This window comes from Ictidomys tridecemlineatus, chromosome X (genome assembly GCF_052094955.1).
Source record: "Ictidomys tridecemlineatus isolate mIctTri1 chromosome X, mIctTri1.hap1, whole genome shotgun sequence".
Classification (NCBI taxonomy): Eukaryota; Metazoa; Chordata; class Mammalia; order Rodentia; family Sciuridae; genus Ictidomys; species Ictidomys tridecemlineatus.
The window spans coordinates 38641536-38929893 of NC_135493.1; the positions used below are offsets into that span (position 1 = coordinate 38641536).

At 36.5% G+C, this 288358-nt stretch overlaps 4 protein-coding genes and 3 long non-coding RNA genes across 14 annotated transcripts; 3 read left to right on the forward strand and 4 right to left on the reverse strand.

Moving 5' to 3' along the window:
* Positions 1-27331: 27331 nt before the first annotated feature.
* On the reverse strand, positions 27332-33647 carry LOC120889540 (uncharacterized). Its single transcript, XM_040284194.2, has 4 exons — positions 31517-33647; positions 30516-30606; positions 30370-30433; positions 27332-29880 (listed from the first exon to the last, which is right to left on the reverse strand). Exon 4 carries the CDS (start codon positions 29832-29834, stop codon positions 28263-28265), a length of 1572 nt encoding a protein of 523 aa, XP_040140128.2. The 5' UTR covers positions 29835-29880; positions 30370-30433; positions 30516-30606; positions 31517-33647; the 3' UTR covers positions 27332-28262.
* Positions 33648-49503: 15856 nt separating this feature from the next.
* Positions 49504-164008, reverse strand: LOC120889537 (uncharacterized). The gene is made up of 2 exons (XR_005733460.2): positions 163609-164008; positions 49504-49725 (listed from the first exon to the last, which is right to left on the reverse strand). It is a non-coding gene; the product is annotated as an uncharacterized LOC120889537 (long non-coding RNA).
* LOC120889538 (uncharacterized) lies at positions 101648-103546 on the reverse strand. Its single transcript, XR_005733462.2, has 2 exons — positions 102760-103546; positions 101648-102070 (listed from the first exon to the last, which is right to left on the reverse strand). It is a non-coding gene; the product is annotated as an uncharacterized LOC120889538 (long non-coding RNA).
* Acsl4 (acyl-CoA synthetase long chain family member 4) lies at positions 102488-185234 on the forward strand. Of its 6 annotated transcripts, none has more exons than XM_078034403.1 (17): positions 102488-102669; positions 124203-124311; positions 133934-133983; positions 146660-147190; positions 147423-147600; positions 149293-149402; positions 153934-154072; positions 157061-157211; positions 157965-158088; positions 161940-162011; positions 165364-165503; positions 166403-166575; positions 167962-168036; positions 169888-170079; positions 172206-172320; positions 174261-174418; positions 182386-185234. In XM_078034403.1, exons 4-17 carry the CDS (start codon positions 146840-146842, stop codon positions 182541-182543), a joined length of 2136 nt encoding a protein of 711 aa, XP_077890529.1. In that variant the 5' UTR covers positions 102488-102669; positions 124203-124311; positions 133934-133983; positions 146660-146839; the 3' UTR covers positions 182544-185234. The 6 variants fall into 6 exon arrangements, with proteins under 6 accessions (XP_077890529.1, XP_013213208.1, XP_077890531.1 ...); XM_078034405.1 differs by having other exon boundaries at positions 102490-102669; positions 146951-147190; XM_078034406.1 differs by having other exon boundaries at positions 102490-102669; positions 146954-147190.
* A 9888-nt stretch (positions 185235-195122) lies between these two features.
* Positions 195123-203470, forward strand: LOC144371704 (uncharacterized). Its single transcript, XR_013431706.1, has 2 exons — positions 195123-198591; positions 202872-203470. It is a non-coding gene; the product is annotated as an uncharacterized LOC144371704 (long non-coding RNA).
* On the forward strand, positions 201152-203470 carry Kcne5 (potassium voltage-gated channel subfamily E regulatory subunit 5). Its single transcript, XM_005323363.4, has one exon. The coding sequence runs from the start codon at positions 202180-202182 to the stop codon at positions 202603-202605; it is 426 nt and encodes a 141-aa protein (XP_005323420.1). The 5' UTR covers positions 201152-202179; the 3' UTR covers positions 202606-203470.
* A 45826-nt stretch (positions 203471-249296) lies between these two features.
* Nxt2 (nuclear transport factor 2 like export factor 2) lies at positions 249297-257151 on the reverse strand. 3 transcript variants are annotated; one of them, XM_040284159.2, is made up of 5 exons: positions 257127-257151; positions 255743-255826; positions 254699-254785; positions 252350-252494; positions 249297-251362 (listed from the first exon to the last, which is right to left on the reverse strand). In XM_040284159.2, the coding sequence occupies exons 2-5, from the start codon at positions 255749-255751 to the stop codon at positions 251181-251183; spliced, it is 423 nt and encodes a 140-aa protein (XP_040140093.1). In that variant the 5' UTR covers positions 255752-255826; positions 257127-257151; the 3' UTR covers positions 249297-251180. The 3 variants fall into 3 exon arrangements, with proteins under 3 accessions (XP_040140093.1, XP_040140096.1, XP_040140101.1); XM_040284162.2 differs by lacking the exon at positions 257127-257151 and adding an exon at positions 256003-256164; XM_040284167.2 differs by lacking the exons at positions 255743-255826; positions 257127-257151 and adding an exon at positions 255537-255635.
* Between the last annotated feature and the right edge of the window lie 31207 nt (positions 257152-288358).

Below are 288358 nucleotides of genomic sequence, written 5' to 3' on the forward strand. Positions count from 1 at the left end.
GGCTCTGGGTTCAACATTATTTAGAACATGATAGATGGTAGAAATTTGATTAGGAAAATAGTTAGATAATCCCCAGAAAATAATTGTTTTCAAAAGTTTGATCCTTATGTAGGCAAAATATTTAAAGACCAATGATTCTGGGAATGCAAATGTCTGTTCCATTGCATAAGAATGGAAAAGGCTGTATCTATTTCCTTCTTCAGGGCCTCCAAGGGAAAGGCTAGGGTATAATTGAGATTGGCCTTTTGGTTGTCAGCCCCCTTTCCTTTAATAATTCATTGTGGATTTGTTAATGGTGAATATTTCTGTGCCTTTTGGGGACAGAAATATTATATTGCCAGCTTGTCAGGATAATGGATTCTCTAAGTTTCCTCCCCACTGTGTAAAATCAGACTCTGCTTGATTTGGTCTAAACTTACCTCATAAACTTAAAAGAGATTCTTCCCTTTTTTCTGTTTCAGAATTCACTGTTCACTGTATGATGCTCTTTGTGATTTGAAAGGCTCCTAATGCATCCTCCTCCCAGCCTTTCTGATTGAAGAGCAGCTAATCTTTTAAATCATGCCTCCTTTAAGCCATATGGCAGTCCCTCCCCCTCCTGTGCCCTTAATCTCTTTCTATACCCTTCCTTAGCTCTTCCTCCAGCCCCTCCCCCTCTGTTAGACAAGTCTTTCTGAAAGGGCAGTGACCCAAAGTATCCCTGGGGTATGAATAATGGGATGACTGCCCTGACCCTGCATACTGGGAGTTCCCACCCTGCAGCAGAGACCAGGTGGTTGGTGGGTTGGAGGGGGTGGAAGAGGGCCTAGACAGACAAAGAAACCAGAAGCTTGACCCATGGGAGTGAAAAAAAAAATCAATGTACCCACGAATTCATTAATATTAGTAACTAAATTGAGGCTGGCTACTAGATATGGTACCCTTGCCTTCCTTTCAGTTCCATGAAACTTCTTCATTAGAGCCACCTTATTTGGCTTTCAAGACTATCCTCTATGTTTATTTATCACATTTGATTTGGGTAAACATACTTTGTTTTGGGAAGAGTTACGTGGGGCCTACAGTTCGTTGAGACAGTATACCAGTGAAGAATTATCCTAGTACAGGTGCTAATTACTTTGGTTAAAAAGGAAGAGAGGAGACTGGATCCTGGGCCTTGTAAGTAAGAAATATAATAATCCCTTGACTACCTTTGTGCCCAGAGAGCTTCATGGGCCTGAATGTCTTTGCCTCATGTCATAAGTATTACTATGTGCTCAAGAGCACTCTGAAAAATGTGAGTCAGAAAACCTATCAAAGTGCTCTCAATCCATGAACTAACTGATCTGAGCCACAGACTGCACTAAGGATCCCCTAAGGGACTGCTTTTCAACATGACTCATGGTTTGATTCACTAAAGGATTATCTGGATTAAGCTTAGAGGTGACTATGAGAGTGAGTAGAATAGGAGAAATTAAGGGGGAAAGTAAGGTGCTTCATACACGCACAAGGATCACATCTTTCTTTTTTGGGCAGGGGGTAGCAGAGGTTGAACCTGGGGTGCTTAACCACAGAGCCACATCCTGGCCCTTTTTTATTTTATGACAGGGTCTTGCTAAATTATTGAGGCTGTGATTTGAACTTGTGATCCTCCTGCCTCAGCCTCCTGAGTTGCTGGGATTATAGGCATGTACTACTCTGCCTGCCTATGGAATGCATATTTGAAGGACATTGCTTTCTCTCTTCTTCCCTGTCCTCATACCAAGGAGAAAACTTTGCCCTTAAGCTCTTTCTATACCCATTAACAGTTTGTATTTTCTAGTGAAATGTCCCTTGGGTCTTTGGTAAGCATATATGAATGTTGGATTCATGTTGGATTGTTTTCATTCTCTCTCTCTCTTTCTCTCTCTCTCTCTCTCTCTCTCTCTCTCACACACACACACACACACACACACACACACACACACAAATAGTGCAAAGAAAAATGGTCGTACATGATTCTCTTCAGTAGCATCTAGTCTAAGTCAAACCTGGAATCTAGGCTTACATTTTAATGGATTTCCTTTGAGCAAAGGCATCTTTTCTTCCTGGAACTTGGGCTGAGTACACCAAGGAAAACTCCCACACATACTTAGTCAGGTCCTGGCCCACAGTATTTCTCCAATAGCTGCTTCTACTGAATTATGGGATTGCACAATAAGCTTGCGAAAGCAAAGATCATGGCCAAAGAATAAACTAATGGAACCTTACCCAGATGTTATTTGAACTTTTCCCTGGTTTATCAATGTGGTCCTTGTCTTGGCAAAAATAGTACAATGTAGCAAGGTGGGTACCTTCCTATCCCATTAAGTTCTACTTAAAAGACACTTGATCTGTAGTATATTCAGAATTCCTACATTCCTTGCTTTCAAGTTCTGCCTACCAATTGAGTAAATGTGAATTAAAACTTTAAGGCTCATATTTTCTAGTGAAATTTCCTCAGGGTTTTTTTTGGCAAGTGCATACTAATGTTAAATTAATATTTTAAAATTATTACATACACCTGGTGTTCAGACATGCAATTATCTGAGGGAAAAAATCACTATCCTTGCAATTGTCAATAAAAGACAAAGTCTTATCAAAGCTATAGATAATAATACTCAGATATGTCTTGGTTTGAAAAATCCTGCCTTTTCAGGCTAAAAATAGTTGTTTCACTTATAGTACAATCAGCTAAAAGGCTTCTGTGAACCAGACTCAGTACTACCTGTCCATAAAGCCTGGGTAAGTTCCATTGAATGTTCTCTGACTCATATGCTGACTAGAAAGCTGAGATGGATTTTCCCAGTGTATACTAAAAATCATCATTTAATCTATTCTAGCCTGTTTGTATGGAAGAGCAATAGAGGAAGAGTCAATACTGAAAAAGTAAGTATGAATGTTTGTAGACCTATATCCAGCAGATGATGAGCCTTCGTATCTAGAAAACACACAATGAGTGTGTGTTGATTTGAAGACTGAAGTCCAGGCAATGGTGTTTGGCTCTATTTAGCATTCATTAGAATCTTCACATGGATATTGGCATGAAATGTAGCATTCCAGTTACCACTAAATCCAGTTCCTCAGAGAGTCTGGAGAAATTTCCAGAATATCCAAGATATTATATCTAAATACCACTGCCACTCTACACTCAGCCATCTCTGTAGCAAACATAGCTTGGGAGTAGTAGAGGCTGAAAGACTGGTTGACTTTCTTCTCTCAAAAGTGAAAGCACTGGATTCCACCTTTCTGTAAATTTATTCAAACACCTAATTTTAAAAGCCAAGGTCTGATCAAATTTGTGTGTACTGGTTTGTCAACCAATTACTCTGACCATGATCACGACTATGAGGGTTTGGGCTGAGAAAGTTGCAGTTATTACATTACAAGACCAAGAGTGCTCACTATATCCAGAATGCAAACTTCTGATAGAATAGATTTCTAGAAACAGGTGACTTTGGATTTTTCAAGGTTATCAAAATAGTAGGGGATGCACTTGGATTGTTCAGGCATCCAAGGATTATTATAGTGGTGATTCTGAGAAATCTTTAAGTATATGGTAGAGTGACAGGGTATTCTTTTTTTTTTAATCAACAGATTTTAATGATCTTCTTGAGAAACCAATGTTTCTTTCATAATTACAAATTCAAAGTATGGAGTCCAAGTTATGGTATTTATTCTTAAAGACATTCTAAACAATGCAGGTAATTAAATAGCTAATCATGGCTCAGTGAAGGAACATTTTAAATATATCACTCATGATTAATAGATTAATAGAGTTTTGGAAGCTGGAAGAAAGTTCTGAAATTTTAGTGGTGTAAAGTCTCACAGAATACTCAACTGACCACCTGCAACAACGTCATTTGAAGTGTTTCTTTTAAAAATCAGATCTTCTCGGGCTGGGATTGTGGCTCAGCGGTAGAACGCTCACCTAGCACCGGAGGACCCAGGTTTCATTCTCAGCACCACATAAAAATAAACTGTCCATCTACACACACACACACACACACACACACTATATATATATATATATATATATATATATATATATATATATATATATACTCTCTCTTTCTCTCTCTCTCTTAAAAAAAATCAGATCTTCTCATTGACCCATTGAGTCAGAGTCTCAAGGGGGAAAGGGACCAGGAATGGGATGTTCAACAAACCCCACAGGTGACCTTCTGTCAATTTATGGTTTAAAAACCACCTCTTTTTTTACCAAAATTTACTAATGAGAGACTAAAGTAAACTTATTTTATTAAGATTTCAAATCTAGGAATAGAGCAAAAGTAGAAGCCAGCCTTCAACAGGGTATTCTTATTATGATGGCATTGAAATTGTAACTGGCCAACACTGCAAAGGGTCAAACTGTGCCAACTGTATGTGCAGTCCAGGAAACTTCTGCCTATTTAGTTGTTTGCCATGTGGTTTAGAACCCTCCTGTAGCCTTTCTTTTGGTGGTAAAGGGCACTGGCAGATTACATGTAGGTCCCACTCAAGGATACCCAAGATTTCCATGGGGGCTGGGGATGTGGCTCAAGTGGTAGCGCACTCGCCTGGCATGTGTGTGGCCCGGGTTCGATCCTCAGCACCACATACCAACAAAGATGTTGTGTCCGCCAAAAACTAAAAAAAAATAAATATTAAAAATTCTCTCTCTCTCTCTTAAAAAAAAAGCAAGAGTTCTTTCCTATTTTTTTCCTAAGTAGCTTTTGGGGAACAGAAGCAGGAGACTTCAGGGACCTGCACAGACAGAGGATTAACATTGGGCAAGTCAGGACTGCCATTGTATGTAAGGGATAGAAGAGCTTCAGGGTTTCCACAGTCATTGTGGGTATGGTAGAGGTCTAATGTGAATGTGGGCACATGACTGTGATCCTTAGAATATGTACTACCATGTGAAATCTTTCAAAATTGTCATCTAGAACTTGGAGGCTAACACCTCTCTCTGATCTCTAAAGAGCATAAAGTTTCTATATTCTCAGGAGCCTGAAGCATTTGCCCTTATTTCCTCTGCATGAGCAATCCTGAGTCATCATGATACTTATTAGTGCTTTGATCTCAAGGCCTATAACCTTTAACAGATCTGGTGTGAGGAGGAATGACTTGGATTAAGAACAGCCCTAATTTAAGAAACCAACATCAAACACTGTCTGAGGTTTCCACTGGGCAGTTAAGGGGAGAGAGTTATTAATGACAAACTGGGAATGGCTACCAAAAGCCAGCTTTCTCACTCATGATGGGGTGCTAGGCTAAAATATGAAGACAAACAGTAGTGTCACAAACAGCTGGTTATTTTTGTGTTTGTTCTGGTAGGGAAATCTGTCTTGAAGGATTCAGTAAAGCAGTTGGCAGGTTGGATAAGCCATTTGTCACTTCACCAAGAGAAGCCTGTAATCTAATCATTTTGGATCTGCTGGAAACGAGAGCATAGGGGCATGTCTGCTCTGGAGATGGCAATCTAAGCAGTGCCGGAGTGCTTGGAAGAACTCCAGATGCAGGCTGTAGGTGCTGGCTCCTCAGATGGCCTTAGCCAGAGAACAGAGGCCTGAGGCAGCCCTGGGTACTTCCCACACCTTGTTACTTGCAACCTGGAGTCAGCCATTTTGTCTCCCTAGACATCAAGCTTTTCATTTGTGAAATTGAATCAAAGATAGCAAATCATGCTTCTAGTCAGACAAGACCAGGATTTAAAACGCCATCCTAACATTTTCTGTTTGCCCTTGGGCAAAGTTATTAATCCCTTTGAATGTCTCCAAATGTTCATTTCTTCACAGATAAAATGTAGGAAATAATAATTCTTGTGTGGAGCTTAGGGAGTAAAACAATGTACACAAATATAGTAGGCACACAATAAATGTTTGTCTAGTAAATAAACAAATTATAGTGCCTGGCATATAGGAGATAATTTTTTGGGTGTAGGTTGGTTTTCTTTCTTTCTTTAAAAAATATTTTCTTTAGTTGTAGATGGACACAATACCTTTATTTTATTTATTTATATATTTTTATGTGTTACTGAGGATGGAACCTAGTGCCTCACATATGCTAAGCAAGTGCTGTACCATTAAGCTACAACCCCAGCCCTTGTTTTCTTTTCTTCCCAAATCAGACATGATAAGGAATCATATAGTGAGATAAATTATTTTTACTGAGCTGTAAGATCCAGACATCAGCATAATACACTAGCAACTATTAAATCTACATCTTCTATGCTTCCCCTCCGTGGATACTCTTCTGGCCAAAAGCACTGATAAGAAATATGTCATGGTTAAAGGCAAAAATGCAAATTAATGTCAAGATTACCCAGCTAAATTATCAAAAATACAAGCAACAATAAATGTTGACAAGGATGTGTGGAAAAGGCACACTCATACATCACTGATGGGATTGCAAATTGATACAACCACTATGTAAAGCAGTATGGAGATTCCTTAGAAAACTTGGAATGGAACCACCATTTGACCCAGTTATCCCACTCCTTGGTTTTTACCCCAAGGACTTAAAATCACTATACTACAGTGATGCAGCCACATCAATGTTTATGGCAGCTCAATTCACTATAGCTAAACTATGGAAGCAAACTAGGCCCTTCAACAGATGAATGGATAAAGAAAATGTGGTACATATATATACACAATGGAATATTACTCAGCCATAAAGAAGAATAATTTTCTGACATTTGCCAATAAATGCATGGATCAAGAGTCTGTTATGCTAAGTGAAATAAACCCATTCTAAGAACCAAAGGGTGAATGTTTTTTCTGATATGTAGATGCTAATTCACAGTGGTGGGGGACTAGGGAAGAATTGAGGTACTTTGGATTAGACAGAGGGGAGTGAAGGGAGGAGAAGGTGTATGGGGGTAGGAAGGATAATAGAATGAATCTTGAACATTATAACCCTATGTGCATATATGATTACACAACCAGTGTAACTCTACATCATGTACAACCAGAAGAATGAGAAGTTATACTCCATTTATATATGTTGTGTCAAAATGCATTCTGTTGTCACATAACACTAATTAGAACAAATAAGAAAATGGGAAAAAAGATTACCCAGCTAATATAAGAAAGGGAAACAATCTCACTCTATGGAAAAATATGCACATATCCATAAACATGGAGAGTTCTGTATATAATCTCAAGGACTTTTTAAGGCCATAGGTTGGTACACAGGACAGGTAGGACAGTGAGTCAGGTGAGTAGCTTAATAATCTTATGAATATTTTGCCAAAGATTGTAGGTAAATGCAAACCAAAATGTAATATTAACTTTCCCCCTCAAACCTTCATCTTAACAGACCGTTGTTTTCCATTCTCAGTTCCCATCATTTCTATATCATTCCCTTTCACTTTAAAGATGGTTGCAAGTTTTTCTTGAAAAAATGAACACTGTCACTAGTTTATACCATTTCTGTTTGTCTTCACTTTCCTATGTTGAAGTTAGAAACGCTGATAGTTAGTGATCAATAAGCATTTTAATTTAATTGTATTACTTCACATGCTAACCATTAATATTCTTTATGGCAATCACTGATTGATCCCAAGTTGCCATATATATCCATATATAATTAGACATGCATACCTAGATCCATGATGATTATTAATTGCCCACCTTCCTTTGATGTATAGTTTTAGCTTAAAGCTTAAAGTTCTTTGTCCCTTGGCTCTCCAAATGTTCTTTTGTAGAAAGGGGAACCATGGCACTAACTGCAGCACACCTCATATTTTGTCTGTTACAATTTTCCCCAGCAACTGCAGCCTATATTTTGAAGTCATGACTGGATGCATACAGAACATTTTTTTCTATTCACCTAGTTTTTTCTATTTCATAGTTTGCTGTTGTCCCAGTTTAATCTATTAAATTGCAGCTATTTGAATATAGGGCAGTTATACATTTTAAATTCTAAAGAGGCTGTATTTCAATGTGTACTGTTTCTTTTCAAGTACAAAAGCTATGTTCCAGGAACTGTTCTATCATTGAATATTTAATACAGCTCCTAGATTGTTCTGTTAAAGCAAGGGACTTTCATTATGGCCCAAATCTATAATATGATTCTGGGTTCACTGGCCTTAATTTTATCTAGGAGTCAACCCCAGAGAATTTTTGATGGTGAACTTTATTTTAGTGGAAAGCATAGTAGCTACCAGAGTCAGGTCCCATCCCCCACCCCCTCTCTTTCAAGATGGGTATGATAGCAGACTCCTTCCTTACTCTATCAGTGGTCAAATGCATCAGACAGAATGTTCTGATCAGTTAAACGTTCATTTGTGAGTCACTTCCTCCTTCACTGTCTTTTACCAAAAGCTTCCTTCCTAAGCTCAACATTTGTATTCTGTCCTCCAAGAATAAGCAGCCCTAAAAAAGCTCTGTTATATGAAGGCGCATGGTGGATGGCAAGGAGACTAGGAGCAATAAATCCAAGATACAGACACAAAGAAACACACACGCAGCTTAAACTTTTCACTCAAAGACCTTTTGAAAGCCATAGTACCAGACTCCAACTTACTTACCAGTACTCTGCTGATCTTTGCCAAAGCTCAGCATATACATAAATTAAGGGGTAATGGCAAGGAACAAGTAGCACAAGATCTCATATTTTTCTTTTTTCTCTCTTTCCCTCCTTTTCCTGAGAGCTACATATCAGAATACCTGCCACTGGCTGGGTGTGCTGGTGCATGCTTGCAATCCCAACAACTGTGCAGGCTGAGGCAGGAGGATCCCAAGTTCAAGGCTATCCCAAGTAACTTAGGTAGACCCTGTCTCAGAAAAAAAAAAATAGAAAGGACTAAGGATGCAGCTCAGTGGTAGAGCACCTCTGGGTTCAATCTTCTGTGCTAGAGAAAGAGAGAGAGAGAGAGAGAGAGAGAGAGAGAGAGAGAGAGAGAGAGAGAGAGAGAGAGAAAAGAAAGAGAGGGAGGGATGGAGAGAAATGATTGATCCAAATGACTCTTCAGATGTAGGGTCACAATGATAATTTATATTTCAGCACTAAATATAAATTATATTATACTAAATATAATTAAGTTTATATTTAAGCACTGGTGGTTAAGGGCATGCCAGTTCCAGAAGGCTCAAATTCTGATTCTGTGTCTTAGTATCCTAGAGACTTTAGGGCAACTTCTTAACATGAGAGCTCTTGGTTTTCTCATCTGAGATATGGCATTAATAATTGTGCCTACCTCGTTGTGTTGTTGTAAGGATTATACTAAAAAATAATATATGTCTATGTCTGTATGTGTGTCTTCAAATAGTGTTGTTATCATTATTATTATTGTTACTACTACTACCAAGATCGAGGAATTTTTTATCCTTCCCTGTCCTGGTAACTGTCATAAATTCTCTGCATTGCCCTTGGATGTCAATGCTCTGTTTATCATTCCAACAGTATCTTCAACTTCATAGGATTAGACCACACCTATTAAGGTCAGTGAGAATGTTCACAGGGCTTCCCTAAATTCCCTTTGTGGTGGATCTGGGGTTCACTTGGAACCCTAATCCCATAGCAGAACATAAAACTCCTGAATCTCCAATGGAATAAGTGAACTATAAAGGCTAAGGCAAATAAAATTGGCAATCTGAAGGCTGCCTAACATACAAAAGACCCTCCAGGACAGTAGGAAGTAGAAAAGCAGAAACACCTCTTTGGTTTGAGGTATGTTCACTTTGTTCCATCTGCCACTCCTGCCCCCCCTTGTTTCCCCACCCTTTGTGAAAAATAGCATGTTGGGTCTGCTGACGCAGAAATCTGGCTTGTGGTAACTCTTACTGGGTGGTGACTCACCCGAGGAGCAAAAAATCATTTGCTTCATGGGGGAGGGAAAGGGATTTGTGTGTATGTGTGGGCACACCAGGAGATTGTTGTCCAGGTACGCAGTGGCTGCAAAATCAGGACAGAAGATTAAGAGGACGCTCTCCCAAGAAAACTATCTCCTCAGCACTACCTGGGTGTAAGAGAGGAACTGAGAGGAACAGAACGACCAGCCTTCAAGTTTTGAGTAGGGGGAGTCACAGAAGGCTTCAGAACACCAAGATTCAAAAGGCCTTGGTTATTTCAAACCTAAATCTAGAGGATTTCTACAAAGGAGAGCGAATTGATGAATGAAGCCTGGTGCTTGGTGCTGTCTCTTCCCCTAGCCTCCAGAGTCTCTGGGATCTTGGGATGCTCAATACTCTTTCTGAACAACTCTCTACCTGGCCCTCACTCAGTGTCGCCAAGAATCCCCAAAGTTTATCACAGGAGAATCCATGAATGGGAAGCCTGAGCCATTGCATAGCAGGACCTTAGCCTCTGCTGGGCTGCTTACTCTGTGGACCCCATGCACTTTCAGTGTCAGGCTATGAGGAGCTGTGGGCAGGAAGCTAGGCTTTTCCCTCTTTCCCACGAGGCTTGGGTAGGCACTACTCTCCCCCATTCACCTAAAATGTTCATTCACCAAGCTCCTTATAAATACCACTGTGCCCTCTCCCCCATTGTCCCTACCCATAACTTCAATGTTTGGGCCAATTTCAATATGGTTTTTCTCCCTGTGAGAAGGCCAGGGATACTTGCTTTGGATCTTCCCCTTATAAAATTTCTCTTAATTTATGCTCTTTCTTAGGCCCCTTCAAAGTGACATAAACTGGTCAAATATACAAATCCAAGTTTGAGTGTTGCTGACAGATACAAGCTCAGTCTGCTACTTTTCTCAGGTGACTTATACATTTCATTAGGATCCTTCAATTCATAAGCATGAAGTAAAGGGCCAAATAGTAAATATTTTAGGCTTTGCAGGCTGAACACTCTTTGTTGTTGCAATGATTTAACTCAGCTATTATGGCACGACACCTGCAACAGACAATTCACAAAAAAGTGTAGTGGCTTTATTTTCATAAAGAAATCAGTATAGGGCTGGGAATGTGGCTCAAGTGATAATGCCCTCACCTGGAATGCGCGGGGCTCTGGGTTCGATCCTCAGTACCACATAAAAATAAAATAAAGATGTTGTGTCCACCGAAACTAAAAAATGAATATTAAAAAAATTTCTCTCTCTCTCTTAAAAAAAGAAATCAGTATATTATTATGTAACTTTCTGTATTTTGTGTGTGTCATGTGTGTGTGTGTGTGTGTGTGTGTGTGTCTGTGTGTGTGTGTGTGTGTGTGTGTGTGTGTGGTACTGGGGGTTGAACCCAGGGGTACTCTACCATTGAGCCAAATCCCCAGTGGTCTTCTTTTATTTTTTATTTTTTTATTTTCAGACAGGGTATTACCAAATTGCTCAGACTGTCCTACAATTTCTAATTCTCCCACCATACCTTCCCAAGTAACTGTCATTTCAGGCATGTGCCACCATGCTAAGCTTATCATGTAATTTTCACATTACAAAACATCATTATTTTAGCCATGTAAAATGTAGAATCTAATCTTACCTTGAATATGTAAAAACAAATGGCAGGTTGAATTGGCCAACTAATACCTTATAAAAGGATTGATTCAAATGGGGGTATCACATGATGTTATAAGTTGAATGAGATGGTGTGAAAGAACTTTTTAGAGTGGGATTGGGGGCAACCTCAGCACCCTCTTCAAATCACACTAGTTAGGTAAACTATTGCATGCTTGTTATTTCATTCAACATATATCATGTGATAACTACTACATGGCAGGCACTGAGTAATACATTCATTGAGAAAATAAAACAAGTATACTCTACACCCTTAGAGTTTAGAGTACAATAGGGGTGGAATAGACAATCAAGAAGTAAATAGCTAGTAAATATATTATTTCAGATTGTGACAGATGTATAACTTGCACTTGCAGAGACTGACAGGGGAACAAGTGTGATCAGAGAAGGAGGACTTATGTGTGGAGATGCTTTTGTTAAGGAGTTAATCTGGTGAAAGTGTGTCAGGAATGGGGGCAAGTCGGAGGAAGGCATTCATAAGAGTTCTATTATGGACAGGTTATGTTCAAGAAGCCTCTGAAATTTCCAAGTAGATATCTAACCATGTAGATGTCTAAATGCTAGATGTCATGTGAATCTAACATTTGGAAGGATGTTTGGGGTTAGAACTATGAATACAGAAAAAAAATCAACATATAGTTAATGTCATGAGAATAAAAGAGATCACTTAGGGAGAGAGTGAAGGTAGAGAAAAGAAGAAACCCCAGAAACTAGTGCAAGGGCATCCAGATTTTTATATATTGGATGGAAGATTAGCCTTGAAAATAAACCAAAGGGGGACAAAAATATTAGAGAATTAAGAAAAAATATGTCATGTTACAGAAGCAGAGAGGGGAGACTGTTGGAAGAGAGAGTGATCAACTTGATCACTGCTGGAAGATAAATTTAGATGAGGAAAAAGAAAGACACTGTTGGGTTTGGTAACATGGAGGTCTTTAGTGACTTTGGCAAGAGATTTTGGTAGGGTGGTAGGACTAGACTGGCAATGATTGAGGGATGTAAGACCAATTCCAGAGCTGTCATCAAGATATCTCACCTAGTGGTTTGGTAGTTTCCAAGGCAGCTACTACATTAGGCATCATTGAGTAGCATGGCCCCAATGGCATAGCATGGCTCCTTCCATTCTTTCAAGGTTAATTTGAAAAGAATAAGATACTTATTCATTTATTTATTAAGCAGTTTATAAGGGCAAGGTACCCTAAATGCTGGAGATATAGGAGAGGGCAAACACAACAAAACTCCCTGCTCTACTGGAGCTTACATTCTAGTGACTAGTAAAGTCAAGTAAATATGCAAATATAATCACTGATATAAGGTACCTTGACAAAAGGAAGACACATTAGTCAAAGTAATTAATTCTAGTATCTGTGACAACAACAACAAACACCTCACATCTCTGTGGTTCACCACAAGAAATTGTGTTTATTATTCATGTCATAGGCCAGTGCAGGTCAAGCAGCTCTCCTGAGCAGCTGTTGTCCAAGCAATGGCTCAGTATGCAGGCTCTTTCTACCATGTGGATTCACCACCCTATAGACCTCCAATGAATTATCTGCATTCTGTGGGCCAACAAGTAAAGTTGGTACATGGAGTATAACACAACCAGAATTATGGCCAGACTTGAAAGTGATCAGAAGCCAATTTAATGGCAGGAGATCCTGGGAAATGTTATCTTCCTCCTTGCCAGTCAGGAAATGGAGTTAGAGAGAAACTAACCAGTCTCTTCCACAGAAGTGTGTGGCCCTATGAAAGTTCAGAGAAGGGTCCTCACTCTTAATGTTTAATGTTTATTTAAGGTGTCAGAAAAAGGTTAGTGGATATCATGACATCTAAGTTAAGACAATAGGGATGAGGAAGAATTAACCTGGTGAAGTGGAACTAAGAATATTCCAAGAAGTAGGAACAGCAGGTGCTAATGACAGGAGGTGAGAGAGCATGATATATTGAGGAACTGAATGGACTTCAGCATGGCTGGTGCCAAAGCTGAGCAGCCCTGGAAGGTTATGCATTCAAATGGAAGCGTCAAGAGCTCCCCTAGGGAAGCCAGTCCCTGATGAAGGCCCTAGGTAGAGGACAGAGGTCTCAAACTCCAAGGTCTTCAGAGCTAAGCAGAGGAGTAGAGAATTGAAAACAGTAAGGAGCAGTGGTGCCTCTAGTGAGGTGGAGTGTGTGTGCTGTGCCTAAATACAACACATTCAAATCGAAAACCAAAACCAAACCTAAAGACCACTGTGCAGGACAAGCAAACCACATCTACTGTGCATTCTTGCTGCAGGTCTTAGGTTTGTTTTGTGCTCCCTGTTGGAAGGCTTCAAGTGAGTTCTTATGATCGCCAAGTCTAGGTCAAGAACAGAGAACAGGAAGATTTCAGAAACAAGATTTTGCCTCTAAGTTTCTTGTTGTCAAGTTACTGGTTTGCAAAAGATTTCACACTTGCTTTCTACTTTTTTCAGTGAACTGACTGGTAAGATGTAAATTTTCTTGAACACAGAAATGGGATTGGCTTGCTCCTTTCCTTCCTTTCCTCCTTCCCTCCCTTCTTTCTTTTTTCTTTGGACCCAAGGATTGAACTCAGGGGCACTTAACTACTAAGCCACATCTGCAGCTCTTTTTTTTTACTTTGAAACAGAGTCTCACTAAGTTGTTTAGGGCCTCCTCGCTGAGTTGTTGAGGTTGGCCTTGAACTCCTGATCCTCTGCCTCAGCCTCCTGTTCTGTTGGGATATCAGGCATACATGCACCACTTTGCCCAGTGGAATCAGCTTACTTCATTCTGATAACAACAGCAGCAACATTTAAAAAGCCAGCTCTAAGTGCTTTATTAACTTATTAAGCCCCATTTTAGATGAGGAAATTGAGAAAATAACCACATAGGGACTTGCCTAAGGTCACCCAGAAAGTGACGCAGCTGGGATTGAAACTAAAGCAAACTGCCACTAGAGTCCATGCTCTTTTTTTTTTTTTTTGATTCCATGCTCTTGCAGAAGTCTGCCTCTCAACAAACATTATTCTACACTTCCTTGAAGCAAATATTTACTTGGCTCCAACTAGGGATACTGGGCTTAATCCTAAAAAAAGTAAGAAAGTGATGAATAAGACAAACTTTTATCCTCAAGGCACTGTCCATTTATGGCAGGGACATTGGTTGTATCTGGCCCGCCACACATGATACAAGAAAATCAGATTTCAGCATCTATTAATAAAGATTTATTGCAGTACTAACCCACTTATTTGTTTACGTTTGTCTATTGCTGCTTTCACAATAAGCCAGAGTTGAATAATTTAAACAGGAATGTATGGTTCACAATGCCTGAAGTTTTTACAATTAAGCCCCTCACCAAAATAGTTTGCTGACCCCTTGGTCTACATGATTAGATGGATATGTAAACATAACTTCAATACAATGCGAAGGAAGGCAGTATTGTGTTGTTGGAAAAGTATGGACTTTGACTCAACGGAGGCTATTGGACTTGTTTTTAAATTCCAGCTCCATTTCTACCAGCTGTGTGAATGTTGGGCAAGTTATTTAACTTCTCTGAAGCTATTTCCCAGATGACAAGGCTAATAATGCCTTTTTTACATTACCTTCATAAAGACTAGAGATAATGGATACTTAGTGTTAGCACAAAATACTAAAAAAATGATGATACTACCAAAAATAATAATGTTAACAATATGTTTTATTTACTTATTTGCAGTGCTGGGGATTGAACCCTGGGCCTTACACATGCTAGGCAAGTGCTGTAACACTAAGCCCCAGCCCCAGCTAATGTTAATAATATGTTATGAGAGAAGAGAAAAAGTGTAATGTAAACATGGTACATGGATACCTTAAGATATTTAGAGGGTTTATGAAAGCTTCCTGTAGGAGATGACCCTTTGAGTTGGCCACAGGTGTCAGGTGGACTTATTTTGAATATATATATATATTTTTTTACCTTTAAGCTGTACAACCCTGGGCAAATTACTTTACCTTTTGGAATTTCATTTTCCTCATATGTAAATAGTGCCAATAATAACAATAATGCTGAGCTTTAGAATGTTCTGAAGATTAAATAAAGCAATCCATATACAATATTAAGGACTTTGTTTGGCACTTGGTAAGTATCCAATGAAAGTCAGTCATCATTATTGTGGTTTGTAGCAAGAGAGACCTGGGCTTCGATTTTGGCTCTGGGGAAGTTATTTAATGCCTTTAAGTCTCAGATTCTTTATCTGTAAAATAGGGATAGTAACACTGAGTAGGTTGGTTATCAGTTTTCAATGAAACAATCTACTTAGCCCAATATCTGACCAATAGGTAAGTTCTCAATAAATGGTAGCCATTGATATTTGGTACAATGATGTCAATATTTAGTGCCCAATAAACATTAAATGACCAACTAAATGGTGGGTCCATAGTATTCATATTCAGTAGTTGAGAGAGGAAAACCCATCAACTTCACCTTTGACATTATAAAATGGGCATGAAGCCATCTTTACCTGAAAAGTTTGATAACATATACATACTAAAACCTTTTCAGAATTTCCTGTTATTTAGTAACTGCTAGCCCTAAGATGATATGTAAATGACATGTAAGTGTGGGTAAAAGTTACTAAGCAGTATTGGGTAATGGTTCTCCTTGTTACTTTTTCCATCAATAAATAACCCATCATTTGATGAAGCAAGAAGTTATTTTCCCTAAGAAAATGCCAGAAAGGACATCACTCAGAACTTTAAAAAGCCCTATTTGGAAAGGCTTTGGTAAATATATATTTAGATAATGATAAACCAAGACCTTAGGCTACACTTACAATCTCCTCCTCTGCTTCTGTGGCTGTAGTTATGCAAGGATATGGAAAAAATGTTCAAAGAGACCAGGGGCCCTGGTCCAACATTTGGACTAATTGAATTTCCTAACCCCACTTCCTTCTGTGGTTCTTTCCCAGCCAGGATAATGGCCTGTATGCAAGACTGACTCTCAGAAAAGTTATGTAGCAGGCTAACTTTGTTTTTGCTTCCTTCTAGCCTTCTTTTCTACTCCTTTCTGTTCTGGGTTCCCAGTATTTTCATATGCTTTTCCATGACCCCCAAGTCCTTGCCTGCAGTATCCTGTACAAAGTAGCTTTTCAAGGAATAGAAAGCCCATGCTCTCCCTCTCATCAAAACTGACTTGTCCTGGGGCTTGTATTGTGGCTCAGTGGTAGAGCACTCACCTAGCACATGTGAAGCACTGGGTTTATCCTCAGCACCACATAAAAAATAAAGAAATTGGAGGCTGGGGTTGTGGCTCAGTGGTAAAGCCCTTGCCTAGCATGTGTGAGGCCCTGGGTTTAATTCTCAGCACCACATATAAATAAATAAATTAAATAAAGGTCCATTGACAAGAAAAAAATTAATAAAATAAATAAAATGAAGGTATTATTGTCCCATAGGTCACTCCTTCAGGGCTCTGCTTCTTGGTTCTTAAGGTGGCAATTGATAAAACTAACAGTGTAGCTACTGCCCACTGTCCAAATGCTGGCAGATTAACATGCTCAATTCATTGTCCAAAAGAATAGTCTAGGAGTTCCTCTTTGACTCCTTGCTCAGAGTGCTAGGTTTCCTAGGGTGGGAGTGAACTTGCTGCATGAGACCCATGTACCTACCAACTAGGCATTCTGCCCACAGCAGTGAGTTGGCTTGTGGTGTGTGTTGTCCAAAGAAAACCTCTGCATCATGAATTCAAGTGAAGTGAAGATGGAATAATAATAATAATAATAATACCAGCCTCCCAGGGATATTGTGATCATCAAATGAAGTAATATAGTTGACTCTCCATAGCTACAAGTTCTGCATTCACAGATTCAACCAGCCATGAATTGAAAATGTAGCTAGGTGTTTGATGGTTGTGACTGTACTGAACATGCAGAGACATTTTTCTTGTCATTATTCCCTAAACAATACAGTATAACAACTTTTTACATTGTATTAGGTATTAAAAGTCATCTAGAAATTATTTAAAATGCATAGAACTGGGCTGGGGTGTAGCTCAGTGTTAGAGTTTAGTGGTAGAGATTGCTTACCCAGTATGTGCAAGGCCCAAGCACTTGAACATCCACAAAATTTAGTATCCACAGCAAGTTCCAGAACCAATCCTGATACTGATAAGAAGGGACAACTATATGTGAAACAATCCTGACACCATGTAAGTGTCAACTAAGCATCAGTTGTTATCTGGGCACAGTGACACATACCTGTAATTCTAGCAACTTGAGAGGCTGAGGCTGGAGGATTGCAGGTTCAAAGTCAGCCTCAGCAACTTAATGAGGCCCTAAATAACATAGGGAGACCCTGTCTCTAAATAAAGAAATAAAATAGGGCTGGGGATGTGGCTCAGTGGTTGAGTAGGCCCTGGGTCAAATCCCTTGTACAAAATAAAATGAAACAACTAAAAACATTAGTTGTTGTAGTTATTTTCATCCGCTGGGTTCTGATCCAATACATATGGTGAGTACAAATGGTACCTGACATGTGATCCCCTTTTACAGTTCATTAGAGAGTCTCTAGAACATGGTGCTCACTAGAAAAGTGGTCACTCACTCAAGGACCATATTTGGAGCTCCTCCTGTTTCTTTGTCCCACCTCCCAGCCTGCCCTGCCTGCCTCTGCTAACCCCCTGTACTATCAACACCAAAAGCCCCAGTGCCTTCTTTTCCCTCAGAAAACCCAGAGGTCATATACTGGCAGCAAATATGCATTGTGGACATGTTTTCTTTGGCTCTTTTGATATTTTTGAAAAATTTCAGTTGGTTGACAACATTTAAAAATCAGGAGATTTCCAGTAAAAATCTGGCAGTTTGATTTCTTTCTTTTCATTATTTTTAAGTCTTAAGATCCAGCAACACAGGCCCTAATCCCAATTAGCAAAAATCTATTGCTTCTGAATGGTGGCTGCCCCTTTAAGCCTTAAATTCTCTGGTTTGCCAGTGTCCCCATTAACCTACCCCCCCTCTCTCCCTCTGTCTCAGTACTAGACCATTTCTCTCTTTTACTGACACCAGAAACAGTCCTATAGGTCCACCAGAAAAAATCTCAATGACTTATTAATATTGGAGCCCAATTCAGTGACAACAGAAAACAGGTTTGTCTTCCCTGGAGGTCAGACAAGGGGCTCAGTGGACAAACTCAACAGCCTATCTCTACTTTGTGGAGGAAAGAAGAAAATTTTCCTTTTACCCTGGGGAAGGTCACTCTTTACAGGAGATGGGCCAAATGACACCTCATAATGCAGAGAGGAAGACATACAAAACAAGCTGAGTATGTGTGTGTGTGTGTGTGTGTGTGTGTGTGTGATGCACATCCTGCTACAAATTCATCTCTCCTCAGATAAGGCAGTCAGTCTACATATCTCTCTTTATATTAAGCTATCTTTCTCCTCAACAACTAAGCCTTTGTCTATGGAGTTTATAGGGTCATGTATTATTCAAATACTTTGGGCTTTTTTTTACACATACACTGATGTCTATTCTCCTGAAAAACAATCTGAATCCTAAAAGCTTGCAGGGTGGGATAGAGAGAATATTGAATGTTAACTTAGCCTGACTTCTCCAGAGGAATATTTACCGTCTGGGGTGAACCAGGACTACTACAAACTCTTCCCAGTAGTCAGGCCTTGCTGGAATGCTTGTTGGAATGCATAAGCCCTGAAGTGTCTACAGCTTACTCCAAGTTTAAAGAAGAAAACAGTGGATCTGTTCTTCTGAACTTGAGGGTAATGATAATGAATGTGCAGTTTACTATGGGTCAAACTCTGTTAAATTACCTTTTGTTACTATCTCCATTTTTATCAAAGGGGGAAACCAAGACATAAAAGGTCAAGTCACTGGTTTTGAAGCCAAATACTACCCGAGAGGGGATTATAATCAGGCAGTCTGGATTCAGAGTCTGTGTTCCTGAGTACCACACAATGGTTCCCAGTTACAGTCACAAGACTAGCAGCATTGCTGGGCGTGGTGGTACATATCTGTAAACCTCAAGACTTTGCAGACTGATGCAGGAGGATTGCAAGTTTGAAGCCAACCTCAGCAACTTAGCAGAACCCTCAGCAACTTAGGGAGTCTTTGTCTCAAAATAAAAAAATAAATAAATAAACAGGGCTTGGGATGTAGTTCAGTGGCAAAGCACCCCTGGGTTCAATCCCTAAGGGAAAAAAAAAATGCCAGCAGCATCAGTAGCACCTAAGAACTCATTAGAAATGCAAATTCTTGGGTTCTAGTCCAGACCACCTGAATTGGAAGCACTGGGAGTGGAGTGTACCAGTTTGTGATCCTGAGGTTAGCGCAAGTTGAGAGCTGGTGGACTAGGGGATAAGGAACCCCAGTATTTGTAGTAGAGCCCTGCAGTTTGTCTGCTAGGAAGAGTTTGGTTGGTGGAATGACAATATAGAAGTGGGGATGGGAATGGGATGCTCCACTTATGCATAAAATTTGTCCTAGTACCCAGAAATTCCACTACTAGTCATTCATTCCTTCGGTTAGTGAAGGCTTCATGATTTAGAAGACATCTTTATTAAAATACAAATGTACTTGGCAAAAGGAATGTCATAAACCACTTTTCAACCACTTTTAAGATATGTGAAAACTAACCAGCCATTTCTGTGTTCCACTTATCTCTTGTCCCAAGGGGATGCACACACCACTGATTCTCCCTAAGGATGGCTGTGTAGACTAGTGAAGTCACAGGGAAAAGAACAAAGGTGAGAGGAGGGCACAATCACACAGTTCAACTGTTATGAGGTACTCAAGGAGTTCCCCTTCTTCATAAACCCTTTTGTCCCACCTGTATCCCCAGCATACAGTTTGAGAGTAAAAAGTGATTTTTTTTTGGTTTAATGCATAGTCTGGCCTTGGGGTATTTGTTCTGTTCTGCAAGAGCACTGTTGTATGTCAAGACCAAGGACCCTCATCCATCACTGGCTGGATGGGAACTGACTGCAAGGAAGGCATTCAAATTTTGAGTGCTCTTGGCAAATTCACTCTGTCCTCTCACAGAAGCAGTGGGGAAGATTGGAACCCAGCTAACTACCCAGGTGAATGCAAATGTCATTATAAGGAAGCCATGCAAATACTTCCACAATCAGCCTTGCAGGAGGTAATCTGAAGGAATATGCAAAAATGAATAGTATGCAGCTTGCTCTCAGGAAGTCCAAAACAGATCCCCTTGCTTTCCCTTCACTCTGCCATGCCCCTTACTTCTCAAATTGAACTTCCAACCCCAAAGGTCAGAAAGGCAAAATACAAGACATCCTTTCACAGAGGGGAACCTTAAAGGATACAACAGGAAGCAAACAGCCATCTTCTTGTTACATTTTTCACAGGATTAACAATCACTTGGCTGTTTTTCTCCTACTCCTTAATGACCCAAGCAAGTTCAGCTATTAAGTGATAAATCTTCTGTGTATTCATGACCGGCTGGTTTAATTCTGCAGCCCAAATGGCAACAATCAAGATAATTGAGCTATCTCGGAAGCATTAGGGATGCCAGCTGCTGTGTGAGGCAGAAAACAAACTCAATTGGCAGCAGGAGCCCTGTCCCTGAGAAAGAAATGCTGAAGAAAGAAACAGTGGGATGAAGGATATAAATGTTAGGAAGGGAAAGTGGAAGAAGAAAATAGGGAAAAAAATTTCTGGTTCCTTCTCGTCATTCTTCCACCTCATCTTTTGGCCTGTGTACTGGCAACCAGCTGGAGGCAGCTGGTGGGATTTACTTGAAGTAGCTCATCCAAGGAGATATAAATCAGAAGGATGTCCTTAAACTCCTGTTCATTCAATCACTGTTTACCTCAACCAACATTTGTTTCCTGAAAAGAAACACAAGAAAGGAAAGGAGGAGAAAATTTGCTTGTTGGTGTTTTTTTCCCCCACTTCTGTGAATTTTGGGTACTGAATGGTGTTGGTTGGGCAAGCAGATGATATTTGGATAATGGGCTTCTGAGTCGTCATGACTTAGGATGGACAAAATATATTGCCTGAGCCTCACTCACTTGCTGCAGAAGATTGCACCAAGCCTAATATCCTGTTTGTAGACTTTAGGCCTTTAGAGGTATTTCCACTGTATTTTCCTTGACAATAAGTTCCAGCATACAGGTCCAACAGCTGAGCAAATGGAATCACTCACAATCTCTTCATAAACAGGTCAAGACTTGACTTACCTCTACATGACTGCCTTTAAAGTCACTCTTAACTACAAACTCTTAAATTCAAACATCCTCTTCTAGCAATACAGCATTTGGCACATAAATTAAATAAACTCAAAATCTTCTCCTTGGCTGAACAGTGTGAATGAGAGTTTGTGTATCAGGGCCAATCTCTGTTTTGAATGAATCATGTTGAAGAGAGTAAGTGGGGAAATATCTACTTGGAACAATTTTGCTCATCCTGCCTCAATGTCTTCTCTTTCCAAACTATTGTGTTCACAGATAATCTTGACAGATTAATCCCTCTGCCATTTTCTACCTTTTAAATTTTGAAATAATTTAAGACCCTCAAGAAGTCACAAAAATAGTGCAAAAAATTCTTTGTTCCCATCACCTAGATTCCCCCAATGGCGATATCTTTAGTGAATAATTAAAGCCAGGCTTATTGGCTGATTGTAATACAGTGGAGCATAGATGTTGCTCAGATTTCAATAGCAAAAAAATGAAATTTTAAAAGATGAGAATGAATTCCTAGTGCCTAAAGCTTCCATTTCAAATGTCAGCCTGCTGTTCAGGTTCCTCTCTGGTCCTGCCCCATGCCATTCAAGCAGCCATAGTTCCTACTGCACTCTGAAGCAAATACACCTCTTTCACTCAGGCTATTTAGCTCATTGTTCAGACTATATTCACCATTAGCTTTGGGCCTCTGCCTCAGCTATTCTCTCTTTACTCCCCTTTCTCCAAACTGTACACTTTCATCTTAGCTGGTTCATCTTTTTCCTTTTCTGTATAACTTTCCTCAAAGGCTTGGAGGGTAACTCAGTGGCAGAGCACATACTTCAAATCTGTAAGGCCCTGGGTTCCATCCTCAGCACTGCAAACAAAACAAGTTTCCTCCAATTAGTTCAATCTTTCTTAAACTTTCCTCATTCTGAGGTCTTTATGGATGGAAGTTATTTAAGCTAGACAATATAATTTAGCATACGAGGCTTTTTAAAAACAGCTTACATTTTTTTAAATGTGTTAAAATGCAAGTAAAATAAAATGGGTCATTTTAATCATTTTCAGTGTAAAAAAATCAATAGCATTAAGTACATTCATATTGTTTCACAATCATATATCTGTAAATTTCTAGATCTTTTTCATCACTATAAGTAGAAACTATGTTCATGAAAGAATGGATTCCCCAGTTCCCTCTGTCCAACCCCTGCTATTCTACTTTTTATCTCTATGAATTTGGCTATTATAATCCAATATCAGTACCTCATAGAACTGAATCATATATGTATACACTTATTATTATATTTAAAAATTATTTTAAAATTATTTAAAGACTTCTGCTAGATTGAAAACTCTACAAAGATGCAGTAACCTGCTTAAGTAATAAATATATATTTATTGTAAAACATATAACATATTTACATATATTACATAAAATACACATATCATATAATTATATATTGTATTCTATATATAAATATTAAATAATGTATGTAATATATATCATATATTACATGTGATATAGTTTTATATTTATGCATATTTATAATGATGTACTTAATACTTTCAATAGTTGCATATAATGCAATAACATGATTATAATAATTACAGATATAACAATATAAACATATGATAATATATAAATATATACTAACATTACATATTACATATGCCATATATAATGTATAACACACATTAGATACAATTATGTATGTTATATAATTATATTATATTTTTATATAATATCTATATATTATAAATAAATATATATTTTTCCTTTCTCACACTACCCAGCACAATTCTGGGTGATTAATAGAGTGGATTCTTTTCACTTTATCAGGAAACCAGCACCCCCACACATAGCGTTTTATTTTAAAAACCAGGAATGTCTTATAAGACATTTCCCAGACCTTTTGTTGTAGATTTCTCAGCTTTGAGTTTAAAGCACATTCTGGGTGCTGGGCCTGCATCTGCTTGGATCCAGTGAGTTTGCCCTGTGTACACTGTGATATGTATGCTGCTGAAGTTGCCTTGCTTTGGTCCATCTCACCAGGTAGGCTACTTTTCTGATGTTTCCTCATAACCCAAGGCAGTGTCTGCTCCATTAAAAAAAAAAAGTACTTGAGCAACATTGTCAAGATGTGCTGGGGGTGGGTGCTACATTGTTGTCAAGGAATTTAGTCTGATAACCAGATGAAGATAGTTAAGAATTGAGCTCCTTCTTATCCTCGGTTCTATATAACCAGGCTAAGTGGGGATGTACATGAGTTGGGCTTGCCACGGGTTGGTTGTATAACAAGGACAACTCAATTAACAAAGCATTTAGCAGAGGAAGCTGCCTTATTGTATTAATCGTATTTTGTTCAGTTTGAGGGTGACATGTAGTTTGATTAATTGCTCCTACATCCCGACTCCCATAACCCACTTCAATCTATTGTATGAAAATATGATATGTCAAGAGCTTTGTAATGTTGTGAACAACCAATAAAAAAAATAAAAAATAAAAAAAAAAAAAATAAAAAAAAAAAGAATTGAGCTCCTGCTTTTAGATAAAACCATAGCCTGCACAGCAACATACCTCAGCTCTTTGATGTTCTCATTGAGAAAAGAAGGAATGATAGTAAGAACCAATATTCATTATATACTGAAATACATGCCATCTATCACTTCAGGCCCTTGACATATATGACCTATTTTAATCCTCACAACAATCACATGAGGTAGGTATAATTATTCCCAATTTACAGATGAAGAAATTGAAGCATAGAAGGGTTAAATAATTTACTCAATTTAGTAAAGAAGGGTTAGGATTTGAATTTGGATAGATTTCAGAGTTTTGCACTCTTGGAGTTGTGTGAGGAATAAGAATGCATTAAGTCCTTCAGACACAGGGCCAGGGGAATGGACCTCATGGATCAATGAACTTTGCTCCTTTCCAAGGCCTAACCCTGGCTGGAAAATTGTTGCCTTAGTCATAGGAGCTGGAGTTACAGACCAAAGGATTTGAGTGCATGTCTCAGCTGCTGGCAAAACAACTCCAAGGCTACTGCCTACTCCAACTCCTATTGCTAATGGGTCATTAAGATTGTGTTCATATGCTAAGGACAGCATGTTTTGGTATAAAAGAGCCCCTGTGAGCTCCTTAGAAGCTAGACTATATAAACTGAGCATACTGCAAGATTATTACTTAAGGCAGGTCCCTTGAAAGGGCCATTGTGTTTCACATGGCCCCTTACCAACACCCCAGAGGGCCTGTTTATTTTACTGTAGGAAATGCATGATTTTTAGCAATTTCTTTACCTAGCTGTGAGATTAAAGTATGGTCCCTTGGGCACATGGCCTACTTCATGTATACAGGAAAAGGCCCCCAAGAGGCTGACTCAGTTTTAGAACAATATCTATCCTGCAAGAGTACTTCCTGTCACAGAACTTCACTGAGCCCTTGAAGTAATAAACAGCTTTGATTCAGGTGAAAAAGAAAGATCCAGATGAAGTAATGAAAATGAATCACTGGGCTAACAGGAAAGCCTGGTGAGGTTTTATGTCCAGGAATGGAGGATCAGACCAAGAGTAAAGGGCAAAGGGGAGAATTTCAGAAAAGCAGTGGGAATGTTCTAGGTATCTTTGGGGGACACTAAGATGAGTGACTTTGTTGAAGTGGTTGATACCTGTTAGGGTGCAGGGCTCTATAGGGTTGGAAGTATAAAGTATTCTTAAGGAAATAGGCAGTCAGAAGGATGTACATTTGGAATAGTGAAGAAATAGGGTGTCATGACTAGAAATCCTGGCTTAAAGGCTGACTCCAAGACCAGTTTCTATGTGTTACCTTTGTAAATGAAGGACAATTCACTGGGTGCTGCTCAGGTCTCCCTTCCCTCTCCTAGCCTCTACTTCTTTTAAGTGCAAGTTATGAAAGTCATAGGATAAAGAAAAAGAAACTGATAAGAGCAGTTGCACTTCTCAGATATGAGTTCCCTCCACACTATAACAAGGGTCCTGTCAGTTACCCACAATTGGACTTGAAGGTTCCCAAGACTATGTGACACAGAAAATCTGTTAAATAAATTCAGTCTTTATTAACAAATACAAGCTTCTGCTTCAATTTCATTTCTATCTCTCTTACTTTGGTGAGCTGAATTAGACAATGAAGTGAAAAGAATCCACTCTATTAATCACCCAGAATTGTGGTGGGTAGTGTGAGAAAGGAAAAATATATATTTATTTATAATATATAGATAGATATTATATAAAAATATAATTATATAACATACATAATTGTATCTAATGTGTGTTATGCATTATTCTTTGTCTTCTCTCTTAGCCTTAAACTCGGATTAGACCAAGAACTGGTCAATCAATGTCTCTTTGTCTCCTCTCCCCTAATCCTGCCCTTGCTCTGCTTAGCTCCCCTGCACTAAATTTACCACTCATAATGGTGGAAAGAATTCACCAGAGAGAAAGAAAACATCAGCCCTGTTGATTGTTCTTGTCCTGCCAAAGCCCCACTGACCAGAAGATTTTTGTTCTTCATATTATAAACTTGATGCATGTCAGAATGTCCCTCACTACATATAGAGTGTAGTGAGGCTATATGGCCACTCTCTATTACCTATGTATACCCAATTCCTCTCTTGTTAAGGTTCTGGGTTGAACAGAAAGGAGTGTGGCCAAGTGGGAGAACTATTATTCTTTTTGAGGAAGAACAGATTATAAATTGGACTCCTTGTGGCAGGAGATGAGTGGGCATCAGAAAAGTCCTGCCTACACCTTTGTGTAAGTTTTTCTCCAAAATTCCCCAAAATCTCAGCTAGGACTATCTAATGGGACACACATGAGGGTGCTTGAGCCCTCTCAGAGCTTCCATGAATATCTACCCCTTCTATGTTGCCAATGAATACATGAGGACAATATTTTATTGATCTCAATGTCAGGCTATATAAAATACCAAAACAAAATTAATTTCTTTCTTTTTTTTTCTTTTTGCTTTCTTTCTTTTTTCTTTTTTTGTACTGGGGATTGAACCCAGGGGCACTTATCCACTGAGCTACATCCCCAGCCTTATTTTGTATTTTATTTAGAGACAGGGTCTCACTCAGTTGCTTAGCACCTCTCTAAATTGCTGAGGCTGGCTTTGAACTTGTGATCCTCCTGTCTTGGCCTCCTGAGTTGCTGGGATTACAGGTGTGCATCATCACATCTACCTCAAAATTAATTTTTTAATCTCAAGATATGCTCAACTACATTGTTCAGCCAAGCTCCTTGAATAAACTTTCAACAAATAGAGAAAATAGAAATACAGTCAGAGCAGCATTGTCTCTGCAAAAGCAGACAATATTGGTTTGGGCAGAAGCATAGTCATTTTCTCTCACTTATTTCCAATGTTGTTTGAGCAAACTGAAGTCTCTTTCCTCCTTCCCAAGGTGGTTGTCTGGGTTCTGTAGTGTCCCAGCCAAAGGTACCTGGGTCTGTTTTCCAGCAGCAGTCAGCTGGTGTGTCTTTGCTTAGAAAGGCCTGGTCCATTCAACCCTCTAGCCTTGGGTGATTCTCCTCTGACATGTCTCCTATTGAGAAGTCTTCTCTTTTCCCTCATTAATTCTAGATGATTTGCTGATCCTAAAGTGTTATGTACTCATGTAGACATGTGGAAGTTACACAAAAGGATTAAGAGGCAGAACCAACCATTACCCAGGCATGCTCTCCCTACCCAGCAGTGACCAATATAAACACAAGAGTGCATTTCTCTCCAAGTCTTTATTGCTGAAGAATTTCTTGACATGCTTAATATCCACTACCTCAGAAATAACCTGCTTTCCCCCCATAAGTAGCATTTTTCTATGCCCTTAAGCATTTTTGTTACTATAACTTAAATAGAAGCTTCATATTCCATATTATGTATGCAATGACATTTATGTAACTTTTAGGACACATAGTACCACAAAACCAGCCCTTTTACAGAACTTAAGTGCTTTAAGTTAAAGTAATGACATTTGACATTGTGTGAGGGCTTCTGGTATGCCAAATACTCTTCTAAGTGCTGCTAATTTGTTAATTCATTTAATCTCACAGAACTCTAAGAGGTGTTATTATTATTATTTCCCTCTCTGTGTGGGAGAGGGAAATTGGGACCCAGGGAAGATGAGTAATTTACTCAGAGGAACACAGCTTTGAATCTTGCCATTGTAGCTATAGAGCCCATGCTCTTAACAACTATTAAGTGGTCAGTACCAGAATTAAATATAATGAAGTCAGTTTGCAATGTTACATACAATATTCAATAACATTTTATAGTCAAGGGCAGTATCCTCAGGATCCAATATACATTGTATCATTCGTTTGTAATCTAGACTCATAATACTGTTTATCAGTCATAACAACACAACTTTTCCAATCCTTTCAGAGAATTTATGAGGAAGAGGATAGACAGAAGAAAGGAGGTTCTCTTTATCTGCTAATAAACTGAAAACTTAATTAGGAGAGAAATCTCCCATGATTAGAGTAATTATGATATTACCATAAAATCTGGAGAAATTTACCATTTGTATATTTAACCTCTCTTTCCTCAGAGTAGCATTTTAAACATTCCTCTCTCCCCCCAAAATGCAGACAATTGCACTTCCAGGACCCAGAATGCTCCTTAGCTCCCTTTCTTTTATCTTCTTTATCTTAAAAGCTTTCCCATTTCCCCATCCAGATTGTCTGCGATTCAGCCCCTTCCTTCTCTGGTCCATGCATTCCCATCACTGAAGTACTGATGTGGGTATGGGCTTTGGTCAAAGTCAAAGCCTCCATTCTCTCTTGTGAGCAGAGCTCCCCACAATAACAACAATCAACTTGCCTAGCAAAATTCATGACGGTACATTCCCAGAAGTTCTGATCCCTTGGGTATCTCTCTGCATTTCTCCAACCCTGACAGGATTCCAGGGTGAGCTCTATGCTATTCTGCAGTTGCCCTTCATCTCTCTTCACAGGCCTCCTCCTAAGTTCTTTCAGCTTTGTCTGGATATCTTCTAAAAGAGAAGCCCCCTCAAATGAAGTCTGCAAAGAAGCCATTATGGAGCAGGGCGGCCCAGTCTGTGTCCCCTCAGACCAAGGGATAACAGACTTTCTTTCTTCCTCACACTTCTCCAGTTGAGGCCAGCTTTCCCTCCCTAGGGGTTTCCCCTGTAAAAGGGTCTGGGCTGGATTTGCTTCTGTAAATGATGCCCAGGCTTGCACTGTCAGAGGCCAGAGATGAGCCAGGGCATTTTTGCGCTTTCTATGCCTCCTTTTACGTTTTCTTTTCTTTCCTACATTTGCCTCACTGTTAGGAGCAGAGGACAATTCCTCCAGGGAAGCCCGTCCTAGAGCTACAAATGAGCTTGAGTCACCGCCATCTGTGTCTTGAGACAAAGTAAGAATTGACATGCTATCCTCACATCTTTGACCTCTGCTTTTTGGCCCTATGCTGATTGCATCATTCACAATTGGTGAAGGCCTTGTAATACTGGTCTGTGCTGGATTTGGGCCTGTGAAAGATACCCAAGCCTGTACTGTCAGAGGCCAAGGACCACCTGCAATCTTTTCATTCTTTTTATTTTTCCCTTTACTTTTGCTTTTCTGCTGTACTTTGTTCTCCTCATTGGTTGTCACAGAGGCCTCCTCAAGAGAGGACTGACCTGGACTTGTTTCTGGTGGCACAGCACCATTCAGTGCCTCCCAAGGCTGAGCAAGAACTGATGTCTCATCCCACCTTTGCTCATTGCTTGCTTGCCCCACATTAGCAATTGGGAAAGACTCCATGGCACAAGATTGACTTAGAAATTGGGCTGCAGACGATGCCCGAGTCTGCAGTGTCAGAGGCAAAGGAAGATACACAATCTTACTTTCCTTTTTATTCCTCCTTTTACGGCTGGTTTTCTTCCCTACATTATCCCCACCATCAGCAGCACAGGAATCTTCTTCCAGTGCAGCATGAACCAAAGCCAAATCTGGGCATGGCCCATCAGCCTCTGCACTTAGATACAAACTAAAATCACACACTTTTTTCATCTCATCATTGTCTTTTTGACCTACACTTTTCTGACCCACATTTACTCCATGACTTGCAGTGAGTGGAGCATCTTCAAGTAGAGTCTTAACTGGGGGTACCACCCCTGTGAGTGCTCCTGCTGCTGTGGTGGCTGGATCTATGTCACTTGCCTGGGTGATCAGAGCCTCCATGCGAGCTGAAAAGTCTTTGTTCATGTTTCTCCTCATTCTCACTTTGCTTTGTTTTTGTTCCTGGATCAAGTGGAATGTTTACCTAGAGCAGGAAGAGCAGAAATTATTCCAAGTGGTGTCCAAAAAAAAAAAAAAAAAGTCCCTTTTGGAAGAAAGTGTCAAACCTCAGATCTGAGTACTAAAATCAATATTAGGCCCTAAATGCTATATAAAATGAGTTAGAACTGGGAACACAGAACAGGTTGAGGAGGCTATAATCAAGGTAAGGGTGTTAGACATTTATTATCATTGGCAGCTAGCTCTTTCGTGCAGAGCTCAATCCTCCAGAACTTTGTTCAAAATGGACTTCTCCCAGTGTGTCAACTAGGGATCTTGGATGCCCTCAACAATCTAATGGGTGGCACTATTTTAATTTTAATCAGCTTTTTATATCAACACTATCTTCTTTGCTTGCAGATAATACTGAAACAAAAACATATCACAAAACATTTGGATAAACATTTCTACTTTCACCTAAGGGAGAAGGAGACATTGCTTAATGGTCAAATAAAAGCTTTAATATTGTCAATACCTTTTGATGCTTCAGATTTCAGCCTCAGGAGACCAACTAATAGGTGAGAAAGCTGCAGTTGAATCTACAAAATCAGAGGGAAAAAAAACGTCATCCAAATGAACCTCTGCATGTATCCCTGGATGTCAGTCTGAGCAGACACTTACCGACTATCCCAGTTCTTCTTAAGCTCTCTGTCTTCGATCCCATGCAAAGGAATTGGTATCCAGGCTGATGACTCAGAGCCTCTACAGAATTCTATAAAACAATAGATTCATCAATTGATGAAGAGTCCGTTTGGTTCAATATGGTGTTAGCATTTTGGTCGCCTTCACTGATATCTGGCTCTTTGCGAATTGAGAATCCAGGTCTAGACTGGGGGTCCTCATTCTATTAGCCAGCACCATCCATCTACCCATGTTCTAGAAAAGCTGATCTAGCTCTCTATGTCCAGTTCATAAACTGATCCTGCTACGTAATCCAGCCCTTTTATAAGCTTTCTGCTGTGCCATATATGCACAACATAATCTTGGAATGGGCTAATTTTTTACATAATATCCTTTCTTTTTAAGCAAACATTTTTTGGTTGACCTTTTCAACAAAAAAAGAATAAAAAGAATAAAAATAAATCAAGATGATCCAACTCCCTTTTCTCCAGTTATGAGTGACAGAGAACTCAATGAGGCCCTGTGTTTTCCTTTGATAAGAAAGGGTAACCACAGTGTAGCTAGCGTAAGGCAAGGCGTGACATTGACCTGGTAAGTTTAGAAATAGAAAACTTGTGTTTGTTTTTTTATCTGGAATGCGTTTTTTATCTAGAGCAAGAGGTGCAGCCATTCCTCTGTGAATATGGTGCTTTCAATGGAAATGGGAAGCACCCTCTGCCCCTTCTTTGGGCTCCACAAAGACAACTCTTGCACAGTCAATATTCTTACCCAACCCTCTTTCATATACTTCCAACATAGATTATAGAAGGGGGAATCATACTGATTATCCAGTGTGGTTTGTATTTTTTATACATCTTCCCTGATGTTATAGTTGTGATTTTTATGTCTCTGTAAATAGTTGGCAGTGCCAAGGCTAGCTCAGCTCATGACAAAGGCAGAGGTTATCACTAGATGAAAGCCAGCTGGCTGGCTGCCAAGGGGCCACAGAAGATGAAATTTACCTTATTCTATGCAGTAGGGTCCAAGGTCTGACCCCCATACTGAGAGTGGGTCTGTAGTCCAGTGGTAGGTGTATATTAACCAAGCACACAGATTCAGGTGTCTATGTTTATCTCTATTATATTTATCCACCTCCACATCTAGGTTCCTATCTATATCTATATACATGAAATTTCCTGTCTCTTGGACTTCGTATGAAGGATAACTGCCTGCTTCTGGCTTCTTAGATTTCCTCTGCCATGTTGACACTTTTGTTCATGCTGATTCATTCATTCAACAAATATTTACTGATGGTGCTACGTGCCAAGCATAAGGCTAGGTGTGGGAGAGCATAGAATTAGTTTTCAGATTGCTTAATTGCAATTGCATTTCATTTTGGTTTCTCTGAGGTGACGACCTTGACTGGAGTTTTGTAGTTTTCAAACAGGCACGCTCTTGGTTGGCTGTCATGGATGTCAGACGACACTCCTTGTGTGGGGATTCTACTAGTTTAATTCTCAAAGACCAACCTTAGTTACACTTTCTCAAGGTTATTGAGGCTACATACTTTTGGCCTCCCTGTACTGCCAACAATTCTCTTTTGGGTAGGAAGACGAGCTCCTGATTACAATAATTCCCTTCCAACTTTTCAGTAAAGAGGTAAGGGCTATTTGCTGGTCATTTATTTATGCATTATATGTGAGTTAAATTAATGCCTTCTGAGACATGAGGGTGGTCTGATGTCCCCCCTTTTATAGGCAATAACAAGTGAGTGCATAGGCCTGATGAACAGGGTCTTAAGGGCAGAGATTGGAAATCATGCCCCAATGTCGTTTAGGATCCAGGGGGAAAAAAAGCCATATCATGTGGAATTCTTTCATTTCAAGTGACTAATAAAAGACTCAAACTGAATTGAGCAACACAGGCAATTTATAGTTCATTATAGATTAAATATTCAGGGGCAGAACCAACTTCATGTATGGCTTAATCCAGAATGCAAATAATTTCACCAGAAATCATCAGAGATACTTCTGGGTCGGTTTCCTTTTGTAGGCTCTAATTGGAGACCTCTGATATCTTCAATCTAACAATGCCTAATCCGCCAATGAAATCTGCTTCCCTAGTGGAGCAACTGAAGTCCCTAAATTGAATCATGTTGGTATTAATTGACCTGACACGGGTCATTCTATCACTGAAATGATCCATGTTAGGTCAATTAATTATAGTATTGTGGACAGATGGATTGAATATTCAAACACTGGTTCTCTTCAAATCCAAGAGGTAATCTGGAAAATAAGAATGAAAGTACATGATCAGACATGGTTAGGACAACAGGGAAGGTGGAGGAAAGAGGTATGTAGAAGTAAAAAAGGCTTAGAGCAATTTCTGAATAGCAATGTAGACATCAACATTGACTTAAAAAATTATAGCTTTACTGGGCACAGTTGCACACACATATTATGGGAAGCTGACGGGAGGATCACAAGATCAAGACCAGCTTCAGCAACTTATCAAGGCTCTAAGCAATTTAGGGAGACCCTGTCTCCAAATTTAAAAAAATAATAGAAAGTTCTGGGGATGTGGCTCTGTGGTTAAGCCCCACCTGTGTTCAATGCCTTGTACAAAAAAAAAAATCAATCAATCAATCATGGCTTTATGGAGACAATTTACATACAATAATATATATATATATTTGCAGCAGTGCTGAGTTGGTAGAGTGCTCACTTAGTAGAGTGTTACCTTCCATGCATAAAGCCCTGGGTTCAATCCCTAGCATCATAAATAAATAAATAAATAAATAAATAAATAAATAAATAAATAAATAAACTGATTTTTTAAACTATATTCAGAGTTGTGCATAAATCACCACTACCCAATTTCAGAACATTTTCATCACCCAACAAAGAAACCACATATCTAATAACATTCATTCCCGTCCCTCAAGTCCTCAAAAATCACTAATCTAATTTCTGTTTATACAGATTTACTTATTCTTGACATTTCATACTGGAACCATATAATATGTGACAGGAGGATCACGTTTCTGGCTTCTTCACTTAGCATACTGTTTTCAAGTCTCATCCATGCTGTTAGCATGCATTAATTCTCCATTCCTTTTTATGGCCAATAAATATTCCACTATATGGATATACCACATCAAGTTTACCCATTTGTCAGTTAAAGAACATTTGGATTGTTCCACCTTTTACTATTTTGAATGGTGCTGCTACAACCATTTGTGCACAGGTTTTTGTTTGGCATGTTTTTAATTCTCTTGAGTATATGCCTATGAATGGAATTACTGATATGATAACTTTATGTTTAACTGAGTAATTGCCAGACTGCAATTGCCACAACTTTTTACATTATTACCAACAATGCATAAAGATTTCAGTTTCTCCAGATCCTTGCCAATATTTGCTACTATCAGTCTTCTTGAGTATTGTCATTTTAGTGGGTTGGAAGTGGTATCTCATTGTAGTTTTAATTTGCATTTTTCCCTGATGGCATGATATTGAACATATTTTCATGTGTTTATTAGCCACTTCTATATCTTTTAAGGAAAAAAAAGTCTACTCAAATTCTTTGGTCATATTTAATTGGGTTATTTATATTTTTATTATTGAGTTTTAGAAGTTCATAATATATTTATAAATCTGTCATTCATGATATGTGACTTGCAAATATTTTCTCCCATTCAGTGGGTCAACTTTTCAGTGTTTTGATCGTGTCCTTTAAAGTACAAATATTTACTTTGATGAAATTCTATTCATCCATTTTTCTTTTGTTTGTGGCTTTGGTTGTCTTATCAAAAGAATGATAGACTAATTCAGGGTTGCAAAGATTCATGCCTATATTTTCTTCTGAGAATTTTATACTTTTAGCTTTTACATTTAGGTCTTTGATTCATTTTGAGGTGTGAGATAGGGAGCACACCCTTATTCTTTTACATTATCCCAGCACTATTTGTTGAAAAGACTAGCTACTTGAAGAGACTGAGGCAGGCAGATCAAAAGTTCCCCTAGTCTGGGCAATTTAGTGAGACCTTGTCTCAAAATTAAAAAATAAAATATAGGGGCTGTGGCTATAGCTCAGTGGCAGAGTGCTTGCCTAGCACATGTGAGGCACTGGGTTCTATCCTCAGCACCACAGAAAAATAAACATATAAAATAAAGGCATGCTGTCCACCTACAACTACAAAAATTATTAAAAAATAAAAATAAATATTTTATTTAAAATATTATACACACACACACACACACACACACACACACACACACACACATATATATAAAGCTGGGAGTGGAGCTCAGTGCTAAAGCACCTAGGGTTCAATCTCCAGTACTATAAATAAAACAAAACAAAAACAAACAAAAAACAAGAAGGAAAAAAAGGCAGGGGGTGGAATACTATTCTTTCTCCATTGAATATTCTTGACACTGCATAGTAACTATTTTTTGTTTTGTTTTTTGCCATGTTGAGGATCAACTCCAGGGCCAGTCACATGCTAGTCGGTTGTCTTTTATCTCTTTAATTTCCTCTTATTATGGTTTGCATCAGGCATGTCCCCCCAAAACTCATGTGTTCTCCACCACTGAGCTATATCCCCTGCTCGGACCTTTGGTTCCCAACCCTTTTTATTTTATTTTAAGACAGTTCTCCCTAAGTTTCTCAGGCTGGCCTGGAACTCATGATTTTCTTGTCTTAGCCCCTGGAGTCACTGGAATTATGGGGGTACACCATGGTATTGAGCTGCAAATTGTGGTGTATTTTTGTTTTGTTTTGTTTTGGTACTGGGGATTTAACCCAGAGATACTTTACCACTGAGCCACATCCCCAGATCATTTTATTTTTCATTTTGAGATAGGGTCTTGCTAAGTTGCTCAGGGCCTTAGTAAATTGCTGAGGCTGGTTTTGAACTTGTAATCCTGCAGCCTCAGTCTCCTGAGCTGCTGGAATTACAGGCATGCACCACTACGCCTGGCTCATATGACAGCTTTTAAAGCAGACTTAATGTACTTCTTCATGCATTCCCTTTTTTGGGGAGTAACACAGATATATGGGAAATTTTTTTGAAATCCAGGCATATTTGAATATGTGAATATTCTTAATAGTATGAAACTATTCTTAAACTATATTTCCAAAAGAAAAGTATAGGCAGCAAGAGCATCAATTAATGAAAACATGAAATTTTCTCAAGATTACTTTTGATGAAAGCACTGATTTAGAGGCAAATGTTTCATTCTAAACAAAGTCATGGAAATTTGAGGCAATAGATCCTGATAATTAAGAGTGTAGACTTTGGAATCAGATAGTCCTGGGTTTAATCCCAGACTCCACTACTTACTAATCATATAAAGACTTACCATTCTGATCCTCACTCTTCTCATCTGTAGTAAAGGATAATAGCGCCTATCTATCTCATTTTTTTTAAAGAGAGTGAGAGAGGAGAGAGAGAGAGAGAGAGAGAATTTTTAATATTTATTTTTTAGTTATCGGCGGACACAACATCTTTGTTTGTATGTGGTGCTGAGGATCGAACCCGGATTGCACGCATGCCAGGCGAGCGCGCTACCGCTTGAGCCACATCCCCAGCCCTCTATCTCATTTTTAAAAAATTTGTTTTGATGATTTCAAATTAAATATTTTATACTTTACCCCATCTACTTTATTTCCTCTTTTTCTCTCTGTATTTATGTGTATATATTAACACACACATACATTCAAATATTATTTTTCTCAAGCATTTTGGAGTAAATGGCTCTTTATTCCAAACTATTTTAGTGTGCATTTTCTAAGAACAAAGACATTCTGTTATACCATTGTACATTTATCTAAATCTGGAAAGTTAAAATTGATACAATAATTTGTAGAACATTTGAAGTTTTCATTTTTATGAATATTGTCCTTTTTAGTTACTTTTTCCAATTCAGGATCCAAAATGGGATCATGAATTCAGTTGTCATATCTCTTGACTTTTCTCTTGTTATGGTTTGCATCTTGCATATTCCCCAAAGGCTCACATGTTGAAAGCTTGGTCCTCAAAGTAGCAATGTTCAATAGTAGGTCACTGGGGCAATGCCTGTAAAGGGTATATCTTGTCCCTGACCCCTTCCTCACTCTCTACCTTGCTCTTCCTGCCATAATGTTCTGCCTCACAAGTCCACAGCAATGGGATCAAGTGCCTATGGACTAAAACCTCTGAAAACATGAGCCAAATAAATATTTTCTCGTTTAAGTTGCTTTTCTCAAGTATTTTGTCAGCAATGAAAAGCTAACTAATACACTACTAATCTCTAGTAACTCATCAGTTTTTGTGTTTTATAATATTGACATGTTTTAAAAGTACAGGTCAGTTATTTTGCAGAATGTCCTTTCATTTCGGTTTGTCTGATATTTTATTGAATTGAGATTTTATATTTTGGCAAAATACTACAGGAGTTATATTGTGTCCTCAGGGCATCACCAAAAGGCACAACATGTCAGATGGTATCAATATTGGCAATGTTAACTTTAATCACTTCATTAAGGCCTTCTTTTATAAAATCATCACTTTCCCTTTGTAACTAATAAGTCATTTGTAAGGAATTATCAATTGGTTTCCTAACATCAAAAATATGATACACATGAAATATTTATCATAGTGCTGGTACATTATAAACGTGCAAAAAAGTCAAGCATCATCTTTGTTACTATTCTTACTACTCATAATCATTATTGCTAATTTATAATACTTTAGAACCTTATGTGACATAAAAAATGAGTCCAGAACATAGAACAATGTAAGTTAAGGATATACTGAGTTCAAGTACCTAGTGCTTTGTTAGACAAGCATACTTCCATCCCCTTCCAGCCTTCAGATCCTAGCTTCTTTGTTTCATGAACTACTTGCTGATTACAAGACCCTTGAGAAGACTGTGGATGCACACCCTCACTTCAGGCCATCTTCTCACTGTGTTGTACTCTTAGAATTCACATCAAAGAAGGATCTTTATAAAGTAGGTTAATGGGTTTCTGGAAGAACAACATTAAAATTACATGGTATGTTTTGATTAAGCGTTAACTAAATCATAACTATGTTGATATGTTGAGTAAAGCAAATATTAAACAGCTATAAATTCAATCATGATTGTTTTATATAAAAAATTAAAAATCAAACTAATACACAAACAGTACAGAAGATTTTATGATGAGAAGCGATTCCTCTCCTCCCCATCTCAGGGACAGCAGGTGTCCTTGTTTTGTTTTATTTTAATGAGAAGTTCTCTAAAACTTTCACTATTAAGTATGATGTTTCCTTTAAGTTTTGGATTGATATTCTAGATTAAGTTAAATAAAGATTCACTTCCATTTATAATTTTTTTCTTTAGGAAATCAGATAAGTATTGAATTGTATTAATTGGGGGGGGGGTTCTGGGGATTGAACCCAGGAGTGCCCTACCACTTAGTCACATCCCCAGCCCTTTCTATTTTTTTTCTTTTTATTTTTGAGACAGGATCTCAACTAAGTTGTGTATGGCCTCACTAAAGTTGCTGAGGCTGACCTTAAACTTGTGACCCTTCTGCTTCAGCCACTGTATCTGACTAAATATTATTTTTTCATCTATTGAAATGGCTATATTCTTTCTCCTTTAATCTGTTAATGTGGTAATTCAGTTGATAGACTTTTTTATGCTGCAATATTACATTATTTGAATGAATTCTACTTGCTCATGATGTACTTTTACTTTACTGAGTATACTTGCCAAAATTTTATTTGGCTTTTTTACATTTACATTTGGGCATTTGGTCTTTAATTTTTCATGTAGTGTTTTTATCTAGTTGTGGTATTCATTTTATGGATCCATTGTAATCTCATAAAATGTGTTTTTGAAGCTATCTGTCTTAAGCAGTTATGACAAAATCTACCCTCCCAAAATTTGAGACCTGCAATATATGTGATGAAGAGGCTTTTAACTGTGCTTCAAATTATTTTTTGGTTATTTATTTATTCAAAATTTAATGATTTATCCTCACATCAATTTTGGTAACTTATATGTTTCCACAAAAAAACCCTATTCATTCATATTCATATTTATCCACACAAAATTGATTATCCTTTCATGCTTTTAAAATTGCTTCAGTTTGTGAATATGTCTATGTCCTTTTTTTGTTCACACAAAGAACAGAAATTACAAGAGCATTGAACTTTATAGCACCAATATTGGAAGCCTAGAGATAGTGTAGCAATAAACAAAGGTATGTCTCTGAGAGAAATTATTTTCATTCTATAATTCTACCCAGTAAGGTTAGACTAAAGTTATTTCCTCATGCAATTTAGGAGGGAGGACATAACATTTTGACTCCTGTCTGTCCTTATTTGAGACTATTGAAGTATTTTCTCCAGCAAAATGAATAGTAAATCAAGAGAAAAAACATGAGGTCCAATAATGATTTGAAGGCATTAACCTGCGAGGTAGTGAAAGGAAGTTCCAAGGTGACTATGCAGCAGGCCTACAGAACAATCAGTTCAATAAACAGACAAATAAAGACACAGGCATCTTTGAGAAAGGAGGTTCCAATATGTAAAACGAATTGTTATATTATCTGATACATTTAGAAGGTTAAAAAATTTAGTAGGCATTTTACTGATTTGGTAAAATACTTTGATAGACATATAGAACTTAAGGAAATGAAATTCCTCACAAAATTCTAGGAACTCTAAGAAATGCACAAGTGTACATGAGAAAGGAAACAACCATGGAATGGGTTCAATGATGAAAGATATTTTTACAAATGCTGAGCAGTTATTTAACACAATGAGTTGGAAAGTTGGAAGAAATACTCAAGTACCAAAATAGGAAGTCAACTGATATTGAAAAACAAATAAAAGTAGCAATATAAGCTTACAGGTTATGCATAGAAATAGGTAGATAATCAAAAGAAGAGCCCAGTTAAAAGTGTTAAATGTGGTTGTCCCTGAGAAATGTGACTGGCAGGTGAAGAGGGAGAAAAGACTACCATTTTTTCATTATGACTTTGAGTACTGTTTTATTTTTTAGGTTTATTTATTGATTTATGTCAGTATAGACTCGTGCACCTCTATTTTTTTCCCCTTTGGGTGCTGAGGATGGAACCCAGGGCCTCACTCATGTTAGGCAAGTGCTCCAACCCTGAGCTACTCCCCCCTACCCCTATATGTTCCTATTTTATTCATGGGTTCTAGTCTTTTACTATCATTATTTATTTTTAAATATGCCATTTAATTTTGGCATAATTGGAGGTTCACATGTAACAACTAACACAGAGAGATTATCTGCACTGGTACCCTACCCCAGATTTCCCTAATGGTAACATCTTGCAAAACTATAGAGCACTGTTTCAACTGGGAAGTTGATACTGATACAGTTAAGACACAGAATGTTTCCATTCTTTGTGTTGTCATTTTACAGCCGTACCCACTTCCCTTTCTCCTCCATCCCTCTTCCTCACCACTGGAGACCACAAAACGTCTCTATTTCCCATGTTTTGTCATTTTGAGAATGTTATATAAATGAAATCACACAGTTTGTAATTTTGGGGGACTACCTTTTTTCTTTCGGGGCAATTCTCTGAAGATCCACTCAGTTTGTTCTATGTATTCATATCTTGTTCCTGAGTTGTATTTCATGGTATAGATCTGCCACAGAATGTTTAAACATTCACCCATTGAGTGGTCTCCAGTATGAGGTTATTATGAATAAAGCTGCTATAAACATTCATCTGTGTGGTTTTCTGTGACCTAAGTCTTCATTTATCTGGGATAAATGACCAGGAGTAAAATTTGCTGGCTCATAAGGTCGTTGCAATTTAATTACATAAGAAGCTACAGACTATTTTCCAGAGTGACTGTACCCCTTTACATTCCCATCAGCAATGTACAAGTGATCTAGTTTCTCCACATCCTCACAAGCATTTGATATTGTCACTGGTTTTAAATTTTAACTTTTCTGATAGGTATGTAGTACCTGTCAAGATTCTCAACCAGTCAGATACAGTGGCACATGCCTGTCATCCCAGCTACTTGGGAGGCTGAGGCAGGAGAATTGTGAGTTCAAAGCCAGCCTCAGCAACTTACTGATAGGTATGTAGTAATATTTCACTGTGATTTTAATTTGCATTTCTCTAATAGTTAATGATTAAACATATTTTTATGTGCCTATTTGCTATTTGTGTATCTCCTTTGGTGAAGTGTTTACTCATTCCTGTCTGCTTGTCTTCCTTCCTTTTACCATGCTGAGGATTTAATCCAGTGCATTGTTTATGCTAGGCAAGTGCTCTACCACTGAGCTATGTCCCCTTCCCTCTTTGCTCATTTTTTTTAATGTTGAATTTTGAGTGTTTGTTATATATTCTAGATACTAGATCTTTGTCAGGTATGTGGTTTGAAAATATTTTCTCCTACTGTGTAGCTAATCTTTTCATCCTCTTCACACTGTCTTTTGCAGAATAAATGGTTTTAGTTTTGATAAAGCCTACTTACGTGTTTTCATTTTATGAATTATGAATTTGGTGTCAATTTGAGGCCATTTTATTTTTGTTTTTGCCTAGCCCTAAATTCAAAAGATTTTCCCCTGCATTTGTTTTCTAAAAGTTTTATAGTGTATATTTTTAAATTTAACTCTATTGTTTATTTTGTGTTAATGTTTATGTAAGGTGTCATATTTAAGTTGAAGTTTGCTTTTTGGGAAGTCCATTTACTCCATTTATTGAAAACACCATAATTCTTTCATAGATTTGCTTTTGCCAAAAGTAAATTGGGTATATTTTTGGAGTCTGTGTTCTATCTTATTGATTTATGTGTCTTTCCTTCCACCAATACCATATGTTCTTGATTGCTACATTCTAGTAGGCTGAATAATGACATCTTATAGATATCCACAACCTAACTTGTAAATATGTTTCTTAATATGGTAAAAGGGACCTTTCAGATGTGATTGAGGATCTTTTTTGGGGGGAGGGGTACCAGAGATTGAACCCAGGGGTACTTAACCACTGAACAACATCCCCAGCCCTTTTTATTTTTTATTTTAAGACAGGTCTTGCTCTTAGTGCTTCACTAAGTTACTGAGGCTGGCTTTGAACTCACAATCCTCCTGTCTCAACCTCCTGAGCTGCTGGGATTACAGGCCTGTGCCACTGTGGTCAGCTGGTTGAGAATCTTGAGATGAGAAAATTATGAAGGAGGCATGATGATCAGAGTTAGGGAAAAGAGACTTGATGATGGAAGTAGAGGTGAGAGTGATGCCATTGTGAGCCATGTACCACAAGTCAAGGAATGCAGGTGGCTTTTAGAAGATAAAATAGGCAAGAAAACAGATTTTTCCCAAGAGCCTCCACAAGGAATACAGCCTTGCCAACACTTTAACTTTATCCCAATGAGATTGATTTAGTACCTCTGATCATCAGTAATAAAACAATAAATTTGTGTTGTTAAAACTATTAATTGTGGGGCTGGGTTTGTGGCTCAGTGGTACACTTACCTACCATGTGTGAGGTACTGGGTTTAATTCCCAGCACCATATATAAATAAATGAATAAAATAAAGGCCCATTGACAACTATATATATATATATATATATATATATATATATATATATAATTTTAAAGATTAATTGCAATAATTTGTTCCAGTAGCAACAGGAAAATGATACATGTACATATTTAATAAGTCTTAGGATTGTATAGATGGCTTCCTCCCTCTTTATTTTTTATTTTCAAAAACTCCTTAACCTATTCTAGTCTCTTTGATTTTCCATGCAAAATTTAAATTAACTGTGTCTATATAAACAAAAACATCTTGCTGGGATTTTATTTATTTTTTCTTTTCTGGAGATTGAACCCAAGGCCTTATACATGTAAAACACTTGCTCTACCACTGAGCTACATCCCCAGCCCCTTGCTGGTTTTTTTTGCTTATTAAACCTGAGTGTCACCTTGGGGAGAACTGAATCTTTAGAATATTGAGTCTTGCAATTCATGGATACAATATTTAGATTTTTTAAATCTTTTTTTTTTTTGCAGTAATCAGCATTGTGTTCATTTTAGCATGGCTGTCCTATATAAGTGTTTTATTAGACTTATAATTATTTTATTTTTTCTTGGTATTATGTTTTCATGTCTTCAATTTGTTTCTACATGTTCATTTCTAATGTATACTATATATACACACTCATACATACATATAATATACACATATGCATAGATGATACATATACATACATACATACATACATATATTCAATTAACTTCTGTATATCTATCTTAATCGTTTAGCCTCATTAAATCCTTTTTTTTTAAAGAGAGAGAAAGAGAGAGAGAGAGAGAGAGAGAGAGAGAGAGAGAGAGAGAGAGAATTTTCAATATTTATTTATTTTTTAGTTTTTGGCGGACACAACATCTTTGTATGTGGTGCCGAGGATCGAACCAGGGCCGCACGCATGCCAGGCGAGCGTGCTACTGCTTGAGCCACATCCCCAGCCCTCGCTAAATTCATTTATTCTAGGAGTGTTTTCTACATATGGATAACCATCGTATCTTTAAAAAAGTTCAGTTCTTTCATTCAATGTTTCAATTAACTTCTGTATGTCTATCTTAATCCTTTAGCCTCACTAAATTCATTTATTAGTTCTAGGAGTGTTTTCTACATATGGATAACCATCATATCTTAAAAAAAGTTCAGTTCTTTCATTCAATGTTTCGTAGAATTCAGTGGAATCAGTGATTTTTTTTGGAAGGTTCAAATTGTAAATTCGATTTTCTTAATTATTCTAGGGCTACTCAAATGATCTATTTTATATCAGATGAGTGACAGTAGGTCATGTTTCTCAAGGAATTGTTCCATTTCATCTAATCTGTCGAGTGTATGTGTATAGAATTGTTTATAGTATTTCCTCATTTCCACCTCATGTCTGTAAGTTCTGTAATAATACCCTCTGTTTCATTTTTTATGTTAATAATTTGTGTCTCCCGCCCTTCTTTTCTGATGAGTCTTGCTCAACATTTGTCAATTGTATCAATATTTTTCAAAGTCTGTGTTTTATTGATTTTCTTTTTTTTTAATTTCATTGATTTTTCACTCATAATTTTATTATTTCCTTCCTTCAGATTACTTAGTATTTATTTTGGTCTTCTTTTTTCTATATACTTGAGGTAGAAACTCAGATTATTGTCTTGAGTCATTTTTTTTTCTTTAAATGTAAACACTTCGTGTTATAAATACTACTCTGGGGTCTTCTTAAATTATAGCCCATAGATTTTCTTTGATTTTTTTTTGCCGTGCTGGGGTTTGAATGCAGGGCTTTGTGTATTCAAGGCAAGCACTCTTCCAACTGAGCTATATCTCCAGCCCCATAATCCATAGATTTTCAAGTATTTCCATTTTTTAGTTCTCTCTATATATTATTTCCTTTAAGACTTTCATTTCAACACCTGAATTGTTGTTTAGTTTCCAAGTGTTTTGAGATTTTCATTATTGATCTCTATTTTGTTTTATTGTGATTGTAGAATACTTTCTGTATGATTTCAATTATTTTAAAGTTTGTTTGTGCTTGCATTATGGCTCAAGGCATTGTATATCTTGTTATGTGTTCTGTGAAAGAATATTTGTTCTACTTTCATTGTGTGGAGTATTCTATAAATGCCAACTAGATCCTGTTTGTTCATGGTATTGAATTCTTCTATATCCTTGCTGATTTTTCATCCATTATTTTTTGTCTTACTTATTAATTTTTTTAGTTGTTATTTTATTTATTTATAGGTGGTGCTGAGAATTGAACCCAGTGCCTCATGCATGCTAGACAAGTGCTCTACCACTGAGCTATAACCTCAGCCCCTCCATCTATTTTTTTTTATTAAGAGAGTGATGTTGAAGTCTCCAATTAAAACTATGTTTTAGTCTCTCTCTCTCTCTCTCTCTCTCTCTCTATATATATATATATATATATATATATATATATATAACTTAATCCTGTTTTTCCCAGTACTGGGGATTGAACTCAGGGTCTTGCGCATGCTAGGCAAGCACTCTACCACTGCGCTACACTTTTACCTTATTTGTGTACTAAATTTTATCAGTTTTTGCTTGGTTCTCTCTTTTGTTCATGCAAATTAGGATTATTATTATTCTTAGTGAGACTGACTCTATTATCCATTATAAAATGTGCCTCTGTATATCTGATCGTTTTCTTTCCTTAAAGTCTATTTTATTTAATATTAATATAACAAATCCTAATTTTCTTTTATTAATGTTTAATTGATATAACTTTTACCATCTTTTCACTTTCAATTTACCCACATAGCTATATTCAAAGTGAGTTTCTTTTAGACAGCCTATCATTGGATCATGTTTTTTCCAATTTGTCTTTTTTTTTTAAAGAGAGAGTGAGAGAGGAGAGAGAGAGAGAGAGAGAATTTTTAATATTTATTTTTTAGTTCTCGGCGGACACAACATCTTTGTTGGTATGTGGTGCTGAGGATCGAACCCGGGCCGCACGCATGCCAGGCGAGCGCGCTACCACTTGAGCCACATCCCCAGCCCCCAATTTGTCTTTTAATTGGCATAGACTCTTTAAATTGAATGTAATTATCAATATGTTAGAGCTTTAAGTATGCCATTTTATTTTTTTTATTTGTTCTGTTTATTTATTTTTCTAATTGTCAAAAAGATCTTATATACTAGTATTAGAAAAAATACAAAATAAGACATATTAACATCAAAAGGAAAAATACGATGAAGCCATAATAATAAGCATCTGTCTTTGCTTCTTCACTAAGTATAACTGGGAAAGTGCTGATTTTTCATCTATTATTTTTTGTCTTACTTGTTAATTTTTTAGTTGTTATTTTATTTATTTATATGTGGTGCTGAGAAAGGAACCCAGGACTTACAAAGTCCTGTAAAACTTTATAAGTCTGTGACCCCCCACCCATACCAATCATGGAACTGTATATATAACAAGATGGAGATCTTGGGCTGGGGTTGTGGCTCAGTGGTAGTGCACTTGCCCAGCATGTGTGAGGCACTGGGTTTGATCCTCAGCACCACATAAATAAATAAAATAAAGGCATTGTGTCCATCTACAACTAAATATATATATTAAAAAAGATGAAGATCTTTACGTTTGGTATTTATTTGGACTTTAGAATGTGACAAAGTTCATAAAATGAATTAGGGAGTTGTATATAGCTGGATTTTTGTGGGAATAAAAGCTGTTTACTTCATTCAAAAGTTCTTGAAACACAATACTTTTGTCTTCTTGTGCTTTCCTGAGTTGCTTCATTGTTTATTCATCCAATAAGTGTTTCCTCGTTTTGCCCTTTTCTTCATGTGGCCAGCACTCAGCACTTCTCTCACTTCTCTCAGCACTTTTTTTCTGTTAACCTGTTTTGCATCTGATTGATTTGCTTTGTTATGACCTTTCATGAATCAACTTTTTGACTGAAGCATGTACATTTATTCCCTGTCCTTTTAGTGGAAAATTCCAGTGGCCCTAAAATCATCCTCTCTGTGTTCACAATTATCATGAGTGTTTGATAATTTGGCTTTTCATCATAGGCTAAACAATGAGTATACTTGCCAAAGATTGGGCTTCTTCACTTTCTCACCTACTTGTTTTTATTCCATGGTAGGGAAATCTGGGAAGCTTCAGGTATAAATGATCTTTCACTTCCTTTCCATCTAACTCCATTCAAGTGAAGAATTGGAAAGGCAATGGGTTTCACTCTAGCATCTGCTTCCAAAATGAGACCATGTAAGCACTTACTTGGGGAGCTCATGCAACAGATTTTATTTTGTTATCCTGGATAGAAACAGAGTCCTTCAGCTTCTGTTTCCAGGGAAATTTCCTGCATGACAACCATAGCAGTCCCTTAGGATTTCAACTTTTTCTAGACAACATACTCCCTTATAAACATCCAATTTGGTATAATCTCTCTTATTCCATTATGTCTTCTCTAGAATTTTCTTTAAACTGTTTATGATTTCCATTGGGAAATTTTCTGTAGGTAAATCAGTAATCAGTAAGATAAACCCCCTGTACTATTCATCCATATTATTTTTACTGTGCAAAAATTGTTGCTGTGCTTTTTCTTCTTTCCTGATATTCCAGGCTTCTTTTTTGTATTATTTCCTTTCTGTTTACAGAATATCTACTTAGCCATTCGTTTAGGGTGTGTCTATTAGCAACAAATCCATCTTGATTTTTGTAACCTAGAAGTAAATTAGCTGCTTTTTTATTACCCAAATCATATGCATTTCCACATATATATATATTCCAGTACATACAGCATTCAGACACCTAGCTGTAGGACAGTTGGCTTTTTTAAAGTACTGTTGTGTCTGAGATCAGTTTATTCCTTGCCTTCCTATTACCATAAATCTGTAATCTAACCTTGAATTCAGTTAGACAATATCCATTAAACAGAATTCCTAAATAATCAAGTTGTCTGTTATATCTACCTTTTAAATATTTTTTAGTTGTCAGTAGACCTGTATTTATTTGTTTATTTATTTATTTATTTATTTATATGTGGTGCTGAGATTCAAACCCAGTGCTTCACATTTGCTAGGTAAGCGCTCTACCACTGAGCTACAACCCCAGCCCATATCTACTTTTATATAAAGTCTTTTTTTGTAGTTCTCAGATAAACTTTAAATTTCAAAAATAATGGGCCACTTACTTGGGCTATTGCACTCTTATTACATGCCTTGAATCTTTGTTAGTCTCATTTATTTATGGGGAAAGCTAAATATATCAATTCAAATCCTCCATTGCTAATCATCTTGCCCCATAACCATTGTTTTCCCTTCAAACTAGCCAGAACATTGCCATCTGGAAGTGTAACATGAAGTTTATATTTCTCATTTCTTCTTGGTGGTATCACTTTGGGCCTCAATATGTTCTGCTACTGGGACTCTGTTATCCTTGTTTATCATCTCTTCATTCTTTTTGGTTACTTGAATATTTATTAGAATTCCATTTTGATTATTTATGGTGTCTTGCAATGTAATTCTTTGTATGTATAGCTTAGTGGTCAGTTGATGTCTTACATTATATGCATGTAACCTATCACAGTGTATTGGTGTCAGTATTTTACCAATCTGAGTAAAGTGTGAAAACATTACCTCCTTTAATGTCCCTTTATACTTTCCTGTTTATAATTGTCTTAAATATTTTATTCATACACATTTAAAACAACACATCAGTCAGTGTAGTAATTTTATTTCAATTGTTAAATATAATTCAGAAAAATCAAGAGAAAAAAACCTGTACTATTCATCCATATTATCTTTTCTGTGTAAAAATTGTTGCTGTGCTTTTTTCTTCTTTTTTGATATTCCAGGCTTCTTTTTTTGTATTATTTCCTTTCTGTTTAGAGAACATCTACTTAGCCATTCTTTTAGGGTGTGTCTATTAGCAACAAATCCACTGAGTTTGCCCATGTCTGAAAATGTCTTGATTCCCTTCATTTGTGGAGGATATTTTCTGTGCATATGAAAAAGCTTTTTATTTTAAATCAAACTGGTTCACCAATCTAATCATAAAAATGCTCACCATTTCACATTTTTGGCAATTTCTATCTCTCTCAACTTTTGGTAAATCTGCCCTATGTTCTCAGCATCACAGCACCTATGGCCCTCAGCAACCATACAGAAAACAGAGATGATCTAATAATATTACCTGTTCCTAATTTCATTTAATTTAATAAGTTTAAAATTCTTTCTCTACTATGAATCATTAATAAAATTTTCATGCTTCTTATGAAATGCTTGACATCTCATACAATGGTCCTCTGTTTGAAAGCAACGACAGGTTTCCACTATAGTCTGTTCATCATATAACTGTTAAAGGAGAAAAAAGGAAGAGCTATACTTCTCAGGGAAATTTTTCAAACCCTGAATTTCTTCTCAGTCTATAATGAGCCAAACCCAAGAACCACACTTCTTATTTAAACTATTTTTCTTATTTGAAGTTGTTTTCCAGATCCTGAATGTCTTCTAAATCTAGAATGACACAACTACAGGATTGGGAACACAGCCTCTGAGAAAGACCCATTTGCTGATGAGAAAGTCTAATTCCAACTGGGGAAATTTACCCAACCTTTTTCAGTTTAACATTATACCTGTCACCTAGAAAAATAAATCCAAGTACCCATCTGGATTTAAGGAAAAGAGTTACTTATGATTTTATAAAAAATGGAACTATGTAATTTATAATTCCCTCAAAAAGTCAGATGATGCTACATATTTTTGTTTCTTTTTCTTGGGAGAAAGGGACTATATAGAAACTTCTCATTTTTTCTTTTACTACCTTAGTCCAAAGTTAAAGGCAGATCATACTATCGGTCCATCACACCTTCTTAACTAAAAAATCACTCATGCTACTTTTCTGCTAGCTTTGGCCACATGGAAAACTAAGTCTGATTGGTATATGACTCCACAAAACAGGATGCATAAAATTGTCATCTTAAGGAGGTGAATAGTGTTTCACCACTGGGCTCAAACTGAGTTGTTTGCTTTTATCATTCCTTCAACTAAACATAAGCATGCACTCCTAGGATTACCTGCTGCACAATCTGGTCCTTCTGGAAAAGAATGAAAAAAATTTTAAATAACAAATGTCCCAGGACTTTTGAAAAAGTCAACAACAGTTCTTTCTCCAGGAGAAAAATTTCTCCTTTCATCCAAAAATGTGGATTTACACATGTAAAATTATGTATTTGTATAAATCTCTTTAGGTTTATTCAGATATGAAATCAATCTTGATATCTTGTCTTTATGCTTCTTCATCACATCAAAGGGTTAATTACAAAACTGCACCTATTTTTGTCCACAAGATTAACCAGGATTTAGACATATATGAAACTTTTTAATGTCTCTTTCTTTTCAAATTGCAACAAATATTTTTAACTTACTGCTGCAGTCTCAAATGTGCTCATCATAATAATGGCCGAAACTAGAAGACATTAAAAAAAACAAAAAAACCTGAAGTCATCCGTACTTGCCATTTATTTACTCTTCTGGTTTGGAGAAAAAGGTAAAAAATTCACAAATAACACAACCTAAGCAACTGTTTCAAAGTAAACATCAGCCTTCAGCTTGCAAAATAATTTCTTGATAATTGAGCCAATTGCAGCAGAAGACCCATCTCAGTTGCTTTTTTCTTCTTGAAGAAGTCAGCAGGATAACCAAGGGATGTTTTCTGTGTTGAATCTGAAAGGTGGAACAAAAGAAAAGCAGTCTTTTCCATTTCAAACCCTGAAGGTAATGTGTAGAAAGGTATGCACATTTCAATAGGGAAAATGGCTGGATAAAAGAAGCAGGACTACCCGCTCTAGAGGACAACATAGAAATACCTGCCACATCCTGATTTCAGAATTTTGTTTTGAGATGAATACAAAAGCGTCTAAATGTCAGGCAAGTGTTCTTTGTGTGTGATAAAGATTCTCACATAGTCCAGCAAACACCTACAGCTATCCCAGGGCCAGTCTGCCCCAGGCCCAGAAGCCAGACATCAGGTAGCCAGACCGCCTAAGCATAACTCATTCTGCCATCTTCCCTTCCCTGAAGGATATTTTTTTTTCTGGGTCTAGGATTCTGGGTTGACAATTCTTTCAAAACTTGAAAAATATTGTGCCACTTCCTTCAGGACTTCATGTTTTCTGATTTGAAATTCGCTATCATAAAAATTGTTCTTACTCCATGTGTAATATGTTGTTTTTCTCTGGCAGATTTCAAATTTTTCCTTTGATTTTAGTTTTTGGAAGTTTAAATATGATGTAACTTTGAGTGGATTTCATTTCAGCTTATCTTGTTTGGGCTTTGTTCATTTTCTTGAATTTCATCTGCAGATTTATGTCTCTTGACAAATTGGGGAAGGTTTATCCTTTGTTTTTGTTTGTCTTTAGCCTTGCTCACTGTCTCCTCTTTTATAAAACTCTGATGACATGAATGTTTGGCCTTTTGTTATAGATTCATGGATCCTTGCATGTATGTTCCTTTTCTTTTCAGTCTATTCATTCTTTTTTGTTCATACTGGGTAATACTTTTTGTTCTATGTTATAGTTAATTTATCCACTCTATCCTGTTTTGAACTCATCTGAGAAGTCCTTCTTAAATCCTGTTATTGTGTTTTTAAACTCTAAAATATATATTTGATTTACTTTACCTCTCCTAGTTTTTTTTCTGAGATTTTCCAATTTTTCACTTGTTGCAAGTGTGTTTATGATTGAACATAGAAAGCATTATAACCATGACTACTTTAAAAGCTTTGCCAGATCATTCTAATGTCTTTTTCATCTCAGTATTGGTGGCTATTGAATTTTCTCATTCAGTTTGAAATTGTTTTGGTTCTTGATATGAATGATTTATTATTAAAATCTGAGAAGTTTAATATTATACCAAGAGACATAGAATCTCACTTTAGACTTCTATTTTAGATGGCTTTCTGAGATATTGCTTTAGAAGGGGAAGGGGTGGAGCCTCACTATATCTTTCAGGTGAAAGTACAAGTCCAGGTTTCTCATTTGGCTTTGGTTCACACTTGAAATTGAGGGCTTCTTCTTACTGAGGAAAGTTTGGCTCTTTCTAGTGGTCTCCACAAACACCAAGGGAAAGGAGGAGGAATCATTATTGGTTAGCTGGCATGAAAGTCTGGTTTCTCTACTTGGCTTGCTGTAGGTGGGGGTGTAGGTTGTAAGTCTAGAATTGTCAGTTGACCTTTGCTGGCATTGGGGCAGGAGAGATATTTATTCTGTGGTGTTTTGCTAGAGCAAAGAAGTTACTGTCTAAAAGTTTTCTGTCTTACTAAAACTTCCCTTTCCTGGGAAGTCCTAAGAGATGGCTTAAATGATTAGATTTGTTTTTCTGTATTGTTGGTGCTTCTGGGTTGCCTGCTTTGTCAGTTCCAACCCAGAAATGTGAACCAAAAAGAAAATCCAAGTAAATCATCCAACCTATGGCTCCCTGTAGGGAGGGGCAATTACTGGGACAGGTTATCCTGGCAACAGACTGGAGCAGGGGCAGGTTATTGATAAGGGTGAAGGAAGGGCTGTGAAGGAATTAATATTTCAATCCTTCAGGGGATAGTCTCCAACTTATTGGACTCACTCAAAATTGGCCTCCTTGATCTGACCTGACTTGATTTTCCTATCTATACCGACTGCTTGTCTAATTTTGGCTTCTAATTTCCCCCCCTCTAAGTTTAGGAACTCCTTACTACTGTAAGGACAAAGGGTCAGGGACTGCTCTGGCTGCTTCAAAGGTGAGAGGGGGCAGCATGAGTTTGGGCAAGCAGCTTTGGAGTTCCCTTTTAAATTGAAGTCTGGTTCAATTTACAACCGGAAGAACAGGTTGTAAAGTCATTTGGGGATGGGTGCTTCCATAAGAGAGAAAGAAAACGACATGAGTACTGAGTAAATGTTTCAGCATCTGGGAATGTATACCATGAAGATAATAGAAGTTTTCTCACCAGGAGATGTGAGGGCTGAGAACTTGTTCCCATAACATAGTGTCATTCCTTGAGTTCCAGAGTCTCCAGTTGGTTTTCTTTCATCTCTCTACCTTCCAGAGTCCTCTTATATTTGTTTTATCCAGGGTTTTTAGTTGTACTTAGTGGGAGGAATTGAGAAAAGTATACCTACTACATCAACTGAGAAGCAAAAGTATCCTATTTTTATAACCATGCCCATGCCTATTTTTGCATATAATCTCTCTTATATCAGATATCAGAAAGTTAAATTCAATAAGCATTTATTGTGCAAAGAGAGGCCATCTGGACCATTGTGTAGCACATTGGTAAGGTCTAACAGTAGGCAATAAATAAGCAGATAAGGGGCATCAGCTGGATCTCATTAAGGACTGTAGTTGGGTTCCCCAGACACTTAGAAGGACTTATTTAGAAGTATTTGGCTATTCCCAAAGCATTTGGATGTATATCAGGAAACAAACAGAGATTGAAGTTCAAAGAGAGACAATGTAGTGAGGAGGTGGCAGGGTACTAGGTCTAGAGGTATTAGGATTTTGAGATTATCAAATCAGGTATGCAGGTATAAGAAAGAAAGGTGAGCACCAAGCTAGAAGAAATAAGGCAAGAGTCCAATATGAGTACAGATAAGCCGAACTCTTTCTTCTAGTCAAGTCACTTTTGTATGATCTCTGGATACTAATTCATTTAAGTTTGTGCTATGATTGAGTGTAAAAATTTGAGAGACTTTTGCACTCACTTTGTCTCTAGAATTTCTTAATGTTTAATTTAATTCACTCAAGTATTCTTTGCTTCTTAGATTGTTGTGGATGTCATTGGTGTTTATTTTGTTTTGTTTTGCTCTTACTCTGATTCTAGATTTTAGCTTTCCTATTTAGCTCTGACATGTTGCCCTTGTAACTGTTCATGTTGTCATGACTTTGGTCCATGGCATCTTCCAGGACACCTGGAAAGCCTGACTATTCTTTTTTGGCTTTTCACATTATAGCCACAGGAAAATGGTGATCTGTTATGTTTCTATTACAGTCATCCAGTTGTTGTTTTACACTTTGTCCAGCTCCCATCTGACAGAAGGAGGGATCCAATACAGACTAACACTATAGATAGCATTTGCAGAGACATCAGAGCTACTGGTTCCTTAAGTTTTCTTGACTAGGCATACTGTGACTTGGATGGGGCTGTGTCTGCACGTTGAGTCCAAATGATCCAGTCAGGCAAGTCCTTTCACTTACCTCTTACTATCTTTAAAGTCATTAACAAATTAAATAAATATCACTTGGAAGTAATCATTATTGCTGAATTACTCTAGCACAGACAACATTTTATATTTCAAAGAAAACTATATATGATAATTATCAGGTATTTAATGCAGAGTTATAAAATATTCCTCATACAGTGTCCACAATACATTTAATACTATACATGGGCTCTTGTCCTGGTATGTCCAGACACTGGTAGGAAATGGGTCAGTGTCCCCTTATACACCATAGTACCACATTCTCTTGTGTGTGTGTGTGTGTGTGTGTGTGTGTGTGTGTGTGTGTGTGTGGTGTTTGTGGTGCTGGGGTTTGAACCCAGGAGCTCTGTACTACTGAACTACAACCCCAGACCTTTTTACTTTACTTCTACAGGGTCTCCCTAAATTGTCCAGGTTGGCCTTGAACTTACAATCCTTCTGCCTCAGTCTCCTGAGTAGCTTTTTGCTTTTGAGATAAGGTCTTACCATGTTGCCTAGGCTGGTCATGAACTCTTAGGCTCAATTGATCCTCCTGCCTCAGCCTCCTAAGCAGCTGGGACTATTGGTACACACCACTACACCCAAATTTCTATTTTTCTTTTTAATCTAAAATGATGGATGGGGATTTATGGTACAAGTTGAAGAACCAACTCTACCAATTCTATTCTAACAGCCAAGAATGACTTAAGTAATCATGCCAGTTGACTAGTTTTGAAAATTGATGGCACAAATATAAATGCTATGGAAGACTTTTCCTTTTATAGGTTCTTTAGGGGCTTTGAAAGTGTCTTGATTTTTTTCTACATTATGGGAATTCAACTAATTATCAGTCTTAGATCTTTTCTCCTCCCTTTATATAGTTGACATTTTCTAAACATAAATGCAACAAGAGGTTTTAGGTGCTGAGCATTTTTAATAATATAAAATAACACTGTTAAGTGCACTCAGTGATAGATATGAACTTGATATAGCCTTTATGTAAGTATTGTGCAGTTGAATGCACACCAGAAGATAAGAATTTCCCAATTAGTACATGAAATGCCTTCAGCAATTAAGAAAAAAATAAGTTCCAAGGAGAATGAGGGAAAGTTTGCTTGCCCAGAGGCTTTGGCTTTTGAAACACTAATCCATTAAAAGAAGCTCTGAATCACCTGCGGTTTTATAATGGCAGAGGAACGTGAGCAAATCCCTTCAGCCAGAAAAGCCTTTAAGCTGAAAGGTCTCACTAGCTCATACTTGCCCTGTGATAGTCTGAAAAAGTGCTCTGTCAGGTATGTTAGTTTTGTTTTGTATCAGTTAAAATAATATTATGATGACTTTCTTGCTGTTCTAAGAAGATTTCTGCAGTAAACTCTTTTATATATGAATACTGTCTATGTTAATTTTCTACATGTTCTCTGGGAGGCTCATTCTGAGTTAATTTTGAAGCAAAAACACAAGTGTGCTCCAATGTCTACCATGTCTTCACCTTGGAGACATGGGGAATGCCTCCCATAGCCCATAGGCATGGATCAACCAGCAGAACAGGACACAGGAAGGTGTGTGATCTGATACTAAGTCAACATAGAGGATGGGTCAGAAGTTCAAGTAGTTAGACAAGGGGAAGCCTGCAGAAGTTCTTAAAGATGGAAGAGCTGGGTGCAGTGATGCATGCCTATAATCTCAGAGGCTTGGGAGTATCACAAGTTCAAAGCCAGCCTCAGAAATTTAGTGAAGCTCTAAGAAACTTAGTGAGATTCTGTCTCTAATAAAAATATTTTTTTAAGAGAGAGAGGAGAGAGAGAGAGAGAGAGAGAGAGAGAGAGAGAGAGAGAGAGAGAGAGAGAGAGGGAGAATTTTAATATTTATGTTTTAGCTATCGGCAGACACAACATCTTTGTTTGTATGTGGTGCTGAGGATCAAACCCGGGCTGCACGTATGCCAGGTGAGCGCGCTACCACTTGAGCCACATCCCCAGCCCTAATAAAAATATTTTTAAAAGGGATGGGGATATTGCTCAATGGTTAAGCACCACTGGGTTCAATCCCTGGTTAAATAAATAAATAGAAAAATGGGGAAGGGTCCAATTCAGAATGGCATGGAATTTAGAGCAGTGACCATGGGTAATTTTTAATGTTCTCGTGCCTTGATTTTATTTTCTGTAAAACAGTTAATCAATGTTATGACTTGAATTATTTTCTCAAAAAGACATATTGAAGTCCTAGAAGTCTGCCAGCACCTTGAAATGTAAACTCATATGCAAATGAGGTCATTGAAGATGTGATTAGTTAAGATATGATTATACGAGAGTAGATAGACTATGGGATATGTGTGTAGATATAAACATGGGGAAAAGTCATCCTATTTTATTCCTGGTCATAATGAATGAATAAAAATATAATGAATAAAAATATAATGATGATGATGATAATGGTTGTTGTGAAGGGCAATCTGCCATGGTTCCTGAGCCTCCTTGCCTGCTTTTGCTAGGTATGCCAAGAATGCAAAGCCCTGGCTGATCTTCACCTGGGCCATTTCTCAGACATGTATTTGCAAAATAAAACCTTGACAGAGAAGGTAACATCTCTTTCTGGATAAAGAACAGATTTGCTCTATCTGAAGTGTGAGGAGTAAAAACTTGTTCCCAGGATGTAGGCTCCCTATTTACCTCTCTTATTGTTTCTCTTGCTGAGAAAAAACTTTTTAGTTTGAGTAAGTCCCATTTGTTGATTCTTGTTATTAACTCTTGTGCTACGGGTGTCCTATTAAGGAATTTGGAGCCCGACCCCACAATATGTAGATCGGAGCCAACTTTTTCTTCTATCAGACGCAGAGTCTCTGATTTGATATCAAGCTCCTTGATCCATTTTGAGTTAACTTTTGTGCATGGAGAGAGGAGGAGATTCAGTTTCATTTTGTTGCATATGGATTTCCAGTTTTCCCAACACCATTTGTTGAAGATGCTATCCTTCCTCCATTGCATGCTTTTAGCCCCTTTATCAAATATAAGATAGTTGTAACTTTGTGGATTAGTCTCTGTGTCCTCTATTCTATACCATTGGTCCACTCGCCTGTTTTGGTACCAGTACCATGCTGTTTTTGTCACTATTGCTCTGTAATATAGTTTGAAATCTGGTATCGCTATACCGCCTGATTCACACTTCCTGCTTAGAATTGCTTTTGCTATTCTGGGTCTTTTATTATTCCATATGAATTTCATGATTGCTTTATCTATTTCTTCAAGAAATGCCATTGGGATTTTGATTGGCATTGCATTAAACCTATAGAGAACTTTTGGTAATATCGCCATTTTGATAATGTTAGTTCTGCCTATCCATGAACAGGGTATATTTTTCCATCTTCTAAGATCTTCTTCAAAGAACTCAAAAAATTAGACAATAAGATAACAAATAACCCAATCAACAAATGGGCCAAGGACCTGAACAGACACTTCTCAGAGGAGGACATACAATCAATCAACAAGTACATGAAAAAATGCTCACCATCTCTAGCAGTCAGAGAAATGCAAATCAAAACCACCCTAAGATACCATCTCACTCCAGTAAGATTGGCAGCCACTATGAAGTCAAACAACAACAAGTGCTGGCGAGGATGTGGAGAAAAGGGTACTCTTGTACATTGCTGGTGGGACTGCAAATTGGTGCGGCCAATTTGGAAAGCAGTTTGGAGATTCCTGGGAAAGCTGGGAATGGAACCACCATTTGACCCTGCTATTGCCCTTCTCGGACTATTCCCTGAAGACCTTAAAAGAGCATGCTACAGGGATGCTGCCATATCGATGTTCATAGCAGCACAATTCACAATAGCTAGACTGTGGAACCAACCCAGATGCCCTTCAATAGATGAATGGATAAAAAAAATGTGGCATCTATACACAATGGAGTACTATGCAGCAATAAAAAATGACAAAATCATAGAATTTGCAGGGAAATGGATGGCACTAGAGCAGATTATGCTTAGTGAAGCTAGTCAATCCCTAAAAAACAAATACCAAATGTCTTCTTTGATATAATGAGAGCAACTATGAACAGAGCAAGGAGGAAGAGCAGGAAGAAAAGACTAACATTTAACAGAGTCATGAGATGGGAGGGAAAGGGAGAGAAAAGGGAAATTGCATGGAAATGAAGGGAGACCCTCATTGTTATACAAAATTACATATAAGAGGTTGTGAGGGGAATGGGAAAATAAACAAGGAGAGTAATGAATTACAGTAGATGGGGTAGAGAGAGAAGAAGGGAGGGGAGGGGAGGGGGGATAGTAGGGGATAGGAAAGGTAGCAGAATACAACAATTACTAATTGGGCATTATGTAAAATTGTGGATGTATAACCGACGTGATTCTGCAATCTGCATTTGGGGTAAAATTGGGAGTTCATAACCCACTTCAATCTAATGTATGAAATATGATATGTCAAGAGCTTTGTAATGTTGTGAACAACCAATAAAAAAAATTAATTAAAAAAAGAACAGATTTGCTTATTACCTTCAATAAAGCTATGAATGTCTAAAGCTGTTTCTTGACTCTGATTCAAACCCACTGTATGCTCAGCATCCACGTGGGTTCCCATGTGTCATCCATTGAGAAAAAGGTGAACTGATACAAATTTGCTGAAGCTTGTGTTTTAGTTGTGTTCTAACTAAAATCCTTTATTCTTAAACCAGTAGTCTCATGTCTTCTGCCACCATCCATGAAACCGTGGTAAGCTAATTTGTGAGTTTCCAAGTAGACACAATAATAACATCTTCATCTGCTCTAACTAACAATACTAACAGAAAATAATAATTTTAAAATAAAAAACAATATTAGTTATTGAGGGCTTAATATGTGCCAGGTACTAATTTATGCATTTTATTTTTTAAGTATTTTTTAGCTGTAGATGGACACGATCTATTTTATTTATTTTTATGTGGTGCTGAGATTGAACCCAGTGCCTCCCTTAACATGCTAGGCAAGCACTCTACCACTGAACTACAACTCTAGCTCTAATTTATGTACTTTACATAAATTATTTCATACCCACAACAATTTTACTAAGGGGTTAAATGATTTTCCCAAGGTATTCTGATCATTAACTTTACTGTTCTTTCTTCCTTAAAAAAATCCTTGTTATTCCTTATTTCTACCTTATTATTATAATTCCTTAGTCTCACATTAAAAAAATAATCAAAAAGTAATATAAAACTTCTTATTCCCATAGAAAACTCTTATTTATTTTTTTTAATTCTCAGTGTAATAGTTAAAAGCTCAGACCCTAGAGCTAACCTCCACTCACTCACCCAGTGACCTTGGGGAAGTTGTCTAATCTGTGTGTCTCAATTTCCTCATTTTTAATACAGGAGATAATAACAGCACCTACCTCAGACAGTTGTTGTGAGGTTCAAGTGGGTTAATATAAAGTACAATTTACAACAGTACCAAACACACAGTAATAGTTCAATAACAATCAGCTATTCTTCTCACTTTTCTGAAGGCAGAATAATCCTGAATCATTTTTTTGTGTTATGTAAATTCCCAATTGGTGGTGATTGTACTAATTGCCTTCAGCCTCCTCCTCCTCAGCTTTACTTGAGTGCATAGCACCACAAAGTAAGTATACTGCATTTACATCACAATAATATTCCATTTCAAAGGTTTATCTTGCCAGGGACTTAGCACTACTAGATGGGAAATACAAAACAATTTGAAGGCATTGTCCTGGCCACAAAGGACCCTGCAACCAACCCTAGGATATAAAATTAACACACATGAAATCATTTAATTATTTTTTTGGTATGACATTGCTCATATAAACTCATATGCATACAATATGAGCTCAGGGAAGGGTAACTACTATGTGGCTTAAGAGGGCAAACAAGTATTCATATGGTAGAAGTAAGAATCATGCTGTCTTAAAGCATAGGCAACATTTTGAGTAGGAAGGGAAAGGTTGAAGACTCTATATTTGTTTAACACTTTCTAGTTTGTACAATTCTTTTTCAAATATGGATTCATTTTATCTTATGGCAAATTTTTAGGTTAGATTAAAGAGGAATTCTTACTATGTTGGCCCATAGTTGGATCCTGATGCACAGAACAGTTAAATAATTTGCCCAAGGTGTAGAGCCAATCAGTGGAAGGCACTAACCACTCCAGTTCCTACAAAGCCTCTGCCTGCAATGAGCTTACACTTGTTAATTATAATGTTCATGCATATATAACATGAACACACGTTAAAGATCTTATTAAACTCATTATTAACAAAAGAACAGGTAAGAGGCTACAACCAGTTCAAATGAGTAAAGATGCACATATTTATATAAAGTAGAGGAAAATTGCAAATAATTTTTAAAAACTGTCATTTTCCATAGGAGGGGAGAGAAAAGACAATTGAACCCCCAACAACAACAACAACATATATATTTTTCTACAACTTATACAGGTTTTTGGTTTTTTTTTCGTGTGTGTGGTACTGGGGATTGACCCAGGCCCTGTGCATGTGAGACAGGCACTATACCAACTGAGCTATATCCCCAGCCCAACTTATAGAGTTTTGAAGTAGCTCAAATAAAATGAAAGGCTGGAGTTGAGTAGCCCAGAAAAATGTTTCCCCCAAAATGCATAATTTCCATTGGAGATACACAGTCAACTTTTATTTGTTTCAAATTTTCCTAGTGTTATGGTTTATTTGTGCCCCCCAACATTCAGATGTTGGAAATTTAATCCCAATGCAACATTGTTGAAAGGTGGGACCTTTAAGAAGTGGTTAGGGGCTGGTCACAGTGGCTCATGCCAATGATCTCAGCAGCTGGGAGGCTGAGGCAGGAGGATCGCAAGTCCAAAGCCAGCCTCAGCAACTTAATGAGGCACTGAGCAACTCAGTGAAACCCTATCTCTAAATAAAATACAAAACAGGGCTAGGGATGTGGCTCAGGGGTCAAGTGCCCCTGAGTTCAATCCCTGGTACCACCCCCTGCAAAAAAAGAAGTAGTTAGATCACAGGGGCTACACCCTCCTGAATGGATTAAGGCCATTGCTGCCAGAGTGGATTGTTTATTAAAGGGTAAAATTCAGCCCCTGTTCCTCTCTCTCACATACTCTTTCACCATAGGATGCCTTCTGCCATGTTATAATGTACAAAAAGGCCCTCACCAGATATGTTCTCTTGATCTTGGACTTCCAGCTTCCAGACCCATTTACCAAATAATTGGCCATTATTTATAATTTACCCAGTCTGTGGTGTTCTGTTTTTTCAATCTTCTTTTTTAAATTTTTAAATTATTTTATTATTTTTTTATTCTTTTTAGATATGCATGACAGTAGAGTGTATTTTGACCTATTATACATACAAGAAGTATAACTTATTCTAATTAGGATCCCATTCTTGTGGTTGTAAATGATGTGAAGTTACACTGTTGTTTATTCATATATGACCATAGGAAAGTTATGTCTGATTCATTTTACTGTCTTTCCTGTTCCCATCACTGCTCCATTCCCTTTATTCCCTATTGTGTAATACAATGAACTTTTACTCTCTTCCCCTGCATTGTGTTCTGTTGTAGCATTGGAATACAGACTAAGACAGCTACACATTGAGTTATAGACATAAACATTATACAAGTGGCACAATAGCAAATGATACAAGGCTGTGGGGTTGAAGGTGGGGTTTATAGATACCATACCCTGGGCTCCCAAGCTAGTCTTGAGCTCCTTAGGACCAAGAAACTAATCAAAGGTGAAGGAAGTAGGTTTGTGATAAGGAGTCATTCCAAGGGTCTGCTCTAAACCAGGCCAGTTTTTGAGTTCAAGGGAGGCTCAAAGGTGATGTTTTGAAGTTACCAAGTGAAAGATGGCAGTGGGTACAACCCAGCCTGAACAACTTAATAGGATCCAAATTCAGAGGTTCAGATCATCATTTACTTAAGCTTATATCTAGCTTAGCTTTTATAAAACCAGAAAATAGTAATTAATTTTATGAGATCCACATGGATACACTTTCCTTACTTTCAGAGACTAGGGGTACTAATTGAGCTGAGAAACATTTACTGAGGTCCTAATGAAGGGTTTGTACAGACATGCCCTTATGAAAATTAAATTTATATTCAAATATGTGAATATGTAGCTCATCCTTTAAAATATAATTATGCACTTATACAAGTTGATGCAACTATTAATACATAGACTTGGTCTTCCATGTAGGCATCCACCCACATGGTGTGATCTGAAGGGTGATCAAAAGGCTCCCTGCTCCCAGATGACTCCTAGAGATCTGCCATTTTTTATGACATTCCTACCATTAATGATATTTCTTTGGGAAAAAGAGCTACAGAAGATAGTTGTTAAAATGCAATGGGAACTTTTAAAGAGGACTAAGAATATAATAGGATGAAAAGGTCTAGAATGCAGGCAGAAATGACAGGCCTGAGAAAGATAGCATGTGGGCACCTCTAAAAATTCTAGAGGTGACATGTGAGCCCTAAGCACCTGGAAGGAGGATCAGTGACAAGGAGGGCTTGAAAGGAAATCTAGAAACATGAGGAGTCAATTTTTAGTGTACTACAAAGTTGTGATGGCCCTTGATAGTATGCAATGATACAAATACATTAAGAATTACCATGAGGTGGTTGTGGTGGCATGCACCTGAAACTCCGGTTATTCAGGAGGCTGAGGTAGGAGGATCACTTGACCCCAGGAATTCAAGGCTAGCCTGGGCAACATAGTGAGATTCCATCTCAAAAGTATATACCCATGTTTATCAGGGCACTGTTCACAATAACCAAGTTATAGAAGCAGCCTAGATGCCCATCAGTAGATGAATGGATAAAGAAAATGTTGTATGTATACATATTATGGAGTATTATTCTGCCATAAAGAAAAATAAAATCATATTATTTTCAGGATGGAAACTGGAGATCACCATGTTAAAATAAGTAAGCCAGATTTAGAAAGACAAGTATTGCAGGTTTTCTCTCATATGTGGAATTTAGGGGAAGAAGATGACATGAAAGTATAAGAGGCTGAGGCAGGAGGATCACAAGTTTCAGGCTAACCTGGGCAATTTAGCAAAACCCTGTCTCAAAATTTAAAAATAAAGAAAAAGAAATAGAGACATATCTGTAATCCCAGCAACTCTGGTGACTGAGGCAGGAGGATTTCAAGTTCAAAGCCAGCCTCAGCAATTTTAGTGAAGCCCTAAGCAACTCAGCAAGATCCTGTCTCTAAATAAAATACAAAACAGGGATGGATATGGATTAATGGGTAAGTGCCCCTGGGTTCAATCCCTGGTACAAAAAAATAAAGGAAGGAAGGAAGGAAGGAAGGAAGGAAGGAAGGAAGGAAGGAAGGAAGGAAGGAGCTTAAAAATAATAAAAAAATTAAAAGGGGACTATTAGGAAAGGGGAATGGGACCAGAAAAAGCAGAAATGGGTGTTAAGTGAGAGTGGTAGGGAAGGTGGATAATGATGAAAGCATGTATATGCACATTTGAAAATATCAGAATGAAACTCATCCTTTGGTACAACAATTATTGTGGGCTAATAACTATAAAAATATTATTATACAGCATTATTGTTTTTGGAAAAATAATTGAGTTTCAAAGAGCCAAATCCCATGTTATATAAGAAGCATCTAATTTTCCTAATGTTACTATGCCATTGAAAAATATTTGGCTAAGAATTGACACTCTAGAACCAAAGTTGTGAATCTGACATTATCAGAAAACAAGAGTCCAAGTGGGAAAACTGGTTTATTATCCAAGGTTAAGGACCTAAATGCAAATAGCCAAGAGAGACATCTTTACATGTTCATCATCCTTGGGATCAAAGCAGTCATTAAAGACCTGTTGATATTTTGAGCTGTAGCAAGTGAATAAGCACATGCACACATAGTATTTGTAATGGTGCAGATAATCCATGGGAGGACTATTAGAAAATATATACAGAACTTGTAAATATATACAGAACTTGAAAAAATGATAACTTACATTAATTTAGCAAATCACATTTATAAAAGATATTTTTAGTTGTACATGGACATAATATTTTTGTTTATTAATTGATTTGTATGTGATGCTGAGGATCAAACACAGTGTTTCACATATTCAAGCCATGTTCTACCACATATTCTACCACTGAGCTACAGACCCAACCCAGCAAATCACATTTTCATTGAGTGCAAATATAAAGGTAAATGCATTTACCAGAGAGTGGAGGAAATATAATGTGAAATTACTGCCACTTTCTTAAGACTTGTCTGCTAGCAATAGACTTTCAAGAACTTTCTAAATGATGGAGTGAAGGAGCTTATAGAATTAAATGGAGTACATTTTAATAGAATATTCAGGGATGAGAATGGATAAATGATGCATGTCAGGGAAACCTCCATTTCATTCACAGAACCCAGGTTCAGAGATTCAGATCAGCAATTAAGGTTGTGAGAATCAGCACCCTTAAATCAGAGAAAATATTCGACATTTTTTGGGGGGACTGGTTAACTTTACTTACCATCATCTTCTCCAATTCCATCCATTTATCTGCAAATGCCATGATTTTATTCTCTTTTAATGCTGAATAATATTCCATTGTGTATATACACCACATTTTCTTTATCTATTCATTTACTGAAGGTTGGTTCCGAAGTTTAGCTACAGTGAATTGTGCTGCTATAAACATTGATGTGACTGTGTTTCTGTAGTATGCTGTCTTTAAGTCTTTTGGGTATAGACCAAGGAGAAGGATAGCTGGGTCAAATGGTGGTTGCATTCCCAGTTTTCCAAGGATTCTCTATACTGCTTTCCATATTTGGTGCACCAATTTGCAATCCCACCAACAGTGTATGAGTGTGCCTTTTTCCCCACATCCTTGCCAACACTTATTGTTTGTCTTCATAATAGCTGCCATTCTGATTGGAGTGAGATGATATCTTAGAGTAGTTTTGATTTGTAATTCTCTAATTGCTAAAGATGTTGAACATTTTTCATATATTTGTTGGCTGATTGTATATCATCTTCTGAGAAGTGTCTGTTCAGTTCCTTGGCCCATTTATTGATTGGGTTATTTGTGGTTTTGGTGTTAAGATTTTTGAGTTTTTTATATATCCTAGAGATTAGTGCTCTATCCAACATGTGTATGGTAAAAACTTGTTCCCAAATTGTAGGCTTTTTATTCACCTCACTGATTGTTTCTTTTGCTGAGAAGAAGCTTTTTAGTTTGAATCCATCTATGTATTGATTCTTGATATTAATTCTTGCACTATAAGAGTCTTATTAAAGAATTTGGGGCCTAATCTGACATGATGCGGATTTTGGCCTACTTTTTCTTCTAATAGATGCAGTGTTTCTGCTTTAATTCCTAGGACCTTGACCCACTTTGAGTTGAGTTTTGTGCATGGTGAGAAATAGGGGTTTAATTTCATTTTGTTGCATATAGATTTCCAGTTTTCCCAGAACCATTTGTTGAAGAAGATATCTTTTCTCCAATATACATTTTTGGTGCCTTTGTCTAATATAAGATAACTGTAAGTTGGTAGGTTAGTCTCTGTGTCCTCTATTCTGTACCATTGGTCTACAAGTGTATATTGGTGCCAATACCATGCTGGTTTTGTTACTATTGCTGTGTTTAAGGTCTGGTATAGTAATGCCACCTGCTTCACTCTTCTTGCTAAGAATTGATTTAGCTATTCTGGGTCTCTTATTTTTCCAGATGAATTTCATGACTGTTTTTTCTATTTCTATGAGGAATGTCACTGGGATTTTGATTGGAATTGCATTAAATATGCATAGTGTTTTTGGTAGTATGGCCATTTTGACAATATTAATTCTGTCTATCCAAGAACAAGGTGGATCTTTCCATCTTTTAAGGTCTTTTTTAATTTCTTTCTTTAGTGTTCTGTAGCTTCCATTTTAGAAGTCTTTCACCTCTTTTGTTAAGTTGATTCCCAAGTATTTTATTTTATTTTTGAGTCTATTGTAAATGGGATAGTTATCCCTGTTTCCCTGTTAGAAGATTTGTCATTGATATACAGAAATGCCTTTGATTTGTAGTGTTGATCTGGTATACTGCTACTTTGCTGAATTCATTTTCTAGTTCTAGAAGTTTTCTGGTGGAATATTTTGGGTCTTCTAAGTATTGAAACATATTATCAGTAAATAATGCTAATTTGATTTCTTCTTTACCTATCCGTATCACTTTAATATCTTTCGTCTCTAATTGGTCTGGCCAGTGTCTCAAGAACTATGTTAAATAGAAGTGGTGAAAGAGACTGTCTTGTTCTAGTTTTTAGAGGGAATGCTTTCAATTTTTCTCCATTTAGAATGATGTTGGCCTGGGGCTTAGCATAGATAGCTTTTACAATATTGAGATATGTTCCTGTTATCCCTAGTTTTTCTAGTGTTTTAAACAAGAAGGAGTGCTGTATTTTGTTGAATACTTTTTCCTGCATCTATTGAGATGATTATATGGTTCTTATCTTTAAGTCTATTGATGTGATGAATTACATTTATTGATTTCCGTATGTTGAACCACACTTGCATCCCTGGGATGAACCCCACTTCGTCATGGTGCACTATCTTCTTGATATGTTTTTGTATTCAATTTGCTAAAATTTTATTGAGGATTTTTGCATCTATGTTCATTGGAGATATTGGTCTAAAGTTTTCTTTCTTTGATGTGTCTTTGCCTGGTTTTGGAATCAGGGTGATATTGGCCTCATAAAATGAGTTTGGAAGTGCTCCCTCTTCTTCTATTTTCTGAAATAAATTGAAGAGTATTGGTATTACTTCTTCTTTAAAGGTTTTGTAGAACTTGGCTGTGTATCCATCCAGTCCTGGGGTTTTCTTGGTTGGTAGGCTTTTGATGGTGTCCTCAATTTCATCAATTGAAACTGATCTGTTTAAATTGTGTATATCATTCTGATTCAATTTTGGCAAATCATATTACTCTAGAAATTTGTCGATGCCTTTGATATTTTCTATTTTATTGGAGTACAAGTTTTCAAAATAATTTCTAATTATCTTCTGTATTTCTGTAGTGTCTGTTGTGATATTTCCTTTTTCATCATGTATGTTACTAATTTTAGTTTGCTCCTTCCTTCTCTTTGTTAGCATGGCTAAGGGTCTGTCAATTTTCTTTATTTTTTCAAAGAAACAACTTTTTGTTTTATTGATTTTTCCAATTGTTTTTGTTTCAAGGTCATTGATTTTAATTGTTTTCTCTCTTTTACTGCTTTTGTTGTTGATTTGTTCTTCTTTTTCTAGGGCTTTGAGATGTAATGTTAAGTCATTTATCTGTTGACTTCTTCTTTTAAGGAATGAACTCCATGCATGAACTTTCCTCTTAGCACTGCCTTCATAGTGTCCCAGAGATTTTGATATGTTGTATCTGTGCTCTTATTCACCTCTAAGAGTTTTTTAATCTCTTCCTTGATGTCTTTTACAATTCATTGTTCATCAGTAGAATATTATTTAGTCTTTGGGTGTTAGAGTAGCTTTTATTTTTTATTTTATCATTGATTTCTAATTTCATTCCATTATGATCTGATAGAATGCAAGTTAATATCTCTACTTTTTTATATTTGCTAAGAGTTGCTTTGCAGCAAATATATGGTCTATTTTAGAGTGAACTTTTTTTAGTTGTAGATGGACACAGTACCTTTATTTTATTTGTTTATTTATTTATTTTTATGTAATGCTGAGGATTGAACCCAGTGCCTCGCACGTGCTAGGCGAGCACTCTATCGCTGAGCCACAACTCCACCTCACAAATTTTTTTAAAAGTAGTAATTAGTTTTATGACATCAACATGGATATACTTTTCTTTCTGCCAGAAACTAGGGGTACCCAGTGAGCAGAGAAGACATTTTATTGAGGTCTTAATGAAAGGTTTGTACAGACAGGCACTTATGAAACTTATATTTATATTCCAATATGTGAATATGTGGCTCATCCTTTAAAATATAATTATGCACTTATAAAAGGAGATACACGTTTTAATACATAGACTTTGCTGTCTGTGTAGGTAGCCACCCACATAGTATCCCTCACTTTTTCTTGAACACTTGTATAGGAACACTTGTGGACTTTTTCTTTGCCCCTCTTTTATGTCCTATCAATAGGAAAGACTCATCCAAGCAATAGGTTTTTGAAAAAGAAACAGAATGCTCTGCTTTGCCATATTTAGTTAGTTTCTTAGGTTTTTATTGTGGTCTGATCTTAGTTTGTGGGGCAGGCTTGAGCTTGTCCCTCTATGCAAGTGACTAGATGGGTGAGGCTCCCTAATTTAAGGGTAAGGGATGGTATCAGAAAGAAAGCTGAGGATGTACATTTCAGCTATGTCCTCCAGTCAGTTGTATTACTGATGTTTTTATCTGCTATGTGTTTTTGTCTCACTTGCTATCAAATTAGGAAGATAGATATTGCTGATTGTTCTCCTAAAACCCAATAGAGCAATGGGTAGATTTATCAAACAGAGGTGGAGACAGCTGATAAGGAAGGCAGATAATTCCCACAAACTGCATGAAGAAACTCCACTGTCTTCCATTTTCCTTTTCATAATAGTTATATTTTCTGTCACAAAGAGACTGAACAAATCTATGCAAGTGAACCAAAGGGTCTACAGAATTTGGCAATAAATGCTACATTGATTCATTTCCTAGGTAAATTGTTAATCCCTCATAAGCTAAATAGTTACAGTCAAAGGTCTAGACTCGGGGCTGGGGATGTGGCTCAAGTGGTAGCGCGCTTGCCTGGCGTGCGTGTGGCCCAGGTTCCATCCTCAGCACCACATACAAACAAAGATGTTGTGTCTGCCTAAGACTAAAAAAAATAAATAAATATTTAAAAAAAGGTCTAGACTCAGTGGATTACCAAGTCTGCCTCTATGAACAATTGCAATGTTTTTAAGTGGTACTAAATATTGTTTCCCAAAATATCAGTTCTATTTACTATAAGAAAAGGCCTAGAAGGCATTTGAACTACTAGAATAAGTTGGAGTTGGGAGGGGAGGGTTGGCAGTGCCCTGGAGACTAGAAAGTACCTGCTAAGTTAGATCAGGAAGTAAAGTGTGCCAAATGGCCTTGTAACAGGGTTAAGCAGAGATTTATTCTTGTCAGAGAAGTGGCTAACTGTTCCAACCTTCGTCCCCCTTGGCATTTCCTATTCTGCAGTTTTCCAGTTCCAGTTAAATCCACTTATTTTAATTATTAAAAATGTACTAATAAAAACTCATCTGAATGGCATAAAACATTAACTGAGTGTTTCCCTATATCAAACAAACACTCTTTTCAATAAGGCAGAGCTAATAAAAAGTCTGATTTGTTCTCACCATTATGGTCTTTTGTCTGTAGGGTGAAAACGGAGGCAGTTTGGGTTACAGGGACTGTTTAGAGTGTGCCTCTGGCCTCACTGGGGTGCAGAGTTTCCGTTTCTGTGGCAAACTGAACCAACTTTATTTTTTCCAGTTTGTTCTGGTAAAGCTACAGGTTTCATGTTCCAAATTTACTTAAAGGCACTCCAAAGTCTGTTCCTACATGGGTTTATAAAGGAAATGCTGTCTGTTGAAACAGATGAACCACAAGATTTCAGAGATTATTTTTTTAATAGAGGATATAAGTTCAATGACACAATAGGGAGAGGGTATCAACAGGTATTATATTACATTCATCTTTGATTTTAATGATTTTGAATCCTGATGATTTCTCACCAGTGATGGGAGGATGGGAGGTAGGGAAGAGAATATAAGGGCTACCACATGGAAGATTTATTACATCATTATATTAAAAAGAAAGCTGAATGATGAGTAAAACAACCTGTCCTAGAAACAAAGCCATCTGGCAGGTCTGGCTGAATTTAACATGAAACAAAGAATGTTAATTATCAAATCCTCATTCAGAATTAAAAGCCATTCTTGATCCTCACCCAATGAGTAAAAATGGTGCATGTTTACCTGGAATGTAAATTGCAAGTGCTTCTCTCACCTGTCTTTGAGTTTTTATTTATATGAGGGGGCAGGATTGCTATTTTAACAATTCAAATGAAATGACTCTCCTGCTGCTGCCACCCTCTTGCTGTGAATGTGAAATAATCCACTTCCTTGTGGGAAGCCTCACCTGGAGAAAGCAAGCTTTCTCTGCAGTCACACATTCAAATATAGTTACAGATACAATGAGAAATGTTACAGAGTCATTTAAGGGGAACTCAACCTTTTAATAAGTCAAAGAGTGTCTCCTAGAAAGCATCACATTTTTCCTTGTGTCATGCAGCCACCAGTTAGCAATAATACCTGACTCTGAGTCAATAGAGTACTGACTACCTTAGGCCACAGTGAGAGAATACTTGATATCATTACCTTTGGAACCTGGAGCCAGGGAGCAACTGTAGAAGTTGCTAATGCTCCTGTGGCATTTAGCCCCCACCTAGACCCCTAATTCCATATGCCATGGATAATTCACCCAACCTTGTTCTTGTACTATTTGAGCTTTGTTTTGGGGGGGAGGGGGGAATTGGGGGTGGAGAGGTTCATTCATTTATGCTTCCTAGTAAGTGACATTTAATTGTGGGGGTCCTCTTTGGATAACATGTGATAATGCTTTGAAAACTTTCTGAGCTTGATTTCTTTATTTTCTTTTGAGTGAACCTCAAGGAAGAGTTAATTATTTAAGATCTCTCCATCTCTCTGTTTCTCTTTCCCTCACCTCTTTTCACTTGGGAAATTCTGAAGTCCTCTGAGAGCTAATTCTAAGTCCTTGAATAGTCACTGCTTTCCCAGGAGCTCATGATTCTTAACTGGCCTCATTGCAGGGTGAACCTTCTAGATAAGGTAACTCTGGTAGGAAAGGTTTCTAAACTTCATTTGACATCCAGAGTAAATTCAAAGGCCTTTTAAGCCATTCTTGGACCCAAGGATTTGAGATGAATATACTTAGTGGTCTAAAAATAATTGCTATGCAGCAAAGGCTAGCCAGCTTGCTACTTAGGTATAAAAAGAAAACATTTATTTCACTCCATACTTATACAATGCTCTATAGTTTTTAATGTGTTTTAACATTGTCTCATTAAATCCTCCCATCCTATGAAGTGAGAAGTTAATAATATTCCCATAAGGAAGCTGAAGTCAAAACATGAACTTCCTGAAATATATTATTCCAAACTCAATTGGAAGGGTAACTTTAGTACAAAAGAGAATTTATTTGTTCACATACCTGCATGGTACCTGGCAGAGTTGAAGGGAAAAAAGAGTTGCCAGGAACCAAGGCCTCAGAGATGAGAATAATGACTCCATTTGCCAGAACTTTCCTTCAACATTTCTTGTCTTTGTTTGGATTCACTGTGTAGACAAGCTTTCTCTATATATTCAGCTACATTTATTTCAGACACTTTTAGCTAAGGATTCCAATTCACTTAGCTAAGGTTATATAACCTCTCCTTTGGACCAATCCTTTTTCCTAGGAAATGCAGTGCTGTAGTTGTGCCAGGCATGGATTGTGTTCCCACCCTTGTGGTCAGGTGAGGTGAGAGCACCCTGATTGCCAGCTTCACCAGGAAGAAAAGGAATAAAGAGCAAGGTCTCCAAAAGGAAAGGAAAAATGTTATGGGGCAAAAAACTAAGGGAAAGTGTGTGGGGAGACAGAATTAAAAGTCTATTATACCAAAATTCTGGAAAATTCAGTTTGCTCTTCTGAAAACACCAAACTAAGAAAGAGTGAAGAGAAACAAACTGGAGAGTGTTTAAGGAAGTTTAGAAAGTTATTTTAGAGAACTTAAGCCATTATTTTTGAGAAGCCATAAAGGAGACCTAGACCTAGAGAAATGAAAACTTTGTGTACAACCCATAGTTTAAAAAGGATTGTCTTGGTGAGAGTGATGTTTAGAAAGCTTAGAGCACAATAGTTCTCAAACATTGTGGACTAAGAAGCCCTTTATACTCTTAAAAAGTACTGTAGACTCCAAAGGTCTTTTGTTTATGTGAGTTATAACTATCTAGATTATCAAGGCAGGCATTAAAGCAAATATTTGTTAGTTTATCAAAAAATTAAAATAACCCATTGAATGTTAAAAAATGGCATCTTAATGAAACACAATTATGTCTATTGCTTTGTCAAGAAGATTTTTAAGTGAAAGTCAGAAATTTCTTTTTCTGGTAATCCATGGTAATAAAGAACACAATGACTGCTGTGCAGTGGTGGCATATGCCTGTAATCCCATCAGTGTGGTAGGCTGAGGCAGGAGGATTTTGAGTTCAAAGCCAACCTCAGCAAATTAGCAAGGCCCTAAGCAACCCAGAAATACCCTGTATCTAAATAAAATATTTTTTAAAAAGAGGATGAGGATGTGGTTCAGTGGTTAAGCACCCCTGGGTTCAATCCCCAATACCAAAAGAAAAAAAATCACTATGACTAGTAATAGAGTTTGGGAGAGTTTGGTGCTCTGCCCTGATCTATGCTATAGTACCACCAATTTAGCCACTATTGTTCACCATTGATACATGTATCAACACTCTGAAAGAAAAATGATATTTCACTATCACTATGAAAACAAATTTGACCTCTCCAACTCCCTAAAAGAGTTATGGAAATCCCCAGACATCTCTGGACTACATGTTGAGGATGTAAACTGTTCCAGTAGAGATCACCAAAAATAATTCATTTGCCTATTGAGATTATCATCAAGTAGTGAATAGTTACCACCCCAGCTTTGTATAAAGCAAATCCTTCCATAACATTTTAATCACCTTCTTTGACAGAAAAAATTAGGCCTAAGAGTTAAAAGTGAAATAATATCATTGCAATGAAATAATTTTGAAGTTGTTTAAAAATTGTTAGTTTTCATAGTCATCAATACCAAAAAGTATTTATTAACCTTGTAATTATCATACTTCTGAGAGTTCATAATGTGAGCTGGAATATGTCAACAGAGTTCACCACAAGAATCCATATGTACAAAAAGCAGGTAGCAAGCTTTAAAAAAAAAAACAAGCTCATATTTAAACAATTCAATTGGTATGTCAAATACTCAGATCTCATTTAATGTCACAGTATTGTCCACAATGCTATAGTTAGTGGTAAATTGTAAAGACTTGTCAGTATGGACAGCATTAGAGATGACATCTGTCTGGAATCCCACACCCAATAAGAGACTATTGGTGGCTCATTACTAAACTGAAAGTGATATCCGTTGTAGGGCTTCACAGACTGAGTCCTGGTGGTGGTGTGGCAAATCCACCCATGAGTCCAAAAAAGATTAATTAATACATTTGTATGTAGTTCTAACTTAGGCACTGGATTGAATTGGAACCACATCCTAGGAGGAGGCCAGGCAATATTTATTAATATATCAGGTCACAAGACAAAGTTTTGGGACATAGAACTTCTAGTGGCAGAGCTCTGTAATTATAAATTTTAATGTTTATTTGTTTAGTGTCTGCCATTCTCATTCACCAGTGTCCACAGAGCCTGACATAGATTACTGTTCAGTAAATATTTGCTGAATAAATAAATAATTGATTGCTTCTACCTAGTCCTTCCCTACCTATCTTTCCAGTTCCATCCTCCAAGATGCTCCATCTGGCTCTTTGAACTCCAGTCATAGTGACCTTATTTCCATCTTTTGAATACACCATTCTTTCAAAGAGCCTGTGTTCTTCCCTCTCCTTAAACTGATCCCTACCCTATTGCATAATACAGTAACTTATCAGATTTCATCTCCAGTTTTAGATTCGGTTGCCTACCATGAGCTGCAATGACCTCTGTGATGAACAAGCCTCCTTCTACATGCTTTTGTACGACCTAGCATAGGCACGAGTTTACATTTATTTGTGAGAATATTTGTCCTATGTTTGTCCCTGTCCTCACCTGACAGGATTTTAAGTGATGTGAAGGCAGAGCCTAGGTTGTTATCACTGAGCATTATAGATCCCTGCACAAATATATGCTAAATGAAGGAGAGAATAGATGGAGTGTAATGCTCCTTTGTCATCTAAAGTCTCTAAGACAATTTGGGATTGTGAGGAGGGCATGGAGGAGCTGTCACATATCTTTCCATTTCTTAAATTCTTTTCATTCCCTTTATCTCCTCTGCAGTTCATTTGCTTTCTGTGGTAACTTATCCGAAGTGGCCTTATTACTCTGATAGGCTGAGATAATTATTTAGAACAGAGGTTGACAAACTATGACCAATGAGCTAGCCTATACCTTGTTTTTGTAAATAAAATTTTATTGGAACAAACTGTATGCATTCCCTTACATATTGTCGATGACTACTTTTGCCCCACAGCAATATCCTTGAGTAGTTGCAATGCAGACTGTCTAGACTGGAAAGATTAAAATAGCTCCATCAGGCTCTTCACTGAAAAAGTTTGCCTAGCCAATTGACAGAAATGTATGGATTTTTTTTTTTTGAAAGTCTTCTATCTGTGTTTAACTTCCAATGTATCACTGGACCTCCTAATTACACATCTATTATGATCATTGTGGATGAGGAATGGGTAACTGACACTCTGTCCACACCATCTTCACAAAAGATTTGTGGCCAGGGTTCCCTTTAAGAGCCTGACAATTTTGAGTCCCTTGCACAATAATAGCTTCCATTTACTTAGCATTTTTTTTTTCTGGTGGTGGAATTGAACCCAGGGCCTCACTCATTCTAGGCAAGTTCTCTATCACTGAGTAATGACTCGGGCTTCTGTTCAGCCTTTCTAACATACTAGGCTCAGTTGTAAGCACCTTACACAAGTTATCTCATTCATTCTTCACAACAACTCTATAGTGTACAGAATATTATTATTATCACTGCTTTACAGATGAAGGCATACAAAGGCTATGCAACATACCAATGTTATACAGCTTGTGGAATTACCTCAGCAGAAATTTAATATGAGAACTCTGATAAGACCCCATGCTCTTAACCACTCTGCAATCCTATCTGTTTCAAGACTTTTCTCCACAAAAGCCACCTATTTCCAATTTTTAAATTGGAAGAGAGTTTATGTGCTGTCATTTCCAAGTGGTACCATTCAGAGTTTTGAGGTTTGCGGGTAAAATGTAAAAATGTTTTAAAAAGCCTAATGCTCAGCAGGGTGCCAGACACATAAAATTCATTCAATAGATGTCTTTATTGTTGTTGAAAATGAGATGGCATTGAGGAGGAAGAGGAGAAAGACAAAGAGATCTCTACTAGAGGTGTTACTTCAACATAGGACATTGCCAAGGAGTGAGGAAATAGTTCCAGGTATTGGTTTCACTGCCAAGGGATCTGGCTACCTCTGAGCATTTAAGAGGAAGTATGAATATCTCAGTACTTTGATTACTTCTTCCATGTAAACAAAATAGAACATAGAAGCATATAGTACTTAATTAACTGTGTAACTAAATCAACACGCGATATTCTATAAAGTTTATAAACAATGGAAACAAGGCAGGCATGGTGGCATATGCCTGTTAGCCCAGTGGCTTGGGAGGCTGAGGCATGAGGATCACAATTTCAAGGCCAGCCTCAGCAACTTAGCAAGACCTTATCTCAAAATAAAAAATGAAAGGACTGGTGATATAGCTCAGTAGTAGAGTGCCCTGAGTTCAATCCCCAGTACTGGAAAAAAAAGTGGAAACACATTTCATTGAACAAAATGTGACTGTAAAATCTAAACTATTTTATCAAGTTTTCTTGATATGACTTAACAGACTACATCAGAACAGTCTAAATGGCTTGTTGATTTAGTTACACAGTTAATTAAGTACTATATGCTTCTATGTTCTATTTTGAACTATATGATTTTATCCACAACCAGTGATTAGCTTTATTTTTTCATTCTATATTTTACTTATTATTCTCCTAGGCACAGGCTAGTTCAGTGGCGTACTCTGACAGACCTTCTCCTTTTCCCCTAGTCATATGATCTCAGATACAGTCTCAGAGAGAATGTCCAAATTCTAACAAAATTAACACTTTCTCCACCAACAGATAAATCATATTGTTTTTCAATTTGTACACAATGTTTTGCTTCTGCCTTCTGTAATAATGAATGCACCATTTGGGGTCAGCATTGGTAACAATAAAGTTTTTTTTAAAATATTTTTTAGTTGTAAATGAACACAATACCTTTATCTATCTATCTATCTGCACATATATTTATTTATTTATTTATTTTTATGTGGTGCTGAGAATCAAACCCAGTGCCTCACATATGCCAGGCAAGTGCTCTATCACTGAGCTACAACCCCAGCCTGAATGTCCTCTAATTCTCTGGTTTGTGATACAATGAACTAACATTATTTCAGTACTAATAGTTTTATTATATTCCAGAAATTGATTATTAGTGAATCTATCCTGAAAATTAATTCTAGTAGCTGCTCCCAACACACTTGATTCTGTAATGTAACAAATTTAAGAGGCATGTAGTTTGTCAGGCATGGTGGTGCATGCCTATAATCCCAATGGTTTGGGAGATTGAGGCAGCGCTATCACAAGTTCAAGCCAGCCTCTGCAACTTAGTGAGGTACTAAGAAACTCAGTGAGACTCTGTCTCTAAAAAACATACAAAAAAGGGCTGGGAATGTGGCTCAGTGGTTGAGTGCCCCTGAGTTCAATCCTTGGTAGTAAAAAAATAAAAATAAAAATGAGGAATGTAGATGACTTTTTCAGTTCATGACAATAGGCCCATACTCTTTTACTGATAGAAAAACTTGTGAAGTTGCAGGAGTATTAAAAACAGCCAGATTTATTCAAAAGTAGTCATAGCCCACTTTGATTGATGGCATTCATGGATTTTGCTAGGTGAAAATACCATGTAAAATCCTGTTATTATTTCACATACAGTTTTCGGAAAATCTGCCAAATGATCACACACAGAAAAGCATCTTGTTGCTTTAGTGTCTTATTCTAATTCCTTAGGTTCATTGTTGCAAGGTGCTGTGTGAAGAAGGATTTTGCCAGCCAGAAAAATAATAATAATACATTCTTTCATTCAACTGCTATCTATTGTGCCTATTATGTGTCAGCCTGTATTCTAAGAGCTAAGTATATTGCAATGGAACAAACTGGAAAAAATCTTCTACCTAAACCAGGCAAAGTACTATGTGAAAAGGCTGGGGATGTGGCTCAGTGGTTAAGTGTCCCTGGGTTCAATTCCTGGTACCAAAAATAAATAAATAAATAAACAAAACAAATCTAAGGAGGAAGGAGACAGATGTGGATGGCAAAGTTGCATGCTACTTTAGATGGGATATTTAGAGTAGTTAAGGAAAGCCTTGGTATAGTGTATAGCATATACCATTAACTGAGAACTGAATGAAGTGGGGGATGTCAGGGGAAATGGCATTCTGAGTGAATAAAAGCAATACAAAAGCCTAGAGCTAATATAGCATTTGGGTTATTGAAGGAATAAAAGGAAGCCAAAAGGGGTCAATCACCGCAAGAAGGACAGGAACAGTACAAGATGAGGTCAGAGGGATAGTTGGCAACTAGATACTATATGAGCCAGTGGGCTAAGTCAAGGCTTTTGCAATCGTGTTATGATAAAAACTAATCTTAGTTTTATAGTTTTTGTTTTAGAATTGCCTTTTGTGAACTGGACCATTGATTAATAAAACATCATTTTAATTTGATATTTAATTGCAGTGGTAGAAGCAGCTAGCACATATGTTAGTAGCTTAGAAGTCTTTATTTTTAACATGTTGGGAAAACAAGAACAGGAATTGATACATGTACCATGTAACAAAGTAATACTCAAGATAGACTAGTCCTTGGTAGATGACTTATTTGGGGCATGATTATATCTCACATTTAAGGAAATGCTTTTAAAGTTGTGATCTCATCAGACTTTCATTAGCAACCCCAAGAGATATGGAGGACAGGTGGTATTACTGATATTAAAACAGAGTTTGTATGGTTTACCCTGAGTTTACTCAGTTCTATGACTCATTATCAAAAGCACAGACTCCTGACTCTGAATACATTATCTCCTCATTGCCCACTAAAAGGATTGTTGAGTAACTTTTTGACTCAGAGTTCAGAATGTTAAATAAACCAAATTATTAACTTGTTTCTCTTAGCTCCCAAGGGTATGAAAATATGAAGTACAGAATTGAGCTAACAAAGGAGTAGGGAAAGTTGCTTCTTTTTTATTTCCCTTCTTCCATCTTCTTCCCACCAACCTGCCCTTTCCTCCCCCTTACCCTCCATTTCTCTCCCTTTGTCTTTCTTCTTTTCTCCTTTTCTCCCACAGAAGGGTTATTGGCCAGAAGCCTATATACTTTGAAAGCATAATTCTGTTCTCTGGCTGGGCACATAGGAACCTGACCACCTTGTAGATCACAATAGTCAAGGAGTCATCTCTTTACCCACTATGGTGAGAACTTTCTCTGGAAGAACACAGCAGCTCTCAAGTCCTACTTATTTTGCTCAATATTTTAACAAATTAAACATTGAAAGTATATTCTTAATATACAGTATATTTGCTAGCAGTTCCCTATTGGTATTTGGTAAAATGTGAAAATACCCCTCCTCCAAAATGGCACAGACCCCTTTGACACAGGAAGTACTGATTTAAATAGGGAAGAATTATTTATTGGGCAACATTTAGTAATTGGGTGGCCAAGCAAAAAGAGAATTCAGGATTTCAGAATTTCAGAAGTGAGAAAATCATACAAGCCTGATGTGGTGGCACATGTATGTAATCCCAGCAGCTTAGGAAGCTGAGGCAGGAGGATCACAAATTCAAAGCTAGCTCCAGAAACTTGGTGAGGCCCTAAGAATTCAGTGAGACCCTGTCTCTAAATAAAATATTAAATGGGCTGGGGATGTGGCTCAGTGGTTAAGTACCCCTGGATTTAATCTCCAGTACCTACTTCCCCCAAAAAAATAATCATCCATGTATCATTATGACTTCTTTTTCATTACAAATGCTGGCATTTTATAAGGCTTAGTCCTCAATTCCCTTTTCCATCTTTACTGTATACTTTCTCCCTAGGCAAGCTTATCTGTATCTACAGCTTAATTACCACTCGCATGCGAATGAACTTACCAATTCATATTCCCAGCTCAAACCTCTCATCTGACCTAGAGAACAAAATATCCAACTACCTACTTGACTTCTTCTATATTATGTCAGAAAGGCATCTTCAACAAAACTTGCTTCTCAAGCCTGGTTCTTGTTTAGCTAGGCTTCTCTGTCTCAGTGGCTTGCCCTATCATTCTACATAGTTGAACTTAGGGATCTTTTGATACTTCCCTACTTTTTCTTCTACCCCAAAACATATCTTTTTACTTCCTGAAAAAATATTCAGATTACACCCACTTCTTTCCAAGTCCATTTCCATCATTGATTGTATTATCACATCTTTCCTACACTCCTGCAGTATCTCTTAATCTACCCACATCTACTATGGCTTCCTTCCAATTTGTTCTCACTGCAGCCAGAATGGTCTTTAAATAAGGAATGCCATATAATTCTCATGTTAAAATCTTCATAGTTTCCTGTTACTTTCTGTGATAAACACAAAGTTCCTTAATGTGGCCTACAAGTCCCTGCGTCATGTGGCACATACTTATTTTCCAGCCTCATCTTCAGCTCCCTTACTTTCCACACTACAGTTACATTTGCTTTTAAGTTTGTCACGTCACCATGCTCCTACCTCACAAAGGGCCTTTGCATATTTTGATTTCTCTGTTTTGATGGAATACTTGTTCTTGTCTTTCTCACTTAACTCTTTTTTATACCTTTATTTTATTTATTTTATTTTCATGTGGTGCTGAGGATTGAACCCAGTGCCTCACACATGCTAGGCAAGTGCTCTACCGCTGAGCTACAATCCCAGCCCTCTTACCTGACTCTTATTTAGTCTTCAGATTGATTTTTGAGTAATTCTTTCAGGGTAGCTTTCTTTGATCTCCATGTGTATGTCAATCTAGCTGCTATAAGGTGTCAGATAACTGTACACTATAGCTTTGTAGTACTTGTCACCGTTCCTTTTCTAATTATGGCAGGGTTACTTGATTATTTTTTTTAGTTGAAAATATCGATCAATACCTGGGAGTGGCAGCTACCATGGAAGAGCTCTAGTCCTCTCATTCCTTGGCAGGGACCACATCTCCAACCCTTAGAAAAACCCTTATTTCCATAAGGCTTTATGATTCCAATCTAGAGACAGCCAGGCCAATTTCCTATTCTGTCAAGGAGCACAGCAAAGGAGTTCCTCTGTTGTTTTTGTTTGTTTGTTTTTGTTTTTTGGTTGTTGTTGTTGATACACCTTAATTTATTTATTTGTTTGTTTGTTTGTTTGTTTGTTTATTTAGATGTGGTGCTGAGAATCCAACCCAGTGCCTCACACATGCCAGGCAAGTGCTATACCACTGAGCCACAACCCCAGCCCAAGTGCCTCTGTTTTGAGGACTCTTTCCAGCCCCTCCAGGGGCTGCTCTTCCGAAGAAAGAACAAAGGGCATCTGACCTCAGAAACTGGTGACCTGGGTCCTGATTACTTGATTATTATCTGTGTCTACTCACTTGATTGTTAGTTCCTTGAGAATAAGGACTCACCATGGGATTCCTAGTGTCAACCACAGTGCCTAGCACATAGTAGGCTCTTAAAAAATACTTGAGTGAATGACTGAATATGGTTATGTATACTGGGTCAGTACTTTCTCCTCTGAGGTCAAAGTAATGAACATTTTCAATTTTTTAGCCTTCCTTAAACTCTCACTGGATTCCATAGCCATGCCCAAGTTCAAATAACTACCTATGTGTTGTAAAAGCATGGTTTATGGTGGCAAAAAGAAAAAGTAGACCTAGTTATGGCTCCTCTAAAACTAAATGCCAGTGTTATGAGAGTAGTACACACAGCTTTGCTATGGGAATTTCTCATGTAAATCTTCTAAATGAATATCATCTAATTGTGCCATTAAAATAATTTTCATTGATTTTCCCTTTTCACATAGACTTTACTTTTTAGACCAGTTTTATGTTCACAGCAAAATTACACAGAAAGTAGAGTTTCCATGTACATCTGACCCTACATATGAACACCCTCCCCACTATCAACATTCTGCACCAAAGTGATGCATTTTTCACAATTGATCACTATACTTTGACACATCATTATCACCCAAAGTTTATAGTTACATTAGGTTTCTTTTTCTTTATTCTATGTTGGAATCCAGGGATGTTCTATTACTGAACTATAACCCTGGCCCTTTTTTCTTTTCTTTTTTTGAATTTGAGATAATGTTTCACTAAGTTGCCTACTCAAACTTGCCATCCTCCTGTCTTAGTCTCCCAAGTTACTGGAATTACAGGTGTGTGCCACCATGATGAGCAACTTTTCTTACTTCATTATCTAGGACTTCCAGCATGGTGTTGGAAAGGAGTGATGAGATGGAATATATTTGCCTTGTTTCTGGTATTAATAGGAAAGCTTCTAGATTCTCACCATTAAGTTGTGATGTTAGCTATAGGATTTCTTAAAATTGATTTATCAAGTAGAGGAAGTTTTCCTTTAGTTTTTGTCTGCTGAGAATTTTTGTCATAAATGGGGTTGGTTTTATTCATTGCTTTCTCTGCATCTATTGATATGGTCATGTGATTTTTTTTCTTAAGCTTATTGAGGTAATGGATTATATTTTTTAAAATATTTTTTAGTTGTTGATGGACCTTTTATTTTTATTTATTTATATGTGGTGCCGAGAATTCAACAGAGTGCCTCACACATGCTAGGCAAGTGCTCCACCACTAGGCTACAACCCCAGCCCAATAGATTATATTAATTGATTTTCAAATGTTGCACCAGGCTTATACATCTAGTATATAGTGTTTGGTCATGGTGTATTTTTTTGTATGTCATGCCTATAATCCCAGCTACTCTGGAGGATGAGGCAGGAGGATCTCAAGTTTAAGGCTAGCTTGAGCAAACTGGTGAGACCTTGTATCAAAATAAAATAAAATGGGGATGGGTTTATGGCTCAGTAATTGCCTAGCATGCGTAAGGCACTGGGTTTGATCCCCAGCACCACATAAAAAACAAAATAAAATAAAATGGCTAAAGATGTAGCTCAATGGTAGAGCACTTGCTTAGGATGCTCAAGGTCCTAGGTTCAATCCCTAGCACTGTGAAAAATAACAAAAAGTAACTCTGTCCTTCCTCTTACTAGATGCCTAAGGGAACTTTACTCTAATCTTCACCATGAGAAAATGGTAGAACTCCAGGAGGTAAAACTCATAAAGGAATTATTAGATCATTGCCATGTTCATATTGAGAATACAGCAATTCATCAGTTACAGGTTTAGCTTTTCCTGCCCTGAACCAGTTCCTGTGGAGGCCTCTGCTCATGGTTTTCTGCACAAGGAGATTGTGATTCTCTAGATCCACCTGTCTCTCCAGTTTGGATGCCAGTAGTTTTCCCTATGATATTATTTCTCTGACATATCTAAAAAGAGTCATTGATTTTTCAATTAGTTCTTTTACTTGTTATTAGGACAGAGTGGCAACTTCCAAGTTCCTTATATGTTGTATATGCTGGTCAGGAAATCAGAAATGTCTGTTGTGTTTTGTGATAACACAAATGTAGATGCTATCTCTGCAACTCTTTAGATACAAAATAGAAAAAAATAATCTAATCTATGTTAAAGAGTGGGTTGCTTACTGAAATATTAGCAGGCTAGAAAGGTAGGCACTTCATTGTACATTAACTGTGCAATTGATCAAAGAGTTACTCTCCCTGGGTAAAGTTTAGCATTTTGTTTTGTTTTGGTAATAAAATAACTTTAATTTTAATGAGGAAAGCAATAATGTTTTGCTTTAAGAAGACTGAGACTACATCTCAAGCCATTCTTTTTAAAATTTTATTTCACTTAATTTCTACAAGATCATCTTCTCCCCTTGTATTATTAAAAGAAAACACTGTTGGCAGAGTCAACCACATGTGAAAGAGTAACGGGAAATTTCATTAGTGATGCAATATTCAGTATACTAGTGTGTATAAGAAAATCTATTTCTGTGGTCTTTCATGGTTTACAGCTCTAATGTTCTAACCATGTTGCAGCCTGTTATCTCCCATACAGCATTCTCACTCTTCCTCACATGCATATTCTGTCTTTATTCTTTCTTATTCTCTGCCTTTGCCCATATTGTCTCTTTTTCCAGAGAAGCACTGTCATCCTTTCTGCTACCTCTTTGAAATCCTCTACTACTTCAGAGCTTTTTGGACTTCTGATGCTTCTAGGCTGCTCCACAGCCTTTGGCCTCTTTGTTTTATAACTTCCTCTGTTTTATGTATTCAAGTCTTGTCTCTTCAATAAGAGATTATATGTGGGCTTTCATATGCCCCACAGCGGAAGGCACATAGCAGCTTCTGCATGTTAATGACTTGTTTGACTATTGTCTGCCACATTGAAGCATTTACTGCTATGAATGTCTGAACTTCTATAGTTTAAGGGGGAAATCCGCCTTTCTTTACTCTGATTTTACAGCATTTCCTTGGGAAAGAGGCTACCTGTTTAGTTACCCAACTTCTGCTTGCTATGTGGAAACTAGTGTAATACATGTCAGATCTAGTATGATTCTACTTAACTTATTCAAAGCTTTCCTTTTTGGTGATCTTGGTTTGTCATTTTATTTTAAGGATTTCTTCAAGGCAGTTGTGACATAGTTATTAAAGAAACCCAAGACCCAACTCTGATGATTAATTAATGTTGCTTTAACACTATTTCTACTTGCTTAAATTTTCTAAGATATCAATTTTCTGACTATGGTTTTCTGCTTTATCTCAATAGGATTTGACTCTAGTGTTCAGTTGCCTATCTTTATGAATATCTTAGGATGCTATATTAAATTTCCATGACACATGCTGGCATATGATCTCAGCAGTATTGATATTCACTTTCTTGATGCTTTTCACATCATCTTGTAAATATTTTCCACGGCATACACTCAGACGACAGAAACACTTGGATCTTATATGAATTACATTTTCATTGTAAAGCAAATTGGAAGTTTAGTACAAAGACCAATTTCCAGGTGCCTTGTTGGGTTATGAGCCCTAGCTGCCATTGATTAAAATGAACCTAATTCACAACCTTTTTTCAATTTCTTAGTGATAGAGGGGAATGGTCAGGATCCCAGCATCCATATTATAACTGACTATATTATTATGGAATGTTAAGTGGGTCTTCTATGGATCATAAAGTTCTAAGGCAATAGAACATGTGGTTAGAGTTCAGAACATTTGTGTTTCTAAATCATTTTGTAGTTGATAATATATTGTGGAAATATTGGTAGTCACTGATTTTTTTTCTCTACTTGCCACAGTGCAAAAATTGTGAATGCTTGTTTTCCACATTGACCAAACAGTTCCAAAAGATTGAGACAGGGGAAAAATAATAATAGTAGTTTTCCCTAAGTTGCAAAAGTCAGGATTTTCAGCAAAGTAACAGTTGGAAGAGATTGACTTTCATAAGAAGAAATGCAAGTCATTCAAAGATGCAAGTGACTCCCTGTGGAAAGTGTTTATAAGAGGATATTTACAGCTTACAGAGGAGAATAGAGTTAGATGACTTTTCTGAGAAAGGAGTGTCTTCATTGACTTAGAAGGCTATCTGAGGAAGACTAATTTTAGAGAATTTACAGAGCATCAGAGCTATAGCCAGTTACTATGATGTTAGACATGATAACTTGAATGAATCTTAATGAAAACAATAGGGTTCCTTAAGACCTTGAAAGAAAATGATGACTCTTATATGGAGCAGTATTCTTCTAAGATCAAGCCAGATTTAAGAAGACTAAGTTTTTCATCAAATTGAGGCCTAGAAAAAATATATAGATAGATAGATATAGATAGATGTATAAATTATCACGGATTTTTCCAGCTGTTGAAATGAGATCACATGAACACTAGTATCCAAATTTCATCAGCTGCAAGCCCCCATCTGTTCACAAAGAAAATTAACCGCCTTACAAAGAGTCTCCAGTTATTTCTGGTCATCCTCAGCAGAGTGATTTACCACATGTGCTTGTAAGGAACTAACTCACATTCTTACACTCTAGCCTATTAGTCATCACTGCTTCTGCTACTGATGCCCTTTGTGTAAACAGTATTGACTGGCCTAGCATGTGGCACAGGCCTGTAATGCCAGATACTCAAGAGGTTGTAGCAGAAAGATCACAAGTTAGAGGTCAACCTGGGAAACTTAGCAAGATGCTATCTCAAAATAAATAGGGATAGGGATGGAGCTTATGGTAGAGAATACATGTGTAAGGTGTGAGGACTTGATCTCCAGGAGAGAGAGAGAGAGAGAGAGAGAGAGAGAGAGAGAGAGAGAGAGAGAGAGAGAGAGAGAAGGACTGTATTAAGGCTTCCCAGTTTTTAGCCTCTGAGCTATCAGGCTCTGGGCCTCTCATCCAACTCTATGATAATTTTGTCATCTTAACCATAAACAGCATTATTTGAGCACAGAACAGACATAGTCTTTCATGAAAATGGTTCTCTCAGTTTTAGCTATCTATTCTTCCCCACAAATCCAAAGCATCATCCAGAGTACCAATGCTCTACATTTGTCTGTGTTCTTTCCAACTTTCTTTTCCTTGTTCTGGGTGCCCCCAGGGTTGGATTTGGGGGCATTTATGTCTTCTGCTCAGACCTCAAAGTCTTCATGTATACAAATTTATGCAGATGAGTAAAAGAAGGAATAGAGGAAAGTATCACCTAGTTCCTCTCAGGTTCTAGTAATAGCTTCAGTCCAGCCAAGACATCCTGGCACACATGTAATAAAACATAGGCTATGTTGCTATTAGAGCTGGGTGGAAACAGGAAGAGCATATAAAAGAAACCTCCACTTCAGAAAGAAGAAACTGTGAAATAGATAGCAACTCTACTTGTTTTTCTTTCTTAATGCTATATTTCATTCTTTCAGGTTTAATTCAATATTAGGTCACACTATTTTCTTCCTTCATACTTAGCCCTAGAAGAAAAGAAATTAGCATACTCACGACTACTAGTGAAGATGTTTTTTAGGACAAAATGCTATAGAAACTGAAGAATGATTTGGAAGACCTCTTTACCTTAAATAATTCTATTTCATATCTGTATTTGAAGTCTTATGTTCCATAAATCAGTGGAATATCTTTCCAGGGCAAAGCAGCCTTAATATAAAGACGGTATCACATAAGAACTACAGTTATTCCAACAGTGATGAAGTCCAAGTAGTCCTTTTTACTCATCATCTCAGTGTGAAGATTTTCAAACTGAAAAATAAATAGTGAACTGTTACCTCAATACTGAACTGTTGCCTGGAAGTAGAAAAATTTACAGACTTAATTTCTTACATAGTGTTATACATGAGGGAAGTAATTTTAGACCCCTGCTCCCATTGGTATGTTGTAAATTGCTAGACAATAGTGAAGAGGAGGAAAGCTCTGGAATGTATGGGTAGAGACCCAGGAGATTTTACACTTGTAAGAATTCTTAAATATCAAGAGTTTCTGACAACATGGAGAACCTGGATTTAGTAAGATTATTGGAAAGGGTGGAGAGTGCTACAGCAAAATGGCAAATGGCTAGATCTACCTAGAACAGTGATGCATAATTGAAGGAGACTTTTGCCCTCTAGGGGCTATTTGGAAATATTTTTGAAGATATTTTTTATATAAACAATTTGTTAGAATAGTTTTAGAGTCACAAAAATGTTGCAAACTGACTACAAACACTTCAGTATGCCTCCATTGTTTTCCCCATATTGATAAGTATATTAAGGTGATACATTGTTTCAATAGGAATGGATACTGACACATTGTTATTAACTGAAGTTTAAACTTTATTCAGATATAGTTGGTACCACACGTTCTTTTCCAATTTCAGGACTCCATCCAGGGAACCAAATTAAATGTAGTTCTCACATCTCTGTAGACTTCCCTTGGCTGTAACAATTTCTCAGACTTTCCTTGTTTTTGATGATACTGACAGTTTTGAGAAGTACTGATTAGGTATTTTGTAGAATGTTCATCAATTGGAATTTATCTAGTGTCATTCTCATGATTAGACTGGGATTGTGGGATTTTAGAGAAAAGGCCATAGAAGTGAGTTGCCATTTTTATATCTAGGGCAATCCACATGACATTCCTGATTATGTTAACCTTGGCCATCTGCCCAAGACAGTGTTTGTAAGATTTCTCTATTTGAAGTTATTTCCCTGCTATTCCATACTGTACTATTTGGAAGCACATCACTTTGTGGAGCCCTCATTTAAAGGGGGGAAGAGTTATTCTCTATTCCTTCAAGGAAAGTGTATCAACATAAATCATTTAGAGTTTTTGTGAGTGGGAAATATGTCTCCTCTCTCATTTATTTATTCATCATTTATTAACATTAGTATGGACTCCTGGATATTTATTATAATATTTTTGAGGGGCCTGGCACTTTTGACATTCCATAGGCAGAGAATAGGGATGTTGCTAAATACTTATAATATACTGGATAGATCCCCCAAACAAAGAGTTCTCTGGCCTAAAATGTTAATGGTTCCCTAATTGAAAAACCCTACTCTAGAGTTTCTGATGTTCTACTGTGCTAAGAGATGTTGGATATGGAAGTAAAACTTTACCTTTAATAATGAAGTCAGTAAATCAAAGATATATTTTCAAAAAACTTTGTCAAGATACTTAAAATAAATAATTCTTTTGGTGTTCTGGGGATATATAGAGGATTTAGTCTCTCTAAGGTTCTGTATAAACAAAATGAACTGCAAAGTTAAGGCAGCTGCCCAGACTATTCTAATCCAGAGATATCTTCCACCCACCCTGTTATTGAGGAAAAATTTTGGCTCATGTGTAGAATTTGGCAGTCTGCACTGGATGAATTTACTGAATATTTACTTGGCATCAGTATATGTGTTCCAGAGGCAGGAGAATCAAGAGATGCTTTGGAATGAGCCTGGAAGTGGAAAATGTGAAATTAAAAAGAAAATGCCATTTTCGTCAAATTCTACCTTCTCTATAGCACATTTTTTTATTTCCTTGCCTCTCACTAGAACAGTGTTATCAACCAGGATCAATTTTGTCCTCCAGAAGAGATTTGGCAACATCTGGACATTTGGCAACATCTTTGCAACCTGGAGAGAGGGATGGTACTAGAATCTACTGTGCTGTAAAACATGCTATAAGGCACAGGGCAAGTCCACAAATATTTATCTAGCCTGAATGTCAATAGTGCCAAGGTTGAATAACCCTATATTAAAGTAAAGGAAAACAGTATTTCAGGTTGATAAAATCAATATCTCATAACTAGAGGGATATCTCTATCTTAGCATATCCCTCTTTTTCATGGGACTGAGAATTGAACCCAGGAGCACTCTACCACTAAGCTACACTCCCAGCTCTTTCTTATTCTTATTTTGAGACAGGGTCTTGTTAAGTTGCCCAGGTTGGCCTCCAACTTGTGTTTCTTCTGCCTCAGAATCCTGAGTTGCTGAAATCATAGGTGCAAACCACTGTGTCTGGTGGCATATCACCTTTTAATGGTGGTGGTTGTGGTGGTGGTGGTGGTGGTGGTGTGTGTTTCACCAACCTTCTTCTAGCTACTGCTATTCCAGATTATTATGCTTACTTCTGAGCATAGACGTACTTAAGTAAAATCAGATCTCTTACCTTGAACTATAATACCCTGAAAAACCAGTTCTTTTTCACTTCCTAAACTTTTTCCATTCTAAACCTTGGTTCTCCATGATCCATTGAGATAAACAGAGTCCAAGTCCATGCTAGCCTTATGGCTTTTACACTAGATTACCATTCTGCCCTGGACCACTTTTCCCTATGACCTTGGCATGACTGGATGGATCCCTTTAATCATGTGAATATATCAACTGACATAACCTTCCTAGCAAGGGTTTTCCAAATCACTCTATAATACACCTCTACACAAATCACATTTTTTATATCATGTTCCCATTTTATTTTGTCCATGACACATCACATTCTGGAATTAACTTATTTTTCTGTCTTCTATTTCAATATATTAGTTTCCTAAGTGCAGTGGTAGGTCTCTTTATTTTAGCACTATATCTATGTGCCCCATTCCCTGCTATGGGCTCACAGTTAAATAAATATTTTCCAAATGACTGAATAAGCTAGTGAATGAATTTGGAGTAAAGATTTTAAATTTTTGGAAATTCAGCAGGAAAAAATGGCGGGGGGGGGGGCTGTGGATTGAACTCAGGGCCTTTAGCATTCTGAGTACATGCTGTACCACTGATCTACACCCCCAGCCTACAGAAAACATTTTCCTGCTTTCGCCTTTTCAAAATGGAAATTTGAGAGCAAAATTTTAAAATATGAATTATTTTAAAACAATCATTTATGTTTTTATGCTACATCATTTAGGAACATACTAGAAAATGTGCAATTCTGGTTAGAATATAAAATGATTTTACTTGTTATATCACATTATGTAGCACTGAATTTTTAAAAAACAATTAAAATTTCAACCACTATGGGTAGTGGTTTGGGAAACTGAGACAGGAGGATCCACAGCAGCAACTTAGCAAGGCACTAAGCAACTTAGCAAGATTGTCTCAAAATAAAACATAAAAAGGGCTGGGGGATGTGGCTCAGTGGTTAAGCACTCCTGGGTTCAATCCCAGGTACCAAAATTTTTTTAATTTTATTCTTAGTTCTTGCCTATTTAAGAGATGCAGAAAAACACACAATGCTAGATAAAAACAAAAATACTACTTTAGTAAAGCAAATGAAGTTAGTATATTGTAGAACTTACTATCCAAAGCAAATACAGAAGACATTCTTCTTAGAAAACAAACCAAGGCATTTGCTGCTAAATGGATGGAACTAGAGATGATAGTGCTAAGTGAAATAAGCCAATCTAAAAACACCAAACGCTGAATGTTCTCTTTAATATGCAGATGCTAACACACAATAAGAAGGAAGGGAATAATAGAAGTTCATTGGATTAGACAAAGGGGAGTGAAGGGAGGTGAGGGGGATGGGAATGAGAAAGACAGTAGAATGAATTGGACATAACTTTCCTATGTTTATATATGAATACATGACCAGTGAAACTCTACATCATGTACAACCACAAGAATGGGAAGCTATACTCCATGTACGTATATGTCAAAATACATCCTACTTTCATGTATATCTAAAAAGAACAAATAAAAAAAGAAAATAAGCCGAGGTAAATGAGCAAGATAATCACCCCATAACTCATTCAACACAAATTTTACCAAGAGAACTTAATTAACTGATTCCATTTTGTTTTCTGAGATATTACTACTAGCAGTGTCTTCTTTGATGTTTCATTTCATGAACTTTTGAAAAAATAAGGTTTACAATCTTTTGCTTTGTGCTTTCAATGCAGATATTTAAAAAAATTTTTTAGTTGTAGAATGAAACAATACCTTTATTTTAACTACTTCCTTTTATGTAGTGATGAGGGTAGAGCCCAGTGCCTCACACATACTAGGCAAGTGCTCTACCATTGAGCTACAACCCCAACTCCTATTTTTTTAAATAATAATTTATTTAGGTAAAATTCAAAGAATATAAACAATTTAGTGAAATTTAGTACACAGAATGTTGTAAAACCATCATCCCTATCTAGTCCAAAAATCTTCCTTTGGTTCCAAAGTAAAACTTCTTACACCCTAAACAATGTCTCCCTTCCCCTTAGCTCCTGGTATCTACTATTTTACTTTCCTGTCACTATAAATGTATTTCAGATAGTTCATCTAAATGGAATCACAAAATGTGTCATTTTCTGTGTCTTCCTTCTTTCTCTTAGCATACTACTTTCAAGATTCATCCATGTTGTAGCACTTATGAGTACTTCATTCCTTTTTATTTTTTATTTTTTTGAACCAGGGATTGAACTCCAGGCACTTAACCATGGAGCCACATCTCCAGCCCTTTTTTTTATTTTATTTAGAGACTGAGTTGCTTAGGGCCTTGCTAAGTTGCTGAGGCTGGCTTTGAACTCATGATCCTCCTGCCTTCTGAGTTGTCAGGTTTACAGATTTGTACCACCATGCCTGGCTATATAATTTCTTTTAATGAATGAAAAAATTCCTTTGTATGAATATAACAATTTGCCCAATTATTTGTTGAGAGACATTTGGTGCTATTTCCACCTTTTGGCTCTTGTGGATAGTACTGCTGTGAAAATGTGTGTATATGTTTTTGAGTACCAGTTTTCAGCTACTTTGGGTAAATATTTAGGAGTCTAATTGAATCTCTATGTTTAACTTTTTAAGGAGCTGCTGAACTGTTTTCAAAGCAACCGCACAATTTTGAATTCCTAGGAGCAATATAAGAAGATTACAATTTTTCCATATCTTTGCCAACACTTTTATTTAGTGGTGGGTTTTCTTATATCATTATAGCCACCCTGGTGTATATAAACTGTTATCTCACTGTGCTTTTGATTTGTATTTCCTTGATGATTAATGATGCTGAGCATCTTTTTATATGTTTGTTGGTCATTTTCATTATTGATTATTTTTCACTTTAGAGTATTTCTAAACTTTCTGTTTTTTTAATATGTAGTGTAGAAAATGGAAGTTCAGAAGCAAAGAATGAGAAAGCTAGTATTACAAAATTATATTTGGCAGAAGCCCCAAATGTCTTTGAGTACTGGTTTTCAGTTATTTTGGATAAATATTTGGGAGTGGAATTGTTGGGTTATGTGGTAATTCTGTTTAACTTTTTGAGACATCTCACATTTTCTGCAACAGTGGAAACTTCCTTTCTGATGTCAAGATTACAGGCCTGAAATATTTGCTAATACAATTAAATGAAATATTAATGACATCAAAGTGGAAAAAGGGAAATAAGAAAAGTAATGGCTGATGGGAAAAACTCAATATTAACCTCTTGACTCAATTCATTGGGTATGAAGGAGGTACCACCTGTAGTAAACTTTTACAAATAATTAGATTAAGCACATTAAGGTTAACAGACAAAGAAACTTGAAAAGTTTGGGGTTTTTTCCTTAACAAATTGTGTAAAGGATAAGAAATCATCATTCCCTTCAAAAATTCCACTTGTTTCCTCAAACACATTCCACATTAATTGAACAGATCATATTTTCCTGCTTTCCATAGATATTCCTGATGATATTTTATCCAAACAAACCAGGGTATGTTAACAAATGTGGTTATAGTAATTTGGCTTACAGTTAAATTGTAAACCCTCTGGGAAATTGTTATGAGGTAAGCAATGTGGATAAAGTGGAATGAACATTCAACCAAGAGTCAGGAGATCTATGTTCTTCTAGTCCTCAGTTCCAAGATAACTAGGTTTATAGCCATGCATGAATTTACTTAACCTCTTGCAGCCCCAGTTTCCTCATTTGTAAATAAAGAAATAACTGAACTCTTACATAATCTGTAAAGTCTTTTACAGCTCTAAAATTGTATTTGAGAAATGTATGTTAGGTACTTTAAATTTCAAAGGCAAATGCAATTTTTGTTTTTGTTGTTGTTTGCATGTATAGAAAGTAAAACATTTGCTTTTATATATAGAAAGTAAAACAGTTGCTTGCTTCTGTCAAATCTGAATTAACAGAATACTGGGCCCAAGGACACGAAGTTTCAAGTGTGAAGTCATGCTCTGCTTGTCCTGACCAACATTTGTACATGTGATGATCTTCCCTTTGCCTCAAGGTTTCTTAATCTATGTTTTGCAATGTGTGTCATAGATATTTGTTTATAAAACACAGCGTGACTGGCTCAGACAGGATATAGCTCTATTCCCCAGTCAGTGGCTAAAGTATTTCTCATCTTCTGAACTTTTCCAGTCTTTCATTCCATAAATTCTGTGACCTCAAGTGAAGACACCTTGACATTTTTGTTTTCCATAGAAAAACACTGTGTTTTTTTTTAATTAGTTGTAGATGGACAGTACTTTATTTTACTTATTTATTTTTTATGTGATGCCGAGGATCAAACCCAGTGCCTCACACTGTTAGACAAGCACTCTACCACTGAGCTACATACAGCCCCAGCCCAGCACTGGGTTTTGAGATGCCTCTTTTCCTCCCCTTCTCTTGTTGGACAATCATAATACACACTGAGGTGGTTCTATCCTGCCACTGTAGTGGTTTTCCTACAGGCCTTCTAAGATACGATCCAGTGAGCTCCAGGTCAACTAATTGCCATTGGCTTTTAATTTTAATCCCAAGATTATACCCAGCCCATTCTATGAACCTAAATGTAACATAATCCTTCTCAGGTAGGTCATTTCTCCCAACTCCTCATCAGAAACCACAGTTGCCAATAACAAGGGCAAGAATTGTCATCTCAGATGAGTGTAGTCTACAGGATCAATGCATTAATACTGTTCATTTCCAGTTTTAGTGGTTTACACATTTGAACACTGCAGCAGATAAAGGCTCTATCAAAATTCACTATTAGAGAACTTTTATCAGGAGATAATTATTATCTGCATTTCCTACATTCCTGTTCCTGATATTTTTATTACTTCTTATTTATTTATTTATGTTACTTTACAGGTATATTTTGCCTCAATGCTTTTCTTGTGTTTCTGTGTTTAAGTCTTTCTTTGAACCTTAGGTCAGTTTGTTTATTTCTGAAAAAAAGCAGCAGCTTCTACACAATGCTGTGATATATAGTATGGATATATGTAAATGTGCATAGTATGGAGTAGGGATAAGGGGGTATAATTAAAGTTGAAGAATCTTTTAAGGTTAGTGTGTTCTGTTTAATTCTGCTCTCTAATCCTCCTGCTTTCCCCACCCTCAGTAAAATGTTTTTTGTTTGTTTTGGGGTACCAGTGAAGCCAGATTTAAAGATAGGTAGTTAGTGTAGTTAGGTAAATCGGGTCTAAGGTCGAGTAAGATAAAGAAAACAGAGACCTTTATAGAGAAAGGAGTCCAGGAAACCAGAGCAGCTCTTGGGGAAATTGAAATGCTAATGTGCCCAAGGCTCGGAACCCCTCCCAAAGAACTGTTAATGAAACAGCTCCCAGCAAACAGTGAAGTGCTAATCCAAAACCGCCCCAGGCCCTTCCTGCCCAGATTACATCTCTGGTCCACCTATTTCCTACCTTTTGGCCTTCCCACCTGCTTTTTATCGCTGCAGGATAGAGTGAAACAAAGGACGTGAATGTGGGAAGACTAAAAGAAGACCTTAGATATAAAAAGGGAAGACTTCCCCCTTCCAAGGATTCTGCCTTTTGGGTCCCCTTCTTCCTCCGGGGAGAAGTCTTTTTGCTGTCCTTGAATAAAGCTTCTACTTTCTACTCTAAACTTACCTCGGCTGCTTCTCTGGTGTTATACTTCAGCATCTGTGGAAGCAAGGACTTGTCACCGGTAAACAGCGTAACACCAGGGATTGAACCCAGGAGTGATTAACTGCTGAGACATATCCCCAGTCTTCCCTTATATATATGTATGTATTTGTATATGTATATGTATATATTTTATTTGGAGACAGTGACTCTCTGAGTTGCTTAGGACCTTGCTGAGCTGCTGAGGCTGGCTTTGAGCTTGATTTTCCTGCCTCTGCCTCCAGAGTTACTGGGATTACAAGCATGTATCCCTGCACCTGACCCCAGTAGAATGTTAAAATATTGTAACCCTACAAAAATCTCCCCAACTCAAATCCTGAACGAAAGAAATGACCTCTTACTTGACCTGAAACATGATTTATTTTAGGTTGGTTGCTTTTTTAAAGATTTTTTTTTTTATTTTAAGAAATGCAAATCAAAACCACTCTAAGATTTTGTCTCACTCCAATCAGAATGGCAGCTATTAAGTATAAAATTAGATTTAAAGAAATAAAAAAGAATACAAACAACAATAAGCGAGGATATGGGGGAAAAGGTACACTCATACACTGCTGGTGGGTCTGTGAATTGGTGCAGCCAATATGTAAAGCAGTATGGAGATTTCTTGGAAAATTGGGAATGGAAACACCATTTGACCCAGCTATCCATCTCCTCGGTCTATACCCAAAGGACTTAAAAACAGCATACTACAGGGACACAGCCACATCAATGTTTATAGCAGCACAATTCACAATAGTTAAACTGTGGAACCAATCTAGATGCCCTTCAATAGATAAATGGATTTTTAAAAAAATGTGGCATAAATACACAATGGGATATTAATCAGCAATAAAAGAGAATAAAATCATGGCATTTGCAGGAAAATGGATGGTGTTAGGGAAGATAATTCTAAGTGAAGTTAGCTAATCCCAGAAAAACCAAAAGCCGAATGTTTTCTCTAATATAAGGAGGCTGATTCATAGCAGGGTAGGAAGAGGGAGTAGGGGAGGAATAGAGAAAATCTAGATAGGGCAGAGGAGTAGGAGGGGAAGGAAGGGTGCAGGGAGTTAGAAATGATGGTGGAATGTGATGGACATCATTATCCAAAGTATAGGTATGAAGACATGAATTGGTGTCAACATACTTTATATACAGAGATATGAAAAATTGTGCTCTATATGTGTAAAAAGAATTGTAATGCATTCCGCTGTCATATATAAATAATAAAGAATCATTACTTTTTATTTGAAATTATTTTTGTGATTATGATATTATATAAATAAAGTAGGTAAATAGAAGAGTATAGAGAATAAATAATTATTTATACAAATTTAATCATAGTAATGTTATATCAAATCATTGGGATAAATTATGATTTTAAAATAATGTACTTCTGCACCCTTAGGTATCCATATCCATAGAAGAAAAACATATTGGATCCTGCCTCATCATATTCAAAAGTAATTTCTAAATGGATGTAGTCCTAAGATGTACTTTAAAAAATTAAACATTAAAAATTTTCAAGACAATTTAAGAAAAAATTTGTATAACATTGGCATTGAGAGAAATTGTTCAATTAACATTGGAAATTCAGGAGATGTAAAGAAAAAAGAATGACATATCCAACAACACTAAAGTTTTCCAGTTCTTCTACAAAAGATAAAATTGCCTTTGTGATTTTTATACATATTTTTTAGTTGTAGTTGGACACAATACCTTTATTTCATTTATTTATTTTTATATGGTGCTGAGGATCAAACCCAGGGCTTCACAGGTTCAAGGTAAGTGCTCTACCGCTAAGCTACAACCCCAGCCCCACCTTTGTTATTTTATAGCACTAGTGCATCATTTTGTTTTCTTACTGGTGATCTTCTTATCAACAGAATTATAACTATAAATTATTTTCAATTTCCTTGAAAATCAGAGGAAGAATATTTGATGCTGAGTCAATTACCTAAAATATATAATTTAATTTAGTAAATTTACATCTAGGGGTTCTAATAAATTAGAAAGCGATACAAATTTATTTTAAAGCATGTTTGTATATATTTTACCATTAATACAGAAATATTGGGGTACCAACCTAAATGTTCCACAAACAATGGAGTAATAATGATTAAATATGTTACGTGACACTCAAATGCTAGAGTGTTACACATTCTTGAATATTATGTCTTTAAAGAACTTTAAGAAACTTTCAGGAGAACTCATGTTTAACGTTAAGTAAAAAAAGTACTATCTTTATAAAATAGTTCCAATTTTAAGGGAAAAAAACGTGCTTAAGAAGAAACTGGTGGGCTGGAGTTGTGGCTGAGCTATAGAGCATTTGCCTAGCACGTGTGAGGCCCTGGGTTTGATCCTTAGCACCACATAAAAATAAACATGATAAAGGTATTGTGTCCAACTACAACTAAAAAATAACTATTAAAAAAGAAGAAACTGGTAAATGGAATTTCAGAATATTAACAGTTTTGTTTGGCATGGTGGCACAAGCCTGTAATCACAGTGGCTTGGCTTGGGAGGCTGAGGCAGGAGGATCTTGAGTTCAAAGCCACCTTCAGCAATTTAATGAAGTGCTAAGCAACTCAGTGAGACCTTGTCTCTAATAGAATACAAAATAGGGCTAGGGATGTGGCTCAGTGGTCAAGTGCTCCAGAGCTTAATCCCTGGTACACCCCCCCCAGAAAAACAAGAATATTAACAGCTGTCCTCAGGGTGCTAGAAGTGTAAATTTAAAAATCATTCTTTACATATTTTTGTGTTTTCCATATTTGCAACAATGAGTAATTATTACTTTTATAAACAGATATAGAATGTTATTAAACATTTTTTAATGAAAGCAAATTATGCAACAATGAGGTAGCATTTTTTTGCCTATCAGATTGGCAATATTTTTAAATTGTTAATATTCCAATTTGGCATTTGGCAAGGATATGAAGAAACTGGCACTCATACATTCTGAGTTGGAGGCTCTTGAAAGTTTACTTTATAAATATCATTTGAGGAATCTATTAAGTCCATATACAGTGACAACACAGCTACAAAGAGCTGGACTACATTTTATTTACATAGGGGCTAATTTTCACCATAACTCAATATAGCTAAAGAGAGAAACTGAGTCATAAACTGATCTAGATCACCTGCTTAAATCTTTGCCCTGTGATGACAAAATCAGATTTGCTTAACTATTTCATAAATACTGAAAGTTGTTTTATAGGTGGTCTGGATTAGTGTACATAATAGCTAAAAATGACTCCCTTAAAATCTATGGGTTCACCTTCAAAGTATTTGCTATAAATGTCATCTCATGAGAGGGGTTCACACTTGATCTAATATAGAAGTAAGATGTTACAAAATGAAATTTTTCTTCTCTTTTAGGTGTATTTATGTGATATTGAGATGGAAGTGTAAAATATTACTTATTCATTTATATGCATGTTTTCCTGTGAAATAATAATGGTATTGACCTCAGGATTTTCTGAGGGTTAAATAAACTAATGCATGCAATGTGCTTGGTGTATAAGCTAGCATATAGTAAATGCTTAATGAATGTTGGCTTGTATTATTTGAACATGTTGTTTAAGATTTCTATTTGAATAACAATAACTTGGCTTATGCCAGGCATCATGTAGAGTCCAAATGAATCAGACAGTTTTATTACAATATTTAAGTTTGAAGAAGGATTGCTTTAAATATATTTCTGAAGGCTCAAGTAGAGTGAATATTTGGATATAAATATGGGATTTGTCCATTTCATAGAAGGCATAAGGGAATATTGAAGGATTGAAGGGAATGAGGATTGGCTTGGAAATTAGACAGTGATTTAGTGAATGAAGTGGCTGTAGACCACTTCTCAAGGACTTTAGCCCTTAGCTTTAATGAGAGTTATATGATAATAAAAGAATATGGGGAAAGACTGTTCTGGTTGTAATTTACTCCCCGCCCCCCCCCCCATCTGTAAAGCAAGGAGGTTGAACTTGGTAATCAATAGCCACCATTTTCTATACACTTGCCATAAATCAGGTGTTTTATAAGCACAATTTCATTTAATTTTCCCTCAGATAAGCCTTATGAGTAAGGTACCATTATTCTTTTCAGTTTACAAATGAAAAGGCTGAGGTTAAGAAAGAAGTCATGCAATGTGGTGTAGGGTGGCTGGCCTAAGTCCAAAACCCATATGGTTTCTCCTCTGCTACTCTGCTCCTCGGGCCCCCAGCTCTAGTGGTTGATGATTTGGGGTAAGGAACATTTAAAATTTTTGTTATTTTACTGGTCTTTAAAAATGGCACATACTGGGGGGGGGGCTGGGGTTGTGACTCAGCAGTAGAGCACTTGCCTAGTGTGTGCAAGGCCCTGGGTTCAATCGTCAGTGTAAGGGACCGGCGAACGACGGAGGAAGAGACCACCAAGAGACCGACTCATGCAACAGCAAAAGGGGGTTTATTGAGGATCCAGCGCACTGGGGCTCCGTGCTCACTCAAGAAGGGAGAGAGGCCAAGAACCCCGAGCAGGGGTTGAGCAGTGCTTAAGTACACTTCTTTAGGGAGGGCAGGGACTTTACATACATCATAGTCCCCTTCAACAAATCACCATACACTGCGGGAAAATCAAACAACAATTCTCAAACATGATTAGTACATTCATTGGCGGGAACAGGTTGGGCTGGAGTGATAGGTCATTCCTAAGGAGGGGGATACATTCAAACTGATTGGTTTGGGCTCTGAGGTGCCTACGTGCCTAGCTGCACAGGGTCCAAGTTGTTAAACAACTAAGTGGTCAGGGGGGATTATTTAATGGGCAGTACCGGGAATTGTCCTAACAGCTACAGGAATTTCAGGCTTTGAGTGTAGCATAGAAACTTAACAATACCTGGTCCTTTACATTTTAACTCAGGCTTTGCAGCTTAGAAACTTTACAATACCCGGTCCTTTACATTTTAACTTCAGTTTCATTTATCCTTTCAGTCAGCACCACATAAAAATAAATAAATAAAATAAAGGTATTGTGTCCAACTGCAACTAAAAATTAAGTATTTAAAAAAATGGCACATATTGGAATATTCTTATATATGAAAGAAAGAAAGATTTGGATGAGATACGAGGCTGATGCTCTATTATTTCTCCTAACATTACTACGCCAGAACCATTACAAAGAGTGGGCAAACATATAAGGTAACATTCTTGCAGGTTTTAATGCCAATCACAGCACATTTCACTCCATTTTGGCTTGTGGACAATAGAATTTTTTTTTTCTTTTTGAAAAGGTTCCTAAGGCAATTTTCAAGGATAATTGCAGAGAATTTTATTTAGGGGGGATAGGAATTAGCTTTAAAAAGACAATGAATACGGGGTAAAGTTGGGAGTTCATAACCCGCTTGAATCAAACTGTGAAATATGATGTATTAAGAACTATGTAATGTTTTGAACGACCAACAATAAAATAAAAAAAAAATAAATAAAAATAAAAATAAAAAGACAATGAATGAGTTTCATGAGAGAGACTGAAATTAAGTCCCATTAAAACTATGCTAGGATCTTGATTTAAACTTCGCTGACTTTATAGATTAATTTGGGAAGACCTGACTCTTTATAATATTGCATCTTCCCATTCAGGGTCATTAGTGTCTTTCCATTAGTTTTTGTCTTTCAAATTAGTTTTAAAACTGGTAAAATGTACTGGAATGTAGGGAAATGTTTGTTTGAAAAAAATTAATCATTTCTCCAAACTTATATTTAGGACTACCTACTACACCTTTGACCATTTTATATTTTTTCCTTTGTGGTGATGAAGACTGATTTTGGGTTTCAAGTGTGGTTGGGCAAGTGCTCTACCACTGAGCTACACTCAGCCCTTCCTTCGTCCATTTTTGAAAGGAGTATCTTAAGTTATTTATATTCACAGTAAGATCTGCCTAGGTTTCTGATTTCACTAGTTGTTTCAGACACACCACTAAAGACAGTATTGGTACTGGTTATTAGTGCTGCAAAAAAACAAGTTTTGATAATGGCAGACCCTAACAATAACTTGTCTAGGCAAATATTATAAAGTCCTACTGCTTGTAGTTGAATTATTATTCTACAAGCCTGTGAATAAGGATTAGCACGCAAAGGTTTATTATACAGTTAATGAAGAACAGTTGTTTTCTGTTCTTCCATAAATAACTAATGCCAAGAGCAGCCTGGCTATCTGTTTCAGCTTCTTGTTACAGAAGAGCAAAATAGGCAAGGCCTAGATATCAGTGCCTGCCAATGGAGTGGTCCTGTTAAATTCTATGTAGCTTTGGAAAGTTTAATTTTCATCTTTTCAGTGTTTTTATGTTGTATTTTTCAATAGCACTGTATATTTCCCTAACTCTTCCATTTCCATATATTTATCTATTCAGTTTCTAACTGAATTGATAGTTCTGAGTGGATGCATTACTTAGTGAGGCTGATGTAATAGCAAGCCTCCTGGTGTGGTAGGAAATCCAGGCTCTGTCACTAGTTATTTTATTTGCATCTGTTTCTTCATCTTTTAAAAAGGGGTAATCTCTGTCTTCCTAACTAGTAAACAATGGTACAAGTATTTTCTCTGAAATGTTTGACAAGCTGCCTGGGGAATATTTTGCTCTTGTGTGGTAGTTCTTGGAGGGTTTTTTTTTTTTTTTTTGGTACTGGGATTGAACTCAGAGGCACTAGACTACTGAGCCACACCTCCAGCCCTATTTTGTATTTTATTTAGAGACAGGGTCTCACAGAGTTGCTTAGTGCCTCACTGATGCTGTAGCTGGCTTTGAACTCAGGATCCTCCTGCCTCAACCTCCCAAGCCACTGGAATGACAAGCATGCACCACCATACCCAGCTTCTTGGAGGATTTTTTAAAAATATATTTTTAGATGTAGATGGACATACAATATCATTGTTTATTAATTTATTTTTTAATGTGGTGCTGAAGATCAAACCAGTGCTTCACACATGCTAGGCAAGCGCTCTGCCACTGAGCTACAGCCCTAGGCCTGTTGGAGATTTTCTGATGACAAGAAATAAAAGGTTTGTTTTGACTTCCAAAATGTGAAAAAGAAAGAGCTGAAAATAGGGCAGATATATTTGGTTTCCTTTTTAAAGATTTTCTTCTTCATTCTGGTTAAATATGAAGGAAAAGGTGAGATATGGTAGGTAATAAAGATGCCAAAACTGGGGGCATTAATAATAGTTTAAATAATAAAGATCTTGAAAGTACAGTGTTGTTGGTCTGATAAATATATTTATATCATGTACATATGCATATACATATATTGTAGACACATAGACAAACAACCAACCACCACAACAAAGGATCATCAGGCTTTTGTTACTTCTTTCCCCTGTATCTTGTAAATTTGGAGGAAACTCAGAAAACTGAGGACTCAATGTTTAGATGAATTACCTAAATGAAATTTCTGGGCCAAGAGAATGATAATAAAGGAAACTGGCAAAAGTACCCTTTAATTACAAGTTTTTTTTTAATCTCAGTCTAACATATTGATTTTTGTGTTATACTGGGTCTATGTTGTGTTTGTTTTATTTCTACTAAGTGTATTGAGGGCAGGGATGATCATTCTTCCAACTTTTGTTTAACCCCACTACAGATGTCAGTTCTCTGTATACTCTAGGTAACCAGTGAATTTCATCCCTGAGAAACGATTACCTATTTCTGGGATTAATAACAAGATCTCATAAAATTAAAGATGACAATTAAACCTGTTGTTTGAAGTCCTAAACTTTCTAGGTCAATCTTGAATAAGGAAACTGCATGACTGCCTCAGCAAAATTTATAGGCAAATTAGGTTTAAGTGACCGGGTCAGTTGGAAATTAAATGCGTACTATGGCTTTAGAGCAGTAACACACAAAAACTGTAGCTCTGTACTCTCAACTAGCCCCCGATTTGTCACCTGGGATGCTTATTAAAAACTCAAAATGTTTAGTCTCATTTAAATCCTGATCAAAACATATAGGGGTTATATAGGTACCCATATTCGAACAAGAGCTCCAGATGGTTTTGATGCGCACTTTTAAGAAGTATTGTAGTTTGTAATTTGAGAGGGTGAGGCATATCTGGTAATTCTATGGGGAAATGGAAAATAGCAAGCAAAGTGAAATGCCCATTATCAGCAGGAAGAGGAAGCTAGTCCACCATTATGCACCAGGGAACTGGAAGAATACTTGACATTTATTTCGTTTGGTGATATATTCTTGGCAGTTTGTCCTGGCTCATTTGTAGTTTCGTCTGTCCCTTTTTAAGTCCTGAGACAGTTCACTGGAATTTTATTTTTACCAGTATAATTTCTTGAATCTCTTGGGAAAGGCGTTTGTAGGATTGGCTTATTCACAACGACTAGGGCCATTAAGATGTCACAGTGCTGCAGTGACTTTTTCTTATCAGTTCTGAGTTCTTTTGCCATTACATGGTCGTGGAAAAGGAAGGCGTAACGTGAAAACCCTGCATCGTTGTGATTATTTCATTAGCGGGCGGGAGTGGGGATCTTGACGCAGTGAGAGGCAAGATAAACGGATGAGAACATTAGCTCAGGCTTCCAGAAGAAGGAATGCCTTCAGTCAGAGTGTTAAGATCTCTCTGTAAAGGAAGAGCAATGAAATCCAAAGATAAGTCTCTTTAAAGGGAATCTGGCAAACAACCTCAAGGGAACTGTCAACCTGGGGTGGAGTCCGCCGAAGCAGGTGTGGGCGTGGGCCGGTTCTGCATCTCTCCGCAATTACGCACAAGGCTCTTTGGAAACACACTCGACAGCACTGCCACCAAGTCAGAGAGCAGCGGCAACCCGCAAGGAGCCGTTAGCCGCCTCCGCGCCCCCTCAGCACCCTTCCTTTACAGCTGGAGCCCGCTCTGCTCCGCCTTTTCGGCTGACGTCCCGGGCGAGTGGGGGCGGGCATGTGGGTGGGCCGAGCCGTCTGCCGCCTGCGATTCGGCCGGCTCAGCCACACCACCGCGTGCCCCCGCTCCTCCCGCCCCTCCGGGCGCGTCTTTTCCGGGCTCCCGCCGCGCCCCGCCCCCGCCGGCTGTCTGGGTGCGCGCGCCGCTGCTGCGGCTTTTTCTCTGGCCTCCGCGGCGCGCCCCTCCTTGCCTTAGTGCTCGCGGGCACGCGGCTCCCTTTCGTGAGCTTCCCGAGGGCTAGGCGCCGGCCGGCAGCGAAGACGTGGAAGGCTGCGCCTTGGGTGAGTAACCCCTGATAACAAGGCTGTGGCCCCGGCACTCCTGCCTTTTGGTGTCTGGGCTCCAGCTGCCTGGGGGTTAGCATAGCTTACCTGAGCCAGGAGGAGGCTAGGTGGATATTCCTTTTCCCCGAATCCGCTCGCTTTCTTCCTGAGCCCGGCCAATCTACCCTCTTGCCTCTCCTGAGGCCAGGAAGATTCCTGAGGTCACTATCTTCTCCTTTGGTAGAGGTTGGGGTCCTCGCGAATTGGCTTGCCTCTTTTTGCCGCTTATCGTGACCCAAGGCCAAAAGTCATCGTCCTGATAGGAGTATGAGTCTTTGCCAAGACCCTTTTGAGAGGAGCACATCAAATGCTTGCTAGACCTCCAAACGACCTTTAGGGCGCCCCTAGACCTCAGCTCCATTTTGTCCCCTCCCAGTCACTCTCTAACTGAGAGCCAGGGGTCCTTCTGGCTACAGAAGCATCCGCCCTCTCGAATTTGAGAGATGCCTATATCCTGTTAACATCCATACCTTTAAAAGGTGATGCTAGAAAACAGATGGATTCCAGCAAAAGCATGCTTTCCCCCACCCCCAACCCCGTCCTTTATATCTACATCCCTGCCTTCACTTGCTGCTGTGTATTTAGTATTAGCTTTATTCACTTCCTCTTCCTCTCATTTGAGTACCCAAAAGAACTGTGGCTGAAGTCTATAGATACAGAAAAACCTAGGAGAATATGATTCATTGCCTAAACCCATCAAGCGGTTACATATTTGAAATAAGACGTCATTTCTCTTTTTACTCCAGCATCTCCTCCTTCAATGGCATTTTTTTCACCCTCTTGAAATTAACTTGTTTTATTCGCTATTTTTCACCCTTAAAAAAAGTTCATCCTCACTCTGAGAAATGATGGTGAAATGCAGAATAAGTGTAAAATAACACTGAAATGAACCCCATTGAAAAACTAAGCAGTTTGATTTGTTGGTTAATTGTTTAATCAACTGCTCAGTTTCCTTTTCTGCAAAAATAAGGATGTTGGTGTAGACCATAACTAAGTTTCCTTCTAGTGTTTTTATTCTTGTACCTCTAAATTAGTGCTTATTAACATGTTGCTGCATAACGGAGATTTAACCCTAGAAAACTTTTCCATCATTGTTTGTAACTTGAGTTTTTCTTTTATTTTGCTTCTAACAACAGTATTAAATGTTCTTGAGATATAACACAGCAAGTGTACTGCCAATAAGCATACCAATCAAGATTTTAATGGTGTAAGGTCTGTTCCTTAAATTGTAAAATAACTCATCTTTTCAGTTGAGTTAAAAGCTGAGACATGTGAGATTCCTGTTACAATTAACACTCTCTGCCATTTAGGTGGCAGATGAAACATTGAAATGTCAGTACACTTCCATCTTAGACTAGAGTGCCTTATCAGACCATAAGTAATTTGACACCTAAAAAAATCCATGGAAAGTGTAATGCAACAATTAACTTTGAGTACATTCACTTTTGTGTATGTGTGTGTGTCTCTGTGTGTTTTGGAAAACCCCTATTTGAAAAAAAAAAACACAAATGATTCAGTTTAAGTTTTTGTTTGAGTGTTTGGGTCAGAGATGAGATGGCTGGACAAAGAATCTTGCCCAATTCAGTGAGAAGAAAATGAGTTGGGACTCTGGAGAGGCTCAGGTACTAGTTCCAGCTCTACTTATAGTAACCTTGAACAAGTCATTTTACCTTTCTTGGTTTTCACATTTTAAAGTGTCTTCAGACAGTTGGTAGAATAATCTGGAAGTTCCTCAATTTGAATTCTGTACTCATACTCAACAGATATGATGAATATGTGTGTGTGTGTGTGTGTGTGTGATGCACTTTACATTGAGACTTTGTCATAAATCCTGATATATCATTTGCTATTTAGAATGTTTTCCTCAAAGGTCTGCATATGCTAGCTTCAATTAAAATATACTTAATTCCTAATTCATTGTAACTTAGTGACTTCCTTACTATATGTGGAAGTCTATAAATTGGGAAGCATTTTACAAAAGTCAGACATATTGTTAACTTCTGTTTGTAAATGAAAGAAATATATACATACATACATACACACACACACACACACACACACACACACACATACCACACTGGTTTTTAATCTTCCATTGCTTTTAGAAATTTGTAAGGAAATGTATACATACTGCCTTATAATTGTTATTGGCTAAGAACTTTAAAAGAATATGCAAACATCTCATTCATTGTGTTTATTCACTCAATTAGCTTGTTCCCTCATCTGTCACTTATTTTGTGCCAGGCCCTCAAAATACTATGGTTATGAAGACAGCCTCTACTTTTTAGTATGTAGTCTGGGATCGTGGTGGGGTTGTGAAAAGACAGATGTATGTGCGTTTAATTGTTATTGAAAGTGGCAGCGAGGGCTAAGGATATAGCTCAGTGGTAGAGCACTTGCCTAGCATGTGTGAGGCCCTGGGTTTGATCTCCAGTACCACAAGCAACAACAAAACACAAGAACCAAACCAGAGACAAAAACAAAATCCTGGGGGAAGTTAAGGTTCCATAAGGGAGGAGATGATTATTAACTATAGCCTATAGACTATTCAGAATTACTTTTGTTTCCTTCATTGACTTTCAATTGCTGAGCCCTTAGCAAAAAAGACTTGTCTTACATATTCTTTTTTTCTTGACTTTGAATTTTGACATAGTTGTAGATTGTCTCATATATATAATATAGTTATGCATGATGTTACCATTGGGGATACATATAATATATATAATGGTAACATCATGCATAACTATATTATAACATCACAACCAAGAAATTGAAATAGATACAGTCTGACCATTTTATTCAGATTTCACCAGTGGGTTTTTTGTTTTTGTTTTTGTTTTTTTTGGTGGTGGTATTGGGGATTGAACCCAGGGATGCTATACCATTGAGTTCACAGCCCTCTTTATTTTATTTATTTATTTTGAGACAAGGTCTCACTAAGTTGCCCAGGTTGGCCTGGAACTTGGAATCCTCCAGTCTCAGCCTCTGGGATTACAGGTGTGTGTCACTGAGCCTAGCTGATTTCACCAGTTTTAACATGAACTCTTTTGTAGATTGGTATGATCACCAGAGGCAAACTACAGACATCTCCCTACCTCCCTGGCCACTTGGGAATCATTGATCTGTTTTCCATATTTGTTGTCTTGTCATTTTAAGAATGCTGAATAAATGGAATCACACAGTATGTAACCATTTGTAAAATGGCATAATTTCCTGGAGATTCATGTAGAGAATGTATCCTTTATCAATATTGTGTTCCTTTCATTGCTGAGTAGTATTCCCTAGTACTGATGTGTGTTTATAATCATTCTCTTCTCAAAAGATATCTGCTGTTTCTGGGGTCTTATTTTTTTTGGGGTGTGGCTATTATAAATAAAGATCCTATGAAATACTACATACATATTTTTCTGTGACCATTAATTTTCCTTTCTTTGGTTTAATTGCCCAAAAGAACAATTGCTGGGTTGTTTGATAGTTACATATTTAGTTTTCTAAGGAACTGTCAAACTTTTCTACAGTGGCTGTATGATTTTTTTACATCCTCATTAACAATGTATGAGTGTTCCTCATCCTTGCCAGCATTTGGCATTGTCACTGTTTTTTAAGTTAGCCATTCCAACGGGTTTATAAAATATCTTCCCATAATTTTAGTTTGTGATTTTTGAATAGCTAATCATGTTGAATATCTTTTCACTTGCACATTTGCCATCTCTAGGTCCCCTTTAGTGAAATGTCCGTTCATGCATTTTGTTCATTTTCTATTTGCATTTTTAACTGTTGAGTTTTGAGAGTTCTTTATATATTTTAAATACTAATCCTTTAGATATGTGGTTTGAAAGTATATTCTTTTAATTTGTAGCTTGTCTTTCCAACCTCTTCACAGAGATATTTCCAGAACAAAGGCTTAAGTTTGGATGAGGTCCAGTTTATTAATTTTTCCTTTTATGGACTAAGTTTTTGGTGTCAAGGGATCTTACATACTTTTCTTATTTAATTTTATTTCCCTCTGTATAATATCAATTATTCCTGTGAGCAATGTGAGCATTTTCTCTTTCAGTAATCATAGAGCTCAAATATATTTTGTTTAAAAGTGGTCTTGAATTTAGTATGTGAATAGTCACAAATGCTTTTACTTTATTAAAATGGCTCCCATCCTTTTGTACCTTAAACATATGACATCTACTTCACCAGGCTGTCACATACAACATAAAAAATGTATTTTAAAATAAACAGACACATGATGTGTCAAGAAGGTTTTTGGTTTCACTTTCTAAATTAAAAGTATTTTGGCAAAACTAAGTTTTCTCATCAAAGATTTTGATAAGTAACCCAAGGAACAAATTTTTTGTGTTCTCAGTTAAACATACTTTGAAGGTCTACTTTTGCATTTTGAGTAATCATAAATCATAACCATGTGTTGGTGAGCTTTTCTCATTGTTATTAGAATAATGAATAAAAGATTATTGAATCTGGCTGGTCAAACTCTATATTTTCCTTTTACAGTTGCACTTAGCATTCATTTTAATTGTTTTTAAAATAAATTTTAGAGCTGGGGTTGTAGCTTAGTGGTAGAGTGCTTGCCTAGAACATGTGTGGTATTGGGTTTGATCCTCAGCACTACATAAAAATAAATAAATAAAATAAAGATATTGTGTCCAACTATAACTAAAAAATAAATATATAAAAAATTTAAAACCCCCAAAAGGTCTGGGGATGTGGCTCAGTGGGAAATCACCTCTGGATTCAGTCCTTAGTATAAAAACATAAAGATATGTACTCATAAGAACTTATATAAAGAGTTAGTGATTAATTATGAGAATATTGATTTCTGCAAAGTGGTATGAAATTATCACTTGTCCCTTCACTGTTATCATATTTGCTCAATTATGTTTGCAGCTAGTGTAATATATTCCTGTTTGAAGAAGATCAACATTGGTTTAAAGTAGATACCAGGAAAATGCTCCCTGTGGCGCCAATCCTATCCATTACCTGTTTTAGTAAATAAACTCTGCTGGAATGCAGCCACATCCATTCATTTAAGTATTGTCAGGCTGTATTCACAATATAACATCAGAGTTTAAACAGGACTATGGCCTGATAAACTTATTTACTCTCTGGACCTTTGTAGAAAAAGTTTGATCTCAGAGATAAATCAACCTTATAAATTATCATTTTTCTATGTTATCAAGGAAATTTAACAGACTTTGCCTTGAATTTTTGTACTCTTTGTTTACATTTTCAGGGGCTATTGTGATTCAGAAAACTGTATTTGTTTTCTTGACAAAGTTAGCGGTCTTAGTAAGGCATGCATAGAGAGTTGGAAAGATTGATTTTGTTGTTATTGTTGAAGTGTTAGTTATTTTAATGTAAATGTAAATTTACAGGTATGGCAACTAGAGGTCTACGCAATCATAATGTGAGTAATCTTAATTGTGAGTAATCTTAATTGTGAGTCACAGTGATTGGTAATTAATAAGCCAGGCAGGGCAGCATATTTGCTCCTGAAATTGCTACGAGATCTTTAAAGATATAGTAGTATGAAGCTATCAAACTGAACTTTGTCTATTGTCTACTATTTTGTTTTCCTGGCTTCCTTCTTTTGTAAGTTAAGTTGACACTTTAGTTCTTTTAACTGCCCAGTGTTGTTGAAAATGGAAATGGATTTAAGAACCTTGCTTATATATTCAGAAGGAAATGGATACCCACCTCTTATCATACAAAGAAATTAAGATATATTCTAAAATATAAGTACATATTTTTAGTACTTTTGGAAAGTATGGCATCTTAGAAAGTTGAAAAAGTAAATGTGAGACTAGAGAGAAATAGCTTCCACATATGCAATAGAAACTTTAATTGACTTCCACTTACCTAAATCACCACATTAAATGAGGATGTTCAATTTCCTATCACTGAAACTTTGCTATTTATTAGTAGGTTAATTTGTAGCATTCCAGTGTGCTTGTACACCAAGATGTTTTTATTATTTAACCTGTATAGTTTGGTTTGGTTGTACATGTTTTTTTTAAACATGTAATTTGTTTAATATTTTGTAACCTGGTCAAATACAAGTTGGGAGATTTGGAGCTCTTACTGAAAATTTGCAGATGAAGTAGTACAATGTCTGGGGTTTGCATCTTACATTGGGGTGGGGGATAGTGTTGGGGAGTGGGTAGATATTGAAGAAAACACAATTCTGTTATGTAAGCTTCATTATATTGAAACAATTGAGTGTTTTAGGAAGAGTTGGAAACAAGTTGCTAAGGGAAATACTAAGTAGGTATGGCTAGGACAACTATAATATATTTGTGTAAAATTAATGTAGAAATCAAAACAGTTTTACACTCACATTGCTTTGTAAGTATCTTTTAAATTATTTGAAGTTTTGTCCTAAGAATTCAATTTAAAGTTCTATACAATCAGTGGGCCTGGAGTTAAAGACAAAAGTCTTGGCCTCATGGCCCTATATCAAAATGGTGGTGAATGATTGTACATTTACCACTGATAAAATAAAATGTGTGTCATGAATATTTAAAAATAATTTTCACCCAAATTTAACTTTTTAATTAACTATCAACTGTTCTAAATCACATTAGATAAAGGGCTTCTGTTATATAATATGCATGATATATAAGGAGATCCTATGGGTAAGTAAGACAGGCACTCATTAAAAAAGTTGCAGAGGAATATAAGTTGGAATTTCTCAGAAAAAATAAATAAAATGATGAATAAAAAAGAAATGTTGCTCAAATTCACTGTGATAATTAGGGAAATGTGGGTTGGGGCTGTAGCTCCATAGTAGAGTGCTTGCCTTGGAAGGCACTGAGTTCGATCCTTAGCACCACATAAAAATAAAATAAAGGTATTGTGTCTATCTACAACTAAAAAATATTTTTGAAAATATGGAAATGTAAACCATTTTTTACCAACTACATTAGAAAAAACTGAACATAACAACTTTTAGCAAATGAGCACTCGTACACTGTACAGGTCTTTGAGAAATAATAATCTAATCCTCTCATTTTAAAATGTACATATATTTTGATCCAGCACTTCTGGGGAATATCTCCACATGTATATAAAACTATATAAGGTTTCACTACAGTGAAAACTTGGCAGAAACTTAAATATCCATCAGTAGGGGAATGTTTTAAATAATAGGTTGTACTGTAGAATACCATAGAGCAATTAAAGGAAAAAATAAAGAGACCTATTCGAACTGACATAGGAGTTCTAGAGAATGTTGTTAAGTAGGAGATGAGGTGTACAGTTGTGTACCGTAATTCCACTTATCTAAAAACAAATAAACCCTTATCATTGGTACAGATAACAAAAAAGGTCTGATTGATAACACACTAAGAGTAGCTACCCCTAGAGGTAAAAGGAGTGCTGTTAGAGGAAGGCCACATTTTACCCTATAAAATTCTATAGTGTTTTTTTTTTGTGTGTGTGTGTGTGTGTGTGTGTGGTGCTTGTGATTTTACTCACAGTGCTTGCATGCAAAGCAAGCACTCTACCAACTGAGCTATATCCCCAACCCCTCTATAGTGTTTTTAAAACAATTTATAATTTATTTTTATTAGTAATTTTGAAGATTAATATATGAAACATTGGCACACTGAAGGGTAATTACAATATGATTTCTTTATTACGTAACAGTACTGTGCTAGAAATGTAATGGCTTGTAGGTAAGTGAGCACTCAGGTTTTTTTTTTTTTAATATAACTTTAACTTTTTACCCTATACATTTCTATTGTGGGTGTGTTTTTTTGTTTGTTTGTTTGTCTTGTGGTGCTGGGGACTGAACTCAGGGCCTTGTGCATCCCAGACAAGCACTCTACCAACTGAGCTATATATCCCCAGCTCCTCTATAGTGTTTTTAAAACACATGTATACATGCTTGTAATCACAGGTGCACACACATGTATATCATCTTTCTACAAAAATGGGTTGTCACTATACATACTGATTCATAAACTTGTTTCCTTTAACTTAAAACTATACTGGGAACATTGTTCAGGATCAGTAACTGAATGAATGAAAAAGATGTCTGGTGAGACTATAACAACATTGTACCATGTAAATGTAATGTTTTAGTTAAAATAACCAGTTTCTAGGACAAACTATAATCTTGAAAAAAGTTATGGTCACCAGAAACAAATGGTCAAGGAAGCTTTATGTTCTTGGTGTTGACCAGTTCAAAACAGAACATTTTAAATGTAACTGTGAACATGTTACAGTCATGTCTCTTAGTGATGGGGATGTTCTGAGAAATGTGTCGTTAGTAGATTTTTTTTGGTCTGATTTTTGTCATTGTGTGAACCTAGGTGGAATAACCCACTGCACACTTACTGAACATAATTATATATGCTATGATTTTATATGACTGGTAGAACAGTAATTTTGTTTACACTAGCATCACCACAAATATGAGTAATGTATTGCACTACAACTTTCATAGGTGATAGGAATTTGTGAACTCCACTGTAATCTTATGGGACTACCGTCATATATATGGTGCATCATTGATGGAAACATCATTATACAGTGCTTGCCTGCAATTAAGTTGTAGTTGCTAGTGATGATATATAAGTGAATTACATTAAAATGTCATTAGGAAGCTTGTATATTTTCATGAACATTTAAAAAACTTAACCCAAATGATTATTTTTGGTAAAAGAAAACCAACAGCTGTGTCTAGTTTTTGGTTAAAGCTACGCATGACAAAGTTATATTATTTTACAATTTACAAGAGTAAAGAAAATCTAGGTATTTGAAGCAATGTCAGTCACCTTCTGTATATACCTCTAGAAAATGAAGAGCAGAGCTGTGATGGATAACCAGGATAGATTTGGGCAATTATGTCTGTATACCTCTTTCTCCTATCATTTATAGGCATTTATTAAACATATCAACTGAAGGCCCATAATATCCTCTGGGTTTATGCTGTGGGGTTTAAAGGCAAAAATACATTGTTTTGTGATGAAGACTTTTTGTTTCTTTAATCATTTTTTTTTCCACAAATTCAATTGTGCATTTTATAAAAGGTGTTGATATGATTAAGGATCTGCCTAGCCACTCATATTTTTGTTATGATGATGGAAACAGCCTCTATTTTGCACGACTATGCATCTTGGCCTTTTTAGAATTGATTTTATAGCAGGAGTTTTCTCTCAGAGGTGCTACCAAGTTAGCCGACTTTACAGGGGAGTCAGGGTAGAGGTTCCCTATTTCTCAGCTGATTAATGGGAAGGGGATGTGTGATTAGATTATTAAAGAGGTGTTGAAAATGTTAATAGTGGATTCTAGTGGTTGTTAGATGTTAATACAGTGGAAAGGCATGATGAAATACCTGTTTTCTCTTAGGTATTTTGTTTATTACCTTTAATGTGTGCTTAAACTATTAATACTGTAAGAAAGTAATGATAGGTTTTGAAGGACCACTCCCCTGAGGGTACCTGATTGACGTGTCTTCAAAGAAAACCTAAAGAAGTGGGCAGAGCTGCTACTGCTAGGAAGATGGTGATCCTTCACTGTGCTCAGAATATGTTTCTATTTCTCATATGAACTGAAAGCTAAAAAGTTCCCTCAGACAGGAAACAGGAACTTGGTGAATGAGCTTAAAATTCAGTCATGACTTTGAGAAGAGAGCTCACACTAATATTGCATGGAATGAATCCAAGCAAAAGATGCTGTGTTCCACATAACCACTGAAGATACCAAGTTGAGAAGTAGCCTAAAAGAATAATTGAAAAAGGATAACTTTACTGAAGGATAGAACAGAAGTATTCATAACAATTGTCAGATGAATGTGTTTTAGACAAATAGGGCAGAAAAGAGAAAAGCAAGTATTCCAACAATTTGGAATCACCACTTTCTGAAATTGGTCAAAGGTCAATTACAATGTTATAGGGTGTTTTAAAGTCTTTGGTGGAATATTTGGGGTGCAGAAAGTGTCAGGTAGCAAGGCAAGCCCAAAATGGTTTTAGAAGGCATTGGGATCCTCTGCACCTAAACAATTCCTTACTGAGTAAGTTAAGAGTTTCCAAGATGCAAGTTGTTTCCATAACCTGGGACCTAGAAAAGTCAGGGATCAGGTGCAACTTTGATGAATTATGCAACCTTTAATTGGGAATTCATGTAGTGCTTATTTCCCCAAATAGTCAGCATTCTCATTCTCATTCAAACACAGGTACATGTTATACATTTTTAAGCAAAATGACTGACCTCTTAAGGATGTTATGCAACTCAAAAAATTTCCCTAGAAATTTGTAACCATTTTACTTAGATTTTGGTTTTAGGTCAGAATTTTTATGTAGAAGCAGGTTCTTTTCATTTATAAACATAATTACATTGGTTTGTAACATTATATTGATTTCAAAAAAAATTAAATCTTAAAATATTTGTAAGAGAGAAGCTTTCTTTAGGAAATAGCCCTCAGAGAATTCAGGAGGTTCCTTTTACCCAAGGTTTTCACTTTCCATAGTTTCAGTTACCCACAGTCTTAGTTATCCACAATCAACCAGTCTAAAAATATCAAATAGAAAGTTCCAGCAATAATCAGTTTATAAGTTTTAAATTCTTTGTATTGTAGAATGCTGTGATAATTATTCTATTTTTATCACAATCTCTTCTTGTGCCTAATTTATAATTAAACATTATCAAAGATATGTATGTTTAAGAAAAAATAGTGTATATAGAGTTTAGTGCTAGCCACAATTTCAGGCATGTGAAGAATGTCTTGGAATGTATCTCCCATGGATTTGGTGGGTACCATACTTCATTACAGGTGGTATTAAAGTCAGGCTATTTTATAAGAGACAACTAATTGTAAAATTGAAAATCTTCATGTTGAATGCCCCTGCCTTATTTTGCATTCCTTTTGAAATGGAGTTCACCAACATCACTTTTTAACAGGTCAGCCATATCATTGCATTTATTTTGGGGACTTGCTTTGCTAAAAACTGAATGATTGGTAATTCTTAGCCCCAGGATTACAAAATAGTTAGTGGAGTTAAAAAGACACACCAGCCCAGCTAGCTGTCTTGAATCCTAGCTCAGTAGGGGTATAATAATAAAGTATAAATAAACATAAGTGCTCTATAAAGGTGACAGCTCTGGCACTTGGGAGGAAGAAGTTCTAGAGGTGGGGTAGCTCCCCAACCCCCGTCTTATCCCTGTGGTACTCTGCATTTTTACCATTGTTGTTTGTTTACCTGAAATATTTCTATGGAGTGACTGACTTATATAATTGCAATGTTAATAGAAAACTGGGGATTTTTTCCTAACATAGTTTTCAAATACTGATGTTTTTTTCTCCAAAACAAAAACAAAAACAAAACCCCTAACACTAAGGACTATACTTTGTATAATATGGACAATGTATTTGTCTGCTCACATCTTGTTTCCAGTTGTCCTCAATTTGGGAAGGCTGTTGACCACTTTCCTCCCCCACCTTTGTTTGAAGGGTCATCTTTCTCAGGACACTGCCAGCAGGAAACAGGAGGTGGATGCTATATTAGGGCATTACCGAAGATGTAGAGGAAGTAGCATTGAATTTACCGTCTATAGCCAGGGAGCTCCTTGAGTTTTGAAAACCAGGAATCTCAAATCCAGCTCGTACTTAAGAGACATATTTAAAAACCAAGGTGTACCTATGGGTTCCTTAAGCTAAGTAATATATTGAGAAGCTCTGCAGTTTTTAATTTGATGATCAGTTGCCAGTGAACATTAGCAAAATTGAGTTAGAACTCTATTATTCTTTATCAAAGGTGGGATTATTGTTATTCAATACATACATGCTGCTTTAGTGACTTTAATAAGATGGAAGCAATCGTTTTGGAGTAACTGACTTTGATTACACATATTGTTTTTCAGCTTACAGTGATTTCTCTAAATTTTGACATCATTCCTAGCTAAGGTAATAAGCACTTAAGGTCTTATTATTTTTCTAGTTTTTTTCTAGATACAACGTTTTGTCACAAAATCATGGGAAAACATTTCTTTTTCATTGGGAGAAGTGACCAGGAATTTAAGATGGAAGATTAATTCTTAAACTGTGAACTATGCTATTGACATCTACCTCCAAAGTTAAAGAAAAATCAATGATATTTGAAAGTTGTAGGGTTACCTATTTGGGTTGGATAAAACTGTCCCGTGGAATGATCTAAATTTTAGGAGTTTGAGTTTTGGCCAAGTTTTTTGGCCACATCCTGCTACTGCTACATCATTTCCCCCCTGCTTTTACTGGCACTGCCACATTGCTGCTGAAAGATTACCATGTTGACTGGACTTGGCACCAGGCTCTGAACTTCAGTATTGTTTTTTTTTTTTAATTTTCAGGCATAGCAGTCCTAGAAACCATAAGATAAGGGTGTTAAAAGCATTTCGATGATACCTTTTCTTATTCTTTTTTTAAAAGTCTGGCCTGTAAGATATTCTCACATAACCAACAGAGCTCAAGATGATTTATGGTAGGAGGAAACATTTCAAAACCATCCTCTGTGTTGACCTTGGTTTTGCCTTTGAAGAAGAGTGAGCAGCAGATTGCTTCATATAGATGAAAAAGCAAACTATGTTCTTATCTTTTATTGCTGTTGACATTGGTTACAGATGCTTCAAGAAGTATTGAATTACTGCCTAGTTTGAAGATGATATATTTTAGATTAAATAATCATAGAAATAACTGCAAATGGATATCTTAAAGGCATTATACATTGCCTGTTCAGCAAAAGCTAAATGCATTAGGGATTTATGGGCAATATCTACTAGAAGGAAATATCAACACTTGAAATTGCAGCAGGTTCCTTTACTGACCTTTGTTTGGAGACACGTAACTCCCTTTTCCTTAAATGGTATTTCATTAGATGGGGGAAAAAACACTTCTGATCTGCTTGGGGTTTTAGTACTCTAGTACTTCTCTTTTAATCTTTTCTTAGAGTTCTTATTTTTTGCAGTGCTAGGGCTGGATTCCAGAGCCTTGCACATGCTAGGCAGGTGCTCTACCACTGAGCTATAATCCTAGCACTGAGTTCTTATTTTGGCACTGTGCTAAACTGTGCATATATTGAGGTATTTTATGTACTTAGGTACTGAAACCTCCATTGGGTGTGTTCTATAGTGGAACTGACCTATTCCAAATTTCACATTTGCTGGAATAAAATAATCAGACAAGAGTGTAATAGCTGGATAGTCTGTAGTAAGATTGATCAGGATCTTTTAGTTTTCTGTTTGTGCTTTTTGACACTGCGTTTTTCTTTTGTCTATTCTTTTTTAGAATAGAAGGTCCCTTTTAGGTCTCTTTTAGAACCTCACTTTCATCCTTTACTCTGCATACTTTTTCATGCCCAAATATTTGAAGAAACTTAGAAAAGAAAATCCACTTTTAGGCAAGCTAGCAAATACCTAAGCAGTAACAGGTATAACTGGATAATCGTGGAGGGTAGCTGTTATTACTGAATTTTTTAAAAGCCTATAATTGTCTAGATTGTTATAGGCTTGAGGATTGCCTCCTGGGTGACCTTCATTTCCTATTCTACATATATATTTAGCTTTCTATTCTATCCATTTTAAATATTGCCTATCAAATAGTAAGCTTCATGAGTGTAAACATTGTAATACTCACTGAATATTTCTTGAACAAATGCAGGCATATGCACTTATAACTACCCAGAATTTGGAAAAATAGATTTTTAAGAATACTGTGAACCAAATGGATTGTCATTGGTATATTTTGTCCTCTATTCTGTGTGTTATTATGATGGGTAGTCTTCAGCTATGATGTTTATGAAACTTAACCATTTTTTTTCCTGTTTCAATGACTCTACTATGCCCAGTAGGGTAACATCACTCTTGTATTTAGGAAAAGACATATGATGTAATTGTCTTTACAATTTTCTGTTGTAATGATAGGAGGAGTAGTGACTTACTGTCAAAGATTTATTCCACTATATGCCTTTTTTTTATATAGGGATGGCTTAATCAAATTGATTCTTCTAAGCTGGATGTGGTGGTGCACACCTGTAATCCCAGCTACTGGGGATCCTCCAGCTGAGGTAGGAGGATCACAAGTTCAAGGCCAACCTCAGCAACTTAATGAGGCTCTAACAACTTAATGAGACACTGCATCAAAATGAAAAATAAAAAATGCTAGGGAATGGGGCTGGGGTTGTGGTAGAGCACTCATTTAGCGTGCGTGAGGCACTGGATTCGACATTGTGTCCACCTATAACTAAAAAATAAATATTAAAAAAAATGCTAGGGGTTGGGGATGTGGCTCAAGCGGTAGCACACTCATCTGGCATGCGCGCAGCGCTGGGTTCGTTCCTCAGCACCACATAAAAAATAAAAAATAAAGATGTTGTGTCCACTGAAAAAACTAAAAAATAAATATTAAAAAAATTCTCTCTCTCTAAAAATATAAAAAATGCTAAGGATATAGCCCATTGACAAAGCACCTTGAGTTAAATCCCCAGTATAAAAAATATGGATTTTTCAAGTTTCTAAAAAAGTTTTTAGTTTGTACTTCCATATTTAAAGAATGTGATATTACTAAATGGCTTATTTTTAAATTAACATTTTATTTTAGATTTTTTTCTTTTTTCTTTTTGGTACTAGGGTTTTAACCCAGTGGTGCTTAACTACTGAGCCACATTAACAGCCCTTTTTATTATTTTTTTATTTTGAGACAAGGTCTTCTGAGTTGCTTAGGTCCTTGCTAAGTTGCTCAGACTAGTCCCCAACTTGCAATCCTTCTGCCTCAGCCTCCTGAGTTGTTGAGATTACAGGCATGTGCTACCATGCCCATCGTATTTTGTAATAATTTTAGATATACAGAAATGTGTTAAAGATAGTCCAGAGTTCTGATATATAATTTTTACCTATATTCCCTTAATGTTAACATATTGCATAATGTAACTCTGGGACAATACTATTAACTCTAGAATTCTCTTGAATTTTCATATTTTTCTACCAATTTTTTTCCTATTCCAGGATTCCAAAGTTTTGTATGTATTAATCTTAGAAAATACATATAGATAAAATGATAAAAGCAAACACAGTATTATAATGCTTGTATCAGAGACAACTGATATTTTAGTATATATCCTTCTATATTTTTTTTCTTGTGGAGAATATAAATCCATTCCCCCGCAAACTATTTGAACTTCTGTAAAAGATAGTTTACAAAATGTATTTTGCATACCATTTTTAATTTGCTTTTTTTAACACAGTATAGCAGTTTGAGGATCTTATTCTCTTTCCACATCTAATGTTTTTATTATGGTTCATTCTCTACCCTTAGATATTGTTTTATGTCAATTTTTTTTTTGCTTAGTTAATTCTTGATATCTTTAAGTAAAAGGTCAACCATGCATGTAGGTGTTCTCAACCTTTTCCTTCTTAATAAACCAGAGAAATATGAACATATGCTCCTCAGTAAATTATTTCTCAAAAGGCCAGTGATTTTGAATATGTGTGGTTTTGTGTGTTAGGTTGACCCATTTGAAATTGCTTTTTTTTTTTCTTTGTATGTAACAGATTTTTTGCTGTTGGCAGTTTTGTGTGGTTCATCCTAAAGGTTGAAAAAAATTTCTAGGTTATCCCCTTCTCTCTTTTTTTGGTTCATTGAGAATCATAGTGAGCTACCTTCCAGGAGGCTCTGATAAGTACAACATTCTACCCTATGTTGAAGGTAGACTGAGGGAACTTGAATTCCTGTGAATTATTTCTGCCAATAAAAGTAATGGCGACAGACTTGTGAGCTTTCAACCTAAACTCTGGGGCACTACTGCCACCCAGTGGCACCCTCTAGACAAGCTGTTGAATGTTTTACTCCATCATATCAATCCCCCCCCCACTTTTTTTTACATGCTTTTTTGTGATCATGGTCACACTTTCCTTTTCTTCTCACCACCTGTGACACTGGTGCTCAAGGATTTCATTTGACCTAGCTGATAATAGTCAAGGAGATATACTAACCTTATAATTTTGCTGTGATATCCTTATTTTAATAGATGCTTTGGAATATGGGGCATGAAATAATAAGTATAAACACACTAAAGAGACTGTTATTTGCTCTGCTTGTGAAGTCATAGTTCTTCATAAGCAGAATGGGCATAAAGTTTGTACTTGGTCAGAATATGGACACTTGTCATGTTTAATAGCAAGCCTCTTGCTGTATGAGAGGAAGCAGTCCTATATATCTCAAATGTGAAGAAGCATACACTTTCACTTAGAGTGAAAGATTTAGTTTAAAATCCTTATTTGGTTTCCTTTCTCCATTGTATAATTTATTATTTCATTCCATATTTATTCAAGGAATATTTATTAAGCACCTACTCTGAACCCGTACTGTGTTAGGTACTTTAGTGGTCAAGACACACATGATTTTTCTCTTTGAGAAGTAAAGCCTAGCAAGGGAACAGAAATTTAGAAAAGTTTAAGTGCGGTGCTATAGGGTGCTTTGATCATAAATAGCAGATGTAGCCAATATAAATAAATAGGTGGTCAAGGAAGGCTTAGTACAAATTTCATTTAAACTAAGACCTAAAGGAAGCAAGAAAAAAGGAGTAGAGAATGTTCTTGACAGAGTAAAAGGTATGTGCTAGAAGGAGAGATGAGAGATTAAGGGTGGTGCTTTTGAGAAACTGAAACAAGTTCATAATGGCTAAGGCTATGAGTTTAATTCTTTTAAACCTTACAAGAGTCCCAGTACATAGTAGTAGTCCCTCCATGTTATAGTTGTGGCAATTTAGGCTAAGAGGTTAACTTGCCCTAGGTCATTCATCTCTAGTAAATGGCACAGCCTGGAATTGAATCCAGGCTGCCATATGGACTGCCTCTCAGCTAAGACATGGTGTCGTATTTGAAACCTGAATTGTCACCTCCTTACCATTTGAATCATAGCTCCTGCTGATCTGTAGTATTTTCCCCCACTGTGAGCCATTTTAAATACAGTCTTTCTTAGTATTCTGATTGGTAGGCTGTACTAAAGAGAGACTATTCCAGGAGTTGGAGCTTGCAGTTTCTGGATTAATTTAGAAATAGTTCAGATTTGCTTTGATCTTTTATGTATCTGATTGAGAATCAGATACTTCATTTGATATGCAACTCTAAGATTGCTCACCCATATTTTCCAGAAAGTCATAAATGGGAAATTATAACTGGTTATATATTTATATATTTTAATTAGCAAAAATATGTATTCCTTGCAAGTGTAGATTTTTTTGCATGCTAAAGTTAATATGGCAGTATCTTTTTCTCTGATTTCTAAAATGAAAGGGTGAACACAACTTTTTAAATAGAATTATACTCTTTTTAAAAAGTCATATGAACCAAAAACCTGTAATTGAAGATATTACAGTGAATCTGATTTATTCTGTACTAAATTATACTTTTTTTTTCTTTTTGATACTAGGAATTGAACCCAGGGGCACTTAACCACTGAGCCACATCTTCAGCTCTTTTTATATTTTATTTTGAGACAGAGTCTTGCTAAGTTGCTTAGGGCCTCACTAAGTTGCTGAGACTGGCTTGAACTTTGATCCTCCTGCCTCAGCCTCCCAAGCCACTTAGATTACAGGTGTGTGCCACTGTGCCCAATATAATGTATTATATGTTTTCAAGATTAGGAATTGACTTCAGAAAGTCAATAGTTAAGATGTTAATCTAGATTTTAGTTGGATTCTAACTGTTCAGTTGTAAATAAACTGTTTAAAATTAATAGTAATTTGATATTGTTGACACATTTGGAGTCATGTTGGTTGTCTGTGTTTAATGTCATATACCTAGTGCTTTCATTTATTTGTCTATCATGTGACTTAGGATTCAAAGAAGAGTTTGTACTTGGAAGTCATACTTTTTTGTCTTATTCTCTGTGGGAAGAGTTGGGGTACAACTACAATCACTACTAGGATATTTCTGCAAAAGAGAGGGTCTTTGATAATTCTTTTGGACAACAGGTATAAACCAGCACTTGGCAAGCTGGGAAATATGATCACTTTCATTTAAACCAGTTCATCCAGAGATTAAGTTTGTTTTACTTCAGAAGCACTGGCTCAATGCAGTTGAGTTAATCATCATCCACAGAGCAATTTCCCTTTACTTTGGAGTAAAAGCATTAATTTTTTTGAATCTAATTTTTAATTTTTTTAAATTTAAAAGCCATAAGTTTCAAATAGAGGTATTATTGTATATTGTAGTTGCTATCTATCTATCTATATATAGATAGCAACTGTATTCTTGTTTTTTAAAGAGAGAGAGGAGGAGCAGGGGAGAGAGAGAGAGAGAGAGAGAGAGAGAGAGAGAGAGAGAGAGAGAGAGAGAGAGAAAGAGAGAGAGAAAGAATATTTTTTAATATTTATTTTTCAGTTTTCGGTGGACACAACACCTTTATTTTATTTTATGTGGCGCTAAGGATAGAACCCAGTGCCCCGCGCATGCCAGGCGAGTGCGTTACTACTTGAGCCACATCTCCAGCCCTGTATTCTTTTTAATGATACTTAGTGTTGTGAAATCCATGTTGCTAGGCCCTGTTGAAGCTATTGCAGGACACACATAAATGTGTAGGCCTTACAAGAAATAAGATTACTTAATGATAACTTTACTGTTTCCCAAAACATTTTGAAATGAAAATGTTGAGGAAAAGAAATGATTCATCCTTTTCTCCATTCCCCTTCATTATGAAGTCAGCTGGTACACATTTGTAATGTGATATCATAGTTGATTAGAATTTCTGAAGCAAGACCATCTTAGGTAAGATGATATCCTCTGAAGTTTTGAGTTTTTGTTCCCAGAGACCATGTTGTAAACAAGAAAGGAGTGACAGAGTTCACTTCTAAATCTCCTCTTTTCATAGACCCTCTGATCATCAATGTGGAAAGCAACAGTCTGGGTATAACTATGACAGGCATTTAAGGAGTTATACTTATTTGGTCCTTTTTGCTTGAGATACCTTCTCTAGGGTTAGGCTTCATACCCTGTAGGAGACTAATTCTGGTCAGCTGAAAACTTTTTCATTATGAGATAAAAGCATGTGAGTATAATGTGGCAGTATCTATTTAATCTTATACCAATATCTTCCATTTGAGTTCCTGTTTGTTTGAATAGGATAAGTGAAATTTTTGTCTTTCAGAAATTATAATTTTATCTACATGTGGAACCCTTCATGATTCATGATTGTCTGGCTTTTTGATATTGCCCATCTCTTACTAATACTTATTAATATTTGTTAGTCACATTTTGTTATAGGAGACAGCAAGGGTGCTTAGCCTTCAGAATCATTTAACTTTATAGTTATATAAGAAAAAATAAACATTTTATTTAGCTGCACAGATTGTTTTACTTTGAGTCTAGTTTAAAAACTAAGTAATTTACTTTCCTCAGTACAGTTAAAGTCAACTTTTGGTGTCACTTTGCCTCCAGAGTAGGACCAAACATCTTTTGAGCCATATTTATGGTCACTTATCAACACACACATACATATACTAGAAGAGATTGAAAATCTGATGTTTTTACTTGGTTATTAATTGATGAAACTAACATTTTTGTAGAAGTTTTTAAAAATGTAGAACAAATATAAACTAAAAGTCACCTATAATTTTATAACTCATAGACATTTTGAATTATAGCCCATATAAATCTGAGAAAATTGATATTGTATCTTCAGTTTCATCTTAAATAAATTTTACTTCATGTATCTTCCATGTTTTTTTTATATCCTTAAATAATCTTTGATAATGGGGCATCATTATCTTGCCAATCTCCTTTTGGGGATTTGAGATTGCTCCTAATTTTCCTGTTATCTATACCACAGTGATGATTATTCCCTATGTTTTTTGTGTATGTGTCTCGTTGTTTCCTGAGGATATTCCTAGAAGTAGGAAGTGAAATTAGCAGGTTATGACTTTAAAAGCTCTTAACACATATTACTTTCTATAAAACATGTACCAATTCCCACTCTGTCAACACTATTATATAAAGTTCCTTTTTATGTACTTTTGACAGGACCAAGCAATTTATTTATTTATTTATTTATTTTTAAAGAGAGAGAGAGAGAGAGAGAAGAGAGAGAGAGAGAGAGAGAGAGAGAGAGAGAGAGAAATTTTTAATAGTTATTTTCAGTTTTTGGTGGATACAACATCTTTATTTTTATGTGGTGCTGAGGATTGAACCCAGTGCCCTGCACATGCCAGGCAAGCATACTACTGCTTGAGCCACATCCCCAGCCTGAGTAATTTATTTTTAATTGGCAATAGTTCTGATGGAACCTTAGTGCATTGCTATTTTTTTTTGTGTGTGTGTGTGTGTGTGTGTGCGTGCGTGCTGGCTATCGAACCCATGGCCTTGTGCATGCAAGGCAAGCACTCTACCAACTGAACTATATTCCCAGCCCATGCTGTTTTAGTAGATAAAATTGTTCATGGCAGAAGTAAAAAGTAGAGATGTAATATTTCACATAATAGAACTGTAAGGAACTTTCAGCCCTAGGTAATAGTTTGAGAATCATTAAATCAGGTTATGTTTTAATTCTAGGAGTCTGTGTTTCTAAAAATGTATATTTTTCCTTTTTTTGTATAATTTATAGGGGAAAATGTGATTTTTCCCCCCAAAAGTTATTATGCCATGAATGTTTGCCGCTCATTATATTCATCATTTCTGTGTATATACTTATTAATATTCATGTTTTATGACTTTTAAAAACAAAGCATAACTTCTGGCCAAAATTATACAAATTCTGTGGGAAGTCATGATTGTTATAGGAATTCTTCCTGGTCAAGATCACTAAAGTGGCAAGCACTTCCTTAAAGTATTATTCAGGTCTCTAATATTTTAATGAAAGCCTTGGAAATTCAGATTTACTTGTATCAACACACTTCCTGAATAAACTTGAAAGGGAGAGATTTGGTAAGTTTAGTGTCTACCATTATGCATTTTATTTGTCAAGAATATTTAAAAATCACTATTATAAGTTTCTTGATCCCCTGAGTCAAGAATTATCACTGTGGAAGCAATTTTCGTCTACTGAAATTTTTTCTCCTAGTTGTTGTTTCAGAATAGTCAAATTATGTCTTAGATAGACCTTAAAAACATGACTTATTGATGTTAATGACTTTAAAAATTCTCATTTAAATGCAATTAATATATTGACAGCTCTTAAAGAGAATGTTTTCATCTTCCTTCTCCTCCCCTTCCTTTTCTTCCTTCTCTTTTACTTCTCCTCCTCCTCCACCTTTTTCTCTTTCTTTTATTTTTATTTATTTTTTTTTTGAGACAGAGTCTTACTATGTTGCCTAAGCTAAGTTTTAACTCCTGGGCTCATGATCTTCTTGCCTCAGCCTCCTGAGAAGGTGGTACTACAGATGTTTTCCTTCTTGATACTGCTAATTTAATCTTGGGTAACCACAAAAATAGGAACAGTATACTGTTTTAGGGTATTCTTTCTTTCTTTCTTTTTTAAAGAGAGAGAGAAAAACTTTTCAATATTTATTTTTTAGTTTTCGGCGGATACAACATCTTTGTTTGTATGTGGTGCTGAGGATCGAACCCGGGCCACACGCATGCCAGGCGAGCGCGCTACTGCTTGAGCCACATCCCCAGCCCAGGGTATTATTTCTTATATTTTCACATTTATCATCTATGCAATCTCTTAAGATGACAGTAACAGTAAAACTACAATTGAAACTTATTAGAAAGAAATTCTTAATTTTGCCATAGAGAGAGGCAGCAGACCCTACTTTAGCTTCTATAGGCATAGTGGAGAGAATAGTTTCTTTTTGAAATGATCTTATGATTTTATTGTGCTCAATCTTTTTAAATTATTACAAAAATCTTGTGATAGGTAAAGAGTAGTTGAATAAGTTTTAATATCAACTAAGTCCCTTACTTCATAATTTGTTTTAAACAAATTTATTTTAAGTTAGAATATATACCTAATCAAAATTCAAGTTTTAAAAGATTTATTAAGAAATAAATGAAATTTTATAGCCCTTTCTTCACCATCATTTTTTTCCTTTTGTAGCACCAAATGTTGAAAAGCTCTCCCATGTTAATAGCTTCTATTTTTCATTAAATATGAGGGAGAGGTGGGTTAGCGGCTAAAGAAAAATGGAAACATTTTTCTAAAAAGTTAAGTATTTAAACTGAATTTGAAAGCTATAATAAAGGGTGTAGCTCCGAAATTTTGGAGATTTCTAATAAGCATCAGGTAAAGGGAGCAAATGGGCAGGAATAAAATGCACCCAGACAAAATGTCAAACCAGGTAAAGTTTGTTTAAGCTTCTTCCATTTCTCATGTTAGCATGCATTCCACTGCTTAATTCCATCTCCTTTACCTTGCTTTCTATCACTAGAACAAGTAAAGTACCCTCAGACAAAACTGTCCTGAGAAATGTATACTGCACACTTCTGAAAGTGAAATGGATAGGCTCATTTGGTGTTCTTATTGCTACACAACATAATTTATATTCATTTTAAATTAAAGAATGATGATTAACTATATAATTTTAAAATTGGCTTTGAGAATTGGTACCACAAATTATTGTCTAATAATTTTTTTAAAAAATGCTTTATTAAGGCATGACTGACATACAAAAAGCTATGCAGATTCAATGTATACAACTTGATGAGTTTAGAAATATGTATACGTCATGAAACCATCACCACAATCAATGCCATAAACCCATTCATTACTTTCCAAAGTTTCTTCCATGTTCTTATTTATTATTTGTGCATGGATGACAATGACACCTATCATAAAATCTATCTTTTAACATTTTTTTAGTATATGACAGTATTTTTAAAAATATTTTTTAGTTGTCAATTGACCTATATTTTATTTATTTATATGTGGTGTTGAGAATCAAACCCATGCCTCAACATGCTAGGTAAGTGCTCTAACAACTGAGCCACAACCCCAGTCCCATGACACAGTATTTTTAACTGTATGTATTATATTATACACTAGATCTTTAAGATTTATTTATCTTGCATAACTGAAACTTTATACCCTTTAGCTAAAACCACCCCATTTCTCCCTCTACATAAATGCTGGTAAGCCACTCTACTCATTCTACTCTCCACTTCTATGAATTTGACTAATTTTGGTTCTTTATGTAAGGGCTGTCATGTAGTTTTTGGTCTTCTGAGTCTTCCTTATTTCACTCAGCATAATATCCTCCAGATTCATCCATGAGAAGAGTTTCTTTTTAAAACTCAGTTCATTACTTCACTTTTATGCTTATTTTGGCTCTGAAACTCTGTTAGTTTGTTAGTTAAACTTTGTTAGGAAATAGTGGAATTTGTCTGCATGCTGTTTGTTTTCCCATCCCAGGTGAAGTTTGGCACTCATAGTAGGCACTTGATAGGTCTATGTCTATCTCTATACTAATTAATAGAGAAGTTATGCAACAAAATGAGTGCTAATGGAATTATTTGCTAGGGTTGAATGTTTTGGCATTCAAATTAGACTGTCATTGAGCTTAGATGAAAACATGGGTCTATATATAAACAAGCATTGCTTCAAAACTGGCAAAGTGAAACTATCAGAACTGCAGATTTAACTATGCAAAGAAATATTGCCTTTTTTATAGACTTGTACTTACTTACATGTACTCACATTACTGTCCTTCTAGTGCTCAAAAGACTAATATGTAGATTTTTGAGTAGAACTAAGGATTTTGCTTGTCTACAATAGATTATCATTATTCTAAAATATAACAGTGGTAGCTTTTTGTCTACAATATAACTGTACTTACAAGAAGTTTCCAAAAATATCTATTGATTTGAAAACCTGAAAAATATTCTAGCTTAAAAAGTTACAAACAAATTAAGTGAAAGGTAGATATGAACTGTGATAAAACAAATGGCTTAAACCAGCTATATATTCTGACCAGTGTTATTTGTTCCATGAAACATTTGATACTATTTACAAGAAAAAATGGGTATAGAGATAAAAAGACACAGTCATCCCCCCCAAATTAACTTAGTTTTAGATAAGTGATTAACAGAAAGTCATAATACAAGGTAATATAATACAATTTAAGAACTAATTAGAATCATTAGAAGTTCAAAGAAGGTCAGAAATTTTAGCTTAAGGTATTAGTGAAGGTATCCTAGAAAAGATGGATTTTAAGCAGAATTCTGGATTAAAAAAAGGGCATGAAGAAAGAACTTCAGAGAATGTGAATATGATATAGTTTAAAAGGCAATAAATGGTTTCTTTGGGGCAGAGTATAGGCAAAGTAGATATTTTTGTCTATTAAAATAATAAAAATATTTCATAGTAAAATAGTCAGTGGTACTGATGGGAGTATAAATAGGTACAACCTTTTTGCAAAGTAATTTCTGGTATATATAAATAGACTTTCCTCCTACCTGCACCTTACCACCCACATCCCATAAAAAAAATCTTTGACCTGGTAATCATATATTCAGAAAATATGAGGGAATAATTTTATAACTTGAAGTTAGTATATGACCCAGAAGCTAGAAAGCAGTTACGTTTTACTACTTAAAACTTACTAAGCTTTTTTTGTCCCAAAGAAACATCCAAAATGAAGAGAAAAGCTATGCTGGGAAAATATTTGCAGTATTTAAAAGGGCTTATTTCCTTTATATACAAAGTGCTCTTAATGAATCAACAAAACATCGAATAATTAAATGGAAAAATTGGCAAAGGTCTTGAGCAAGATCCTAATATGAGAAATTTAGGTATAGTGAAATATTTTTGGATAGTCATTGAATAAAAGTGAAAAATTTTAAATAAAAATATATTAGGCATCAAACATGCTGTTTAATCCAGTGTTGGAGCAGATGTGAGGAAATATGCACATTAATATGCTGCTGGCAGTAATGTAAAATTGTGTACTTTTCTGAGAACAGTTTTTCATTTTTGAAATAAAGTTTAGATTTTTACTAGAGTTTTTAAAATAGCACACCATTTCTCTGACCCTTTACTCACCTTCCTCTAATCTTTACATTTTATGTAATGATACTATCATACTGTTAATGTTGTACAATACTATTAATTTAACTACAGATTTTGTTGAAGTCCCACCAGTGTTTACATTCATGTCCCTTTTCAGTTCCAGTATCTAGTCCAGGGTCCCACCTTGCATTGAGTTATTTGTCTCCCTAGTCTCCTTTAATCCATGATAATTCCTCAGTCTCTGTCTTTCATAACCTTGACAATTTTGAAGAGTGTTTGTAGAATGTCCCCAACTTGGGTTTATCTTGGTATTTTTCATAACTTGGCAGAGATTATGAATTTTTTAGTATTTATTTTTTAGTTGTAGTTGGACAGAATACCTTTATTTCACTTATTTATTTTTTTATGTAGTGCTGAGGATTGAACCCAGGGTTTCACACATGCCAGGTGAGGGCTCTACTGCAGAACCACAACCCCAGGCCTGAGATTATGAAATTTGAGCAAGAATACAACCAAAATAATATTGTGCTCTTCTTAGTGCATCCTGCCAGAGTTTGCATAATGTTGATGTGCCTTATAACTAACTGGTGATGGTAGCTTTGATTTCCTGCTTAAGATGGTGTCAATGTGTTTTCCAAAAAAAGTTACTATTTTTCCCTTTGCAACAAAGTGATACTAATACTTATATTTTATTAATACAAAATAAAATACTTGGGGGAGATACTTTGAAACTGTGCAATATCCAATTTCAACTATTAACTTTTGCTCACCATTGTTAGCATTCACTGTTTTTAAATTTTTTCTTGTAGCAATTATTCCTGTGATGTTCTGATGGAGATTTTCTATTTCTTTTATTTCTTCTACATTTATTAATTAGAATTCTTATGTAAGGAAGATTTGTCCCTTTTGTCTCATTTGTTTATTTAGCCAATCATTTATTTATAGGGCTAGGAATTATAAATATTATCTTATTCTTTGGGATATAATCTAATATTATCATTATTTTGTTGCCCAAATTGTATCCGTTTTTACCATTAGGTTTGGCCCCTGTGACTTTTTGACATGTTTCTTTTTTTTTTTTAAGCACTTTTTTTCTGGCACCAGACTATACCAGGCTCATATTGCATTTTCCCCCTCCCTGTCTCTGGAATCGACTACTCCAAAGAGCTCTTGTTCCTTTTTTTTTTTTTTTTTTTTTTTTTGGTGCTGGGAATTGAACTCAGGGCCTTGTGCATATGAGGCAAGCATTCTACCAACTGAGCTATATCCCCAGCCTTCTTGTTCCTTTTACTGGGAAATATTATTTGGAAAATCAAGATCCAGTTGCTGGATATGCTCATTGCCACTGGGGTATCACTATTTCTAGGCCTGGAAGGAAGTTTTTTTTAACAGAATAAACATTTAAAGATCATATCCTTTTGACTGAGTAGTTCTGCTAGAAATGTATACTATAGTAGCACTGGCATAAATGTGTTGATAAGTATGCTCATTGTTATATTTCTGACAATGAGAATTCAGACAAACCCAAAATGTCCACCAGTAGAAAATATTGGTTAGACTTAATGGAGATATGGTCACACAATGGAATACCACAGAACTGATAAATGGTGTATCTGTGTTCTCTGAAATGGAAAGACATGTAAGAGAGTTGTATTTTTTTAAAGCAAGTTGCAAATGTGTATGATTTGATATGATAATATGACTTAATTTTTGCTTTGAAATTGTGTATGTGTAATTAAGATGCTTAGAAAAAAGGATTCAAGTTTACTTGACAAATTTATTTCTAATCAAATAAAACGGGTACTTTCCCTTTATCTAATATATTTTGTAATGTTTGGATAAATATTAAAACTCTACTTGTTTGTCTGTCTGTTTATTTATTTTTGCAATATGGGATTGAACCTACAGTGCTTTGTCCTTGAGCTACTTCCCCAGACCTTTTTATTTTGTATTTTGAGACAAAGGCTCACTAAGTTGCTGAAGCTGGCTTTCTGCCTTGTCCTCCAAAGCCTCCTGGATTACAGATATGCACCACTATACCTGGCTTTAAAACTCTTTTTTAAAAAAAAGTTTCTAACTTTTCCATGAAACAGCATTCTAGTCTAGAATTACAGTCTAGAATTATTTCTATAGTTTTTATACTGTACACAATAATTTTTTGTTTTAATATTTTAATATAAAATAATTTCAGTTTTAATATTTTATTAATATTTTAATATTTATGAATCAAGTGAATCACAAACTTATGATCACTTCAGTTTCCAGGAACACTTGTACACATAAATGTTCTCAAGGGGAAAGAAAAGATTCTTTCATAGCTTAAAGTCTGAGCAGTACCCTCTAAGAGTTTGCATAGGATAATTATGAAGTCATGTTTTAAGTGAGACATTTTTTGTTCCTTTGTAATTTAATATTTAATTGTAAGTATACACTTTTTATTTCTGAAAATTTTGGAATATATAAATGTGTAAAAATATTAAAGTATATAAAATTCACTTGTAATCACCACACAGCAGTAACTTGCCTAAATATTTATTTATTTTTATTTATTTTTTTTTTAGAGAGAGTGAGAGACAGAGGGGGACAGAGAGAGAGAGAGAGAATTTTTTTAACATTTATTTAGTTTTTCTTAGTTCTTGGTGAACACAACATCTTTGTTGGTATGTGGTGCTGCTGAGGATCGAACCCGGGCAGCACGCATGCTAGGCGAGCGCGCTACCGCTTGAGCCACATCCCCAGCCCCTTGCCTAAATATTTAGTGTTCATGTTGCTAATTTTTCTGAATTTGTAGCACTCAAACATAGGTATAGTATAGGAATCATATTTACTGTTATATTATTTTTTGATAGTTCTACTAAACTTTGAATTACATTCCACTATGACAGTTTTTACCCATAAGTATTTGCCAGTTTATATATTATAGATACTTCTCTAAAATAAAACCTATATAAGACCATTGCTTAGGAAATTGCTTTAAAGAGGACTTGCCAGAATCTACTTTCAGATTTTAATAGTATGTGAAAGTTTCTTAATATTTTTCCACTCTTTTCTGAAATGTTTCATTTTAAACTAAGATTTGCCCTGAGACATTAACTACCAGAGGACAATTCATCATGCTTGAAGTATTTCCAACAGATGCTATCACAAGTTTAGTATTTACTTTACTTTTGGAAGAAGGTTTTAAAAATATTGGCTAACAGACTAACTTATTTACAGAAAGGGCATAACCAAACACATTAGTGGTTTGTTTTTAAGTCTGTCCCAAAATATGAGGGTTGTCTGAAATTAAACAACACTGCCTTGTATATGTATCACTGTTTGATTTTTTAAAATCATTTTTTACTCTCATTAGTTGCACGAATATTGTTTTGCTCCCTGGTGACTTGGCCTTTCTCAGTGTTGCCTTCTTCCCTAATTTTGTAAGATGATAAAATTTCAATGCTCTATTATCTTTTTTCATGCTACCAGGTTATTATTAAATAGAAATAAACCTTATCCAACACTTTAGTTTGTTAAAAAATTCTCTTAGCTCAGACTTTCTACCTTCCATATATCACCAAAAAAAGTAAAAAAAAAAAGTGAAGTCTGAATAAAGTTTGTATTATAATTTTAGCCAAATTATCACTGTCCCTGATATGTATAACTAGAACTTGCATGGTGGTAATATGCTTAGTTCTTTTATATTAAATTATTTCTTCAATTTATTTTAATAGAAAGACTGTAAATGACAGTGTGGTTTTGTAGGAGGGAGGCTGGAAGAGAGGAGAGTGCAGGGCCAATTTTTCTGTAGTATAGAAAAACTCCTTTAGGCTAGCTTAGAAAGATTACTTTCAGGGCTGAAGATGTAGCTCAGTTGGTAAAGGGCCTGCCTCCCATGCACAAGGCCCTGGGTTCAGTCCCTAGCACCACACACACACAAAAAAATTTTTTTTCCACTGAGTTACACCCTCAAACCCTCTATCTTTTTTTTTCCATACTGGAGATTGAACCCAGAGGCACTTAACTACTGAGCCATATCCCCAGACCTTTTTATTTTTTATTTAGAGACAGGGTCTCACTGAGTTGCTTAGGGTCTTGCTAAGTTGTCGAGGCTGGCTTTGAACTTGTGATCTTCCTGCCTCAGCCTCCTGAGCTGTTGGGATTATAGGCATGGGCTACTGCACCCCCAAACCCCTCTTTCTTTTTAAAAAGGAAATGACCTTTAAGGTTATAGGCATCAAGAAACATTTTACCATCTTTTGGTACTGGGGATTGAACCCAGAGATGTGTTCATGAATGTTCTACCACTGGGCTACAGTCCTGGCCCTTTTTAAGATTTTTATTTTGAGATAGGGTCTTGCTAAGTTGCTAAGGCTGGCCTTGAACTTGGAATCATCCTGCCTCAGCCTCTGGAGTCCTTGGGATTATAAAAATTATGCTGGGCTTTATCATTGTTTGTATTAAACAACCTCTTAGAGTTGCTTCTTGTTGCCCAGCTGATTTGGGCCCATGAAATTGTATGTGACTAGATTGAAACTGGTGCTCTCATGCAGTTGGAAGAGTTTTCTGACACTTGACCATCCTCCACAACTTCTCTAGTGTCAAGGGTCAAGTTTTGACTATCCTCTGCAAATTTTTATTGATGGAATTATTTTCCAAATGTAATAAACTAGTAAGTAGTTGTAGGTATTTCCCTCGCTTCTCCCTCCCCCCCAGCCTCCCATCACTTACAGATCTTTAAATACTTTTACAGAAGGGTGGTTTTTTTGGTCATTTTTCAATTATCAGGATTATCTGTGGAAGTAATACATAATTTGCATATACAACTATGAAGTTTCTCTCTTACAACTATTACCTCATGAGCTCTTTGGACTTTAATGTGTATATTCAGGATTCCCTATCCTTCATATTAGAGTAAATGGGAGAAAAATAAGAAAATCTTAAATAGCCTACCTTCTGTTTATCAGTAGTCTTAACCATTTGTGTTCAGACTTATACTTTTTAAAATATGAGATGGCATTTATTCTAGTAGTAATATGAAAGCAAAAGCAAATGTGCTGATACTATTTCCCAAAATGTAGATGGTGGATATTAACTTGAGGTTGAAAGTAATTCTGTTAAACAGAACAAAAGGCATCACCTGTTATTTTAGTGATAGATCTGGACACAAATCATTCTTTCCATTATCTTTCTATTGGTACCAAAGGAGAAAATTCCAGTTAATACTAGTTGGTTAGTGTGATGATTACAGATATGTGGATATTTGTTGTTATGATTTCCACTGGAATATCTAGATTAAAAATACTTGAAGGATTATTCTCACAACATAATTGTATGCAAGTAGTAGTGAGTGATAATGGATGGAATAAAATCTTCAGTTTTTTAGAATCATGGCATCATATGCCCAGACAGACACTCCTGTGGTGTTGAAATGTAAGTTAGCAATATGAAATTAATGAAGGGTCTTATTTTACTAAATTACTGAATGATTAGTGTTTAGATGGTAACTAATATTCTACTACATTGTCTAAAAAAGGTTAATCCTCAACCATAAAACTGATCTTCAGACTTTTTTGGTTTATGTATTTTGTATTTTAAAGAACATCACAAAAGGTTGGGCTTGTGGCTCAGTGGTAGAGCACTTGCCTAGCATGTGTGAGGCACTGGGTCTGATTCTCAGCACGGCATATAAATAAATTAATAAAGTAAAAGGTCCATCAACAACTAAAACAATTTTTTTAAAAAAATCATCTATTTTTTTAAAGAGAAAGAGAGAGAGAGAGAGAGAGAGAGAGAGTTTTTTAATATTTATTTTTTAGTTTTCGGCGGACATGACATCTTTGTTTGTATGTGGTGCTGAGGATTGAACCCGGGCCTCACACATGCCAGTGCGCTACCGCTTGAGCCACATCCCCAGCCCCAAAATCATCTATTTATAAATTGAGGAAAGATGAAAATATCTTTAGTTTTTCTATTTAGACCAGGGCTGTGTTTATATTTGCATTGTTTAAAGGAAAATATTTACTTAAGTTTTGATGGACACATAGCTAGACATCTCCAGGTATTTGGGAGGAGGGATGTCTGTCTTGGTAGATTGAATAACTTGCTGTGGTCACATGTTGTCTTTCATCTCTGAACTTGGTATTGTCTGACAGTGGGGAATCAAAGGCATAAATAAAGATAATAAGAACAGTTTCTTATTTTTCCTTTGGTACCTGGCTTACATAGGTTACAGTGCATAGGTAATGTTAAATAGCACTTGGCTTTTACAGGATTCATTTCTCATGTCACTATACTCATAAATGTTGTCTCTTACTGCAGATTGAAATAACAGAAGACATACGTGTTCCTAAAAGGAAAAGAGGAAATCTGTAAGTATGTGTTGTTCAGAAGTTCTAGATGTGTAATTGTATCAACTTTTTGAGAAAATTAAGGGACCATACTAACTGGCATCTTGATACTTTTTACCTATGATGGTGTTTAAAATGCAATACTTGGGAAAATAAAATAGGAAAATGTTTTACCCTGTGCAACTTCTAAGATTTAAACCATTTGCCACTCACTTATAAAAGAGCAAGTAGTAACTAAATTCCAAATAAATTCTTTTTCTTTGAGTCATACCCAGAAAGAAGTCGTAGATTGGAATTTCAATTTTGACTGCTGAGTTGTACAAGCTATGTGTCTTTGGCAAGTTGCTTGCCTTCCCATTGCTTCCCATTTTCTCATCTGTAAAATTGGCTTGAGAGTAAACACACAATCAGTGATTCATTATTATTGGTGAAGTCAAATCTGTAGCAATTTATACTTGCCCCCCCAAAATTAAAGCTTATCTCTAGTTAGTGGCTAAACTTAAACTAATTTAAGTTTATTTCTAATCTTCATAAATTTAAGTATTGGCAATGTCCTTCACTGAGGTCTCTACTCTAGCCCATGATATCGAGTAAAATAAATATAACAGAACACCTAAACTTAAAATCATAGTATTGGAGCCTTAGACTTTGAAAATTGCCTAGTCCAGTGGTTCCCAAATACTGATTTTTAGACAAGTGGCTATCTAATGAAAAAGTTTTTGCTGGTTTAAGGTGAAATGAGGAAAAGGACAGCAGATCATTAGTTTTTTAAAAAATCAAAACATTTTTCATTTAAAGGATTGCTGCTTCTTATAGGATATGTACTTCTAATTTTTGAGAGTAAACATGTTCTTTTTTATTTAATGAAATGATGGTGATAGTAAATGGTAGGACTCTTTTTTTTAAATGTCCATATCTGGCAAAAAATTGACAGCTCTATATCTTTTCCTTTCACTATTTTATTTTTAAAAATTTAAATTGTCTTGGATATCTTAAAATTTGAAGCCAACTTTCTCATTTTACAGATGAAGAAGTAGGCATTGAGAGGTTATTTACTTTGTTACAGGCCTTATAGCTCAATAGTTCCTGAACCAAAACCAAAACCCTATATCTGATGCTGCCTCTCTAGTATTTCTGGTCTTTTGGGAATTGCTTTCATTTTAATAGCTTATGAATGTCAAATAGAAGATATAGTAGCTTTTATGGACCAATAACAATTTTTTTATTTCTGAGCACAAACAAATTAAAAAGATTTAATGTTCTTATATATCTAAGCATTGGCAAAACATCTGACCAATTGTGTTTAAGAATTTACAGATAGTATCCTGCAGCACTTTGAAGAATTCTCTTCAATTATCATAGCTTTGTCTCAGCTCCCCCAAAATATGTTTCAAAATAGAAATCAATAATTCCCTTATCAGGTAAACAAATGAATATAAAGAGAGAACAGCATGGAATGCATTCTTGCTCCTAACATGGAGATATTAACTTTAGAAGTAATTTTCCATGGCTTCTTATTTGAGAATTCTTTAATTTCTGCAATGTCAGATGTACCTTTAATGAAATGTTAAGAATAAAAATGGCCTTTTAAAATTATCTATTGTCATTTGTATATGTGCCCTTATTTTCTTTATCAGCTTCTGATATGTGAATGTTGATGTTGATGGAATGGCCATACAATTTCAATCTTCAATAGACTTATCAATTTGAGTTCTTTCATTAGTTTCACTTATAAGATATTTAATACTGTTGAGAAGAGAGAGATATCCTTCAAAAGCATGCTACAGTTTCACATTAGGATGGTTAATGCAGCTGAATTGTAGTGACGGACGTGGCCATTTTATAAGAAATGGCTTAAGACTACATTGTTGTGTAACTTTTAGCAGTATAAATTACTGACTAGGAAATAACATTGGCAAATAGCCTACATATTAAACTGCCCTCTTCTCTAGAAAATGGGGAGGGCAGGTCATGGGGCCAAAAAAAAAATCTAGTTGCAAAATTCTCCTTGTGACACAAAGATATTCCTGTGGGAAATACTGCTAGTTACCAGATTATTTTTGAATGTACACTTATATTTGACAGCCCTCAATTTACTTTGTTAAGAATAAAAATTGCTTTTTAAAATTATCTGTTGCCTTTTGTGTATGTGTATATACAATGTACAAATTGTATATTTCAGATGATAGGAGATGGATATATAACCTGCAGATATATGCTGTATATCTGTTACTTAAATAAAACACATTTATTATAAGTTAGCTCAAAAGTTAAGTTCTGTAACCTATTTCTGATTATTTTATGTTAAAATCATAAATGTGTCTGATAGAGAAAAACACCTAGGAAATTAAAAATTTTACAGATGAAATCAAAGTCACACCAAGGAGTTGATGGGCAGTTTCATTTAGCAGCAAGGTGTAAAATCTTGAAATTGTCATTGTGTTATCTGGTTCCCTTCTGTAGCATTGAGCTATTTATGTTTCTCTCCAAATACCTAAGTCCCAGAACTTGTTTTATCTCCCTTTTTCATGATGTTTAATAAAGTTAAATTATAACATCATACTTTGTCAATAGGTGGCCACTTTTCAGCAAATTTTACATTCAATGTCACTTAGAGCTTAGTGGTAAATTATATACAAGTAATTACCAATGTAAGAAATCTACATATTTAAAATGTCAATTGCATCTCGATTGCTTAAGATGAGCAGTAGATTCATAATCATATAGTGTATGTATAGTGAGTGTGTAGGCAGCGACATTGGCTCCTAGATCTCCTCATTTCAACATGTATAGATAGGATCCAAACTATGACAATTTATGACCTAGAAAAAACATCTGATGCATGGTAGAGATACTCTTAAGGCATTATGGGAGGGAATTCATGCTAGAGCCTGAAAGAGTATCTTCAACATGGCTGCCGAGGTGCTTTCTTTACTGGGAAAAGCTGGGAAGAGACTGGCAGGATGGAGACTGCAGGAGTTAATATCACTCCAGGTGATGAAACGGGTTTGGTTAATCTTGTGAGAGACGCACCCAAAGATCAGTCAGAGTTGACATATGCTTTGAGTCAAAATAACTAGGCATGAGTGCTATGTGTTTCTAAAGGGCATCTATATATTCATCCCAGGTTTTTGTTTTGCTTTTTATCAGTTTTAAAATGTATTTATTATAATTACTATATAGTAATTATAATAAAAGGTTAAAGTTTGATTGCACAAATTATTTCATATTGATTAGACTTATTATTTATAAAAATTTTAACTTAGACTAAAGAGGGGCATCTAATATATATATTTCATGTGCTAATTCATCTTGCAGACTGGCTGATAGAGATCCTGCTAGCTACTCTTAATGCCTTTAATGTCTTAAAATATTAACATTTTCTAAGTTTAAAGTATAAAGTCAATTACATTGCAATATATCTCCTTAAGGTTTGATTTCATTTAACAAATATAACCATTCTTTTTAAACATACTATTTGAGCTTTCTCTTGTGTATTTTAAAATCATTTGGAAGTTTTTAGTAGTGTGTGAAACACGATTTTTATAAAAGCACTCCACCCCTTTACAAAAGCCTTGATGATGCAACATCTATTTAGAAATATGACTTTTAAAAGCATAACAGGTATTCTTATTTTTTTAATCTTTTGGAACTTTTGTAATTATTTTCTGGTTTAATACTTAGTTGATACAGCTAATTCTTTTTAGAAGGGAAAATATCTCTCTTTGGTATTTAAATTAGTCTTAAAATAATGTGGGGCTTGAAAAATGTGATTTCTTAAGTGAAATCATTTTCAAATTGATATTTTTTAACATTTTCATAAGAGGTTAATGTCAAAGCCAGGTGTATTTGTCATTGCTGTGTTTCAACTTGACAATTGCACTGATCTTTGCTTGGTTTAGTTCATTTCCTAAATCTTTTGGGAAAGTATCTTGGCATTAATTGACTTCAATATATTAGTTTTTTCACTATTAAATTGGTGTTGTGCCACATGCTTCTGGGGGAAATGATTTCTTCTTTTAAATTCAGATTTAATTACTATGTAGTGTTTGTTTACTTTGTGTACTGGAGCTTAATGTATCACTAATGCTTTTTGTGTTTAACTTTTCTCGGAGTGTTTGAATTAACTGGAATGAAATACTTATCATTAAACTTGACCATAGAACAAAAAAATTATATCTAGTTTTTCGCTAAAACTTCTAGAATTCACCAAACATCTTGAGAGCTTTTTTTTCAACCTTAACCTCTGTTATTGCGGTAGGATGTAGAACAGATCAGTGTTCAATATTCAAAATTGTTGCTAGGATTTCTTCATACATAAAGTTCATTCTTATCTATTTAAATTATTCTAGTATGACCAGGATCACAGGTAGTAGAATCAGAGCCCAAATCCCTACTCACTGTACTTACTTTGGAAAATTACTTAATCTCTATGAATCTGTTATAAAGTGAGGGTATTTCTTTGAAGGATTAAATGAGGTAATATATCTAAAATATATATTAGATATATCTAATATATCTAAAGGAAAGCACACTACCTCACCCATAGTAAACATTCATCAGTGGTTAAGATTATGGTTCTCATATGGCATTAAGAACTTCAACGGGAGCACTTAACTATCCCATGACTGAAGATGATGCCTTTTCCAGACAAATACATTACCTCTTAAAGAAGCACAACTCAGACTTCATATTCTAACAGTGGGACATCAGTATCACTTTTTTTTGTGTATGGAAGGACAGCATACCTTTGTAAAAGGCATTAATAAAAGAACACAGAGTGAAAATTGTGTAACCGTTGTGCTTTTTAATCCCGTCTTTTACCCTCTGCAATAGGTGGTTTTTCCAGCCTAGTATTTTTGTTTAAGCAATCAATAACATATTCAAATTTATTCTAACTGGTAGGATTGTCAGAGCATAGTATTTCCTAGAGTGTTGGCACATAAAAATGATCTTTTTATTTTTTAGTACCTTGCTTGGAATCCAGGAGCACTTAACCACTGAGCCTCATCCCCGACCCATTTTTTTAAATCATTTTTAAAATTTTGAGCCAGGGTCTCGCTGAGATTTTTAGGGCCTTGCTAAAAACTGCTAAGACTGGCTTTGAACTTGAAATCCTCCTGACTCAGTCTCTGGAGAGGCTGGGATTATAGGCATGTATTATACTACTGTATCTGGCCACAAATGATATTTTAAAATAAGGTTAACTACATACAGATTATTGTACTTATATATGCTTTTACTTTTTAGTTTCAGAAAATTCTATGTACTTTCTTATTCAACAAATCTATTGAACAACTAACACAATAGAGTTACTGTTTTGGTCACTGAGGATTTAGCAGCAAACTATAAACTCTCTACCTCATGGGGATTATGTTCTAATGGGGGCATAGACATTATTCATGAAAAATAAAACCTATTATATATTAGTGAAAAGTGCTAAGGAGAAAAATAAAGCAAGAAAGGAAGTGTCAGAGGTTTGGTTTTCAAAGAGGGTGACTGAAGAAGTCCCCTCTGAGAAGTTACTTGATTAAAGACAAAAAAGAAGCAAGGGAATAACCTACACAGATATCTTGGAAGAACATTTCAGGCAGGGAGAATAGAAAGTACAAAGGCAAGATCATTTTTGATATGTTCCAGGAACATCAAGGGACAAGTAGAACTGCTGTAGAATGAGCCAGGGGAAAGAGTAGTAGGAGGTGAGGTAAGAAACTTGATGCATAGCAGAAAGATAATGTATTTTTGTAGATCACAGTAAGAACTTTAGCTTTTGAATGAATCATTTGGCAATTATTTGAAGATTTTTGAGCAGAGGAATGATATGATCTAATTTACATTTTAAGAAGAACACTTGAGCTTCTGGGTTTAGAATTTATTGTAGGGGCAGAAGGTAAAAGTAGGTAGATTAAATCAGTTATTGCATTTATCCACATGAGCGATGATAATGGCTTGAACCAGGATGGCAATAGTGAAGATGGTGAAAAATAGTTGAGTTAGATATTTATTAAGTAGAGCCATTAAGTTTTACTGATGTCTAGGAAGTGGTGGAATGTGTGAGAAAGAGAAGGCTAAGTATGAATCCAAGATTTTTGGTCAAAGCTACTGAAATATACTGAGACAGACAAGACTGGGAGAAATAGAATTGTGGAAGGACAATCAGTGGCTTAGTTTTGAACATGCTAAGTTTGAGGTATTTAACTGACATCTAAATGGATTCAGTAAGGAAACTTTTGGATATACAAATTTGTATTTAAGGCAGACTTCCAGGCTTGAGGGGGGGGGGAGGAATTTGGGAATCATCATCATATATATTATATTTAAAGCTACAGGACTAAATGAGATCACTGTAGGATTGAGTGGAAATAAATGAGAGATTCAGGGAATGAGCAGGATAGCATTTAGATGTCAGGGAGATGATGAAGAAGCAAGAAAGAAAACTGAAAAGGAACACCCAGAGAAATAAGAAAACCTGAAGAATGCAGTGTCCTGGAAGCCAAACAAAAATTTCAAGTAGAAGGGTCAACTGTGTTAAAGGCTACCAGTGGGTGAAGGAAGATGAGGGCTGAACTTTAATTGACCATTGAATCTAACAATACACAAGTCTTTGGCAACGTTGATCAGAAAAATTTTATGTAGTGGTAGGGGACAAAAGCCTGCATGTACTGAGTTCCAGAGAAAATCGAAGGTAACTGTAAGATACTGCATAGACTGTTGCAAGAGTCCTAAAGAGAAGAAGAACTGGTATAACTGAGAGCTAGGTACAAGAGAGGGAATGGTTTTCAAGATGAAAGATAGTAGTTTGTTACAACACTGATGGGAACAATTCAGTACAGCAGGAAATATTAATGGTGCAGGAGGGAGAAGGACAAAGGGGTAGAACAGCACCACCATGACCATGTATATACAAAGGTGTCGTGCACAAGTGAAGGGGTTGCCCTCAGCTGTGAGCATACACAGTTCCTCCACAGTCACAGAAGAGTGAAGCACATGGGGCCACAGATGCAAGTAGGCTGATAATCAGAGAAGTCTGTGAAGCTTTTTAGATTATTTCCATTTTCTCTGAAAAATAGTAAGCCAGGTCAGAAACTGAGAATGAGGTTAGAAGTGGAACATTGGAGGTCTGAAGAGAGAGAATAAGGTGTGAAACCTAGAAGTGTGAGCCGGTGAGTAGACTCATGCAAGTGTGGCTTCTGTGCAGCATGGAGAGCCCATTTGAAGTTGCAACCATGAACCTAAAGTGAGACATTCAGGACAGTAATGTATTTCTTCAAATTCAGCTATGTGAGTACATTGTGTGGAGAATTGAATTGAACCAGGTTGTGGTTTAGCTGAGTTTAGCAAAGTGAGAGAGTGACAAGAGTTGAGAGTATGTGTCGGGGACTGATTTTGATTGCCCATGCAATTTTTATGGGAGAAAACAAAGGATTCTCCCAGGAATACTACAAAGTAGGTAATATAAACAGTATTCCTACTTTACAGATGAAGCTGCTGATAAAGTTTATAAGTGACAGGTCATATCTCATAACTTGTTCAAAGCCACACTTGAAAGCAGACATTGAGGTTAGAATTGATAACTGCCTGGCATATCAGACTTTCTCCAGAATACAATTCATCTTCCCTTAGTACACACCAGAGCATTTAATCTTGAGTTGCAAAATCATCATACACACATGTCTTTAATGTCTAGCTGCTGTGTAATAAAGTTGATTAGGAAATCATTGTTTTCTCACAGACTTACATCATAAAAATGGATCAGTAGTTTACATGAAAAACATTAAACATTTGCCATATTATTTTCTGTTTTTCAAAAACATCCTATGCTGTTCTTTCCCCTTTCATTTGCTCAGCTATTTATATTCACTGTTAGAATTGTCCTTGTGTCCCAATCATTGTCCCTTGCTTTTGAAAACATAGCCATCCTTAACAATTATTACGAAAACTCTGTGTTATGTATGAGAGAGAGAGAGAGAGAGAGAAGAAAAAGATAGACACAGACCTTTCTTGATGGCTGAAATTTCTCATCCACCCCAAAGTGGATGCAATTTTCCTGCTCTTTTGAATTCCTTTAGCATTTTGTTCCTTCTGCTTTTATGGAGCTTTTCATATTCTGCTCTATAGTTATTCATGAGTTAATCTCTCTGTTCCTACCATGCATTTGAACACACATTATTTGAACATATACAGGCTTTAAAGTTTGAGGGTGTATTTTACTCATGTTGTATCAACTGCTCAACACAATTCTCTTACATGCAAACTTTTAAAAGTGAAATGAAATGTTCAAATCTTTTTTTGAAATGAATTTATCAGTAAACAAATTGTGACTCCAGAAAACCTTTGGAAAAGAATGATTTTAAGATGATAAGCAAAACAGGGCAGAGGCCTATGGTGTGCCTGAAAGAGCACTGGGTGTTCAGTTTGTGCTATATAATTAATTTGCTTTTCTTTAAGATTAGAGATCAGAAAATATCAGTGGTTTGAATACTCAGCTGAACAGGACGTTCTAAGGAGTTCCATCAGGGACTATTACAGCCTCCTCTACTTGAGCAGCTCTGCTTTTTGTTTTATCTATATTTGTATTTTCTCATCCATGTAAATTTTATTCAAATGGATGATCCATGACTCCCTCACCATGATCAGAAAAAAATTAAAAACTTTGAAACTAAATGATCTCTCTGGTCTCCCCTCACCTGAATGTCCTTTGAGCATTGCCTAGTGTGTACATTTAGTATGTCTCTGTACTAAGCACTGAAGGTATGTAGAAGGTATTTCCCTTCCTCCAAGACTTAACAATGAATACATATAATAGATTAAATATATGCATCATCATGAATGACTAAAAACCATACAATGAAATTTACATCCAAATAAATTATGAGCTTTTCTAAAAAAAATTTTTAGTTGTAGTTGGACACAATACCTTTATTTATTTGTTTTTATGTGGTGCTGAGGACTGAACCCAGGGCCTCACACGCACTAGACAAGCACTCTACCACTGAGCCACAACCCCAGCTTCCTTGAACAATGAGCTTTTTTTTTTTAACAAAAAAAAATTTAGTTGTAACTGGACACAATAATTATTTAATTTATTTATTTTTATGTGGTGCTGAGGATCGAACCCAGGGCCTTGCACATGCTAGGTGAGCGCTCTACCACTGAGCCACAACCCCAGCCCAAATGATGAGCTTTTCAGAAATTGATTTCTACTTCTTTGTATGTCTTCGGCCCTAAGTATGACAATTTTTCATTTGAGGGTGGGTTAGTATTTAAGGAAATTTTAGATATTTGAAGACATATTTTTTGTCTTCTAATATTGTCCCTGAAAATTTATATATCCAAACAAGTATTTTTAATTTTGATATCTTTTATATTTCCAATAAGAAGTTATGTTTTAAAAATTATGTATGTAAGTTAGCTCATTGTCTTATCTTTCAAGTTTTATTAAGGGGAATTACCAAATCTTTGTTATAAAAAAGAGGTATTGGTTTCACAGATTTGAGGATTGCTAGTCTTTGCTGCATACTTAGGTGCCCTGTTTTATGGAAATGATAGTAATATAATGAAGTATCAGATTGAATGGTTTATAATATAGGAACCTAGAAAAAGGCAAGATTATTGTAGACTTGAGTAGTCACAGAATTTCCAATGAAAGAGAGGACTGTATCAGGGGATCTTGTGTATATGAAGGCCAGAGCTACTATGATAGACACTTGACATATCCTATCTTGAAGAAATGAATGACCAGACTTGTCAGATTGAGAAAGCAATTTCTAGGTGTTAAGTGTGTAATTGAATTTAAAGTTGGAAGGTGTTTTAGTCAGCTTTTTCACTGCTGTGACTAAGTGACCCAACCAGAATAATTGTAAAGGAGGATAAGTTTATTTGAGGGCTCACGGTTTCAGAGGTCCTAGTCCATACAAGCAGGCTCCAATATTTGGGGCTCGAGGTGAGGCTGAACATCATGGAGGAAGAGAGTGGCCGAGGAAAGTGGTTTTTATGATGATGGGGGTGGGGGTGGGGCGGGGAGAGAGAGAGAGAGAGAGAGAGAGAGAGAGAGAGAGAGAGAGAGAAGAGATTCCACTCTCCTGATTCCTGTTACAAAGTATGTACCCCATAGCCACACCCCCAATGAACCACTTCCTCCAGCCACACCTCACTTACCTTCAGTTACCATTCAGTTAATCCCATCAGGGATTCAATTCTCCTCCAACCTTAAATTGTCTCACACAAGAGCTTTTGGGGTACACCTCACATGCAAACCATAACAGAAGAACTTTTCTGTCTAGGTCAGAAATTCTTAATTCAGGGTTGTTGTCACACAGGGTTCATGAATTGAAATCAGGGAACTTATCCCCTGGAATTGTCTATATAATTTACAGATCCTTCTGTGGGGAACAGGATTCATAATTCTCACTGAATTCTCAAAGGGCCCATCTACTAAGAGGTTAAGGCTTACTGATCTAATTTGATCCTGAACCAAGATGATTTGCTCAAGTTTACACAGCCACTTGGTGGCAGAGATGAGGTCTGAAACCCAGTGACTTCTAGTTTCATGTTCACTTCACCACACTCAGCTGAAGGACATGAACAAAGGCATAGGCAGGATTGGGTTACCATTTTGTACTAATCAATGTAAAAACAACTAGCATGCAGTCAATTGAATTAAGACTAGTAGTCTGTTTGCATAAGTTGCAGAAGGATGTACTTCAATTTGTCTTTGAAGTAAACTAATATTTTAATTTTCATAGTTGAACTATACCTTGCCATTCACCAAAATAGCTTTTTTACCCAAAGTCTGACTCCCTGCAGGATAATATTATCCCTGAGAATGTTTCTGTCCTTCCTTTACAAAGGCATTGTTTTTCTTACTTGCATTGGTCCCCGGTTTTTTGCCTAATCAAATCAAAACTACTTTGCTTAATCTGTCATATCCTGTACTACCATAGTCTATTTAACCAACCTATACCCCATCCCCTAAAGTCTTCTTATTCCTACTTCATTTTTCATCATGGGATTTCCTTATCTCAACCGCCTTCCATTCTTCCTCCATCTACAGATGCCTAACATAAGGTCTAGCTTAAATAAATCTAATCCCTACAAATACCCTTGTAGTTACTGTTGCCCATTTTGCATTTTTTTCAACTCCTCTTACATTTACTGCACACCTCAGCACTCTGTTACATATTACTTCAGTGCTCTTCAATGGAAATGCTTCAGTGGTCACCTTGGGAGTTGGATTCCAGGAGGTCTGGAGGGAGACTCCCAGACATCTCTAATTCCTACTTTAGCCAAAGCAAATCCAGTTCATTATTAAGTATGGGCAGTTTGTATATAAGTTTTCATTCGAACAAATGGTTTAGCTGTCCCTCTTCCTCCATCCTCCAAATTTTGAATAACACTGGATCTTAGATGCTAATTGCCTCAAGTGTTAAAACACAATAGGTGAGGGACAGGATTTAATGCTGCTCCAGACTTGTACTACTACACCCAAGCAACTGATACAATTTTGATTATAACATGGGTACATGGGAGATAATTTTAAAATTGCTCTCATTTTGGGAATAGGACATAGTGTTCAACATTACTTCAGAAATTTACCTTAATGAAGAACTCAGAATAATATTTCTGGGTTGTTCCTTAAGAAATTAACCTAAATTGTGCTCATCCTCTCTTTGGGATACAAAACCTAATCTAATCTAATTTAAAGCTGTCTTGTTCATATACACATATTTAGAGAAACCTCATTATTGACATACCTTACTCTCCCAAATTTTGGTCAAACTTAAATATTATACTCATGTATTTGCACCAGCTTTAGTGTTACCCACCTGTTTTTGTTGACTTTTTCATTGCTGTGACCAAAAGACCTGCCAAGAACTATTTTGGAGGAAGAAACATTTATTTAGTGCTCATGGTTTCAGAGGCCTCAGTCCATACATGTCCTACTTTCATCCTCAGGGCCCAGAGAGAGGCAGAACATCATGGCAGAAGAGTATGGTGGAGGAAAGTGGCTCAGGGCATTGTACCAAGAAGCAGAGAGAGAGAGAGAGAGAGAGAGCTCTACTCAACAAGGACAAAATATAAACCCCAAAGGCATGCCCCTAGGGATGCACCTCCTCCAGCCACAGCCTACCTGCTTATAGTTACCACTAACTTAATCAACATCAGGAAATTAATGTGCTAATTAGGTTGAGGCTCTCATAACCTACTCATTTCACCTCCAAACATTCTTGCATTTTCTTACACATGATTTTTGGGAAATACCTCAAATCTAAACCAGAACACAATCTGACTTATAGAATGATGTGCAGAGTACCAGTACATCTAAAAACTCAGAAAACATTAAATTAAGGGGCTGGGGTTGTGGCTCAGTGGTTTAGTGCTTGCCTTGCATGCATGAGGCACTGGGTTCAATCCTCAGCACCACATAAAAATAAATAAAATAAAGTTATAAAAGTACATATTTAAAAAACATTAAATTAAGAATTTGGTGCACTGAAAAACATTTATTGTCGTTAATGACTGAAAAATGAAAAATGCCAGTCTTTCAGACCAGTTATTTCAGCTCTCTGTATTAAATCAATTATATAAACTAATAAAGACCTGAGTATTTAAATCAATTGTGCTATCAACTTGTTAATACTTTTATTTTGGTTTTTTTTTTCCTGCTTTCTGCCTGGTTCATTATCTTCACCTACAGGTGTACTTTTTTGTCGGCTTCCAAAGATTACTAACTTTTATCTGTATCACTAAAACTGAACTGCCTTGGCTCTACTGCTGCTTTTACTGCTGCTTCCATTATTGCCTTCTTCAGCAAACTAAGGCTTTCAGAAGCCAAAGAATAACAAGAAATAAGCATCATTTTAGAAGCCTTTCCACTATGAAACTTAAACTAAATGTGCTCACCATTATTTTGCTGCCTGTCCACTTGTTAATAACAATATACAGTGCCCTTATATTTATTCCATGGTATTTTCTTACCAATGCCAAGAAGAAAAACGCTATGGCAAAGAGAATAAAAGCTAAACCTACTTCAGACAAACCTGGAAGTCCATATCGCTCTGTCACACACTTCGACTCACTAGCTGTCATAGACATCCCTGGAGCAGACACTCTGGATAAATTATTTGACCATGCTGTATCTAAGTTTGGGAAGAAGGATAGCCTTGGGACCAGGGAAATCCTAAGTGAAGAAAATGAAATGCAGCCAAATGGAAAAGTCTTCAAGAAGGTAAAGCATTTTTGTTCTTTTAATTTTTTTAAGGAACTTCATTTTTCTTTATCATAAATTGAGGAAATTTTAAATATGCCGCCATTCTGTTACAGTACTGTATAACTAAATATCAAAAGGCATTTTTCATGGCTTCTGGATATTTGCTTAAGGGCATTGTGCACTTTGAATGTTATTGTAATTACTTATTTGAATAAATATACTAATATTAGAGAATGTCTCACTTTAACAGTTAATTCTTGGGAATTATAAATGGATGAACTATATCGAAGTGAACCGTAGAGTGAATAACTTTGGTAGTGGACTTACTGCATTGGGACTGAAACCAAAGAACACCATTGCCATTTTCTGTGAGACCAGGGCTGAATGGATGATTGCAGCACAGACCTGCTTTAAGTACAACTTTCCTCGTAAGTGCCCTATGTTTCTTTTGGTGTGGGGTGGGTTCTTTGCTTAAATGTGAAAATTGGTCCATAGGCTGGATAATAGCTAGCTCAGTGTTAGAGCACTTGCTTAGAATGTCTGAAGCCCTAAATTCAATCCCAGCACAACACATACACAAAAACAATTGTTCTGAGATGCTCCTGTTTTCAAAGTAGGTCATCTGAACTGGTAGTGTAGCTCAGTGGTAAAGTGCCTATCTAGCATGCTTAAGGCCCTGGGTTCAGTCCTCCAGCACTACAAAACAAATAAAAGTAAAGGCAACCTGCCAAAAAACTTTGAAACAAAATAAATGCTCTTTAGCCTTTTTTTCGCATGAGTTATGTCTATAAAATGGTATGTACTGTTGTGACTAAAAGATGTCCAATAACTTCTGTCAAAGATAGTAACTTGTACAAGCTAGTATGAGAATTGGCATCTTAATGGGTATAATGTGGAATTTTACTTTTCGATTGGAAATGAATTATGCCTGAAAGGTTTGGGATTTGGGGGTTTTGGTTTTGTATATACAAAATGATTAAGGCAACAACAACAAAAAAACATTGCTTAGGATAATTCTAGTTCATTGGTTGACTTAGATGCCTCTTATTTGACTTATTCCATTTTGCACATGAAATTGGTTTGTAACATCTTGAACTGGTATTAGAGATGTTAGATGGAAAGTAAAATTGTGTATGTTTCTGATATGTAAGCATTTGTTTTTGCCATTGTGCAAGAAATTTTTAATATTTGAGTTCAGAACAATGTCTTGCCACAAAGCAAGCACTCCATTGTTTTTTGAGTGAAATAGAATATCCTAGGTTTAATGTAAGAATCAGAGTTTGTATATCAAACAAAAATAGATAATATGAAAATGATTCCATAGGTACCCATAACCCAACTTCAATCATCAACAGTGAAATGTGGCTATTCTTAACTATGTTGATGTTTCTGTTACCAAGAGCTGAATTTCCATGTCAACTTTAGGTTTAAGTTTAGCAGATGTCCTTTGATTCCACCTAAACTTGTTTTAAGTTTATATTATCTTTGTGTAGTGGCTGCTAAGGAGTAGAACTCCTTTGCCCTCTCAGGTAAGACATAGAAGTCACTAATCAGATTAGAAATTGAACCTACTGAAAAAGCTTCTTAGAAAGAGTGAGAACATTATTAGTGGCTAATCTTCTGACATGAGATTCTCAAGCTTTATCAAAAATGGATCTGTTTGGGGGAACCATGACCAATAAAAGTATGTGGCACAAGGGAGCTCTTGCTGTGATTGCCCTGACCTGAGTTAAGAGTTTGGCCAGGACCTGATGGCCTTGAACATTATAGTTGACTGATTTTTGATGCGTTATGACATTTCTAGTATTTCTGGGTTTGTTCGGGTTTAGAAAGTTAGAGTGGGTTGGGGGTAGAGTGCTTGCCAAGTATGCATGACGCCCTGGGTTTTATCCCCAGCACTGCAAAAAAAAAAAAAATATATATATATATATATATATATTTTATATATATATATATAAAAATAAATAAATTCCTGGGAATTTGTAAGGATACCTTTGGGGTATTTGGGAGACTTTGAAATAAAATTAAACTACGAAATGCATTTATGTCTTTTAGTGTTCATATCATTAAGGACTGACTTAAATATTATCTTTCTAGTAAGTGTTTATTGTTTAATATAGTTGTGACTTTATATGCCACACTTGGCAAAGAAGCAGTAGTTCATGGACTAAATGAATCCGAGGCTGCTTATCTGATTACTAGTGTTGAACTTCTGGAAAGCAAACTTAAGGTAAGTATGAAAGTTTCCTTTTGTAAACTTTATTTTTAATACATAAAAATATCAAAATTATTTATATTCATGGGGTATCATGTGATGTTTCAAAACACATATACATTATGCAATGTTTAAATCAGTTTAAATTTATTGTTTCCTCAAACATTTCTTTATGGTGAAAACTTTCAATATACTTTTTATTTTCTAATATACTTTGTTCTAGCTTTTTGAGACACATAATGCATTATTGTTCTCTGTAGTCATCCTACTATGGAATAACACACCAGAATTTCATGCTCCTATCCAACTGTAACTTAGTGTCCATTGTTAAACCTCTCCCCATCCCCCCCTTTTCCCTTTTATTATCCCCAGCCTCTGGCAATTACCATTACATTCTACTCCAAGACCAATTTTTTGGAATCCACATGTGAGTGGAATCATGCATTATTTGTCTTTTTGTACCTGGCTCATTTCATTTGACATAACAATCTCCATTCTATCTATCTTGTTGTGAAGAATAGAGTTTTCACTTTTATGGTTGCATAGCATTCCATTGTGTATATGTATCACATTTTTTGTATTCATTCATCCACTAATGGACACTTAGGTTGTTCTATTTCTTGGCTATTATAAATAATGCTGCACTGGAGATGTGGCTCAAGCGGTAGTGCGCTTGCCTGGCATGCGTGTGGCCCGGGTTTGATCCTCAGCACCACATACAAACAAAGATGTTGTGTCTGCTGAAAGCTAAAAAATAAATAAATAAATATTTAAAAAAGAAAAAGAAACCTGCTTATTTAAAAATAAATAAATAAATAATGCTGCTATGACCATGGGAGTGCAGGTGTCTCTTTACCATAATGATTTCACTTTATGTGGACATATACTCAGTAGTAGATTGCCGAATAATATGGTAGTTCTGTTTGAGGAACCTCCATACTGTTTTCCATAATGGCTATACTAATTTATATTTCTATCAACAATGTACAAAGGCTCCCTTTTCTTCACATCCTTGCTAGCATGTATCTTTAGTTTTTCTGATAATAACCATTCTAATTGATATTTCATTATGACTTTGATTTTCATTTCCCTAATTATTAGTGAAATTGAGCATTTTTCATACACTTGTTGGCCATTGTATATCATCTGTTGAGAAGTGTCAATTTAGGTGTTTTGCTTGTTTTAAAATTTGGTTATTTGTTTTTGTTCTTTTGAGTTTTTGGAATTCCTTGTGTATTCTGGATATTAAGCCCTTGTCAGATACATAGTTTACATATATTTTCTTCTATCTTATATATTGTTGTTTCACTCTGATGATTGTTTTCCTGCATGTAGATACCCATTTTTCCCCAGCACCATCTCTTTTTTTTATTAGAGCACTATAATTATACATTAGTATTTGGGTTCACTTTGACAAAATCATACATGTAAAGAATTTGTTTTTAATCCCTGTCCCTCCTTTTTCTTCCTTCCTCCCTCCCCTATTCTCCTTCCTCAACTGTACTAATCTTCTTTTTACTTCTTTATTAACTTATTTTTGATTGGTACTTTTTACAAATACATAAAGGTAAAATTCTCTTTAGTGTATATATATAAAATTCTTATATATATATATATATATATATATATATATATATATATATATATAATTCTGTTAGATTCATTCCATATTTCTTCCCCTTTCCCTTCTTTCCTCTTTCCCTCTCATTCTCCTAATTCACCTATCTTCCCTATATCCTTGCAATATCCCATCCCCTCCTCCACTGCCATCTTTCCCTTATTTTGCTCTTTCTTCCACATATGAGAGAAAACATTTGACCCTTGATTTTTCTGAGTTTGGCTTATTTCACTTAGCATGATGTTTTCCAGTTCTACCATTTAGTGCAGATGCCATTATTTCATTCTTCTTTATGCTTGAGTAGAACTCTATTTTATATATATATCCTATATCCTTGCCAGTATTTGTTATTATTTGTTTTCTTGATAAAATTGACATTCTAACTTGAGTGAGAAGAAATCTTAGTGTAGTTTTGATCTTCATATCCCTTGATAGAGATGTCAAATGCTTTTTCATATATTGGTGGTTATTTATGTTTCATCTTTTGATTTCTGTTTCGTTCTTTTACACATTTATTGATTTTTTTCTTTTTGGTATTGAGTTTTTTGTTTTCTTTTTATATATTCTGGATATTAATCTGCTGTCAGAGAAGTAGTTCCAGCACTGTTTCTTGAAAAGACTGTCCTATGTGCTCTTAGCACCTTTGTTGACAATTGGCTATAGGTGCTTGAGTTTATTTCTAGGCTCTCTATTTTATTTCATTGGTCTATGTGTCTGTTTTTATATCAGTGTCATGCTGTTTGGATGATATTTGAAAGTAAGATAGTATGATGCTTCTGGCCTTTTTCTTTTTGTTCAAGATTGCTTTGGTTATTCAGAGTTTTTTCATTTTTCCATACAACATTTTCATCGGGATTACATTGAATCTCTAGATCACTTTGGGTAGTGGACATTTTTAAAAATTTTTTTGGTTGTAGATAGACAGAGTACCTTTTTTAAAATTTTATTTTTATGTGGTGATTAGGATCAAACCTACTGCTTCACACGTGTGAGGCAAGTGTTCTACCTCTGAGCTACAACCCCCAGCCCCAGTATGGACATTTTAACATTATTGATTCTTTCAATCCATGAACAAGGGATGTCTTACCATTTATTTGTGTCCTCTTCAATTTCTTTTTTACTAGTGTTTTATAATTTTTATTGTGGAGATCTCTTACCTCCTTGTTTAATTTTTGTATGTATTTAATTTTTTGGTAGCTATTTTAAATTAGATTGCTTTCTTGATTTCATTTTGAGATAATTCACTACTGGTGCATAGAAATTCTGCTGATTTTTGTATGTTGATTTTGTTTCCTGCAATATTGCTGATTTCATGTATTAGCTCTATTTTTTTTTTTTTTGCTGATTTTGGAGTTTTTGGGGTTTCCTGTATATAAGGTCATGAAAGTGACAATTTGACTTCTACTTTTCCAATTTGGATGCTCTTTATTTATTTATTTATTTTATTTTCTCTAGTTGCTCAGGATAGGGCTTCTAGCACTGTGTTGAATAAAAATGATGAAAATGGGCATCCTTGTCTTGTTCCAGATTTTAGAAACCTTTCAGCTTTTCACCGTTCAGTATAATGTTAGCTGTTGGCTTATCATAAATGTTCTTTATTATATTGTTGTGTGTATATTATATGCCTAATTTATTCAGCAGTTTTATTATGAAGGGATTTTGCATTTTATTGAATGCCTTTTCTGCATCTGTTGAGATGACATATAGATTTTGTCTCATTTTTGTTGAAATGGGTGCACTATGTTTTGGTTTCCATATGTTGAAACACCTTTGCATCCCTGGGTTGAGTCTCAGTTGATCATAAAAATCTCTAATAATCCTTCATATTTCTGTGGTGTCAGTTGTAGTATTTCCCTTTTCATTTTTGATTTTATTCATTTGAGTCTCCATTTTTCTTAGTCTATCTATGAGTTTGTCTATTTTTCTTATATTTTTGGAACAAACACCTCTTGGTTTTCTTGATATTTTATGTTGTTTATTTAATGTCTATTTCATTTTATTTATGCTCTTCCTTTTTAATTTCTTTCCTTGTACTAATTTAGGAATTGTTCTTATTTTTCTAGTTCTTTGAGATACAGTTATCAGTTGATTATTTGAGCTCTTTATGTTTTTTTAATATAGATATTAATTGCTATAAATTTCCCTCTTATTACTGCTTTTGCAATATCCCATAGGTTTTAGTATACTATGTGTTAATTTTCATTTGTTTAAAGACATTTTCAGGGGCTGGGGATGTGGCTCAAGCGGTAGCGCGCTCGCCTGGCATGTGTGCGGCCCGGGTTCGAACCTCAGCACCACATACAAAGCTGTTGTGTCCACTGAAAACTGAAAAATAAATATTAAAAAATTCTTTCTTTCTCTAAAAAAAGACATTTTCAATTTCCTTTTTGATCTCTTCCTTGATCAATTTTTGTTTAAAAACAAGTTGCTTACTTTTCATGTATTTTTAGATTTTTTTCATGTATAGATTTTTCATACATTTATAGATTTTTGCTTTGTGGTTATGATGAAGCTTACAAAATTTCTTTTGTTTTCCACCAAACTATTTTGAAATGATATCAACTTAGCATTATCATAAAAAGAAAAAGAGAATATATACTATAAGAAAACTCTACACTGCTACTTCTTTCTTCCCCACATTTTGAATTGTTGATATCTAATATTACATCTTTTTATATTGTCCATCTCTTAAGACATTAGTGTAATTATTTTTATATTAATTGTTTTGTAGTTCATCCTGAAGATAAAAGGGCTATGTACCATATTTAAAATATAAAAGCATTCTACTTTCTGTGTATATTTGCTCTCAATAGTGAAATTTTCTTTTAATTCACTATAGTCTTTATGGGTTGGACTGGAAAATGTTCGATTATTGAGTTTTTGTTGCAGGCCCAAATTCAATAGCTGGGTTTTCTTTCTATTCAACAGACTGCACTGTTAGATATCAGTTCTGTTAAACACATAATTTATGTGGATAATAAGACTATCAATAAAGCAGAATACCCTGAAGGATTTGAGATTCACAGCATGCAGTCAGTAGAAGAGTTGGGATCCAAGCCAGAAAACTGTAAGTAAAGCAGTTAAAATAAATTCATTTTTCTATCCAAGGTTTGTCATTTCATAGGTTAGGAAAAAAGTGACATGAGGGAAAACACTAAAGATTTTTGATTAAAAAACTTTTTAATTATTTTAAAACTGTCAAAATATATATGATGAAGATTTTTTTCTCCCCTTTTCCTCAAGAGGGAACCATTGCTTAAAATTTGCTAAATAGTTGAGTTGTAATAAATGGTTAGATTTTTGGCAGATTTGCCAAACTTTTTTTTTTTGTACCAGAGATTGAACCTAAGGGTGCTTAATCACTGAGCTACATCCCCAGCTCTTTTATTTTTATACATGTATTTGAGACAGAGTCTTACTAAATTGCTTAGGTCCTCGCTAAGTTGCTTAGGGCCTTACTAAGTTGGTGAGATTGCCTTTGAACTTGCAATCCTACTGCCTCAGTCTCTTGAGCTGCTGGGATTATAGGTTAATAATCCTGTAATTATAGAATCATGCCACAGCACCTGGAAAAACTTTCCTTTTTTTAAAAAATAGCTTATAAAACTCTTCCATTTTGAACTCACAAAAAGAAAAGATCTTGGGCTTTTCATTCAATAGTTTTTTAAAAAATTCTTAATACTAGCTATCTTAATGATGTCTCAGAGGATCAAAGATGTTCACCAAGATTAGTGCTTTGATTTATTCTACCACTGAGGTGGTAGTTGGTATGTCATTTGAAACTAGTAAATATACCTTGTAGCAAATTGTCAGTCATTAGGAAAGAGAAAATTAATGTCCCATGAGAATAGTTTTCTTCTTGTGTTACATGTGAAGGTCATAATACTGAACTAGATGAGGACAGAATACATTTGGGAAGGAGAAAATATTGTTTGAACCTCTACTCTGTCTCAGAATAATTTACCATTAGAGAATTAACATATATTTACAATTAAAGGTATAGATCATAGCTTACTTCTATGTATGGAAGATGACAGAATCTGTCTGAAATTTTATCCTACTTGCAAGTGAGCCTGCCAAATTTCTTATAGACAGAAGACTTTTAGGTCAAGGATGAAGTTTTTTTCACTAACAACACTAGCAGTAGCTAGAGTATTATATTAGCTTTTGTGTCATGGGAGAGGAACTCAGAGCTTAGGGAATCAAATATTTTATTATCTTCATTGTACTGGACAGTAAGCACATCAGCTGTTTGCTCTGTTTAGAGAGACTATCTCTGTACAAACATCCTTGAAAAAGTAGTTTTGAATAAAGGCTGTTCACAAATGTGCAGGAAACATGAGACCCATAACCATTATTTCTGAATATCAGGATGATCCTTCAAGATTGGTGTGTACTTGATTAGGACAACATGATTGGTAGTAAGTAATCAGCAGATTACCAATTCCACTGATTAATTAAAGGGTGTTGGTAAAAAAAAATTTAAGGGGATATTAGTCCTCATAGTTTTATTTGAGCAATAATATGACAGTCCATCTATCTTACCTAGTTCTACTCTTCTCTAGGAGATATATATATATATATTTGTGGTACTTTACCTGGTAGACAGTTGCTATTATGATGACACTTTTTTTGAATGCTTATTCAAATTGTACATGCAGAAAGTGTCATGTTGTATGCTAAGATTGAGAGCTTAACATGTCTGTTGCTGCTGCTTTAGTTATTCATCAGAGGATATATATATTCCCTAATTTGCTTGGTTTATAAACAATGACAGTGGATATGTGGTTTTCATTGCTGTGACCAAAAGGCCTTACAAGAACAATTTAAGAGGAAGTAGTTTATTTGGGGATCATGATTTCAGAAGTCTCTGTTCATAGATGGCTGACTTCATTCCTCAGGGCCCATGGTAAGGCAGGACATCAAGGAGGAAGAATGTGGTGGAAGAAAGTGGCTCAGAACATCATACTAGTAAGCAGAGAGAGAGAGACTTCTCCTCTCACCAAAGACAAAATATATACCCCAAATACAACCCCTCATAGACTCAGCTCCTTGAGCCACGCACTACCTGCTTATAGTTACCACCCAGTTAATCTATTCAAATGGATTTATACACCAATTATTTTAAGGTTCTCATAACCTAATCATTCTACTTTTAAACTTTCTTACATTGTCTTACATGTGAGCTTTTGGGGGATACCTAATATCTAAACCATAACAATATCTTTAAGAACATTAGATTGAGCCATTTTAAGTTAAACTGAGTGTTTCAATGTTATATCTTGCTTTTTGAAATTTTTATTTTAACACATATAAAATATTAATCATTTTTGCAAAGATATTTCTTTATTCTAATAATATTCATAAGCTCTTAATTCTAATGATGCGTCTGCCATTCTTGGCCATTTTGGTGTATCCTGGGAAGGACAGGTAGCTACTGGGTTAACGTGATAGATTGTCTTGAAATTGGAAGCTCTAATGTGCTGTTTAAGTCTTTCATTAGAATTTTAAAATCATTTTTAAAATCACCTTAAAGATCTAATCTAGTAGTTTTCAACCACAGGGATCTATAAGAATCACCTATAGAGTGATATAATCACCTATAGAGTGAATCACCTATAGAGTGATATAGTGAATATAAATTCAGAAATGGGGTTTAGAAATAGAATTTTGTTAAAGCTCTTCGGGTGATTCCAATGCCTACCAGTAGTTAAAATCATGAGCTAGTCAACTGACTCATTTTTAGAGGTGGGAAAACTGAGGCTTGAAGAGTTTACACACAATTGTGTATACTGATTCTCTAAAGTCCCGGAAATCTTCTCATAACACTGCTCACTATATAACACTGGGAAGAGGCATGAACAGATAGGCATGAACACACATATGCATCCAGAAAATGAACCAAACTGTGTTTGAAATTGTAATTGTAATTAACCAGAATTTTTGCTTTTGATGATCAATATACAGTATTATCATTATGCAGCCTTGAATATATTATTGTTTAGTAATTTAACTTTTGAACTAAAAAAAACATGGTGCTTTTTCATTTATTTAGCAACCATTCCACCAAACAGACCAACTCCTTCAGACATGGCCATTGTCATGTATACCAGTGGTTCAACTGGCCGCCCTAAGGGAGTGATGATGCATCATAGCAATTTGATAGCTGGAATGACAGGCCAATGTGAAAGGATACCTGGACTAGGGTAAGAGAGAATTATTCAACTTTATTCTTTGAAATACAGAGCTTGTGTTCAGCATTCTCTAAACTATATTAAAATAATAAAGTTATTGATGTATCTGATTTTAAAATTCCTTTTCAAACTTGGAGTGGAACCAGCATTTGACTCAGTTATCCCACTCCTTGGCATATACCCAAAGGACTTACTTTTAGCATATTATAGTGACATGGCTATATCAGTGTTCATAGCAGCTAAATTTGCAATTCCCTAAGCTATGGAACCAACCTAGGTGCCCTTCAATAGATGAATGGATAAATAAAATATTGTACATATACACAATGAAATATTAATTAAAAATAAGAATGAAATTATGGCATTTGCCAGTAAACAGATGGAACTGGAAACTATCACGCTGAGTGAAATAAGCCAATCCTAAAAAATCCAAATTCTAATGTTCTCTCTGATATGCAGATGCTGACTCACAGTAGGTGCGGGGTGGAGGTTCACTGGATTGGAGGGAGGGGTTGTTGATGGGGGGAAGAAAGAGGGGATAGGAATAGGACAGTCAGTAGAATGAATTGGACATAACTTTCCTGTGTTCATATATGAATACACAACCAGTTAACTCCACATCATATACAACCACAAGAATGGAAAGTTATATTCCATGTATGTATAATATGTCAAAATACATTCTACTGTCATATATAATTAAAAGAACAAATAAGAAAATGCCTTTTCAAAAGTGGTTAAAATGTTTCTTCTGTTTTATTTTAGACCAAAGGACACATATATTGGCTACTTACCTTTGGCTCATGTGCTAGAATTGACAGCAGAGATATCTTGCTTTACCTATGGCTGTAGGATTGGATATTCTTCTCCACTTACACTGTCTGACCAGGTGACAAACTTTTTAGTATATTGGTGTTACAATATTAAGTTATATTGGGTGGCATACTACTTAAACATGAGATATTTTAATTCAGTTAAAACTTTCTCTGTAACTTAAAAAATACTTGTTATGAGCAATATGTAACTACTGTAAATAACCCTGTGGTTTTGTTAGCATTGTTTCAGATACCTGTTTTTAAATTATTTTGAAATGAATAAATATTGTCATCTTTTCTTTTCCTATTAATTATTTTTTACTCTGGAGAGCTAATGTAAAAAATATAAATATACTGAGCCTTTTTGACATATTAACCCAGGACCACTGATGTGTTCTTCTAGAGGAGATGTGGAGTTTTGACCCAGTATTCATCTGAATTTTCTCTATACTTGTGCTGTCCTAAACAGTAGTCACTAGCTGCATCTTTAAGGAAATTAATTAAAATTTAAAAATTTGCTTTTTTATTTTCACTAGCCACATTTCAAGTTCTCAATAGCTATGTGTGATCAGTGGCTGCCATATTGGACAGAATAGATACACATTATTTTCGTCCATGCAGAAACTTCTTATTGGACAGTACTGCAGCATCTCCAAGGACAGCCCTTGGCTTAATATACTGAGTCAGGGTTCTCCTTCTCTGTTATTCATGGCAACAAACCCAACAATGGGTATGGTTCACTCATGTCTTTTAAGCACATCTATTGTCCACAGTTCTGTTATATGCCTTCTTTGGAATAGTTGTGATAGAAAAGACTCAACCAGGCATAGGAAAAAATAGCTACTAAGAACATTGTGAATTTCAGGGTGCTGAAAGATAAAGTAAGTATAGGAATGACTTGACTCTGTGTGTGACTTTGACACTCCTGAGGACCCAACAGTTATTTTTAGATCTCTGGCCAACAGTGCCTATTATTTGGGGTCTGATGGTGCTAATAGAGATTGTATTACTTTTAACTTTTTTATAGAAATTCCTGTTTAGGGAGATTAGTAGGTTTGTATAGTAGTAAGGTAAAAAAATTAAATAGATTTTTTTTCAGATTTATTTGGGATTCTAACCACCTTTATCTGTGTTTTGTTTTTTGCTTTGATGTATAACTTAAGGTGCACAAATATTAAGTGTATTACTTGATTAAATTTAATGTACACAACATGTAGATTTCTCATCATTACCATCCAGAGCAAGAAAAAAAAAGTGTTCTCAACATTGTAGGATTTCCCTGTTTCCTCTTAGTCATTATCACCCCACAAAGATAATTCAGTTTCCTTTTAAAGTGGTTTTTGCTATGAAAAAGAGTTCTGTTCCAACTAACTACCAACTTTGTACTTTGGAGGATACAACCTGTTTGTAAGAGGGGGTGCTGCTGTATTTTATTTAACTCTAATACTCAGCCCCAAATTAACCTTTAAAATTTTCGAAAATAGTAATAGGATAACTAAACTATCAAATAAACTAATAAAACTTGATTTAGTAAAGTCAGAGTAGGCCTGTGTATATACAGGGCTTAAATTATGGGAAACATTTTAGAAACATTTGTGATGATTTTGTTTTGAGATTCTAGTGGGAATTTCTTATGTTCAGAGACCTTATTAAAATGTGAAAACATGATTCTGGGGTTGTGGCTCAGTGGTAGAGTGTTTGCCTAGCATGGGTGAGGCACTGGGTTCAATCCTCAACAACACATTAAAAAAATGAATAAAATAAAGTTATTAAAAATGTGAAAACATTTCCATAAGATTTGGGTATGTTTTTTCCCCTTTGGGGAAGTTCAGAAGCCTAGACTAGCACCATTCCCCACCCCCCTTTTTTACTGTCTTTCTAAGAACAATAGCCTCATTGTGGAGAAGGAAAAATAGTTGGATCTATTGCTTGTCTGACTTAATTCTTGCTGTCTATTAGGCAAAGCTCTAGTACATTAGAAGCCTTTTAGATAAATTCACTCCTACTTTGTAAATGAACTTTACTGAAAGATAATGAATCTCTTTTTTTTAGTTGTAGAATGAACACAATACCTTTATTTTATTGATTTATTTTTATGTGGTGCTAAGGATTGAACCCAGTGCCTGAAATGTGGAAGACAAACGCTCCAGCACTGAGCTATATCCCTAGCCCCAAAGATTCTGAATCTTATAGAAATCTAAATTTTAGGAATCATCCTCAAGTAGAGATTAGAGACACCACATTTGAAGCTAGCAAATGATAGTGATGTTGTCATAACTGGGGTTACTGTGATGGTAATAAGACAAATGAACTGAAAATACAGGTTGGGCACCCCAACCCGAAAATCTGGAATCCAGAATGCTCCAAAATGCAAAACTTTTTGAGAGTTGACATGATACCACAAGTGGAATATTCCATACCTGATCTCATATAACAAGTCACTATCAGAACACAGGAGCACTGAAACTATTGTATAAAATTCCCTTCAGACAATATGTAGTAAGGTGTGTATGAGATGCAAATAAATTTTGTGTTTAGACTGGGGTCACATCCTAAGGTATTTCATAATATATATATGCATGCTTGTATATAATGTGTGAGGATGTGCATGCATGTGCATGTGTACACACATTCCAAAACCTGAAAATTTTATATCAGACATTTTTTTGTCCTGAGGATTTCCTTCTTTCTTTCTTTCATTTCTAATAAGGGCTACTCAACCTGTATTACTATGAATAATAAAGAAAACATGAGGGGGCTAGGGTTGTGGCTCAGTGGTAGAGCACTTGCCTTGCATGCATGGACACTGGGTTCCATCCTCAGCACATAAAATATAAAATGATGTGTCAAATAAAAAAGAAAGAAAAAGAAAACAAGGAATGGCTCCCTGTGACTCCTGCTTATCTGGAACATCTTTTTATGGTAACAACTGGTCAGTAACACATGAGGGGCAGTTTCTACTTGAAGGACTGAAGAGCTAATTTTCTCTCTACAAATTGGTTTTCCCCTGCATGGTGTGCATGTGTCTCTACAAATTTCCACTCACAAATGGGCACACACTTGCACATACATATGACATAGGAGTTTTTTAAAAAAATATCCTTTATCTGTATTAAAGAAAAGCAGGAGAAAAATCAATTTAGTTTTACCAGCAGAACCTTATGTATGGTCAAGCTGGTGGTTCTTGTGGGTCACATGGCTTCTTAAGAGTTGGTTATCTTCTTCTCTCTATTAGCCATCTAAACTTACATAATAAACTGCATTTCAGGAGCTTCTTATTTTTAATGTATTTTGGTGGGTAATTTTATCAAATTTTCTAACTATTGATCTGATGTTACTAATCCCAAATAGTATGTATGGATAAAAGAAGAAAGGAGGGGAAGGAGGCAGGGAGAGAAATACACATTTATATATATATATTTATATACACACACATCTCTCCAACTTGGCCATTGGCATTGTCTTCCTATTTTACTGAGCAGAATATTATCCAATTAGGATTTCTGAATGTCAGTTGATATTCATACTGATGACTTTGAAATGTGTCCTTGCTTATTCATTAATCAAAGAAAGTTGCCTTTGATTTTGTTTTATTGTTAAATTTACTTTAATTGACTTTTTTTGGAAAATGTACAAAAATGCAGTTTGTGCTATATTTTGATTGTACATTATTAATTAGAATCTTTGATTCCCCAAAACTTCTCATTCTTCCTTCCGAATCAGAGTTTCTCCTCTATAGAAGGCTGAGACATGCTAGCAGCCATAATCTTCAGGATGAAGCACTAGATTGCTTACACTTTGGCTTTTTAGAGCAGTAGAAGAACAAATTCCTTGTGTAGCTCTGTCTTTGTTATTAATACTTGAGTTAGAACATTTTTTGCTAAGGTCGGTTTCCCTGATCATGATTATATTTTCTTTATTGTAGTCCAGCAAAATCAAAAAGGGAAGCAAAGGGGACTGTACTGTACTGAAGCCTACACTTATGGCTGCTGTTCCAGTAAGTACCATATATGAATATGAATAGAAGAGGATCCCTTGTATAATTTCTTGCTTATACTTTGTCTTTGTAAAATATAATACTCTTAGATATATGCATACATTTCAAAATAATTTTACTTTATTGAAATGCATTCCTTAAAGTCTTAGATATATTGGCAAGATGAAATGGCAAGCTTTTGAAATCTATGTCTGTTAGTGTTTACGGATCCTTGAAATTTGAGTGATGAAAATGACTTTGTTTCAACTACCTAGTTTGATAATTGGTCATAATATCTTAAGATAGGATAAACTCTAAAGATAATCCTGTTTAATCTTTTAATTTAAGAAATGGAACAAGGAGGTCTGGGGCTGTAGCTCAGTGGTAGAGTGCTTGCCTAGCACATGTGAGGCACTGGGTTCGACTCTCAGCACCACATAAGAATAAATAAATTGTGTCCATCTACAACTTAAAAAAATGAAAAAGAAAAGGAACAAGGAAACACTGGGCTGCCCTAGAGAACTGGGGCAGCATTTCCAATTTTATAGGGCTGATTAGTGACAGAGCTGAGTCAAAGATGCAAGCCTCCTGACCTTTTTATGTGATAAAGGACAACTGTTACTTTGAGATAGCTCCCATAGGAAAAAAAATGAATTATTCAAAATCCTTATGTGAAATATTGCCTTTAAAAAAGCAAGATCTTGCTTTTTATAACCTTGGAATGATAAGTTTTGCAACATCTAATACATTCTTTCCAATTTGTGTACAATATCTTCTAGCACTTTTGTACTTTGGAAACCCTAGGGAGACTGTATATTGCTACTGCTTATATTATGATTGGATTTTAAATCTTACTTTAATATCTTTCACAGCATTACTTTTTTACATGAGAAGTCTGAGAATAGATAATGAAATGTTCAAGTTTTTCTAAGTATCACAGATGGAAGATATATGGTCTTTTTAGTTTCTAATTCAAAATTACAAAATAACCAAAGATTCAAATCTGTCAGAGAAGCCTTTGTCTTTTTACTTAGAAGAACTGTAGGATTCAGTGTTCTCAAAATATGAGAGATTTCTGATTAAAGACATCATGAAATGATGCTAAGAACAGCAAGTGAAGTTCTTACTGTGTTAATCCTCCTTAAGATTCTGCTGGGTAGGCCCTATTATCACCCTTTTTTTATTATAAAGAATGAAATTTAATATTTGGTAGAATCAAAACTTGAACTCTACCAGTCTGATTAAAAAATCTTCTAACCACTATGACTGTCAAATATATTTAGGATAGTTTTGTATTTTGTTTTGGGAAACAATATATTGGCTTGACTACCTAAAGTCCAGGACTCCCTCATGAATCTCAGTGTAGGGAGGGGAAAGGGCCAAGGTATCAAGTCAGGCCTGATTTTAGGAGGATAAGCAGGAGTTTGCAGATAGGCTATTTATCCTCTAATTTCCAATTGCCCTTTCTTCCTTGCCTTACTTTATATGTTGGAGGGCTAACTTCTATGGATGACCAACCAGGGCTTCATTGCCTTATAATTTCTGATGGGGTTCAGCTAATTAGAAGTATTCATGAAATGAGAGTAGGAAGAGAGCACCAAATCTGTACATTTCTTACCTCAGTTTCTTCGCCGCTGGTTTGAGAGTTTGTCAGTTGTCAAGCACCTGTTGGGTAGTCCCTTTTCGAATAGCTGTAACCAGCTCTTTTCCATGGCTACAGTCTTATCCAGGTTCCAGTGATAACTGTCCTTCTCTTACTTCTTCAAGCCTAAGATACTGAATAGTCTTCCGTGTTACTAGTCCATTGACACTTCAAAACTTGCGCATTCCCTTAGTTTTTTCCACTCCTCTACAAATAGGCTCTTTTTTTAAAAAAAGAATTTCCTTCTTGAGAACTATTTTGTTGTCATTATTATTATTCTTTTGTAGTACTGGAGATCGAATCCAGAGCCTCACGCATACAAGGCAAGCTCTACCACTAAGCTACATCCCCAGCCCAAGAACAGTTTTTGATAGATGTTGTTTTTTGAGTTTGTTTCATTCCTGGGTGAGAATAAAAGATTTATTTAGTACTGTTAACATTCACAATGTGATAATTCAGAATAAATCACTACTTCTTCTAAGCAGTGACTCAATGGAACATCATGTAATGTTAGTTTGAGATAAAGGGTGATTTGATGAGCTAAGAGTAAATCCTGCCAACTTGTTGCAACTCTATAGTGTTACTTACTCACTGAGGCCTTTCCACACCCATGATTAGTATCTAGTACTGAAAAAAAAAAAAAAACAATGGAAGTGGTTCTCATACATCTGTCTTACTCCCAGGCACTTGCTTTTGTGTGTGCACATTTTAGGAACCCATATGTTTTTTAATAGGGATAGTTATAGGATTTTAAACTTATTTAAATATTGGGATTTCTCAGTTACAGACCTAGAGAAATATTTCAATTATACAATCATTGATTCCTTTTGTAGAAATGGAGAAAACAACCTTTTAAGGAATGGTTCTGCTGACTTCATTTGTGATTGACTCTATTCAAACATTGAAATAACCATCCATAAAGTTATTCCTTGTAGAAGAACTTAATTTATACTGATGATTGACACTTGAAATATTTAGAAGCAAGTATTTATAAGCAGGTGTGCTTTGTACAATATTTTTATTAATTTTTACAATAATTTTTATTAATTTGTGCTAAGTAATTTCAAGAAGACATCATTTAATGATTAGGATTTTTTTCTTTGTGTTATACCTGTTAACCTGGGAATTTTATATTCTAAATCTTGTCCTACCTCTAATTTTCCACATAGCTGTAAGAATGTTACTCTTTTTTGTTATATTTTCTTTATTAAAATGGAATAGGAATGCCTAAATTACAGAGACATAAGATTTTTAAGAAACTGTAACACCAACTATCATGCTGCAAGTCACAAGGTCATAGTTAAAAGATAAAAATATTAGGATTAGTTTCAACATAGTTGGGTATTTCAATGCTATCTGATAATAAGTAAATATTTCTGTGAGAGCTGAGTGAATTCTCTGTACTTTAGTTAACATTTCTTAAAATGTTAGATGAACTTAGGGTATAGAACTGAAGAAACCCCTATACTTGTTCTTTATGTTATTTTAAATGAAATTTTTATTTTTGATTGTCAATTATATGTATGTATGGAGTCCAACGTATTATTTTGATATATGTATTATCATTAGTCTTTTTGAACGAGTGAACATGTAAGTAAAATTAATTCTATAATGAAACAAATATGTCCATTATCCTAGAGATATACCTAAGATTTCACAAATAAATTTATAAACTGTACCAGTGTTAGTGTAATTCTTTTCAGATTATTAAATGTTTTGTTTACTTTTTAGGAAATCATGGATAGAATTTATAAGAATGTTATGAGTAAAGTTCAAGAAATGAATTATATTCAGAAAACGCTATTCAAGATAGGGTATGACTATAAATTGGAGCAGATCAAAAAGGGATATGATGCACCTCTTTGTAATCTGTAAGTACATTTCATAGTCCCTGTGGTTGGAGCCTTTATTTATTTATTTTTTTGAGATAGAGTCCTTCCTTGTTTCCCACATGCTGGCCTCAAACTCCTGGGCTCAGGCAATCTTTCTGCCTCAACCTCTTAAGCAGCTGGGAATATGAGTCCATGCCATTGCACCTGCAATATATGTGTTTGGATGTGTGAGTGTGTGTTTAAATCTGGAATATGAAAAAGTAAATGGCAAGTTAATTTAGTATCACTATTACCACCATAATCTTAAGGCTGAATTTCTCTTTTATCCTCAGTATTTACACAGCAAGCACAGGAGTCTGAACTCTGAACTTGGCAATTTAATAAATTTTAATAAGTAAATATTTAAGATTTAATTATAAAATTGGGTCTTGTGAAGAAAAATAGACATTTAAGTCAAAACACTTGAGTTTATAAAAAGTGTCAGTTCTGGCTTAAAAGTGATCTTCAAGATTTATTTTTCATAGAGTTTTCTGTTTTATTGTATTCATAATATAGTATAGCAAGTATATGAATATAACAGTTATTTTAATTGTGGTACTGGGTGTAGGGATGGGGAAGCATATTTCGTTTGAAGGAAGATAAAATAGGTGACTAACTGCTTCCAAGATAACTATATTTTTTCCTGTTACATCATTTTCTTTTATTCACTGTATGTCAGAGCAGTTTCCTGATACTGTATATTCTCAGGATGGGTGTTTAGGAGCTTTGCTGGAATTTTTTTTAAGGTGTAATAGTTGTTTCTTTATTAATATCTTATTACCATCATGCGTCTAAAATTTGCATGTTCAACCATAGTTGAGAAATCTTTTCCAGAGTTTATGAATTAGTGTGTCACCAAGAATAATATATTTGTGTATTAAAATCATTTATCTCTTCAGGTTACTCTTTAAAAAAGTGAAGGCTCTGCTGGGAGGGAATGTCCGTATGATGCTGTCAGGTGGGGCACCATTGTCTCCTCAGACACACCGATTCATGAATGTCTGCTTCTGTTGCCCCATTGGTCAGGGTTATGGACTGACAGAATCATGTGGTGCTGGGACAGTTACTGAAGGTAAGCATTGTTAATGTGGCAAATCATTCTATATTAGTCACTACTAATAAAATTCATTTGAATTACCTTTGGAAACCACGATTTCTTTATAATATCTCTTAAATAATATCAGATTCAGTGGATGCCTACATTGTTTTAGTTTTGTGAATGTTTGTTTAAGAGTATATGTGTACCCTTGTTCCCTTTAATTTTAAGCCAGGTAAATATTTATGCCATATTTTCACTCTTCAAAATTTTATCACCCTGGTCCTTTAATCTTCTTTTTGTAAATTATCACTCCTTTGGAGAACTGTACTCATAGAATGAAGTATCACTAGTATGTTCCCCTTAAATGAACATTCCTGTCTTAAATTCTGTATTTTCACATCTTATTTTCAATACCCCAAGGCAGGATTTCTCAACCTTTGAAACAGACAATTATTGTTGAGTGCTCTCCTGTATATTGAAAGATGTTTAGCAGTCAGTACTAGTAGCAACTTGCTTAGCCCAGCTGTGACAATAAAACGTATCTCTAAACCTTGCCACATATCCCTTGTGGGACAAAGTTACCCCAGGTTGAAAAACAGTGGGGTATAGGAAATTTTTAAATGATCTCTTTCTTTCTGTTGAGTGCCCTTTTGTTAGCTGCTCATAGCCATCCTTTAATGCCCAACTCTTTAATAAAAGTCTTCCCAAACTACTTCATCTTATGTTGATATTTCAAGTCTCTAAGGGACTATTGTATTTTTACCATTAGTACCATGCAGTTTAGTATTTAAATGTTCTCTCAATCGTTTCATGTGTATTTCTTCCTTCCTTTATAAGGTTTCTGAGGGTAGGATTTCCTTACCCTTTATGTGTTTCCTTCAAAATATTTAATATAGTGGTGGATGCATAATAAGTTGTCTATAAATATATACGTGATTATTGCTAACAGTAATCACAAATTCCAAAGGATATTATCGGCATGATCATTATGTTTAACAGAGACTAACATTTATTGAACACTTAGTTTGTGCAAAGAAGGGTTAAGCACTTATCCACATACTATCTCATTTAATCTTCACAAATTATCCCTTTATGAGGTAGGCCCAATTACTATCTCTGTTTAATAGATGGAGAAATGGAAGCATAAACAGGTTAAGCAACTTATCGAAGTTACATGGCCGATGAGTGAGAGAGCAGGAATCCTCATCAAAGAGATTTGTATATGTAATTATCTAAAATATAATCTTGAAAGGCAAAATTACACTGTTGAAATAGAGTTGAAACACTGAAAAATGACCACCTTTTGCATTCCTGTCACTACAGCCTCTCCTTTGTCATCTTTCAGATGCTGGGTTTCTGGGTTCTCAATACATACATCTGAAATGTAGTATGCTAATATTCGTTGCTTTTCTTTCATAGTTACTGACTATACTACTGGCAGAGTTGGGGCTCCACTCATTTGCTGTGAAATTAAGCTAAAAGACTGGCAGGAAGGTAAGAATTTCATGACAAGCTCTAGTGATTCTAGATACACCAAAAACACTGCAAGCCTCAAGACATTTCTTTAAAGTGTTAGGTTGTCTAAGGGAACACACAGTGATTTTTCATGGATGCCTATGTCCTGTGTTTTCTTTTTACTCAGTAATACTTTTAGATTCCCAAGAAGAAAAGAAAATCTCTATATTCAAGGCCTGGTGATTCTCATCTTCGGAATACTTTATGGGAAAGTGGGAAAAATTCTGTGAGGTTTTCCCTGGGTTTGAAGAAAGTGAGGATCATTTGAAGTTCAATTTTTCAGGCAAGAATGTTGGGGCTGAGAAAGAAAACCCAGATTTTCAGGGGATGGAATGACTAATTTCACACATACATAAACTAACATTTTAGATCTTGACCATAGCAAAGATTTTCATATTTCAAACTCACTTTTCCAGTCATCTTTATAGTAAAAATTTTTACATGTACCTATAGAGACAAGCCAGCTAGAGGAAACTTGCACTGTACAGAAATTGGTCAGAATCCTTTTTATAAATAAGCTAGAAGCCAGGTACAGTGGTGTATGCCTGTAAATCTCAGTTACTTGGGAAGCTGAGGGAGGAGGATGTCAAGTTCAAGGCTAGCCTCAGCAATTTGACAAGACCGTGTCTCAAAAAAAATTTTTTTAAATACTTTTATTTATTTAGAAATGGGGTCTTGCTCTGTTGCCCAAGCTGGCCTCAAATTAAAAATCACATTAAAAGTCAGTGCATTCCCAAGAGTTTTACACTTTAGACTGAATCTTCTTTTCATGTTGAGGCCATTCCAATTTTACAATGAAAATCTGAAGAAAATATAGGTAGTGTGTGTATAGTTGTATTGGACATCAGCATCAAAATTGTTTTATTAGATGGGTTATTTTCTAGGCACTTGATTCAGAGAAATGACTATAGTAAAACTTGTTAAGGATATTTTTGCCTTTAACTTTTATTTTCTAATTTCCTGGTGGTATATTTTGATGTCAGTTTGGGGGGGTTCTATATTAAAAATATATTTGGAGTTTTCCTTGCTGTGAAGGATTTTTGGCATTATATAATAGGAATGATCTTAAAGTTGTACATATAGTAGATTTTATCATATTGACATAATGAATACTTTTAAATTTATAAGAATAGCTAATAAAGGAACTCTATGAACCCTAAGCTTCAGTGGTGAAGGTTTTTGTCATGGGAAGGTAGTTGTTGATGGTGATTACTATTTAGCCTTTCCTGATGCTCCTGACATCATAGACACCCACAATCTTCATATAAAACTGATTAAATGTAAACTAATACTCTTCCAACTAATAATGAAGAGTTTAATTTTTTTTAGTTATAGATGGATACAATATCTTTATTTTATTTATTCATTTTTATTTGGTGCTAAAAATCAAACCCGGTGACTCACACATGCTAGGCAAATACTCTACCACTGAGCCACAACTCCAGCTCCATAATGAAGAATTTGATCAGCAGGAAAACATTAACAAAAGAACTTTAAGAATTAATGAAGTTATGAGGAAGTGCTGGCAAATGAAATCTACTAAATTATACACTATTCATGTACAAATATGCCACAATGAATCCAGCTTATACATATAATGCACCAAATAATAATATGGAGATCAGCAGAGTAGAATAAGTGGGTCAGGAGGAAGGAGTAGAGGAGGGAAAGGAAAGCTACTGAGGAATGAGATTGATTAAATAATAATGTGCATATATGAATATGGCATAATGAATCCTACTAATGTATAATTATAATGCATCAATAAAAAAGTTAATGAAGGTAAATTTTGTTTTAGAATAATAACTGATTTGCTTTTATTATCTGCAGGTGGTTATACAGTTCATGACAAACCAAACCCCAGAGGTGAAATTGTCATTGGTGGACAAAATATTTCCATGGGATACTTTAAAAATGAAGAGAAAACAGCAGAGGATTATTCTGTGGATGAAAATGGACAAAGATGGTTTTGTACTGGTGATATTGGAGAATTCCATCCTGATGGATGTTTACAGATTATAGGTCAGTGTATGCTCTTCTCGTGTATTTTTCTTTAGTTTTTGTGATTTCAACATATCAATAGGGTTGATGTTATATGGTTTCAATCTTTGGGCAAGTTATTTATGCCTGAGCTTCTCCATTTATAAAATAGGGACAACAATACCAATCTCATATAATATCTGTTAGGACTAAATGAGTTGATATATATAAAATTCTTAGAGAAGTACCTTGACCTTGGTATGCAGTAACAAAGGTATCAACTACAAAAGCATTTGAGTGTAATGAAAATGGGCAGGAAAATAAATGATTGGCTAATTAGAAAACAAAAATAGTTCAAGAGAAGTATGTTTTGGTTAACTACATGTTGTTCTGCAGAACTTAGTTACTATAAAATACTCTATTCTAGGCCTTACACTTGACCATCCCACCCAAGGGACAACATCTTTGTGTGTGTGTGTGTGTGTGTGTGTGTGTGTGTGTGTGTGTGTGTGTGTGTGTTTTCCCGGTGCCCATTTATATGGCTCTAACCAGCCCTTAAACTTAGAAAATGATAATATCAGTCCTAAACACCAGTCTATTCTTCTGAGAATGTCAATTGCTTTGACCTTACCCTTACTGAGCTTACAGAAGTAGACCTTTATGTTCAAAAACCAATTCCAAAAGTGGCACAAATTGAAATATTCTGTTCATTTTAATCAGGCAAAAGCTGACTTCCTAATAAGGACGACTCTGCAGAGTCCCAGTTAGGCCCTTTTCAAGCCATATAGTTCCTTAAATCATAGCTCTAGGGACCCATTTCAATCTGTTGCTGGACTTTACAGTTTCTGACCCAAATATGGAGATTACCTGGGAAAATTGGTTTTTCATTTAGAACTTTGATTTACTGGGGAAATTCCCAGGAAACATGGTTCAGTTGAGAACCAAGTCTTTTACCCCGTGTGTCTTAATTGCACTGGAAACGAAAGTTATTTCTGTAGAGTGTTCTCCCAGGCTATGTGTAGGCAAATCAGTGCTCACACAAAGGTCGTCAGGCAAGTTGATGATTATTTAAGCTGGGTCAACCTGTGCCAGTACTTTCTTAGAGCACAATTATTTAAATAAAATTTTAAATATGGAAAATTGGGGATTAACATTTATTGAATTTGCTCTATATGGTAGATATAGTGTGACATCCTATATGAGTTAGGCATCAATATTCCTGATAAAAGTGAGAGTGAGAAAGGCTGGAGCTCTGGCTCAGTGGTAGAGCACTTGCCTAGCATGTGTGAGGCACTGGGTTCGATTCTCAGCACCACATATAAACAAACAAATAAATAAAGGTCTATTGACAACTAAATTTTTTTTTTAAGTAAGAGTGAGAAATGTTAAATAACATGCCAAGAATCTCATAGCTAGTACTGGGCAGAGCTACCATTCAAATCTAATGCTCCACCAGGGCACAGTGGTCCATGGCCTATGATCCCAGCAATTTGGGGGCTGAGACAGGAGGATGGTAAGTTTGAGGCCAGTCTGGGCAACTTAGTGAGATCCTATCTCAAAGTAAAATTTAAAAAGGACTGAGAGTGGTAGAGCACCTGGTTCAATCTCCAGTATACCTCCCCACCAAAAAAAAAACCCTCAATAACCAAAAAACTAATGCTTAAAAATTCTGTTCTTTCTATTAATTTCATTTTAATATTTAAGATTATGATAAGATGTTCAAGCTTTGAGTATAGGGTATAGCTTTTAGCCAACACTTCTTTAATTAGGCATTTTCTTTTTTACTGATATGAATAGACAGTATATCTATATGTAACAAGATTTTAAAAGAAGTACCTTGTAAATAAGGATTAAGGCAATGAAATTCAAAGAAAATCAGAATTGTTTATTCTGTTGAGTGTGGTAGTGCACACCTATAATCCCATTGGCTTAGGAGGCTGAGGAAAGAGGATCACAAATTCAAAGCTAGCCACAGCTACTTAGGAAGGCCCTAAGCAACTTAGCGAAATATGAAACAATGTCTTTAAATAAAATATAAGAAAGGCTGGGGATGTGACTCAGTGGTTAAGTACCCCTGGATTCAATCTTTTGTAACCCCCCCCCAGTAGAATTGTTCATATCTTAATGAAACAGACCATGAATAACTTAACATTATTCATGTCTTACAGATCGTAAGAAAGATTTGGTAAAATTACAAGCTGGAGAATATGTGTCTCTTGGGAAAGTAGAAGCAGCACTGAAGAACTGTCCTCTTATTGACAACATCTGTGCTTTTGCCAAAAGGTAACTTTCAAAAATGACATTTTATGTTTCATATACTTATAGTAAAAGGAAAATAAGAAAGGAATTTGATTATTTATGATCATTAGTGTAACATCAAACTCCTCTTAGAACTTTCAACAGAGTTTAAAAATCACACCTATGAAAGTTCTTGAATTCAGTAAAGGACCATCAACAACTAAGAAAAAGCCTAAGGTATTCAAATATTTTTTATGTGTTATAATGTTTTATTTTTATGGGCTTTGTTCTTTATTTTGAAATCATAATTGTGGTTATAAACTGACAAAATTCACCATTTCATTTCTAAGTGTACAGTCCAATAGTGTTAATTATATGTATCTTGTTAGACAGTCAATCTCCAGAAATTTTTCATCTTGCAAAACTAAAACTCTATACCCATTAAACAACTCTCCATTTCCCCCTTCCCTCAGCCCTTGACAACCACCATTCTACTTTCTGTTTCTATGAATTTGACTATTCTAGATACCTCATATAAGAAGAATTATGCAGTATTTGTCTTTTTTATGTCTGGATTATTTCACTTAGCATGATGTCCTTAACATCCATCCCTGTTGTAGAATGTATCAGAATTGCTTTTCTTTTTAAGGCCAATATTATTCTATTGTATATACATAGAATGTACAATTATATATATATTCTTCTGTCAATGAACACTTGGGTTCCTTCCACCTCTTGACTGTTGTGAATAATACGGCTATGAATCTCTTCAGTATTCAATTCTTTTGGATACATATCCAGATGTGGAATGGCTGGATCATATGATAATTACATTTTTAATTGTTTTTGAGGAACTGCCATACTGTTTTCCATAGTGGCAGAACCATTTTTACATTTCTACCAACAGGGCACAAGTATTCCAATTACTCCACCTTCTTAACAACATTTGCTTCTGCCTTTTTGTTGTTTTATAATAATCATCCTAATGAGTGTGCAGGGATATCTCATTTTTTGTCTCGATTTGCATTTTCCTAATGATTATTACTGTTTGAGCTTCTTTTTTTATTGGTTGTTCAAAACATTACAATGCTCTTAAGCTTCTTTTCATATGATTGCTGGCCATTTGTATATCATCTCTGGAGAAATTTTTATTTATATTGTTTGCCTGATTTTAAATTGAACTATTTGTTTTTTTATCACTATTATTAGTTGTAGGAGTTCTTTATATATTCTATAGAATAAGCCCTTATCAGATACATGATTTTTCAAAAATTTGTTTTAGTTGTGTATGGACTCAATTCCTTCATTTGTTTTTATATGGTGCTAGGATCAAACCCAGTGCCTCACATTTGTGAGGCAAGTGTTCTACCACTGAACTACAACTCCAGCCCCCAGATGAAAGATTTTAAGATGTTTTTTCATCTCAATGGGTTGCCTTTTTCTCTATTTTTTTTGTGTTTTTAGAGGCACAGAAGTTTTTAAATTTAATATAGTCCCATTTTTCGATTTTTGCTTTTGGTTTCAAAATACCAAATACATTGCCCTGAAGCTTTATCCCCATTTTTTTTTCTTCTAGGGGTTTTATAGTTTTAGCTCTAAAATATTTAGGTATTTGTTCCATTTTTATTTAATTTTTGTATATTTTGGAAGGTAAAGGTTCACCTTTATCTGTTGCATGTGAGTATCTAGTTTTCACAGCACCATTTGTTGAAGAAATTGCCCTTTTGTCATTGAATTGTCTTAACACCCCAGTTGAAGATCATTTGACCATAGATGCAAAGTTTTTACTTCTGGACTCTCTTTTCTAGTCCATTGGTCTATTTTTCTGTGTTTATTTCATTGTTATGTGTTTTATTACTTCTTAATGAATATTAACAAATAAGAGAAATATATAGTTGGGATTATCTGCATTGTATTACATCATTGAATAATTTATGAATATTTTTGCTATTCTTTTAATTTCTATTTTATTTTCTAATTTTTAGTGACCAGTCCTATGTGATCAGTTTTGTGGTTCCTAATCAGAAAAAGTTAACACTTTTGGCACAACAGAAGGGGGTAGAAGGAACTTGGGTTGATATCTGCAATAACCCTGCCATGGAAGCTGAAATACTGAAAGAAATTCGAGAAGCTGCAAATGCCAGTAAGAAATTGCTAGTTTGTTGAAGCTCATAAAAGTCATCTAATAATGTCATATGCATTAGACTCTTGTTTAGTAATGAAATACATAACTCTTAAATATTTATCTGCTTCTTAAGTATATGTAATGAATTCCCATGTTGGAAAGATTCTTAAAAGTCATATAGTAGAATAACCTATCTAGTTGTTTATTGTATGTTATAACATCCCTATAAAGTAGTTATCTAGCCTGTGTTTGGAATAGTCCATCTTTGAAGAGATATGTTATATAGGTGTATCTTATATCTGCAAGCTAGAAGCTAATAACTCTTTAGTAGATAATGTAGCCATGACTATGCTTTGTGTATGTTCTTTGGCTCTATAAATGGACTGTGTTAGATGGTATATTGGTAACCAATTGGAGAACATCTGAATGGGTACTTTGTGCCAGGCGTGTATTAGGTACTAGGAATATAAAAGGTAATAAGATACATTTCTTTCTTTCTTTCTTTCTTCTTTTTTTTTAACGGGGGTGGGAGGGAATGGTTACCATGGATTGAACTCAGGGGCACTCAACCACTGAGCCACATCCCCAGCCCTATTTTGTATTTCATTTAGAGACAGGGTCTCAATGAGCTGTTTAGCACCTTGCAGTTGCTGAGGCTGGCTTTGAACTCGTGGTCCTCCTGGCTCTGCCTCCCAAGCCACTGGGATTACAGGCATGCAGCACTGCATCTGGCAAGATACATTTCTTACTCTTCTGGAGCTCATTATCCAGTGAGAGGACACAAGAGAGATAGCCATTTTAATAACAATAGAGATAGGAACAGAGAATCATGGTACCAGAGATGAGGGTACTTAATCTTACCTGGGAGTTCATGGAAGGTTTTCTTATAGAAATGTCACTAAAGTTCATTCTTAAGGGTTAATTAGAATTAACTTGGGTAGGAATTCTAAGCCAAAGAGAATTAGGAATAAAAGCACAGTGGTAGAAAAAAGGAGATGTGGGCAGGGAACAACAAGGTCTTTGGTGTTACTGGAAAAGTACAAAGATGAGGTTGTAAAGATAAGCAGAGGCCAAGACCTGCTTTGTATGCCATTTTCTGATATTTGTGTTTAATACTGTAAGCAGTGGGGAGCCATTGTGAGGTTTTATCAGGCTAGTGATTTGGTCAGATTTGCATTTCTGACAGATGCATTCAGTGTGGAGGCCAGCCTGAAGCTATTATTTGAGGGGGGTCCAGACTGAGACAGAGACTAATTTAATTAAGAAAGCTGTAGTAAATATTTAAATGAGAGTGGGAATGATAATGCCCTGAACCAGGAAATCAGGAAAGGTTTAGAAAGCAAAATTGGCAAACTTTGATGATTACTTGAATAAAAAAGGCAAGTGAGAAGGGGTCTAGAATGGCCCCTAGATATGTAGCTCAAATGACAAAGTTGATATAATAATTGATTGAATTAAAAAAATACAGGAGGGAAAGCCAGCTTATAAGAGAAGATTATGAGGTCATATTGGGACATACATAATTGGAAATGCCTGTTGGATAATCAGAGTTAAAATTCCCAACAGGAGATTGTGTATGTTCATCCAAACCTTATGAGAGAGGCCTTTGTTGTACTATCAACTTGAGAATAATTGAAATCATGAAAGTAGATGCACTAACCTTGGAAGAGACTTTAAAATGAAAACAGGAGGCTGAGGACAGGTCCCTGGACAACATCAGCATTTAAGGAATGGATGGAAGAAGAGCTTGTATAGATGGTGTGCTGGACAAGATACCAGGAGAACAGAAGGTACAGAGCCACTGCTGACAGAACTTCAGGAAAGAGATTGGTCTCCAGTTTCAAATCAGCAGAGTGGTCTGCTTACTAGAACTTACTAGAACATTGACTGGGAAGTTAAATAGATTAAAAATTAATTGTTGGGCTGGGGATGTGGCTCAAGTGGTAGCGCGCTCATCTGGCATGCGTGAGGCACTGAGTTCGATCCTCAGCACCACATACAAATAAAATAAAGATGTTGTGTCCACCGAAAACTAAAAAATAAATATTAAAATTTTCTCTTCTCTCTTTAGAAAAATAATTAATTGTCCAAATAGTAGACCAGTTTTATGACCTATTTAAAGTTTTGCTCTTAATTCTTTTCAGTGTAATAATAAGCACACACAGTTTTTAAAATAGTAAATAGTATCCCAAGAATTGTGTCACATAGCAGCCCTCCATGTTATATCCCAAGTGTTTTAATCTATTGCATTTGTCTTCATTTTTTCTTTCTCTGTCTTGCATTTTTTATTTGGTTCTGTGGACTTCCTACCACAGAAGGTGATGTAGCTTTCTTCTCTCTACTTCATCTACATACTCCCTTTTCAATACATAGTACAATTTCATGTTTTGGATTGTGATTGTATTATCATAACTAAAAAATTCAGTTGGACAACTTTTTGTTTTTGTTTTTCTTGACTTTAATACTACATCTCTCTCTACTTAGTTTTCTGTATACCTATTATTATTTCTTCCCCTGAATTCTGATAAAGTTATAAAAATATTAAGTACAGGAAAGCAGAGCACATCTGTATATTCCTTTTCCTGACAACATCCTTCTTAGAACCCTTCATCCTCCCACTGAAATTTGGACTGTTTGTCCCTCAGAACTTCCCTTTATTATCATCCCAGGAATTTCCTTTGCCTTTCTCCTGTGTTAGATCCTGTTTCCTGGATCTTATGCCTTTCTTTTCCCTGTTTTGCTCACTCATTTGGATAAAGTGTAACCTCTAGCAGTTTCCTGAGAGAGGTGCACAGTAGGTACATTTTTCAGATACATGTACACATCTGAATACATTCTTCTTATATCCTCACCATTGAGCTAAAGCTTCATATATTTAGAATTCTAGATTATGGATCATTTCTCCTTAATAATTTGTCTTGGAGTCTTGGTTCCATTGTCTTCTAACTTTAGTGTTGCTTACTGAAAAGTCCAGTTCTGTCCATGTTCCTGTTCCTTTTTGTATTCTATCTCTAAGCTTGCAAATTTATTATATTAATTTCTGGTATTCTAATAGTTCATAGTGATGCACCCTGATGTAGGTCTTTAATCATTTATCATTATGTAGACATGGTGTAGTCTCTTTCAATCTGGAAGTCTCTGTCCTTCAGTTCTGGGAAATGCTTATCTTTTTGTTTGTTTGCTTTTTTTTTTTTACTCCCATGGTCCTCCTTCAGCCCAGGGTGTGTGTGTGTGTGTGTGTGTGTGTGTGTGTGTGTGTGTGTGTGTGTGTGTGTGAGAGAGAGGGGGGGGTGCTGCTTTTATATGACTTTGGATTACATCTTTTCATTGTCTAGTTTTATCATCTTCTTTTTATCTCCTTGTCTTTTCATATTCTGGCAGTGTCTCTCAATTTTATCATCTCATATATCTATTGAATGCTCAGTTCCCAGTCTCAGACTGTTAATTTTCAAAAGATTGTTCATGTTTTCCCAGTGTGCCTTTTAATAATACTCTGTTGTTCTTTTTTGGATGCAATCAATGTGTTGCCTGTTATTCTTCTAAGGATATTAAAGGGATTCCTTTGATGTGGTTCCTTCTCCTATTAGTGTCTCCTTTTCCTCCAAGTTCTACTTTATGCTTGAATTGATTGTGGCTTCTCAAGTGTCTACTGATCCTTGTCTGTCCATTCATTTTTAAGAATGAAGTACTTTAAAAAAGTGTTTGGAAAGCTTCTTGGGCTTCACTGAAAACTTACTCAGATGTTAGTGTCTTTTTCTCTTGGTTCACTCCATTTCTCTGAAGAAGACATTGCCCATCTCTTGACTGAGAAATATTAGCCTGACTGCCAACAGTTTATAGCCAGAGGGAGCAAGGGGCTGTGGGAGAGAGTAGGTTGGGCACAGCATGTCCTACCTTCACTGAATCCTTAATCTCTCCCTTCTTGTATTGTGCCCAATGTTCTTGAGTCCAGAATGTCTCTACTGCAAATTTTCCGAAAAATAAATCTGTCCTCAGGCTGGTTTGGGAAGAGCAGCACAGGGTGAGAGATGACTATTCTCTAAACAGGTTGGGGCAAGCCCTCCTATTTTAAGTGTTACCCATTCTTTGGTTTAGTGGGCACTTGCCTTGAATTGACCATGAGGTCATTTTGCTTCTTTTTAATGCTCTTCTCTTTTGGCACTTATTTTATCCCTCTCAACTCTAAATCAGTTACCACTAATACTTAAGCTGTTTGACTTCTAAATTTTGGGGGGTGGGTGAGTACCAGGGATTGAACCCAGGGAGCTTAACCACTGAGCCACATCCCCAGCCCTATTTTGCATTTTATTTAGAGAAGGGTCTCACTGAGTTGCCTTAGTGCCTCACCGTTGCCAAGGCTGGCTTGAACTCATGATCCTCTTGGCTCAGCCTCCCAAGCCGCTGGGATTACAGGCATGCACCAGCGCACCTGACTTATCTTCTAAATTTTTATTGAACTCTTCTATCCAGTGCAGAATTTAAAATAATTTAAATTATTTTCCAGAGAGGGCAGAGAATACCTATATATACTTCATGTTTAATTGGAAGCTGTTAATCTAATTTTAATCCATTGTTTTACTCTTAAAATAAAAGTAATAATTTTTTTAGATTATAGATTTCCTGTACTCATTATAAAATATTGGACAATGTAGAAAATTATAAAGAAGGAAATAAAAATCACTTGATAATAGTTTCCTTTAGGTAATGAGATTATTTTCTAGCATATGTACTTAACTGTCAACATCATTAACATTTTCAGTAGCTATAGAATTATAATATCATTTTTAATTTCTAAATATTATTCCAGTATAGGAATATCTATTTAAGTCCTTGTTTTAGGTGAGTTACCCATTTCCCCCCACTTTAAGCAAATGTAACACATATCTATTATACTCAATAATTTTCTTGTGTGATAATTTTGTTTGTAAGAATTCCTAGAAATTGAGTTTCTGAATCAAAGAGACTATACAATTTAAATGCTTTTTTTCTGCATTGCCAAGTTACTCCCTTTTTCCCCAGAAAAATTTACTAGTTCATATTTCCATCAGAGATACTTGTTACCCTAACGGGGCTATTGTTATTTCTATTCATTTAAAAAGTAAACTGCTTAGGTTCCATTTTGGCTTAAAAACATAGTTAGTAGTAATAGTTTTTCAATTTATTACTGTTTCCTCAAGAGCTTTGAGAATTCTAAACACTATAAAGATTTAAATAACAATTATTAACACAATCAGATTTGAAAAGTTATTTATAACTATAAGAAGTATGGCTTAATGTTTTCTTCTTCAATATAGTGTTAGTTACAGAGTTAATGATGTAATACACTTTCATATTAATGTCACCAAGCCTCCAGAACTTTCTTTTATATAAATCCTGAAGTTTTAAAAAATATGATATTTCAAAAAAGTATTTTAACTGATAAATTAGAAGAGGTATGCTGCAGTTATTTTTAGTTACTCTCTGAATGCAGTGACAGAATATATATTACTTGAATAATTATCATTGCATATTTAACTGTAAAAGCAATAATGGAGGAACTCAAGCTGCCTCTTAATCAGGCAGAAAACAGAATAAATACCCTAGGACCCAATAGGCCCTCATAAATTTCCTGTTCTTGGAGTGAAGCATGTAATAGAACAATTTATTATTTGGATAATGAATGATAATCATGATTTGAATGTATAAATCATAAGCTTTTCTGTTTCACAAAAGATTGATCTTGCTATCCCTTTGCTTCACATTGTCATTTTGGAGAATTATGCAAAATGATGTAAAATAGTCTGGATTGTATTCAGCATGCCTTTCTGAGATATTACATCTTTCCTAGTAGTCCTCTTCATGTTTAAATATAAGTGTGAGGTAGAGGTTGTATCATAAGACTGCAAGGTAATTGTTTTTAGGTAATTTGAACAAGTTTCAAAGGCTATAAAAATTGATAGTTGCTGCCACCTGCAGGCCACACTTTATAACATTCAAGTTAATTCAGATGAAAATTTCACATGCAAACTATATTTGTTCCTTCTTCCCATAATCTTTCATCTTTCTCACTTTTGACAATTACTTTGTTCTGTTTACTGGATACTGTATTGTCCATTATTCTCTGCAGCTTATGGTACTAACTAATGTTTAGGAGTTCCCAAAATGAAATCCTAAAGCAACACACTTTTCCCTCTTTAAACAAGAATTTAGCTAATGAAGATTAAATACAGGAACACTTATAAATGTGCTTTCATTAGCTTGTTTGCAACTGAAATAATGTGCTTGCCTTGCCTAATTTTGTAAGCATCTTTAGAATAGGACCTATGTAAGTAGGGAAACTAAATGAAAGGAAAGATTTTGGAGCCACGTCTGAAGTTAAGAATTCAATTGTTATCTTGAGATCCAAATGTGACCTTGCAATCATATTTCAGACACCTCTATCTATGTAACTGTATGTATGAATAGAGCAGACATGGTTAATTCAAGCAAGGTTTATGTTCCTTTACTAAGTGTTCAGACATTAATTTAAGAAGTTGGTTCTAAGTAATGTTTAAAAGATTATTTCTCATACTTGACTTTATATTTGCATTTTAATGAGAAATTCATTAATTTACCAAAGATTTCATAAAACTCAGTCATGACATGAACAGGAACTTTCTTGAATTTGAATTCTTTGTACTTGCCACAGAAATGAAATTGTTTCTAAAGTTGTCTAGGCTGTTCAGCAGTAGTTTTTTAAACATGCAAATATTTGCCTTTGTACAATTGCTATTTTAAACAATTGCATACAAAATAATGTTTATTTGTAGGTTAACATTGTTAATGGGCATTCAGAATTTTAAGGAGGGCTTGTATTAATTATAAATAACTTGGTGGCTTAGCTGGGCACAGTGGCACATGCCTGTAATCCCATTGGCTCAGGAGGTTGAGGCAGGAAGATCGCAAGTTCAAAGCCAGTCTCAGCAACTTAGCAAGGCCCTAAGCAACACAGTGAGACTCTTTCTCTAAATAAAATATGAAAAAGGGCTGGGGATGTGGCTCAGTGGTTAACTTCCCCTGGGTTCAATCCCATAAATGAATGAATGAATGAATGAATGAATGAATGAATGAATGAATGAATGAATAAATAAATAAATAAATAAATAGCTTGGTGGAATAAGAACTCAAGAATTTAGTCACAAAACTTAAGCTAAAATTTTTGGATACTGTATTCATTACCTCTATATCCTATTTTCTTACATTTCTGACGTATGTTGAGTTGACTAATTTAAGTACATGTGCTGCATCAGTTTAAAGGAAATTGATATTTACAATCCCCTTTTTGGTTTGTGTTTTAATATTATAACAGAGTTTATTAAGAATATTTGTCTAAAGGATTAATTTTTTGTAGAATGAATTAATAAACTTATATGTATGTATTAAGGATGTAGCCCTGTAGATGGCTATGAATAAACAAAATCCCTGCTTTTATGGAACTTGAATTCTAGTGGGTGACATATAATGTGTTGGGTGGGGGTTAGTACTTTGATCAAAGCATAGCATAAGAAGATATAGAGACAAGAGGGCTTCTCTTTTGTTATAAGTGGTCATGAAATCCTCTCTGAGGAGGTGGGTTTTGAACAGCCACCTGGAAGTAAGGAATTGAGCCATACAACTATATTGGAAAAGACTATCCCAGGTCAAGGGAACAACAAATATATCCTCTGAAGAGGAAGGTGTGGTATGCATTGTATATTTATATAAATAAAAACCACAGACTAAAACTATCTAACTGAAACAATTCACGTGTACTTTGGGAAATATAAAATAAATGATAAGATAGTGATATCATTACTAACCGTCCGACACCATTAAATAGATTACCTCATAACATGTGTCATCTAGGTAAATTTTACAAAATTCATGTTTTATTAATTGTTTGTCTCTTCTCCTCTCCTCTTTATTCCCCTACTTCCCTGCCTTTCCATCTTTTTCCCTTTCTCCTTTCCCTTTGCTTCTCATTTCAGTGAAGTTGGAGCGATTTGAAATTCCAATCAAGGTTCGCTTAAGCCCAGAACCATGGACCCCTGAAACTGGTTTGGTAACTGATGCTTTCAAACTGAAAAGGAAGGAACTGAAGAACCATTACCTCAAAGACATTGAGCGAATGTATGGGGGCAAATAAAACATTGCTCTTCTACTCATAGGAGAGGTTGTACAGAGGGTGACCTGGTTCTTCTTCTGTTCTAGAGTTTAAGCCTTTGTTGAGCTGTCTGTTAGAATGTAGGTATATCATTCTAAAGATGTAGTAAAAAAATAATCCTGATTACAATAGTTGTTGTCTACTTTAACTTAGTTTTGCATAGTTCTAGTGAAGCTGAAATTGAAAAGTTATTTCCCTTTAGATGTATTATTAATTTTAGAACAGAAATTCTGTTTAAAAAAAAGCTTGATACACTTTTTTTCCATAAATCAAAGTATTTGATGTTGAACAAAGTAAATTGGAGTTGGAATAGAATATAGTTTGAGGAAATTTGCAGCTTCCAATGTCTATTGTCTTCCTAGTTGAGAAGTTTAAATATTAAGCATGACAAAATATGTATTAACACTACTCAAAGCAGAAGTGCTGCAGGGCTTTAAAATTCTCTTCTAACTAAAATTTATCTTGAAGGGAAAATTCAGTCATGATATAGTAAGGTAAAATAATACCTTAGGAGGTATTATTTTAAGACCACAAGTGTTACATAGGTTAGATGTAGAGTCATTGTAATATTGTGAATAATTACAGTGCCTAAAGTAAGAATAAAACAACATATACATACCAAAAATATCTAGTGACACATTTGAAGGGGAATTGAGTAGCTATTTAAATCTTTGAGATCAGTAACTATAATTATTTGAATGACTAAAGAGGAAAGTACAATTTTTAAAATGCTGAAAATTGCCTTTCTGTGTTTGTACAAAATGAAAAGACTGAGACCAAGAATAAAATGATGGAAAGTTAATCAAAATTTAACAGGAAGCATTTTCTCTGTTAGAAAAGGTGATGAAAACTTAAGTATTTAGAATTATGAACCTTGCACAGCACTGAACCTGGAAAAGAGATTTAGATTCTGAATTTATCTTTGATAACAGGGATTGATTTGAAAATGTACTCATATTAAATTACATTTGTAATTTATGATATGTTTGCTGTTGCTGATTTGATTCTTGATCAGTAGTTTGTATTTCAGAGGGCCTTTCATTTTGCTTCGATTTTAGGAAAGCGGGTTATGATGAATGACTTCCCCAATATCTTGTTCAAACCTACGGGTGATTAATTGTCTTGGATAAGTTTTGGGAAGTTAAAGGGAAGAAAACACTGTTACCATATTTTTCCTGTTAGTGAGGAGTTTAGAAACTGGAAATGCTACATTTGGGAGAAGGGCAGAGTTACTTGATAAGGGACTGATGTTTGTGCAGTAACATGGAGTGTGGATTTCTTTTTAAATCTTTAATTAAAATCTGGGATTAGATATTCACACTTGAACCATAGTTACTGTAAAAAGCAAAAATTCTTAATACTGTTATTCTTTGCACTTTTCTTAATCATTTTATATATATACATATATATATATATATATATATATGTTGCTTACATTGCTTTGTACAGATGTGGGCCACCACTGCAACAAAGAGAATTCTTTTTGCTCTGAAATATTTATAAAGAAAATATTTAAATGTTATGTATATGGTGGTAATAAGGAAAAAATCATCTGGTATTATAAGCAAGAATGAAGGTTTTTGTGAAGATTTCTGTTCAGTGTTCTGCAAAGTAAAATTCTAGGTAAGTTTTCTTAAAGTTATGTATGAGTATTCTCATTCTTCCCAACTTGCCTTTGAAGAGTGAAACACCATTATTATCAAGTAGATTACTAATCAACTTTTACTACTCTTGGCCCACAGTTAATCCTTTAAGGATGATTTTATTAAACTTTTCCAGTATGTGATCCCCAAGCCCATTTAGATTGGTGATTTTAAATGTGTGAGTGCATGCATACTATCTTATCTCAGATGTTTGCACCCCTACTCAACCCCATCTCCCTAAAGCTGGAACACTGCCAACTAATCTGTTGAATAGGTCCTTTAGAAACAGTAATTAACACTTAAGGTTGGGTGCTGCTAATTCTTTGCGAAATCCAAATATTGTTAAGGGACCAGGGAGATGCCACTACCCCCTGATTTTTCATCTAAAACTATACATGTTTATGTAAATGGAAATCTTTCCATATTCATAGTGACTTTTTAAGTATTGGAGCCTACAGATTTTGATCTCACATTTTTATACCTGTTTAAATTGTTCATAGTTATGTGTAAGCCATCAAATACAGTTGTACTTAATAAATTTATTACAAGTATGTGCATTTCTAAGTCAAACACTTGTGACTTTTGCTTTAATCAAATGAAAGTATCTTGCCTACTTGATACTTGTATTCATGTTTTTTTCTCCTAGAATGGAGGTATCATTGTATGGCTTTTCAGAACCAAAAAACAGATGAATGATTCAAAAAGTCAGAAGTTAAGGAGAATAATGTTTCTTTGATCACAAAGAATGATTTAGTAATCCTGCCTATGTTTTCCTAATAGCATATGACAAATGTTTCTAAGGTAACAAGATGAGAACAGGTTAAAGATTGCACGGTGTTTTGGATTTAGAGAGAAATGTTTTAATTTTTGAATGTAGTTCCAAATTATAATGTATTCATATTTGTACTTTCTGTTAAAATGCATGATTGCAGGATTGTTAGATTTTGCGTTTATTCTTGATGAAAAGCTTTGTTTGTCATTTTTAAGTTTGCACTCGAATCTTGTGAAATAAATCCACCCATGTTATCAAGTCTATTTGTACTTATTTATGCATTGACATGAAATCTATAAGTTTCAAAATGACCCAAACTTTTAGGCATGTAATCTTTAAAATTCTCTTGGTTTATGGAATTACATGAAGCAGTTAACCCAGCTTTCATAAGTCCTATCCATTAGTATGGACTATTTGAATTGAAAGCTCCTGCTTTAATACAGTAAATAGATTAGAATCCCTTTGTAACAATGATATTGTAGAACAAATCGTAATCACATTTCATGGATTATTGGTAGGTGCTAATAAATGAGAACTATTACTTTTAGGCTGGTTTATTATTTAGGAAGATATTAATTTGGGGGGTTAAATGGGAGTATATATAAAATGGTATTTAGAACTCTAGAACCAGACTGCCTCAGTGTATTTCCTGCTTTTGCCACTCACTAGTTTTGTCACTTTGGGCAAGTTAATTAACATGCCAGAGCCTCATTTCTCCATCTGGAAAAATGGTATTGATTGATTATGGGATCTCTCATTGGGTTATTGTGAGAGTTAAAATGAGATAATCCATGTAAAGTGTTGAGAACAATAGCTTAATTAGCTATTATCATAATCATTATTGTATCCAGTCAGAATCCATCAGTCAGGTTGTCTAAAGTATTGACTAGCATCTAAAGACCTTATAGAATTTCCTGACCCTGAAGATTTTTTACTTTTTCAGGAAACCTAGGCTCATTGTATCACTAGCTTTATAACCATGAGCCAATCTTACAACAGCCTTCTTATCTTAATTTCTTCATACCATTGGAAAACAATTGGACTAAAAATGGCCTTTGCCAAAAAAGAAAGACAAATAACAGGAGAAATAGGAAACGTGATAGCCCCTAAGATCTATTGTACTGTGCTTTTGCATTGTGATACTGCTGTCCCAAAGTAGTTTTATTTATTTTTAAAATGATCCCTAGGTCCCAAGATTCCCATTGAGATGTAAAGATGTGGAGGATGCTATCAGAAGAAGTGAGGATTCTGCTAGGTACAAGGAGTCTTTCACTGTTATTTATTTGTGTATTTATTTATTTAGGTGCCAGGGATTGAACCCAGGAGTACTTAACCACTGAATCACATCCCTAGCACCTTTTATTTTTTATTTTGAGACAGGGTCTCACTGAGTTGCTTAGGGCCTCACTAAGTTGATGAGGCTAGCTTTGAACTTGGGATGCTCCTGCCTCAGCCTCCTGAGTCCCTGGGATTATAGCCATGTTCCACCATGCTGGGCTCTGTCACTATTATTTTTTTGTTATTTATTTTTTTCCCTAAGAATTGATATATTTAAATATAACATACCAGGTGTCAGCTCAAAGGTCTGCTCAATCATTGATCCAATGTGTTTCAGCATTAAAATACATAATTATACATAATTTATAGCTGCTTGGTATAGCAATAATTGCATAAATAAGTAGAGGAAGAGACAGAAAAGGTCAATAGTAAAATAAAAACTAAGTTTCATGTACACACAACATACTCCCTAAAAAAATGTCAATATAGCATTGAAAAGTTTGCCAGATGAAATCAGGCTTTTTTTTTTCATTTTCACTAAGATAATTGAATATCAGTAATCAGCAAGAAATTATTTTCTAAACAAAGCCTTTTGTCGGTAAAAGAAAGAATAATGGTGTACAAGCAAGAAATCTTCCTGTGTATAGTCCTAAATAATTGACTGCCAGTGTCACTGTAATTTAATCAAGGCTGTGCATACATATTTTTTTTCTTCTTCCTCTGTTTTACTTTTCTTCCTTGTGTACATGTATTGTTTTTTTTTTAAATTGGTGCTTTATAGATATACATAAGTGTAGAATTTGCTGTGGTATATTCCTGTATGTACATAGCATAATTTATCAGTTTCATTCCACTGTTCTTCCCTTTCCTATCCCCTCTCCGTCCCCCATATTTCCTTCTACCCCATTGATCAGCCTTCTGTTTTCATGGGATCCTCCACTTTTTCCCTCTTGTTTGCTCTAGCCTTCTCATGAGAGAAAACATTTGACCCTTGGCTTTCTGAGTTCAGGTTTTTGTTTTTAAATATTTTTTTAGTTGTTGATGGAGTTTATTTTATTCATTTATTTATATGTGATGCTGAGGATCCAACCCAGTGCCTCACACATGCTAGGCAAGTGCTCTACCACTGGGCTACAACCCCAGCCCTAGGGTTAAGGTTTTTAAAGCAGTTCTTCCAAATTTTGTTTTTTACTGTGATCCTCAATGCTGTGCACACACACTTGTGTGTATGCAAAACAATATTTTACAATGCATATATATATATATATATAAGCATTGTAATTTATTTATTTTTTATGTGGTGCTGAGGATCAAACCCAGGCCTCATATATGCTAGACAAGTGCTCTACCACTGAACCACAACCCCAGCCCCTACAATGCTATTTTCATGAATAAAAAAAAAACATTAATGAGATGCACATGGATTTCTTATTTACTTGAATGCTGGCTGTGACCCACTAAATTGATTTAATGATCTGTAAAATACCGCTGTCCTGAACTTTCCTTGAAATTGAAAATGTTCTATATCTGTGCTGTCTGTAATAATAGTGAACAAACATGTGGCTGATGAACATTTGAAATGTGGCTAATGTGATTAAGGAACTGAATTTGTAATTTTCATATTGGATTGCATACCTATAGAGAGATTACAAGGCACAATATACAAAGCACTGATTTAAAGTCAGCTATTTTGCTGCCTATGAAAGACAGCTGTCTCCAGTCTTCTTTTTTCCATTTCCCCTGTCCCAGAGTCAACCACTTTCAATTCTTGGTTGGCTATTTTGGTATTGACAATGTTTATCTAAATAACACGATTGTACCCTGCTTGTTGTCACTATTTCTTGACCTCTCACTACATACAGGCACACCTCTCATCCTCCAAGTGTAGACATGTAGTAAGATCAGTCCATCTTTACATTATCATAACTATATCGTTCAAAGCTGCAAGGTATAGTAAAAAAAATGATTAATTTTCCTTTCCTGCACTTTAACCCTGTGTAATTTCTTTATTTCTTCAATATGCTTCATTTTCTATGTACTTATTACCAATTTAACACCTTCCTCTCCACCAATAATCGTAATGCTTTTCTCAACATATCCAAGGCTAGAGGTATAGCTTAGTGGTAGAATGCTTGCCTAGCATGCACCAAGCTATGGATTTTGATCTCCAGGTACTTCAAATAACAATACTTCCAGGTAACAAGAATTCTAACAATTTCACCTGGAATAAATCTAGAACTTTCTGTTTTATTCCAGTGCAGGTCATTTGCCTTCTTTTCCCTGGTACACTGTCACCATCTTCCTGAGATGAACTTGTGACCTCTTCAGCATTAGGCCCTTTAGCATGTGCTGAATTTTCTGTCTCTTATATCCTATGTCTTTTTCTTACTTGGATTATTGCCTCTTTTTGATGGAACATATCCTATAATAGAGGGAATTTTGAGGCCTTAATTGATGATTTGGTTGGGGGTAGAATTCAAAATTCCTTTTCCATGTTGAGAGCATTATTTCAGGGGCTGGGGTTGTGGCTCAGCGATAGAGCATTTGCCTTGCAAGTGTGAGACCCTGGGTTCAATCCTCAGCACCACACAAAAATAAAGGTATTGTGTCCAACTGCAACGAAAAAAAAATATTTTAAAAAAGAAAGCATTATTTCATTGTCATTAGGCTTCCTACCCTCTCTACAGAAGGCACCTATTTCACTTCTACGTTCAGTTTGACAATCATCCCTCTGCATGGCTCTTCACCCTACGCATACTTGGGAATAACGTGGGTATGTTAATAATAACAAAAACAGTGCCCATGCCCCATCCTCTCTCATTGGACAATGGGGACCTTCCTGCTAGATCTTTAAATTTTCTTTAGTAGCACTTATCTTTAGGATTAAACCACACAATAATTCATAGAAGAGGGTATGGTCTTCACAGGTTGCCAGAGGCAGAGTCTGTTGATTAATTGTTGACTCCCCAACCCTCCCCTGTTTGTGTAGGGTTCATTTTTTTCTTCCACTAGCTAGCTGTTTCAAGCTACCTATTTCTTTTGACACTAAAAAGAAGAGATTCTGAAAGGATGAGATATAGAACCAGGGCATTTCTTCGAAGATACTCCTAAGGATATCAAGAATTGGAAATGGGCTCTAGTAAAGGATGAGACACTTAGGAATGCCGAACACCAACTTATCCCAATTTGTATTTTTGCCTTGGGGTTTAAGAAATCTGTCAAAAGACATCAAAAGACTCCGAGAGGAAAAGGTAAGAGGGAAAAAAAGAGTGTTGAAATCTACTTATCCATGTGTCCCTCCAGAGTGACTTTCACAGTGGAAATCTGAAAATCATTCTTTTGAAGTCACATATTTATTCTTTTGTTCAGCTCTTTGCTAGCCCATGGAGTTACAAGAAGCTCAGAATTAGATATGCATATGCATATATATACACATGCTAAAGACATATCCACATAAATTTTCTTCCTCATATCTAATAGCCCTTCTTAAAAATGTCTTTCTCTTCTTAGCTGTGTCTGCAGTGTTCCTTAGGATAGGGCTCTACAATCAGTTTGGGATGGTAAACATAGGAAAATAGCAATGTGGCTCCCCGAGAGCAGGTAAGGAACAAATAAAGAAATCAGAAGCTTTCCTGTTCAGACAGTAACTGTTTGAAGGATGAAATAACTCTAGGAAAAAAAAATCTGTAAAACATGATCCCCAGTCTTCCTCTAGGTGGCATCATTTCTCATTCAGAATTAATCTTTTCAGGGAATCCAAGTGAAGGATACAGAACAACAGAGGTCTTTTTTTCTTTGCAAGAGGCATTCCCCCACCCACGACGGAATCTCTGCTTATGTACTCTTCCCTTTTGCTTATGGTATAAAAAATAGCTTTCTTGACTCCCATCTTCTAGGGTCGTGGGCTATCTTAATTGACCTTTAGGTTTGCTCAGAGAAGAAAAGCTCCAAAACTGACCTGAAACTGCAGGGATTTAGGATCCAGAAGTAAGGCTGTAAAAATATGTAGCTTGAGTTATTGATTTTCCTCTCTCTTAACACCTGGGAACTTTCTTAAAAGTTTGTAAAGACAGGACAGGTACTGACCTTTTCTTAGATAACAAAGCCACTTCTGTTTCAAAGCCCGATTAAGTTCCAGTACTATTAGATTTGCTTTGTCTTAAAACATGACATTTAAGAAGTGCTTCTGGACTGTCTCTTGTTTAGTCCTGTCAGATGCTATGGGGACACCAAAGAAGGTCATGGGGATGAATTAGAAGCCGAACTTTGAGGTAATAACTCTACATATGTAGGAATTTGGAAAAGACAGAGAACCCTTTAGGTTTCAGTTGTCTGGGAATGCTTTCTTGAAAGCCTCTAGTCTGAGCCTAATGCTGAAGAGGCTACAGTTACTCACCAAATTCCAGCTAGTAATGAGTGTGCATCCATCCCCAGCAATATCACCTCAGTGTCCCATCAGCCTTCAAGGACTAAGTGGTATGACAGCAAGAGGAAACTCATGGGTCATAGCTTGAGGTTCAGAACAGAGACCTCCAAGAGATTCTGTGTGTGCACGATACATTGATGCTTTCATCTCTTGGAGTGGCCAGAGGTCCCTGGCAGGTTGCCTTCTTATCCCAGAGCATCAATATATGTTATCTATGTGTGTGACAGTTAGAAAACACTATTCTAGATGCACCTATCTTCTTGGAGAGCATTGATAATACATGGTCTAAATGATTGGTTTTCCTGTCTGTAGTCCCAGGCAGACTTTCCTCAGCTTTGTGAAGGTAGACACTATATCATTCATTCTTACATCTCCAGTCTCCTTCACTGTCCCTAACATCTAATGAATGAGTGGCTGAATGAATGGGGAAGTCTAGGCTTTGCAGGACAAGTAAAATTTAGATAAGGAAATGTTGAAAGTGTGCTGAGGAGTTGAATAATAGGAATAGACTGTGATATTGACTGGTAAGTGCCAGGCTGTTTGCAGAACAGCTGAGGGTTCAGAGTTGTTGGTGTGTTGAAGCAGTGGGCAATTATCAGGCCCCATCATGCTTATGTAACAGAACGTTGGATGAATAATGAGCCACTATAGCATTACTGCACAAGAACAAAATCAAAATTCAAACAAACAGATGGAAGTTGATACAAATGGTCTTTATTTTTCTGTGAGCACCTAATTTCAAGTCAGGCTCTGCCTAACACCATGGGAACAATTTTTCGGATGGTCTGGGGCCTGACTGCAATAATTCTTCAATGATCCCATATCATTCCAGCTCAGAAGCCCTCATGAAAACTCCTGGCATACCCAAGGTCAAGGATGCTATGCCATCGAAGGAAGGTGAACCCCCTAATGTTACATGTCTTGCTTTCCACATGGCAAAAGGACTCAATGGTTACTCCCTGTTCCATATTCATCTCAATTGGCATATCTTCAGGGAAGTCTACTCTGAGTTCTCTGAGACCATTAAATGCTTCTCTGGTTCTACGGTGCCATATGCTTATTGTTAATAATGAAATAACAACCGACGCCTCCTTTATTGAGCATTTAATATGTTCCAGGTGCTATGCTAAGTATTTCATAAGCAGAACCTTATTCAATCCTTGCCACAAAATCCTGTGGTAAGCACTGCTAGTATTATTTCCATTTTTCAGGTAAGGAAAGTGAAACACAGAGCAGTTGAGTGATTTGCTCAAGGTAACATGCTGGTAGATGGACAAGGCAGAAAGGAAGGTTTGTTTGAGGCTGGAGCTGCTATTATTCTTCAGCACTGTGCTCTGCTATTGACCTCTAATAGCACTTCCACCACACCTTGTTGTAATGATCTGGCCTGATGTCTCCCTTTCCCTTAACCCCTTGAGAATGTTAGCTCTATCCCAGCAAGTCACCAAGTTTTATGTAGAGCCCCAGCGCCTAACCCAGAAACAGTAAACATTAGAGTTATAGAACATTCTCAAATGAACAGAAAAAAAATACCCCAGTCTTCCACCAGATGGTGCTGTGGCAATCCAAGAGAGAAGTACCTTAGGGGACTTTTCCTTTCCTACAGAATACTCCATGATGTTTTCTGCCCTTGTTTTCAGAGAAGACTGAGTGAGTGGGAGAAACATTTCAAGATAATGTTCATACAGGAATTGACACAAGTTCGACAAATGCATTTATGACCTTATGTCTTGACCCAAAAGGGAAGATTGACCTTACTTTACCTTTTTACATTCATGCACTTCTTTCAAAGAACTTCAAGTGCTTGGCAGATCCTTTTCACAACTAAAAAGCTAAAAATAAAATCGGAATTGCCAAAAGCATTGAAGGCAGACATGCACCAGAATGGGAGGTTTCCTGAATGGGAGGGAGGCAGGAGATTTGGATTCTGCCATTAACTAATGGAGGAATTCAGCATCCTCAATTGTAAAATGAAAGATTGAATTAAACATCTATTGGGAACTTTCCCCCCAGCTACTCTCTATAAAAAGAGCATTATAATTATAATGCCATGGAAATAAAGATTATAGACTCTGGTTCAACTCTGAGATTGGCCATCTATGATCTATGTGACTTTGGCCAAATTAACCTCTCTGGGCCTGTTTCTTCACCCATATAATGGGAACAGTACTGTACCTATTTCCCAGAATTGTCATTAAGGATTGAGATAATGAATGAAAAGTGCTTAACACAGGTGCCTGTCGTATATAAACTTTCAGTAAAAGCAATTATCATATAGAGCTAGCACTCATATTTTAGCAACTTTTTAGAGTTTGGATGAATATTTAGTAGTTATCCAATCTGTGGGAAATTAAGTAATAAAGCACAGTTAGGCTTTGCCCTTCTATAAATATAAGGGTAAATGCATTCAAGGGATACAAGACAACATTAATATGTGATTGAAGCAGAGGCCCGCAAAAGTAACCACAAACAATTGGAATCCTCATACATTATTTGTGGCAGTGTAAAAGACAACTACTTTGGAGAAAGGTGTAACAGCTTCTTGTAAAACTAAACTACATCTTTCCAACAATCTAGAATTTCCATTCAAGGTATTAACTTAAGAACAAGTAAAATATGTCTACAAAATGATTTGTATAAGCATTCACAGTAGCTTTCTTTTTAATAGCTAGAAACTAGAAGCACCCCAAGTGTGCACCAGTAGAAGAATGAATAGATAAACTGTGATCTAGTGACATAATGGAGTACTACTCAGTAATAAAAAAAAAAGTTACTGATACAGCAACATGGATGATCCTCAAAAATATAAGGCCAAATAAAAGCAGTCTTCTTTGAAAATGGATCTCCTCCCAATGGCATTCCTCATAGAAATAGAAAAAGCAATCATGAAATTCATCTGGAAAAATAAGAAACCCAGAATAGCTAAAGAAATCCTTTAGCAGAAGAGTGAAGCAGGTGGCATCACTATACCAGACCTCAAACTATACTACAGAGCAATAGCAACAAAAACAGCATGGTATTGGCACCAAAACAGGCTGGTAGACCAATGGTACAGAATAGAGGACACAGAGACTAACCCACAAAGTTACAAATTATTAGACAAAGGTGCCAAAACCATGCACTGGAGAAAGGATAGCATCTTCAACAAATGGTACTGGGAAAACTGGAAATCCATATGCAACAAAATGAAATTGAATCTCTATCTCTCACCATGCACAAAAGTTAACTCAAAATGGATCAAGGACCTAGGAATTAAATCAGAGACTCTGCATCTAATAGAAGAAAGAGTAGGCCCTAATCTCCATTACATGGGGCTTGGCTCCAACTTCCTTAATAAGATGCCTATAGCAGAAGAATTAAAACCAAGAATCAATACATGGGATGGATTTAAACTGAAAAGTTTTTTCTCTGCAAAAGAAATAATATGTGAGGTGAATAGGGAGCCTACATCCTGGGAACAAATTTTTACCACTCACACATCAGATGGAGCGCTAATCTCTAGGGTATATAAAGAGCTGAACAAAATAAGCACCATAAAAACAAATAATCCAATCAACAATGGGCCAAGGACCTGAACAGACACTTCTGAGAAGAGGACATACAATCAATCAACAAATATACGAAAAAAATGCTCATCATCCCTAGCAATTAGAGAAATGCAAATTAAAACTACTTTAAGATACCATCTCACTCCAGTAGGAGTGGTAGCCATTATGAAGACAAACAACAACAAGGGCTGGCAAGGATATGGGGAAAAAGTTACACTCCATACACTGCTGGTGGGACTGCAAATTGGTGCAGCCAATATGTAAAGCAGTATGGAGATTCCTTGGAAAACTGGGAATGGAACCACCCTTTGACCCAGTATTCCTCTTCTCGGACTATACCCAAAGGACCTAAAAACAGCATATTACAGGGACACAGCCACATCAATGTTTATAGCAGCACAATTCACAATAGCTAAACTGTGGACCCAACTTAGATGTCCTTCAGTGGATGAATGGATAAAAAAAATGTGGCATTTATACACAATGGAATATTACTCATCAATAAAAAAGAATAAGATCATGGCATTTGCAGGGAAATGGATGGCATTAGAGAAGATTATGCTAAGTGAAGTTAGCCAATCCCCCAAAATCAAATGCCAAATGTCTTCTCTGATATAAGGGGGGTGACTCAAAATGAGGTTGGGAGGGAGAGCAAGGGAGGAAGATTACCTCTAGATAGGGAATAGGGGTGGGAAGGAAAGGGAGGGAGAAGGGAAATAGCTGGTGAAAGGAGACCCTCATCATCATACAAAATACATGTATGAAGATGTAAAAAAAATTAAAAAATTAAACAATAAAAATAAATAGATGGATAGATAGATAAATAAATAAATAATAAAATGGAACTCCTATACACTGTTGGTGAGAATTTAAATTAGTATAGACACTATGAAAAATAGTACAGAGGTTCCTTAAAAAAAAACTAAAAATAGAAATATTATGTGTTCCATCTCTCACTCCTGGGTATATACCCAAAGAAAAGGTAGTCAGTATACAAAAAGATATCTGCAAACTCATGTTTATTGCAGCATTATTCACAATAGTCAAGCTATAGAATCAGCATAGGTGCCTGACAAAAGATGAATGGATAAAGAAAAATGGTATTTATATACAATGGAGGATCATTCATCCCTAATGAAGAATGAAATCCTGTCATTTGCAGGAAAATCAATGAAATGAAGGACATCATATTAACTGAAATAATCCAGACACAGAAAGATGAGTATCACATGTTCTCTCTCATATGTGGAAACTAAAAAAGGGTCAATCTGACAGTAGAAGAGAAATTACTAGGGACTTGTATGGTGCTGGGGGAAGGAGAGGGTGGAGGAAGGGTGGATGATACGATCAATACACACTATATGTATATATGAAAATATCACAGTGAATCTAATTAATATGTACAATTAATAGGTGTTAATAAAAATAAATTTAATTTAAAGAAGTTAATATTATATGATCCCATTTATTATGAAGTTCGATGACAGTCAAAACTAATCAATATCAGAAAAGTTGAAACAGTGTTTGCCTCTGGGGATGGAAGGAGGGGATTCCCCAGGAAGGGACAAGGAGAAATTTCTTGAGTGATGGTAGGGGTCTGTATTTAGTAAGGGTAATATTTGTCAAAACTCAGAAAATGTACAATCAATGTTTATGTATTTCATTGTATATATATTTTGCTTCAAAAGGAAAAAAGAATAATAAGCACATATAAAGCTCTACTTAATCACAGAAATGAGGAAAGGGCTAGGGAGGGAACTGTATCAACATGAGATAATGGGTAGATGGATGGAAGGAAGGATGGCTGGGGAAGGAATGGATAAGGCCTGTATATCAGTGGAGGGAATTAGGTGGTAACAAGATATGCATATAAAATTCTTTCCATTTTGCTGTATCTTTGAAATTTTTAATACCTTTATTTTATTCATTTATTTTTATGTGGTGCTGTTTCTTGAACTCAGTGTGAGGCAAGCACTCTACCACTGAGCTACAACCTCAGCCCTAAAATTTTATATAATACATTTGCCTGAAAAACCATGTAACCACCAAGTTTCACACACTCCATAGAGCAACTCCTTTTCAAACTGGAAAGCTTCTTGGAAGAAGGCATAACCCAGACCTATGCAAATATTTCCTGAGCACTTATTGTGCATCAGGCACTGTGGTAGGCAAGGTCAATACAACAACTGCCCTTCAAAGGGCAGTAGGGGCCATCTGATGAGCATGCTAGGTGCAATATATACCATTGCTTTAGGGGGATTGGCAGGCAAGGAGGTTTTCATGTACCTGCAATGCACACTGGGAGAAGGTGGAAGCATCAGTAGGGAGAAGAGAGATTCTGAATGACTCAGGACTTCTCTGTAGACCAAAGATCTCAGTTTGCACCTCTGGGAAGGGGGAAGCAATTTAGTATGCATCTCTCTCCTACTTCTTCACCTCATCATGTTGTGGCTCTGTAAGACCATAATGGATGTTTACAGCCAGCATCTATTCCAATTGTTCATTAGTCTATTATGCTTGGTCAGTGCTCAAGATATACTGCTGTTAAATATTTTTAATATCATGCCAATTACCTCATAGGGTTAATTGTAAGGTTACTGAACATAATGTGTATGGTATGTTTGGCACTTGATAAATGAGATCAGGGACCATATTTGATACTCCAGAATGTGGTCCCATTACAAGCCATTAGATCCCTGAGAAGTCTCTAAATAGGCAGTTGAAGCCCTTCTAAGGCCCATTCCCACCCACAGATATGTTCTTTATCAAATCCCAGTAACTTCCCAATATTGTGCATGTTCATTAGTGCCAGCTGGGCTTAGGAACTGTCCTATTTATTCTCAGCCATCATTTGAGAATGTATCTGCTGTACTGGTTTGTTGCAGGGCACACCCTCAAGATGGCACTGCAGAGGATGGTAAGCTCAGACCACCTAAGGTCTTCCATTTTTTTTTTTTTTCCAGAAGAGGCTTTAGACTCAAGTGCTTAGAACTTGGGTCCAGAGTCACAAACCAGAGTTCTGGCTGTTCTCCCTGTCGACTGCTCAATGGGCTCCATGTCCTGGCACTCCCTGCTTGTCCCCAGTTCACAAAGAAGTAGCTGTGAGAGTTATAAAGGCACAGACTGTTCACCAATGTAACTTGCTCACGGATGTGTCTCTAAGACCCAGCACAGAGCCTTGCACAAAGTAGCATGCAATTCCTACTTGTCAAATGAATAAATGATTTGCTCTCAATCTGCATTTGGTACTTCATGAAAACTTTCCTCCCCTTCTTCAGAGCCCACTGTGGCTTTGCCAGTCTCCTGGACTCCAACAGTGCTTACCATCTGTGCCTGTCCTTTGGCAACTGGCCAAACTCAACTTGGTTCAATTCAACCAACTTCCATGGAGCTTCACTATTGGCAGGAAGCACTCACAGTCTCCAGGAATGGTGAAAGCATTTCCTAGTCCATGGCGCCTCAATTGTACTTTTCAAACAACCTTGGCATGCATCAGAACCCTTTCCAAGACTTTTTTTTAAAAATTTAAATAAATGAATATAAATTAATTCCCTTTGTCAATACATTTGATGACCATTCAGTGATGAATGAATCCTGAGCAATGATAATTTGACAGGTATGAGGCAGGTGTTAAAGCAGGGTGGAAGGGTGGGGAAGAATAAGAAACATTATTTGTGCAATGAATTCATGGTTTCATTAAGTATGGCATCTCAACCATTCAGGCCTGGCCTGGGACTGGGATTTGAAGGGATGCCCAGAAGCCTTTGCTGTAAAAAGAAAGCCAGAAACCTCTTACATACCTGTTGTTTTTCCTAAGGGATGGTCCTGTTTCAATTTTACATTTCCCCATTTCTGTTTCCACCCTCTTAGTTACCACACCCCATACCAGGCTTCTGTAAATTAGCAATTTCTTTTCTCTATGGAAATGTTTATTTTCATGGAATTGAAGTAATCGTGTCTGTGTTCATTAAAACATTATTGTTAATAGAGAAAAACCTGGAAATAACATAAATCTTACAAATAAGGGCTAATTTAAATAGATGGTAGCAGATCTAATAGTCTGAAATACTGTGTAGAAAATGAAATGCTGTTATAGAAAAATCGCACATGATGTGGGAAAATTCATAAGTGAGAAAGATAAGCAACACAACAAGTCTCTGTGTATATATGTGTGTGTGAGTGTGTGTGCAAGTGCACACACATGCATGTGGGAGACGTGCATGCACACTATTGGAGAGTTTTTTCTTGGTGCTCTTCTAGATTTCTGCATTGGATGCAATGTGTGTAAAGGAAGAGCCGTGAGAGGCACCTTGTGAAGAACCTGAGAGCACAGACCAGAGGCCTGCAGCAAGGTTTCCTTCAGGTAATGAAATAATGAAATTGATTTTTGTTTGTTTGTTTGTTTTGGTACTGAACCCAAGGGCACTTTAGCACTGAGCTACATCCTTAGCCCTTATTATTATTTTTTTAAAATTTTGAGACAAGGGTCTTGCTAAGTTGCTGGGACTGGTCTCAAACTTGCAATCCTCTTGCCTCAGCCTCCCCCAAAGTGCTGGGATTACAGATGTGTGGCACCACCCCCAGCCAGACAGTGAATTTGGAAAAAGGCACAGAGTATTAAAAATGAACTCCAGGGGGGGCTGGGGATGTGGCTCAAGCTGTAGCGCGCTTGCCTGGCATGCGTGTGGCCTGGGTTCGATCCTCAGCACCACATACCAACAAAGATGTTGTGTCCGCTGAAAACTAAATATATATATTTAAATTTATATAAATATATATATTTAAATTCTCTCTCTCTCTCTCTCTCTCTCTCTCTCTCTCTCTCTCTCTCTCTTTCTCTCTCTTAAAAAAATGAACTCCAGGGGCTGGAGTTGTGGCTCAGTGGTAGAGTGCTTGCCTAGCATATGTGAGGCACTGAGTTCAATTCTCAGCACCACATACAAATAAATAAAAGAATAAAGGTCCATCAACAACTAAAAAGTATTTAAAAAAATGAACTCCAGGAATATGCCATTTTTCCAGTTTGAAGGAAGAGAAGATGGGGTCTATTGGTGATGAGGATTTAAGGCCCACCAAAGATTGGGGGCTTCATTGAAGAAACAATTAGGAGTAGCTCTGGGGTTATGAATATAGGAATGAATTTATGGAAGTGGTGTTGGAGGCAAATTATTCTAGCCACAGCATGGTGTATTGGGTTTTAGGCAGGGAGATCTGCCAAGAGACTCTCAGTCTGCATATTTGACCTGAGGTAATGAGAGCTTGGATTAAGCATGTGGCAATAAAACTAGAAAGGAAGAAGCAGATAAATCTGAGAGATGCTACCAAGAAAGAATCAGAGAAAGAGATTCAAATTTGACTAAATACATGTCAGGTAGTAGGTGAAACCAGTAAGGGACCTTTTCCAAGGAAATGGATGTTAAAAGAACAGAGCTGAGGATTAAGAGTTAATGGGAGGAAGAAGGAAAGAGGAGCCAGCAAAGAAGACAGAGAATGATGGGTCAGAGAGATAAGAAGAGAAACTTGAGAATACAATGCCATGAGAGCCAAGGGTAGGACATGTACAGGAAGGAGTGGGTGGTTGATGGTATCAAATTCATTGTCAAGGTTAAAGAGGCAAACTGAGAAAAGACCCTTGAAATTGCCTAGGAAGTTGCAGGTGAAATAACAGAGCAGTTTTGGTAGAAAGCATTGGACTCTAGAAGGCTCCAGAGGAGGGAGAGATGAGAAAACAGAGATAGCTCATGAATACCAGCCATGTGACAGGAGTAACGTGGTAGGACTGAGAAGAACAAGATCAAACTTTATAATTCTAATCCTGCTATTTAACCACTCAGAGCTTCAGTTTCCTCTTTTGAAAACAAGAATAATCCTACTTGTACATAAGGCTGTTGAAAAGTGCAGTACAAATTTAAATGATCGTTCTTTGTTACAATGAGATATTTGCTCCATTCACTCCCCAACCCCCTACTAAATAAACCCCTAGATATTTCTGGGCATGTTTTTAATAGATAAGAGGAGTCTTTTAGCTCAATAGTGGTATACCTAGATTGGTTCTGTTTTTACTGCTTTGAAAAGTCCCTAGCTGGTGTCTGTCCTCTGACATTCATTATGCTGAGTCGCTTTAACAAATCTCCCCTGAGCCCTTCTGAAGTGAAAGCATTGAGGCACTGGTCAGGGTCATGAGGCCTGTGTAGACTATGAAGCAAGGACCCAAGACTGGATCCTTTAGTGCAAACCTCACTTTAATACACAGGAGACTGGCCCCTGAGCCAGTAGTGGGATGGAAGATGGCTTGGGCAGAGGCATCAGGAAACCTTCCTTTTGAAAATCCATGGCACCTGCAGTGTGAATGGCCCCTGGACTGAGTGGTCTTGGACAGGCAGCATGGTTTTCAAAGTGTGATAAGGGCATGTACTTTTCTTTCCTTCTAGTCTCATTTGGTGACTATATTCAACCAGACTTGAACAATACTACCTCAATTTTTTTGACCTCACTATCTATAAATCATCCCATTTCCTTTGTGAAACCCAGCCTGTTTTCAGTTTACCATAGTCTAAACTAACCTCTTTTTTTTGACCACATTCTTTTCCCTAAAGAAGACAACATCCTGAGAAAATATGGCTTCCCCAGAAGCCATCAGGGCCTAGACCAGCTGTCCCCTTTCCCCAAGCAGTGGAGAGATACATAGCTACTAGTCTAACTGGGAGGGAGGTGAGTGTAAATTCTAGAACTGGCACTATCCAGACCTTGAAACATCTAGAGAATATAGCCAAAGGGTGTTTTTAATGTTCTGGATCCTCTTAAAATATTTTTTTCTGTGCTGGAGATTGGATCCAAGGATGCTCTACTGCTGAGCTATACCTCAGCCCTTTTTATTTATTTATTTATTAAATTTGAAGCAGGATTCCCTTAGGTTGCCCAAACTGGCCTCAAACTTGTGATTCCCATGCCTCAGTCTCCTGAGTCCCTGGTATTACAGGCATGTGCTATGGCTCCTGGCTGTTCCTGCTCCTCTTAGTGGAAGAACTTGGTTCCATTTCTGGGAAGATGATTTACCTAAAGGAAAAAAGGGTCCCACAATGGATGGTACCCTAACATGGTGAAATGTGCAGGCCCCTCAAAAAGTGTGACAGGAGATCAGAGCAAGATACTACTTCCTAGAAGTTTGGTACATCATCCAGCAACCATTTTGGATAACCTGAGAGCCCCACTCTGCATTGGTCATTTAAGCAAGTACCTGAATACTTCATTACCAAATCTGGCTTGAGCAGCTCTCCTTGCACAGTAGTATGGGGATGGAAAAATGGTATGAGTACGAAAAAGTTAGGCCAAGGACCTTAATATGGGAGCAACTGCCATGAGATACGGATAAGGGGTCATTGCTGCCATGTTACAGGAAAGCTGCCGGAAGGCATCTGAGATCTTGCTTGAGCGCACAGGGGCAGGTCTTGCCTTGGGGGGCCCAGCCGCTGTATCTGGGCCAAAGCCGGGACTGCAGGGCAGGTGGCCAGAACTTGGAAGGAATTCTCTTCCGCAGCCTTGGGTCCAGGCTTGGCCCCAGCAAGCTGCCCTGCCAGCCTCGGCTGCCTGGGGCCTCCCGCATTCCGAGCTCCTGCCCCCTCCCTCTCCGCCTCTCCTCTGGGCTCGCCCCCTCCCTTGTTCCCCTTCTCCTCCCCCACCAGCTGTCCCCTTTCCCCAAGCAGCGAGACAGCCGGAGCCTGGGAAGAGGCAGCCTCGGGCCGGAGGGGGCGTGGTGGAGACTGGGAGGAGGGGCGGGGGGTGAGGGGATAAGGAGGCCCGGCGGCCCGCGCCCCTAGCCACTGCTTGCCCGCCCCAGAGCTTGGTGCCACCGCTGTCGCCGTCGCTGCGCCCTGCCCGCTTGCTCGCTTCCCCTTGTCCAGGGGGAAAGGTCAGCAGCGTCCTGGAGCCTCCGTGTCACTCCCCGACAGCCATGAACTGCAGCGAGAGCCAACGGCTGCGAACCCTGTTGAGCCGCCTGCTGCTTGAGCTGCACCATCGGGGCAACGCCAGCGGCCTGGGCGCCGGCCCTGGCCCGAGCATGGGCATGGGGGTCGTGCCTGATCCTTTCGTGGGCCGCGAGGTGACCAGCGCCAAGGGCGACGACGCCTATCTCTACATCCTGCTCATCATGATTTTCTATGCCTGCCTGGCTGGAGGCCTCATCCTTGCCTACACCCGCTCCCGAAAGCTCGTCGAGGCCAAGGATGAACCATCTCAGGCCTGCGCCGAGCACGAATGGGCTCCGGGAGGCATCCCGGCCGCGGATGCTGAGACTGCCACCGGACCGCCCGAAGGCCGCCTCCAGCTCGCCCCAGAGGCACTGCCTGCCCTCGCCCAGGGCGCTGAGCGGGTCTAGAATCACAGCCTCAGCTCCCTCGCTTGCTCGCGTCCTCCTCATCTCTGCTTATCCCTGGGCGCGGCTCTTGTCCTCTCCTCCCCTTGCAGGGCTCACCTCACCTGAGGCCCAGATAAGAGGTCAGGAGACCTTGTCTGGAAGGCTCTGGAAGGAGAAGCATCGCCTTACTCCCTCCTGGCTAGTTTCTCCCTCCTCCCGCTGCCCTCCATACCCACCCTGCACCTCCAACTGCACTAAACTGCCTCTGCTTTCTTGTCTTCAAACAGCCCTGACACCATGCTCCAGCCCTCTGGGAACTGAATCCAACACGTCCAACACTTGGCATTGAATCGAAGCAATGAGGTCTATCAAAACTCTGGGCCGTCTAACTGGCAGCTGCTCCAGGGACTGCTCACTCTGCAGAGCCAATGGGCTTGCCATCACTGCCAGGCTGGCTGCAGCAGCTTCAGCTTCCTGTTGCCTTAGGGACAGAGACAAAGAAAATGAAGAGACCTCAGACATCTTTTCCCTCCCTCTCTCTTTCAGCAATGAGCTAGCTGGACACTAGGATCAGTCTGGGGGATAGAATGGACTTTATGGAGACTGAAGGGGGAGGGGATAAATGGGATGGGACAGATCTATGACACCAATTGTATGGTTTTCTTGCCTCTCCAGTTTTCATCCCAAAGGTAACTTGACTGAATTTTAGTAGCTTTGCCATCTGCAGCTGGGTGCATCACCCCAGTACTTCCAGATTCCTCCCCTGTAATGACTTAGTTGTTATTGCAGTGTCTGCTTCATTCATGGACCATGAGGCTTAGATGTCTCCTGTTCTGTAACCCTGGGGAATGTCAGAGGCAGGAAATAAAAGTTGTTTAAACAATAACCTAAGACTCTTCTCTCAAAGATCCCAGCCTAGAGAACCATTACTATATAGAAAGGAATCTTCTTTTGCTTTTGGAAATGACCCTTGGGTTGTTGTTATATAAACCATGTATGTGTTCAGGAACAATAGGATAGGTGTGATTGTGGGTGAAGAACAGTTTTAAGTGAGGTGTAGTAGGTACTGCCTGTTATTGAAGTTATGCAGGAGGCTGAGGCAGGAGTATTGCTTGAGCCTAGGAGTTTGACACTAGCTTGGACAACATAGTGAAAATACGTTTACAGTGTCTGTTCATATGGTTAAAGGGTTGTTGTTTTTTTTTTCAAATGTTTCCTGCTTTATTACCTCTTCCTCTTTTTTTGTCTTAATTCAGAAGCACTTTCAAATATGACAGTGCTTAATAAGGGTTTCTCACTTTCCCTCCCTTTTTCAATGGTTAAGCATGCACTTAAAAAATCCTAAGTGCATTGCTATTAGCTATTATCAGAGTTAATTTTTAGAAGCCACTTTAATAACTCTCTCAAAAGGTGGCTTATTTGAAGAAAGCCACCACATAGTATAAATCTTAAGTCAAAGGAAGATGCTTGGTCTAAGCAATGCTGGGCAAAGTTAGAGTTGTATGTTTATTTATTTATACCACTTATCTCAAGAAGGTTGTCAGAAATTTGCCTGCTTAGGGTTGAAATGCATATACCTGATGATGACTTTGGCTTTCATCAAACACATATGAAATTGTTCCCTAGCCTTGAGCCAATTTGTTTAAATACAGCTGGCTTATCGGTAATAGGAGGACAAAGATATTATGGGTCATTTAAATGCATTGATAATATACAAACCTCATTCATGGCATTGGATTTGACTTTCCAGCCCATCTGGTGTTTTACAGGAGCTATTAATAAGTTAAATGAGCTTACTTTCTTTCCCAGGATTCAATCCTTGAAGCTATACTGGCATTGCCCCATTGGCTCCTCGCCAGTCCTAGTTCCAGCCCTAAGGTCACTCCTTCTCCTTGAAGGTGGGGGCCAGAGATTGGGCAGCTGTCCAAGACAATGACAGGAAGAGAGGAGATGATGTGAGTCATCTCAGCCAGGCAGGGAGGTCTGAGGGGGATGTGGAAGGAGGGTACGATATACAGCAATGCTGAGGAGGAATGGTGGGAGCAGTTCCCAGACTGTGTTTTAGGTACAACAATGTTGTTCATTTCTCTGGTATAACTTGGACACAAGGTTATTTTGATAATAAAACATAATCACTGCTTTACGTGTTGAAACTGTAAACACATTTGTAACATTTTTCCATAGAAATTTGAAAGAATCTATTGCCAAAAATAAAAGAAACTGAGAGTAGTTGGTACAATGCCCATAAATAAGCATTAATGTGCTAACTGTGAGAAGCAAATCCCATGGTGAAACGTTCCTGCTTTTAAGAACATTTTAACCTTTTTATGATGACTTAGGGCATCCACTGAGAACATATAACCAGGGTAGCTTCGAGAATCGTCCCAGTGAGAGAAATGGACTGACCTGGGAGAGAACAATTTGCTTTACTACCCAACCACTTTCTTCAAACACTTTCATAGTTGCAACTGAATCCCAGACAATCAAGTTTCCCAGAAGTTTAGACACTCAACTTTCTACCAGCCAGTGGGGGCATCATCAGCATTGAAGTGATCATATTGTGATCAGCAAAAGATAGAAGAAAAAATTAGTGCTTGGCCAACCCTCAGTTTCAATAATGTATTCCCAAATAGCATGAGCTGTTAGCCTTTTTCTTAATGTGATTTCAAAGATGGTAAATTTTCTAGCAAATTAGAGTGATTCTTTTTCACCCCACCTAGCAGTCTGTTTCTCCCCTCTGCATATACAGATCCTGTTTCCATTCAGATTCAGATCTTTGCTCTATAATAATAATGAAGCAGAGGATCCACACTACCTTATTTAATAACTTGAGGCTTTCAACAAAAAGGGGCTAGGAGATGTTTTGGTTCCAGTGTCTGGAAGTGCTTGTCAATGGTACAAAAATAAATGGAAGCTTTTTTCCCATCACAGACATATTTCTATGTTGTCGACTTTTCTAGAGTGAAGTAAATGGGGTCTCTCATTTTTCTCTAATTAGCATCTCTTCTCCTTTTCAACTTGCCATTGCTTTTATAAACCCAAGATCTGCACAAAATTTGTGTCAACAAAGAGAAAAGGGTCTGGGCTGCTTTCCAAACAGTCTTGCCTGGAGGCTAAAGTAAATGTGTTGTGATGTCACAAAGAGAGCATAGGACCAAGACTCAGGCAACTGAGTTTGAGCTTTGGCTTAGACAATTAGAGGGTTTTGTTTCTGAGTGAGGTGCTTAACCTTGCCAGGCTTCAGTCTCCATAGTTATGGGGATTTGAGGATCAGGTGAAATCAGAAATGGGAAAGGTCTGGGAGAAGTATAGCAACTATATATAGTTGCCATACTATACACACACACACACACACACACACACATACAATTCAATTTATGTGTTTTCCTTTTCCTTCACTGGGGGAGTGCCCTTGGGCAGTTCGCTGGGGAAGTGAATGGAAGAGAAAATTCTCTGCTATGTAGAGTCTACTTTTATTGCTCAAAGAAAATGATTGCCAATATTGTATATGACCACCAGCTCCCAGATTTCTCAGCCAAGCTCCTCAATTCTCAGAATCTTGATTGACCAGGAAACTGTGCCTAAATGTTTTACCATCCGTTATGGTTTAGATATAAGGTGTCCACCAACAGCTCATGTGTGCGACAATGCAAGAGGGCTTAGAGGTGAATGATTGGGTTAGAAAGCCCTAACCTTATCAGTGCATTAATCCTCTGACAGTGATTAACTGAGTGGTAACTATAGGCAGTTAGGTGTGTCTGGAGGAGGTAGGGGTGTGCCTTTGGGGTACAATTTTTTTCTGTGGTGAAGGGAGTTTTTTCTCTCTCTCTCTCTCTCTCTCTCTCTCTCTCTCTCTCTCTCTCTCTCCCTCCCTCTCTCCCTGCCTCTCTCTCCTTTCTAGTATGATATCATGAGCCACTTTCCACTTATTGCTGATCCTCAAACTTGTGATCCTCCTGCCTCAGCCTCCCGAGTCACTGGGATTACAGGTGTATGCCATCATGCCTGACAACATCTTTTTAAAAGTTTCAGTTAAGTAATGTTAAGTACATTCACATTGTTGTGCCACAGTGCCCTTTTATGTCAGAGGAAAAGGAAAAGAGAAAAATTACTTTATATAGAAGTGATAGAGTTTAATCACTACCTCAGATGACTCCCGTATGTTAAGTAGATGACTTGAAACAACATAAAGTTAAAACTCAAGGAAAGAATCTTCTATTTGTGGGTTGCCATGGACTCTGGAAAGAGAAATATCTTAAAATGTTTACAAATGTTGGGGAGGGTACTAAGGAGGAGGGGATGTACTTCCCACAACTTCTCAAGTCACATTCTGCTTTTATTGACAGATGCTCTTGAAAACCTGGGGAGGACTAGGGTGGCCATGAATGACTAAATGTCAGTCATTTGAACTTACCAAATTTCTACATACCTGACCCTTAAGATGTCCATTCATGGGCTGGGGATGTGGCTCAAGCAGTAGCGCACTCGGATTCAATCCTCAGCACCACGTGCAGACAAGGATGTTGTGTCCGCCCAAAACTGGAAAATAAATATTTAAAAATTCTCTCTAACTCTCTCTTTAAAAAAATAAAATAAAAATAAAGAACTGTGTTAAACTTTTTTTTTTTTTAAAAAAAAGATGTCCATTCATGGAAATACCCCAGGTCTCTGAGAAGACAGAGGGTCTCCCTTTGGTTCTTTTTAGGATCTAGATGTGATCTAGTAGGGGTTGCAGCTCCAAAAAGCCTGGCAAGAGAAATAATGGAGATAAGCAGCCTGCTCATTTTGTCTCACCTGTCATGGGGCCCCTGTTCTAGGAGCACTGTGGTCTATGTAATTTGTATTTATCTCATTTTCCTCCTTCCCATTCTAAGCTCTCCCCTGCCCCTGTCACTCCCAGTCCCAGTACTTCAAAACAGTTCCACTCTGCTGCCAGGATCTAATCATCTTATTCCTTTACATCTAATCTGAAATTCATCCCCAGCAATGATATAAGAAATGTATCTCTTTTTTCTTATTTTAATTAATTACTCCTTCACGTGAAATATTCTGTATCTCAGGAGTCTTCTTATGCCTAACTTCCACTAATTATCTTGTTTTTTTTCAACAGCACATTAAAGTAGGTATTCATTTTCTCCTTTTCCAGGTGAAGAAATAAGGTTAGAGAGATTCATTGTCTTGCTCAGGGTCACCTAGTTAGTATCTAATCACAGAAAAATATTTGACTTCAAGTCTTTGGCCTCTGAAAAATGGGCTCTTGTCACATTTTATTATTTTATATTTATATTTATTTATTTTATATTTATTATTTTATTCTGAGCCCACTGGTAAAGACTAGTTAAATCAGTAAGGTAAGATTTTACTGCTTCATCTTCTTTTTAAAACATAGTTATGTATTGGCACTTGGAATCTTATTTATTTTTGTGGTACTGAGGATTGAACTCAGGGGTGTTCTACCACTGAATTACATCCCCAGCCCTTTTTATTTTTAATGTTTAGGCAGGGTCTCACTAAATTGCCCAATCTGGCCTTGAACTTGCAATCCTCCTGCCTCAGCCTTCAAAGTTGCTGGGATCACATTGATTGTCAGAAACCTAGAATCTGAGTTTTTTCCCCTGCTAGGAGAGGATGGCCAGACTCTGAACTTGGACATTGATGTATATTCATTGTTGAGGAATGTATCTTTATTTATCTATTTATTCATTTATTTATTTGTTTACTTACTTACTTAACTTACTTGCAGTGCTGGGGATTTGAGCAGAACCCAGGGCTTTGAGCATCCAAGGCAAGCACTCTACCAGCTGAGCTATACCCCCAGCCCAAGGAATGTATCTCTAATGGTAGTTTTCAGACACGTGGGTGAGAAAGAGATATGAAGAGATTTTTGTCCTAGGACATTTGAATCCAATATGAGTAAAGACTAGCTGTGGCAGTCACATCATTTCTATAACTTCTTCAGGGACATAAATTTGATTGTTTTCTTTAGTTCCACTGCTTCTGGGGAAGTTCAGAGGACTGCAACCTTCAGCCATCTCAGAGGGCATCTGCATTTCTGTGAGTTTCCTAGGGTGAGGGATGGGATGAGATGGGATGTGCATGGGAGTCATTGGATCAGGCAGAAAGGAAGAGAAACCTTTTGCCTATTACCCATTCTACCAAAAGCTACATTCACAAACAGGACCCATGAGGAATGGCTGAGAAGAATAAAAAGAGAAATAGGATGATGGGTGTGCCAGGATTGTGAGGTGGAATTCTCATCATTTTCCTGCCCTCTAAGTCTGTACCAAGCCAAGACCATAACCAAATGACAAGCTCTACCTGGAGGTTCCTGCTTTGGAGTTGGCTGGGTTATCTTCATCCTTAGTCCCAAATAACTGGCACTGTCCCTTGCAAGTTTGGGTTTTTCCTCTAGCAAATCCAGGGTCATGGTCAGTTCAAGAGACCCTGCACTTTGACTTCCTTCATCACCCATTAAAGTGGAACATAGGGCATAGGCTCTAGCACCACACTGCCTGGGTCCAAATCTATAGTCTGTCTTTCACCAGCTGACATCAAGGAAGTTACTTAACCGTCTTTAAGCCTTTCCCCATCTGTTAAATGGATGTAATAAGTCTCCCTAGGATTGTTGTAAAGTTTGAATATTTAATATAGTACGTGACACAGAGAAAGGGTTTGATAATAATAGGTGGCATCTTATACTTCCTTCTCAACTTCTAATCCCTCCACCACTTACCCTCTATTCTCCAGGGCCATCAGCCTTTCTCTGGCTCCATTTTCCTTATTCCAGTCAGCATACAAAGTATGTCAGTCTTTCCCACCTTAAAAATAACTCTCTTGCCCTTCTTTTCTCTGTAGCTATTATCTCATTCCTCTTCTCCTCTTTTGAGTAAAACTCCCCAAATGAATGGATCTACATTCTGGCTGTTCACCTTCCAATCCTGCCTCAATCCACTGCAATAGGATTTTCATCTCCAATGACGCAGCTTCGACATGGCTACCAATGACTTGTATGTTGCCAAGTCTAATGCTTGTTTGCAGGTCTTCATTTTCTGTGACTCCTTAGCAGCATTTAATGGAGTGAATCACTTCATTATTGATGCTTTTTTTTCAGTGTCTCTTTATTCATCAGTTCTTTTTCTTCTGAGTCTCATTTGCTGGGTTCTCCTCATCTCTGCCTCTTGCTGTTGAACTATACATGGTTCCACCCTGGAACCTCTTCTCATCTCCATTTTACTTTTAAGATCCTTGGTCATGTCGGCTAGTCCCAATACACTAAATGTTACTCTCATCTATAAATATATTTACAACAATGACTTCCAAATTAATATTTTCTGTCTATGAATACCCTACTCTGAGCTCCAGACAACCATATCTGACTGTGTCCTTGATATCTCTACTTGGGTATCTGAATCTGTTTCAAAGTTGACATGTCCAAATTAGTTTTGGAGAAACTTCTCCCAAAACTTTGAAAGATCAGTCTTTCACATCTGGAAGCTAGTCCTCACTCTTATTAGAATCTGGTCTTTTTTTTCACAGGTAGACCATGCTATTCTCATTTTGGACAAACAATTTCACAGAACACTGATGTCACACAAGTCTAAAGACAAAACAAAACATGTCTCTGGGACCATGATGTAGTGAGACAAAACAAGACCATTTTACAATGTTATCAAAGGGAAACGAGTTATTGTGAAACTCGCAAAATACCAAACACCCTCCTTTCCCAGCTTAGTTGAATGACTATTACTTCTTTGAAAAATATAGTTTTCATCTTGTTCTAGCCTTCCCTTCTAAATTATATGTATTAAGATACTCACTTATAAAATTGCCCTCACTTCCTGACAGCATACATTTTTGTAAATACTACTACTGTGAACCATCCAGTTGATCGTGCAAAAACAGTAGTAAAACTAATTCTGCATTTCCTCTCATCCTCCCACATCCAATCTAGGAGCCAAACCCTTTCTGCTCAACCTCCAAAAGGAATTCTGCATATGACCACTTTTCATGATCTCTGCTTATACCACTATAGTCTATAACTATTTAATTTCTTATCTGCACTAGCATAACACTACCTATTTTTTTGTTTTGTTTTGTTTTGACTTGACCTTTTCCCCTTTACCCAAAAGCAGAGCAAAATTAAAGCTTAAAGTAGATCATGACCCTTCTCTACTTAGGACCTCTATTTCATTACCCATAGAGTTAGAATGCAATCCCAACTACTTACCATGTCTTTAAGGCCTCGAATGTTCTGACTCTTGCCAATTTCTCTAAGCATCATCTTCTGATATAGTAGTTCCCCCTTATCCATATTTTTTCTTTCCATAGTTCCTGTGCTAGTAGTAAAATAGCACAGGAACTATGCTGTTTTTTCCCTTTTTATAAAAGGGAAAATTCCAGAAATAGACAATTAATAAGTTTTAAATTATTATTTTTTCCCTTTTTATAAAAGGGAAAATTCCAGAAATAGACAATTAATAAGTTTTAAATTATTCATTGCTCTGAGTAGAATAATGAAATTTTATGCCATTCCACTTTGTCCAACCTGGGATATGAATTATCCATTTGTCCAAAGTATCCATACTGTATATATTACCTGCCCATTGGTCACTTAGTAGCTGTCTCACTTATCACCTTGCTTATGAGATTGAACATCATGGTATCACAGTGCTTATGTTCAAGTAATGCTTATAGCCCCAGGTACAAGAGTAGTGATGCTGGCATATCAGATAAACCAAAGATAAGCCACAAACTTTTTCCTTTGAATGAAAAGGTGACAATTCACAACTTATTAAGGAAAAAAAAACGTATGCTAAGGTTGCTAAGATCTATGGTAAGAACAAATCTTTTATCCATGAGATTGTAAAAAAAAAAAGATTTAAACATGCATATTAGTATTGCATACCACAAACTGTAAAAGTTACAGCCACAGTGTATGATAATTACTTAGTTAAGTACTAAGATGGAAAAGGAAATTGACCATGGTGGTGTGTGCCTGGAATCCCTTCTATTTGGGAGGCTGAGAGAGGAGAATTTTTTTTGGACCAGGGATGAACACAGGGGCACTTAACCACTAAGTCACATCCACAGTCCTTTTTTCATGTTTTATTTAGAAACAGGGTCTCACTGAGTTGCTTAGGGCTAATTTGCTGAGGCTGGCTTTGAACTCATGATCCTCTGTCTCAGCCTCCCCAGCCATTAGGATTACAGGTGTGCACCACTACGCAGCAGCAGGAGGATCTCTTGAGCCAGGGAATTCAAGACCATCCTGGGCAACATAATGAGATCCTATCTCACTCAATATATATATATATATATATATATATATATATATATATGGAAAAAATATTAAATTTGGGTATATATGTATAGGACAAAACATATTGTGTATTTATGTGTTTGGGCGTATTCATATTTCAGTACTATTTGTGGTTTCAGGCATCCTCTGAAGGTCTTAGAACATTTCCCTCACAGATAAGGAGGCCTACCTTACTCTTTCCCTTTAGCTTGTTAAATGCAAGTTACAGCAGTTTCTTGAATACATCAAGCTATTACCTGCCTCAAAGCCTGTACACGTTCTGTTTCTTCTGCTTGGAATATTCTTCCCTTCTATCTTTTTATGGCTGTTTTCTTTGCATCATTCAGGTGTCAGCTCAAATGCCACTTCCTCAGAGGTCTTTTTTGATTATCTTATCTATAGCTACTCCTTTCTGTTGTCTCCACCCAATCCTCTACCCCATTGTCCTATATTTACTTTATATCAGGTATCACCATCTAGATTATATTTATTTACTCACTTGTTTGTGAGTGTCTCTCATGTAGGCTACAAGTTTCATGAAAGCAGGGACTTTTTCAGGTCAGTTAAAATATATTTATCTTGTATATATTTTTTGAGGTATAATTGACATTAAAAAGTGCACAATTTTTTTTTTTTTTTGATTCTGGGGATTGAACCCAGAGGTGCCCTACCACTGAACTACATTTCTAGCCGTTTTTTCCTCTTTTTTTTTTTTCAAAGTTTGAGACAGGGTCTCCTTAAATTGCTGAAGCTTGACTCAAACTTGTGATCCCTGTGAGTTCAAAGCCAGCCTCAGCAACTTAGCAAGGTCCTAAGCAACACAGCAAGACCCTGTCTCAAAATACAAATTTAAAAAGTCTGAGGATGTAGCTCAGTGGTTGAGCACCTCTGGGTTCAATGCCTAGAACTAAAAAAGAAAAGAAAAAAACAAAACTGTGATCCTTCTGCCTCTGTCTTTTTAGTAGCTGGGATTGCAGGTACGCTACAACGTATCCCACAAAAAATGCACACTTTTTTTTTTTTTGGTACTGGGGATTGAAACCAGGAATAATTTACCACTGAGCTACATCCCCAGCCATTATTCTTTTGTATTTTAAGACAGAGTTTCACTAAATTTGGTCCCACTAAATTGCTATGGCTGGCTTTGATCTTGAAATCCTCCTCCCTCAACCTCCCAAGTCACTGGGGTTATGGTGAATGCCAACATGCTAAGAGGTGTGCACCCATTTAAAGTACATGATTTGATGGGTCTTTTTAACACATGTATATACCTTTAAAGCCATCATCAAAAACAAAATAACAAAACTATCCATCACTCTCAAATTTTCTTGTGATCCTTTGTGCCTCCCTCCTGATGGCTAATCAATAATCTGTTTTTTGTTGCTATAAATTAATCTGCATTTTCTACACTTTAGTACAAACATGATTGTGCCATATATACTTCTTTCACTCCACATATTGACTTTGAGATTCATCTGTAATGTTGCATATATTGATAGTTCATTTCTTCTTACTGTTGCAGGGATGTATCATAAGTTTGCTTATCACCCCCCTGTTAAAGAATATCTGGGTTATTTCCAGTTTTTCACAGTGATGAATAACACTTCTGCAAATATTTTCATGGAAGCCTTTGTGCAGACAAATGTCCAATGCAGGAATTTTGTGTATAAAGATCTTGTATCCATCCTAGGTACTTGAATAATATTTATAACATATGTAGTAGCTAAATATTTGTTGTAGGAATAAAGGAGTTTCCTTTTTAACGTAGGTCCATGAACAGTTAGTTGTCCCACCTCTGCACACTCTCAAATACTTAACTCCCCTACCTTTTGTCCCATTACTGCCTTTCTAATCGGCAGCCCTGAGTGACCCCTTGAAGGTGGCTGTTTCCACTCTTGGCTCGTTGGAGAAACTCTGCTCATCGGGTTCCCTGCCAATGCTGCTCTCAACCCTAAGCTGGCCCCTCTGGCTGTTCAACAATCCGTTCATTCCTCGCTTGCTGACTCCCTATCACATTCCCTACAGCAGCTGCTCCAAACTTCCTGCCCTCTCCTCAAGCCCCCTGCCCCAACCCTCCCGCTCATTCTCAGGAGATGACTTCACCTCCTTCATTACTGAGAAGATTGAGACCAACTGACAGGAGCTTCTTTGGCTTCCATCTGAGCCATCTCCATGCAGCCATCTCAAATGCTTCTGGCTCTCAGGAAGATGTGCTGCTTCACCTTGCCAAGGTTAAGCTCTCTGCTGGCATGCTTGATCCTAGCCCCAACTTTAATGATATTAATAACAACAACAGCAAAAAAGAAAATGTACTTAGCCCTTGATACGGGCTGCACAGTGGAATGAACATTGAGAAAACAACTCTGAATTTAATTGAAAAAACTTTGTCATTAACATGTATTATTTATTTTCCCCTGAGCTTAAAAATCATGTTTAACAAAACTATTGCAAAAACATAAATACAGTTGTTCCTCTATATCTGTGCATTCCATATCTGCAGATTCAACAAATCGTGGATGAAAAATACTTGAAAAAAAATCTTTACATCTTTACTGAACACAGACAGACCTGTTCCTTGTCATTATTCCTTAAACACCATAGTGTAACAGCTGTTTATATACAATTTATATTTTATTAGATATCATTAGTAATCTAAAGATGACTGTAAGTATATGAAAGGATTTGTGTAGGTGATATGCAAATATCACACTATTATTTTTTAATAAACCACTTGAGTATCTTCAGATTTTGGTATTCATAGAGTTCCTAGAACCAATCCCTTGAGGAATGAAAGGGCCCCTGTAGTACCATGTCTCACTTCCTTCCTTCATCCTGGTGTCTGCTTAAATGCCACCACTTCAGAGTGTACTAACAACTGTCTTCATATTTAATCTAATTCAGTATTCACAACAAGATGATAGAGTAGTGTTTTTTCACTGATAAGGAGACTGGGGACCAAAGAGATTAAGTAACTTACTTAGATCATATAGCTAGTAAGTGGTAGAGCTAGGATTTGAGCTAAGATCTAAATCCAGAGCTCTCCCATTCTGTCTTCTAACTTTGTCCCCTCCTTTCTTTTTCCTTAAACTCAAAGAATTAGCTGATTTCTACTCCTTCATTCATGGCAAAGTATCATCCTTGGTGAAAATGTTAAATGATTATAATGCAAAGTGAAATAAAGGGAAGGAGAGACTCAGTAGGGGAAACATGAAGGATCTTGCCACACTAAGCACTTCGAACTTCATCCTGTAAGCAGTCATTCCCAAACTATAATAAGCACTCCTGGGTTGCTTGTGAATAGCCAGGTTTCTCAGATCTATTATATAAGTACCTCTAAAAACAGGCAAAAGGGGAAATATAGAAGACCCATTTAAAAGACTATGACAATATGCCAGAGAAGAGATGACGGTGGCATGGACTATGGTGGTGGCAAACAAGGTAGAGATATTTTTATTGTTGTAAAATACATATAACATAAAACTTCTCATTAGAATGACATAACTTTCCTATATACATATATGAAAATGCCATGGTGAATCTCACCATCAAGTACATACATAATACTTAGATCCTAATTAAAATAAGACACATTCCATGCTTGTATAAATATATCAAAATAGATTCTATTGTCATGTATAACTAAACAGAACCAATACAAAAAGAATCATTTTAAAATATAAAATTCAGTGGCATTTAGTACATCCATGTAGTATGCAATCATCACTTCCAAAACATTTGGAGAATTGCAAAAGGTAGAACTGGCAGAGCTCTGTGACCAACAGAAAACAGATAGTGAGCAAGAGGGAAGGGTCAAACTCATGAGGTCTCAATAGCATGTGGACTGGGATAGTGGTGATGTCTAATCAAGATGAGTAAATAAAAAGTGAGATCTGTTGTGCTCTTTTGTCCATTTATTGATTGGGTCAATTTTTTTTTTGGTGTTAAGTCAACAAATATATGAAAAAAATGTTCAACATCTCTAGCAATCAGAGGAATGCAAATTAAAAGCACCTTGAGATTTCATCTCACTCCAGTCAGAATGGCAATCATCAAGAACACAAATAATAATAAATGTTGGTGAGGATATGGGGGGGAGTATACCCATACATTGTTGGTGGGACTGCAAATAGGTACAACCACTCTGGAAAGCAGTATAGAGATTCTCATAAACCTAGGAATGGAACCACCATTTGACCCAGCTATCTCATTCCTCAGGCTATATCCAAAATATTTAAAATCAGCGTACTACAGTGATGAAGTCTCATCAATATTTATAGAAGCACAATTCACAATAGCCAAGCTATGGAGCTAATCCAAGTGCCTCTCAACAGATGAATGGATAAAAAAATGTGGCATATAAACACAATGAAATATCACTCAGCCATAAAGAATAATGATTTTATGTCATTTGCTGGTAAATGGATGGACCTGAAAACTATTATGTTAAGATAGATAAGCCAGTCCCCCAAAACAAAACAGGTTGAATATTTTCTCTGATTTGCAGAAGGTAATAAAAAATAAGTGGAGGGATTTAAAAAATAGAAGAAGGGTCAATGGAGCACACCAAGGAGGTTGAGGGAGGGAGAGAAGGGATGGAATAAGAAAAGAACAGTACAATGAATCTGACCTAACTTTCTTATGCACACATATGAATATACCATAATGAATCTCACTATCATGTATATTCATAAGACACTGATTAAAACAACTATAAGAAAATAGCAGAAAGACCAGTAGAATAGAGGGAAGGAACAAGAGGGAGGAAGGAGAGGAGGGGAAGTGGAAGTACTGGGGGCTGAATTAGAACAAATCATATTCCATGCTTTTATAATTATGTCAAAATGAATCCTAGTGTTATGCATAACTATAAAAAATCAATAAAAAGGAAAAAATAAAAATAATAATGTTCAATGAAATATAAAGCATGATGAGGTCAATTCTTTCCAATTGAAGCCTAAAGGAAAGAAATAAACAAAAATAAAAACAAAAAACAGAGAGTTCACATACATGGCCTCAAATATTTTAGTTTTTATGATCATCATAATTCCAAATGCTACAGATGGAGAAGAGTCAGACAGCTTCCCAGGATCTGTGGTCAGTCAGCCCTGCAGCTCAAGACTCACCCTTCCAACTCAAGACTGCAGGCTCCTTCCTAGACAGCACTGGAATTTGTACTAATTAATTTTAAATTCTCAGACCTAACAAACCATAGGATTATAGACACCCCATTGCTTCTTCAGATGCTCACTCATTAAATATCTATGCTATAATTGTATAATTACCATGATATACAGCCCCCTTCTTATTTACCTTCTAATAGTTCTGAATGTTTTCTTCCTTTGATTATAAATCTCCTGAAGATCCTTATTGCAACAAACATCTTTTTTGCTTTGAAACAAAAAAGTGGGATCTTTCAGGAGTAGGAATGAAAGAAACGAATATGTGCTGCAGTCTGGCTGGGCACAAAATAACCGGGCCACCACACACCTTGTAGATTCAAACAGCAACTCTTTATTCTCCAACTCTCACCGGCATTCTACATGCACGTTCTGGGGAAAATCCTCACCTCCACCGGGCTCTGCATCCCAAATGCCCTCTGAATCCCAGGAGAACTCAATGGGAACTCAAGGAGCAGCAGGATACGCCAGCAGGATCCACCTTAAACCCGGTCGCCCTAATCCCTGAGCAAGGTCACCTTTCATGCAATATCACTGCAAATGACCTGGGTCCAAGGCAAGCCCATTTCCACAATGGAGAGTCCTCCCTCTAAGCAATATTGGGTAGGCTGACAAGGAAATTGCCATGCATCATTCCTACTTGGCTATGGCTCTCAGCAAATATAGTGATATTTTACAGACCTGCAGAAGGAAATAACAAGCAACCGATTGGAGGGAACCTAGAATATGGGTGAAAGTTAGGGCCTGGACAATATAATAAGAAACACTTCTATGAGGCTTACCATTTGTTAAACACTGGTTCATGTACTCTATATAAACAATCTCAAAGAATCCTCATGGTATAGATGAGCAAACAGAGGCATAGAGAAACTTGCCAAAGTTACTAGCATGTGACAGAGGGGGTACTTTAGTCAGAGCTCAAAGACATCATGCTATTCTTCCTCTCACTGAAGCCTTTCCATCTTAAATCTAGGAGAGTGGAGGCAAGACACAGGGCAGAGCCTTAAGGAAAATCCAATCTATGGGAGGAGAAAAGCATCAGAGGAATACATTGACTGAGACAGAGGAGGATGGTCGAGGAAGGGAATAGGAAAGTGGGAAAGTTGCTGGGATCCAAGAAGAGGGGACTTTCTAGGAAAGGAGTATGTGATCCCAGAGATGTGTTGCAACTGAAAGCTGAGAAAGGGATATTTCATTTGTTGGTCCTGTTACTGGTCATTTCCCCAGATGGCTGGTTATCAGGGGACAGAAAAAGTCAGAGGGAAAGGGTTAAGGAGTGAGTTGGTAGGGTCAGAAAGCAGCTAGTGTGGACTCTTTGTAAAGTGCTGGAAATCAAGTGACCGATAAACTCTTGAAAGGAATCAGCATAGTGTCTTGGGTCATGCAGACAGATAAAACTTCCTGTTCTGACACTTGCTCAGTGACCTTGAGTTAATGATGTAACTCTTTGGAGTCTCAGTCTCCAGATGCTAATAGCAAGGCTCTTGCTTTTCTCAAAGGATTGGCTGTTAGATGATAAATGTCAAATGTCCCCTGAGGGAGTTGGCATATAATTATCAATTGTAATTAGTTGCTCAATAAAAACCAATGAATGTGGTTCAGTGATTGATCATGAGTATCTACCTAGGAAAGTTGCAAACCCAATCTCTTCCGGTTCATTGAGATCAGTGATGATTACACTGGAGTGGCCAACTGTTGTCAATAAGAAAAATCTTCTTAAGGTCACTTTAGATTGGACCCAAGTCGTGCAGGTTAAATTCAAACCAGAGCATCTAAAGATCAACACATTACTTCTTTCTATAGAGGAAGTTGTTTAAACTCCTTATGTGGGTTATTAGGAAGTGTATCAGAGCTTCCTTTGAAGAATAAATTATTTATCACAGACATTCTCTGGCTTGGTTCCTCCACACTTAAGGAAGCAAATAAAAGCTTGAAACTTCTTGGCCTTAGATATTGGAGGAGATTGACCAATTGTAGGATGGGAAATTCCTTTCCTTCTCCTGTCCCTCCTTCTCTTTCTGTCTCTCTCTTTTTTTTCATTTGGAAGCCTCCATAAATACCAAATAAATGTCTTTTTAAAAAATTAGATTGTGATGCAATGAAACAACTCTCCTAAGAGTGATGGACATTTTCTTTCAGGTTTCAGAAAGCATTTAAGGATCTTAAAAGGCTCTAGAAGTCAAAAGCATCTATTATTGGGCTGGAATAGTGGCTCAGCGGTTATTAGGCTGGGATTGTGGCTCAGTGGTAGAGCGCTTGCCTAGCATGGGCAGGACCCAGGTTTGATCCTCAGCAACACATAAAAATAAAGAAATTGTGTTGTGTCCATCTATGCCAAGAAATAAATTTCTTTTAAAAAAAGTATCTATTGTTCAGGTCTGTGTATCTATAAGCTGTAGAAAAATTTACATAATTTGCTTCCATCTAGGGTCATTTCTTGAATGTTACTTTGTTAAAAAATATCTCCTGTCACCTGCTTCTCCTTCAGTTTTCTGTTTAATAACCCAAAGATAGACTTGTGCTTATCTGAGATCAGCAGTTTATCAGAGACACATTTGTTCAGGGGAAATTTTCACTGCTGTAGTTATAGTGTGTCTGTCAAGAAGTTCATATGCTGGGGCTGGCAGTGACTTCATTGCCCAACTTACCAAGCTACAGAGAAAGTGCTGAGTGCTCTTTCTGTGCAACATGTTGGCCTGGGCTCTTAGGAGCTTCAGTCCAAAAGCAACTAATACACAGAGGGATATTTCATTTTCCTCTGCATTTTCCCTCTCCATTCCACCAAGTTTTTTCATTTTTCTGCCCTTGTTCTTATGTTCCTTTCCCTGAAGTTTTTTGGAGTGATCGCTCAATTACATCCTTTCCTGCTGCCTCACCTAAGAAAGCCTCAGAACTGTTTGCCAACTGAAGAGACCTCCTTCTCAGAGCTGGAGTTGCTGTCTGTGTTGTCTGGCGATGCTCACTAGAGCTTTCCTAAATGGGTGTCTGCTTCAGCAGAGAGCTAGATTCCAGCAAAATGCCTGATAAGGAAGAACTGCAGATAAGCAGTTTATATAGCAGATTCAAGGAAGTTTGATAGTGAGCCCCATCAATTCATCAGAATGATGTCACAGGCTTCAGTGAAGCAAGCCTGATCTCACTTATCTTGAGGAAAGCAGTTTTTAAAAGAATGAAATTCTGACATTTGCCAGTAAATGAATGGAACTGGAGAATATCATGCTAAGTGAAATAAGCCAATCCTGAAAAACCAAAGGCTGAGTGTTCTTTCTGATTTCCAGGTGCTAACACATAATAAAGAGGATAGGGGTAGAAGTTCACTGGATTAGATAAAGGGGAATGAAGGGAAGGGAGGAGGATGGGAATAGGAAAGACAGGAGAATGAATCAACTTAATTTTCTTACTTTGATAAATGAATACATGACTAGTGTAATTTCACATCATGTATAACCACGAAAATGGGATCCTAATTAGAATAAGTTATATTCTATGTATGTAGAATATGTCAAAATATACTTTGTTGTAATGTATATCTAAAAAAGAGTAAAAAAGAAAGCAAATTTTCTCTTCCAAGGATGCCACAATCCAAACACAATTGGACCTCTGTTTTGATGAGTTCCACATCCCCAGAATCAATCAAGTTAAAGATCAAACAATATTTGAAAAAAAATTGCATCTGTAGTGATAACTTATAAACTTTTTTCCTTGTCATTATTCCCTCCACAATAGAAGTATAACAAGTATTTACATAGTATTTATATTGTATTAAGGGTTACAAATAATCAATTATCTAATTTAAATATTTATGTAAATTATCTAATTTAAAATATCTATGACAATGTGTGTAAGTTATATGCAAATACTATGGCATTTTATATAATAGAGTATCTGAGGACTTGGGTTTTAGAACCAGTGCCCCATGGATATGGAATGATGACTGTACAATGTGACAGAGCCCATTTCTCATCTTGTCATTTAAGGGGAGCAGAAAGTTCAGTCCAAAGACTACTGAGGCCATATTTAAAGTGTGGTTATTGCCCTTTGGGAAAGAAGAAAGGACATCTTATGGAGTGAATGCTGTCTCTAGAAACCTCCTGAGTGATTATGCAGCAGCCTGTCGAACATAAAGTTCTCTAGTCTATAATTCTAGGTCACATTCATAGTCATGATCAGGTTTCTATACTTCCCCTTTTCTCAGCTGCCCCAGGTAGGAAGTTGACCTACTCAGAGATTACCCTGCTTATTTCTGAGGATTCCTTAAAGTGATGCCTCCCATGTGCCTATAAATGGACTTGTCACTTAAACTAACCACACTGTTCTTTTTCTTCTACTCCAGAAACTATTATCCACATTGGCTACTTTTGCTAAGGGTGGTTATCATTCGCATATGAACACCAGGTGTTCATACCTGGGGATCTGTGTGGCACCACTTGCTCCTCTGGGAGCCACTGGAGAGCCAGGGAATGGGTACAGGCAGGACAAACCACCCTTTAAAAAATTGTTTTCCATAATGACTCAGTGGAGTCACTAAAGTCAGCTTATTCCTGGAGTCTCATCAAGCTGAAAGTGAATTGTTCCATCAGCATTTGGGTGTCCATGCTCACTCAGAAGCTCACATAGTTTTTGTTGTTTTCTAGACACTCTTCTCGACAGAGGGGCTTAAACCACTGTAGTGGGCTGGAGAGGGAGCAGGAGGCAGGCTAGTCTTCCAAGTCAGTCTCTTTTCTCCTCAGCTAAAAGCCCATTTTCTCCTCAAAGATGCCCTGTCACCCCTACAGCATACAATACTTTCCATTTCTTTCAGGACAACTTGGCACCACATATACAGCACCTCAGACCTCTCCATTTCAATGAAGGGTCTTTGCTTTTACAGTTGCATAATTCAAGGGAGCAACTTGGAGGAGGACTCAGAGTTGGAGACACATGTTTATATTTGCTTGTATTTTTTAAGGAGAGTAGGAGAGATGGATAAGATAACGATAGAGGATGCACAAATGGGCAATAGCTGGAGTTATGTCCTGAGTGGAAGGCAAAGAGTGGGACCTCCGCTGCTGTCCTTTGTTTTTTGTTGTTGTTTGTTTGTTTGGATATTAGGGGTTGAACCCAGGGGTCCTTAATCATGGAGCCACATTCCCAAGTGTTTTTCATATTTTTATTTTAGCAGGGTCTCACTAAGTTGCTTAGGGCCTCACTAAATTGCTGAGGCTGGCTTCAAACCTGCTGTCCTCCTGCCTCTCAGCCTCCCGAGCTGCTGAGATTTCAAGAGTGCACCACCATGCCCAAGTCTCCTCTGCCCTTTGTAACAGCAGGAGGAAGGGAGCATTGGATGGGGACTAAAGGTGACAAACCTATTTAGACAATTTAAGAGTAATTGGAGAGGAAGTTGAGTATTCCAACCTGAGAAGTTTTTTTTTTCTTCTATGAAATGAGAGAGGAGAGGGGATGAATGTTGATCAGAGTCATGATTTCAAAAATGTTTCAAATTGTCATTGTGAAGGAGTTCTGAACATGTTAATTAGGAAGTTTATTAGGTAGCAGCAGTAAGGACCCAGTTAAGAATGGTGGTCATGGGCCTATTGACCCATGTGCAACAGTCAAACCAACTGTATATTTCTGCAACAGGACTTAGCAGCAGGTGAGTAGAAAGAAGTTTCCAGTTTCAAAATGGAAATAACTCTTTCTGCTCTTTCCTAGTAATGAAAAAGTGACTGAATTAGGAGTAAAGAGGCCTGTATTCAAGTCCCAATTCATCATCATCTGTATGACCCTGGGACAACTAATATGATCTTACCACATCCCTTACTCTACCAAAAAGGACTAGTGTATAAAAGAAAAATGGCAGAGAATGGCCAAAGCCATATGGAAGGCATGAAAATGGCAAAACCAAAGAAATTGCAGAACAATTCTTCCATAAACACTTTGAAATATAATGACATTTTTGTAATTTTTTTAGTTGTAGATGGACACAATATTTTAATTTTATTTATTTTTATGCAGTGCTGAGGTGGAATCCAGTGCCTCACACATGCTCTATCACTGAGCCATGACCCCAGCCCTGTAGGAGATTTTTAAAAAGAAAATATTTGCAAATGTACAAGAAGATTTTACTATAAAAAGATGTTTTACAAGTTACAAAAAAGCAGAAAAAATTGAGAAAAGAAATGAGTAGGCAATTAACAGAAGAAATTTCTAACAGCCAAAATATACAGATATGATATTCAACCACACTAATACAGAAATTAAAACAAGCCACAATTACCTTTTCTCACCTCTAAGATTTAAAAGAATTAAAATAAACCAGTAATAATTAATCAGTAAAAGTGTGGGGACCCAAACAGTCCTGGCCACTGTTGATGGAATTAAAAACTGGTCTGATATTTTTAGCCCAGGAATTCAATTTCTAGTAATGTGTCCCACAGATACACTCATGCAAATACAAAGATACACAAAAAGGTATCTATTGCTTCACCATTTGTAATAGTAAAAAAAACAAGGCAACAAGCAAAACTCCTCATATATAATTAAAATTTCCCTCACATGAAAATTAAATAAATTATTGTATAAACAAACACTGGAATATTATACCACTATATTAAGAAAAATGCCATAACAAAATTTCCAAGAAAAATGATTAAATGAATATATGAAATGCAGAGCTATATGTGTATAGTCATATCCTGTATATAAAAAATTATGCATTGTAGGAAAATATGCAGAGGAATATACAATGGATTTAACGGTAGTTGCTCCTGAGAGGGGGCACTAGAAGGACTTTCTACATTTTTTTATGTCTATGTTTTCCTCAACATTTCATCATAATAAAAAAAATTATTGTACAGAAAATCCAAAAGGCTTGTACAGTGAATGTCTGTACAGAGACTACTTGGCATACTTGGGCACATTTAGTTTCCACTATTAATACTTTTCTTGCTTTATCAAATATCTCTCCACCTATCACTTTATCTATCCTTTCAATACATCTTATATTCAAAGTATTTTATATATACTTTATCTTCAAAGTAACTTTCTGACATCAGTGCACTTTTTACCCTCAAATACTTCAGCATGCACATCATTTACCGGAGTTAAATATTTGTTTAGATGTTTCCTTTTGTAATAAAATTGACAGGCATTGAATCGCACAAATCTTAGGCAAATGATTCATTAGGTTTTTACAAGCAAATATACCAGTGTAATCCAAAACCCTATGAAGACAGAGTATTATCATTGCCCCAGGAAGTTCCCTCTTGTCCATCCGAGACTTTCTCTACTGCAACTCTTTTCTGTAACTTTGCAAGTATTTAAATAAACTTTTAATTTTAGAATAGTTTTACATTTGTGAAAAAAATTGCAAAGATAGTAAAGTTCCCATATGCTCTACATCGTTTCCTCCTTTGCTGACATCTTATATCACTAGGATCACAATCAATGAACCACTATTGATGTATTACTAACTGCAGTCCATACATTTTTTTCAGATTTAACTCATTTTTCTCATCCCAGAATACATCCCAGAATATCACATTACATTTAGTCATCATAACCCCTTACTCTCCTCTGAGCTGTGACAGTTTCCCAGATTTTCCTTGTGTTTGGTGATCTTGACAGTTTTGGGGAATATCAGTGAAGGCATTTTATGGAATATCCATCAGTTTAGGCTTGTTTGATGTTTTACTCATGGTAAGATTGTGGTTTGTAATATTATCTCAATATTTATTATAATATTTATAATAATCATGTCTAAATTTTGCAATCAAACTCAACAAAAATACATCTTTTTTAAAGGCATGGTAGTAGGTTGGTGATGAGGAAGAGTGAGGAGACTGACAATAAGTAGCTAAAAAGAAGCATGTCCACTTTAAGCAACTCAGAGGAAATACATGAGAAGGTGGAAAGTCATGGCTGTCCATGGTGGTCCTGGCTGACCATGGCAGGCACATCCTGCAATGGCTATAACCTGCAAGGGAAGGTGCTGGGTGCTGGGGAGTCTGGGTGTGGATGAGGGAGGGAGATTCCCCAAGGGGGACTGAGATCTTTCCATAACAAATGCCTCCTAAATCAAGAAGCTTTTCTAATCTTGAAGGATTGACTATTCAGCACCACATCAAGTGAGAATTCCTCACCACCTTCTGCGCAGATAGCGACTTGAAGCTGGAGAGTGAAACCAGTTCTGGGAATGCCCGGGCATGAGCACAGCCTCAGGGCTGGGTCTATTTTGGGAACATTTGGACATATTCTGCAGCATCATATTTATACTTTGGCAAAACAAGTGAAGGTTCACAGAAATAATCCTAGGCTTCTCCCGTTTGCTCCCCACTTTCGGCTATAGAATGGCATATTCTGAGCAGAGATGGAGAACAGAGGATGTCTTGGTAATCATTATGACACTTGGCCATCTGTAGGGGTCGACCTGGATTTGAAAGAGCAAGTGCCCATTATGCAGGGTTAATGGGTGCAGAGAGGGATCAAGTCAGTGAAATGTGAGAGAATCAATATGTGGAATGCTTGACGATAGCACATTCACACATTTCACGGAGGAAGAAGTCTAAGGTTACACCCAGCAACTGCAGATGCTTGATTTAAAAAACCAACCTTAAGCATTTGCTATTTGCTGGCTGCCTTGAGCACCCGAAGGGCCTCACGAGTGGGTCTTGGTAGCCTTCCTCTGTTCCCTCTAGGTTTCTTTCTGAGGCTTAGGACTGCTTTTCCCCAAGCCCTCCAGATCCCCACATCAAGTTCCATAAGAACTTGGGCCCTGAAGGCTTGGGTGGCGGGGGGTGCTTTGTTTTCTAAGTGAAGGTGTGCCCCAAGGGAATGTGTGCTGTGTTGGTGGGGAGGGAGGCTGGCCCACAACCGGCTGGTGGAAAATGAGCAAACAGCTGGAGACACTCCAAGGCAAGATAGAATTTTAGATCCGGCCCTGGTGGGGACAGGAAGAAGGGATGGGGAGGGCTGGACATGGTGGTGGAAAGTGATGGAATCTAGCAGACTCTGCAGCTATTTAAGCAAAGCACCTGGTCTAGGACTCTACACACAAATGACATATTAATTAATGTTCTGGTAATAACAAAGATTTGTTAAGCTCTCAAATTTCTCCCAGTCACTCTATATGCATTAAAATATTTAACAAGTCAATACCCTGTGGGAGGAGTCATAGTATTATTGTCTCTGTTTCACAAATAAGATCATGAATCCCACAGTGACCAAATAACTTGTCTAAGGTCACAATTAACAAGTGGCCAAGGTGGCATTTGAATCCAGATTCTGTGCTCAGCTCCTTCCCTCATGGAACAGGCCTAGCATTGTGGGTCAGGGTTGGCAGGATGAAGGGATTAATGTCTTAAGCTCTTGTCTCCAGCTCCAACTCTTCCTTTGGAGGCGCCCCCGCCCCACTCTTGCCAGTAATATTCTTCCTGCCCCAGGGCCTGCCCAGCCCCAGGACTCTGAAGAGAGGAACCTTCCACCAATTCAGCTTCAAAGGCCAGGCTCTGTGGGAGGTGGAATGGAGATAGCTGGCTTATCCCTCTGTCCTGTTCCTATCCTTTGTGAACATCTAGGCTTCCTCACCCCCTCCTCCAGATTCTCACCCTCTTGTGACAAGAGCTACTTGCATCTGAGCTTAATGGCTCAAGTGGTGGGTGGCACAGCTGGAGCTTACATTGGGGCATTTCTAGGGACCTGGCCAGCCAGGCCTGTGAGCCCTGCCTGCCTATCTTTTCTGCTCTGCTTTCTGCCACAGCTGTTCCCATCTGCATGCATTCAGAGGCTTGCTCTCTTTCCCTTAGGTATGGGACCTCTGGGGTCCTTCTTTCCACGTTATAGGAGCTCCAGCCTCATCAGCCGCTGCAGGCAGCTGGCAGCAGACATTGGGGGATTAGCAGCTCTGGGGCTGCAGCTGATCTCCATCGCTTGGCTCCCTGCGCTGTGCACACCCATCCTCTTCAACTACTCCTTTGCCTGCTGCTCTTTATTTTCTCTCCCCTCCCTTCTCTTCTCTTTTCTTTATTTTTTCTCTTTTCCCCCCTCTCTGATCTGGCTGATTTGCTGCTTGCTGTTTTTCTAGCTTTCTCTCTCCCCCAAATTTCTTTCTGTTAAGTATATTTAAAAATTACTTGCTTGTTTTTGATCTCCACAAAGATGTACCTGGACAAAAATGTTTTCTCTTCCTATACAACCTCTGGAATATGACCAGTGTTCACAGTTTGGTGTGTCCTGCCAAACTTTTGTTGTTGAATGAGATTTGTAGGAAGCTATTGGTTTGGACTGAATTCCCACACTAGACCCAATAGACCAAACCAAAATGGAGTTACTCAGGCTAAAGTTCCAAGCCATCAAGCCAAAAGTTATTCATCTGACCTTCTAAGAACTAAAGGGTAGGGGAAGGTGCACAGTTAGAGAACAGTGAACTTCCCAAACAGGACCAGGGTAAGGAAATCCCCTTTGCTTTAACTTTTAGAAGGAACAGTCCAACCATCTTGCTTTTTGCTCTCTATTTCTGCCTTTTTTCCAGCACATTTCTGCTCATAAAGCCAAATTCTTCTGCTAAGCTCATCAGAACACTCATTTTATTTTGTAGAATGAGGCATTGTCCAATTATAGCAACACAAATAAAAGCCAATTCAATCTTTAAACTAGATTTGTAATTTTGTCTTTTGACTATACATTCAAAGATACACACAATTTTAAGTCTTGATGCAGGCTTTCTTGAGATCAAAGACATTATGAAAACTGTAGATGCTTTCTGTTATCTGAAAATTTACTAGTATGGCTTATTGCATGTAATACATACACCAGAATAGCCATAATCAGTCTTAGAGCAAAAATGAAATATTTTGGTTTGATAGACAAGTGAATGTTTACCAAATAAATGTTTAACCATAGTTTGTTATTCAGAAACATTTCATAAACTATGTTGAATAGAATTCAGAGGAAGAGCTGAGACTATATGTGAGTGAGGACAAATTCTCTGAATCCTACTCAATGCATTCACATGTGACCCCTTCCTTCAACTGTTTTAAAATAAAATTTGCATCATATTATACACAATACTTTGCATTTTTTAAAAAAGCAGTGAGAACAATAACACATCAAGGATAACTTTTCTTGCCAACACATAAAGGATTATAAACTCATACTCTATTTCAGTATTTCAGTATATGGCTGCCTGCTAAAGTTTTTGGTTTTTTTTTGTGGGGGGGGGATAATACCAACTGCAGTGAACATCCTCAGGTAAAAATCAGTACTGATTTGTGAGAATAATATGTTAGGATACAGTTCTGGAAGAGACATTGGCAGATCAAGGTCTGTACATTTAAATATTTTATGAGTTGCTGCTAGATTACCTTCCAAAATAGTCATAACTACTCACTCTTCTACTAGACCTATGTGTAAGATAGTCACTATCCCGACCATTTTCTCTCCAGCATTGAATGTTATCATTGCTTTTTAAAAATGCCAGTCTAAAGGGTAAAATGATGTGGTTCCATAATTTCTAATATTTTATATCCTTGAAAATCTGTAAGGTTGAAATTTCTCATATGCTTATTGATATCTGTTATGTACATTTCTGCAATTTCCCTATTTACAATATTTACCATAATTTTTAACTTGTTAGCTTTTTCATGAAAAAAATTAGGAGTTCTTTATATGTGAATTGCAGATAATTCCTTTGCTTTTATTTGAATTGCAGATATTTCTCTGAGTGGGATTTTTATGGGGTTTTGTGCCCCCCCAGAAAGTTTAAAAAATTTATGTTGTCAAATTAATCAAACTTCTTTATGGCTTCTAAATTTCCTGTCTTGTAAAAGAAGGCCTACCCCATTTTGAGTTTATAAAAATATTCTTCATTATTTTCTCTGAAGATATTCATGTGAAAAATTTAATCTTTACTCCATCTGAATTTTATTTTTATGTGCACCACAAGGTACTGGTCCAAAAAATTAATTCTGGTTTTCTACTCACTGAACATTTTGTTTTCTTTCTTTTTGGTACCCGGGATTGAATTCAGGAGCACTTAACCACTAAGCCACATCCCCAGCCTGTTATGGTTTGTATTTAGGGTGTCCCCCAAAAGCTCACATGTGACATAATGCAAGAAGGTTCAGAGGAGAAATGATTGGGTTATAAGAGTCTTAACCTAATCAGTGAATTAATCCCCCCATAGGGATTAACTGAGTTGTAATTGAAATGGCAGGGTATGGCTGGAGGAGGTGGGAATTGGGCTGTGGCTTTGGAGTATATATTTGTATCTGGTGAGTGGAGTTTCTCTCTCTCTCTGTTCCCTCATCACCATGTGAGCTGCTTCCCTCAGCCATACTCTTCTGCCATGATATTCAGTCTCACCTCAAACCCCGAGGAATGGAGTCTGCCATCTATGGACTGAGATCTCTGAAACCATGAGCCCATGAATAAACTTTTCCTCCCCTAAAACTGTTCTGGATGGGTCATTTAGTCACAGCTGCGAAAAAGCTGACTAAAACACAGCCCTTTCTTAAAAAGTCTTTTTAATTTGAGATAGGATCTTGCTAAGCTGCTTAGGGCTTCACTAAGTTGCTGAGGCTGGCTTTGAACTCGAGATCCTCCTGCCTTAGCCTCCAAGCTACTGGGATTGCAGGCATTTGCCATTGCTCCCAGAATCAATGAACATTCTTAATGAAAAATAATATATGTTTTATTATAATTTTAGTTCTAGCTATGCAGACCTAAGGCATGCTTCTCACAGATAGCCCAATCTGGGTGCCAGTTCAATTCAACCACAAAGACAAACTCAATACTTTTTATATATGTTCTCTTAAAATCATTTTATGCTTAAGTTTATATTTTATTTTTTTAATTAAGAGAGAGAGAGAGAGAGAATGTTTAATATTTATTTTTTAGTTTTCGGCAGACACAACATCTTTGTTTGTATGTGGTGCTGAGGATCGAACCCAGGCTGCACGCATGCCAGGCGAGCGCGCTACTGCTTGAGCCACATCCCCAGCCCTTCAGTTTATATTTTAAATGACCAATAATAGATGTAGCATTTATGGAGTAAATCATGATGTTTGTGTACATGTATACATTATAGAAAGATTAAAACAAGTCATTTAACAAATCCAGCTCCTCACCAACTTATCATTTTCTTATTGATGAGAACAATTAAAATCTACTTTTCCAGCAATTCTGATATGCACAATACATTATTATTGGCTGTACTTACCAATGTCTAATTGAAATATTGCACTTCTTTCTTGTTTACACCCTTACCCTCACCACCATACTATTCTCTGCTTCTACTGAGAACATTTTAAAATTCAACATATAAATGAAATCATGCATATTTGTTTTTCTGTGCCTGGCTTATTTCATTTAGCATAATGTCCTTTAGGTTCATTTATCTTAGCTTTTCTGTTGCAGCACTGGGGGAAGCTGAGGTCATTCTCAGGCAGACCTGCAGCAGCCAGTCTTGATGTGACCTTTTCTACTCAATATTTCTCATACTTTTCATTTGATTTAGGTAAACAGTCTGTCGGATTCAGATGATTTCCTTCTGTTTGTTTTTAAAAGATTTTATTATTAGTTATGCTTGCTAAGTCATATCAAATGCTTTTCACTACCTTTTGATAGAGTTGTGTAAAGTTTGTCTCCTTTAATTTGTGGATGGAATGAATTATATTGATAAATTGCCTAATTTAACTTAATATTTGCATTTATCAAATAACCCTTAGTTTTCTTTACTACTCTGCTGGAATCTATTTGCTCAAATTTTATTAAAACAATTCACATTTATATTCATAAGTAAAAGTGGTCTACAGTTATATTATTCTTTGTTGTATTCTTTCATCACATTTTTAAAAGGTTATGTGTACAATAAATTGGGGCATTCCCATAAATCTAGGACAGTTTGAGTAACACAAAAGTTACTTTTATTTAAAGTTGAGATAGAACTCAGAAATTTCCTGTTTACCCTCTATGGTTACTGATCTGTTCAGATATCCTGCCACTTTTTGAGTTAATTATGATATTCTTTATCTTGCTAGAAATTTATTTATTCATTTTATTTATATTTTCAAAATGGTTGACCAAGTTGCACAAAATTCTGTTCTTATAATTATTTAAGTTTCTTGAGTAATCACATCTCATTTCTCATCCCTGATAATGTACTTTTTAATCTTGCTTTTTAAAATTAAGCTTCTGAAAAAAGATGATCTATTTTATAGATCTGTTCTTTATTTTGTATCCTTTGTGTATCTGTGTGAAGGATAAAGTGGAAGTCAGTTATATGGTGATGATAGTTTCTATTTTTTAATTTTAGTTTCTATCTTTATTAATTCTCTCTGCTGTATTTTAATTCATGTTTTCCCCCTAAGGTTTATTTATTTATTTTGTACTGGGGATTGAACCCATAGGCACTTAACCACTGAGTCACATCCCCAGCCATTTTTATATGTTTTTTTAGGTGTAGATGGACACAAATATTTTTGTTTTATTTATTTATTTTTATGTGGTGCTAAGGATCAAACTCAGTGCCTCATGCATGCTAGGCAAGTGCTGTACTACTGAGTTACAATCCCAGCCCCCATTTTTAGTTTTTTTGGGCACAGGCTCTTGCTAAGTTGCTTAAGGCTTTGCTAAGTTGCTGAGATGGGCTTTGAATCTGTGATTGTTTTGCCTTAGCTTCCAGAATGACTGGGATTACAGACATGTGCCACCATGTCCAACTTCCTCTAAAGTTTAAAATTAAACTCTTAGATCATTTATTTTTCAGTTCACTTTTAAATTTTTTTAGTTGTAGTTGAACACAATACCTTTATTTTATTTATTTATTTATATGTGGTGCTGAGGGTCGAACCCAGTACCTCTTAAGTGCTAGGTGAGCACTCTACAGCCGAGCCACAACCCCAGCCTAAGTTCACTTTTTACTAATAATTTGTTTGAGGTTACAAATTGTCCACAATGTTTAATTTCAAGACCTATCATAAATGTTCTCTTATGAAGTGTTCCCACTTCATAATTAATTAATTTCTAGATGATTTTTAATTTCAGGTTTCAGTTTTGATTGTTTTATATATTAAATTATCCTATATATTTCTACATTTCAGAATTTATTAGGCTTTATTTGTAGCTATATGCATGATTGATTTTCAGAAACCTTTTATGTATATGAAGAATGTATTGATTTCATTATTCAGATTCTTTATATCATTGCTTTTTGTTTCCTTCATTCGTTAAATATTTCAAGTTGTATATAATTTTTTACACTATAACTATGGTTTTCTATTAACTTTCCAATTTTCCTTGTGTGTTCACTGCTACATTGTTTAGTGCATAATGTTGATGACATAAATTCTCTATGGAATTTGTCTTTTATCATTATAAAACATATCCTCATTCGGTTTAATTCTTTTGTCCTTGAATTTCATTTCACTTGATTTAAATATTGCTACTCTTGCTTTATTTTGTTTGGATGAGTCTTCCTGAAATTGAGGTTTTTTTTTTTCAAAAGTCATTATAAATACTATATAGTGGGACTTTAAAAAAAAGAATCCTTTTATTTATTTATTTTTTGATGAACGGCTAATTCAATCCATCTTCACTTATTTTTTAAAAAGATTTTTAGTTGTTGATAGATGTTTATTTTATTTATTTAATGTGGTACTGAGAATCGAACCCAGTGCCTCACACATGTCAGGCAAGTGCGCTACTGCTGAGCCACAGCCTCAGCTCCCCCATCTTCACTTATTGTAATAACAATGTAATTTGGTCTTGATCTCTTTTTCTTGTTATTTTTATATAACTGACTCTTGCAAAATGAATTGATTACAAATCAAGAGAGGTTGGGTGCAATTGGGCAATAATTGCTGTAGTTCATACAAGAATATTTCCCTTGGACAGTATTTGGTATCCTATGATAAAAAGTTTAATCTAGGAGTATATAAATATCTTGTGTTTCAAGTATTCTTAGTTAACACATACTACAGTCAATTGCTACATTATTTTTATCTTTTAATATTAAGTGATGAATATAATAACTTGTTTATTATGCCCTTCATCTTTATTTTTCTTGGGATCTTTGTTTTAATTTGAATTTGAGTAATTTCTTGAGTAATTTTCTTAGAAAATATACATGGATAGTATTATTTAATTCTTTACTTCTTTAGGGGGTGGGTGGGTACCAGGGGTTGAACTCAGGGGCACTTGACCACTGAGCCACATCTCCAGCCCTATTGTGTCTCTAAATACAGACAGAATCTCACTGAGTTGCTTAGCACTTTTTTTTTTTTTTTTTTTTTTTTGCTGAGGCTGGCTTTGAACTCTCAATCCTCCTGCCTCAGCCTCTCTAGCCACTGGGAATACACGTGTGCACCACCACACCTTGCTTTTTTACTTCTTTAATATTTCAAAAATATGTGTGTGTGTGTGTGTGTGTGTGTGTGTGTGTGTGTGTGTTTTGCATTTGACAAGTGAATTATATCTTGGATTGGCATAAAATAATCACAGTCCTCTCTATTATCTATAGATATTATTCTATCATTTTATTACTTTGAGGAAAATCAGAAATCTAATTCTGCACTGCTTCTTTCCTTGGTAACACAAACCCAAAGTGAAAGAAACCTTTTCTCTCTGTAAACTTGAAAGTTTTTCTCCTTATCTGTGGAATTTGTAAGTGCAGGGAGATTTTCTTCTATCATATTCTTGATCATCACTTTTATATCTGTTCATTTTCTCTCTTCCCTTAAATCTTATTATTGTATATTGGATTTTCAAGATACATCTGTATCTTATCTTTTGAGTCATAATTTCACTTTGCCTGCACTTTTGCTCTAATTTTGTGAACTATTTCGTTTATCATCTAGGTGACTAATTTTACTTTCAGCAATGACCATATCTCTATGGAAGTTTTAAATTTGGCAACCATATTTTATTTTAACATCTTGAAATGATATTATATCCTCTAATCAAATCTACTTCATATGAATTATATTTATAATTCAATATAAAATATAAATAATTGAATTTATGATTCAATAAGATATTATAACTTTTAAGAAAAATAATAGAGTGGACTTTAGAGAGAAAATTTTAAAAGGTGCTGATCATCAAGTTCAGACTATAGGTACAAAAGAGTTTGTGGTGAGAAAAGTCAATATTTGCATCTTGTCTTACTAGTTCTCAACCCTTTTCTTCCTCTCACAGTCATGGGACTAGATTGGACTGCCTTTCTCCTTCTCTTCTTTCTGTTCTTACTCCTTTTCTCACTGATTTGGACAACCTAGAGAAGGATATTTGTCTTGTCATTTCTTGAAACTCAGCCTCAGATTATGGCTTATCAGCTGTTACCCAAGTCAGTCCATGGAGGAATTCAGAATGGCTGAATGTAATGAATCTTTAAAGATTGATAGGCTATGAGAGGAATAGAAATAGCAAAGACTTCACCATGGGGATGATAGTGGTGTGTGTTTGTATGTTTGGTGTTCTCAGTGAAAAACTAACTTTATGGGAATGGAAGGTTTAATACAGAATGAGTTCCAAGAAGCTCTTCTGATGGGGAAGGAGTGGGAACACAAGAATGAGTCTTGTATCTGGAAGGGTTCCTAAGGATCAGTTTTGGTGGAAGGATTTCTTTCCCTAAGATATAGATGATATTGAAACCAGAACAATATACACAACCAAGTGTCAAGCAAGGAGTGAAGTCAATTATGGCAGAAAAGAAAAGTGGACCAATTCATCAAACCCAAGGGGTTAAAAGAAGATATTGAGAGTGAAGGTTAGGGATTGGAGATCCAAGAATATTGGGAAGAGGCAGCAAATTAACAAAAACAAAGAATAGCCAGAAAAATTGTTTGCTAGTCATGGCTGATGCTTACTCATGAGCTACAATGTGGTATGTGGACATGCTCATTAAGTGAGGGATGGATTAATGGAAAGGAAAAGGCCCAAGTGTTCTCTGTCTTGAAAATCAGAGTGAGTAATTTAGATTTGAGGCAGTGTGTAACAGGAAGCTATCAACAGATTTTTGTGAAAAATAAGAAAGAGACAATGAAAGGGAAATGAAAGACAGGAGGAGAAAATAGACAAATTCAGAGATGGTACATTTTAGCAAAAGGAGGTGGTCAATAGGTTCAATTATAACAGGAGAGCCAAGAGGGTCAGACTGCCAAAAAAGTTCATAATTTTAAGGCTTTGAATATTGCTAGGACAATGATTTTCAAACTTGAGCCTACGTCAGAATCCCCTGGAAGGGTTTCTTAGAATAGATTGCTGAGTTTCACACTCAGAGTTTCAGATTTAGTAAGGTCTAGGGTAGAGCTTGATAATTTGTATTTCTACTAAGTTCCCAGGAGATGCTGATGTTGCTGGTCCAAGGACCACACTTTGAGTACTACTGACCTAGAAGTGTTGTCCTCTATTTTTTGTTCTTGTTGCTGATGTTTTCTATCCCAACACATATGAGTGCCATGATGTAATTCTACTCATAACAGGAATTCTCACCTACAGCTGGAGACCAGTGGATCTGGTTTTTAAAAGCACTTCTGCCACCCTCTGATGTTTCTGATCACCCTTCACTTGGGGAGAATTACTGAGATGATACATGACATACATACATATCAAAACTGAAATTTAAACTGTAATGTAACCATAAGCAAAACATAATTCTTTCATGATAAAGAAAGCACTTTGGGGGGCTAGGGTTGTGGCTCAGTGGCAGACTGCTTGCCTGGTATGTGTGAGGCACTGGGTTCGATCCTCAGCATCATATAAAAATAAGTAAATTAAATAAAAGTATTGTGTCCATCTACAATCAAATTCTTTTTTTAAAAAAAGAAAGCACTTTGAACCTGGTCAGTTTCAGGGTACAGCTGCATGTTGGTGTGGTCCCTTCTAATTTATGACTCTTAAGTGAGTCTATAACTACCAGAGGCAGGAGCATTTGGGAAATTAACCTTACTGTCTCTCCAGCTGGATCGCCATCCATGGGTGGATAATCCTTGTAACCTTGATGCCCACAGTCATTTGCAGATAGGCACTCCTTGCAAACCCATAGTCCACAGTGAGGGTGCTGTTGATGTCCATGGACAGAGAAAAGTAGCTATCTCCCTCTTTGGCTCCCTGTTCTGCTGGTCCATTATTTTCTTCTCTAAGTACACCATATGCCTTGGATCTTGAAGAAGGCTTAAGCAGTTCTCAGTTCAGGTGATTGGTCCAAAATCACAAGTTGAGGGTAAGAGTAGGCATTGTACCCTTAGCCTAGCCACTTTATTCTCTTACAAAGGCATACTGCCTCACAGTCTTGATCCTTGGGGGATCAAGAATCATAGAATCTCCCCTAGCCTCCAGAGGTTAGCCATCCTTCTTTGATTTACCCCTTTCTTTATCCCTTCCTTAAGTCCTCTCTCCTTTACCCTTTCATTTGCCCCATGTCCCTGCCTCTTCTTTTCCAGGAACATGCCCCACCCCTCTCAACAGAAATAAAGTCTTTTGAAATCTGCTGAACACCAAAAAAAAAAAAAAAAAAAAAAAGTGATCATGCCCCATGTCTCTGCTGTCTCCGGTGTCTGCTGAATGTCAAGGACTTCCCTCCTCTGCCCAATTTCTGCTGAATTTACAGAGGGGAAGGGTGAGCTTAAGTCATTTTATTTGATTTAGGTTTCAAATTTTTTCATATATTACTTAAACAAGTCAAGTGATATAGAGGCATATAAATAAAAATAGAGGCTCTTTATCTACCCATGTAACCAATCCAAACTCCTGATGTTAACAGTTTGGTGTGTATCCTTTCATACCTTTCTGTATACTTTTATGAATGTGTATGCACATATGAGTTTGTTTTCCCCATGGTGGATAAGATATTTAAATGAGTTTATATCCTATGTATTAGTCAGCAACCTGCTCTTCCAAACAATATGTAAAGTCATTGTCTTTGGTTCATTGAGTAGTGGGATTGAATAAACTGATGGGTAGGGAAGAATCTTTCTACCATAGACTATGGATTCCAGAAGTGTTAATCTCAGTCTTCCCCCCAAATCCAGTTTACAAGAGAGATTCATATTTCTCCTTTTTTTTTACATCATCAAGAATTTATTTCTTGTTCTAGGAGATGTTTACCTGAATTCTCCCCTCTAGCTGCCTAATAGGCAGATAATTATTACAATACATCACCTTGACAGCTACTTCCCCCTCTTTCTGGCTTTCCTGAGGCTGGACTTTATGTGCTGGCAGTGAGCCTTGTTGTTTTCTACCACATACGGTGTGTCCTTCCAATGCTCCGCTATCCTAGACAGACTCAGGATGCCCAGTTTCCGCAACTGGACCCAATCTCCGGTCCTTGACTCCTGGCACCACACCTGTGTATCAAGTGCTTTTTTTGTGTGCTAGGTTATTCTGGGCCACCTTATCCTTCAGCTCAATTGCATATGTGTTAAGCCTGTTTCCTTCTTCCCTCTGCCCCCTACCCTGAAGCTGAGGTCAGTGGACAGCTGGGGATCCTGTGCAAATATTAATAAACGGGGAATAAACTTGTGGAATCCTTTCTGATGACTTCTGTGGGCATTGCCAGGAAAGGCAGATGCTGATTTTCACTGTCCCCTTTTCTCAGGCTACAACATTGCCCATGTGTTTATTAAAGTTATTTTCACTGACTCAGATTAGAGTACTCTTGTATATTGGGTCCAATCCCTCCCCACTATAAGCATAGGTACAGATAATTTCCCTCCACCCCATTAGGTGCCACAAGGCTCCCTGGGATATTACAGTGGTCCTGGTACATAGGCCCTTCATGAAGTAGTAGCACAATGTTAGACAGAAGTGTCACAGCACACCATCTTTAATAACTTTCTTATTTGGGAGACTGGAATTCATGCTTATCTTTCTATCTTCTGCTTCTAGGCCCTTCCCACTTTATATTTCCAAACAAAACCCATATACTCTCTTTCTTAGTTCTGTTTCTCTGGAGAAACTGACTAAACAGTAAGAAGTTTGGATTTTACTGTAAGTACCATAGGAAGCTTTCTCCCAAAGGCTTTGTGAAGGAGCTTACATAGTCTAATTTTTTTGTTGTTGTTTCAGAAGACCAGTTTGACTATTGTGTGGAGAAAAGGCACAGAAAACCAGAGGTAGAAGTAAGGAGACCAATCCAGGAGATATTACAGCAGTTTAGGCAAAAGATATTGACATGGTGTAAGGTGGAAGCTGTAGAAACAGAGAAGTCCATTCAATTCTCATCATTTGTAGTATTATGTTTTATAAAGTCACTATGAATATTACATTATTATGAACCATTGTGGCTAGGAAATACAGTTAGGGGGCTGGGGTTGTGGCTCAGTGGTAGAACACTTGCCTAGCATGTGTGAGGCACTGGGTTCGATCCCCAGCACCACATAAATAAATAAAAACAAATAAATAAAGGTACTGTGTCCATCTGCAATTAAAAAAATACAGTTAGTTTTCTATGGGTCTTTGGTCACAGTGTTTTTGTCAACTGATCAATACATAACTTATGTTTTGTGTGTTTTTCTATTAAAGGCAACTTATTTAATTATGCTGTTATTAATTCATACTGAACTCATAAAGAACAGCACTATAACTCATACATAAAGGAAACTTACCTAACACATGTGTTTTCTTTGAAAGACACACTCTACATGTTATCCCAGCTCTTGAAAATGAGACAGCTTGTTGAAGGTCAAAGAATAACCCTAAACACTAGAAGGTACTTCAGTCCTCTGCTTAGAGACAATTATAAACAATGACATCATTAACAGAAAAGCAAAAATATGATAAATATGCCAAATAGATTCTGAAAAAGATACTCACAATATGAAAGCTGAAACAAGAAGGTAGAGCATCACCTTGTTTGATGTCAGCTGGAAATGTATGCATCAGTTGATATATACTTTTCATCACCTTGTACATGTCTGGGAATGACCATGTAAATGCTACAAGTGTTGATTTGGGGGTTACAAATATATTTTAGTAAGCAAATTCAAAAATACAGAACCTGTAAATGGTAAGGATCAACTGTTGAGGTTTTTGAAATGTATTCTAGAGATAGAAACTGACTGAAGTTAATGATGGATTGGATGTTGGAAGTAAGGGAGAGGAAGGTTTCAAGGTGGAGTCCTAAGTTTCTAGATGAGTAGCTAAGTCAACAGTGTTGCCATACATTGGGGAGGGGAGGATTGAAGGAAGGGGTAGTGGTGAGTTTAATTTTGAATGTAAGTTAGGTAAGGTGATTATCCATCCAAGAAGGGATACCAATCAGTTAGTTGGATATATGAAACTTCTTAGAGAAGAGGTTTAAGAAAAAGACATTTGAGGGGGCTGGGTTGTGGCTCAGTGGTAGAGCGCTTGCCTTGCACATGTGACACACTGGGTTCAACCCTCAGCACTACATATAAATAAATAAACAAAATAAAGGTATTTTGTCCATCTACAATTTAAAAAAATATTTAAAAAAGACATCTGGGAGGGGAGTGCATGGCATATATTATTTAAAAAGGCATTGACCTTTCTCTGTTCAGAAAACTCTTCTACATTGACTGAAAATGAAGGATTTAATGGTGCCTTTTCTCCCTTGGAGGTCTATTGGGGGTCCCACGAAAGGGGTTGTTGTAAGTGAGAGTATCTTACCTCTATTCACCACACAGATTGATAGGAAGGTCTATTAATGAAATCAGAAACCCAGTACCTGTTATCCAGTTTTTTCAGCAGGCCCTACATACATTTTCTTAGAGTCACAGGCCTAGTGATGTAGAAAATCACCATGTATGCAAAAAGGAAGTTAGTGGGCTGGGACTGTAGCTCAGTGGTAGAGTGCTTGCCTTGCACACTTGAGCCCCTGGGTTTGATCCTCAGCACCACATAAAAAATAAATAAATAAATAAATAAATAAATAAATAAGATATTGTGTCAATCTACAATTTGAAAAAATCAAGTTATGTCTCTATCTTATACTATATGCCTAATAAAAATAATCTCAGAAAAAGTGTCAAGTTTTACCAGATGAGACACAGAAAATATCTACATGGCTGTATTAATCAGATTCCTCCAGAGAAATAAAACCAATAGGACTTGAAAGGCGAGTGACTCACCGGAGACGGAGATTCAACCAAGAGATTTTATTGGGGGGCTGCCCGAAGGAGAGGCAGAGAGCAGAGAGAGAAGAGGAGAAGGACAGAAAGAGAGAAAGGGTAGAAAGAGGAGAGAAAGAAGATGAAGAGGGCAGAGGACAAAGAGAGAAGGGAGTGTGTGCTTACAAGCTTGGGCTTAAGAAGGGTTGCCTAGGGGACGTGGCAGGTGCTGATTGGCAGGGTGACTCAGGAACAGCAAGCTAACACTGTGTCCTGTGGGGATTGGTGGAGGAAACCTTTGAATTTGGCGCTCTTGGCTTGGCACCCTTTGGAGAGGAGGGGGAGGGGTAAGAGATTCCATGATGTTCTCTGAGAAGGGGGAGTCTCCCACACACCCAACATGGACATACAGAGATATATAGGAGGGGATTTATTCCAGGGTTCAGCTCACATGATTATGAAAACTGAGAAGTACCACTATCTGTCTGCAAGCAAGAGAACCAAGAGAGATATTGATGTGATTCCATCTGAGCCCAAACACCTGAGAACTATAATGCCCAGATTCGTGGGATCCCAATAGACCTCCAGGAGCCGAATCCAATGCAATCACACAAGAGTCTTTATTGCAAGCTTGAGCCTGGACTCACAACTGTTCCTGATGCAGTGGTCCCAGGGAGTGAGTCCTGGTCCTTTGTCCAGTGAGATTTTATAGGTTTTGGGGGGATACTCTATGTGTCACAACATCACACAGCAAGTCATTCCATACCACGGGAAAGTCAAACAACAACTCTTACCATTGATTAGCACATTCACTGGTGGGAACAAGTTGGGTAGGGATGATTGGTTAGTTCAAGAGGGGGTTTCTGTTTGAACTGGTTGGTTTAGGCCACGAGGGGTGTACATGCTAAACTACATGGTTTCCCAACATGTTATCAACCACCGTAAACTACTTGGGGGTCATCTGGCATCCCAGGTATTTTCCCTGTCTCATGCTGATTGGAGGTTGCTAGGGGGTTGCTATGGGTCCTCACCTAGCCTAACTGAGTCAGGGACACCTGGCGCCTCAGACCTCTCCTGTTATTTACAGACAAACAACTCAGCAGGGTGGGTATGTGCTTAGGAGTGCTCTGTGGGTTTTTCCAAGGACAAGGGTCACGCCCCCTCCCTCTGGACAGGCCTTGAGGTAGAAGCTGTTTTCAAAAATTGAGTCACAGGGCTGGGGATGTGGCTCAGGCGGTAGCGTGCTTGCCTGGCATGCGTGCGGCCCGGGTTCGATCCTCAGCACCACATACAAACAAAGATGTTGTGTCCGCCGAGAACTAAAAAATAAATATTAAAAATTCTCTCTCTCTCTGTCTCTCTCTCCCCTCTCCCACTCTCTCTTTAAAAAAAAAAATTGAGTCACATCAGTTTCTCAGATCCACTGGAGTTGGTGTAAGGCTTGGGGACCACAGGATTGAAAAACAGGAATTCTGTTGTCAAAGGCAGGTAAAGAGCTCAAGAAGAGAGAGTTAATTTGACCTTCCTTCACTTATTGTTTTATTGGATGCTTATCCACAATGGTCAGTGCTTAATTTCCTCAACTCATCAGGGAGGCTACGTGCCTAGGAGTGCTCAGTGGGTTTTTCCAAGGACAAGGGTCACGCCCCCTTTCTTGGACAGGCTTTGCTCTGAGGTAGAGGCTGGTTTCTTAAAAATGGAGTACATAAGTTTCTCATAATCAATGACAAAGAAACTTCAACGGAAACGGAAAAACAGGTAAAGAGCATGACGTCACACTACAAATGATAACACTCATTAATGCTCAAATTCAGTCACTAATTTATTTAACATATATTTAGTGAGTAGCTACTATGTGCCAAGCACTGTAACATGTGTAGGAAATTTTTCAGTAAACAAAATATACCAAGTCCTTGCTTTCTTGAGACTTATATTTGGATAATTGAGGACAAGTGATAAAAAAAATAAGATATAGCTGGGCTTAGTGGCACATGTCTGTAATCCCAATAGCTCAGGAGGCTGAGGCAAGAGGACCTCAACTTGAAAGCCAGCCTCAGCAATTTAGTGAGGCCCTAAGTAACTTAGTGAGACCCTGTCTCAAAATAAATAAATAAATAAATAAATAAAATGTCTGGGGATGTGGCTTAGTGGTAATGCTCACCAGGGTTCAATCCCTAGTACAAAAAAAAAAAAAAAGATATGTACCAGTGATGAAAAATGGCCGATAATAAAATAAAGAAGAGTAAGAGAATAGATAGTGTTGGGGGAAGAGCTATTTTAGAAAGGACAGGTAGGGCACAGCTCTAATTAGATGACATTTGAGCAGGCGAGGCCTGAAGGATAAAGGAAGATATCTGGTATAACAGCATCATGGGTAGGAGCAGAAACCATAATGAGTGTCTTCCCTGCAACAGTCAACATTCAGCAAAGAGGTCAAGTGACTGGATTGGGGTGAACATGAGATGGATGAGGTCAGAGACAGTAGGGATCTCTCTGGGAACCATGAGGACAATATGGGCAATTGAAAGGACTTTGACATTCATTTAAATTAATATGCAAAAACATGGTTGGAGAGGGGTAATCTGAGTAGAGGAATAACATAATTTGACTGTTTTCAAAGGATCCCTCTTGCTGTTGAGTGGAGAACAAATAGACTGGTGGCAGGGGCAGACAGGAAGATCTGGTAGAAGGTTTGAATAATAATGGAGTCAAAAGATGATTGTGTCTTTGGCCAGGGCGATACCTGTGAAGGTAGTGAGAAGTAGTCTGAATCTGTGGGTGTGAAAGAAATGTCAGAGTCGAGGATGGCTCCAGGTTTTTGGCCTAAGCAATTAGAAGAATGGAATTGTCGTTTTCAAGAGCAGGATACCATGAGCTTTGAGCAGGTTTGAGGATAAGATCAGTTCAGTTTAGTCATGTTAACTGCCTCAGTTTGGTCATGTTAACTCCCTCATATCTCAAATACCATTTATTGTTGTCCATATTTTAGTTCTGTTTTTAAAAAGTTTTCCCAAATTTTGGATATTTATTTTCAACATGTTAAATTGATTTACATTTGTCCATTAGATATTTTAATAGGCTGTTGATTTTGAGCACAAGTTTGGAGGTCATGAGTAGAGGCATAAATTTTAGAATTAGCATATTTCCTAGCAACTGAAAAAATACAAATGAAAACAATTTTTTTCACTCATGAGTTTGGCAAATCTTTTAAAATTAAAATATGTGAATAAAGATATGGGAAAAAGAGTACTCATATGCTTTTTGTGAGAGTATAAGTTGGTAAAGCCTATTTGGAGGGAAATTTGATAAATTTAACCAAAATTAAAAGTCTGTTTTTCTTTTGACCCAACAATTGCACTTCTAGAACTTTATCCTTTAGTTATGCTCACACATGTATGCAGAAATATGTGTATAATTTAATATGTTGATTTTAGATCTTTTGGATATACACCAAGGAGTTGTATAGCTGGGTCAGATGGTGGCTCCATTCCTAGTCTTTTGAGGAATTTCCAGAGTGGGTGTACTAATTTGCAGTCTTACCAACAGTGTATGAATACACATTTTCATCATATCCTCTCTAGCATTTATTATTATTTGTGTTCTTCATGATTGCCATTTTAAGTGGAGTGAGATGAACTCTCAGTGTAGTTTGATTTGCATTTCCCTGATTGCTAAAGATGTTGAATACTTTTTCATGTTTGTTAGCCATTTGTACTTCTTCTTGTGAGGGATGTCTGTTTACATCTTTTACCATTTATTGATTGGGTTGTTTTTCTTTTCTTTTTTTTTTTTGGTGTTAAGTTTTTCAAGTATACAGGCACATCAATGTTTATAGTGGCAAAATTCACAATAACTAAGTTATGGAACCAGCCCAGGTGCCCATTAACAGATGACTAGATAAAGAAAATGTGGTATATATACACAACAGAGTTTTACTCAGCCATAGAGAAAAATAAAATTATGGCATTTGCTGGTAAATGGTTGGAACTGAAGAACAGCATGCTAAATGAAATAAGTGACTCAGAAAGTCAAGGGTCAAATGTTTTCTCTAATGCGGAAGCTAGATCACAGCCAGGGGGATGGTTGTGGTAGATCCCAGGAAATCAGAGGGGAGATCAGTGGCATAGAGAAAGGGGATTGAGGTAGAAGGAGGAGGTTCAGCGAAAGGGAGAAACTGAAATGAAATGGAAAAAATTATGCTATGTATATATATATATGAATATAACAGTGACTTTCATATTTATGTATATCTACAGAGCACCAATTATAGAGGGAAGACTAGTAAAGTAGAGGAAGGAGAACAGGGGAAGGGAAGAGGGGAGGGAGAGAGGAAGCACTGGGAATTGAAATGGAGCAAATTATATTCCATGCATGTATGATGTCAAAATGAACCACACTATTATATTTAATTATAATGTGCAAGTAATAATATATAAAATATGTGTACAAGGACATTCAGTATTGCATTTTAATGAAAATTATTATTATATCCAGAGAATCATTAAGTACCTTATTATTTAGTCACCCTAGAGTACTAGATTTTAGTTCAAAAGATTGACAATATAATGATTTTTAATGAATGTTTATTATGTTTCAGATATAATGCTAAATGTTTTGTCTTATATTATTCTTTGCTACCTATAGTCATTTCTAGTCATTAATTCATTGATGCATATAACAATAATTTTTTTTGCACCTACTATGTGCCAGTAATAATATCTGCCTACTTATTCCATAAAAATGGACTCAATTTTCCTGAACCAATAGCTCCTAATTTCTTTAGCATTATCATTTCCTTTGAGAAGCTGATGAAAGCTATGCTCTCTGTTCCCAGATAAATAAAATCATAAAATTTCTTTGGAGGATCATAAACATCCCCCTTAAGTTCTAGCAATTCTGTGGGACCTCAGACCATGTTCATAATTTTTGTACTGGTACAGTGGTTCAAGTGCACACAAAGGTCAGATTAAGAGGTAGGGTGGGGCAGAAGGCAAGGACAAACAGAAATCTTTGGTAGGCCAGCATGTATAGAAAATACTGGTTAAACGAAGATTTTTCTGTCAGGATGCTAAGATGTCATGATGCTCAGGCCTCTTAGTGTATATTAATAGTGACACTTGGGCCAAACACTCCCATTTCCTCAGCATCCCCCTCACCATCCCCCCATCCTCTATCTCCAACTCCCAGGCCTGGACAACTTAAGTACAGGCCTGGATGGACAGTCTTTCCATTCCTTCTTCAACTTCAGCCCTCACAAAGCTAAATGTAATTAGCCATGATCCCAAGCCTTCTGTCCAAGTGGCTGGAGAACCTCTCCCGCCACCTGGGCATGGGGTTTTAACATAAATCCTTGCCACCTGCTTTTTTTCTCTTGCCTGTGGACATGTTCATAATTGTCAGGCAGGCTAGTAGTAGGACATCTGCTTGAGAAGTCACAACTTTCATAATTTACTAGTGTTTCAACTCAGCAAAGGATAGTCAACACAAAATCTGGGGTCATTTCTGATTCTTTATGAAACAGATATGAGATGGGACTTATGAGTCAAAGAGGTTTATTAGGGATTAACACCAGTAAAAGAGGGAGGAAGCAAGGGTGGGCAGGAAAGTCTTCAGACCTTGAGGTTTATCTAGCATTTGTGAAAGGAAATAAGGATAAAAGCAGAATAAGGCAAGCGGTGATGTGGCTTGACGAAGTCTCAGCCAGTCCACAGAGTTTTGTGGAGCAAAGATAGTCCATCAGAGAAGTCCTGCACTGGATGGAAATGGCAGGGTTTTAGCACGCTCACTGTGCTCAGTTATTTACTAGAGTCATGCAGCAGACTCTGCGCTCAAATACTGCAGCAGAGCCTTCAGGTGCTGCAGATGGAGGCTCTCAGCTACCTGTAATTAAAGCTCAAAGGTAAGCTCTTTCTTAAAGGGAGAATTGAGCAGTGTTCATAGCTGTCACATCTCTAAACCCCTTTAAAAACCTAGATGATTACCAGGATGTCTGTATTTAGGCAGACCAGCACGACTGTGAGGCATCACCTTATTTATGATGCTTCTAAGACAGCATATACAATTTGGGCTTGCTCCAGTGGGGGTGAGAGAGGCTCCAACCTTGTGCTATTGTAATTTCTTTTCCAGACATTTGTCTAAGCTTTACATTAATTTACTTACACATTTGGCCTTCTGTATTTATGGGTTCACATTTGGGGATTCCATCAACTGCAGATGAAAATGTTCAGAGAAAGAATTGCTTCTGTACTGACTACAGACATTTTTTTCTTGTCATTTTCCCTGAACAATACAGTATAACAACTATTTACATAGAATTTATATTGTATTAGGTGCTGTAAGTATTCTAGAGATGATTTAAAGTATACTGGAGGTTGTGCACAGTTTATATGCAAAAATGATGCCATCTTATGTAAGAAACTTGGGCATCCACAGATGGTGGTATAGGGGAGTCTTAGAACCAATTCTCTCCTGATATGCAGGGATGAGTGTGTGTATGTGTGTGCGTGCGTGTGTATATATATGATACACATACACACACATACACTTGAACATGCTTTTCATGTTTACACTTGGTTCTAGAAGTCTTTCAGCCAGGGAAGTTAAGGAAATAAAATTGCTTGCAAAGATGTGTAATGAGTGGATACATGTATATACTTGATATATGGGCAGGTAACCATCCCTCAGGTTTGACTTCAACCATTTACAACACAACAATTGTAGTATTACTACCCTTGTGAACTGTACATTAAGAATATGAAAGGTCTGGTCTGAGTCCTGCTTCTGCCACTAAGTGGGAAGAATAACAGATATAGTGCCCCCAGAAAGATGGAAGAAAGGGTCATGGAAGTAGGAGGACCTCTAGTTCCAAGTTTTGTCATTGGCATCTCAGAGATTTGAGAGTGTATGTGTGTGTGTGTGTGTGTGTGTATACAAACACATGCACCTGAACATGAGATTTTCATGTGCAAGGGTTTACTTTATCACCATGCCTTCCCTTCCAGAGTTATTATAAATTACCTGTTCAGGGAAAGCTGTTTTTTCTGGTTTCTCTTGCTGCTTCCTCCCCTTTAATTTTCAGTTGTTTGGAAAGCACCATCTTTCCAAATGTTCTCCAAACCCCTACCTCTGCCTGCAGCTAATTTTTCCTCTGGCTCCTTCCCCCAGGCTTGACATTTCTGGAAAACTTTAAAGTCAATTAATTGTTAATTCTGAGGATGAGCCCAGACCACTGGGAATCCTGGGCACTACTGATGAACAGATTAGCAAATTAAAGAAATCATTCCCTGAGACTCTTTCAAGAGCCATAAGCCTGAGATATGGGGTCAAAAGTGTCAAGGGAACAAAGAGCATGTTGGCCACCTCTGGAGCCTCAGGGATCCAAGGTGGAAAATGGTATCTGGACTTGGTAAATGTTGCAGGCTTCTCTTGTTGATTTCTTGCCCTTGAGCAAGAAAAGTGGAATTAATTTATCAGTCCACCCTTTTCTCTCAAAAAATGTAGTCAGAAATTGCTAATCATTCCTTCAAGGACCCGAATCTTATTTTTTACAGCAACATAGCCAACTTTATCCATTTTGATTCAAAACTTTTTATAGAGCTGAAATAACCATCTTTTAAAGACAGTGGAAAGGATGAGTGTCTGATTGTGGACAGTAAGCCCTACCAATTAATTTTACCCTAAAAGAAAGAATTTGGGGACTAGAGAAAGTCAATCACAAAGCCAAAACTATAACCATTGTATTTGTGCAGCACATGGTACCCACTTACCTGTTGTCTCATCTGATCCTCACAACTCCCTAGCAGGCCAAACAGAGCAAATATCTCCACTCAATAGATGAAAACAGGAGCCCAGAGTAAGCAAATTGCTTAAGGTCACAATGTAGTAAGGGGCAGAATGACCTTAGAGTACATCTCTTAGGGTCTGAGATCAGGATTTGCTCCTTAGAGACCACCACAGACTTTGTCAAACCAGAGATGTTGATGTGCAGGTGTTTGGGTGTTTAAGGAGGGCGGGAAAAGAAAAAAAACTGTGAAACTGACTTAAAATTTATTGAAATATAGCTTATGCAATATTGAATCGTGTTCAAAAGCAGCTCTAATGAGATGCCTTTATTCTCTGAGTGAGCATCAGAAATAGAACAAGTTCTTTTGCTTCTACTCCTTTTCACTACCTCATGCTATTCTCAGATTATGCCTAAAGACTAACCTAAACATTTGCTTTCTTAGCATTGAACTTCTGGTGCAAATGGAGGAATGGGAAGAATACAATGCTGCCCTTTATGGCCATCAACAGATTATGACAAACCTGAGATGAGAAAGAAATTTCTGACAACTTATAAGTCAGTGTAATGTCACTAACATATGGCACCATTTTTTGGAAGCTGGCCCTACATCCCTAAGAAGAAAAATGCCAGTTGAAATAAGCTTCCTCAGCTTTTTTGTTTTTCAAAGTGTTAGTACAACCAGTTAAATAAAAGTTTTAAACATCAACTGAGCTGGTTATGGCTAGCACTTTCAAAAAAAAATAGAATTTAACAGAAAAAGCCAGGAATACATTGCATGTTTAATCATTTTCCTCCGTTTATTTATGCATCTGCATATTGGGTTATGATGTAAAAGATATGAATTATTGTGAATCAGGAAAAATTTGAAAGCCATCTAAGGATACATGTGCCTCAATCCCAGATTTATGCTGGATTCCAAGACCCTTCATGGGACATAATTCTAACAATGCCCTATACTTGTCTTTTAGTGATGTTAAAATGTGAAAAAAAATGTGCATCTTTGAAGACATGAAAATATTTGATTTTAATGGTTATTGGCTCTTCTCATTCTTCCTAAAAAATGTCAATATAAAAATATAGAATTAAATTTAATGGAAATATTTTTTGTGGAACTCATCTGTACTTTGATTTCACTGCCTCCTGAATATAACTTTTGGCTAGTTTCTCAAGGCTAGGATTTCTCACTTCTTACCAGTCTTCACTAGTACCTCAAACAGGTGATCTTGGGAATGTGAATACATGCAGAAAAAGAGGAAGAATAAGGCAGTCTACAGAAAAAGTCCCAGATGTCAACCACTGTTTTCAACATTTTGATGCTAGTTTTAAATCTGAAAATCCTTAATATTGTAAAGAAGCAACCAGCTGTTTGGGAGCCTTAAAAACAAAAATCAAAACATCTTAAAACAAGCTTGAGAAAACTTTTCACAAGGCAAATTTTATTTTTCAAGTTATAAAAATATGAGCATGTCAAAAATAGTCTAGTCCATATAAGAGCAGTTCCAGCCATTTAAAAGTTATACAGATTTTGGAGAAAGCAATTCACAACCATTCAATTCAGTTATTGCTAATTATATGCAGCTTTTATTTTCGACTGTTATTCACAAGAGAAAGGGCAGTATTTGGGCATTTTGTTGCTGCTAGAGCTGCGGTTTAAAAAAAATCAATTCAAAATAAGAATAAGCTCCCTTTGAGTAGGAAATAATGTGCAATTTTTGATCAGTACTAAAAGAAGGTGTGGTTTAAATGTCAGTTCCACCCACTTCTCTCGTTTAATTCTATTTTGATAGTATATCAGAAATACAGTGTATAGCTTTGGGCAAGTAAATGAATTGCTGATTTTAAGATTAAGTAATAAGAAACATTAATCTTGGCTGCAATGTAGAAACAAAGCTGGCATATCTAGCTTTAAAACATTATAAATTGCAAATATTTTAAAACAATAAGCAAGAACCAGAGCTAGGTTATTCTTTTCCTCTTCAGTAGTCAAGTCATAAAATTAATCTATTTGTTCTTTTGAAGTTTATCACGAAGATCTGTTGTTCTCTATTTTTCTCTCAAAAAAGGCAATGAGATAGTCATATTAACAGGAACATGTTTTAAAATAAATGTGCCCAATGTCATATGGAAGAATGAATCACAAACCAAATAATTTTAACTTTAACAGCACAAAACATGGGGGTGAGTAATACATAGGAATCTTTCGGCCTAACATTCACTGGAAGACTTAGTTAAGGGTGTTACAAAGAGATAGCAATGGCTTTGTTTCCAACTTTCCTTCTAGACCCTGTTACAAGATTAGGCTTACTGCTGACATTCAACCCCCATAAGTTTTTGAATAAACAGATACATGATGGTGACAAGTATAAAGTGAAGTATAAAGACCTTAAAAATCATTCTTAGAACAAATGCAACATTCATGACATTTGGCAAGGATACATAATAACTTAGTGATTTAAATCGTAAAAATAGGTTACATTTTTAGGAGGTAGTAAACCAGTACAAAACTTTTACCATTTAGTCACCCGCCCTCTCACTTTTAGCTTCAACCTTGGATATTTCTACATTTCTCACTCCCCATTCTCCCATTAAAGCTATTAGTTCTTCTAGCACTCATTACCAAAATTTCTAGACCTGGAGCTGCCAACATATGTTTTTAAGAAGTCTTAATCCACCAAATGCACCCAACAATCAAGTGTCAATTTAAAACATTTTTACCTATTTAGTTATTAATTCACTTATAAAATAAAAACTCAAAATAAGAAAATTTAACACGAAAAAGTCTATTAAATATTCCACATGCAATTCTAATATATCATAGTAGGTTATGAACTGATAAACTTACTGTATATTGCAATGCATTACCAGTGTTAACTGAAAATAGGCATGTGGTTTAGTAAAAATTCAACCTATTAACCGAAAAAAAACAATCCCACTTACTCCCAGAGAGTTATATTGTGCTGCTACTCCACAGATAGTATTACAAAAGGATTCCATTTTTGTGATAGGCTGGGTTCACAGTGAGTATGTTAGTACCAAGATCATGTGTTTAACATTACTTTAAGAATGTCATTAGTGGAATGTATATAAGGCATGTCAAAAACTAGCATTAAAGCTCTGAAGGGCAACAATCCAAACTGGCAGCTGCTAGAAAAGGTGCTGCTAGGAATAAAAAAAATACTGAAGAAACTTAGTTTCAGCACAAACCAGTTTACAGTGTTTTTCTAATTAAATGAATCAATTAACACAGACCTCTGCTTCATGAAATAGCAGAATAAGAATAGACTTTTACCCCTTTAACTACTAGCCCAATCTTGAAAACGGAAGCAATCACTAGCAATCTTCCACACGGTGCTATTAGGAGTGGATTGAGCAGTCAGCAGAAAGTTCTGGTTGAAGTAATGTTGTTTGTTTCCATCAAACTTCACAATTCCACTGGTCACAACAAGAACTGTAGTCTGGGACTGGGTAGCTTGCTCTTTGTCCACACACAAAGAGGAAAGAGATTAGTTTCTGTCTCTAAATAGGCAAATTTTCAGGCTACAATTGCTTATGATCTAACAATGAAATTTCCATAAATATTCTTTACCTTAAGCATAATCTTGAACATGTATGTTCAAATCCAGAAAATGAAATACTACTTTCAAAAATATCAAAATTACTTTTGATCTAGAAAGATTTGGGGGTAATCTGAAGTTTCAAAATAAAGAACTTATAGGACCATTTGCTTCCTGTATATATTAATATTTCATTAGCTTTCTAACAGAGCTTTATTGATATTTTACTTAAGTTATTCTTCAACAACTATAAAGGAAAAATAATCACCCTAAACAATTACTTAAGATACTAAGGACCCCACCTAGAGGTAATTATTATAAACTGCATCAGTTTACTCTAAATCAAATTCTTCCTGGCTTAAAGTCATCCTTTCACATAAAAGAATAAATTTTCATGAAATTTGAATATGTTGTAAAATACTGAAGCACATTAGAGATATGGTATAAATTTTCTCTGGAAACAGGGTGTGATGATGTACACCTATAATCCCAGCAACTCAGAAAGTTGAGGCAAGAGGATCAAAAGTTTTAGGTCAGCCTCAGCAATTTAGTGAGACCTTGACACAAATAAAAAGAGCTGGGGATGTGGTTCAATAGTAGAGGACCCCTGAGTTCAACCCCCAGTACCAAAAAAATAAAATCTCTGGAAATACACTTCATTAACAAAAATAATATTTAATCTCTATTTCTCATATAACTTTCAACAGGTCATAATTCCATAGTCTACCAAAACCTATTAGTGATTCTATGGAGTGAGAAGCATCTAATGGAAGACCAAGATGAAATTTTCATATTTAACTTGCTCAAATAAGTAAATATTCCTACCACTAAGTTATTTGCCACTTTTGGTATAAAAGCTTAGTGCCCACTAAAGAAAACAAAGGAAGTACTTTGAAAGATCATCTTACCATGGACTGGTTGGCAATCTAACATATTGACCTGGAACTCACTAGAAGGCAACATCTCGAAAAAATTACTTAGGGCATCTAGCCCTGTAACAACATTTCCATTCCATATTAAAGTGGCCTTGTCCAAATACAGCCTGGTAAGTGCCTATAAAGAAAAAAAAGTTTTAAAAGGGATTTTTTTCCCCCCTCAGGTAAGCATTTTCTAGAAATGGATTAAAAGATTGTGCATGGCATATAAACACTTTCACAGCTATACCTCCATCTCCACTTCCTCTGCCCCATTGCCACCAGAAACCAATGTGAGCTAAGTGTCCATTTTATAGTTGGCCTTAAATATTATGCTATCATTTCTATATTATGCAATAAAAACATTTTTCATATTTCCTTTTAAGTCATAATGAGAAAACCTTGCATCCAAACACAGAGTATTACAGTTTTGCTTTCTGTTTTAAAATGAATTAAATGATCACAAGTTCTAAGTACATACAGCCTCAAACCAATTTTATTTTCTGTCCTTTTTTTTGGGGGGGGTGGGTACTGGGGATTGAACCCAGGGTCACTTGACCACTGAGCCACATCCTCAGCCCTATTTTGTATTTTATTTAGAGACAAGGTCTCACTAGTTGCTTAGCACCTCATTTTTGCTGAGGCTGGCTTTGAACTCATGATCTTCCTGCCTCAGCCTCCAGAGCCTCTGGGATTACAGGCGTGCACCACCATGCTCAGATTATTTTCCGTACCTTTCTAAATGAGAATTAACAAAGTTCCAATTAAGCCCTACTATAATCCTAGTGGTTATATACGTGAAATAACTTGGTGTTTGTATGTATAAGGAAAAATTAGTTCCTTTGCTACTACTCTATTAGCATAATATTTCAAAAGCATCATGAGCATTTGTAGAGCTCATAATTGAAATGGTAAGTGAAAAAAGGGTCCACACAAAGGAAAATTCGAATTACCACTTTTTTTTTTTTGTATCAAGGACTGAACCCAGGGGCGGCGCTTAACCACTGAGCCACATCCCCGCCCTTTTTATATTTATTTTTAAAATTTTGAGACAGGGTCTTGCTTAGGGGTCGCTAAATTGCTAAGATTGGCTTTGAACTTGTGATCCTCCTGCCTCAGCCTCTCAAGACCCTGGGATTAGAGGCATGCATCACCACACCTAGCTCAAGTAACCTCTTTAGGGTTAAGGGACATATAATTTGCTTTATTAAAATATTTAACAGGTCAAAAGACAACAGATGTTGCCTTTTATTACTACTCTATTTTTGAAAGCAGTGAGACACAAGAAACATTCATGACATGGAATAATACACATCCACGGCCAAACATCAGTGGCAGAATCATCTGCTATCTTCTGCCTTTAAAAACATATCTTAGAGAAAGGGTATTAAGTTTTGTATCTCCAGAAAGTGTTCTCTTTAAAAATAAAGCACAGTTCTAATGTTGATGGGAGACTTAGGTAAGACTCACTTGATCACATACTAAAATAATTACATAGACATAGAGCCCAGTGATAAATAAATAAAAACGATGATAAAGTGAAAACTTGGTCTGTTGAAGTAGAAGCATTAACAATATGTGGATTCTCTTTTAAGTGCCAGCTGTAGTTGTTGAGTCTTAAGTAGAAATTATCTATTAATATATTAAATAAGGAAACATCCCTATAAAGACAGATCCTTCCACTAGTACTGATATTTCTTTTACCATACTGGTTAAACAATGGGACTAAGAAAATGTTACATAATTAAGTAAATATATGCTGGGCTCCTCAGTGCAGTGCAGTATTTAAGTCTTATTAACTACTCTAAAAATAAAATGTGCTTAAGAGAAATTAGCAATTCATTCAAGGACCTGGAAATAAAGGCAAACCTAGGATATGATTCCAGATTCCAACTATCATTACTACCAAACCAATCTTTCCATAATCAACTGGTGTTAAACACATCCATAGTTATCACTTCTGCAAGTCAGATAAATAGCTGGCTCAAAAAAAAAAAAAAAAAACCTGGTGGGGCTGGGGTTGTGGCTCAATGGTAAGAATGCTTGTTTAGCAGTATGAGGCACTGGGTTCAATCCTCGGCACCACATAAAAAATAAACAAATTAAAGATACTGTGTCCATCTAAACTAAAAATAATTTTTAAAAACCTGGTATTTGGGCTGGGAATGTGGCTCAAGCGGTAACGCACATGCCTGGCATGCGCGGGGTGCTGGGTTCCATCCTCAGCATCACATAAAAATAAAATAAAGATGCTGTGTCCAATGAAAACTAAAAAATAAATAAAAAATTCTCTCTCTCTCTAAAAAAAACCCTGGTGTTTTAATAAAGTGGTATTACACTTACCCTTCTTCTTTTGTCCATTGTCTCATAGTAAATATTAACAAATTCCTCAGCAGCTCTACATGCCTGATCTACATACATTTTAAAATCCTATAGGAAAAATTACAGAAAATTGTATTAGCATCCATTCAACCCCTCAAAAACACAAAACAAACAGAAGCTGATGATTTCCACCACTATGTAGTTTTTTATATAGAGTTCAAGTTCTTCCCCATAAATCTGGACATTTTAAAAGTTAGGGCTTAAAAGATTCCAATTTTTAAAAATTTCACTATGTTTAGGTCAAGTTTTTTAGGGCATAATCAGCTCAGTGAATTTTTTTTTTTTTAACTCTTCAAGCAGAAAAATCCATAATCTTTGCTTGACAACTAAGGAAAGGAAGACTCAGAAATTTATAAATCATTAACCTTAAAATGACACAGTTTGAGCCTTAAAGCTGGGGAGAGGGTTGACTTATCTCTGAATAAGTTTGGAAAGGACTGAGTTCGTTTGTATGACCAATCTCAAAAGTTGCTCAATGAAAAAACTGGTTCAAGAACTACTTGAGAAACTAGAGAGCTCCACTTAACAAACTTTCTCACATTACTTAAACATTCACCGCTGTTTATAAAAGAAGTATTAAACCGGATAGGCTGACGGGGTTCCCTCAAGAGGGTGAAGGACTAAGTACCTCCTTCCTCAGCTATTTACTGGGCTAGGACTATTATTTGAGTCAAAAATAATGAATCGCAAGTTTCATTTCCTTTTCAGGTGATCGAAAGTGATTCAGAACGGGAGAAAATACAAAGGGCACGGTAAGCCATGAACAAGAGACCAGAAGATCCACCTTCCCTTCCCCTACCTCAAGGTTCTTTCAGATACCAGAAAGAAAACGCGCGGTTTGGGGGGCGGGCAGCAGACAGTGGGTCCCGCCCCGGAGGCCAACGGGCCAGACCCTGATTCGCCATTTGACACGTGACCAACAGCCGGCACCCGGCTTCACGTCCCTCCCCTCCGCAGCCCAAGGCCTGGTGCCCAGGCGTCCTGCCGGGACCCCCGCACACTCACCATCGACATGGTCCTAGGGGAGCTTGGATAATATGTTTCGGCTGTGGCGGCGTCACTATGTCCTCACGTGTTTGCCTCGCTCGGCTGCAGAATGAGGAAATATTTAGGAAAGCAGCGAAACCCGCCAAACGCACACAATTTTCCACCCGCCCATTCTCTCCCGGAAGTAGCTAGGTCCGTTGTAAAAGCGCTCCGACGTCCCAACCTTAAGCCTTACCTCACTTCAGTTCCGACGGAGCCCTCCCACCTGCCTTACTTACTTCCTTGCTGGATTTAGTTTAAAAGTGTGTGTGTGGGGGGAATCCACTTTGTCTCGAACACTAAAATTAAAAGTATCCCAATTTTCAAACACGCGCCCCGGCTTAAGCTGAAACGAAAGCGTCTAATTAGGGGGAATTCCTTTCTCCAGGAGGCGGGGCCAAAGATCACTGATCGACCACCACGAAAGGCTACTAGATTCTTAACCTAGAAAAGAGGGGTGGAGCTTGAAAAAAGGCGCACATACTGCACCTGACCGGTTAAAAAAAAAAAAAAACTTTTAGCGTTCTGGAACTTTCTCGAAGAATCGACTCAAACTGTAGTATCTCTATGGTATGCCTAAAATTAGTAACTAAATGATTTTACACTCGCTATGTCCAAAAGAAAAGTTCATCCAGTTCCTCCTCACCATGGCTAGTCATTCCACTAAATAACCTAAAGGTTGAGTAGTGACCACATGCAAAAATACTTCCCTAAGTATTTTTACCTATATTCACTTACTATTCATAGTAACTGTGAGGTAAATGCTATTTTATTATCATATTATGCCTACGAGTAATTATCCTATCTAAAGTCACAAACTACTTGAGATTCAAATTCAAGTCATGCAAACACCACAGCAATCTGGGCAAGGCAGCACACGCCTGTAATTTCAGTGCCTCAGGCGGTTGAGGCAGCAGGATCGCAAAGCCAGCCTCTGCAATTTAGCGCCCTAAGCAACTCAGCTACTCAGACTCTAATTTTAAAGAAGCTGTATCTAAAATATAAAAAGGGCCTGGGGATGTGGCTCAGTGGTTAACTGCCCCTGGGTTCAATCCCCCGTACCAGTAATAATAATAATAATAACCCTACCAAGGAGTGACCAACTGTCACTCCTTAGCCCTTCCTTAAAACTTCTCATCTTAAAAGTCACCAGTAACTCGTGGGACTATCAAATCAAATACCTCCAGTAGTCTCAACATGAATAGCTTTTTTGTTGATCCTAACAGTAATAGCAGCTCCTTCTGTAGTATCTTTCTCTGTCTTCCTGGGGCCAATCTCTTCTATATTTTCTCAAATTTCTGCTTCCTGACCTTTCTCTTACTCCTGTTAGTCGACCTCTAACGGTTACTGCTGCTTCACTTACCTTTTTTCCTCCTCTGCAGGCTTCTGACTGGCGTCACATCCGGGCGGCCCCCACTTTTAAAAGTCGCCCTCCTACCACGTGATCTCAACTGCTACTCTTATGCTAATGCACCAGAGCAGCCAATAGCCAGCCTTGACCTCTAATCTGAGCTCCAATTACGCATTGGGATTTTACCAAAGAGAAACACCAGAATGCGCTACTAGCTTCTTAACCTCATAATTCTAAAATTTAAACTCATTATTTTCTGTCTTTCTAGCCTCTGTAGTCTCTCCATTATCTATGCTTGAATTCTTGGAATGTTTGTTGAGTCTCATCTCCCCATCATCATCATCTTCATTCGTTCAACAAATATTTATTAAACATTTACTATGTGTCAGGCATTGTTAAAGGGTCTGGATATTGACTAGTGAACAAAGTAGATATGATCCATACCCTCTTGAAGCTCAAAGTGTAATTGGGACCCAAACATTAATGAGTTACAAAGGAATTCCAAGAAAAAAACAATTTGGAGTAAATTGTCTAGTTTTGCCCATTTGCAACTTATCTTCCCACCCGAATCCTGAAGCATTCCTTATTTAATGTCCCCTGAACATCAGTAACTTTGACTCTCCTATGGCATTAAGGGTGACTATTAGTATGGACAGTAATGCTAAGGATTAGGGGATTTCGGGAGTATTGGAAATGTACAACTGAGTTGAAGGTGGAAGAAGGTCTTGGAGTTTTACACTGGAATTTTGCACAGAAATTTGAGCTGCAATGTGCAAATTGCTACATTGATGTGCTACAAGGTTGGGAGGCTCTGTAAACTGATAATATAGAAACAAATATTGGACTCTGATCCTCAGAGCAGTGAATTTAAATCACATGAAAACAGTGTTGCATATGTGTGGAGAGGAAGAAAGAGAACCAAGCAATCTCAGAATTCTTTTTTTTAAATATATTTTGACATTGATGGGCTATTATTTTGTTCATTTATTTATACGCTGTGCTGAGAATCAAACCCAGTGCCCCACACATGCTAGGCAAGCGCTCTACCACTGAGCCACAACCCAAGTTCACACAGAGGTACTGTTCACTAGCTAACTGCATGTATTAAAAGTAAGGAGAGTGACTAGGAAGGGTATGAAAGGACTTTTCTTGAAACACAGAATGACATTTTTTGTTAGACACATTGTTGTTGGCATCAGTCAGGATTTAGATCCTAACAGTGCCACTAACTCTATGACCTTGGCCAAATTACATAGCCTGGGTTATGAGTAAATCTTTCAATCTGTAAAATGGATGTTCATATGTATTTCATAACATTGTTGTGAAAATCAAATGAGCCAATGACTGTCATACAGTCTCTATTAACAATAAACAAGATATGGAAACAACTTAGGTGTCCATCACTGATGACTGGATAAAGAATCTCTCTCTCTCTCTCTCTCTCTCTCTCTCTCTCTCTCTCTCTCTCACACACACACACACACACACACACACACACACGCACACACATTATTCAGCCTTTAAAAAGGAGACCTTGCCATTTGCCAAACCTGGATGAAACTGGAGGACATTATGCTAAGTATAATAAGCCAAAGACAGAAAAATATTGTTTGAGTTCACATGTGGAATATAAATAAATGCCAAATATACAGAAAGAGTAAAATAGGGGCAGGTTGCTGAAGGAAATGCAGAGTTGCAGATCAGAGGATACAAAGTAGGAGATATGTGGGATGAACAAATATAGAGATCTAATGTATAACCCAGATACTATAATTGATAGTAGTGTATTGTGTTCAGGATTTTTGCTAAATGAGTAGATTATAGTTGCCATGAGGGGGATAGGCAATCATGTGTGATGATGAATATGTTAATTTGATTCACTATAGTAACTATTATACTACATACATATCTCATAATATCATGTTGCATATCTTGAATATACACAATAAAACTTATCTAAAAAGAAATTATTATAGTCTGCCTTCTATTTACATTTTGGACTTGATTTTAAGTTGCTGGGGAAAACATTATGTGTTTTTCACATACTAAACTCTTACCCAAACCACAGACACACAGGAAAAAAAACCTTATACAAAGACTAAGTGGTTAAAACTGAGTGACCAAATAAAATTTCTTCCTACTTTTAGCTTGCCTATATCTCCATTCTGAATCCATTCTGAAGGATGTGAAAGTGTGAATTAATTTCCTATAAAGAGAACTTTTTCTTCCTGTGACATAAAAGTGAGAGCATAATCCATTTTCACCTCATTACATTTCAATTGCCTCCTCTATGGGGCATTCACAAGTCTTATCTTCAAGGAAGAACAATTCTTTCAATTCCCTGCTGGAAACTTTTTGTTCAAGTAATTATTTTCAGAAGCAAAACATATAATAAGGCTCTATCGGTTGAGTGCTCAGGTTTTGGGAAGTCCCACTAAGACTCTGGCTCATCTAGTCCACAAATTTCTTAGAAAAGTATGATTATGATTGTCAAGACATCATAATGAAAGGTTCCAGTAGAGACGTATGTTCAATTAACAAGATGAGAAACTACATTCTGCAAATTTCCTTATCTTACTTGGCTCTACCTCTGAAGTCTTCTTCATTCTAAACACCTATTTTTTCTTGTCTTCTCTCTCCCATCTAGGCTCACACTTTTTCTTGCTTCTATGAACTCAGTCAGAATAAAACAAAACAACACAGTAAATGACCTCTTCACCTCTCAAAAGAGAAAGAAAATGTTATGAACTTAATGTGGCAACTCAGTTTTTCTCTCTTACCTTTAAGTATACGTTTTCTGATATTAGCATAAATTTAACAACATTATTTTAGTTGGTATTGCCTGAATTAACTTTTTTCTATCATATCATATTCAACCTTTTTGAGTATCTATGTTGTTGTGCTATCTTTCATAAGTTGCATATAGCTGGAGATTTTTTATTTTATTTTATAGTTTTTGGCCTGGAGACATTTCTTTTGTAAAAGTGATGGGTATTTTAGGTGTAGTATAATGGTCATAATGTTTAAGTGATGGATTAATTGATGAATTTTATGAAAGTGTTTACCCATGTAAGTACTAACATCAAAAGGGACTACTATTTCTAATGCTCTAGAAATCTCATTCCTGTCCACTCCCAGTAAATATTCACTATTTATTGTCTATTTGAAAAAAAGTTTTAGTTATACATGGACACAATATCTTTATTTTGTTTACTTATTTTTATGTGGTGCTGAGGATTGAACCCAGTGCCTCACATGTGTGAGGCAAGCACTCTGCCACTGAATCACAACTCCAGTCTATTCTTTTAAAGATTTTGAAATATACAAGACATTATTATTAACTAATGTCACTGTGTTATACAAGAGGTCTTGAAAAGCATCTGGCTTTTTCCATTCAACATTAATGTAAGATCCATCCATGTTGTTACATAGTTAATTCTTTTTCATCATTGTGAGATATGTATTCATATAAATATGCAACAATTTATTTGACCATTTTTCCATTGATTTGCCTTCGTGTTATTTACACTTTGGGGTTATTATAGATAAAGATATTACAAATATTCTTGTATATGTTTTTGGGGGGGTACTGGATATTGAACTCAGGGGCAGTTGACCACTGAGCCACATCTCCAGCCCTGTTTTGTATTTTATTTAGAGGAAGGGTCTCACTGAGTTGCTTAGCGCCTTATTTTTGCTGAGGCTGGCTTTGAACTCACAATTCTTCTACCTCAGCCTCCCAAGCCCCTAGGATTACAGTTGCGTGCTACCATGCCTGGCTACTATTCTCCTATATGTTCTAAAGTGGACAAAATCACACATTTCGTTTGTATGTATACATTGGAGTGGAACTACTACATTATAGGGTACACATATGATCAACTTTTTCTAGATTCTGGCAGATGGTTTTTCAATTGACATCTTTGATAACCTATAAAAAATTTCAGTTATTCTCTCTTCTTGTCCACACTTGGTATTATCATTTTTTTTAGTTTTAATTATTTTGGTAGATGTATACTGGTATTACATAATGGTTAGAATTTATGTCTTGGTAGCTATTAAGTTGAGCTCCTCATAATATACTTACTGACTATTTGTGTATCCTCTATAGCAAAAGGTCTGTTTTTGAGTTCTATTCATTTTTTTGTACTGAAGATTTAACCCAGGGGTGCTTAATGACTGAGCCATATCCCCAGCCATTTTAATTTTTTTTTTTTTTTATGTGGAGACAGGGCCTCACTAAGTTGCTGAGATTGACTTTGAACTTTCTATCCTCCTGCCTCAGCCTCCCTAGCCACTAGGATTAACAGGCATGCACCACTGGATGGAGCTTATACTAATTTTATTAAATAGATATTCTGTCTTTTTAAAAGTTCATTTGTCAGACATTGCATATTCTGGATGTAAGTATTGTGACTGTCTTTACCAAATTTATGCTTTTCATTTTCTTACTTTAATGATACCTTTTGATAAACAGAAATGTTACAAAGTATAATTTGCCAGTTTTTCATATAAAAATTAGTGGGGTTTTTTGTGTCCTGATTAAGAAAACTTTGCCTCCTAAGAGATTCTCCTGTGCTTTATTATTTTATCTTCCATGTTATACCATAATCCATCTCGAATACATTTTTTTTGTGTGTGTGTGTGTGGTATGAAGCACAGATCAAATAACACAGAACCATTTATTGAAAAGACCATCCTTTCCCTTAGTAAACAGCAGCAGAGGCTTCTTTTTGTAATTCAAGGGATTATTTGCATATTTCACAACTCTTTATTTTATTCCACTAAATTATCTGTTTTTGTATTACCATCAAACTTTTGAAAAGGTCATAAAAACTGAAAATGTATTCTGCCAACTTTGCGCTTTTTTTTTTTCAATATTGTCTTGACTATTCCAGGTCTTTTGCAATTCGTTCATTTGTTCATTCATTGAGGTACTCAGGATTGAACCCAGACCCTTGCACATGCTAGGCAAATGTTCTAACACAGAGCTACACCCCCAGCTCTTTTAAAAATTTTTATTTTGAAGCAGGGTCTTGGTAAGTTGCCCAGGCTGGCTTTAACATTTTGCATCTCTTGCTTCAGCATTCCAAGTACCTGGAGTGATAGGCACATTCCACCACATCTGATTTAAGATTGAACTTTTCAATTTCCACATGAAGATACCCTTCTGGGATTTTTAGTGGTGACTGCATTGAATCTTAGATCAATTTGTATAGAATTGCAATCTTAATATTAACTTTCCAAATTCATGATGTATCTCTTCATTCATTTAGGTTTTATATTTCTCTGAACAGTGCTTCATAGGAGAAGTATTAAACAATTTCCATTACACTTTTGGAGGCGGCTCATATTTTTGGTTATTTTTCTACACATTACTTTTGGCTATTCTAAATGATCTTGTCTTCAATTTGTTTTCCTGATTGCTGTTATTTATAAAAATACACAATTGTTTCTTGTAAGTTTGGCTTTATCCAATCTCTATTAAACCCATTTAAATATTTCTAATAATTTGTAGAAACTTCTGGATATCCTGTACACATAATCATGTTATCTGTAAATATAGTTTAACTCTTCCTTTATATTTTAAAATTTATTTCCTTGCCTTATTGCGCTAACTAGGGTTTCCACTACACATCTGAATAGAAGTGGTGATAGCACTTATGTTTGTTTTGATTCTGATCTCAGATGAAAAGTTCACTATTTCATTATTAAATGTGATGTTTGCTTTTTAAAGCACCACTTATTAGATTAGAGAATGCCTTTCTATTTCTAGATTGGTATGTTTTTTTTTTAATCAAAAACAGATGTTGAATTTTATCAAATTTCTGCATCAAAATACATTGGTTGACTTTCAAATGTTAAACCAAGTTTATATTACGAGATAAAACTCACTGAGTCATGATTGATTTTATATATTACTGGATTCATCTTGCGAATATGTTGTTGAGTATTTTTTGCACCTATTGTTATGACACATATATTAGCCTGCAATTTTCTTTTTCTGTTTTTGGTACTGGGGATTAAACTCAAGGGTAGTTAACCATTGTGTCACATCCCTAGCAACCTCCCTTTGTTTTCTGCCGAAGTCTGGCTTGGCACAAATCAGGAGCCACTTGTCAAAAGAAACTAACTTTATTTTTAGAACTACAAACGCCAAACAAAACAGCTCCTCAGGGAAAAAACCCTCAGAGCCCAACTGCCACCACCGGCTTCCACACGCCTCTCACACACACACCAGCCTCTCACCCTCCCACAATCCTCCTGCTCTTGAGGCCGATTGGCTGGGTTGCGTGGGCAGAGCCAAAGAAGTCACCCAATGAGCAGCTCCGTGGAGGAGCCAATCAGCTAGATGTTGCTGGGGCCGCTGTGAGCCAATCATCAGCTGGCAGTCTGAAGGGCAGGGAAACAGCCCAATGAACATCACCGCAGAGGAGCCAATCAGCTAGATGTTGCTGGGGCCACTGTGAGCCAATCATCAGCCGGCAGCTGGAAGTTTGCTGGCAGCTGGATCATCAGCTGGCAGCTGGAAGTTTGCTGGGGCCCCTTTGGCTGTGGCTCTCAACAGTTTTCCCCAGCCCCTTTTTATTATTTTGAGACAGGGTCTTTCTGAGTTGCTCAGAGTCTCACTAAATTGCTGAGGCTGGCTTTGAACTTGAAATTTTCCTGCCTCAGCCTCTGGAGCCACTGGGATTACAGGCGTGAGCTGACATACCCTGCCAATTTTCTTTTCTTGTCAGTTTCTTTTTCTTGTTAGGTGTCAGTATTAGTGTTCTGATGACCTCATCTGCCAAAGGCCAATGTCTCGGCTTGGCACCAGAATCACGAGGCGCTCACAGCTTTGTAGGTTCAAACAGCAATTCTTTATTCCAGCTCTCACACCGCCTCCACACAGGTCCAGGGGCAATCGCGTTCTGCCGTCTCCCGCACAATTCACCTACTCCACGAGGCTCTCTCCAAATCCCATTTTAATCTCAAGAGAACTCAACGGGAACAAGCAGCAGGAACACCCTAATCCCAGCAATAACCTTCAATTTCCAACTTCCCTGAAACCCATTATCTTAAACTGGCAACGCCTTAAACTCAAGGAGCCGGTTACTTCCTCAAACCTGATCAGCTCTAAACCTGGATCCGCCTTGGTCCTTGAGCAAGGTCACCTTATTAAAGCATGCATGCAATGTCCCATCGAATGTCCTCTAAGCAGCATGGGGTACGCTTGGCAAGGAAATTTCGATGCGTCATTCCTACTTGGTAATGGCCCTCAGCACTCATCAGCTATAACTGAATCGGTTTTCTAGTGTTTATATGATATGTATTCTCATCTAACTTTCTACTTTTCTGTGTCTTTTATTTAATGTAATCTCTTTTATTCAACACACAGTTGCATTTTTGTGTAAAATAAAAAGCAGTCTGGCAAATTTTGTATTTTCAACTAGAGTGTTTAGCCCATGAACATGTAATTATTGAATATACATGGTTTTATAGCTACCATCTTACTCCTTGATCTTTGCTTGTCCTATCCATTCTTTGTTTTTCCTTTCTTGACTTCTGTGCTGTTATTCAAGAATTTTTAATACATTATTTCTCCCTCAATTACTTTTTTGGTCATACATCATTTTATAGTTCCTTTTTTAGTTATCTTAGAGATTATGAGGAGCTGGAGTTGTAGCTTAGTGGTAGAATGCTTACCTAGTAGGAGTGGAGTCACTGGATTTCATCCTTAGCACCAAATAAAAATAGATAAATAAAATAAAGATATTATGCCCATCAAAAACTAAAAAAAAGATCATGAAAGACATCCTTAATTGTTCAAGTGCACCTTAAATTAGTAGTTTTACTATTTCCCAAACATGTAACAACTATATAAAAATTCTGTCCTATTTACTGGCCTCTCAACTTTGTGCAATTTTTATGTATAGTATTTTGATATATGTTTAAAACTCCACAGAAGGTAAATTTTATGCTATGTGTGTTTTACTACAATAACAAAAATAACATTGAGGACCTTATTATTATTTTTAAACAAATATGCTCATTGTTCTTCCTGCAGTTTCAAACATCTGTGATCACTTTCTTTCATCCTGAAGTATCAGCTCCTTTCATATTCTTGTGGTGTGTGTCTACTGATTAAAAAAACAGCTTTTATTTGCCTCAAAACATTAAAAAAATTTTAGTTGTAGATGTAATACCTGTATTTTATTTATTTTTCTGTAGTGCTGAGGATTGAACCCAGTACTTCACACATACTAAGCAAGTGCTCAACCATTAAGCCACAACCCCAGCTCACATTTTTTGATTGAGGTAAAATCACATAACATAAAATAAACCCATTTTAAAATGATCTATTTAGTGGCCTTTACTATATTCACAATGGCCTTTAGTATATTCATAATGATATGTGACAAACCACTCTAATTCCAAAACAACCCCCCCAAAAGAAACCCTGTTCTATTAAAACAGTTCCTAATTTCCTACTTCTTCCAGCCCCAAGTAACCAGCAATCTACTTTCTGTCTTTATGCATTTGCCTATTTTTGAAATTCAATGTAAGTGAATCATACAATATATAACCTTTTACGTCTGGTTTCTTTCACTTAATATAATCTTTTCAAGGTTTGCTCAGTACTTCATTTATTTATTTTTAATAATATTTTTGTATAGACATATAGCATTTTATTTATCCCTTCATTTGTTAATGAACATTTGGGTTGCTCCCACATTTCAGCAACTGTGAATAGTGCTTCTGTGAAACACGCCTGTACATGTATTTGCTTAGTATTATTTTTCAATTCTTTGGAGTATAATATTTAGTTTTCTTTTATTGTGATGTATTTGGTGTTGGTATCAGGGTCATAATAGCCTCATTGAATGAGTTAGGAGATGTCCCTAGTTCTTCAATATTGTGGGAGAGTTTGTGAAAACTAGGCATTAATCATTTTTAAGTATTTCTAATAGACTTTACTAGTGAAGCCATCTTGTCAAGGATTTTCATTATTGAGAAATTTTCAGCCGCAACTTCCTTAGCAAGACTCCTAAAGCACAATAAATAAAATCAAGAATCAATAAATGGGCCATCCCATTTATTTATTAGCTTTTCAAACTAAAAAGCTTCTCAACAAAAGAAACAATCAATAAGGTGAACAGAGAGCCTACTTTTTGGGAGCAAATTTTCACCACATGCATGTCAGAACACTAATCTCCAAGATATATAAAGAACTCAAAAAACTTAACACCAAAAAAAGAAACAGCCCAATTAATACATGGGCTAAGGAGCTGAACATACAATTCTCAGAAGAAGATATACAAATATATGAAAACAAATATATGAACAAATATATGAAAAAATGTTCAACTTCTCTAGTAATTAGAGAAATGCAAATCAAAACTACTCTAAGATTTCATCTCACACCAGTCAGAAAGGCAGTTATCAAGGATACAAACAACAATAAGTGTTGGCGAGGATATGGGGGAAGAGGCACATTCACACATTGCTGATGGAACTGCAAATTGGTGCAGCCAATCTGGAAAGCAGTATGGAGATTGCTTAGAATACTTGGAATGGAACCAACATTTGACCCAGCCATCTCACTACTTGATCTATACCAAAAGGAATTAAAAACAGCATAATACAGTAATGCAACCACATCAATGTTCATAGCAGCAAATTCACAATAGCTAAACTGTGGAACCAACCTAGATGCCCTTCAATAGATGAATGGATAAAGAAAATGTGATATATATATATATATATATATATATATACACACACACACACACACACACACACATACATACAGTGGAATATTACTCAGCAATAAAAATAAAAAAGAATAAAATTATGGCATTTGCAGGTAAATGGATGGAGTTAGAGAATATCATTATAAGCAAAATAAGCCAATCCCCCCCAAAACAAAGGCTGAATATTTTCTCTGAGAAGTGGAGGCTAATCCATAATGGGGGAGGGGGCATGGGATGAATGTAGGAACTTTGGATGGGGCAAAGGGAAGGGGGAGGGGTCATGGGGGTAAGAAAGATGGTGAAATGAGACATCATTACCCTGAGTACAAGAGTGATTGCAGGAATGGTGGGACCCTACTTTGGGTACAACCAGAGAAGTCAAAGTCTGTGCTATATTTGTGTATAATGAATCAAAGAGCATTCTGCTGTCATGTATAACTGATTAGAACAAATAAACGAATTAAAATTTAAAAAGAAAGTAACCCAAGGCACTCACAAGGCATTTGCATTTCAATAGACAATAGTCAGGGCCTACAGAGCTAGCAGGCTGGAGGAAAGGGGAGAACTCTCCCTGTCCAGGACTTTGATTTTTGTAGAGAGTGTCCTTGATTTTGTATTCAGGTCTGGGTTCCACTGTTCTGGAAAAAGTTGCTTTTGGGTGGATTTTTGCAGATAGTGAGCCTCTGAGCCCCTCCCCTACACAGTGGATGTAAAGTTCTCAAATTTTCTAAACTTGGGATTCAGAGAATTTGATGGACTGGGGTAAGAGCCCCCGCTTCTGAACCTGGCTTCGGCCAATAAATAAACCTGCTTCCTGCTTAAAAAAAAAGTTTTCAATTACTGATTAAACCTCTAACATTTTGGGGGTCTTTTCATATTTTCTATTTATTTTTTACTTTGGTTTAGTAATTTTGGTTTCTAGAAATTTGTCTGTTTTGCCTAGATTACTTAATTTGTTGGTCTACAATTTTCCGTAGTATTTTCTTATTCTCCTTTTTATTTCAGTAAGATCAGTTGTTGTGTCCCCACTTTCATTTCTGATTTCAACTCTTTGCATTTTCTGGTTTTTTTTGTTTGTTTTTTGTCAATCTTGGTAAAGATTTGCCAGTTTTATTAATCATTTAAAAATCAGCTTTTTGAGTTGAATGATTTCTCTGATTTAAGGATGCTGATTCATAATATGCTGTGGTGGGGGAATGGGAGGATTAAATGAACTCTAGATAGGGCAAAGGGGAAGGAGGGGAAGAGAGGGGGCAAAGGGTGTAAAAAAGATTGTGGAATGAGATGGACATTATTATCCTAAGTACATGTATGAAGACACGAAGATGTGACTCTACTTTGGGTACAACCAGAAATATGAAAAAATGTGCTCTATATGTGTAATATGAATTGCAATGCATTCTGTTGTCATATATAACAAATTAAAAATTTTTAAAAATCAATTTTGATTTAATTGATGATCTCAATTGCTTTTATTCTCTATGTCATCTACCTGCACTCTAATCTTTACTGGCTCTTGTTTATTTTGCTCTTCTTTTTTATAATTTCTTAAGGTGTAAAGTCATGTTATTGATTTCATATCTTCTATTTAATGTAGGCATTTACTGCAGTAAATTTCTCTTTGAAAACTACTTTCATTATATCCCATACGTGTTAGCATGTTGTGATGAAAAAAAATCTCTTAAGTATATTCTAATTTCCCTTGTGAATTATTCTTTGATCTATTTGTTGTTTAAAGCATGCCATTTAATTTCCACATATTTGTATATTTTTCAGTTTTCCTTCTCTTATTGATTTCTAGTTTTGTATATGGTAAGCAAAGAAGACACTTTCTATACAAATCATTTTAATTTTATTAAGACTGATTTTATGGCTTTATCATCTATTTTAGAGAATGTTTTTTGTACACTTGAGATGAATATCTACTTTGCTTTTGGTTAGTGGAGTGCTATTAGGTCTAATAGGTCTAGTTGTTTTATAATATTGCTATAATCATTTATTTTCTTATTGCTATTATTTTTCCTTATTGCTTATTACATGTTCTATTCATTATTAAAATTGGGGTATTGAAGTCTCCAACTTTTGGTTATTTTGTTTTATAGTATCATTATAATCCTCTATTTTTATATTGATATTCAGTCTGCATATTCTATCCATTATTAAAATTTGGATATGGAATTCTCTGATTCTTTTCCTTTTAATTCAAATAATATTTGCTTTATATATTTTGGGACTCGTTTGTTTCATATGTGTGTTTATACTTATTATATCTTCTTGATGAATTGACCTTTTTGAACATCCTACTTTCTCAAAGAAATTCTCTACTAAGTTTTTCCTCCTAGGCTTTCAATATAGTATCATAGCCTAAACCATAACCTTTTGCCTCAGGCAGAGCATGCTGTTTCTGACTTACAAAGTCCTTAAGTAATCTTCAAGTAACCTCTTTTCTACTCTGTGAATTCCCATTTATGTGAAATAAAGAAAAATGCCTTGCATCCTTTCTTCAGGTAGTCTCCAGACACATTAAAACAAACAAAAATCTTTGAAAATTAATTCTGTTCTGCCCCTTCTGGTATCAGAGACTTGTATTTTACCCTGGGAACCTGTGTGGGCAGTTGTTTCAAGATATCTGTCAAGCCAGGCATGACAGTGCATGCCTGTAATCCCAGTGGTTCTGCAGGCTGAAGCAGAAGGCTTATGGCTTCAAGGCCAGCTTCAGCAATTTAGTGAGGCCCTAAGCAACTCAGTGACATCCTATCTCTAAACAAAACATTAAAAAGGAGGCGGGGGTGTGCTGGGCGCAGTGGCACAGGTAAGTAATCCCACTGGTTTGGGAGGCCCAGGCAGGAGGATTGTGAATTCAAAGTCAGCCTCAGCAAAAACAACAACAACAACAACAACAACAACAACAAAAGAAAAGAAAAGAAAAACAAGGCACTAAGCAACTCAGTGAGACCCTGTCTCTAAATAAAATACAAAATAGGGTTGGCATGTGGCTCAGTGGTAAAGCACCCCTGAATTCAATCCTTAGAACCAAAAAAAAAAAAAAATAGACATCTGTCAAGACAGGAAAGGGGTAGGACCAGGGTAAATAAAAATTCCACAAAGCATTCCTGCCATTTTAAGTTGCATTTTTCTTGATCCAACTTTCATTTGTTTTCTATAAACCTATGTTTTCCATAGTTCTGACAAATTTGATTCAAACAGTTTTTCCTTGATTTTTCATGTTTCTGTGTATTGGAACTTTGGAACTATTTCACCATTTTTGTAGGGCCTTTTTCATCTTTTTTGTTAAGGATTTTTTTCCTTAGGTAATTAATTTTATGTTTTTCAGGTTTTTTTTTTCTTTCAGCACTTTAGTTGTGTCATTCTATTGTCTTTTGTCTATATCACTTTTGTTGAGAAATAAAGAACTTATAATTGCTCTTTTGGAGGTAATATGTTTTTCACCCCTCTAGCTACTTTTCATATTTTCTTTTTAATGTTCAAAAATTTTGTTGAATAAGCTATCTTTTCTCCAGTGAATGTTTTTGTAGCCTTTTTTCTAGTATGAGATAACTGTATTTATGTGGGTTTGTCTCTGGGTCTTCTATTTTGTACCATTGGTTTATGTGTCTATTTTGGTACCAATACCATGGTACCATCACATACCAATACTGTTTTGTTACTATAGCTTTGTAGTATAATTTAAGTTCTGGTATTGTGATGCCTCCTGCTTCACTCTTCTTGCTATGGATTGCTTTGGCTATTTTGGGTCTCTTATTTTTCCAAATTAATTTCATGATTGTTTTTCCTAGTTGTATGAAAAATTTTATTTGGATTTTAATAGCAATTGCATTAAATCTATATAATGTTTTTGGTAGAGTGGCCATTTTGACCATATTAATTCTGCCTATCCAGGAGCATGGGAGGTCTTGCCATCTTCTAAGTTCTTCTTCAATTTTTTTTTCTCTAATATTTTGTAGTAGAGCTCTTTCATCTCTTTTGTTAGACTGATTCCCAAGTACTTCATTTATTTTTTTGAGGTTATTGTGAAAGGGGGTAGTTTTCTTAATTTCTCTTTCAGTAGATTCATCACTGATATATAAGAATGTGTTTAATTTTTGGGTGTTGAAATTGAAAGTCCATATGCTACAAACTAAATTAAACCCTATTTATCACCATTCATGAAACTGGATTCAAAGTGTATAAAGACTTAGGCACTAGAACAGAGAACCTGTGCTTAACAAAAGAAGAAGTAGTCCCAAATCTTCACCATGTCAGCTTAGGATCTGACTTCCTTAACAAGATTTCTAAGGCACAAGAAGTAAAATCAATAAATGGAATGGATTCAAACTAAAAAGCTTCTTCTCAGCAAAGGAAACAATCAATAACATGAAGAAAGAGCCTATAGAATGGAGAAAATCTTACCACATGCACCTCCGATAGAGCATTAATATCCAGGATATATAAAGAATTCAAAAAACTACACCAAAAAAAATAACCAATCAAAACAAAGTATTAAGAAACTGAACAGACATTTCACAGAAGAAGAAATATAATTGATCAACAAATACATGAAAAAATGTTCAACATCTCTAGCAATTAGAGATATGTAAATCAAAACTATTCTAAGCTTTCATTTCACTTCAGTCAAAATGGCAATTATCAAGAATACAAACAACAAATAATGGTGAGGATGTGGGGGAAAAGCTACAGTCATACATTGCTGGTGGGACTGCAAATTGGTACAACCATTATGAAAAGCAGTAAGAAGATTTCTCAGAAAATTACAAATGGAACCGCCATCTGACCCATCTATCCCACTCCTTGGTTTATACCTGAAGCATTTAAAATCTGCATGATACAGTGACACAGCGACATCAATGTCCATAGCAGCTCAATTCACAGTAGCTAAACTATGGAACCAATCTAGGTGTCCTTAAACAGATGAATGGATAAAGAAAATAGGGTACATATACACAATGTAATATTACTCAGCCGTAAAAATAATGAAATGATGGCATCTGCCAGTAAACGGATAAAGCTGGAGGATATCATGCTAAGTGAAATAAGTCAATCCCAAAAAACCAAAGGACGAATGTTTTCTCTGATATGAGGATGCTAATTCACAATAGGAGAGGGACTAGGTAAGAATAGAGTCAATACTTTGGATTAGGCAGAGGGGAGTGAAGGGAGGGGAGGGAGTTTTAGGGGAAGAAGAACAGTAAAATGAAACAGACATTATCATATGCACATGTATGACTACATGACTGGTGTGATTCTGTATCAAGTACACCTGGAAGAATGAGAAGTTATACTCTATTTATGTATGATGTGTTAAAGTGCATACTTCTGTCATGTATAAATAATTAGAATGAATTTAAAAATTTTTAAAGTTTCATTCTGGTGTATCTTGGTGTAGTTAATTTGGGTTTATTCTGCTTGGGTTTCATAGGGCTTCTTGTTTTTGGTTTTATGCCTTTCATTAAGTTTGGAAAATATTGAGCCAGTATTCATATATTGCTTCTGCTCACCGATGTCAACTTCTGCTCACCGATGTCAACTTCTGCTCTGATTATATGTATGTAAAGTCTTTAATCATCTCTAATACCCTATTTTCTCTATATATTTCTCTCTAAAGTGTTTAATGTGGAATTTTCTACTCAATATCTTTTAGTTTACTAGTCCTCTATTCTGTCATTCCCAATTTGCTGTTAAGCTCATCTGGTTAAATCCTTTTTAAATTTAGTTCTTATTGGTGCATTGTAATTATACCTAATAATGGGACATATTGTCACACATTCATGCATGTACATAGCACAATTAGGTCAATTTCATTCCAAGGACCTTTCCATTCTCTCCTCTCTTCCCTCCCCTTGGTCCCTGTCCTCTATTCTACCAGGATCTCCCTTTCCATTTCCTGAGATCTTCCCCATTTTTCCCCTTTTCCCCCCTCCATCTTCCAAATATGTAAAAAACAGACTTTTTGAATCTGACTTATTGCACTTAATATAATGCTCTTGACATTGATCTATTTTCCTGAAAATGACATAATTTTGTTCTTTGTGACTGAATAAAACACCACTGTTTATAGATACTGCGTTTCTTTCTCCATTCATCCATTGATGAACCTCTAGCCTGCTCCATTATCTTGGCTATTGTGAATGACACTGCTATAAACATGGGTATGGGCGTATTATTATAGCATGCTAATTTTAATTATTTTGGATAAATACCATGGACTGGGATAGCTGGGTCATATGGAGTTTCCATTCCTAGTCTTTTGAGGAATACTATACCGATTTCCAAAATGTTTGTATTAATATATAATCCCACAGACACCGTTCTGGTTTTCCTCATATCCTCTCCAGCATTTATTATTATTTTTTCCTAGATTTGCCATTCTAACTGAAGTGACCTGAAATCTCAGTATCATTTTGATTTGCATTTCCCTGATAGTTAGTTAAAGATGTTGAAACTTTTGTATTATATTTGTTGGACATTTGAATTTTTTCTTTTGAGAAGTGTTTGTTTATATCATTTGTCCATTTATTTACTGAATTATTTGTTCCCTTTTTTGGTTAGTTTTCTGTTCTTTATATATTTTGGACATTAACTTTCTATCTGAAGAGTAGCTGCCCAAGAATTTCTTGCAGTCTGTGGGCTCTTTCTTCATGCTCTCAGTTGTATATTTGCTAGCAGAATCTTTTAAGTTTGATGCCATCTCATCTTGGAACTAATCCCTAAGCTTTAGTAATCCTATTGAGGAAGTTGTTGTCTGTATCTATGTGGTGTATTGTTGACCCTGCATTTGTTTGCTTCTAGCAGTTGCAGTGTTTCTGATCTAATTCCTAGGTATTTGATTCATCTTGAGATTGACTTTTGAGCAGGGTGAGAGATAATGATCTAGTTTCATTCTTTTACATAAGGATATGCTGTTTCCCTAGCACCATTTATTGAAAAGGCTGTCTTTTATCCAACCTATGTTTTGGACATTTTGTCAAGGATCGGATAGATGACTATATCTGTGTGGGTTGGTCTCTGTGTCTTCTATTCCATTCATCTTCATGTCTGTTTTTATGCCAGTATCAGGCTGTTTTTGTTGCTTTAGCTCTGTAATATAATTTGAAATTAGGTATTGAAATGACTCCAGCATTACTCTTTTTTTTACTTTTTAAAAAATTATATATATGAGAGCAGAATGCATTACAATTCTTATTACACATATACAGCACAATTTTTCATACCTTTGGTTGTAAACAATGTATATTCACACAAATTTGTGTCTTCTCACATGTACTTTGGATAATAATGTCCATCACACTCCACCATCATTTATAACCCCATGCTCCCTCCCTTCCCCTCCCACCCCTCTGACCTATCTAGAGTTCATCTATTCCTCCCATGCTCCCTCTCCCAACCTCACTATGAATCAGCCTCTTTATTATCAGAGAAAACATTCAGCATTTGTTTTTTTGGATTAGCTAACTTCACTTAGCATTATCTTCTCTAACTCCATCCATTTACCTGCAAATGCCATGATTTTATTCTCTTTTATTGCTGAGTAAAATTCCATTGTGTATATATGCCACATTTTCTTTATTCACTCATTTACTGAAGGGCATCTAGGTTGGTTCCACAGTTTAGCTATTGTGAATTGTGCTGCTACAAACATTGATGTGGCTGTGTCCCTGTAGTATGCTATTTTTAAGTCCTTTAGGTACAGAATGGGCTCAGCATTGCTCTTTTTGCTTAAAACTGCTTTGGTTATTCTGGGTCTTTTATTATTCCATATGAATTTTGGGACTGTATTTTTCTAGTTCTGTGAAGAATGTCATTGGATTTTTTATGGGATTACACTGAATTTGTGGGTTGCTTTCAGTAATAGGCCCATTTTAACAATATTAATTCTTTCTATCCATAAACATAGAAGCTTTTTCTATCTTCTAGTGTCTTCTTCAATTTATTTCTTCAGTGTTCTATAATTTTCATTGTATTTCATTTTGCTTCCATGGTTGGAATTTAATTCTAAGTATGTTATTTTTTGAGGTGTAAATGGAGCCTTTTTTCTGCTTGATTTTTAGCAGATTCATTATGGTGTATAGAAAAGCTCTCAATATTTGTATGTTAATTTTGTATATTGCTACTTTGTTGACTTTGTTTATTAGCTCTAGAAGTATTTTGTTGAAGTATTTGGAGTCTTTTAAGTATAGAATTATATCACCTGCAAACAGTGATAGTTGAATTTTTTCTTTTCCTGTTTGTGCCCATTTAATTTCCTTCCCTTGTGTGATTGCTCTAGCTGGAGTTTCAAGAGCTATATTGAATAGGAGTGAGGAGAATGGATATCCTTTCATTCTTCCTGATTTTAGAGGAAATGCTTTCAGTTTTTCCCCATTCACTATGATTTTGGCCCTAAATGTGTCATATATAGCCCTTATAATGTTGAATACAGTTCCTTATTCCCTAGTTTCTTGTGTTTAGTCATGGATTATTGCTAAATTTTGTTGATTTTTAAGTATCTATTGAGATGATTCTGTGATTTTTTTGTCCTTAATTCTATTTATGTGGTGAATTATTTATTGTTTTGTGTATATTAAACTATCCTTGCATCCCTGGAATGAGACTAATTTGGTAATGTTACACAATCTTCTTAAGATGTTGTTGAATGTGACCTGCTAATGTCTTATTAAGGACTTTTGCATGTATGTTCATCAAGGATAATGTGTATATTTCTTTCCTTGATGCATCCTTGTGATTTAGGTATAATGATGATATTAGTTTCATAGAATGAATTTGGTAGTGTTTCCCTTTTCTATTTAATGGAATTATTTGAGCATAGTTCTTCCTTAATAACCGATGATAGAAGGCAGGTGTAGTGGTATATGCCTGTAATCCCAGCAATTTGGGAGGATCAGGCAAGAGGATTGCAAATTTGAAGCCAACCTTAGAAATTTAGTAAGGTCCTAAGGACTTAGTGAGACTCTGTCTTAAAATAAAAACTGAAAAGGGCTGCAGATGTGGCTCAGTGGTTGAGTGCCTTTGGGTTCAATCCCTAGTACCAAAAGAAAAAAAAGGAACTAATGGTAGAATTCAGCTGAGAATCAATCCATTTGTTCCTGGGCTTTTCTTTTTTGGAAGGCTTCTTATTATTCCTTCAGGCTCATTGCTTAATATTGGTTTCTTTAAATTTTCTATATCTTTTTGTTTCAATTTTGGTAAGACATATGTATCTAGAAGTGTATACATTTCTTCTAGATTTTCCCATTTATTGGAGCATGAATTTTCAAAATAGTCCCCAGTGATTCTCTGGACTTCTATAATATCTAGGGTGATATTGCTTTTTTCGCCTCCAATTTTATTAATTTGTGTCTTCATGCCTTTTGGTTAGTTTGGCTAATGGTTTACCAATTTTATTTATTCTTTTCAAAAAACAAACTCTTAATTCATTAATTGTTTAGTATTGTCTGAAAACTTGAGGCCGGCCACTTTGTCTTCCAGAGCTGAAATTCTGTCTTCTACGTGGTCTACTATATTGGAGAGATTTTCAACAGAATCTTTTATTTGGTTTATTGTGCCTTTCATTTACAATATATTTGTTTTGTTCTTTTTCAATATGTGTATCTATTAACTGAGTTTCTCATTCATATCCTGTACTGGCTTTCTTAATTCATCTGGTTGTTTTCTGTGTTCTCATAGAAATTCCTTCATCTTTTTGTAATCATTATTTTGAATTCCTTATTCAGTGTTTCATATATTTTGATATCTTTGGGGTTAGTTGCTGGTGAATTATGAGCCTTAGAGGATATTATTTTACTTTGTTTTTTCATATTCCCTTAATTCCTGTGCTCAGATTTGTGCATCGTTGGGATGGAGTTTTCTTCACCATTTTTGTGAGGGCCTTTTTGAGGCACTGACTTCTTTTGTTGAAGTATTTTAGGATATCAGATTATCGTGAATTGTTGAATAAATTTTCAAGTGGGTTTCATAAACTAGTTTCCCTGCTAGTTCTTTGGTGTTGATTAGTACACTATGATATGGTGTGTATTATATCAGAACTTGAATATTCCACTTTCTCTGTAGGTCTCACAAGACTGGGGTCAATCTAGTGGATCAGAAAATTATGTTTTATATAGCAGATATATGGAGTATACCCTCTGTGATTGTTCTAGACTTGATAACTCTGTTGTAAATGGAGATAGGAGTTATCTAGGTTGAGGCCCCTGTAGGTGTGTTTTTCACAGTTTTGGGGTTATTTTCTCCTGCTATTGCTGTAGGAATGGATGTCCATGAGTGGGATCTGAGGTCCCTCTCTAACTATTCCTACTTGGGGGCTGACTATCAATTTTTTTTCTCTTCACTATTCTTTATGTTAAAGTACTGCTAAAGTTCACATGGGGTTTGGTTGTGTGTGGAGCAAGGTGTCCTGTCCTGTTTCTTGCCTGGGTTGTGGATGTAGCTCAGCAGAAGAGTCTTTCTCCTGCAACTTGTACTATCCCTGAACATCAAAGAAAAGGGGGGAAATATACAACAACAACAGAATCAAATGATTCTCTCAAAAAGGAGAAAAAAAAGATAAGAAGAAAAAAGTGATGAAAAGAAACAAAACTGTATATACACAATCTTTTCACAATCAATCAGCCAATATAACAAAAAACAAAAACAATTCTTGATGAAAAATGAAAAAAAAAGTCTTCATTCAGGTGTCAAAAGTGTAGACAAGGATAGCTATTCACTGCTTATGCCAGACATTCTTTCTATTTATTCATGGGCTATGTACCTGTTATAGAGAGCAAGGGCAGAGAGCTGTTAATCCCTTTCCCCCTTTGTGTTGCTTATCAAGACTCTGGGTGCAGAGTGGCCTGGAACTGACACTAGTTGAAATGACTCAGCTTCTCTGCTCACCAGCATAAGGTAGAATGTAATGGGTAGAATTAGAATTTGATTGTGGCTGATTGGTGAACTCCCAGGGATGATGGTTCTAAGTGGGAAGTTCCAGTGGCTGAGATTTAGTTCTGATGGGACCTTTGGAACTTTGTCAGGTTGTTTACTCCAGGGATATTAGATCAACATATCCCTTGGGCCCCACAGATGCTGATCTCTGCTAGGTACCTGGAACTCAGATGTCTCTCAAGATTTCTGCTCAAAGGGCAGGGTAAACAACCACCATGGGTGGAGGAGGCATAGCAGGTCTTGCACACTTCATTGCCCATGAATATTATCTTCTAAGGCTTATTCCCAAGTGTAATCATACCTGCCTTTTTGATTTTCCCACCTTCTTCAGCTGGTTATGTGACCCACTAGATTCAAAGGGAAAGCAAGATTACTCCTCTCCATATCTTTGACCTGAATTCCCCTGAAAACAATCTTCTCTATGCCTGTGTGAATTTCATTCTAGCAGGTATTCCTGAGGCCACACAGTAGGTGCTGGCCAGGATAATGTGTCAATGATTGTTAAGATCTCCCAGGTTCCCACAGCAGCAAGCTCCAATGTGACCTCCTCAAGATGGTGCCCATCTCAGCTCTTCGCTTACAAGTGTAAAATTTGGTTTCAGGTATTGAACTCAGGAGCCTCGACCAATAAGCCACATCCCCAGGCACACAGCTGAATCAGGTCTTTCTGGCTGACCTAAAACAATATTGTATTTTATTTAGAGACAGGGTCTTATTGAGATGCTTAGCATCTCACCATTGCTGAGGCTTCTTTGAACTTGTGATCCTCCTGCCTCAGCCTCCTGAGGTGCTGGGATTAGAGGCATACACCACGGAGCCTGGCTGCATGCCTTTATTTATTTTTGGGTGGTGCTAATGATTGAACCCAGTGCCTCATGCGTGCTAGGCAAGTGCTCTCTCACTGAGCTACAGCCCCAGTCCCCCACCTAGTAATTATTTAATTATACTTTTCATAATTTATTTTATCCATTTTTAAAATTAGGGTGAAAATCACATAAATTTTCTATCTTAATCATTTAAAAATATATAGTACAGTAGTGTTAACTATATGCATATTGCTGTGCAATAGAGCTATAGAAACATTTTTATACTGCAAAACTGAAACTGTATATATAGGATAATAATTCTCCTTTTCTCTCTCTTCCTAGCTGATGGCAATCACCATTCTAGTAAGATTTTGACTATTTCAGATACCACAAAATTGGAATCATGTAGTACCTGTTATTTTGTGATTGGCTTATTTCACCTAACATAATGTCCTTGAGGTTTATTCATGTTGTGGCATCTTCCTTGTATGTACATACCACATTTTTTTCTTTTTCTTTTTTTGGTTTGCTTTAGTATATTGGATATTTTTCTAATATGAACAATGAGAAAGCAATTCTGATTCAATAGAAGAGATGCTGAAAAATTCAAGATTAATGTCCTCCATTATTACCATGTAAAACTGAGAGAAAGATCAGTGAATTGTTCTAGTAGAATTCTGCCTCCAGGGGAGATGGAAGTGTCTAGTCCAAAGCAATCCATGGGAAAAATGAAGAAATATGGACTCTCAGATCATGGGTTTCTGGCTAGAATCTGTTTCTTGCTTACTATGTCAATTTTTTTTTCTCCCAAGCCCCTCTGGCTGATACTCTAGGTTAATATGGTGGAGATATGTTTGCTGTAGTAGAGAAAGGAAGTGACAGGCTGAACCCAGGGGCAGTGCTGAAAAGCTTACCCAGTCACATTTGGCCCAGGCTTCTCCAGAGAGAGAAAGGTGGTGCTGGCACCAAGTGAGGACTTGGCATAGGGTGGATCTTGGGAAGGCCAGTTTTCTGTCTTCCCAGACCACGTGAAGTAGTCAGGATGGAACTGCCTCATTTGGCAAATTAGCCCTAAATCAGAGCATTGAATCACGGTTCCTATCAGACCAGGAATCATCTTTGAAGTCTCTGAAAATCCTGATCCATCCATTCCTCAACTGCTTTCTCAAGTCAGTCCCTCCACCCCCACCCTGCCACCCCTGCCCAGTCTCAATGAAGAAAGCTTTCCAAAGTTCTCAGCCAGCAAGACCTACTTCGGCTGTGTGCATGTGCAAACACTCTGAGGGATGGAGACAAACCAGGTAACCTCAGAAACTAGATGGGATCTGTCTACCATAGTGTCCTGTCTAACAGTGAGCTACTCTGATCCCCACTCTCCCAGGCTGCCCACCATGGACTTTAGAGGGTTGGGTCAGTCCCATATGGGAGATGGGTTAAAGCAATTCTTTGTCATCCCCCATATGACTCCATCTGCTTATTCATGATGTGGTTTGGACTGCTGCCCCTTGTATAGACATTGCAGACTCTCATGGTCATAGAAGTTTGTTGCTATCCAGGTGTGTCCCGCCACCTGGGCCTCCAGCTCCTCTTAACTTTCCAGAGCCCCATACCATATTTTCTTTATTCATTCATCTGTTGATGAACATTTGGGTTGCTTCTACTTCTTGGCTATTGTGTATAATGTTGAAACGAACATGGGTGTGCAAATATCTCTTCATGATTCTGCTATCAATTCTTTTGAATATACACCCAGAAATGGAATTGTTGGAGCACATGTTAACTCTCTATTCATTTCTTGAGTAACTGTCATACTGTTTTCCATACTGACTTCATCATTCTATATTTCCACTATTGACCAATCTCTCCACATTTCCCATGCTCCCTACTCTCCAGAGTCTTTAATAACTACTTTTCTACCCTTGAATTCTAGATCAACTTTTTTGAATTCCAAATATGAGTGAAATTTTGTGTTGTTTATGTCTCTGTGCCTGACTTATTTCACTTAATATAATGTTCCCAGATTTTTCCATGCTGTTGCAAATTACAAGATCTCATGCTTTTTATGATTGAATAGTATTATATTATGTATATATACCACATTCTGACTATCCATTTGTCTGATGATGGATATTTAGGTTGATTTCATTTCCTAGAAATTATAAACAGTGCTGCAAAACCCATGACACTGCCTCTCTGACATGCTGATTTTATTTCTTTTGGGTAGTTATTTGGTAGTTATATTTTTGCTTTTTTGTGTAATCCCCATATTTTTTCCACAATGGTTATACTAGTTTACATTCCTACCAACAGCATGTTAGACTTCCCCTTTCATTTCAACCTCACCAGAATTTGTTAATTTTTGTCTTTTTTGACAATAGACAGTGTAACTGAGGTGAAGTGGTATCTCATTGTGGTTTTAATTCACACTAACTGATGATTAGTGGTGTTAAGCACTTTTTCTCACTTTTTAAAAAAATTGTTCTAATTAGTTATACATGACAGTAGAATGCATTTTGACACATTGTACACAAATGGAGCGCAACTTCTAATTCCTCTGGCTGAACATGGTGCAGAGTCACACTGGTAGTATAATCTTATATGTATATAGGGTAATAATGTCTATCTCATTCTACTGTCCTTCCCCATCCTTATACTCTCTGTCCCCTCCCTCCCCTCCATCCCCTGCCTCCCCTCTGCACAATCCAAAGTTCCTTCATTCTCCCTCCCCCCACACCCCTGTTGTTAGAGAAAACATTCATCCTTTGGTTTTTTGGGGTTTGATTAATTTTGATTAACATGATACTCTCCAGCTCCATCCATTTACCTTTAAATGTCATAATTTCATTCTTTTTTAAGGCTGAGTAATATCCCATTGTGTATATGTACCACATTTTCTTTATCCATTCATTTGTAATTTTTCATATTTCTGTTGGCCATTTATATCTTCTTTTGAGAAATGTTTATTCTTGTCTATTCAGGTCTTCAATCCACTTTTGAATTATATTACTTGGGGTTTATTGCCATTGATTTGTTTGAATTCCTTATGAATTCTGAATATTAACCTTCTATTGAACGTATATTTGACATATATCTTCTCCCATTCTGTAAGTTGTCTCTTCATTCTATTGAAAATTTCCTTTTCTGATCTTTTCAGAAGCTTTTCTGATGTGATACCATTTGTCAATTTTTGCATCTGTTTTCTATATTTTTGGATCATGTCCAAAATCCTTGCCCATTCCAATGTCCTAAAATGTTTCCCCTATATTATCTTCTAGTAGTTTCCTCATTCTTGTTCTTAAATTAAAGTCTTTAGGGCTGGGGTTGTGGCTCAAGCAGTGGCGCGCTTGCCTGGCATGCGTGCGGCCCAGGTTCGATCCTCAGCACCACATACAAACAAAGATGTTGTGTCTGCCGAAAACTAAAAAATAAATATTAAAAAATTTTAAAAAAAGCTCAAATTAAAGTCTTTAATCCATTTTGAGTTGACATTTGTAACTAGTGAAAGATAGGTATCTAATTTCATTCTTCACCATGTGGATATCCAATGTTTCCAGTAGCATTTATTAAAGAGACCTTTTTTCCCCCTCATGTTCTTCATTCCTTTGTCAAAAATAAGGTAAAATTGTCTCTGGGATCTCTATTTTCTTGCATTGGTCTGTGTGGATGTTTTATGCAAATACCATGCCATTTTAGTTACTATAGTTTTGTAGTATATTTAGTAGTTAGGTAGTGATACCTTCAGCTTTGTTCTTTTTTCTCAAGATTGTTTTGGCTATTCAAGATCTTTTGTGGTTCCATATGAATTTCAGGATTATTTTTTCTATTTTTGTGAAGAATGATATTGATATTTTGATGGGACTGATATTGGTATTTTGATGTGAATTGTATTAAAAGTGCAGATTGCTTTGTGTAATATGGATATTTTGACAATATTGATTCTTCAAATACTTGATAGTATGTTTTTCCATTGATATGTATCCTTTTTGATTTATTTCATCAATATTTTGGTAGTTTTTATAGAAATAATTCACTTCTTTGATTAAATTTATTCCTAGGTATTTTTATAGCAATTGTAGGTGGGATTATTCTCTTGATTACTTTTTCTTTTTCAGATAGCATATAAAATGATGTTGATTTTTGTGTGTTGATTTTGTATTCTGTAGGTTTACTGAATTAGTTTATTAGTTCTCTTTTTTGGTGAATGCTTTAGGATTTCCAATATATAAGATCAAATCATCAGTAAATCATTTGGTTTTCTTATTTTTAATTCAACACCTTTTATTTCTTTATTTTGCTCTGGCTAGGACTTCTAGCACTTTATTGAGTAAAAGTGTCCAAAGTCCAAATCCTTATCTTGTTCCAGATCTTTGAGGAAAAACTTTAAACTGTTCCCCATTCAGTGTTTATATTATGTGGCCTTTATTGTGCTGAGGTACATTCCTTCTATACCTAATTGGTTGAAAATTTTCATCATGAAGGGATGTTGATTTTTATTAAATTTTTTTTCTGCATCTATTGAAATGGGAGTATGGATTTTGTCCTTGAATATGCTAGTATGCTATATTGCATTTATTGATTCATATATATTGAAACATTACATTACTAGTGAAGCATATCAAGTACACCCACCCAAAAGATCCTTACCATAATTAAGCTTCTCCAAAGACCCTCCCCATAATTATGCTTTTTTTTCACCAAGGTTTTACAAAGAGTGTCAACAGGATTTCACAGGAGTTCTGCAAAGAGCTCAGGAATTCTTCAGAGAGCTTAGTGTGATTTGAAGCTTCCTCTTCTTATAAATGCTAGATTTGCACACCAAAGTTGTAATAGACTCTATCCCAAGTTTATTGCTGTACAAAAGACACTATCTCTGTTTTCTTGGTAAAAACTGTAAAACCTTTTGTCTAGCCTAAGAATATGGGACAAAGAGTAACTGTTAAGTTCTCATTACGTATATGTGACCAACCACCACCATGATAAAAGAATTTCCAGAATCAGGGACCAGAGATTTTAGGCCCTAGACCCTCTGGACTGCTGCAGCTTAAATAAACCTGCTTCCCCAAAATTCCTTGAGTGTCCAGCCTCATCTGTTCTATATAATTATGTTGGATCCCACTTGATCATGGTTTTTTTTTTCACATGCTGTGGAATTTGGTTTGCTTGTATTTTGTAGAGGGTTTTTGCATCAATATTCATCAAGGATATATATGTATATATATACAGTTTTATTTTTATATATTTGTTTGATTTTGGTATCAGATTAATGCTGATCTTATCAAATGAGTTTGAGAATATTCTTCTCCAATTTTATTTTTTAGTTTATGAAGGATTAATGTTAATTCTTTTAAAAATGTTAGAATTTGCTATTGGATTTACCACTGAGATTTTTTGGTGGGAGATTTTCAATTTTTATTCAATATCCTTAATAGCTATAGGTCTGTTCATATTTTTATTTCTTTTAAATTATTCAATTTTGGTGGCTGGTATGTTTCTAGAAATTTACCCATTTATTCTAAGTTATTCAGTTTTGTCTTGTATAACTGTTCATAGTCATATCTTATTATACCTTTTATTTTTGTGGCATTAATTGAAATAGCTCTAATTTCATTTCTGATTTTTTGTTACTCAAATATTTTTTCCCTTAGTCAGTGGAAGAGTTAACCAGATAAAATATACTTCTTTGTGATTAGAACTAGAAGTATTTTTCCTCATCCAGACTTTAACTTTCAATGAAGAGCTTAGTCTCCTATGTTTATAGTGATTGCAGATAAACTTGGATTCATTTTTACATTCAACATCTTAATTTGATCCTTCTTTGTCTTGCCTCTTCTGTTTCTCTTACTCCACTCTTTCTTGCTTTTTATTTTTTAATATATATTTCTGTTCATTTTCATTTTTCTATTTGGAAATTATGTACTATTTAGATTATGTTAATGGTCACCCTAGAAATGTCATCATTTGTATTTAATAAATTTTGAAGTAAATAAAATATGTCTGCCATCATCCTAAGAAACATAGGACACTTTAATTCTGATCATTCTGTCCTGACTCATATGTATTTATTGCCCAGCATTTTTTTCTATATTTTTGACCCCACAAATTAAACATCATTTTACACCGGAAATTTTTATTTTAGCTTATTCATATATTCATCACCTTTTTCAGATTAAAAAGGGAAATGTAAGATTGGTCAAGGCAAATCCGTTGGCAGAGGTGCACTCTCCCAAGATTCAGGATTGAATATATTGGAAATCAAGTCCTTATGATTGACATTAGTAGATCACTAAAATGACTAATCAAAGCTTGGTCTCAGTGTATCAGTGATGGCCTAGTTGATAAAAGTGTGAATACTTGAATTTTCTTGATGCACTGTAGACGAATGAATTCATACTGTAGTGGAAGTGGGTTTCCTGATCACAAAGATAATTTTAGATTCTTGGAGTGATGGAGTCCAAATGGTGGGACTTAACCATCAGAAGTAAAGTCAGTACAATAAGCCACATGGACAAAATGGAAGTCACAGCATTTTGGAATGTAGGGAACTGTGGTTTGGGCTAATTGTTAACAGAATTCCTCAAAATGAAATATAAGCAGCCTAATGAAATGTTGCTTATCCTATATATGTGGAAAAATTAGGTATGCTAGAAAGAAAGTCTAACTTGAGGCACTGATTGGGTATTCACAGCCTTTACCCAGTTCTGAGACTTGAGTTGGTAATACACCTGGAACTTCTTGACTGGGGAGATGGATGGGCCTCTGAAGAAGTGTAAGGATCAAATAATGATAAAGGGGACACAAAGACAAAGTGCAGAAGCAGGAAGTAGCAGAGTGTCTAAGAGACCAAATTGCCAAACTTTATTTATACCAATAGGTTACATTAGGTCATCAGTACCATAACTACCTTATTGCTTAGAGTATCAGTAAGGTTGCTTTTTCTGCAGTTACATCCCACAGTTACAGTAAGCAATCTCAGGAGCTTTGTGCAGTTCTCAAGAAAGTCCATTGTCTGAAGTTACTGCTAGTCAGGCAGATCCAGGAGCACCAGAACTTGGTGAAACATTATAGTTATCAAGCTAGCAAGTTCCTTTATTCCCAGGAGTTATGTGCCTGAGATTAAGGTCAAAGCTGATAAGACTCTAGCATGGAGGGAATTACCATAGCAACTGGGCATCCTATGCCTTTACACAGAAACTTTTCCAGGCACCAAGCATGCCACAGCCATGAAGTCATCAGGGACCCCAATTCTAAATACAGAACCCCTACAAAGAAGCACTCTGCAACATGGATAGATGTGTATATTGTCACTCTTTTTCTCAGTTTTTCCCATCAGGACCTTCAGCCATACAGGGCTGCACATACAAGGGATTGTGCAGTGGGTAAAGGATCATAGCAGAATTCTTGATTATCTGTTAGATTCTAGCTCTTATTCACTAGGATAAGAGATCCATTCTACAGTAATTTCCATAGCATCAGAATGAATAGTATGAATAGATATACTTAGCAACTGACAGAAATCCTACTTTGGTGGTAGGAAGTAGCCAAGTAAAAGCTCTCGAAAATTCCCTTAATTCAACTCCAAGACATAAACCAAAAGCAATAATATGTTCCTGGAGGAATTACAATGATAAAAATAAAGTTATGGAAGGTGGTGACTTCTCTCAAATTCCCATTTAATTAATCTTATTGAGTAGTACAGAAGTAAGATAGTGGGCTGGGGTCCAGCTCAGTGGTAAAGTCATGTCCAATATATTGAGGCCTTGGGTTTGATTTGATCTCCAGCATTGAAAAAAAAAAGTAAGATATGATTGTGGCATTAAATCATTAGAAAACTAACCTGGTGATGATGCCAACTACAGCTGAAATTTTGGATGTTGTACTTTTACTGTGTTCTACCAAACTGACAATATCATACTAATTAGACTTGATGCTTAAGGTGTAAAAATAAAATTAGATACCCAGAGATAAATCAGTATCCTGTCATACAGGTGGAGTTTCTAGGGGCTTAATCTGGAACATCTTGAGATGCAGTTATAAAGGAAAAGAAAAATTGTTCTTTACCTTGAAGAAAGAGGTGTAATGATTGGTGAGCTTGTTTGAATTTTGAAGGCAATATACACTACATGTGAATATGTTTAATCAGGTACTATTTTGGAGAACAGCCCAGAAGAGAAAGGATCAAGATTGTAGGAAAAGATGCTCTACCATTTTGACCATATGATCAGTAGTTTCTGAGTCTCTGGAAAGCACCAATAAAAAAATTATATTATAGAATCTAAAGGTTGTAGCAAGTCCATTCTCTCCTTGACTTAACAATTCTCTATTTGAAAAGTACCTCTTGGCTTGCTAATGGTAGGGACTGAATTCCTGAATGTGGGACAAATGAAGACTATACAACTGTACTTCCTATCATGAAGTGGTTATGTTTACAAATTCACTGAATCTTAAAATAAATATTTGCATCAGTATTTCACTATAAAATTACCATAGTATATACAAGACTGGGAATAAACAGATTTGAAAGGCATCTGCTTGAGTCAATGATTCAACACTCCCATGATATTTGTTCCTACCCCTTCATCATCTCACCTGTGTAACATCTTCTTTCCTATGGATTCATGGAGAGTTCTTTTTGAGCAGTTGCCGTGTTTTGAATGCTTTTGGCCATCCTCCCCAAACTCATTTATTGGAAACTTAACATCAAATGCAACAGTGCTGGTAGGTAAGGCCTAATGGAATGCATTTATATCATGAAGACTCTGCCCTAATAAATGGATTAATGCCATCATAAATAGGACTTGGCAGAGTGGGCTTTCTCTCTTCTGCCATGCAAGGATATATTGTTCCTCCTCTCCAGAGAAAGCAGCATTCAAGGCATCATCTTGGAAGCAGAGAGACTGGGACTTAACTTATGGCATCTTGATCATAGGCTTCCTGGCCTCCAGAACTGTTTGATAATAAATTTTTGTTCTTTATAATTTATCTAGTCTGTAGTATTTGTTATAGCATCATAAAATGGATGAAGAAAGTAATTAAGGGAAGAACTATTTGCTTGATTTATCCATGGACTACCACAATAGGCCATGAATAACTAGAAATTGATGGTTACTCCCCTGTAATCCTCTCTTGGAGGCCCTGACAGTGAAGAAGGCAATTCCTCCAAGAGAACTGAACTTCACAGGGGAATATCCAGCTGTCTAGTTTGTGTGCAAGTAGAAATGGCCTCAGGTATGTGTCTGTTTGTTAGGGAGTTGAAAGTAACATAATTGGACAACAAAGTGGCAGGAGATCTAAGGAAAAATGCACACAGAGATCTCTTGGGACAGACATAGTGTGAAGATAATTATGCCCTATAGAAATGCCCATCGGATGGTTCCTTGTACAGAGGCAATCCTCAGTGATCAGGTGAAAAATATGATACAGCCAGTTGATGTCACCTAGACTCTCTTCAGCCTTTTCAGTACTTGCTCAAGAGGCCCATGAAGAGAGTGAACATGCAGGCACAACTGAGATTGAACCTGGACTCAGTAGCTTATTAAAGCGGATTCTGGCTATTGCATCTACTAGATATCCATCCTGTCTATAGCAAAACCAGTATAGAGCTCCTGGTATGGCACTATTGCCTGGGAGGACCAGCTGGCTACTTGATAGCACGTCAATTACTTTAGACCTCTTCCATTATGAAGGGAATAGTACATTGTCTTCAGAGGGATAGACACATATTCCAGTATAGATTTTTTAAAATTATTATTTGTTATTTTTAGTTATA

What these genes read in the sequence shown, in the direction of transcription:
- LOC120889540 (XM_040284194.2), bottom strand. Translation starts at nt 29,834, where the DNA reads ATGAGGAGAAACATGAACAAAGACTTTTCAGCTCGCATGGAGGCTCTG.
- Acsl4 (XM_078034403.1), top strand. Translation starts at nt 146,840, where the DNA reads ATGAAACTTAAACTAAATGTGCTCACCATTATTTTGCTGCCTGTCCAC. An exon ending in CACTTATGGCTGCTGTTCCA is followed by an intron (nt 162,012 to 165,363) that starts GTAAGTACCATA and finishes TTTACTTTTTAG; the next exon opens with GAAATCATGGATAGAATTTA. An exon ending in GATGCACCTCTTTGTAATCT is followed by an intron (nt 165,504 to 166,402) that starts GTAAGTACATTT and finishes TTATCTCTTCAG; the next exon opens with GTTACTCTTTAAAAAAGTGA.
- Kcne5 (XM_005323363.4), top strand. Translation starts at nt 202,180, where the DNA reads ATGAACTGCAGCGAGAGCCAACGGCTGCGAACCCTGTTGAGCCGCCTG.
- Nxt2 (XM_040284159.2), bottom strand. An exon ending in CAATGGACAAAAGAAGAAGG is followed by an intron (nt 252,495 to 254,698) that starts GTAAGTGTAATA and finishes TTTTCTTTATAG; the next exon opens with GCACTTACCAGGCTGTATTT. An exon ending in AGATTGCCAACCAGTCCATG is followed by an intron (nt 251,363 to 252,349) that starts GTAAGATGATCT and finishes GTGTGGACAAAG; the next exon opens with AGCAAGCTACCCAGTCCCAG.